At 41.9% G+C, this 288358-nt stretch overlaps 1 protein-coding gene across 2 annotated transcripts; it reads left to right on the forward strand.

Moving 5' to 3' along the window:
* The first annotated feature begins 17009 nt into the window (after window positions 1–17009).
* On the forward strand, window positions 17010–240733 carry SHISA9 (shisa family member 9). Of its 2 annotated transcripts, XM_075285796.1 has the most exons (4): window positions 17010–17133; window positions 218505–218660; window positions 239256–239486; window positions 239550–240733. In XM_075285796.1, the coding sequence occupies exons 1-4, from the start codon at window positions 17022–17024 to the stop codon at window positions 239846–239848; spliced, it is 798 nt and encodes a 265-aa protein (XP_075141897.1). In that variant the 5' UTR covers window positions 17010–17021; the 3' UTR covers window positions 239849–240733. The 2 variants fall into 2 exon arrangements, with proteins under 2 accessions (XP_075141897.1, XP_075141896.1); XM_075285795.1 differs by having other exon boundaries at window positions 239256–240733.
* Window positions 240734–288358: the final 47625 nt, after the last annotated feature.

The raw sequence follows: 288358 nt of genomic DNA on the forward strand, positions 1-288358 counted from the left end.
CAAAAATGAAGGCTCTATCCAGTGGTGGTTCATTTTTATCAAAGTGAGCCGGTCGGCACTCTCAGCTGACAGACGGGTGCGCTTGTCAGTGATGATGCCACCGGCTGCACTGAACACCCTCTCAGATAGGACGCTGGCGGCAGGACAGGACAGCACCTCCAAGGCATATAGGGCAAGTTCAAGCCACAGGTCCAACTTCGACACCCAATACGTGTAGGGCGCAGAGGGGTCGGAGAGGACAGGGCTGTGGTCGGAAAGGTATTCCCGCAACATGCGCCTATACTTCTCACGCCTGGTGACACTAGGACCCTCCGTGGCGGCACTTTGGCGAGGGGGTGCCATCAAGGTGTCCCAGACCTTAGACAGTGTGCCCCTCGTTTGTGTGGACCGGTGAGAACTTGGTTGCCTACTGGAGGAACTGCCCTCCCTGCCGCCAACGTCACATGCTGGAAACATCTCCATCATATTCTGCACCAATTGCCTGTGGCAAGCATTGATGCGATTGGCCCTCCCCTCTACCGGAATAAAAGACGAGATGTTGTTCTTATACCGGGGGTCAAGGATAGCAAAGATCCAGTACTGGTTGTCCTCCATGATTTTGACAATACGCTTGTCGGTTGTAAAGCACCCCAACATGAACTCAGCCATGTCTGCCACAGTGTTAGTTGGCATGACTCCTCTGGCCCCACCGGAAAGTTCAATCTCCATTTCCTCCTCATCCTCCATGTCTACCCATCCGCGCTGCAACAATGGGACGATTCGAAGTTGCCCGGAAGCCTCCTGTATCACCATCACATCATCGGACAACTCTTCTTCCTCCTCCTCCTCCTCCTCCTCCTCCTCCATTAAACGCAGTGAAGCGGACAGATGTGTGGACCTACTCTCCAGCTGTGACGGATCGGATGCTATCCCTAACTCCTCTGTGTGATCTGAGTTATCCCTGATGTCAATCAGGGATTCTCTCAGAACACACAAGAGCGGGATTGTAAGGCTCACCATCGCATCCTCAGAGCTCACCCTCCTTGTGGACTCCTCAAAGACCCGTAGGATGTCACAAAGGTCTCTCATCCATGGCCACTCATGGATGTGAAACTGAGGCAGCTGACTTTGTGGCACCCTAGGGTTTTGTAGCTGGTATTCCATCAAAGGTCTCTGCTGCTCAACCACTCTATTCAACATCTGAAACGTTGAGTTCCAGCGTGTGGGGACGTCGCACAAAAGCCGGTGTTGTGGCACATGCAGGCGTTGCTGGAGAGATTTTAAGCTAGCAGCGGCTACTGTCGACTTGCGAAAGTGGGCGCACATGCGCCGCACTTTCACCAGTAGCTCTGGAACATTGGGGTAGCTCTTTAGGAAACGTTGCACCACTAGGTTGAAGACGTGGGCCAGGCATGGAACATGTTGGAGTCCGGCAAGCTCCAGAGCTGCTACCAGGTTCCGGCCGTTATCACAAACGACCATGCCTGGGCCCAGGTGCAGCGGCTCAAACCATATTGCCGTCTCATCGAGGAGGGCATCCCTCACCTCGGAGGCAGTGTGCTGTCTGTCCCCCAAGCTGATCAGCTTCAGCACAGCCTGCTGACGTCTACCAACGCCAGTGCTGCAACGTTTCCAACTCGTAGCTGGGGTCAATCTAACAGCGGAGGAGGAGGCGGTGGCGGAGGAGGAGGCGGTGGCGGAGGAGGAGGCGGTAGAGGAGGAGGAGGAGGGGGGTGTTCTTCTCATGTCCCTGCCAGGAATGTTAGGTGGGGAGACGAGGTACACCGGGCCAGTTTGGGAAGCAGTCCCAGCCTCAACTACATTCACCCAGTGTGCCGTCAGTGAAATGTAGCGTCCCTGTCCGCATGCACTTGTCCACGCGTCGGTGGTCAAGTGGACCTTTGTGCAAAGCGCGGAACTAAGGGCCCGCCTGATGTTGAGTGACACGTGCTGGTGCAAGGCGGGGACGGCACACCGGGAGAAGTAGTGACGGCTAGGGACGGCATAGCGAGGTGCCGCAGTTGCCATCAGGTCCAGGAAGGCGGGAGTTTCAACAAGCCGGAACGCCAACATCTCCTGGGCCAGCAGTTTAGCGATGTTGGCGTTCAAGGCTTGCGCGTGTGGGTGGTTAGCAGTGTATTTCTGCCGCCGCTCCAATGTCTGAGAGATGGTGGGTTGTTGTAAAGAAACGCCTGATGGTGCCTTTGATGGTGCAGGAGAAGGAGATAAGACAGGACCAGGGGAGGATGAGGTAGAAGTCAACAAAGTGGCGGAGGCAGATGAAGTGGTGTCCTGGCTCGTCCTCTGGAGTGCATCGCCAGCACAGTCAGCAGTGGCAGTGGCAGAGGCAGAGGCAGTGGCAGAGGCAGTGGCAGTGGCGTGAACGGCAGGCGGCCTTTGTCCTGCCGTTGCTGCCTGCCACTGATTCCAGTGCTTGGATTCCAAATGACGGCGCATTGAAGTGGTGGACAGGTTGCTCTTCTCAGAGCCCCTAATCAATTTCGAGAGGCAAATTGTGCAGACAACACTATATCTGTCCTCGGCGCATTCCTTGAAAAAACTCCACACCTTCGAGAAACGTGCCCTCGAGGTGGGAGTTTTTCGGGGCTGGGTACGAACTGGAACATCTTGGGAGATTCCGGGTGTGGCCTGGCTTCGCCTAAGCTGCTGACCTCTGCCTCTGCCTCTAGCTACCCTTTTTGGTGCTGCACCTGCCTCAACATCCACACTACTTTCCCCGCTTGACATCCCCCCTGTCCAGGTCGGGTCAGTGTCATCATCATCCACCACTTCCTCTTCCAACTCCTGTCTCATCTCCTCCTCCCGCACAATGCGCCGGTCAACTGGATGCCCTGACGGCAACTGCGTCACATCATCGTCGATGAGGGTGGGTTGCTGGTCATCCACCACCAAATCGAACGGAGATGGAGGAGACTCTAGTGTTTGAGCATCTGGACACAGATGCTCCTCTGTTAGGTTCGTGGAATCGTGACGTGGAGAGGCAGGTTGAGGGACAATGAAAGGAGCGGAGAACAGCTCTGGGGAGCAGGGACAGTTTGGGTTATTGTTCTGTAAAGCTTCGGAATTTTGGGAGGAAGGAAGACAAGACTGTTGGGTAATAGGAGGAGAGGAGGCAGAGTCTGACTGGCTGCTGGACAATGTGCTGTAAGCGTTCTCTGACAGCCATTGCAAGACCTGTTCCTGGTTCTCGGGCCTACTAAGGTTTGTACCCTGAAGTTTAGTTAATGTGGCAAGCAACCCTGGCACTGTGGAGTGGCGCAATGCTTGCTGCCCCACAGGAGTAGGCACGGGACGCCCTGTGGCTTCACTGCTACCTTGCTCCCCAGAACCATTCCCCCGACCTCGCCCACGGCCTCGTCCACGTCCCTTTCCGGGAGCCTTGCGCATTTTGAATTCCTAGTTAGAAATTGGCACTGTATACCAGTAGTAAAAATTGTGGGTGCACGTAACCCCAATATATTCTTTGAATTCCCAGTCAGACACTGGCACTATATGGCAGTAGCAAGAAATGAGGGTATTTGTATTCCCAATATACTCTTTGAATTCCCAGTCAGACAATGGCACTGTATACCAGTAGTAAAAATTGTGGGTGCACGTAACCCCAATATATTCTTTGAATTACCAGTCAGAAACCGGCACTATATGGCAGTAGCAAGAAATGAGGGTATTTGTATTCCCAATATACTCTTTGAATTCCCAGTCAGACAATGGCACTGTATACCAGTAGTAAAAATTGTGGGTGCACGTAACCCCAATATATTCTTTGAATTACCAGTCAGAAACTGGCACTATATGGCAGTAGCAAGAAATGAGGGTATTTATAACCCCAATATATTCTTTGAATTCCCAGTCAGACAATGGCACTGTATACCAGTAGTAAAAATTGTGGGTGCACGTAACCCCAATATATTCTTTGAATTCCCAGTCAGAAACTGGCACTATATGGCAGTAGCAAGAAATGAGGGTATTTGTATTCCCAATATACTCTTTGAATTCCCAGTCAGACAATGGCACTGTATACCAGTAGTAAAAATTGTGGGTGCACGTAACCCCAATATATTCTTTGAATTACCAGTCAGAAACTGGCACTATATGGCAGTAGCAAGAAATGAGGGTATTTATAACCCCAATATATTCTTTGAATTCCCAGTCAGACAATGGCACTGTATACCAGTAGTAAAAATTGTGGGTGCACGTAACCCCAATATATTCTTTGAATTCCCAGTCAGAAACTGGCACTATATGGCAGTAGCAAGAAATGAGGGTATTTGTATTCCCAATATACTCTTTGAATTCCCAGTCAGACAATGGCACTGTATACCAGTAGTAAAAATTGTGGGTGCACGTAACCCCAATATATTCTTTGAATTACCAGTCAGAAACTGGCACTATATGGCAGTAGCAAGAAATGAGGGTATTTATAACCCCAATATATTCTTTGAATTCCCAGTCAGACAATGGCACTGTATACCAGTAGTAAAAATTGTGGGTGCACGTAACCCCAATATATTCTTTGAATTACCAGTCAGAAACTGGCACTATATGGCAGTAGCAAGAAATGAGGGTATTTGTATTCCCAATATACTCTTTGAATTCCCAGTCAGACAATGGCACTGTATACCAGTAGTAAAAATTGTGGGTGCACGTAACCCCAATATATTCTTTGAATTACCAGTCAGAAACTGGCACTATATGGCAGTAGCAAGAAATGAGGGTATTTATAACCCCAATATATTCTTTGAATTCCCAGTCAGACAATGGCACTGTATACCAGTAGTAAAAATTGTGGGTGCACGTAACCCCAATATATTCTTTGAATTCCCAGTCAGAAACTGGCACTATATGGCAGTAGCAAGAAATGAGGGTATTTGAATTCCCAATATACTCTTTGAATTCCCAGTCAGACAATGGCACTGTATACCAGTAGTAAAAATTGTGGGTGCACGTAACCCCAATATATTCTTTGAATTACCAGTCAGAAACTGGCGCTATATGGCAGTAGCAAGAAATGAGGGTATTTATAACCCCAATATATTCTTTGAATTCCCAGTCAGACAATGGCACTGTATACCAGTAGTAAAAATTGTGGGTGCACGTAACCCCAATATATTCTTTGAATTCCCAGTCAGAAACTGGCACTATATGGCAGTAGCAAGAAATGAGGGTATTTGTATTCCCAATATACTCTTTGAATTCCCAGTCAAACAATGGCACTGTATACCAGTAGTAAAAATTGTGGGTGCACGTAACCCCAATATATTCTTTGAATTACCAGTCAGAAACTGGCACTATATGGCAGTAGCAAGAAATGAGGGTATTTATAACCCCAATATATTCTTTGAATTCCCAGTCAGACAATGGCACTGTATACCAGTAGTAAAAATTGTGGGTGCACGTAACCCCAATATATTCTTTGAATTCCCAGTCAGAAACTGGCACTATATGGCAGTAGCAAGAAATGAGGGTATTTGTATTCCCAATATACTCTTTGAATTCCCAGTCAGACAATGGCACTGTATACCAGTAGTAAAAATTGTGGGTGCACGTAACCCCAATATATTCTTTGAATTACCAGTCAGAAACTGGCACTATATGGCAGTAGCAAGAAATGAGGGTATTTATAACCCCAATATATTCTTTGAATTCCCAGTCAGACAATGGCACTGTATACCAGTAGTAAAAATTGTGGGTGCACGTAACCCCAATATATTCTTTGAATTCCCAGTCAGAAACTGGCACTATATGGCAGTAGCAAGAAATGAGGGTATTTGTATTCCCAATATACTCTTTGAATTCCCAGTCAGACAATGGCACTGTATACCAGTAGTAAAAATTGTGGGTGCACGTAACCCCAATATATTCTTTGAATTACCAGTCAGAAACTGGCACTATATGGCAGTAGCAAGAAATGAGGGTATTTATAACCCCAATATATTCTTTGAATTCCCAGTCAGACAATGGCACTGTATACCAGTAGTAAAAATTGTGGGTGCACGTAACCCCAATATATTCTTTGAATTCCTAGTCAGAAACTGGCACTATATGGCAGTAGCAAGAAATGAGGGTATTTGTATTCCCAATATACTCTTTGAATTCCCAGTCAAACAATGGCACTGTATACCAGTAGTAAAAATTGTGGGTGCACGTAACCCCAATATATTCTTTGAATTACCAGTCAGAAACTGGCACTATATGGCAGTAGCAAGAAATGAGGGTATTTATAACCCCAATATATTCTTTGAATTCCCAGTCAGACAATGGCACTGTATACCAGTAGTAAAAATTGTGGGTGCACGTAACCCCAATATATTCTTTGAATTACTAGTCAGAAACTGGCACTATATGGCAGTAGCAAGAAATGAGGGTATTTGTATTCCCAATATACTCTTTGAATTCCCAGTCAGACATTGGCACTGTATACCAGTAGTAAAAATTGTGGGTGCACGTAACCCCAATATATTCTTTGAATTACCAGTCAGAAACTGGCACTATATGGCAGTAGCAAGAAATGAGGGTATTTATAACCCCAATATATTCTTTGAATTCCCAGTCAGACAATGGCACTGTATACCAGTAGTAAAAATTGTGGGTGCACGTAACCCCAATATATTCTTTGAATTCCCAGTCAGACACTGGCACTATATGGCAGTAGCAAGAAATGAGGGTATTTGTATTCCCAATATATTCTTTGAATTCCCAGTCAGACAATGGCACTGTATACCAGTAGTAAAAATTGTGGGTGCACGTAACCCCAATATATTCTTTGAATTACCAGTCAGACACTGGCACTATATGGCAGTAGCAAGAAATGAGGGTATTTGTATTCCCAATATATTCTTTGAATTCCCAGTCAGACAATGGCACTGTATACCAGTAGTAAAAATTGTGGGTGCACGTAACCCCAATATATTCTTTGAATTCCCAGTCAGACACTGGCACTATATGGCAGTAGCAAGAAATGAGGGTATTTGTATTCCCAATATATTCTTTGAATTCCCAGTCAGACAATGGCACTGTATACCAGTAGTAAAAATTGTGGGTGCACGTAACCCCAATATATTCTTTGAATTCCCAGTCAGACACTGGCACTATATGGCAGTAGCAAGAAATGAGGGTATTTGTATTCCCAATATATTCTTTGAATTCCCAGTCAGACAATGGCACTATATACCAGTAGTAAAAATTGTGGGTGCACGTAACCCCAATATATTCTTTGAATTACCAGTCAGAAACTGGCACTATATGGCAGTAGCAAGAAATGAGGGTATTTGTATTCCCAATATATTCTTTGAATTCCCAGTCAGACAATGGCACTGTATACCAGTAGTAAAAATTGTGGGTGCACGTAACCCCAATATATTCTTTGAATTCCCAGTCAGACACTGGCACTATATGGCAGTAGCAAGAAATGAGGGTATTTGTATTCCCAATATATTCTTTGAATTCCCAGTCAGACAATGGCACTGTATACCAGTAGTAAAAATTGTGGGTGTATATAGCCCCAATTCTATTGCTAGGGGACTTGCAGGGTATTTCTGGGGTGAAGGTGGGGGGGCACACCGTTGGAACGGGTATCGGGGTATATATCGGGTATACGGGAATACACTGACAGTGTATTCCATTCAGGATCCTGGGAAAGCTGGGTTGCGGCGATTGAGCCCGTCAGTGCCACGTTACACTGACAAGCTTCTCCCTGGAATTTAGCTCTTACAAGAGCTGTTGTGGTTGTCTTCTCCTTCCTATCCTAGCCTGTCCCTGCCTACCCAGAATCTAAGCCCTAGCTAGCTGGACGGAAACCTCCGTCCTCGGTGAATTGCAAGCTCAGAATGACGCGAACCTGGGCGGCGCTGTTCTTTTAAATTAGAGGTCACATGTATTCGGCAGCCAATGGGTTTTGCCTACTTTTTTCAACGTCACCGGTGTCGTAGTTCCTGTCCCACCTACCCTGCGCTGTTATTGGAGCAAAAAAGGCGCCAGGGAAGGTGGGAGGGGAATCGAGTAATGGCGCACTTTACCACGCGGTGTTCGATTCGATTCGAACATGCCGAACAGCCTAATATCCGATCGAACATGAGTTCGATAGAACACTGTTCGCTCATCTCTATATATTATTCCATTACTATGATATCATTATAAGGAAAAAGTATGTTTTTGTATTGTGTTAGCCAGTGGGTATGAGATATAAAAAAAACAAAAAACAAAAAACTTGAGAGTCTTCAGTAGTTGATACATTTGTTTTTTGTTTTTTTTTTAATATATGATATCATTATATTACTATCATGCTATCTTTATTATCTCTCAGATATGCTGGTGCAATAATCTTTCCCTATGGCTTGGGTATTTATTGTTCATCTGCTATGACATCACTGTGATTATTCTAGTGCTGTGATGTCATCTTGTACTATGATATTATTTTTATTATACCTCTACTGGGACACTGCTATGGATCTTAACTGTTAGCTGTGACATCTTTATTACTGCTGCTCTAGAACATCCCTGTGCATGTAATGTCCATTCTACATCACTGGGTGTGATTATCATTTCCTATTACTTCCCGTGTGGATTCTCTATGAAATGTGACATCACCGTGATTGTTTTTTCTATTGTGTGATGTCATAGTCATTTCATATATATTGTACATTGATACCATGTGGCAATGATTGCTGTATTGTGACATAAATGTTTGCATCATTCCTGTACGATGATCTCATTGTGACATCATTCATCTGACATCACTGTGTGTATTATCACTGCACTGTAAAATGACTGTTACTCCTGTGCAGAGATGTCTCTGTTCAGCCAGATATTTGTAATGTCTATACTATTAGAGCACTGTATTTATTATCCATGTACTATTAAGCTGGCCATACACTTTAGATAACTGTCAGAGGGGATCCTTAGTGACCCCCCCCCCCCCCCACACACAGTAAATATAGCTCTATACAAATGGATATGAAAAGGTGTAGGTGTCAGGATATAGGAAATCAAAGAATTCTGCTTATTTTTTTTTAAAGATTTAGTTGTTTATGAAGGTTTTATAACATAGCAAAATCTATATAAGGCTAAAGCTGGGTTCACACTAGAGTCGGTGTTTGACAGTTATTGTCCGATGCTAATGTCCGCGCAAGATTTTAGCATTGGACACTAGCTGTGTCCGTTTACAATTTGCATTATTTTAAATGGGATATCATGAAGTGTCCTTTACTGTCCGTGTGTGTCCTTAAGTGTCCGTCCGTTTACAAAGATGTCCGACTTTTCATCCTACATGTAGGATTTAGCTGTCCGCTTGAAAAATCGGACATCTTTGTAAACGGGAACTAGCTCTCGGAGACACCGACGCTAGTGTGAACCCAGCCTAACATCCCACATTGTGAACCGCAGCTAAAAAGCACTGCGGGATGAACCATGGTGGAAATACATTGTCGCTGTGGATATTCTTCTGCAATGTGTGGTTGGGATTGGCCAGAATCCCATCCATTTTGCAGGCACCGTAAAATGTCATGGGGGCCCCGCCTTAAATTGATCTCACTGTAACAGCTTGCAGAATATAGGTAACATATCACTGCTGTAACATAATCCACAAGACAATGGTGCAGATGTAGTTTTTTCAAATTTCATACCATTCTGAATTTTTTTTCCAGCGTTCCTGTATGGCATATAGATTTCAGTATAATCTTTATCCTTAAAGGGATTGTCCAGGATAACTATAAAATCCGATGTTAATCTAAACACCCTCCCCCTTTTTACTTTCTAAATTACATAATTAATCATAAATGTATATTTACCACATGACCGCCCCATGCACATTTCTTCCTTCACTGAGGAACAGCTCCTCCTCCTTCCCTGACATCAGCCTGCGCATGCACAACAGAGCCAGAGTCCTGGCTTAGCACTGAAGCCGACAGTACATCTCTATTGAGAAAACCTGAGCAATAGAGATGTATTGAAGGCTATGGCACAGTGCTGCACATTCTCCACAGAAAGAAGACAGGAAGAAGACAGGTAAAGCATAATATGGTAGGGGCAGGCTGAGTGAGTTGGGAAGGGCTAACAGAGGGTGCAATAGCTATGGAGACGAGGAGGGAGTGTTAGAGAGGGAGGAGAAATAAGAGGGGGATAGTGTGAGAGCCTACAACTACCTGAATGCATTGCAACAGGAAGTTACACCGGGTAAACAAATGCAGAAGATGGTAAGTGCTCCCAAAGAAACACAGAAATCACTGAAAGCACTGCTAAAGTTATATGGGTGGCTTATTAACCCATTAATAGCACTTACAGGCCTTTTTTTTTTTAAATAATTTTTGCCCAGAAAATCCCTTTAATTTTGTTTCAGCATGTCTACTTCATACAGGCTGTCATATCAGATATGTCCTCCTAGACCTTTCCTCTTGGATGGAGTGTCGAGTTATGCGTCAGGCTTATGATGACAATACTGTTTTGTGATATTGAAAGGATTGGTTAATAACAAGAAATTGCGGAACCACGTAGTAAAGTCTAACTCCAGATTTGTGTATATGGAACGGTTAGCTATGCTGAGTGAATTACACATGGAATCTCAAGTGTTTGATATACTGTAGATGAATGGCACCTTTTCTGTAAACTCTGCATAAACCTTCAGTTTGGACATGAATGCCTGGTGGTTCTGCATGCACCGTTTTTGTGATGTGTTGTACGTTGTGTATAATTCATGCAAATGGTGCAAATTGTTTGATACATTTTGAGAAATGTATTTTTCACAACTATTCTATTCTTCACACCTATATCCCTGTGTAGATGGCTCCCTTGGATTTGTAACTTCTATGTTATTTGGTACAACTTGAGTGGAGTAAGATTAAAGGGGTATTCCCATGAAAATAACTATTTTTTAAATTTGTAGATAATAAAGTGAAGCCTTTTTGCAAGTATAAGTAATTAAACATTTTACAGAATTTTAATCTCGTGGTCATAGTTTTGTTGTCTTGAAGTTTTATTCATATTGTCTGCTACCAATAGGATACGACATAATAATCCTGTAGATTGGGTGAACCCATTCCCACAGCTCTGTCATATAGCATTATAACATGACATGGAGGACAAGTTTTTTCCTTTCCAGATTTTCAGGTTTCTGTAGATATTTATTAGCTAGGATGAAACAGGGTTTAGGGTTCGGTATAGGAACGGCATCTTAGTTAAAATAGCATTTTATAGCAGGGTAATACAGAATTACTGGTGAGTCAAGGTAGAATGAATTCCAAGAAAATTCACAATTTTTACAACTTTTGCCACTACAGTGTCAAAATCAGAATTTGGCATGTTTTCCTGTTATGTAATAAAGTGCAGTTTATAGAGGACCTTTCATGTCCTCAGGCACATGTGGTGTTAGCTACCGCTAGAAAGCTGTGCGCTGAATTTAGCTGTTACCAATAGCTCTTCACCATCAGAAGGGCATTCCTGACAGTCTAGCTGGGAACCCCCCCTGACAGTACTATCTGCAGCGCTAAACTGTCAGAGGGGGCGTTCCTTACCGCCCAGCCATGATGCTGAATGGTGAGGAACACCCCCCCAGTACTAGTCTATGGATGAGTGGGCGAGTACTGTCGGGGGGGGGGGGGGGAGTGTTTCTTACAACTTAGTATCATGGCCGGGTGGTAAGGAACACCCCCTCTGACAGTACAGCGCTATGGACTGTACTGTTAGGGGGCTGTTCCCAGATAGACTCTTAGTAATGTCCTTCTGACAGTGAAGAGCTATCGGTAATTGCACCGATATCTCTTCCCCCGGGGCACATAACGGGAAAGCTGACAGTGCCAACTGTGATCTAAAACAACAGTATCATGAATGAGATTGAACAAGTTGTCTTCAGGTGGTTTTTGCTGCGGCGGCTTGTAGAGGAGCACGCTGCAGAATTTCCCTCATGGATGTCCTATAGCATATTTGCATTTTGTGTCTTATTATGGTAAATCCTTTTTGCTTTCCCAACATCACATGGGGTCATCAGTGGTAGTTGCAAAGATCTCGCAATACTTTTAAAGCGTACAACAAAGGTTTTAGCCAAGTCCTCAACCTTAGTGGTGCCATCAGTGGGCTTCAATCAGAAAAGCACCTCTTGCACCCTAGCAGAATTGTAAAAATCTGTCCATGACCACCAAGAAGGGCATAAGCTTATTGAAGTCTTGCAGTCCAATCACTTGTTATTCTCTGATGTTATTAGCCATATCAGTGATACAGCCCTTACCCGGTCTTCTTGAAGACCCCTTTATAGGGGTTCTCCTAAATAGAATGTAATTTTCTAAAAAATTAATCTGATTATAAAAAAAAATCCTAAATGATTTAATTTAGCAAAGATGCCCACTTTCTTTGGGGATAGATATTTGGGAAGATTAAAAATGACTGTTGTCTTCATTATCCTGTGGAATCCCATCCTACATTGTTAGAGCGTGTAGGAGGACGGGGTGAGGAAACAGGAGGGATATTAATGCTACTCTGTCCAAGCCGACTGGCACCAGGATGAGTATTTTGGATTATTTTATATAATAAAAGAATATTTCTTTATTTATGATGTTCCTATTCTCAGGGAACCCCGTTCATCCTAGGTATTGAGGGTCTTTGGTAGACTATCAAATCACCTGCTATACAAAATTCTTCAGTTGTATTGTCCTTCAAGGAAGGGCTTTCCGTGTTTAGTAAGGACATTAAGCTCCACTATCTTTAACTTGCATGTGTGACAAAAGTTTTAACTTGAAGAGCACTTGTCTGCTTTTTGTTCCTTGAAATTGCTTGTTTGACTTTGTAATGGCAACATCCTCCTTAAAGGGATTCTACCATTGAAATTAATTTTTTTTGGCGATCACACGTCAGAATAGCCTTTAGAAAGGCGATTTGTCTCTTACCTTCAGACGTGGTCTCCACTGCGCCGTTCCTTACAAATAGCAGTTTTTACCGGTATGCAAATTAGTTCTCTCGCAGTGATGGGGGCGGGCCCCAGCGCTGAAAATGTGATGGGGGCGTCCCCACTGCTGCTCGAGAACACGCTCTAGCGACGCCTCTATCTTCGGCTGGATCCTCCCCTTCTTTCGTCGTCTTCCTTCTGCGTCACCTCCGACACCTCCGACCTTTGTTCAAAAGGTCTTCTTTTTTGTGAGATGAATTGTAGTTTTTCTCCATCTTGCTCTGTTTTGCTCTGTAACTAAGTAAACTTTTAATTTATTAACTTTTAATATTAGATAAATGGAGAAAATGGAGAGATCACTGTATTGCATAGATGGTTACCATAATGGGGATACCAATTATGTCTATGTTTGCTGCTTTGTAACATTAAGGCTAAGGCCCCATGGGATGTCTTGCAGCAAAAAAGCGTTGCGGAAAAAAACACAGCGGCAACACATCACAGTTCTTCCCGCAGCGCTTTAGACAGAAAGTTCATAGAGTTTTCCTCTGCGCACTTTCTGTTACAATTATACCTATGGGAAAACCGCTGGTGTTTCCGTAGGTATAATTGACATGCTGTGATTTCCAAAACAGCGCCAGTTTTGGAAATCGTAGCATGTCCACACTGTGGTTTTTACTGAAGAGTGGGCATGGGATTCCCTAGAATCTCATTCACTTTGCCCTTACTGTAAAATGCCATGATATTTCTTGTGGCATTTCCGCCGTGGGCAAATCGAAGCATTTTTGTCCTGTGGGGCCCCAGCCTAAAGGTGTTTCTAGGCTTTATCTATAATAGATCGGTGGGGGGGTCCAATATCCAGGCTCCCTGATCATCTGCTTAAAGAGGTAGCAGCGTTCAGGTGAGCGCTACGGTCTCTTCAGAGCAATCCAAACTCAACACCATACATTGTACTTGGCATCGCATACATTCATTGTATTCTAGACAATGCTGATCAGCCCCATTTACTGGATATATAACAGATGATAGTGAAGTCACATGGCCTGTCTCTAAAGTTAAGTGCCACTACCACCTGAAACAACTGATTGTTGGACCCCTGCTGATCTTCAGTTGGATTCCAAGAATAGGTCAACAATTGATAGGACCTGGAAAACTGCTTTTTTTTTGTATTAGTATTTCCAACCCCCACCCCATACAGCTGGCCTGAGTTTGAGACCAGGCAGAGACCAACTATAAGCAGAGCCAAAACGTATGCAGAGACCTATATACTACTGTATATTGAGACATCCCCTAGACATGGTGTCAGGAACATCCTAGATTGTTTTTTCTAATGGAATTGTTAACTTTGTTGCTATTATTACATATCATTGATAAGTTCAGGTAGGCTATTTATGAATTAACCCAGATGATAGAGACCCTTGTGGCAAGTGCATGACTCTAGTGTCAGATCCAAATGACTTTGTATATTCTGATACCTTTGGGGCAGCAGAAGATGCATTAGAAGATCCTTTGCGTCTCTAGTGGTCTTGCCCTATGTGAGGGCTGCAAGGAGAACTTACTGTATACAGTACAATGGGTTTCTAGTTCTGTAAATTTTCATATATCGAAGGTCCATATATTGTTTCTACCAATATAATATATTGTTTTCTGTCAGTCTTGCAGTAAGACAGCTTTTCCCATAATATATGTCAACATCAAAGCCCATCTATGTATGAAAAGATTTCCACTAATGAGTTATTACTATTCAATATCACTCTCCTACTATCAGCAAAATAAGTATTTCAGGGCTATAGACCACAGCGCAATACAGAGAACTGCAGAATATTCTGTGCCCGGGGTGGCTGCTACTTACCCCTAAAAGACCAGTCCTTTGTATAAAATCTTCTGATTCATTGTGACTCATGTGTCAAGTTGTGTTGAGTTTTATTAAATCATGAAATGTGGCTTATTGAAATAACTTAATACGGGATGACAGATGCATTGTTTTGTGTTGAAAATATAGAAAAAAAATTGTTTGACTATGAAATTGGGTCAGAACAAATTACATGAGCTATTGTGCAAATAGTGAATATTAGATAATGTCTAGTTGTCAAAAGAAGAGTGAGCTATACGTGATTTCATTACATTTTAATTACCGTCTCCTGACTTTAGGCAGTTATACAGCGTATTTCTTGCTAGATATCCATGAAATGCTTCCATTACATACAATATATATTACAGATTTGCTCATATCTAGTTCCATACCAAATAAATCTAATGTTAAGAAACCATTTAATTACAATAAGTAATACTTTAGGTGTGTCTGGTAACCAGGACCATCATGTAGCACCATCACTACTAAGACAAAGTGGCTTGTTGGTGTCCCTGCCACCCCATACTCGCTACCTTGCATTAGTGCATTTTAAAGGTACCCAATTAAGGTGGGGGCCCAACACCCAACACCACCAGCAAGCAGCTGTTTGGGAAGGCCATGGCGCTCCAGCTAATGTTATGGCGTATTTATTGTCGGGATAGTATATGAGATTATAAATAGAGATGAGCGAGTAGTACTCGATCGAGTAGGTATTCGATTGAATACTACGGTATACTCGTACTCGATCGAGTACCACTCGCTGTTCGAATGTAAAAGTTCGATGCAGAACCAGCATTGATTGGCTGAATGCTATACAGTCGGACAATCAACTCTGGTTCTTCTCCTACCTTTAGAAGTCTTCTCTGTGCAGCTTCCCCGTAGCGTCTTCCGGCTCTTCATTCACTCTGCCAGGCATCGGGCCCGGGCAGAGCCGACTGCGCATGCCCGCTTGTAGTGCGGGCATGCGCAGTCAGCTCTGCCCAGGCCCGATGCCTGGTAGAGTGAATGAAGAGCCGGAAGACGCCGCGGGGACGCTGCAAGGAGAAGACTGCTCGGAGGATCCAGCTCGACCCTCACTCGTGGACTTGGTATGTATAATTTGATCGAACGTTGCCTACCCCTGAAGCGAGCATTTTCCCCCCATAGACTATAATAGGGTTCGATATTCGATTCGATTAGTCGAATATTGAGGGGCTACTCGAAACGAATATTGAACCTCGAACATTTTACTGTTCGCTCATCTCTAATTATAAACTATGCTACCACTGTGCATTGTAAGGGGTTAACTGCTGTTTAGCTCTACCAGTGTGACCCCAGCCATAACTGTACAGGATCATATATTATAAACATGTATAATAAGCATTAGCGTATGTCCCAATGTGTTATACAGTGTTATCTGCTGTATGCGATGGGAAAGCTTTGTACTGGCTCTCTGTGAGTGTGACTAATAAAGGTCGTAAAGAGAGATTGTCACCAGAACAGTCACTATTGAACTATAAACAGGGTCAGATAGGACTTCTTATTCTCTGGTAACATGACGTGATAGAAATCTGACTGACCCAATAATGTCGTCTTTCTGACTCACACTGTTGACGTCCATCTTGCGGTAGCGCCAACGTTATTATAATTTTTTTTGTTCCTGACACAAAACTGGAAATATTACTGGAAAATGAGCAAAGTATTACACATTTAGGATGAATATTGTATATGACAACATATCCCTTTACTAAAGAGGACCTTTCATGTCCTCGGGCACATACGGTATTGTATACTGCTAGAAAGCAGACAGTGCACTCAATTCAGCGCACTGTTGGCTTTCACGTTATGTGCCCCCGGGGAAGAGATATCAGTACATTTACCGATAGTTCTTCACTGTCAGAACGGCAATCCTGACAGTCTAGCCATCTAGCTTAGTACTAGTTTATGAATGAGTAGTATCGGGAGGGAAGGGAGGCGTTCCTCACTGCTCAGCGTCATCGCTACGTACAGCACTACGGAAAGACTGTCAGGAGGAGTGTTCCCAGCTAGACTGTCAGGAACACCCTTCTGACAGTGAAGAGCTATAGGTAAATACACCGCTAGCACTTCACCTGGGGCACATAATGGGAAATGAATTCAGCGCATTGTCTGCTTTCTAGCGGTATATAAAACCGCATGTGCCCGAGGACAGGACAGGTCCTCTTTAAGTTGTATGATGTAATGATATGTAAGCTACAGTATCCATGACTTTTGGCTTCATGTTTTATAGCAGTACTAATACGAGCGTTCATCTTTCTTTCTCTTCTCAGGGCTCTTGCTGACGTGATGAGACAACAGGGCCACTGTTCGACTGACCACATGGAGAGAGATGCAAACCTTGTCGTCCACATGCAGCACTATGAAACCATGCAGTCCCGGCCATCTGCAAATAACTTACGTGAGTTTTATTACATGAGTCAAGTGTTTGGTTATGGCCCCGCAGCTGGACATGCGATCAGATAACCGCTTTATGGATGTTGTCATGTGGTTTAACTTCTCCCCTGCTGGCAATTACTGAAATGCTTGGTCAGAAATGCATTTGTACTTACAGTATGTGACATAATGCAGTGGTGTCAGGTGTCCCCGGGTGGTTTGGGGAGTGTGAAGTCGATTAAGGCCATCTTCACATTGATGCTTGTAAACAGGTTTGTGGCCATTTCACCCTTGAATGGATTTTGCACACATCTGTATGTTTTCCTCTTAGCCTTGATAGATAATAGCAAGTCCATACGTCTGCTGAGTTGTCTCTTAAAAGTCCTACTGGGCTTCTATTCATGTAGAAATTGGGTGAATTGTTGATGCATCAAGATTCGTACAGCAGGTAGATAAACCCTTTTTGCCTACAATGTTTTTGTTACAATTTTCTTAAATGTGTATGAATTCTTCTTGTCCATATACATCGGGTGATTTCAGTGTACAGATAATGTACTGTGTATAAAAGATATACAGCTTTGATCGGACTTGTCATTGAATTGTAGAAGTATTTACCTGTATTGCTCTGTTTATCTGTTACCACCATTTAACAGTATACGGCTCCCATTGACCTAAATAAGATCGGTATAATGATCGCCCCCTAAGGACAAGACGTGGCTGAGATGTTATCAAGTTGTTGTGTGAAAGAGCTACAGAAGAATGCTTCAGGGGCTTTAAAGGGGAATTGGGGAATCTATCACCTCCCCCAATCGTATTGAACTGTAACCATCACATTATAGAAGACCTATAAACATCATATATCTGTTGTGTTTGTCATTTCTGTAGACCTGCATATCTTTAGATATGTAAATGAAGCAGTTGGTGCACTGAGGGCAGGTCTTGAGCCCTGGGAGTACTGCTCTTGCCACTTAGACCCCTATCATCTCCTGTCTCCACCATCATATGCAGTAAGAGTTGATCCTTCCACTGCTATGACATCACCTATCCTACATAAGCAGCAACTGTGCCCCCCAGGGCTGAAGGCTCACAACTTATCGCAATCAACAGAATAGGTGATAAGTGTCTGGTTACTGAGGATCTCACTGTAGGGACCCCCACTGATCACAAGAATGAGGGTCCCATTCCCCCATCTAAATGGTGTGATGCCATGCAAGTACACTGTAATTTTAATCACTCTCTATGGGATGACAGAGATGGCCGCCTAGTATAATACTGGGTAAGGTTAGGTATTAAGGTGGGTGTTAAAGGCCTGTTTATGATACTTTACAGCCACTATAGGTCTATAATAGAGACTCTTAAACAGCCCCTACACTAAATATATATATATATATATCTTGTTAGTTTTGTATGAAACTCACTTTTTTGGTTAATCATTTGTTTAGAATTTAGAATATGACTTTTACCAGGAATCTTTACCCATAAAAGACAATCTAAGCATCTTAATTAGTGTCAGCAAATGAGACACATTTTACATGAATTTTCACAAATTTGCTGAAATTATGTCAACACCTTAAGAAAGCACTAATTTTGCTTTTGTAAATCATAGTAATTGGGCTACAGGTCTTACGTACTGCCTAAGCCAAACACTAGAAAATGGCAGGTCTGAATGACTGAATAGACATTCTACAGCTTGAGCGAAGAACACAAGTCCTTTTATTATAATATTGCTTATAATTATTTTGGTCTTCCGTCTTCCGTCTCGTGTTTTCTCAGTAGTCTATCTTAAAGGGAGTCTGTCTGCAGGAAAATTTGTATTAGACTAATGACAGTACCTTGTAGGGCGTCTTCTACACTTTCCAAAGATGTCTTCCTTATTATGCAATTCAGCTCCATTTTCATGAAAATTTCCATTTTATTCTTAAACAAATGAGTGTTTCTTCTCCTGCTAAGGCTTTACCCTCTGCTCTAAATAATCCCTACTATTGGAACTTGTAGGTTCCTACAACTCATGTTAACTTTAATAGGGTTTCAGATTAGTTCTGTACATTGGTGAAAGTGTCATCTCCTGGGGCATAGAGTGACAATAATGGAGTGTTTGCCGTACGTGCCATTTATACATATTATTGGACGACTGCTTTAATCTGGCCTGATCTATAAATAATGGCTTGTTCTGCACTGAGATGTGACATTTAGATCAAGAAAAAGAGCCTGTAAGTTAGCAGGTGAAAGATACAGCACCTTGTTTATTAGTTGAGAACATGATTGTATGGTCCATTTATGGCATAGACACGGGTCGTACATTATGTCTAGCATTACTGAAAATGACATGAGACAGGACATGCATCTAACAGCATCATTTCATTAGGCTCCTTCCTGCCTGCAATATATATATAGCTTGCAGCAAGTGGTTGAGGTTGGTAGGCACTGGTTAGATTTATTATAAATCGGATGATTTTCTGCTATAGGCAGCGTCATCTTTTATCTGCAGAGATAGATGTTGGGTTTATATCAGTGTGAAAAGATCAGTATCTCATTGAAGAGATGTCAGGTATTGAATGTCTCCGAAACCAGTAATAGTGCCATGCAGGAGCCATTCATAAGATTATGTACATAAAACTGTGGCTACAAACCAATAAAAACAATGTAGCGCTAATTTTTTTATGGATATGCAAATGCACCAGGGACGGCCTTGTTTTCAGATTGGTCATGATCGTCATGTCTTTAGTCGTAGAGTGTATGTCCATTATAACCCTGTAAGGGGGCGTTAACACTACCACCGCTGTCCACCCTGGGGTTTCCGTCCTAAGCCCCGGAGAAATTGCACAGGGGACGGATTCCCAGCGGCCAGTTTTAAAACCCATTCAACCGGCCATCCCCTATGCAGTTTCTCTGGTTCTTAGGATGGAAACCTGATGGAATGACACAGAGCGCACAGCGGTGCAAGTGTGAACGCCCCCTAACCGAACCATTCCAAATATCTTCCTAGACCGTCTGAACATAATGTATGCTCACTTGTATTGTATAATATGGCTGCTACCTGGAGCACTCATCTACACGGCAACATTTCTATTGTGTGAATAATATAAAATTCAGTAGAATGTCACTAGCTAAGTTTATTGATGTTGGAGGTCTGCCAGCTGGATAGCTCAAGTATATTGTCAGTAATACTCAGAGTAAGTTCATGTGACATGACATTTTCTCAGGCCATAAGATCCACCTCTTTAGATGCCAAAACTAGTAAAATTATTGAAGAATCGACTATTTCTTTTTTTGATACAAAAAGTGTTACAGTGTGGCAAAATATTCAAAGCGAGGTTAATACATCCAGAAGAGACGTTCCCATGGGGAATAAGTATATTGTTCTGGTATGCAGTCACATTCTCTATAATAAGGGTCCGTTCACATCAGTGACAGCATCTCTGATCTTATGGTCTATCTCAGGACAAGAAGAACAGAAAATCAATACCTAATGACAGACAGCATCAAATCCTGAGGGAACCCATTTCGTACAGTCAGACTGGCAGAACTTTTTTGCCTGGGATTTCTGACGGACTCTGAAAGGAGACAGAAGTAGATAGCTTAAGGAAGACATCTAGGACGCATAGTTCCAGAAGTGGATGTAGACGTACTGTAGTAGACACTCCTGAACCGCGATGCCTGTGGTAGCTCCCATATACGATACTTGAACCTGCAATCCAGCCGAGTTCAGAATTTCAGCTTAGCATAAGGCTAAGTTTACATCTATGCAGGAGTATCCATGGGAGACTCCACTATAGAAACTGCCAAAAATCTCTAAAGAGAAAAGTCCTGCAAAGAGGACTTTAGTCTATGCCGACTTCAGTTTTGAAACGATGGACACCTGATGGACACTCGGTGGACCCATTATAGTCAATGCCAGTAAACTGCTATTGAGACACCGGCGCAGGTGAGAACCTTGCCTAATTGTGTTCTCAATGTGGAGTAAACCACTGTCAGGCATCTCCAGTGAGAAGAAAGGTTCCAGCATGTTGACATCCAACATGGCAGACCCTTCGTTGCACTGTTATTAGGTAAGAGAAGACATACCCCCCCCCTACACAATGACATAAATAATACCACTTTATTTTTTTATTGTTAATCTTGTATTTAGAGTATTTGCAGCCTTGTAGTCATGAATTTCTCCTTTTTAACTTAACCCTTGAATCCCCTAATAAAATAATACCTTGTAAAAAAAAAGTAGTCCTGAAGTCATTCTTGGCACTGCCTTTGGGAAGGTTAGTTGACTTTTAGTGTAAATGCAGCTTATCTTGGCTCATATAATAGGCCTTTCATTCTGTCATTAAAGCCCCAGTTCTGCAGCATTTATTACTTCTGTAATACAGGGTATACTAATGTGTACAATCTACTCACTCACTGCGTACTTTGTTCATTATATTGAGATCCAGGGTGGTTCCCTGACTTGTCATGTGATCTGCAGACTGACCTGCCATTGCACACACATGCCAGAATTCGGCTTTTCTATGTAAGTTTATAAGATCCTACATGCTACACTTTCACAGAATTACTTCTGGCTGGTGTGTAAATTGTCTGTTCTGTCTGATGATCACATGACCAGCTGAGGACCATTGTGTAGCCAAATAGAGTGAACTATATGTGAGGGGAATGAGTGCATCAGCCTCTATACATTAGTATGCCCTGTACTACAGGAATAATAAATGTTGTTGGAGTGGAACATTACACTTTCCATTTACCAATGATAGAAAAATAAGTTACATCTTTGTTGGAGACTCAGCCGAGTTATTGGGGTATTTTTATCTTGGAAAGTTATGGCATATTGCTGGGATGTGCAGTCGCTTCATCATCAGTGGGAAACAAACATCCGGGGTGCTCAGCAATCCTGCCAAAGTGTTGATTTAGCCCTGAGACCCCATCAATTATTTTCCCTGCACAGTGACCGTCCTGGAGCTGTGATACGGTTGCTCAGCACAGCAGGCGGGCATGGCACTGCTGTGCAGGGATCGATGGAAGGGCACACAGCGCTGAATTTCCTCAGCCTACAATCTAATGCACCCATCAGGGCTGTGTGTACTGAGGTTGTTTAGAAGCAGTCCATGTGTCTGCAGTTATTTTCTGTGTGATTATACGCTGTCTCTGTCCTGCACCATATAACTGAATTATTTTCTACGGCTCTTCTTTATACAGTGTCTACAGTGTACATGTCCTCCTATATATCTATATTAAATCAGAGGCATATAAAGGTATATTGGGACCTCATAGAAGTCTATACAAATGTGTCCTCACTTAACATATCTCCAGTTTGATAAATTTAATAGATTCATTACTGTTTGAGTTTATTTGCAATTTACATAGTTTCAGATTCGGGCAATTCCAAAACTTTCTGATTTGTCTTGCAAAATTACTCAAATCATTCTCCGTTTTACAGATAAGAAGACAAAAAAATCACAGAATCTCAGGTGGTGGCCCTGAGAGTTTTCCTGTAATGAGTTGCAGGCAGCGCTCTCATTTTGCAGAGCCAATAATAAAGCACTATGGGTCTGAGAGAGTCACTATAAAATGGCCCAGCCTGATACTCTGAAGGGATAATAAAGAGAGGGGATGGCAGACAGAGAATGAGAAATATAAAGATATATATATATATATATATATATATATATATATATATATATATAGTGTTTCACTGAGCACCAGTGAGCATCAGCCAGTGTTACCATGTAAGTTAGGCACACACAGGTAACCATTGCTTTAAGTGTTGCTGTTGCTATACCATTCTAACCCTGATTGTGAATCAACAGAGTTTCAAACATGACTTTATAAGTTACTTTCAATTTGGTCCAACTTTTTTTCTTGATCAAGTTACTGAAAAATATTCCCAAAATGAATTTTTTGAATAATGAATCATTTGCTCATGTCAACGTGAAACCAATTAATCACAATATCACAACATGCTAACAAAAGCATTGAAAGTCTACAATTCCCATTCATAGATACACATAGCATAGTTGTCACAAAACCATGTGGTGTTTTAGAAAAGCTTGCTAACTCGTGATACACACATCTGTACATATCCAGGCAAGAGGACGGGTAAGGGAATACACCTCTGTAGTTCACAGAATAATGGCAGTATGGCTTTATATGACTGGTAATGTGATGAAATTATAAGAAGAACAAACTGGGATTCCATTATCACAAGAAGCTACGTAAAGTAACACAGTTTTGATAAAAAGTGGCAGCAAAAACACCATTCCTGTAGGGGTGTAGTGTTTTCTTCATGAAATACACAAGCACACATGTTCAGTAATTTCCTCATATGGATGCATGTATATGTCACATGTCATAATGTTTACAGCTCACATATAGGGATCCTCTGAAGCATTATATAAATATAACAAGCAATACTGTCTGCACAAATGTTACTAGATTGCCATTTATTGTTTTGATAGACAGATGTTGTCCATGTCATGGTAATGAATTCAGTTGGTTATTTAACAGGGATACATTTTCTCTAATAGATTAATATTAATGAATTCATCCATTAGGTAGAAAGAGATATTTAATTTATTTATTCATGTTACAGTTTGCACAGCTATTAGATCTTGAAGTAAGAGTCAAAATTTGTCCATGTTTTTCTTATTGCATTGGCACTGGTAATGAAATGTGGGCTCTACTTACTGCCCATAGGCAATACATTCCACCTGTTGTATATAAAGGGTTATCCATGCCCTTGGCTCTGAATCTTCTAGTCTAACAATGTTTTGCTGTGGTGGACCTGTCAAATTCTTACATTATACAGACATGCCATTGAAGTCAATGGGAACTATGTAATGCTTAAAGGGTACCTTTATTTTCATCAATAGATAGTCGCTCATTTTGAGATATATCTGGAGCTGAGAGAAAAAGTTATTTCTACTGTATATAGTTTATCACTAAGTGAAGGCTTTGAAATGCTCCTCTATGGTATTTCAGTATATCTAATGTAATGCAGACCCATAAGATACTGATGAAAAAAAAGACTGAACCTCTGGGAAAAAAACGAAAATGCATGCCCAGAAGGAAAGCTTCCACATTATATGATTCCAGTACATCTCTTATTACTACATAGCAATAGCCACATATATAACATTGTATTCTCATAAAGGAAGAGGAAGGCCATTTAGCTCAATACGGTACAGAATCAATGAATCACATCTACATTACAATTGATGTTATTAACGGCACATTATCAAAGCCCTTTTAAGATTTCTATTTGAGTGATGCTTCAGACTTGACATTTTCACATTGAGATTGTCTCTAAAGACTGGAGAGGTGGGAACTTTTATTTCCAAGATGTCAAAAATAGAAATCACTTCATTCCTGAATTTGAATCTTCAGTGCCGAGAGCTTCAATGCAGATTATAAAATCTATGGCGTTTTGAATATATTAGGAAAATGTCCTTGGCCAGCCAACTCCTCCTTCCCGTCCATTCCCTCCACCTGGGGACAATAGCCCCATCTTTTATACATTAGAAGTACCTTTTTTGCTTTTTGATATTTATATACTTGCAAATAGTATATCACATATGATATATATACATAATATACCAATATAGAAATTGTTCTGAGCACCTCGTAAATAGCACCGTCTTCAGGTAACTGTAAACTCTGCGCATGCAGGAAAGTACAAAACATGACGGAACAAAGCTGCTGTCATATTTTTTACATTGGGGTGAAGGCAGACAGACACCCAATGGAAGGGCTCCATATACATCTGTAATTTAATGTCCGTTGCTCTCATCCTTTGACTGATGGGAACAATGAACATGAAATAACTGTAGTGTGAAGCCAGCATTACTTGTGCTTATAAGAGAAAATAAGAAGTGAAAAAGAAAATGCTCCAGATAAAGTAAGGAGTGGAAACAAATGAGAAGACCTGGGTATTTATCAAGTGGTAATAGGAAAATTGCAGTGTTGGTCGGGACTATAAATGATAAATCCTACTAATAGTATAAATTTGGATGTTTGGGTGTTTGTATGTTTGTTCCTCAATCATGCAAAAACGGCTGAACGGATTTGAATGAAATTCGGCACACAGATACAGTCCTATGAAAAAGTTTGGGCACCCCTATTAATCTTAATCATTTTTAGTTCTAAATATTTTGGTGTTTGCAACAGCCATTTCAGTTTGATATATCTAATAACTGATGGACACAGTAATATTTCAGGATTGAAATGAGGTTTATTGTACTAACAGAAAATGTGCAATATGCATTAAACCAAAATTTGACCGGTGCAAAAGTATGGGCACCTCAACAGAAAAGTGACATTAATATTTAGTAGATCCTCCTTTTGCAAAGATAACAGCCTCTAGTCGCTTCCTGTAGCTTTTAATCAGTTCCTGGATCCTGGATAAAGGTATTTTGGACAAACAATTCAAGTTCAGTTAAGTTAGATGGTCGCCGAGCATGGACAGCCCGCTTCAAATCATCCCACAGATGTTCGATGATATTCAGGTCTGGGGACTGGGATGGCCATTCCAGAACATTGTAATTGTTCCTCTGCATGAATGCCTGAGGATTTGGAGCGGTGTTTTGGATCATTGTCTTGCTGAAATATCCATCCCCGGCGTAACTTCAACTTCGTCACTGATTCTTGAACATTATTCTCAAGAATCTGCTGATACTGAGTGGAATCCATGCGACCCTCAACTTTAACAAGATTCCCGATGCCGGCATTGGCCACACAGCCCCAAAGCATGATGGAACCTCCACCAAATTTTACAGTGGGTAGCATGTGTTTTTCTTGGAAGGCTGTTTCTTTTTGGACGCCATGCATAACGCCTTTTTTTTTATAACCAAACAACTCAATTTTTGTTTCCAAAATGAAGCTGCCTTGTCCAAATGTGCTTTTTCATACCTCAGGCAACTCTATTTGTGGTGTACATGCAGAAACGGCTTCTTTCTCATCACTCTCCCATACAGCTTCTATTTGTGCAAAGTGCGCTGTATAGTTGACCGATGCACAGTGACACCATCTGCAGCAAGATGATGCTGCAGCTCTTTGGAGGTGGTCTGTGGATTGTCCTTGACTGTTCTCACCATTCTTCTTCTCTGCCTTTCTGATATTTTTCTTGGCCTGCCACTTCTGGGCTTAACAAGAACTGTCCCTGTGGTCTTCCATTTCCTTACTATGTTCCTCACAGTGGAAACTGACAGGTTAAATCTCTGAGACAGCTTTTTGTATCCTTCCGCTGAACAACTATGTTGAACAATCTTTGTTTTCAGATCATTTGAGAGTTGTTTTGAGTAGCCCATGATGCCACTCTTCAGAGGAGATTCAAATAGTAGAACAACTTGCAATTGGCCACCTTAAATACCTTTTCTCATGATTGGATACACCTGGCTATGAAGTTCAAAGCTCACTGAGGTTACAAAACCAATTTTGTGCTTCAGTAAGTCAGTAAAAAGTAGTTAGGAGTATTCAAATCAATAAAATGATAAGGGTGCCCATACTTTTGCACCGGTCAAATTTTGGTTTAATGCATATTGCGCATTTTCTGTTAGTACAATAAACCTCATTTCAATCCTGAAATATTACTGTGTCCATCAGTTATTAGATATATCAAACTGAAATGGCTGTTGCAAACACCAAAATATTTAGAACTAAAAATGATTAAGATTAATAGGGGTGCCCAAACTTTTTCATAGGACTGTAGATTGTAACCTTGATTAAAATATAGGCTACTTTTTATCCCAGTAAATAACATGGCTTCACGACTGTTATGAATTATGTTCACATACTATATTACACTGCTCTGCAGAAGCCTTATCTCAGGTCCCAGGTCTGTTATCTCTCTATGTAAACACACGCTAACCCTCAGTGTACATACATTTGCATATTATCTGATCAGCTCCAGGCACTGCTGACACACTGACATAGGCAAACACCTTTAATACAAATTGGCAGTTTGTCAATTTTAAACATGCCTGGAAAAAAAGAATCTAATTTGTTGCAAACAACGAGAGCTATGAAGTGGAAGCCAGAAGTCAGACTCCTCAAGTGGAGGTGAGGGAGATCATAGATGCCCACAACACGCTCATTATATGGCTTCCCAGCGAGCTGCTGAGACGTCGGAACAACTTCAGTGCCAGGCCAACATGAGAACTGCTGAAACGCCAGAGTAGGCGGATCATCAACGCCAACAACACGCTCATTATATGACTTCCCAGCAAGCTGATGAGATACCAGAACAATCCCGGGCACAGCACAAGGAATGTGTTCAGCGAGAGGCCAGCTTGACAGCTGTGGAAATGCCGGAGCAGGCGGATCAGCAACACCAACAATACGCTCATTATATGGCCTCCCAGTAAACTGCTGACATGCTAGAACAATCACAAGCACGGTGCGAGGAACAAGTTCAGCAGCAGGACAGCTTAAGAGCTGCCAAAACGCCGGAGTAGGCAAACCATCAACGGCAGCAATTTGCTGAATATAGGCGGATCATCCACTCCAAGAACCCGCAGACGAAGTCGCAGGTAGTGGCTAGTGTATCATTATAGCTAATAAACTCTACTTCTATCATCACTGCTTGAATAAAAATATATGAAATTTCCCAGCACTCCAAGAGTGACGTTCTTTCTTCCAAGCATATTAAGAGTTGGGACCCTACGTCTACACAACAAGAATCTCCGACTGCATCCCTCTATACTATAATAGCTAATAATGTACTCGCAAAAATATTATATCATACACACACACACATATCCAAAAGAATAAACCATTTGTTATTGAAAACTCATTTCCAGTTATGTAATTCCCAAAATGTATAAAATTCTAAGTTTCTAAAAAGACTTCTTGCACTTTTTATGGTACCCTGTACAGTACCTTCTATGGACCATATGTACATATATACCATATGATGCAGCAATGTGAAGCAATACAGTAACATTGCCTTAGACTAAACAAGTTATAAGCTCTGTGGAGTGAATTTAAGAAAATTTTTATACCAGTAAGTGGTGTTACAAAATAAGTGACAATTTTTCCAATATGTAAATTTGTGCCAAAAATGGCAACATTTAGTTGATTTGCGTCCAACACCATTTTTTTCAGAAAAGTGGATATGTCAGGGCTTAGTAGGATCAACTGTGCCCTGAAATAGTCTGCTATATTCATTAGAATTGATGATAGAAACCGGCAAAATTGTAGCTCAAATCAGTGCCAGCTCCTAGTTGGCATAGATTTGAGATCCTGACATGCAGAGGGCATAAGATGTTCCTAATTTATTGAGACTTGTACCTGTTAATAAATTAGATGTATCGCCTTTCCGAGCACAGGGAATCAAGAAACCATAGAAAGTGCCAATCTTGATAGATTCCACCCAATGAATCCACCATCACCGTAACCTGTCACAGCATTTCATAGTTGTCTTACTATTAAATATTCCTTCTATACTGATTGTAAAGCCTTTTCTATATGATATCTTCATGGTATAGTCTTAGGTCCAAATATAAACTGATTATTAAAATAAAACTCCTCTAAACCATCCCTAAGAACTATTGTGTACTGTTATTTTCAACTTCGCGTAACCCATTCACCGAATTACTTTGGTCATCCCCCTCTGCACCTGCTCCAATGTAGCAACTGTAGCACAGAAGTCCACTTTCCTTTATTTTAAATGACAAAGACATGGTTATTAGTCTACTAATATGTGACATTTATTTTAGATATTGTCCCTAGCTTCCAAGGCAGTGTCAGGTTGGCTGGAGGAGACGGGTAATAAACTGGTGCGCATGGTTGCAAGTTAAGGCAAGGCCTCTGACTTGACTACATTTGGTTTGTTTCCAAATATGTTTGTTTGTGATTGTTTCCAAATAATGCCGTAAACTATATTGTAAGTCAGTATCTCATAGTCACGCCTGCATTTTTTGTCAAAAGTGCAATCCAGTAGACTTTAAAGGGATTCAATCATTAAAATGCAATTTTTTTTCTCCCTAACACGTCAGCTTTTATTAAGGCTATTCTTCTCCTACCTTTAGATGTCTTCTCCACGCCGCCATTCGGTAGAAATCCTGGTTTTCTTCTGTATACAAATGAGTTCTCTTGCAGCACTGGGGGCGGTCCCCTGCACTCAAGCAGCACTGGGGGCATCCCCAATGCTGCGAGAGAACTCTCCAGCGCTGCCTCTATCTTCGCCTGGAACGGCCTCTCCCTGCGTCTTCTTCCGACGCTGGCTTCAAACTTCTAGGCATGTGCAGTCGGCTCTGTTGTCGGGCCTCGGGCAGAACTGACTGTGAATGCCGAAGGCAATTTTACTGTGGCCACTTACACAGTTAACTGGTGTAAGTAGCCATTTTCTTGTGCAATAACCTGGATTTGAGGGACACCAATGGTGATGTCATGCTGGTTTCCCGACACAGCACTTTACTTATTGACAGTGTATAAGACAATTCTTATTGAAGAAATCTCATTTACAAAAATGTAACTATAGACCCTGTCTATATACACCTACACATACACACACACACACACACGCAAACATCTTTAGTATACATGGATGTGAAGTCCAATCACTATGGTCTGAAAATACCTATGTTTGGAAATATTCCAAAAAAAGAATCTAGTTTTATGCAAATCCAGGCTGTAGAATCCCTGATTGAAGTCATTGTGGTGGGACGTAGCGTGGAAAAACCCAATGGATGCACAAAATGTGAGTGATTGGGTCTGATTAGACATCTGATGACCGTGAACATCTGCAAATTGTTAATATATAACTTTTAATGCACCATGTAACACTCACTTATGGGGATTAAAACATAATTTGAGTTCATTTATAGTGAAGCACAGTTAGGGTGCATGCACACTATGTAACGCTGGGCGTGTATGAGAGCCGTACACGCCGGCATTACAGCAAACTGCCGAACACTTCCCATTCACTTCAATGGGAGCGCTCGTAACAGCGGCGTTTACGAGCGCTCCCATTGAAGTGAATGGGAAGTGTTCGGCAGCCCTGCTGTAACGCCGGCGTGTACGGCTCTCATACACGCCCGGCGTTACGTAGTGTGCATGCACCCTAAATGTCACATATGTTTAGTGTCAAGTTAAACTTTGCTACAGTTGTAACTTAAAGGGATTCTACCACTAAACTAACATTTTTTTCTAATTACCACGTTGGAATAGCCTTAAGAAAGGCTATTCATCTCTTACCTTTAGATGTGGTCTCCGCGGCGCTGTTCCTTAGAAATACCGGTTTTAACCAGTATGCAAATGAGTTCTCCGCAGCAATGAGGGTGGGCCCCAGCGCTAAAACGGCGATGAGCGCATCCCCATTGCTGCCCGAGAGCTCTTTCCAGTGCCGCCTCCATCTACAGCTGCAACCCCTCCTCTTCTCCCAGTGCCAGCCGTCCGGAGTAGGCTCCTGCATTGAACTACAAGAGCAAGAGCGGCCACCCAAAAATGGCCGCCACCCGGCGGCCATTTTTGGAAGGCCGCTCTTGCTCTTGTAGTTCAATACAGGAGCCTACTGCACAGGCGTCAGAAGTTGGACCGCGTCGGAAGCCAGAAGAGGCGGTGTTGCAGCTGAAGATGGAGGTGGCGCTGGAAAGAGCTCTCGGGTAGCAATGGGTACGCGCTCATCGCTGTTTGAGCGCTGGGGCCCACCCTATTGCTACGGAGAACTCATTTGCTTACCAGTTAAAACCAGTATTTCTAAGGAATGGCGCGGCGGAGACTACATCTAAAGGTAAGAGACGAATAGTCTTTCTTAAGGCTATTCCGACGTGGTAATTAGAAAAAATGTTAGTATAGTGGTAGAATCCCTTTAAAGGTAAAAGCCCAGCACAGGATAGCTTCCATTTAGAGATATTTAACTACAAATTTGAGGTCCCAAACATCCGCCTTATATTGCCTAATATTCTGCAGTTTTGCCATTAGAATTACTTCCTTTATGAATAGTTGTGATATGGTAATAGAGCAAGGCAGGGTGAGAAGCCTGACCTGAAAAACCTTCAGCAGAAGACTGATGATTGTGAGATTGCAGAAGAATGTATATTTTATCTATCTACAGTATGTACCTACTGCTACATGTCTCATGGTAGTTTATAGGGATTTTCCAGGGCTTATAATTGATGACCTATCCTTAGGGTAAACCATCTATTGAAGATCATTAGGGGTCAGACAACTAGGACTCCTGCAGATCAGCAGTTTGAAGCTATATGGGCACTCCCTGAGCACCGATCTGCTCCACAAGCTATGTGATGGTCATCGGTCACATGGTCTATCAAATGTATGGTTATACTCACCTGAATGCTGCAATCGCTTCAGAGCTGCTTGGGGTAGGCCTGGGAATAGGACCCCACCAATCTTCAATTTATGACCTATCCTAAGGATACATTTTCATTTGATAAGCCCAGAAAACCCCTTAAAATGAGTATTTTCATCTCAGACATTTACTGCATATTTAGAGGAAATGCCAACTCGAAGTTCTACACCTATATCCAGAACTGAGGCAAAAACCCCTGACCTACCTAATGAGATCCACGACTAGGCAGGGAATTAAACAAACAACTTTCTCCATTTACTTCTATGTTTCTATGATTCCCATGGAAGTGAACAGAGAGACAAGTACCCATGCATGGCCATCCTCTATTTTGATATGGCAGTCAATGAGATAAAGTTCAGTGGAACCCATATTGTAGAAATATCTACTGGTCCTTACAGTTACAGGATCTGCAACTATTGCATCAGGTATTTATGGCATATCCTGCCTATGATGGGAACACCCTTTTAAGCTCATACCCACTGTGGGGAAGTTAGCTCAGTAGAAATGGTGCGGACCCAAACTGTCAAGACAGAGACACAAAATATGCAGCAAACTGGTTTATGTAGAAAAAAATAATGAACAAAACAAAATACAGCCTTAACTTCAGGCAAAAACAAAATAAAAACCTGCTCGTCTGGGCAACTAACTAAACAGAACTGATAACCTAACTATATGTGTGGCTTACTTCCAGCCATATGAACAAAACAAGTGCAATATTGTCTCACCAGACTCAGGGTTACAGGACAGACCCATACACCTCCTTTCACCTCATGGAACTGCCCTGCAATGCAGGAGCTGCAGCCTTTTTCTGATCCAGTATTGAACCAAGGATCTACACCCGGGCTGAGGCCTACTCCAGATCTGCCCTGGACCACACACGTCAGAAACCTGGGGCTGATATATCTGGACTCCAGCACTCTGCCGATCACCTTCTCATGCCACATATAGTGTATTTTCAGTTCAAGATAATGTGCTGCAGATTTCTTCCAGGTTCTTCCACAGATGACATTAGTAAAAATCTTTTGAAAAATCCTCAACAAAATCTTTATCTGAAGCCATGTCTTTCCCAGCTCTGTCGTCAGATTGCTCCTGCCCATAGTAGGAACAATTTGGGATAATAGAATTGGGTAACTATTATCTAACTAGGTTCCTATAGTGTCAGGACTGTACAGAAACATTTTTTTCACAATTAATCTGTTCCAACCATTTGTGCTTGAGTCAGTTAAAACACTGAAAGGAACAGTCCAGAATAGATACTTCTAATGTTCAGCACTTCGCATGTCAAGATGTTTTACATATCAGTTCAACTTGCTGCCAGTCCAAGGCTTTATTTCCTTAGACAACCTTCCTCAAACAAAATGGCTGATAAAGCTGTGGATGTACAGGTCAATTTTTTTGATTTGTTGATGGTTAAAAACCTATAGAATCTCTTAGTTTAGATGATCAATTCTTGAAGCTTCCTGTTATGAGAGAATCTATTAATTGATCGATCAGTCAGTTTGCACAGTAAATTCAGAAATAAAGATTTCTTCATTCCAGCTGATGCACCTAACCCAGGGGTAAAGGAAATGACTGAATAAAAATTCAATTCATTCCATAAGTTGTGGCCATGTAAGTAGACCTGAGGCCTGGTAGACATGAGTGCAAGCAGCATTTTTCTCTCTGCATATTTCGTGCGGAAACCACATGGACCTCATTATAGTCTATGGGGTCCATGTGGTTTCTTAGGTAACCGCTTTTTTAATGGGGGCCCCCGATCAGAACTAGAACACTAATATGAACCGGGCCTGATTGTTGGAAACATTAGATTTCATCTCAGAGTGACTTTAAATGGATCCAATCATTGTAATCCCATTTTTCCTCCCTAACACATAGGAATAGCTTTAAGAAAGTCTATCCATCTCCTATCATTAGAAGTCTTCTCCGCGCCGTAGGTCGGTAGAGATCCTGGTTTTCTTCTGTATACAAATGAGGCTATTCCTACGTGTGAGGGACTGAAAATCGGATTCCAATCATTGGATCCCTTTAAGCTTGTTGCTCTATGAATTCACTTCCACTTGCAGTATTCTTTATCTTGCTCTTCTTATTGTTCACTGTAGTTCTAGATTCTAGTTCTTGGACTGAGATTTATACAAGCAGAGAGAGACAACATGCAGCTTTGTAGATGTTTTATGTGTGGCAGACCTGGGTTTGCATTTGGCACAATGTGTTATATTATCAGAAGGTGTCAATCAAAGTTCTGTGGTGTCTTGGCTTGTTATCTTGGCGCACAAATGGGGCAACACTAAATGGCAAATTTAGCTAAGCAGGATCTAAAGGATATCCTTTATATAGACGCTAGTGATGCATATGGCGTATATTTAATGAAAACAACGAAGCCATCCATATAATGCAGTATTATTAACGAATCTCCTTCTATGACTATGCAATGTGACATTACGTTGCTTGCATTGACTCTTCCTAAGTCTCCAAACTTATCAAATGTATATTAAAAAGAAGTTATGGACAGATGGAAAGGAGTATCAATGACGGATCAGTCTACAAAGGATTACTATGAAAACATTAAAGTCACTGTAGAAGCTGTAGGCATAACAGGCCTTGTCTGTGTCCACAAGTAAATGGAGAGGGACCACACAGTAAATATCTCTTCGTTTACTTACATAGGAGTTATGGGAATAACCGAACAAGCGGTATTGACTATTGCTAAAATTCACATAGAAATTAATGGAAAGATGTGCACATGTATGGCCCCTTTCCATTCACTCGTGGGTATATATAGAACCCCATTCTCAAGATAGATGCAGGTCTAGTGTTATTTTTGCAAATGTCCACAATTTCATCCATCAGTTTTGTTTTGGGCCAAAACTTGTTCAGTCTAAACCTCAATTGCTATTATACTTTGGGGTCTCTCCAGTCCCCAGAATATAATACTATAATAAGTAGAGGCCTGGGGGAGGGGTGCGTAATCATAACAGCCAGCCATACTCATTTATCATGGATTCCATCGCAGCATCTGGTATGGGTCCCCATCCTCTTTGGACCTCTTCTGGCTTCCTGACTGACATGTATATCTATCTATAATTCACTTGTTTTTCTAAATTTGGAGTGCTGTTCTGTTTGATTTTCTATTGTTGAAGGAGACTAGCAAGTCTTCTTGGATTTGCACCCATCAACCAATGGAAGGTTGTAAAATTTGTTGTACTGCCTCAGACTTTTGATTTACTCTATCTATGGCCTGGTTCCCATCCGTGTTCGGTATTCCGTTCGGGGAGTCCACTTGGGGACCCTCAAACAGAATACTGAACGCATTAAAAAGTGGTGAGCAATGAAAGCGCATGGACCCCATAGACTATAATGGGTCTGTGTGTTTTCCGTGTGGTGTCCAGACGAATCATGCAGAAAGAAAAGTACTTCAAGCACTACTTTCCTCTCTGCATGATTCATGTGGACACCACGCAGAAAACACACGGACCCCATTATAGTCTAAGGGGTCCATGCGCTTTCATTGCTCACTGCTTGTCAATGCATTTGTTATTCCGTTTAGTGGGTACCCATGCGAACCAGGCCTATCTATGTATAGCTATCTATCTTTTATCTATATATCTTTATTTTTATAACAATCACATTTTCTTTTTTGTTTTCCTTTTCTTTCTTTCTTTTTTTCTTTCTTTCTTTCTTTCTTTCTTTCTTTCTTTCTTTCTTTCTTTCTTTCTTTCTTTCTTTCTTTCTTTCTTAATTTCTTTCTATTTGAGAGAGTTAAAACAAATCTTCTTTTCGAAAGTAGAAAGTCCAGCCCTGTGAATGTCGAACCAAAAGCGACAAATCCAGTTTATAAATGTAAGCGTTTGAAAATCCGATATGACAATTTTTATCTGCAGGAAATACACATTAATATTTGATGTGGCTATGAAAATGAATTACAGACTTAGATTTGAGAAATCCAAATCATGTTTGCTAAGCTTTTGTCTTTTGTGTACAGAATCAATAGATCAAAGGCATTTCATTTAAAAATGGCTGAACAAATTGATGGAGTAGATTTCAATGAGAAGCAGCCAGTTATACAGGGAAATAATTAGGTCTCCATTCCGAGTTCAGATAAAGGTGACACATTAGTGCTGGAGCAGCTCTCCATGGTGCTGAAACGTTGTGTGTCACATGTGATTAATTCATACAGCTCACCAGTAAATTAGAGGGAATCCGACCACAGAGGCCACCATAGTTTCAGAACTTCAGCAATTGGGTGATTATTCCTCAACAGTCCTAAATGAGCTTAAATATGTCAAACCTGTCATGTTTCAGGCAAACAGAGGCAATGGGTGCAAAACTGTAGGAAATCTGTGGTTCTTGCAGGCCAGCTACATTTACTTTGTCAGTGTCCATCCATTACTTTCTACAAATTGGATCTCTGGGTCCATAGTTCATGCTCAGGGCTTTGAGCTGTTAGGTTCGAAGTCCATTATGATATTTTTTCCAGTATTAATTGTCAATGAGGTGGCAAATGGTCACTCCTCAAAATCTTCGCAAAATATCACACAGGAGTTAACACATATTGTAACCATAAATGGAAAGACAATATACAAGTCATTCATATGAATATCATCTATATCATATAAAGCATCCATCCATCATCCAATTAGCTCCTATTAGTACCTATATTATATATCTGTGTTGTACGGATTTTCACTATGGTGCCAGCAGACTGTATACCCACTTTACCTCTCTACTCATTCCATAGAAACAACCTTTGGCGTTTATCATTGAATACCACTTCTATGTATGAGCAGTGTCTTATGCAGGCACCATATCCTACCACATGGAGTACTTGCATCTCTAACATTTCAAAATACATAGCAGGATTTAATAAATATGACCTACGCAAGAAAACTGGTGTCTAAATGGACTTTGTTGGTGCCAGACCACAATTGGTGCCAAAGGTGCAGCATTTTGTGCTTTTATGCCTTACTAACAACATAAAACAGTCTTCCCTGAAAACCCTGCCCATACAATAAACTAAATATAACTTCAATTTCAGACATTAGGGGACTGCTTTCAACAATGTTCAAGGAATGAAATCTTGACAGAAGAAAACATGGGCTTATTAAATCAATTGTCCTCACAAGCAGAATTAAAATGCCAATGTCAAGCAAAGCGTACTGGGAATCCAATAATCTGGGGGAGCATCTGGTGTCTATATGTGTTATAGGAGGAAAAGATTATATATAGACATGATGTGAGGTCTACACATCCCATTGTATGGATAAAACAGTCGGTGGAGCATAAATCTTAGTAGGTAAAGCCCTCTGGGTTCAAGGGATCAAGAGGAGTAGGGGTGGGGGTACCTTGACCAGATTTACTATAACTCATGGCAGAATACTTGCGTAACTTATAGCTGACATCTATACTAGCCTCTGGCAGACAGATTTTAGCTCTGGGGCAGAGAACCTTCCAAGTTGTGCCAGAATTAAGTTATATTAGAATTAGTAAAAGAAAAGAAAATTCTTACTCACAGCAACCAAAGCTGCAGGGGAAAAAGAACTTTGAGACCAATAGTAGGCGCTCTTCACTTCAACCCTCCTAGGGTATGTGGGGTGGCAGATGAATAAATGGCACAACCATCCGGTCTGCCCAGCTTAGATGCTTCTGAGATACAGAAGGCATGGTTGATTTGAAAAAAGAGGTTTTAACCTCGAAACGCTTTACCGCTTTTTTCTCCTTCCTAATAAATCTAATATGTTTCATTGGATGGTTCTGAAATTTAAGCAGCATTATATGATACATGTTTTAAGGTGATATCCCTAGGATAGGTCATCAATTGAAGATCTGTGAGGGTATAACACAAAGGACCTCTGCGGACTGTCTGTCTGAGGTGGCAGCAGTTCTCCCTGAGTGCAGCTCCTGCTTCACAGGTCATGTGACAGAACATTTATGGGTAACCTGGCCTGATCATATTTAGTCTAATTCAAAGGAATGGGCTAAACTATGATCCCAAGTATGGCTGCTGCTTACATGTATGGCTCTGTACTTGGTAAGTACTGAAGATACTGCAGCCTCTTCAAGCAGCTGATCAGCAAAGGTCCCAAGTGTCAAGCTTCAGTAAGGGTTATCAATTCTAAAGCAAGACAAACTCCTTTAAATCAAGCTGAATCCTCTAGAACAAAAATGCAGTCCAAAAACCTATTTTAATTCTGGTAAATTGAAGGAGGACATTTGTGATATTTAAACACAGATTTCCTGAGCCAGACAAACCCTGAAAGCACAGATAAAATCTCAAGATCATCACATGACCACTTCTTGTCCGTTACACACATTATGCTTTCCCTGAAGACCCTGCCCATACAATAAACTAAATATAACTTCAATTTCAGACATTAGGGGACTGCTTTCAATAATTTTCAAGGAATGAAATCTTGACAGAAGAAAACATGGGCTTATTAAATCAATTGTCCTCACAAGCAGAATTAAAATGCCAATGTCAAGCAAAGCGTACTGGGAATCCAATAATCTGGGGGAGCATCTGGTGTCTATATGTGTTATAGGAGGAAAAGATTATATATAGACATGATGTGAGGTCTACACATCCCATTGTATGGATCCGGATTTTGGAGTTGTATGTACTGCAATTCACTAATATACTTGAATTGCTTTACCCTACATCTACTTTAACTTGTGTCCTCCATAGAATGTATGCATCATTTCAAGGGGATATTGCAGTATTCTGTCAACCAAGTGCAAGGAGGGGTATAGTATCGGCATTATCAGTATCCCGATGGTGCATAATACAAATATTACAAAAGGTGTTGTCCAGGACTATGATAAGGTTTGCTGTGACCTCTTCACTATTTATTGCAGTTATGCACATTTCATTTGAATGGGTCTGAACTGCCGCATGGTCATATAACCAATGGATATGATGTCACTGGTCTGAGATGAGGGAGTGGAGCTCATACCATAGTCATGGACAACATCTTTAATGTGTTTCCACCAAAAGGATAAGTAAATGACCTGATATTAAAGAGCATTCCCCACCAATAGTACAGGTGATCTCACTGATCTTAACTGGGATCCATTGGACACCCACAATCACAATAACGGTGGTCCTGTGCCCTCCATTTGAATAAGGTAGCATAGGGACTACCATCAGTCAATCCAATAGAAAACACCAAAGCACTTGCAGGTATGCACAGTGATCTGTATTTGTGGATAGAATATACAAAGATGCAGTATTGGCACAAAAAATACATAGTATAACTGGTTGTCATCGTACCATAAACTATTAACCTTCTAAGTCTCTGTCAGGCCATTACTTATCTACAAGGAACTAGGAATAAACTCCATAGCAGTATGAGAATTACAGAATATACACAGTATGGAGAAGGTAGCTTGGTAGAAGCAGTGGTGCAAACCTAAACAGTAAAGACAGTGACACACAATATGCAGCAAACTGGTTTATTTAGAAATAAACAGGAAAATAAATAAACCTCGACTTCAGGCACAAAATAACAAAACAAAATACAGCCTTAACTTCAGGCAAAAACAAAATAAAAACCTGCTCGTCTGAGCAACTAACTAAACAGAACTGATAACCTAACTATACATGTGGCTTACTTCTAGCCACACTAACAAAACAAGTGCAATGTTTTCTCACCGGACTCAGGATTACAGGACAGACCCATACACCTCCTTTCACCCCATAGAACTGCACTACAATGCAGGATCTGCAGTCTTTTTATGGCCCAGTAATGAGCCAAGGATTTACACCTGGGCTGAGGACTACTCCAGATTTGCCCTGGACCACAAATATGTCAGAAACCTGGGGCTGATATATCTGGGCTCCAGCACTCTGCCTGTCGTCTTCTCACAACAGATACATTTGATAAATAATTTTGTCCCAAAAAATCTGTTAAATTGACAAACTTACAATGTTAAAACGACCAAAGTAAAGGGTCAGTAAAAGTGTCTTGCTAGTTTCTATTGCCGGTTCCACTCTGTTTTTTATGCAGTCTCCTAGGCTTCAAGACAGTGAATGGCCAACTAAACAGCAAATAGCAAAGGGTCAGGGTGTAACGTCAGTAATACTTCCACTTTGTAGTGGTCACAATGGTCGGCCTTCCACCAATTGGACACTAATGGGATATCCTAGTAATCTCTTAATATATACTAGAGTGAGAGTAGACCGCCTTCAGACTGCTCTACATCATATAGCGTCTTCTTCTGCATTGGGCTCCCTGGAACATTAAACATTTAGTCATCTACATTACACCAAATGACTTTGCCTTTAAGGGGCTAATATGCACATGGGTGAAATACATAGCAATGAAGTAATATCTGCTTGTTGCTAATCGGAGCATTGCAGCTTCTCTACCTTCACAAACCTACTGAACAGCAAGACAATGACTTTCAATCAATCTATTATTCTCCTGGAAGCGTCGCGGCCTCGCACGCCAGCGCAGAAAGCGTTCATCTGCAGACTCTCAGGCAATATTTTCCTCAATGTCCAGCTGAGAAAATTGTATTAAATTATTATTGGTTTTTACCATTTCATTTCTATATTTTAGTTATCAGCATGTCGCTTATCATGGACCTGACAATTTTTTTTTTTTTTTCCCCCATATTACAATAAATGGAAGAGCGTGTTTAATATTTATTATCGCGGCCGGTTGCCATAGTCACCACACATAATAGTGTGAAACACTTGAGGATTGGTGGTAATGCTGGGAGTACTCTGTAATTATCCTCTCATTATTCTTACTAACTTACTATCTGCTACATTATTATACTATTAAATAACATTTCCAAACACAAAAATAACCCGGAATGGAGAAAACATGCGGTATTTATTATGGTCACAATTAGGAAGGTGGGAACATCGTATAATTACTAGAGATGAGCGAACACTAAAATGTTCGAGGTTCGAAATTCGATTCGAACAGCCGCTCAATGTTCGTGTGTTCGAACGGGTTTCGAACCCCATTATAGTCTATGGGGAACAGATACTCGTTAAGGGGGAAACCCAAATCCGTGTCTGGAGGGTCACCAAGTCCACTATGACACCCCAGGAAATGATGCCAACACCTCTGGAATGACACTGGGACAGCAGGGGAAGCATGTCTGGGGGCATCTAACACACCAAAGACCCTCTATTACCCCAACATCACAGCCTAACAACTACACACTTTACACACTCAATACCACCTCTCTGACAGTAGGAAAACACCTTGAAACATGTGTATTTGGCACTTGCAGTGAGGAGAGCTTGTCACCAGCAGTGAATTTGGCCCTTGTAGTAAGTTGAGGTTGGCACCAACATTTGTTTTGAAAATCAGGGTGGATTGAGCCTCTAACCAGCAGAGTTTGGGCAAATTCATGGTGGAGGGAGCCTCTAAAAACCCCAGTTTGGACCAATTCATGGTGGAGGGAGCCTCTAAAAACCCCAGTTTGGACCAATTCATGGTGGAGGGAGCCTCTAACCAGCCCAGTTTGGGCAAATTCATGGTGGAGGGAGCCTCTAACCAGCCCAGTTTGGACCAATTAATGGTGGAGGGAGCCTCTAACCAGCCCAGTTTGGACCAATTAATGGTGGAGGGAGCCTCTAACCACCCCAGTTTGGACCAATTCATGGTGGAGGGAGCCTCTAACCAGCCCAGTTTGGACCAATTCATGGTGGAGGGAGCCTCTAACCAGCCCAGTTTGGACCAATTCATGGTGGAGGGAGCCTCTAAACAGCCCAGTTTGGGCAAATTCATGGTGGAGGGAGCCTCTAACCACCCCAGTTTGGACCAATTCATGGTGGAGGGAGCCTCTAAACAGCCAAGTTTGGACCAATTCATGGTGAAGGGAGCCTCTAAAAACCCGTTTGGACCAATTCATGGTGGAGGGAGCCTCTAACCAGCCCAGTTTGGGCAAATTCATGGTGGAGGGAGCCTCTAAACAGCCCAGTTTGGGCAAATTCATGGTGGAGGGAGCCTCTAACCAGCCCAGTTTGGACCAATTAATGGTGGAGGGAGCCTCTAACCAGCCCAGTTTGGACCAATTAATGGTGGAGGGAGCCTCTAACCACCCCAGTTTGGACCAATTCATGGTGGAGGGAGCCTCTAAACAGCCAAGTTTGGACCAATTCATGGTGGAGGGAGCCTCTAAAAACCCCAGTTTGGACCAATTCATGGTGGAGGGAGCCTCTAACCAGCCCAGTTTGGACCAATTAATGGTGGAGGGAGCCTCTAAACAGCCAAGTTTTGGGAAATTCATGGTGGAGGGAGCCTCTAACCAGCCCAGTTTGGACCAATTCATGGTGGAGGGAGCCTCTAAACAGCCCAGTTTGGGCAAATTCATGGTGGAGGGAGCCTCTAACCACCCCAGTTTGGACCAATTCATGGTGGAGGGAGCCTCTAAACAGCCAAGTTTGGACCAATTCATGGTGAAGGGAGCCTCTAAAAACCCGTTTGGACCAATTCATGGTGGAGGGATCCTCTAACCAGCCCAGTTTGGGCAAATTCATGGTGGAGGGAGCCTCTAAACAGCCCAGTTTGGGCAAATTCATGGTGGAGGGAGCCTCTAACCAGCCCAGTTTGGACCAATTAATGGTGGAGGGAGCCTCTAACCAGCCCAGTTTGGACCAATTAATGGTGGAGGGAGCCTCTAACCACCCCAGTTTGGACCAATTCATGGTGGAGGGAGCCTCTAAACAGCCAAGTTTGGACCAATTCATGGTGGAGGGAGCCTCTAAAAACCCCAGTTTGGACCAATTCATGGTGGAGGGAGCCTCTAACCAGCCCAGTTTGGACCAATTAATGGTGGAGGGAGCCTCTAAACAGCCAAGTTTTGGGAAATTCATGGTGGAGGGAGCCTCTAACCAGCCCAGTTTGGACCAATTCATGGTGGAGGGAGCCTCTAAACAGCCCAGTTTGGGCAAATTCATGGTGGAGGGAGCCTCTAACCACCCCAGTTTGGACCAATTCATGGTGGAGGGAGCCTCTAAACAGCCAAGTTTGGACCAATTCATGGTGGAGGGAGCCTCTAAAAACCCGTTTGGACCAATTCATGGTGGAGGGAGCCTCTAACCAGCCCAGTTTGGGCAAATTCATGGTGGAGGGAGCCTCTAAACAGCCCAGTTTGGGCAAATTCATGGTGGAGGGAGCCTCTAACCAGCCCAGTTTGGACCAATTAATGGTGGAGGGAGCCTCTAACCAGCCCAGTTTGGACCAATTAATGGTGGAGGGAGCCTCTAACCACCCCAGTTTGGACCAATTCATGGTGGAGGGAGCCTCTAAACAGCCAAGTTTGGACCAATTCATGGTGGAGGGAGCCTCTAAAAACCCCAGTTTGGACCAATTCATGGTGGAGGGAGCCTCTAACCAGCCCAGTTTGGACCAATTAATGGTGGAGGGAGCCTCTAAACAGCCAAGTTTTGGGAAATTCATGGTGGAGGGAGCCTCTAACCAGCCCAGTTTGGACCAATTCATGGTGGAGGGAGCCTCTAAACAGCCCAGTTTGGGCAAATTCATGGTGGAGGGAGCCTCTAACCACCCCAGTTTGGACCAATTCATGGTGGAGGGAGCCTCTAAACAGCCAAGTTTGGACCAATTCATGGTGAAGGGAGCCTCTAAAAACCCGTTTGGACCAATTCATGGTGGAGGGAGCCTCTAACCAGCCCAGTTTGGGCAAATTCATGGTGGAGGGAGCCTCTAAACAGCCCAGTTTGGGCAAATTCATGGTGGAGGGAGCCTCTAACCAGCCCAGTTTGGACCAATTAATGGTGGAGGGAGCCTCTAACCAGCCCAGTTTGGACCAATTAATGGTGGAGGGAGCCTCTAACCACCCCAGTTTGGACCAATTCATGGTGGAGGGAGCCTCTAAACAGCCAAGTTTGGACCAATTCATGGTGGAGGGAGCCTCTAAAAACCCCAGTTTGGACCAATTCATGGTGGAGGGAGCCTCTAACCAGCCCAGTTTGGACCAATTAATGGTGGAGGGAGCCTCTAAACAGCCAAGTTTTGGGAAATTCATGGTGGAGGGAGCCTCTAACCAGCCCAGTTTGGACCAATTCATGGTGGAGGGAGCCTCTAAACAGCCCAGTTTGGGCAAATTCATGGTGGAGGGAGCCTCTAAAAAACCCAGTTTGGACCAATTCATGGTGGAGGGAGCCTCTAATTAGCCCAGTTTGGACCAATTAATTGTGGAGGGAGCCTCTAACCAGCCCAGTTTGGACCAATTAATGGTGGAGGGAGCCTCTAACCACCCCAGTTTGGACCAATTCATGGTGGAGGGAGCCTCTAAACAGCCAAGTTTGGACCAATTCATGGTGGAGGGAGCCTCTAAAAACCCCAGTTTGGACCAATTCATGGTGGAGGGAGCCTCTAACCAGCCCAGTTTGGGCAAATTCATGGTGGAGGGAGCCTCTAAACAGCCCAGTTTGGGCAAATTCATGGTGGAGGGAGCCTCTAACCAGCCCAGTTTGGACCAATTAATGGTGGAGGGAGCCTCTAACCAGCCCAGTTTGGACCAATTAATGGTGGAGGGAGCCTCTAACCACCCCAGTTTGGACCAATTCATGGTGGAGGGAGCCTCTAAACAGCCAAGTTTGGACCAATTCATGGTGGAGGGAGCCTCTAAAAACCCCAGTTTGGACCAATTCATGGTGGAGGGAGCCTCTAACCAGCCCAGTTTGGGCAAATTCATGGTGGAGGGAGCCTCTAAACAGCCCAGTTTGGGCAAATTCATGGTGGAGGGAGCCTCTAACCAGCCCAGTTTGGACCAATTAATGGTGGAGGGAGCCTCTAACCAGCCCAGTTTGGACCAATTAATGGTGGAGGGAGCCTCTAACCACCCCAGTTTGGACCAATTCATGGTGGAGGGAGCCTCTAAACAGCCAAGTTTGGACCAATTCATGGTGGAGGGAGCCTCTAAAAACCCCAGTTTGGACCAATTCATGGTGGAGGGAGCCTCTAACCAGCCCAGTTTGGGCAAATTCATGGTGGAGGGAGCCTCTAAACAGCCCAGTTTGGGCAAATTCATGGTGGAGGGAGCCTCTAACCAGCCCAGTTTGGACCAATTAATGGTGGAGGGAGCCTCTAACCAGCCCAGTTTGGACCAATTAATGGTGGAGGGAGCCTCTAACCACCCCAGTTTGGACCAATTCATGGTGGAGGGAGCCTCTAAACAGCCAAGTTTGGACCAATTCATGGTGGAGGGAGCCTCTAAAACCCCCAGTTTGGACCAATTCATGGTGGAGGGAGCCTCTAACCAGCCCAGTTTGGGCAAATTCATGGTGGAGGGAGCCTCTAACCAGCCCAGTTTGGACCAATTAATGGTGGAGGGAGCCTCTAACCAGCCCAGTTTGGACCAATTAATGGTGGAGGGAGCCTCTAACCTGCCCAGTTTGGACCAATTAATGGTGGAGGGAGCCTCTAACCACCCCAGTTTGGACCAATTCATGGTGGAGGGAGCCTCTAACCAGCCCAGTTTGGACCAATTCATGGTGGAGGGAGCCTCTAACCAGCCCAGTTTGGACCAATTCATGGTGGAGGGAGCCTCTAAAAAACCCAGTTTGGACCAATTCATGGTGGAGGGAGCCTCTAAACAGCCCAGTTTGGGCAAATTCATGGTGGAAGGAGCCTCTAACCAGCAGAGTTGTGGGAAAGCAGGGTGGAGGGAGCCTCTAACCAGCAGAGTTGGTGGAAATCAGGGTGGAGGGAGCCTCTAACCAGCAGAGTTGGGGGAAATCATGTTGGAGGGAGCCTAGTATTAGCAGAATTGTGCAACGCTTATGGTGGATGAGTATGAGGATGCGGAGGAATTGGAGAGGTTGAGTACAGACATGGAGTTTCATGTTGGGGTGCTTTACACAGGTGGGCACAAAAATGACGGCTCTACCCAGTGGTGGTTCATTTTTATCAAAGTGAGCCGGTCGGCACTCTCAGCTGACAGACGGGTGCGCTTGTCAGTGATGATGCCACCGGCTGCACTGAACACCCTCTCAGATAGGACGCTGGCGGCAGGACAGGACAGCACCTCCAAGGCATATAGGGCAAGTTCAAGCCACAGGTCCAACTTCGACACCCAATACGTGTAGGGCGCAGAGGGGTCGGAGAGGACAGGGCTGTGGTCGGAAAGGTATTCCCGCAACATGCGCCTATACTTCTCACGCCTGGTGACACTAGGACCCTCCGTGGCGGCACTTTGGCGAGGGGGTGCCATCAAGGTGTCCCAGACCTTAGACAGTGTGCCCCTCGTTTGTGTGGACCGGTGAGAACTTGGTTGCCTACTGGAGGAACTGCCCTCCCTGCCGCCAACGTCACATGCTGGAAACATCTCCATCATATTCTGCACCAATTGCCTGTGGCAAGCATTGATGCGATTGGCCCTCCCCTCTACCGGAATAAAAGACGAGATGTTGTTTTTATACCGGGGGTCAAGGATAGCAAAGATCCAGTACTGGTTGTCCTCCATGATTTTGACAATACGCTTGTCGGTTGTAAAGCACCCCAACATGAACTCAGCCATGTCTGCCACAGTGTTAGTTGGCATGACTCCTCTGGCCCCACCGGAAAGTTCAATCTCCATTTCCTCCTCATCCTCCATGTCTACCCATCCGCGCTGCAACAATGGGACGATTCGAAGTTGCCCGGAAGCCTCCTGTATCACCATCACATCATCGGACAACTCTTCTTCCTCCTCCTCCTCCTCCTCCTCCTCCATTAAACGCAGTGAAGCGGACAGATGTGTGGACCTACTCTCCAGCTGTGACGGATCGGATGCTATCCCTAACTCCTCTGTGTGATCTGAGTTATCCCTGATGTCAATCAGGGATTCTCTCAGAACACACAAGAGCGGGATTGTAAGGCTCACCATCGCATCCTCAGAGCTCACCCTCCTTGTGGACTCCTCAAAGACCCGTAGGATGTCACAAAGGTCTCTCATCCATGGCCACTCATGGATGTGAAACTGAGGCAGCTGACTTTGTGGCACCCTAGGGTTTTGTAGCTGGTATTCCATCAAAGGTCTCTGCTGCTCAACCACTCTATTCAACATCTGAAACGTTGAGTTCCAGCGTGTGGGGACGTCGCACAAAAGCCGGTGTTGTGGCACATGCAGGCGTTGCTGGAGAGATTTTAAGCTAGCAGCGGCTACTGTCGACTTGCGAAAGTGGGCGCACATGCGCCGCACTTTCACCAGTAGCTCTGGAACATTGGGGTAGCTCTTTAGGAAACGTTGCACCACTAGGTTGAAGACGTGGGCCAGGCATGGAACATGTTGGAGTCCGGCAAGCTCCAGAGCTGCTACCAGGTTCCGGCCGTTATCACAAACGACCATGCCTGGGCCCAGGTGCAGCGGCTCAAACCATATTGCCGTCTCATCGAGGAGGGCATCCCTCACCTCGGAGGCAGTGTGCTGTCTGTCCCCCAAGCTGATCAGCTTCAGCACAGCCTGCTGACGTCTACCAACGCCAGTGCTGCAACGTTTCCAACTCGTAGCTGGGGTCAATCTAACAGCGGAGGAGGAGGCGGTGGCGGAGGAGGAGGCGGTGGCGGAGGAGGAGGCGGTAGAGGAGGAGGAGGAGGGGGGTGTTCTTCTCGTGTCCCTGCCAGGAATGTTAGGCGGGGAGACGAGGTACACCGGGCCAGTTTGGGAAGCAGTCCCAGCCTCAACTACATTCACCCAGTGTGCCGTCAGTGAAATGTAGCGTCCCTGTCCGCATGCACTTGTCCACGCGTCGGTGGTCAAGTGGACCTTTGTGCAAAGCGCGGAACTAAGGGCCCGCCTGATGTTGAGTGACACGTGCTGGTGCAAGGCGGGGACGGCACACCGGGAGAAGTAGTGACGGCTAGGGACGGCATAGCGAGGTGCCGCAGTTGCCATCAGGTCCAGGAAGGCGGGAGTTTCAACAAGCCGGAACGCCAACATCTCCTGGGCCAGCAGTTTAGCGATGTTGGCGTTCAAGGCTTGCGCGTGTGGGTGGTTAGCAGTGTATTTCTGCCGCCGCTCCAATGTCTGAGAGATGGTGGGTTGTTGTAAAGAAACGCCTGATGGTGCCTTTGATGGTGCAGGAGAAGGAGATAAGACAGGACCAGGGGAGGATGAGGTAGAAGTCAACAAAGTGGCGGAGGCAGATGAAGTGGTGTCCTGGCTCGTCCTCTGGAGTGCATCGCCAGCACAGTCAGCAGTGGCAGTGGCAGAGGCAGAGGCAGAGGCAGTGGCAGTGGCGTGAACGGCAGGCGGCCTTTGTCCTGCCGTTGCTGCCTGCCACTGATTCCAGTGCTTGGATTCCAAATGACGGCGCATTGAAGTGGTGGACAGGTTGCTCTTCTCAGAGCCCCTAATCAATTTCGAGAGGCAAATTGTGCAGACAACACTATATCTGTCCTCGGCGCATTCCTTGAAAAAACTCCACACCTTCGAGAAACGTGCCCTCGAGGTGGGAGTTTTTCGGGGCTGGGTACGAACTGGAACATCTTGGGAGATTCCGGGTGTGGCCTGGCTTCGCCTAAGCTGCTGACCTCTGCCTCTGCCTCTAGCTACCCTTTTTGGTGCTGCACCTGCCTCAACATCCACACTACTTTCCCCGCTTGACATCCCCCCTGTCCAGGTCGGGTCAGTGTCCTCATCATCCACCACTTCCTCTTCCAACTCCTGTCTCATCTCCTCCTCCCGCACAATGCGCCGGTCAACTGGATGCCCTGACGGCAACTGCGTCACATCATCGTCGATGAGGGTGGGTTGCTGGTCATCCACCACCAAATCGAACGGAGATGGAGGAGACTCTAGTGTTTGAGCATCTGGACACAGATGCTCCTCTGTTAGGTTCGTGGAATCGTGACGTGGAGAGGCAGGTTGAGGGACAATGAAAGGAGCGGAGAACAGCTCTGGGGAGCAGGGACAGTTTGGGTTATTGTTCTGTAAAGCTTCGGAATTTTGGGAGGAAGGAAGACAAGACTGTTGGGTAATAGGAGGAGAGGAGGCAGAGTCTGACTGGCTGCTGGACAATGTGCTGTAAGCGTTCTCTGACAGCCATTGCAAGACCTGTTCCTGGTTCTCGGGCCTACTAAGGTTTGTACCCTGCAGTTTAGTTAATGTGGCAAGCAACCCTGGCACTGTGGAGTGGCGCAATGCTTGCTGCCCCACAGGAGTAGGCACGGGACGCCCTGTGGCTTCACTGCTACCTTGCTCCCCAGAACCATTCCCCCGACCTCGCCCACGGCCTCGTCCACGTCCCTTTCCGGGAGCCTTGCGCATTTTGAATTCCTAGTTAGAAATTGGCACTGTATACCAGTAGTAAAAATTGTGGGTGCACGTAACCCCAATATATTCTTTGAATTCCCAGTCAGACAATGGCACTGTATACCAGTAGTAAAAATTGTGGGTGCACGTAACCCCAATATATTCTTTGAATTCCCAGTCAGAAACTGGCACTATATGGCAGTAGCAAGAAATGAGGGTATTTGTATTCCCAATATACTCTTTGAATTCCCAGTCAGACAATGGCACTGTATACCAGTAGTAAAAATTGTGGGTGCACGTAACCCCAATATATTCTTTGAATTCCCAGTCAGAAACTGGCACTATATGGCAGTAGCAAGAAATGAGGGTATTTGTATTCCCAATATACTCTTTGAATTCCCAGTCAGACAATGGCACTGTATACCAGTAGTAAAAATTGTGGGTGCACGTAACCCCAATATATTCTTTGAATTCCCAGTCAGAAACTGGCACTATATGGCAGTAGCAAGAAATGAGGGTATTTGTATTCCCAATATACTCTTTGAATTCCCAGTCAGACAATGGCACTGTATACCAGTAGTAAAAATTGTGGGTGCACGTAACCCCAATATATTCTTTGAATTCCCAGTCAGAAACTGGCACTATATGGCAGTAGCAAGAAATGAGGGTATTTGTATTCCCAATATACTCTTTGAATTCCCAGTCAGACAATGGCACTGTATACCAGTAGTAAAAATTGTGGGTGCACGTAACCCCAATATATTCTTTGAATTCCCAGTCAGAAACTGGCACTATATGGCAGTAGCAAGAAATGAGGGTATTTGTATTCCCAATATACTCTTTGAATTCCCAGTCAGACAATGGCACTGTATACCAGTAGTAAAAATTGTGGGTGCACGTAACCCCAATATATTCTTTGAATTACCAGTCAGAAACTGGCACTATATGGCAGTAGCAAGAAATGAGGGTATTTGTATTCCCAATATACTCTTTGAATTCCCAGTCAGACAATGGCACTGTATACCAGTAGTAAAAATTGTGGGTGCACGTAACCCCAATATATTCTTTGAATTCCCAGTCAGAAACTGGCACTATATGGCAGTAGCAAGAAATGAGGGTATTTGTATTCCCAATATACTCTTTGAATTCCCAGTCAGACAATGGCACTGTATACCAGTAGTAAAAATTGTGGGTGCACGTAACCCCAATATATTCTTTGAATTCCCAGTCAGAAACTGGCACTATATGGCAGTAGCAAGAAATGAGGGTATTTGTATTCCCAATATACTCTTTGAATTCCCAGTCAGACAATGGCACTGTATACCAGTAGTAAAAATTGTGGGTGCACGTAACCCCAATATATTCTTTGAATTCCCAGTCAGAAACTGGCACTATATGGCAGTAGCAAGAAATGAGGGTATTTGTATTCCCAATATACTCTTTGAATTCCCAGTCAGACAATGGCACTGTATACCAGTAGTAAAAATTGTGGGTGCACGTAACCCCAATATATTCTTTGAATTACCAGTCAGAAACTGGCACTATATGGCAGTAGCAAGAAATGAGGGTATTTGTATTCCCAATATAATCTTTGAATTCCCAGTCAGACAATGGCACTGTATACCAGTAGTAAAAATTGTGGGTGCACGTAACCCCAATATATTCTTTGAATTCCCAGTCAGAAACTGGCACTATATGGCAGTAGCAAGAAATGAGGGTATTTGTATTCCCAATATACTCTTTGAATTCCCAGTCAGACAATGGCACTGTATACCAGTAGTAAAAATTGTGGGTGCACGTAACCCCAATATATTCTTTGAATTCCCAGTCAGAAACTGGCACTATATGGCAGTAGCAAGAAATGAGGGTATTTGTATTCCCAATATACTCTTTGAATTCCCAGTCAGACAATGGCACTGTATACCAGTAGTAAAAATTGTGGGTGCACGTAACCCCAATATATTCTTTGAATTACCAGTCAGAAACTGGCACTATATGGCAGTAGCAAGAAATGAGGGTATTTATAACCCCAATATATTCTTTGAATTCCCAGTCAGACAATGGCACTGTATACCAGTAGTAAAAATTGTGGGTGCACGTAACCCCAATATATTCTTTGAATTCCCAGTCAGAAACTGGCACTATATGGCAGTAGCAAGAAATGAGGGTATTTGTATTCCCAATATACTCTTTGAATTCCCAGTCAGACAATGGCACTGTATACCAGTAGTAAAAATTGTGGGTGCACGTAACCCCAATATATTCTTTGAATTACCAGTCAGAAACTGGCACTATATGGCAGTAGCAAGAAATGAGGGTATTTGTATTCCCAATATACTCTTTGAATTCCCAGTCAGACAATGGCACTGTATACCAGTAGTAAAAATTGTGGGTGCACGTAACCCCAATATATTCTTTGAATTCCCAGTCAGAAACTGGCACTATATGGCAGTAGCAAGAAATGAGGGTATTTGTATTCCCAATATACTCTTTGAATTCCCAGTCAGACAATGGCACTGTATACCAGTAGTAAATATTGTGTGCACGTAACCCCAATATATTCTTTGAATTCCCAGTCAGAAACTGGCACTATATGGCAGTAGCAAGAAATGAGGGTATTTGTATTCCCAATATACTCTTTGAATTCCCAGTCAGACAATGGCACTGTATACCAGTAGTAAAAATTGTGGGTGCACGTAACCCCAATATATTCTTTGAATTCCCAGTCAGAAACTGGCACTATATGGCAGTAGCAAGAAATGAGGGTATTTGTATTCCCAATATACTCTTTGAATTCCCAGTCAGACAATGGCACTGTATACCAGTAGTAAAAATTGTGGGTGCACGTAACCCCAATATATTCTTTGAATTACCAGTCAGAAACTGGCACTATATGGCAGTAGCAAGAAATGAGGGTATTTGTATTCCCAATATACTCTTTGAATTCCCAGTCAGACAATGGCACTGTATACCAGTAGTAAAAATTGTGGGTGCACGTAACCCCAATATATTCTTTGAATTCCCAGTCAGAAACTGGCACTATATGGCAGTAGCAAGAAATGAGGGTATTTGTATTCCCAATATACTCTTTGAATTCCCAGTCAGACAATGGCACTGTATACCAGTAGTAAAAATTGTGGGTGCACGTAACCCCAATATATTCTTTGAATTCCCAGTCAGAAACTGGCACTATGTGGCAGTAGCAAGAAATGAGGGTATTTGTATTCCCAATATACTCTTTGAATTCCCAGTCAGACAATGGCACTGTATACCAGTAGTAAAAATTGTGGGTGCACGTAACCCCAATATATTCTTTGAATTACCAGTCAGAAACTGGCACTATATGGCAGTAGCAAGAAATGAGGGTATTTATAACCCCAATATATTCTTTGAATTCCCAGTCAGACAATGGCACTGTATACCAGTAGTAAAAATTGTGGGTGCACGTAACCCCAATATATTCTTTGAATTCCCAGTCAGAAACTGGCACTATGTGGCAGTAGCAAGAAATGAGGGTATTTGTATTCCCAATATACTCTTTGAATTCCCAGTCAGACAATGGCACTGTATACCAGTAGTAAAAATTGTGGGTGCACGTAACCCCAATATATTCTTTGAATTACCAGTCAGAAACTGGCACTATATGGCAGTAGCAAGAAATGAGGGTATTTATAACCCCAATATATTCTTTGAATTCCCAGTCAGACAATGGCACTGTATACCAGTAGTAAAAATTGTGGGTGCACGTAACCCCAATATATTCTTTGAATTCCCAGTCAGAAACTGGCACTATATGGCAGTAGCAAGAAATGAGGGTATTTGTATTCCCAATATACTCTTTGAATTCCCAGTCAGACAATGGCACTGTATACCAGTAGTAAAAATTGTGGGTGCACGTAACCCCAATATATTCTTTGAATTCCCAGTCAGAAACTGGCACTATATGGCAGTAGCAAGAAATGAGGGTATTTGTATTCCCAATATACTCTTTGAATTCCCAGTCAGACAATGGCACTGTATACCAGTAGTAAAAATTGTGGGTGCACGTAACCCCAATATATTCTTTGAATTACCAGTCAGAAACTGGCACTATATGGCAGTAGCAAGAAATGAGGGTATTTATAACCCCAATATATTCTTTGAATTCCCAGTCAGACAATGGCACTGTATACCAGTAGTAAAAATTGTGGGTGCACGTAACCCCAATATATTCTTTGAATTCCCAGTCAGAAACTGGCACTATATGGCAGTAGCAAGAAATGAGGGTATTTGTATTCCCAATATACTCTTTGAATTCCCAGTCAGACAATGGCACTGTATACCAGTAGTAAAAATTGTGGGTGCACGTAACCCCAATATATTCTTTGAATTACCAGTCAGAAACTGGCACTATATGGCAGTAGCAAGAAATGAGGGTATTTGTATTCCCAATATACTCTTTGAATTCCCAGTCAGACAATGGCACTGTATACCAGTAGTAAAAATTGTGGGTGCACGTAACCCCAATATATTCTTTGAATTCCCAGTCAGAAACTGGCACTATATGGCAGTAGCAAGAAATGAGGGTATTTGTATTCCCAATATACTCTTTGAATTCCCAGTCAGACAATGGCACTGTATACCAGTAGTAAATATTGTGGGTGCACGTAACCCCAATATATTCTTTGAATTCCCAGTCAGAAACTGGCACTATATGGCAGTAGCAAGAAATGAGGGTATTTGTATTCCCAATATACTCTTTGAATTCCCAGTCAGACAATGGCACTGTATACCAGTAGTAAAAATTGTGGGTGCACGTAACCCCAATATATTCTTTGAATTCCCAGTCAGAAACTGGCACTATATGGCAGTAGCAAGAAATGAGGGTATTTGTATTCCCAATATACTCTTTGAATTCCCAGTCAGACAATGGCACTGTATACCAGTAGTAAAAATTGTGGGTGCACGTAACCCCAATATATTCTTTGAATTACCAGTCAGAAACTGGCACTATATGGCAGTAGCAAGAAATGAGGGTATTTGTATTCCCAATATACTCTTTGAATTCCCAGTCAGACAATGGCACTGTATACCAGTAGTAAAAATTGTGGGTGCACGTAACCCCAATATATTCTTTGAATTCCCAGTCAGAAACTGGCACTATATGGCAGTAGCAAGAAATGAGGGTATTTGTATTCCCAATATACTCTTTGAATTCCCAGTCAGACAATGGCACTGTATACCAGTAGTAAAAATTGTGGGTGCACGTAACCCCAATATATTCTTTGAATTCCCAGTCAGAAACTGGCACTATGTGGCAGTAGCAAGAAATGAGGGTATTTGTATTCCCAATATACTCTTTGAATTCCCAGTCAGACAATGGCACTGTATACCAGTAGTAAAAATTGTGGGTGCACGTAACCCCAATATATTCTTTGAATTACCAGTCAGAAACTGGCACTATATGGCAGTAGCAAGAAATGAGGGTATTTATAACCCCAATATATTCTTTGAATTCCCAGTCAGACAATGGCACTGTATACCAGTAGTAAAAATTGTGGGTGCACGTAACCCCAATATATTCTTTGAATTCCCAGTCAGAAACTGGCACTATATGGCAGTAGCAAGAAATGAGGGTATTTGTATTCCCAATATACTCTTTGAATTCCCAGTCAGACAATGGCACTGTATACCAGTAGTAAAAATTGTGGGTGCACGTAACCCCAATATATTCTTTGAATTACCAGTCAGAAACTGGCACTATATGGCAGTAGCAAGAAATGAGGGTATTTGTATTCCCAATATACTCTTTGAATTCCCAGTCAGACAATGGCACTGTATACCAGTAGTAAAAATTGTGGGTGCACGTAACCCCAATATATTCTTTGAATTCCCAGTCAGAAACTGGCACTATATGGCAGTAGCAAGAAATGAGGGTATTTGTATTCCCAATATACTCTTTGAATTCCCAGTCAGACAATGGCACTGTATACCAGTAGTAAAAATTGTGGGTGCACGTAACCCCAATATATTCTTTGAATTCCCAGTCAGAAACTGGCACTATATGGCAGTAGCAAGAAATGAGGGTATTTGTATTCCCAATATACTCTTTGAATTCCCAGTCAGACAATGGCACTGTATACCAGTAGTAAAAATTGTGGGTGCACGTAACCCCAATATATTCTTTGAATTCCCAGTCAGAAACTGGCACTATATGGCAGTAGCAAGAAATGAGGGTATTTGTATTCCCAATATACTCTTTGAATTCCCAGTCAGACAATGGCACTGTATACCAGTAGTAAAAATTGTGGGTGCACGTAACCCCAATATATTCTTTGAATTCCCAGTCAGAAACTGGCACTATATGGCAGTAGCAAGAAATGAGGGTATTTTTATTCCCAATATACTCTTTGAATTCCCAGTCAGACAATGGCACTGTATACCAGTAGTAAAAATTGTGGGTGCACGTAACCCCAATATATTCTTTGAATTCCCAGTCAGAAACTGGCACTATATGGCAGTAGCAAGAAATGAGGGTATTTGTATTCCCAATATACTCTTTGAATTCCCAGTCAGACAATGGCACTGTATACCAGTAGTAAAAATTGTGGGTGCACGTAACCCCAATATATTCTTTGAATTCCCAGTCAGAAACTGGCACTATATGGCAGTAGCAAGAAATGAGGGTATTTGTATTCCCAATATACTCTTTGAATTCCCAGTCAGACAATGGCACTGTATACCAGTAGTAAAAATTGTGGGTGCACGTAACCCCAATATATTCTTTGAATTACCAGTCAGAAACTGGCACTATATGGCAGTAGCAAGAAATGAGGGTATTTGTATTCCCAATATACTCTTTGAATTCCCAGTCAGACAATGGCACTGTATACCAGTAGTAAAAATTGTGGGTGCACGTAACCCCAATATATTCTTTGAATTCCCAGTCAGAAACTGGCACTATATGGCAGTAGCAAGAAATGAGGGTATTTGTATTCCCAATATACTCTTTGAATTCCCAGTCAGACAATGGCACTGTATACCAGTAGTAAAAATTGTGGGTGCACGTAACCCCAATATATTCTTTGAATTACCAGTCAGAAACTGGCACTATATGGCAGTAGCAAGAAATGAGGGTATTTATAACCCCAATATATTCTTTGAATTCCCAGTCAGACAATGGCACTGTATACCAGTAGTAAAAATTGTGGGTGCACGTAACCCCAATATATTCTTTGAATTCCCAGTCAGAAACTGGCACTATATGGCAGTAGCAAGAAATGAGGGTATTTGTATTCCCAATATACTCTTTGAATTCCCAGTCAGACAATGGCACTGTATACCAGTAGTAAAAATTGTGGGTGCACGTAACCCCAATATATTCTTTGAATTACCAGTCAGAAACTGGCACTATATGGCAGTAGCAAGAAATGAGGGTATTTATAACCCCAATATATTCTTTGAATTCCCAGTCAGACAATGGCACTGTATACCAGTAGTAAAAATTGTGGGTGCACGTAACCCCAATATATTCTTTGAATTCCCAGTCAGAAACTGGCACTATATGGCAGTAGCAAGAAATGAGGGTATTTGTATTCCCAATATACTCTTTGAATTCCCAGTCAGACAATGGCACTGTATACCAGTAGTAAAAATTGTGGGTGCACGTAACCCCAATATATTCTTTGAATTCCCAGTCAGACACTGGCACTATATGGCAGTAGCAAGAAATGAGGGTATTTGTATTCCCAATATATTCTTTGAATTTCCAGTCAGACAATGGCACTGTATACCAGTAGTAAAAATTGTGGGTGCACGTAACCCCAATATATTCTTTGAATTACCAGTCAGAAACTGGCACTATATGGCAGTAGCAAGAAATGAGGGTATTTGTATTCCCAATATATTCTTTGAATTCCCAGTCAGACAATGGCACTGTATACCAGTAGTAAAAATTGTGGGTGTATATAGCCCCAATTCTATTGCTAGGGGACTTGCAGGGTATTTCTGGGGTGAAGGTGGGGGGGCACACCGTTGGAACGGGTATCGGGGTATATATCGGGTATACGGGAATACACTGACAGTGTATTCCATTCAGGATCCTGGGAAAGCTGGGTTGCGGCGATTGAGCCCGTCAGTGCCACGTTACACTGACAAGCTTCTCCCTGGAATTTAGCTCTTACAAGAGCTGTTGGTTGTCTTCTCCTTCCTATCCTAGCCTGTCACTGCCTACCCAGAATCTAAGCCCTAGCTAGCTGGACGGAAACCTCCGTCCTCGGTGAATTGCAAGCTCAGAATGACGCGAAGCTGGGCGTCGCTGTTCTTTTAAATTAGAGGTCACATGTTTTCGGCAGCCAATGGGTTTTGCCTACTTTTTTCAACGTCACCGGTGTCGTAGTTCCTGTCCCACCTACCCTGCGCTGTTATTGGAGCAAAAAAGGCGCCAGGGAAGGTGGGAGGGGAATCGAGTAATGGCGCACTTTACCACGCGGTGTTCGATTCGATTCGAACATGCCGAACAGCCTAATATCCGATCGAACATGAGTTCGATAGAACACTGTTCGCTCATCTCTAATAATTACCTATATAACACATATAACACATAATTGTGTTTTCCTCTTCCCATCGCTGAGTTCAGCAGTATTTTGTCTGTGTTTATGGAGATATTGTATTTTACACAATACAGCAAAAAACACTTTATGGCTAAGTCCCCACGTTGCGGAAACGCAGCTTTTTTTTTTGTTGCAGATTTTGTTGCATTTCTTGCGTCAAAGCCAAGAATGGCTACAAAAGGAATGGGAAATATATATACTTCTATCTTCTGCTCAATTCACTGCTGGCTTTGGCTCAAAAAAACGCAGCAAAATCTGTAACAAAAAGAGTTGCGCTTCACCAATGTGGGCCTCAGCCTTAAAGGGGCTCTATCAGCAAAATCATGCTGCTAGAGCCCCACATATGCGTGAATAGCCTTTAAAAAGGCTATTCAGGCATTGGTAATGTTATATTAAACTACCCCCCCGTTTTAAAAAAATAACCTAAAAAAGAATGTGCTCTACTTACGGATCGTGCACGCTGGGCGGGCATTCTGGGTGTGTTTTCATCTTCTTCCCCGCCTCTTCTTCCTCCGATGTCCTCCGGTCCCGTCTTCTTCCAGCGCTCGCGGACACTGATATGAAAAAACGGCCTGGGCGCATGCGCAGTAGCATGCGGCTTCTACTACGGCTACTGCGCATGCGCCCCGGCTATCACTGGCCGTTTGCGAGCGCTGGAGGAAGATGGGACCGAAGGACTTCGGAGGAAGAAGAGGCGGGGATGAAGATGAAGACACACCCTGAATGCCCGCCCAGCGTGCACGTTCGGTAAGTAGAGCACATTCTTTTTTAGGTTATTTTAAAACGGGGGTGGGGGGTAGTTTAATACAACTTTAGCGGTGCCTGAATAGCCTTTTTAAAGGCTATTCACGCATATGTGGGGCTCTATCAGCGTGATTTTGCTGATAGAGCCCCTTTAAGGTATTTTAAGTTTTTTTTCTTTCTCAGGTCTTATGTCATTTCTCTTCCAGGTGGCGCCATTGCTCACGACAGGAAATGGGAGATTTTTATTTTTGCTAAGCATCCCCACGTTGCAGAAACATTGCTTTTTTTTTTTTTTATTGCAGATTTTGCTGAGGTTTTTTGAGACAAAGCCAAGAATGGCTACTAAAGGAATGGAACATACAGTATATAGGAAGTCCTTATACTTCTACCTTCTGCCCAATCCACTCCTGGCTTTGGCTGAACCTCAACAAATCTGCAACAAAAAAAGCTGTATTTCTGCAATGTGGGACCCCAGCCTTATAGTCACCTGTCACCTGGACATCTATTACTTGGTTGAATTTTTGTTACTTAGAATTCTGCAGTCTAAATTTTAGTTTTGCTCCTAAGACTCACTGGGGTGTTCTAATTTTTGCAACATGGTCTTGAATGACTTTATAAGGAAAATAACTTTTTGTTTGAGCAAACCTCGTTTCCAATCATTGGCCCTCATATGTGGGAGTATTTTGTATTATGGTACCCTATAAAAAATCTGTATTCTGAAAGGAAACTAAAGGTAATCTGACAAGTTCTTGGGGTATATTCATATATTCCCAGCACTGTAATACATCTGACCATTAATTCACCGTTTAGAAGGCTTACAAAATGATCTTTTGTTGTGTGACCCCTTACCGAATTTATTTCACCTGTTGCTGAAATCTGTGAAATGGCCAGGCTTGGGAGGATGGACGGCTTGCACAGATGAAGTGTATGGGGGATTTGTGTAAGAGGTGATTTGTACGCCTCACCTACTGCAATTTGTTTATTACTGTGTGAAGTGGAAGCAGCAGGGAAAGAGGCTTTGGAGCGGCAGCTTTAGGCTAATGTGATTGGCTGCCACAGAACCTTTCTGCAGAGAGCACTTAACTTCTGTCATACTGGAGAGTCTCATTTTGTCTTCTTCACTGAATGCGATGTCAAAAGATCAATGTACCCCACCAGCAATTACTTTTAATTATGTATTGGCCTATTTAACCTGCTTCCTTTGGGTATATATGATTTATTCCTTTTGGGATATTAAAGGCCACATGTTGAGTGAAGAAAAGGATCTGTGCGGATGTAATTACCATTATTTCTATGTTAATATCGGAGAATCTATCTATCTATCTATCTATCTATCTATCTATCTATTATCTATCTATCTATCTATCTATCTATCTATCTATCTATCTATCATCTATCTATCTATCTATCTATCTATCTATCTATCTATCTATCTATCTATCTCTATCTCCAGGCTTTATATGCTGAGATATTATGAGGTAACTCTTACACAATTTGCAGCCTACACTGCCCATTATATGCCCATATCTGAATTGTGCTGTAATGTTCCAGGGCCTACATGCCACTCTTATCAGACATGTGCAGTTTTTCCACAGCACTTTCATGGTACCCACTACTTATATGGGGGCTGGAAAATTCCAAGACTGTTTGACAGGACTGTGCCTGTACCAGTGTGCTGTGGGTGGGGGCACAGCTTTTCTCTGTAACTATAAGGGTGGTGGGCACAGTGAACACTTTTGTTAATCTTCATATCTTTATGGAACTCCTCGGCACTTATATGAGTTCTCGCTCTTCACAATTCCTTTCATGCACAGCTGATTTCTTAACAACATTGTGGAAATTTTGGTATTATTTTACAACAATAAATGTTGACGTTTCTGTGATTCAGGGATACGCAATCGGAATACAAAATTGTATGTGACAGTAGCATATGCCTCCAATCATCAAGAATGAATTAGCAGATGTTTGATTTTCACAAAATATGTATAAAATGTATTTTGATGATAATTTGTTGTTCTGTAAATATTATCTGCAATTTTATAGCATGGAAATGAAAATAAAATCTAAACATTGCATAAATCTATAAAGGATATGTCATAGGGCTCCCTTATATCACCCGCTCTGTAAATATGAAATATTCCAATTGTAATTGTATACGGTCTAAAAATATAGCATACTGTAGTATTATATGTTCATTATTTACCTATGTGTTTTATATTTACTAGTATCTGCTTGTAATGTTTGGATGCCGATCCAGTGTTGGTCATGTGAATACTACAGCATTAGTATGTAACGTCTGTATTCTATGTATGTGAATGCATTGTCCTCCAAAAGAATGCATGAGAGTGAAACATTAATTTACAGGGTAGCTACCTCCAACAGGTGGCACTAGAGAGACAGCTTCCTTCCTTCTGGAGGACAGCTAATTTGCATACCTTCTCCCAGGAGGCACTGGAGCAGATTTACTAATACTGTTTTAGGCTAATACCCCACGTAGCGCACTGCAGCCAAAATGCGTTACGGAATTGACAGCGGAGGACACTCATTGCGTTTTTTTCCACAGTGCCTATCACAGAAAGTCAACAAAATTTTCCTCTGCTGACTTCCTGTCCTTATTATACCTATTGTCACAAGCAAATTATAAATTCTTATAATAAATATTTAAGACTGTCAAAGGACATTTAAGTGTACAAAACAAACCGTGCTCTAGATAAAGAGGAACGGACTTACCCAGACCTACTGAGAGACGTCGGGGACTCAACTGGACTTACTGATCAAGGGCTGGTGTAATTATACCCTATTTCTCACCTATGTCCCACAATGACTCCTGTCCTAACAAGGACAGTCCACAGAGCTCTCCCTGTATCTCCCTATCAAATTAGATCAGTTTCCCTTCCATACCTCAACCCCTACCCTGAGAGCTACTATATATATATATATATATATATATATATATATATATATATATATATATATATATATGGCTGTTTATGTGAAAAGGGCCCACACTGTCGATATGGAGTTCTTGGTATCATTGTAACGGTTATGGTGTAACATTGTCCGAAACAGCAAAAAATTTTTTATTGAAAGCACAATTGACATATTTTTAAATAAAATTTTTGCATAAAACAAAATTGTGATTTTTTTACCCAAATATGTTTTGGACTATTTTCTCTATAATTAGTATCGACGATCTGGGCCCTTTTCACGTAAACAGCCACATATATATACTGCATTATAATTTTGGAAGCTTATGCTGCAGTTTCCCATTAAATATTTCACCCACAACACAATGAAACGTCTGCCCACCTGCTGTCCATGGAACTGCAAAACAGCTCTACTTACTGTGAATGGAGCTATAATACAGTTCCCTTCACAGCAGGTGGACTGGAGAATCACTGTGCAGCAGACAAAGAGATTGTCTCATGAAGAGGTCAGACCTCCGCCAGCTATAATGTTATAATATACACTAGCAATATTCTATAGTATTCAAAGATGGAAACAGCCCTTTAAAGACATAATCTGTTTCAGCAGTGTGAGGCATTTTTCTGAAAGCCTAAATTCTCCAATAAATGGTGCTATATTTACTGCATGCAGTTTTGTCAGTATTTCCCTGTTCAGTACATGTTGAAAAATGTGAGCATGGTATAGGTGGCTTGAGGTGGGGAGGCTCGTGTTTTTCATATCCAACACATTTAACATTACTATTGCCGGAAAATTGACCTAATGTTAGGCAATTGCACGATGAGCAATTCCCTAGTAGCTGCTGTTGAAACCTGAGAGGAAGGGAACGACAAGACCGTGAGTCCTAATGCTGAACCTACCCTTGGTCCCTGTTTATTTGCCTGAACTACCTTAAGCATCAGAGGACAACTGGGCGACAGTCCACAGTACAGTGTGGCTGGACTCACACACAACAACGAATCCTCAGCTATGCTACTACAACAAGGGAAAAGGATCACAACCGAACACGCCTCCTGCGCTGAAGCGTGCGACTGGAGGATGACGCAGAGGCCTGCACAGGCAAAGATGTTGCACCTAAGTAACATCTGAAATCTGAAGAAATTATAGTTTCAGACACACCACAGGTTACATAGGATGCACCATAGTTAATAAAGAGTCTCTTTCACATCTCTACCAAATCCATCTCTCGTCATCCTTCAATAGGTACCACTCCACTGATTGGAATTTTTTTCTTTACTCCCCACCATTCCTGAGCAACCAATTCTGTTAGTTTCAGCCTCCAATATACCAATAAGGTTCTCTATTGTCAGGTGGGCGGTCTTAGACTACCTCCTGCAACCAAGGACTGCCCACCTGACAGCAGAGTACCTAATTAGCATGTTAAATACTATAACTAACAACATTGATTGTTCAGAAACAGTGATGTCAGAATACCAAGTGCCGAGGAGTTAGTGGAGCAGCATGTACTGAAGGGTGCATACTTATATTGCACTGCCATTGCATTAGATATTGACTATAGGACAGGTAATGTGCAAGTTGTATGTTTCTCCATGGACATATGCACATACAGTCTAGACCATTAAATGTGTAGGTTGATGTCTCGGTCATATTTGGAGCCAGGGGCATAGTTGGGGGGGAGGGGGGGCAGAGGTAGCAATCGCTACTAGACCCTGGAGTCTTAGAGGGCTCTTTACAACCTAAGAAGACACCTGTGTTATAGATAGCACATGGCAAGTGGGTCCCTAATATCCTAATACTGATCTCAAATGGTGGCCAATGGTCTTCAGCTTAAGCCTCTGTTTGAAGCACCACTAATACATACAATCATAGGAACCTACAACTATACTGTACAATGAACAAATAGAAAGGCTTATTTTGCTTTCAGATATCAAGGGGTTAAACATTTTAGATTGTTGACATGGCAACGAAATGTTCCTATTTAATCAAGAATACTAGGCTAGAAGTACAACATTAAATAGATCGAGAAGTGGAACGACTAGACAGGCGGGTTGTTTTCTGCTTTTCTTCTTTCCATTATGCCACATGCTGAAAAAGAGAAACATTTTCCCCTATTGGCAGATACAGCCCTGAACGCTGGAAGTATAGACAATTTACCTTGAAATAAAAAATGAAATGTACCATAAAAGTTCCAGATGAAGCATGGCTCTACACAGCAACAAATCCTACCGCTCTACACAAAGTACTCAATGTATTCATACATGATAATAGAAGAATACTATCACCTATAGACTGGGATACAATACACTTCATATACACTCAGAATGTAGGATTATAGAAGGGGAAAGACAGTCAAGGCACTTATTATTGGATACGCAGCTACCAACCTCCGCATGAACTGAAGTGACATCCAAACTGGCTGTTCAGCAGATTTTACCTTAGAAATGAGGCCCAGATCCGCAATTGCCCAGAGAGCACCGCACACCCAGCGAAGCCCATAGTAAGGAGGACCCAGAAAAATCAAGACACTAAACTCAGTGGATGAAGGTTCAGGAGAGCAGGTCCGCATGGAGAAACAGACGTACAGGGCCCTCAGGTAATCCAGAGGATAAGCAGGTTCCAGTGGAAGCCAAAGCGTAGCCAATCAAGCCGAGTCAGTAACACGAGGTCACCTGGTAGCAGAAGGAAGAGGCAGAAGCGTAGTCAGGAGTGCCGGGTCATACACAGGAGGTAGCGGAGTAGCCAAAACAGGATCCAAATAGGGGAGGTCAGGAGAAAGCCAAAGGTCATGCACAGGAGGTCAGGAAAATGCCAAGTCAGGAGTTTCAAGAGTGAGTTGCCTGTAAAGCAAGCCGGGAGGGGGGGGAGGTCATACACATACAAGGAGATATCAGGAGAACAGGAGCAGGAGGCAGGTAATACGCAGAGGAGCTGATTTCCGTGGAAAATGGTGAAAATATAAATAAATAGAGTGTTTGAAAAAAATTAATAAAGTTATAAAGCCCCCCAAATTCCCTTTTTTCTATAGAAATTGAATTATATAAAAAAAAATCTAAACATTAATAAAAACAATGCATATTTGGTATTGTCGCATCCATAACAACCTGTACATTAAAATTGAAGCATTATTTAACATACATGGTGAATGTCGGGGAAAAAAAATGGAAAAAACCCATCAGAGGTAATAGTTTTTCACCATCTCACCTTAGAAAATATGCTATAAAAAGTAATCAAAAAATCATATGTACCCCAAAACAGTACCAACAGTACAGGTTGTCCCGCAAAAAATAAGTCCTCAACCAACTCATTCAAATGGCGATGCAAAAAAATTCATTTATGTCCCCAAATGTGCTTTTGTTCTCAGAAATAGTAAGATGTGAAAAAATAATATAAATGAGGTATTGCCATAATCGTACCGACCTGCAGAATAAAGGTCACATGTTACTTATGTTGTATGCTGTATGGCAAAAAATTTAAAGGGTAAAATGCAATCCCAGAATTGATGTGTTTTTTTTTTTTTTTTGCAATTTACTTAAAAAAAAGTTAATACGGTTTATAGGCACCCAAAAATGATGCCATTACAAAATGCATTGCGTCCTGCAAACAACAAGCCCTTATATGGCCACACCACCAGAAAAATAAAGAAAATATAGCATCTAGCAATGTGAAGACAAAACCCCCCAAAAATTGCCAAATCATTAGAACACAACTGGCTTCGGCAGGAAGGGAATATATAAGCTGTGCGAGCGAATATCAGTGGACACCCCAGATTTAGAGCTTACAAGGGGAAAGACATCACAAGTGACCCCCAGAGTGACTCCCCTAATCATAGGAGCTACTGGGAAAATAGTAGGGAATTTGGTGTTCCCAATGTATTCTGCACAGTTTACATATTCACTATTCACCATCCGCTGTGCATTCCCACCTGGGGATACTATTGCCCACTACACCCCCTGATAAATTCTTTGAGGGGAGCAGTATTCACAATGGGGTCAATACTTAAGGGATTCCACATTTCTGGTACCTTAGAGGCTCTACAAACATGACATGGCGTCCAGATACCAAACATCTAAATCTACGTTCCAAAAGTCACATAGCGCTCCTTCACATCTGCGCCCTGCTGTGTGCCCAAACTCAATTTTACACCCACATGTGGGGTATTTCTGTGCTGGGGAGAAATTTCATAACAGATTGTAATGTGCATTTTCTCCTTTAAACCCTTGTTATTGTGTTAATTTTAGGGCTAACTGAATGTATTTTTGAAAAAAAATTAAATGTCTAAGTTTCACTTTGATATTGTTTTATTTCCCGTGAAATGCTTAAAGGGTTAAAAAAAAACTTCCCAAATGCTGTTCTGAATTATTTGAGGGGTGCAGTCTTGAAAATTGGGTGGTTTATGGGGGTTTCTAATAAAGATCCTTCAAAGCCCCTTTGTAACTGAAAATTCCTGTTAGGCTGCATTCACACTAAGTAACGCTGGCGTTTTTTGTGCTTATTTTTGCACATAGCACCGCGTTAACGCCGCGCTATTTTGCGGTGGCGTTGAACGGCGCAAACGCGGCGTATACGCCGCGTTAACGGGGCGTTAACGTGGCGCTATATGCAAAAATAAGCACAAAAAACGCCAGCGTTACTCAGTGTAAATGCAGCCTTAGACTGTAAGCCTTATAATGTCCACAAAAATTAAATGAACGTTTAAAATTTGATGTCAACATAGCAGAGATCTGGTAAATTATGTTTATTAACTAATTTGAGTGGTATAACTATATGAAAAGAGGACAATTTCAAACTGTGAAAATTGCTTTTTAGAGATGAGCGAACACTGTTCGATCAAATAGATATTCGATCAAATATCAGGCCGTTCGAGGTATTCGATTCCAATCGAATACCATGAGGCAAACGCACTAAAAATTCATATCCCCTCCCACATTCCCTGGCTGACTTTTTCCCATAGGAATGCATTGACCAGAGTTTATTGGCCGAACGCCATACAGAGTACAGCATTCGGCCAATCTATGCTGGTTCTGCCGGAGGCTCGTCTGTAAGGAGGCGGAGTCTAAGATCGGAGCAGAATGGAGACTGCTGTGGACCGATCTTAGACTCTGCCTCCTCCGGCAGAACCAGCGTTGATTGGCCGAATGCTGTACTCTGTGCAGTTTAGATGCCGCAGTCCCCTCTGACCGCAACGTCTAAAGGGATAACTGCCGCAATCACAAATCCTTCTCTACAAACCCTTCTCCAGATGTAGGACTGATTCATGATGTCCACAGTAACACTGCTATCAGAGTAAACACGGAGATCAGCGCTCAGGACAGCGGGATAATTAGTGGTTTCATCTCTAAGATACACAGCGCAGGAATATAACTAAAGAGGAAAATGATATCACAAAGCCGCACAGCAAAGACCTTAATAATAGCTTATTAGGCAAGGAAGAGCCTCAGGTCAGATATACAAGCAATAGACTGATATATAGAAATCTAAAAGCAAAGAGAAGGATTTCATAAACTCAACATTTATAATATATGCCTGTATATCTGTATTCTGATCTGTGCATATACATATGTAGCAGGGCTGAGTTTGTCAGTATTCACAGGTGCTTTGATATTTTGATTTGTTTTGTATGGCTTTCCATTAGTCCTTTCTGATTTTAAAGGGATTTCCAGGAAAGCACATGGAGGGCTTATACTTAGGCTTGTATGAAATGAGCCTATACTATGATACAGGCATAGCTGATGTATAGGGAAACACTGAAGATGTCGCGGAGCGTCAGTCAATGCAGATAGAACATGAATTGCTGGAACTTACAATATATACATTTCCAAGTACCTAGCTCCAACTTGTGGCATGTGGGAGCGGCATGAAGGCCAGATTGAAAGCAAAGGTTTTAGTCACATGATACCTCAAAAATCAGATGTAGGAGGATTGTGCGATCCTCTTATTCATTGATGTGCAATTTATCACCACTTTTAGTAGACTAAGATGGACAAAATCCTTGAACTGAGAGGTCTTGGTTTATTACTCTACCAGATCACCATGCACCTAGGCCAAGATGTCTAAGTGGTTGGGAGAACAACAATGAACTAGAATGACAGTAAGACATACATGGAGGTTTAACTCTTCAAGGACAGAATGTCTGATTGGAAGAAAGGCTCGAGATGATCCATTCTGGTAAAATTGGAAGTCACATCCCGAGCTTGGGGCGGCAAACAGTGTTCTTACCAACCAACAGAAAACATTTGCATGACATTGGACTATGAGCCAGACATCCAGCTACAGCTATACCATTAACCTCACATCACTGTTCTTAAAGGCAGAGAATAGTCACATGTCCTCTTTAACAATGATTCTTGCTTTTGTCTTGAACAAAATCATAGCCAGAGATCGGTCTGGATTCCATATGGGCAACACCATGAAGAGGCCTTCATAAGGCAACATCACACCAGTACTACTCCTGGGATTATGGTATGGGTTGAACAATGTGCGGTAGCTGGAACTCTTTAATCCTTACTTCTGGTACACTAACAGCTTGGCGTTACAGTGATTTCTTTGTGGAACCAGTGGTTTGGCCATTCCTTCAAGGGTCCCAGGAGCTATTTTTCAACAGAACAAAGACAGGTCGCATGTTGGTTCAACTACTGTGGTCTGCCTGCATGGCTTAAATGTCCTACCATGGCCTCCAACAACTCTGTACATGTCTCCTGTTAAGCACTCTGGGACATCATTGGTTGGCAATTCCAAAGGAAGCTGTCAGTAGCCAATCTTGATGATTTGTGTGCCCAAGTACGTTCAGCGTGATATAACATTTCTCAGACAATGATTAATAATCTATTCAATAGAATGCAAAGTGTGTAGATGTGAATTTCTGCATGTAGCACTCACACTCAATACAGAAGAAATCAAAATGCATTTAATATTTTGTCTCCATTTTTTTTACTATTTCCAAGACTCTTCCTTGTTGGTGTTGCGATTTCAATGTAAAAAAGCATATATAGTGGAAAATAGAGCAGTCATTGTGTGCTTCCTTAGATTTTCCCTTGGCTTGACATATCCTGAGATGACCGGCTTTAAAAAACTTGATTTTGTGACTGTTGACTGGTCTATATGCTATATTTATCTACCTGTAGCCTCACATGGTAGTCATGTGTAGGAATTGTTTCTCTAGCCTTGACCATACCCAAGCAATTGGTGCTGTTAGTTTTGGTGCCTGATGTGCTATTGAGTGCTGTCAGGAGGGCAATGTTAGGCAGGGTGTGTGATTCAGAGATCCAATCAGAGGCAGCCAGTGTCAGAGCTCAGAATCACACCCCTTGCCTACTCCTGCCTGACACCGCCCTCCTGACAGTACAGAGCTTAAATAGCATATCCGGCACCAAAACTAACTACACTGATTGCTCAGGAATGGAGGGGGCTAGAGAACAAATTCCAAATGTACCAGAATTAGTGAAATAGTGACTATTAATTTATGAAAGAGCTAGAATTTTTGGACATGGTGAAAGTTCCAGATCATACCATTACCATATAGAATATTATGAAATATTCTAAAAGTATTAGTAATTACATTTGCCATTATGACTACTGTATTTTTATATCATTGGTATATGTAAAAGGCTATACTTTCTTCTAAGGTCATGATAAGACGTAATAAAGAGTTAATGTGCTGTAGTGCATCCAGTTCCTCTGTAGATGCCACAGACATGGCAAGACATGTGAGGGCAACTCTTAAAGAGCCTCATTCATGAGGTTCAGTAGTTAGTTCTGATAATACAACACTTCTACCATCCAATGTAGATTTATAGTAATTTCTTCTGTATCGGGTCCATCACAATATGATGACTGATTGTATTTCCATGTAAATATACTAATGGAGATATATTTTATTCACTATCAATATTGTAGCCTTCTACTTAAAGCAATACTGCTTACTTCCTACCATATTAGGACGCCCCTTTAACAGTATCTGTAACACATAGCAATGCAATAGGCGGCTGCTCTACAACCCTCTATTTATATTGTAATACTATATAGAATATATTAAGCCCTGGGCTGCAGATATAGCGCTGGGCGGCTATGTGTAGAGCCTCTAGGCAGCAGATAGGTCACCGTGGGTCTAAGACAACTAAAACAAGCTAATTAGAATTACAGATTTCTCTGCTTTTTTAGGCAATGCATGCATAATAATATCTGCCATCTCAGCATTTCTCCTCCACTCCACGTATGCACACTGTCAAATATAAAACAGGATTTTTTTCTAGTCTGGATAAGTAGTATCATTTATCTGAGTTTATCACGAAGCTACATTTCCATTTTCACACGATTTTCAGTTTATTCAGGGGAAATACCTTCTGCTAATGTTTAAGGTTAGCAACTATTGAAACATATATTTTCTTGACCCAAATATAAGCCTCCCGAAACCAGCATTAAGTATAGAATGCAGTTCTAGTTGCTAGGGTAACGTCTTTTTGGGGGGCAGCACACATATTTGATGTAGTCAGGACTGCATGAATACGAGATAGGAAGGTATGAATGGTATTTCTTGTATTTTATTTGTTAAACTGTCCAGCACAGTGTTGGATGGATTGTTTACAGCCCCTGTTTAGACCTATATGTTTCCGTGGGAACAGAATGCAAATAAAACCTGTGTAGTCTGATGCTGTGTTCAGACTCTGTCCCATTTTCCCTCTACACTAAATGATATGTACATATTGCTAGAGAGTTGCCAGTTGAACAATTCTCCAGAGGCTGCTGCCAAAACCTGGGAGGAAGAGAATGATAGGCAGTGAGTCCTAAACTCAACCCAGCCTCTGTCCCTACCTACTTGCCTCAACTACTCTAGGCGGTGGAAGACAACTGGGTGACAGTCCCTTCTCTAGATAAGTGTTATTCAGGACAGGACAAAACACACAACACAGAAGAGGAGTCAGCAAGCAAAGGGTCAAACCTGAGAGATAAAACAGTACCAAATCAAAATCCCAAGAGAAGTCAAAAGGCAAAGGCAGTAAATACAAAGCTAGATCAAGGACAAACACTTGGCAAGGTCAGAGACACAATAACCAACAACCTTGTGTGGGCTGATGACCCGTTTATAGGAAGTCCAAAATCTGCCCCAGACTTGATTGGTAGATAAGCTGTCAATCACAAGCACATAACAGTTAACCCTAACAGTGCCAGCACAGAATGACAAGAGTGGGGGGCCACATGGTGGCTCAGTGGTTAGCACTGCAGCCTTGCAGCACTGCATCCTTGCGTGTTCAAATCCTGCCAAGGGCAAAAAAACATCTGGAAGGAGTTTGTATGTTCTCCCCGTGTTTGCATGGATTTCCATCCCATATTCCAAAGACATACTGATAGGGAAAAAATGTACATTGTGAGCTCTATGTGGGCTTACAATCTACATATATAAAAAAAAAAGAATGCCAAGAGTGCAGGAGCAGGAATCACAAACGTTTCCTGTGCCGTACAATGTAGCCAGAGGATGGTGCAGGAGTATGAATGGGTGAGGACGTTACAAATATCTTTGATAGTCTATTAAGCACTATGGATAGTAGACACTATGACAACAGGATTAGACTTCATAGGCTTGTTTTGAAATCTATCGTGGATACATATATGTGTATTTTCATTGAATTCATCTTTAGTTGTTATGAAACAAAACTATATATGAATCAATTATTAGGTGTTAAACATGAAGGGTAACTGTTTGCAGTCCCTACACAATGGGGCAGATTTCTTCAGGCATAAAACACCTAAGGTTTGTGCAATCAAATTGTGACTTTCTGTTTTTTTTTTTTTGTGCAGGGGGTGGGGATTTATGATCATTTATGCTACAAATCTGGCATAAATAGTGAAGGACGTATATATGCCAACTGGCAGACATTTCCCTCCAGTTGTATGCTGATGAAGATTGGCGTTAATAATGCCAGTCTTCATAAATCTGCCCCAATATCTTTGAACCCTGAGAAAGAAAAAAATACACAAAATTTAAAGCTCTTTTATTATTATTATTATTATTATTATTATTATTATTATTATTATTATTATTAATAAAGATTTTTTTATCTTTGGGCATGCCATTCTGTCAATGATGTTCAAGTGTAGGGGCAATGTGGTGGTTCAGTGGTTAGTCTTGCAGCGCAGGAGTCCTGGGTTCGAATCCTGCCAAGGAGTTTGTATGTTCTCCCTGTGGATTTCCTCCCATACTCTAAAGACATACTGATAGAGAAAAATGTACATTATGAGCCCTATATGGGGCTCATAATCTATATAAAAAAAGTTAAAATGAAGATGTATAATAATTCAGACTGCAGTTAAATTGCTAAAAGTAAGGTCTATACAGTACTTACTAAGGGCGAGGACACATTGGAGTGGTCACAAACTGCAGCATTACGGCCAAGATAATTGTTAAAGGGGTTTTCCATGAATATAATATATCTAAATTTGTAGATAATTAAAAGTTTAAATTTTTGCAAATATAAGTAGCTAACCATCTTAGTGATATCAGTCTTCTGCTTTGATGGCAGTGGATACGATCATGATCATGTAGGAACTTTCCATGGTTTGGGACTTGTCAGTAACCCCATCATAATTTCCTTATTGTGGACAGGTTATCAGGCAGGGACATTACATGCAGTAGAAGATATCCCAACCACAATAAGGATATCATGGCTGATATTCTGACCGTGGAAACAGACTAAGATGACCTCATGAATATAAGTCTTTTTTTAAGATTGTGTCACTTAGAGAGAACACTTGCTATATACATGGGATTAAAACTATAATATAAGAATGTTGTATATGAGTGGTGTATCCACAGGAGAAAACCAAACTGTTGTAGTTGTGGGTTCTGGCTAAAGTACATCTTTACCTCTAGGGCTATAGGAATCAAACAAGCATGGCCGAGTAGCTAATACTCTATAAAATGACTGCTGGCTCCTAAGCCTTCACAGTGACTTTGTTAAAGGGATTGTTCAGTCCTGTGCTCAGAAATCATACCTGCTGACCTACAACATCTATAATCTATAGGCGATGCTTATCTGCTAGTTCTCTTTTAGGTGCTTGTTGGTATTTTGCTTTTTAGTTCAGTTTCATCAGTGACTAAAGTATTTTGTTACAATGACTACAGCGAGACTCCGGTAGTCTGAGACTCAAGACTCACTTCATGTCACATCATTGGTTCAGGCTATTGCTCTCCTCCTCCTTTGCAGCTCTACCTCTTCAGATTGACTGTGGAGTATAAATATGAGTGTATTATAGGATCACTGGGAAGAGATAATGTAGATTTAAACAAGGACAGGCTATCAGGCAGGGGCACTACATGTAGGTAACCTAACCACAATAAAGGAAATTATGGCTGGGTTTCTGACAGATTTGCATTCATGGTTATATTCATTGGCAACTGACCAAGACAACAGCCTAAGATATCACTACTAAGGGTATGTTCACATCTGCACTCAGTGAGTGCTCGGGGATTCCATTCCCCATTCTGCTTAAAAATGCAGAAAGAAGTCCTGCAAACTGGACCTTTCTCTCTGCATTTTTCCACATTTTTTCTGGTTGGAAATCTGCCAGACAACCATTATAGTCCCCAGGTCCAAACCACACACAGGTGCCAACCTAGTGTCAGATGGTTAAATGAAATCTTTAAAACTTTGCAACATTTTTAACTATTTATACTGATAAAAATGTTCAACTTTTACTTGTCTGTAAATGTAAATATGGCTATGTTCATAAGGAAACCCATTAAGCTCACCCTAATGGTGGCTGTGGCTTCTAGCAGGTTACTTTATAATACTATCACTATGCAGAGGATTTGGAGCTTTGTATTAGACAAAGCTTGGTCAGTTATTACGATATACAGTATGATGATTACTAGAGATGAGCGAACACTAAAGTGTCCGAGGTTCGAAATCCGATTCGAACAGCCACACACTGTTCAACTGTTCGAACGGATTTCGAACCCCATTATAGTTTATGGGGGGAAATGCTCATTTCAGGGGTAGGCAACATTCGATAAAATCAAACTTACCAAGTCCACGAGTGACGGTCGGGCTGGATTCTGCTTGAAGTCTTCTCCCGGCGCAGGGTCCCCGCGTCCTCTTCCAGGTGGAATTCACTCTGCCTAGGCATCTGGCCTAGGCAGAGCCAACTGCACATGCACGTGCGGCTCTGCCCAGGCCCGACGCCTGAGCAGAGCCGACTGCGCATGCGCGTGTATGCACGTGCATGCCCGCGCATGTGCAGTCGGCTCTGCCTAGGCCGGATGCCTAGGCAGAGTGAATTCCACCCGGAAGAAGACGCGGGGACGCAGCGCGGAGAAGACTTTAGAAAGGTAAGAGAAGAACCAGCGTTGATTGGCAGAATGTATAGCATTCTGCCAATCAACGCTGGTTCTGCATCAAACCTTAAACTTCGAACAGCTAGTAGTGTTTGATCGAGTACGAGTATTTCGAATAACGTAGTATTCCATCGAACACCTACTTGATCAAACACTACTCGCTCATCTCTAATGATTACCGATAGACGTTCAAAGTTTCATTTCCGCAATTACCCAAGCCCACCATTTTATTGTAGACGGCAATGTCGACTAGAACTTGACAGGTTTATATAGCGCTTATGCATCAAAAACTTTGCTTGTTCTGTTGTCTTCAGTAATTGTTTCTAAAAGTACTGTCATTTTGCTGGCACAATTGCTTGAGATTTCTTAGAAGCAAGTACAATTCTTCACATTGTGTGATTTTTAATTAAAATTCTACAAATAGTAAATTGGCAACTTGCACGGTACCTGAGGCTTTGATCGTCATATTCCTGTCTGCTACATTTTTATGCTATGTGAAAAATGTTCTTCAGTAGTTCTCCATTTCAACAATGGTTTGGTGCAATTTAGACTTCAGTATCAAAAGAGGAGCAAACATATTATACATCAAAGTGCAGTCTTCTCTCTCTTCTGGCAGGAGCTGTCATTGTCGAGATTGGTCTAGTGTGCCAGAAATTAAGGGTCTTGTAAATGACTACACAAAGTCTTCTTAGCTGTGGTCATATATATATATATATATATATATATATATATATATATATATATATATATATAGTGTAATAAGTTCCAATACTGTCCTATTTGATCCCACTGACAATACTTATCCTTTATCCACAAGATTGGGGATAAATGACTGGGTGCTGGTGGACCCCAGCGATAAAGTCCCCTCTGTAAATGGAGGAGTGTTTGCACAATTGTGACCACTGGCATAACTATAGGGGTTGTAGTGGTTACAGGTTCAACTGAAACCAGAAGCCATGGGGGCCAAATCTCAACCTCACCACACTAAGGCTACATAAAGTTTTTTTTTTTTAATCTCCTTTTTGATTTCTTTTGAAGTCTGCGCATCGTAAATTTATGACCCCTGCCTTCTGGTCCACTACAGTGAGAATATTTATGATACACAACCTTCCGTCAGAAAGTAGAAAATTAACATTTTAATGGCAAGAAATTGCAGTTGGATGGCAACCTATACTCAAGGAAGGATTCGTTTAGGGAGACTGTGGCATAAAAGTGGTGCAATTATCATATGGAGGGCACTGACAGGAGATGGGAATGATGTAAAGCTTACATACACAGACATGTGGTGAAGTCTTATAGATTGGACTTGATGGCTATTAGGTACTATGTTACTATATTCATGTTGGCCTAGGCCCAGCTGGAGAAGGAATGGAAAGATAAATACTACTAAGGCTAGGTTCACACCTGCGCCTGTTCTCCGCCTGTGGATTCCTTTCCGCATTCTTCGAGAAGTCCTGCAAACCGCAATTTTCTCTCCGCATTTTCTGTCCTTTTATTGTCTATGGGGTCGGCATGTTTCTGAAGGTAACCACTTTTATTTTAAGTGGATTAGGTTTTCATTTTGGAGGTCTCTAAGTGGACCCCCCTAATGGAAGCCTGAACCCAGATGTGAATCTAGTGGAAGGTGTACGGACAGAATGTCGCTGATGGTTGTGAGAAGTTGTATATGGGGGTCCAAGCAGAATGTTTGGACCATTGCCTGTGAGCCATTAGAAATGCCTCTGTGTGTGACCACCACTCCATCCACTTCTATGGGGCTGACAGAGAAGCTAAGTACAGATTCTTTTTTTTTTTTTAAATGTAGATTGTGAGCCCCACATAGAGCTCACAATGTACATTTTTCCCTATCAGTATGTCTTTTTTGGAATATGGGATGGAAATCCATGCAAACACGGGGAGAACATACAAACTCCTTGCAGATGGTTTTTTGTCCTTGGCAGGATTTGAACACCAGGACTCCAGCGCTGCAAAGCTGCAGTGCTAACCACTGAGCCACCGTGTGGCCCCCGAAGTTAAGTACAGATTCTATCAGTTCCTTAGAGATAAGCAGAGCAGTGGTCATACATGTACACCTTCACTCTATCGTCATAGACAATTGAGGAACCCAGTGATCAGACACTTATAGTCTTTCGCAAGTAAGAAAGTTCCAGCATTCAAATATATTCCTGTCAGAGAAAAAATATTAAAAAATATTTTTTAATTAAAAAACACATAAATAAATTATGAAAAACATCAAAAAAAAAAAAAAAAGCCAAACAGGGAAAGAAAAAAAAAAGAAAAAACAGAAAATTTACAAAAAATATGCACAAAAACACACTATAAACTGGATCTAGATAGGCTTACGCGTTTCAGGACCGATAGTCCCTTAGTCATAGCACTAGATGTGAACTGGGTGCAAGTTGGAACATATATATGCTCTCACTAAAACTAAAGCAAAAACTGAAGCAGAACCTGAAGCTTACCTACTCAGAGGAATGTGGTGTCAACAAATGTGAAACACAGTATTGCTGCTGGTGCGCACAGATTTTGCTTGGATCTGGTGGATTCAGTGTATATGTATATATATTGGCTTTGTGAACATCTATGATGATGATTATTCATAGATTTCATTAATATTACTTTTTTCATAGATTTCATATAATCATGTTATCATATTTTTATACGCACTAACAGATTCACATTGTATGTTTTATGTTACATCGTATATGTTGGTTTGTGTACCTTTGTTGGATCTCTTGTTTGGTGTACCAGAGGTGCTGTTTAATTTACACCTGTTCCCAATGATCGCAAGGCAGGGAGGTAAAGTTTCAGTGAGAGTATATATATGTTCCAACTTGCACCCAGTTCACATCTAGTGCTATGACTAAGGGACTATCCAGAAACGCGTAAGCTATATAGATCCGGTATATAGTGTGTTTCTACGCATATTTTTTGTCAATTTATGTGTGTTTTTTATTTATTTTTTTCCGTTTGGCATTTTTTTTTTGTTTTCCATAATTTATTTATGTGTTTTCTAACTAAAAGTTATGTTTTAATATATTTTCTCTGACAAGAATATTTTTGGGTGCTGGAACTTTCTTACTTGCGTTTTGTTTCATCGGGCTTCTGATCAGGAAGTTGTCCTCGTGCATCATTTTTGGCATAAATGTTATTTTTTCATATTTTTTGCTTATGTTGGGCTGTGATTTTTACTATTTTTGCGATACTTACAGACTTTCCTCTGAAAAGGAAAAAAGTGATAATAGTAGGAAAATACTTTAATATCACAATATTTAAAAAGCGACGTTGAATTCAGAAAACTAATTTTACATACCTTATTGAGGAATTCCTGGTTAACAAAGTGGTTACACAGACTCTGTTCTGTTAGCTAGTGCAGAGATAAAGAGTAGACCTGGCACATTCCTTCTTTTCACAGACAGTCCATCAATTTCATTAAGATGTGTAATACTTCATTCTCCCTTTGGGGGTGCTATAGCAAAACTGAATTTTAGATATCAATGTGGCCCCACTATCTTTTAATTAGTTAGTGTTGGAAACTGTTTTATCAAGAAAGCTGAAAACCTCTATGAGGTCTAGGGGGTTAAATTGCCCTGCCCATATTGATTTGTCGTAGCCTTGTTCTACACATATACGCACTATTAACCTTGCTGTACTATTGTCATGTATAATAATTCTTCCACTCATAAAGCTTAACTCCTGGGCCTTGAGTGTATTCTTGGTAATGTCAGTAATCTTGCCACGTGTTCTTCCTCCTTACACAGCACTGGGTTACCTTATGCGCATGCAGTGTTGTTAGAACTACAAGTCTACTTTCCATGGATTTCAGCCAATGCGATGTCTGGGCTCTGGTCCAGGCTTCATTTAAATAGTGTGAAGTTACTTTTATTCTTCTATCATTTTGCTTCTGTGAACTAGTTTGTCCCCTGGAGAAGAATCTGACTTGTCTGGGTTGCTCTTTTCGGGGAACTAAGCTAATTGCTATGTGTCATCACTATTACCACTGGTGCCTGTTCCCTTGTGTGTGATATAGGCTGCAGTGCACATTATTAATATATGAATAATTCTTACTTCAGGACTAACTTATTCGAGCGCGGTGCTAGTGTCGTACAGCCCAGTGGAAGCAGCATCATAGTTGGTGTAAGGACATATGTCTGTGGTTATAGATCTAGACAAAGATTCTCACAGGGCCTCTTGGCTGTCAAGGCTCAATGTCATTAGACCGATATTGATAATATTTCCAGAGATATGATAGTAAAATAAAAGGAACTGTGGCTTCTCCAATTAAAAAAGCATTAGTAGAAAAATCTATGTATGGGGAAATCCAGAAGAGGAAGATGTAACATAAAAAAATTCATACCTGTTCTTGGTGCGTTGCTGTCCGATCAGGCACGTGATGTTGCCGTATGTGACCACTGAAGTCAATCAGTGGCCTCGGTGGCCATAGGAAAGGGCTAGGAAATGTATGTGAGTTATGCTACCTGGTCCTTTCTAGACACACATGAGCCAACCATTTGGCCTCAGCAGTCACATGCAGGGCAGGACGTTTTGATGGTGTAGGCACATCACACAACCAAACGGAATACAGAGTGCTGGGGAAACAGGAGTATGTTTTTTTTTTTTTTTTTTTTTTTTAATATTATACCTTCCCTGGCCTCTGCAATTTATAGTTATGCTGCTATGTTTTTTTTTTTGTTTTTTTTTCAAAGACTCAGACTTTTTACTGCCATGGATATTGAATATTTAACATGCTGAAGGTGCATTTACATGAAGTTTAGCCCATTCTCCTGGTCTACTATGTAGGAATAAAAGAACAGACTAAATAGTAAAGATCGATGTGTTTAATGATGGACAGCAACAGATCTCAAAGGTGATGTCAGGGTTATCCACTGTTTTATCCTTGAGATCACCAGATGAAAAAGTCCTGCAAGTCTAATATCAAAAAGACTCTGTGTAAGAGACTCCGAAAGGGATCTCCGGACTAGGTGTAAACATAAACTAAGGCCTGAAGGACTGTAGAGTCTAAAATGTGGCACTAGTTTTTTATTTTCAATTTCTCAGATCATTGCTGAAATTTTTCCTCCTTGTCATTGAGTTAACACATGCCTGAATTCTCCAGACCAGAAAACTGCCAAAATCGATTACTTTGATTCGATTAGCGGCACCTGGCTGCTATTAACCTTCTTAATTCCTAAGGAAACAGTAAGGTTTAACCTAATTTTTCACACATTGCTCCTGCAATTTGGCCTAGTTTTTGTTAAACAATAAAATGGTATAATTTGTCACTTTCTGAGGACCAGGTGTATTTTTTATTATGCCATAGAATTCCAGGAAGGCGTACTTTGCTCTTCTTATGACATTATGTAGTCTAATATGACATATAACAGAACAGTATATACGCCAGTAATGTATACTTCAAGGAGCCCCGTCACTTCAGGACATTTTACTAATTCCTAAATCTTCTTCCGATTAATTTAACCCAACCAATACATTGGATTTCCTTTTTTAATAAAATGTCACCAATTAGAAACACAAAATATTTTATGTATCTTCATAAAAGCTTTTTCTATCTCTTCCTCTTGTCAAACAGATTCTAATTGGAGCCTGCATGCTACCATAATACAGAAAGTGACATTATCCACATCTCTGTATCTTTCTCAAAATTAAAGCTTCTGAAGTAAATTATCTTGGACAGAACGCAAAGGGCAAGCAGGACAATATTTATTGCTTTGAGCCGAAGGCTACAAACCTGTACAGCTGGTAGGAATTGTAGAATGGATTTATGTCTGATAAGTATCATGGCTCACTAACTAGCGTGTATAGCACTTACTGTATTCTGGATACATTGGGCAGAAAATATACATGTATAACACCACATCATGGTCTAGGTTTTTATGAGTATGTGACATAGGAAACATATACTTAGTGGAGAAGGACGCCCTTTCTATAGTAGACTTGATTGTAATATCCCTTAATGTAACACAATTAGCAATCTCTATTTACATTTTTTCTTCTGGTAGGAAAGCAAAAAGACAAAAAAATGTCGGCTCTGATAGGGTAGTCTGTTCTAAATAAAAGGTGAGAAAAACAACCCCCTATCCTATGGTGCTCAGTGTGTGCAACTTAGCACTAGTGATGGATAGATGTATTAATATGGTTAGGGCTGCACCAGTGGCGTAACTAAAGTCTTGTGAGCCAGGGTGTAATTTTTTGTCCAGGGCCCCCTACCTCATCCCTACAGAAAATTCTTGATAGTGATGATTATGTGTGCAAAGGAGTTTAATCAACCTTAGTGTGGTTGAGGTAATCTGTAGGTCTCCTTGACTTTTGGGCCAGATGAAAGCTGCCCCCCAAGGCTCCTGGGCCCTGGTGCGACTGCACCCTCTGCACGCCCTCAAGTTACACCCCTGGGCTGGACCTGGTCCTGGTTACCTTACCAGTGGGATTCGAAGTCTATTGAAAAGCATCTGGATACCTTGGTATGTGCCCCATGATAGTTAGAACATCAAATGGATGACATGTGTATTAGCTGGTACTATGGATCTGACGTAGAGAGCAGAATGCTCTCCAAATGCGTTATCTACCACTAAATGACTCTTTCCTTTACGGGATAGTCTGACTGTTGTGTTGACCATACAAAGGAATCCCGATGCTTTTCACGGGACTTTGATCTTTTTACATTTATGCTTCACTTGGGTCAGTGGCCCATTATAGTGCCAAATTTAGCCACCCAGAACCAGGGGTGAACCTGGGCTTTCTGCCGCCTGAAGCGGCGTCAGAAAGCCCCCCCCCCCCGAGGAGGGGCGGAGCTGAGGGGGGTGGGGGATCGCAAGAAAGGGGTGAGGCCGAGTGGAAGGGGGCGGGGTCGAGCGGAAAGGGGGCGTGGCGGAGAGAGCGGCGTTCGCAGGCAGAGAGCAGGCAGGGAGAGGACCTGCTCTCTGCCTGAGTGTGAGGTGCGGCCGCTGGAGCAGCGCTGCGTCCAGCAGGGCCGCCCCAATACACCGCTCGCTTCCCGTGTCGAGCTGCAGACACGGTGACACTAAGCCAGCCCAGGACAGCTTGTCCTGGACTGGCTTAGGTCAGCAAAAATGCCGCCCTCCCGAGGCCCTGGCATAGCGCCGCCTGAAGCGCTCGCTTCAGGTCGCCTCATGGGAGGTGTGGCGCTGCCCAGAACAGAAGGGTCTCCTATTTGTTTTCTCCTCTTTACTCAATGAACCTTGAGCCAGTGTCTCACAGAATGAATTGTTTACCAGGTATTTCCATAGGGGAGGAACATTTTTCAGGGTTCTTACTGTAAGGAGTCAAGGGGGTGGGACCACTATGTCTAAAGTCATACCTATGAATACTCCTGAGATGCTGCTCAACCTAAAAGTATTAAAATAGATTTTCTTCCCTAGGTTATTGCTAGTAGAGATGAGCGAACAGTGTTCTATCGAACTCATGTTCGATCGGATATTAGGCTGTTCGGCATGTTCGAATCGAATCGAACACCGCGTGGTAAAGTGCGCCATTACTCGATTCCCCTCCCACCTTCCCTGGCGCCTTTTTTGCTCCAATAACAGCGCTGGGTAGGTGGGACAGGAACTACGACACCGGTGACGTTGAAAAAAGTAGGCAAAACCCATTGGCTGCCGAAAACATGTGACCTCTAATTTAAAAGAACAGCGACGCCCAGCTTCGCGTCATTCTGAGCTTGCAATTCACCGAGGACGGAGGTTTCCGTCCAGCTAGCTAGGGCTTAGATTCTGGGTAGGCAGGGACAGGCTAGGATAGGAAGGAGAAGACAACCAACAGCTCTTGTAAGAGCTAAATTCCAGGGAGAAGCTTGTCAGTGTAACGTGGCACTGACGGGCTCAATCGCCGCAACCCAGCTTTCCCAGGATCCTGAATGGAATACACTGTCAGTGTATTCCCGTATACCCGATATATACCCCGATACCCGTTCCAACGGTGTGCCCCCCCACCTTCACCCCAGAAATACCCTGCAAGTCCCCTAGCAATAGAATTGGGACTATATACACCCACAATTTTTACTACTGGTATACAGTGCCATTGTCTGACTGGGAATTCAAAGAATATATTGGGAATACAAATACCCTCATTTCTTGCTACTGCCATATAGTGCCAGTTTCTGACTGGTAATTCAAAGAATATATTGGGGTTACGTGCACCCACAATTTTTACTACTGGTATACAGTGCCATTGTCTGACTGGGAATTCAAAGAATATATTGGGAATACAAATACCCTCATTTCTTGCTACTGCCATATAGTGCCAGTGTCTGACTGGGAATTCAAAGAATATATTGGGGTTACGTGCACCCACAATTTTTACTACTGGTATACAGTGCCATTGTCTGACTGGGAATTCAAAGAGTATATTGGGAATACAAATACCCTCATTTCTTGCTACTGCCATATAGTGCCAGTTTCTGACTGGGAATTCAAAGAATATATTGGGGTTACGTGCACCCACAATTTTTACTACTGGTATACAGTGCCATTGTCTGACTGGGAATTCAAAGAATATATTGGGGTTATAAATACCCTCATTTCTTGCTACTGCCATATAGTGCCAGTTTCTGACTGGTAATTCAAAGAATATATTGGGGTTACGTGCACCCACAATTTTTACTACTGGTATACAGTGCCATTGTCTGACTGGGAATTCAAAGAGTATATTGGGAATACAAATACCCTCATTTCTTGCTACTGCCATATAGTGCCAGTGTCTGACTGGGAATTCAAAGAATATATTGGGGTTACGTGCACCCACAATTTTTACTACTGGTATACAGTGCCATTGTCTGACTGGGAATTCAAAGAGTATATTGGGAATACAAATACCCTCATTTCTTGCTACTGCCATATAGTGCCAGTTTCTGACTGGGAATTCAAAGAATATATTGGGGTTACGTGCACCCACAATTTTTACTACTGGTATACAGTGCCATTGTCTGACTGGGAATTCAAAGAGTATATTGGGAATACAAATACCCTCATTTCTTGCTACTGCCATATAGTGCCAGTTTCTGACTGGGAATTCAAAGAATATATTGGGGTTACGTGCACCCACAATTTTTACTACTGGTATACAGTGCCATTGTCTGACTGGGAATTCAAAGAGTATATTGGGAATACAAATACCCTCATTTCTTGCTACTGCCATATAGTGCCAGTTTCTGACTGGGAATTCAAAGAATATATTGGGGTTACGTGCACCCACAATTTTTACTACTGGTATACAGTGCCATTGTCTGACTGGGAATTCAAAGAGTATATTGGGAATACAAATACCCTCATTTCTTGCTACTGCCATATAGTGCCAGTTTCTGACTGGGAATTCAAAGAATATATTGGGGTTACGTGCACCCACAATTTTTACTACTGGTATACAGTGCCATTGTCTGACTGGGAATTCAAAGAGTATATTGGGAATACAAATACCCTCATTTCTTGCTACTGCCATATAGTGCCAGTTTCTGACTGGGAATTCAAAGAATATATTGGGGTTACGTGCACCCACAATTTTTACTACTGGTATACAGTGCCATTGTCTGACTGGGAATTCAAAGAATATATTGGGGTTATAAATACCCTCATTTCTTGCTACTGCCATATAGTGCCAGTTTCTGACTGGGAATTCAAAGAATATATTGGGGTTACGTGCACCCACAATTTTTACTACTGGTATACAGTGCCATTGTCTGACTGGGAATTCAAAGAGTATATTGGGAATACAAATACCCTCATTTCTTGCTACTGCCATATAGTGCCAGTTTCTGACTGGGAATTCAAAGAATATATTGGGGTTACGTGCACCCACAATTTTTACTACTGGTATACAGTGCCATTGTCTGACTGGGAATTCAAAGAATATATTGGGGTTATAAATACCCTCATTTCTTGCTACTGCCATATAGTGCCAGTTTCTGACTGGTAATTCAAAGAATATATTGGGGTTACGTGCACCCACAATTTTTACTACTGGTATACAGTGCCATTGTCTGACTGGGAATTCAAAGAATATATTGGGGTTATAAATACCCTCATTTCTTGCTACTGCCATATAGTGCCAGTTTCTGACTGGTAATTCAAAGAATATATTGGGGTTACGTGCACCCACAATTTTTACTACTGGTATACAGTGCCATTGTCTGACTGGGAATTCAAAGAGTATATTGGGAATACAAATACCCTCATTTCTTGCTACTGCCATATAGTGCCAGTTTCTGACTGGGAATTCAAAGAATATATTGGGGTTACGTGCACCCACAATTTTTACTACTGGTATACAGTGCCATTGTCTGACTGGGAATTCAAAGAATATATTGGGGTTATAAATACCCTCATTTCTTGCTACTGCCATATAGTGCCAGTTTCTGACTGGGAATTCAAAGAATATATTGGGGTTACGTGCACCCACAATTTTTACTACTGGTATACAGTGCCATTGTCTGACTGGGAATTCAAAGAATATATTGGGGTTATAAATACCCTCATTTCTTGCTACTGCCATATAGTGCCAGTTTCTGACTGGTAATTCAAAGAATATATTGGGGTTACGTGCACCCACAATTTTTACTACTGGTATACAGTGCCATTGTCTGACTGGGAATTCAAAGAGTATATTGGGAATACAAATACCCTCATTTCTTGCTACTGCCATATAGTGCCAGTGTCTGACTGGGAATTCAAAGAATATATTGGGGTTACGTGCACCCACAATTTTTACTACTGGTATACAGTGCCATTGTCTGACTGGGAATTCAAAGAGTATATTGGGAATACAAATACCCTCATTTCTTGCTACTGCCATATAGTGCCAGTTTCTGACTGGTAATTCAAAGAATATATTGGGGTTACGTGCACCCACAATTTTTACTACTGGTATACAGTGCCATTGTCTGACTGGGAATTCAAAGAGTATATTGGGAATACAAATACCCTCATTTCTTGCTACTGCCATATAGTGCCAGTGTCTGACTGGGAATTCAAAGAATATATTGGGGTTACGTGCACCCACAATTTTTACTACTGGTATACAGTGCCAATTTCTAACTAGGAATTCAAAATGCGCAAGGCTCCCGGAAAGGGACGTGGACGAGGCCGTGGGCGAGGTCGGGGGAATGGTTCTGGGGAGCAAGGTAGCAGTGAAGCCACAGGGCGTCCCGTGCCTACTCCTGTGGGGCAGCAAGCATTGCGCCACTCCACAGTGCCAGGGTTGCTTGCCACATTAACTAAACTGCAGGGTACAAACCTTAGTAGGCCCGAGAACCAGGAACAGGTCTTGCAATGGCTGTCAGAGAACGCTTACAGCACATTGTCCAGCAGCCAGTCAGACTCTGCCTCCTCTCCTCCTATTACCCAACAGTCTTGTCTTCCTTCCTCCCAAAATTCCGAAGCTTTACAGAACAATAACCCAAACTGTCCCTGCTCCCCAGAGCTGTTCTCCGCTCCTTTCATTGTCCCTCAACCTGCCTCTCCACGTCACGATTCCACGAACCTAACAGAGGAGCATCTGTATCCAGATGCTCAAACACTAGAGTCTCCTCCATCTCCGTTCGATTTGGTGGTGGATGACCAGCAACCCACCCTCATCGACGATGATGTGACGCAGTTGCCGTCAGGGCATCCAGTTGACCGGCGCATTGTGCGGGAGGAGGAGATGAGACAGGAGTTGGAAGAGGAAGTGGTGGATGATGAGGACACTGACCCGACCTGGACAGGGGGGATGTCAAGCGGGGAAAGTAGTGTGGATGTTGAGGCAGGTGCAGCACCAAAAAGGGTAGCTAGAGGCAGAGGCAGAGGTCAGCAGCTTAGGCGAAGCCAGGCCACACCCGGAATCTCCCAAGATGTTCCAGTTCGTACCCAGCCCCGAAAAACTCCCACCTCGAGGGCACGTTTCTCGAAGGTGTGGAGTTTTTTCAAGGAATGCGCCAAGGACAGATATAGTGTTGTCTGCACAATTTGCCTCTCGAAATTGATTAGGGGCTCTGAGAAGAGCAACCTGTCCACCACTTCAATGCGCCGTCATTTGGAATCCAAGCACTGGAATCAGTGGCAGGCAGCAACGGCAGGACAAAGGCCGACTGCCGTTCACGCCACTGCCACTGCCTCTGCCTCTGCCACTGCCACTGCTGACTGTGCTGGCGATGCACTCCAGAGGACGAGCCAGGACACCACTTCATCTGCCTCCGCCACTTTGTTGACTTCTACCTCATCCTCCCCTGGTCCTGTCTTATCTCCTTCTCCTGCACCATCAAAGGCACCATCAGGCGTTTCTTTACAACAACCCACCATCTCTCAGACATTGGAGCGGCGGCAGAAATACACTGCTAACCACCCACACGCGCAAGCCTTGAACGCCAACATCGCTAAACTGCTGGCCCAGGAGATGTTGGCGTTCCGGCTTGTTGAAACTCCCGCCTTCCTGGACCTGATGGCAACTGCGGCACCTCGCTATGCCGTCCCTAGCCGTCACTACTTCTCCCGGTGTGCCGTCCCCGCCTTGCACCAGCACGTGTCACTCAACATCAGGCGGGCCCTTAGTTCCGCGCTTTGCACAAAGGTCCACTTGACCACCGACGCGTGGACAAGTGCATGCGGACAGGGACGCTACATTTCACTGACGGCACACTGGGTGAATGTAGTTGAGGCTGGGACTGCTTCCCAAACTGGCCCGGTGTACCTCGTCTCCCCGCCTAACATTCCTGGCAGGGACACGAGAAGAACACCCCCCTCCTCCTCCTCCTCCTCTACCGCCTCCTCCTCCGCCACCGCCTCCTCCTCCGCCACCGCCTCCTCCTCCGCTGTTAGATTGACCCCAGCTACGAGTTGGAAACGTTGCAGCACTGGCGTTGGTAGACGTCAGCAGGCTGTGCTGAAGCTGATCAGCTTGGGGGACAGACAGCACACTGCCTCCGAGGTGAGGGATGCCCTCCTCGATGAGACGGCAATATGGTTTGAGCCGCTGCACCTGGGCCCAGGCATGGTCGTTTGTGATAACGGCCGGAACCTGGTAGCAGCTCTGGAGCTTGCCGGACTCCAACATGTTCCATGCCTGGCCCACGTCTTCAACCTAGTGGTGCAACGTTTCCTAAAGAGCTACCCCAATGTTCCAGAGCTACTGGTGAAAGTGCGGCGCATGTGCGCCCACTTTCGCAAGTCGACAGTAGCCGCTGCTAGCTTAAAATCTCTCCAGCAACGCCTGCATGTGCCACAACACCGGCTTTTGTGCGACGTCCCCACACGCTGGAACTCAACGTTTCAGATGTTGAATAGAGTGGTTGAGCAGCAGAGACCTTTGATGGAATACCAGCTACAAAACCCTAGGGTGCCACAAAGTCAGCTGCCTCAGTTTCACATCCATGAGTGGCCATGGATGAGAGACCTTTGTGACATCCTACGGGTCTTTGAGGAGTCCACAAGGAGGGTGAGCTCTGAGGATGCGATGGTGAGCCTTACAATCCCGCTCTTGTGTGTTCTGAGAGAATCCCTGATTGACATCAGGGATAACTCAGATCACACAGAGGAGTTAGGGATAGCATCCGATCCGTCACAGCTGGAGAGTAGGTCCACACATCTGTCCGCTTCACTGCGTTTAATGGAGGAGGAGGAGGAGGAGGAGGAGGAGGAGGAAGAAGAGTTGTCCGATGATGTGATGGTGATACAGGAGGCTTCCGGGCAACTTCGAATCGTCCCATTGTTGCAGCGCGGATGGGTAGACATGGAGGATGAGGAGGAAATGGAGATTGAACTTTCCGGTGGGGCCAGAGGAGTCATGCCAACTAACACTGTGGCAGACATGGCTGAGTTCATGTTGGGGTGCTTTACAACCGACAAGCGTATTGTCAAAATCATGGAGGACAACCAGTACTGGATCTTTGCTATCCTTGACCCCCGGTATAAAAACAACATCTCGTCTTTTATTCCGGTAGAGGGGAGGGCCAATCGCATCAATGCTTGCCACAGGCAATTGGTGCAGAATATGATGGAGATGTTTCCAGCATGTGACGTTGGCGGCAGGGAGGGCAGTTCCTCCAGTAGGCAACCAAGTTCTCACCGGTCCACACAAACGAGGGGCACACTGTCTAAGGTCTGGGACACCTTGATGGCACCCCCTCGCCAAAGTGCCGCCACGGAGGGTCCTAGTGTCACCAGGCGTGAGAAGTATAGGCGCATGTTGCGGGAATACCTTTCCGACCACAGCCCTGTCCTCTCCGACCCCTCTGCGCCCTACACGTATTGGGTGTCGAAGTTGGACCTGTGGCTTGAACTTGCCCTATATGCCTTGGAGGTGCTGTCCTGTCCTGCCGCCAGCGTCCTATCTGAGAGGGTGTTCAGTGCAGCCGGTGGCATCATCACTGACAAGCGCACCCGTCTGTCAGCTGAGAGTGCCGACCGGCTCACTTTGATAAAAATGAACCACCACTGGGTAGAGCCGTCATTTTTGTGCCCACCTGTGTAAAGCACCCCAACATGAAACTCCATGTCTGTACTCAACCTCTCCAATTCCTCCGCATCCTCATACTCATCCACCATAAGCGTTGCACAATTCTGCTAATACTAGGCTCCCTCCACCCTGATTTCCCCCAACTCTGCTGGTTAGAGGCTCCCTCCACCATGAATTTGCCCAAACTGGGCTGTTTAGAGGCTCCCTCCACCATGAATTGGTCCAAACTGGGTTTTTTAGAGGCTCCCTCCACCATGAATTTGCCCAAACTGGGCTGTTTAGAGGCTCCCTCCACCATGAATTGGTCCAAACTGGGGTGGTTAGAGGCTCCCTCCACCATGAATTTCCCAAAACTTGGCTGTTTAGAGGCTCCCTCCACCATGAATTTGCCCAAACTGGGCTGTTTAGAGGCTCCCTCCACCATTAATTGGTCCAAACTGGGCTGGTTAGAGGCTCCCTCCACCATGAATTTGCCCAAACTGGGGTGGTTAGAGGCTCCCTCCACCATTAATTGGTCCAAACTGGGCTGGTTAGAGGCTCCCTCCACCATGAATTTGCCCAAACTGGGCTGTTTAGAGGCTCCCTCCACCATGAATTGGTCCAAACTGGGCTGGTTAGAGGCTCCCTCCACCATGAATTTCCCAAAACTTGGCTGTTTAGAGGCTCCCTCCACCATTAATTGGTCCAAACTGGGCTGGTTAGAGGCTCCCTCCACCATTAATTGGTCCAAACTGGGCTGGTTAGAGGCTCCCTCCACCATGAATTGGTCCAAACTGGGCTGGTTAGAGGCTCCCTCCACCATGAATTTCCCAAAACTTGGCTGTTTAGAGGCTCCCTCCACCATGAATTGGTCCAAACTGGGCTGGTTAGAGGCTCCCTCCACCATGAATTGGTCCAAACTGGGGTGGTTAGAGGCTCCCTCCACCATTAATTGGTCCAAACTGGGCTGGTTAGAGGCTCCCTCCACCATGAATTTGCCCAAACTGGGGTGGTTAGAGGCTCCCTCCACCATTAATTGGTCCAAACTGGGCTGGTTAGAGGCTCCCTCCACAATTAATTGGTCCAAACTGGGCTAATTAGAGGCTCCCTCCACCATGAATTGGTCCAAACTGGGTTTTTTAGAGGCTCCCTCCACCATGAATTTGCCCAAACTGGGCTGTTTAGAGGCTCCCTCCACCATGAATTGGTCCAAACTGGGCTGGTTAGAGGCTCCCTCCACCATGAATTTCCCAAAACTTGGCTGTTTAGAGGCTCCCTCCACCATGAATTTGCCCAAACTGGGCTGTTTAGAGGCTCCCTCCACCATTAATTGGTCCAAACTGGGCTGGTTAGAGGCTCCCTCCACCATGAATTGGTCCAAACTGGGGTGGTTAGAGGCTCCCTCCACCATTAATTGGTCCAAACTGGGCTGGTTAGAGGCTCCCTCCACCATTAATTGGTCCAAACTGGGCTGGTTAGAGGCTCCCTCCACCATGAATTTGCCCAAACTGGGGTGGTTAGAGGCTCCCTCCACCATTAATTGGTCCAAACTGGGCTGGTTAGAGGCTCCCTCCACCATGAATTTGCCCAAACTGGGCTGTTTAGAGGCTCCCTCCACCATGAATTGGTCCAAACTGGGGTGGTTAGAGGCTCCCTCCACCATGAATTGGTCCAAACTGGGGTGGTTAGAGGCTCCCTCCACCATTAATTGGTCCAAACTGGGCTGGTTAGAGGCTCCCTCCACAATTAATTGGTCCAAACTGGGCTAATTAGAGGCTCCCTCCACCATGAATTGGTCCAAACTGGGTTTTTTAGAGGCTCCCTCCACCATTAATTGGTCCAAACTGGGCTGGTTAGAGGCTCCCTCCACAATTAATTGGTCCAAACTGGGCTAATTAGAGGCTCCCTCCACCATGAATTGGTCCAAACTGGGTTTTTTAGAGGCTCCCTCCACCATGAATTTGCCCAAACTGGGCTGTTTAGAGGCTCCCTCCACCATGAATTGGTCCAAACTGGGCTGGTTAGAGGCTCCCTCCACCATGAATTGGTCCAAACTGGGGTGGTTAGAGGCTCCCTCCACCATTAATTGGTCCAAACTGGGCTGGTTAGAGGCTCCCTCCACCATTAATTGGTCCAAACTGGGCTGGTTAGAGGCTCCCTCCACCATGAATTTGCCCAAACTGGGGTGGTTAGAGGCTCCCTCCACCATTAATTGGTCCAAACTGGGCTGGTTAGAGGCTCCCTCCACAATTAATTGGTCCAAACTGGGCTAATTAGAGGCTCCCTCCACCATGAATTGGTCCAAACTGGGTTTTTTAGAGGCTCCCTCCACCATGAATTTGCCCAAACTGGGCTGTTTAGAGGCTCCCTCCACCATGAATTGGTCCAAACTGGGCTGGTTAGAGGCTCCCTCCACCATGAATTTCCCAAAACTTGGCTGTTTAGAGGCTCCCTCCACCATGAATTTGCCCAAACTGGGCTGTTTAGAGGCTCCCTCCACCATTAATTGGTCCAAACTGGGCTGGTTAGAGGCTCCCTCCACCATGAATTTGCCCAAACTGGGGTGGTTAGAGGCTCCCTCCACCATTAATTGGTCCAAACTGGGCTGGTTAGAGGCTCCCTCCACCATGAATTTGCCCAAACTGGGCTGTTTAGAGGCTCCCTCCACCATGAATTGGTCCAAACTGGGCTGGTTAGAGGCTCCCTCCACCATGAATTTCCCAAAACTTGGCTGTTTAGAGGCTCCCTCCACCATTAATTGGTCCAAACTGGGCTGGTTAGAGGCTCCCTCCACCATTAATTGGTCCAAACTGGGCTGGTTAGAGGCTCCCTCCACCATGAATTGGTCCAAACTGGGCTGGTTAGAGGCTCCCTCCACCATGAATTTCCCAAAACTTGGCTGTTTAGAGGCTCCCTCCACCATGAATTGGTCCAAACTGGGCTGGTTAGAGGCTCCCTCCACCATGAATTGGTCCAAACTGGGGTGGTTAGAGGCTCCCTCCACCATTAATTGGTCCAAACTGGGCTGGTTAGAGGCTCCCTCCACCATTAATTGGTCCAAACTGGGCTGGTTAGAGGCTCCCTCCACCATGAATTTGCCCAAACTGGGGTGGTTAGAGGCTCCCTCCACCATTAATTGGTCCAAACTGGGCTGGTTAGAGGCTCCCTCCACAATTAATTGGTCCAAACTGGGCTAATTAGAGGCTCCCTCCACCATGAATTGGTCCAAACTGGGTTTTTTAGAGGCTCCCTCCACCATGAATTTGCCCAAACTGGGCTGTTTAGAGGCTCCCTCCACCATGAATTGGTCCAAACTGGGCTGGTTAGAGGCTCCCTCCACCATGAATTTCCCAAAACTTGGCTGTTTAGAGGCTCCCTCCACCATGAATTTGCCCAAACTGGGCTGTTTAGAGGCTCCCTCCACCATTAATTGGTCCAAACTGGGCTGGTTAGAGGCTCCCTCCACCATGAATTTGCCCAAACTGGGGTGGTTAGAGGCTCCCTCCACCATTAATTGGTCCAAACTGGGCTGGTTAGAGGCTCCCTCCACCATGAATTTCCCAAAACTTGGCTGTTTAGAGGCTCCCTCCACCATTAATTGGTCCAAACTGGGCTGGTTAGAGGCTCCCTCCACCATGAATTTGCCCAAACTGGGCTGTTTAGAGGCTCCCTCCACCATTAATTGGTCCAAACTGGGCTGGTTAGAGGCTCCCTCCACCATGAATTTGCCCAAACTGGGCTGTTTAGAGGCTCCCTCCACCATGAATTGGTCCAAACTGGGGTGGTTAGAGGCTCCCTCCACCATGAATTGGTCCAAACTGGGGTGGTTAGAGGCTCCCTCCACCATTAATTGGTCCAAACTGGGCTGGTTAGAGGCTCCCTCCACAATTAATTGGTCCAAACTGGGCTAATTAGAGGCTCCCTCCACCATGAATTGGTCCAAACTGGGTTTTTTAGAGGCTCCCTCCACCATTAATTGGTCCAAACTGGGCTGGTTAGAGGCTCCCTCCACAATTAATTGGTCCAAACTGGGCTAATTAGAGGCTCCCTCCACCATGAATTGGTCCAAACTGGGTTTTTTAGAGGCTCCCTCCACCATGAATTTGCCCAAACTGGGCTGTTTAGAGGCTCCCTCCACCATGAATTGGTCCAAACTGGGCTGGTTAGAGGCTCCCTCCACCATGAATTGGTCCAAACTGGGGTGGTTAGAGGCTCCCTCCACCATTAATTGGTCCAAACTGGGCTGGTTAGAGGCTCCCTCCACCATTAATTGGTCCAAACTGGGCTGGTTAGAGGCTCCCTCCACCATGAATTTGCCCAAACTGGGGTGGTTAGAGGCTCCCTCCACCATTAATTTGCCCAAACTGGGCTGTTTAGAGGCTCCCTCCACCATTAATTGGTCCAAACTGGGCTGGTTAGAGGCTCCCTCCACCATGAATTTGCCCAAACTGGGGTGGTTAGAGGCTCCCTCCACCATTAATTGGTCCAAACTGGGCTGGTTAGAGGCTCCCTCCACCATGAATTTCCCAAAACTTGGCTGTTTAGAGGCTCCCTCCACCATTAATTGGTCCAAACTGGGCTGGTTAGAGGCTCCCTCCACCATGAATTTGCCCAAACTGGGCTGTTTAGAGGCTCCCTCCACCATTAATTGGTCCAAACTGGGCTGGTTAGAGGCTCCCTCCACCATGAATTTGCCCAAACTGGGCTGTTTAGAGGCTCCCTCCACCATGAATTGGTCCAAACTGGGGTGGTTAGAGGCTCCCTCCACCATGAATTGGTCCAAACTGGGGTGGTTAGAGGCTCCCTCCACCATTAATTGGTCCAAACTGGGCTGGTTAGAGGCTCCCTCCACAATTAATTGGTCCAAACTGGGCTAATTAGAGGCTCCCTCCACCATGAATTGGTCCAAACTGGGTTTTTTAGAGGCTCCCTCCACCATTAATTGGTCCAAACTGGGCTGGTTAGAGGCTCCCTCCACAATTAATTGGTCCAAACTGGGCTAATTAGAGGCTCCCTCCACCATGAATTGGTCCAAACTGGGTTTTTTAGAGGCTCCCTCCACCATGAATTTGCCCAAACTGGGCTGTTTAGAGGCTCCCTCCACCATGAATTGGTCCAAACTGGGCTGGTTAGAGGCTCCCTCCACCATGAATTGGTCCAAACTGGGGTGGTTAGAGGCTCCCTCCACCATTAATTGGTCCAAACTGGGCTGGTTAGAGGCTCCCTCCACCATTAATTGGTCCAAACTGGGCTGGTTAGAGGCTCCCTCCACCATGAATTTGCCCAAACTGGGGTGGTTAGAGGCTCCCTCCACCATTAATTGGTCCAAACTGGGCTGGTTAGAGGCTCCCTCCACAATTAATTGGTCCAAACTGGGCTAATTAGAGGCTCCCTCCACCATGAATTGGTCCAAACTGGGTTTTTTAGAGGCTCCCTCCACCATGAATTTGCCCAAACTGGGCTGTTTAGAGGCTCCCTCCACCATGAATTGGTCCAAACTGGGCTGGTTAGAGGCTCCCTCCACCATGAATTTCCCAAAACTTGGCTGTTTAGAGGCTCCCTCCACCATGAATTTGCCCAAACTGGGCTGTTTAGAGGCTCCCTCCACCATTAATTGGTCCAAACTGGGCTGGTTAGAGGCTCCCTCCACCATGAATTTGCCCAAACTGGGGTGGTTAGAGGCTCCCTCCACCATTAATTGGTCCAAACTGGGCTGGTTAGAGGCTCCCTCCACCATGAATTTCCCAAAACTTGGCTGTTTAGAGGCTCCCTCCACCATTAATTGGTCCAAACTGGGCTGGTTAGAGGCTCCCTCCACCATGAATTTGCCCAAACTGGGCTGTTTAGAGGCTCCCTCCACCATTAATTGGTCCAAACTGGGCTGGTTAGAGGCTCCCTCCACCATGAATTTGCCCAAACTGGGCTGTTTAGAGGCTCCCTCCACCATGAATTGGTCCAAACTGGGGTGGTTAGAGGCTCCCTCCACCATGAATTGGTCCAAACTGGGGTGGTTAGAGGCTCCCTCCACCATTAATTGGTCCAAACTGGGCTGGTTAGAGGCTCCCTCCACAATTAATTGGTCCAAACTGGGCTAATTAGAGGCTCCCTCCACCATGAATTGGTCCAAACTGGGTTTTTTAGAGGCTCCCTCCACCATTAATTGGTCCAAACTGGGCTGGTTAGAGGCTCCCTCCACAATTAATTGGTCCAAACTGGGCTAATTAGAGGCTCCCTCCACCATGAATTGGTCCAAACTGGGTTTTTTAGAGGCTCCCTCCACCATGAATTTGCCCAAACTGGGCTGTTTAGAGGCTCCCTCCACCATGAATTGGTCCAAACTGGGCTGGTTAGAGGCTCCCTCCACCATGAATTTCCCAAAACTTGGCTGTTTAGAGGCTCCCTCCACCATTAATTGGTCCAAACTGGGCTGGTTAGAGGCTCCCTCCACCATTAATTGGTCCAAACTGGGCTGGTTAGAGGCTCCCTCCACCATTAATTGGTCCAAACTGGGCTGGTTAGAGGCTCCCTCCACCATGAATTTCCCAAAACTTGGCTGTTTAGAGGCTCCCTCCACCATTAATTGGTCCAAACTGGGCTGGTTAGAGGCTCCCTCCACCATGAATTTGCCCAAACTGGGCTGTTTAGAGGCTCCCTCCACCATGAATTGGTCCAAACTGGGCTGGTTAGAGGCTCCCTCCACCATGAATTTCCCAAAACTTGGCTGTTTAGAGGCTCCCTCCACCATGAATTGGTCCAAACTGGGCTGGTTAGAGGCTCCCTCCACCATGAATTGGTCCAAACTGGGGTGGTTAGAGGCTCCCTCCACCATTAATTGGTCCAAACTGGGCTGGTTAGAGGCTCCCTCCACAATTAATTGGTCCAAACTGGGCTAATTAGAGGCTCCCTCCACCATGAATTGGTCCAAACTGGGTTTTTTAGAGGCTCCCTCCACCATGAATTTGCCCAAACTGGGCTGTTTAGAGGCTCCCTCCACCATGAATTGGTCCAAACTGGGCTGGTTAGAGGCTCCCTCCACCATGAATTTCCCAAAACTTGGCTGTTTAGAGGCTCCCTCCACCATTAATTGGTCCAAACTGGGCTGGTTAGAGGCTCCCTCCACCATTAATTGGTCCAAACTGGGCTGGTTAGAGGCTCCCTCCACCATTAATTGGTCCAAACTGGGCTGGTTAGAGGCTCCCTCCACCATTAATTGGTCCAAACTGGGCTGGTTAGAGGCTCCCTCCACCATTAATTGGTCCAAACTGGGCTGGTTAGAGGCTCCCTCCACCATGAATTTGCCCAAACTGGGCTGTTTAGAGGCTCCCTCCACCATGAATTGGTCCAAACTGGGCTGGTTAGAGGCTCCCTCCACCATGAATTTCCCAAAACTTGGCTGTTTAGAGGCTCCCTCCACCATTAATTGGTCCAAACTGGGCTGGTTAGAGGCTCCCTCCACCATGAATTGGTCCAAACTGGGGTTTTTAGAGGCTCCCTCCACCATGAATTGGTCCAAACTGGGGTTTTTAGAGTCTCCCTCCACCATGAATTGGTCCAAACTGGGGTTTTTAGAGTCTCCCTCCACCATGAATTGGTCCAAACTGGGGTTTTTAGAGGCTCCCTCCACCATGAATTTGCCCAAACTCTGCTGGTTAGAGGCTCAATCCACCCTGATTTTCAAAACAAATGTTGGTGCCAACCTCAACTTACTACAAGGGCCAAATTCACTGCTGGTGACAAGCTCTCCTCACTGCAAGTGCCAAATACACATGTTTCAAGGTGTTTTCCTACTGTCAGAGAGGTGGTATTGAGTGTGTAAAGTGTGTAGTTGTTAGGCTGTGATGTTGGGGTAATAGAGGGTCTTTGGTGTGTTAGATGCCCCCAGACATGCTTCCCCTGCTGTCCCAGTGTCATTCCAGAGGTGTTGGCATCATTTCCTGGGGTGTCATAGTGGACTTGGTGACCCTCCAGACACGGATTTGGGTTTCCCCCTTAACGAGTATCTGTTCCCCATAGACTACAATGGGGTTCGAAACCCGTTCGAACACACGAACATTGAGCGGCTGTTCGAATCGAATTTCGAACCTCGAACATTTTAGTGTTCGCTCATCTCTAATTGCTAGTATTTGCAGTCAAGTCTTCATCCCCATGGACCCTAAAGACCATCACTCATTAACAGAATTATTTTTTCCCTACATACCACCGCTCTCTTCCAGGATCCTTGTCAATATTCATTCTAATGTTCAGTGGTGATCGTTTTGGTTGGATCCCCACAAATTAGCTAATCCGTTATGTTATACTTTTGTTAACCACCACCTGAATCCTTTCATAGTTGATTTGTGACATACTTGGTGGTTACTCTGGTATTTTAGTCATTCTGATGTTAATATATCTTTCTATGTAGATCCCTTGGTCGGCGTGCCCCCCTGGTGCCCAATTTAAAAAAAAAAAAATCATGATCAATGAAATAATACATAGTTCTAATAACGACGGCCTCTGATTCTTAGTTCCATTATTATTTCTGTAGAGCAACCACCAACTTCTTAGGCTACTCTATGCACAATGTGCTGTGGTAATCTTGTAACACTTTATTGTATTATTGGGATCCAGAGGGTCATGTCTAGATCTAGTACCAATGCCAGAAGAATCTGACTCATTCTCAATGAAATATATGGTAGATTTAGGCAATATTTCAATGGCACAACCTCTGATGCTTAACCTGCCATCATGATAATGCAATGCAATCTGCAGGCAAAATGCTGTAGACCAGTAGCAGATTTGTGGGAAAAGAGTAAGTATAACCCATGATTTATTCAGTGAAATCTCTGCTCTTTGTTTTTTTTTTTTTAAATTTAGATTGTGAGCCCTACATAGGGCTCACAATGTACATTTTTTCCCCCTATCAGTATGTGTTTGGAATATGGGATGTAAATCCATGCAAACACTGAGAGAACATACAAACTCCTTGCAGATGTTTTTTTGCCCTTGGCGGGATTTGAACACAGGACCAAGCTCTGCAAGGCTGCAGTGCTAACCACTGAGCCACCATGTGACCCCTGTATCTCTGCTCTTTGTATGCTGAAAAGTCAAGGAGACGGCCCTATCAGTGATTGACAGCCACCCCTCCATGACTGTCCATACAGAGATAGGTGTCAATCACTGATAGCTCCACCTACTTGACTATTCAACATAGAAAGGACAGAGATTTCAATAGATAAATGATGGTTTATACTTCTCCAAAAAAAGCTATATATCAATTTGTTCAGCGAGTACTGCTCTATAATACACTGCCTGCACATTTCATTGCATTTTGCTGGTAAAAGGATCCCTGAACTTAACTGGAATATATAGATTATTAGATTATTACACTTCTATGCTGCTGACTTGTGAGTAACCCTTTTGTTCTTAGTACAATCAAGTGATGCCCTTATGTAGAACATAAACTATGTATAAGATACAGAGGAACAAGGATTATAGTCACTCAACATTGAAGAGGGCACTAGAGGTCAAGATGTGTACCTATGACATATCAGACGCTCATTGTGAATAGATTATCCCCTTAAATAACGATAGAATAATCCCCCAGCAAACTAATTCTAGGAATTAACAATATTCTGCAATATGCAATTGTATTAGTACAATGAAAACACATGTACACTCACCGACCACTTTATTAGGTACACCTGTCCAACTGCTCGTTAACACTTAATTTCTAATCAGCCAATCACATGGCGGCAACTCAGTGCATTTAGGCATGTAGACATGGTCAAGACAATCTCCTGCAGTTCAAACCGAGCATCAGTATGGGGAAGAAAGGTGATTTGAGTGCCTTTGAACGTGGCATGGTTGTTGGTGCCAGAAGGGCTGGTCTGAGTATTTCAGAAACTGCTGATCTACTGGGATTTTCACGCACAACCATCTCTAGGGTTTACAGAGAATGGTCCGAAAAAGAAAAACCATCCAGTGAGCGGCAGTTCTGTGGGCGGAAATGCGTTGTTGATGCCAGAGGTCAGAGGAGAATGGCCAGACTGGTTCGAGCTGATAGAAAGGCAACAGTGACTCAAATAGCCACCCGTTACAACCAAGGTAGCCAGAAGAGCATCTCTGAACACCGCACAGTACGTCGAACTTTGAGGCAGATGGGCTACAGCAGCAGAAGACCACACCGGGTGCCACTCCTTTCAGCTAAGAACAGGAAACTGAGGCTACAATTTGCACAAGCTCATCGAAATTGGACAATTGAAGATTGGAAAAACGTTGCCTGGTCTGATGAGTCTCGATTTCTGCTGCGACATTCGGATGGTAGGGTCAGAATTTGGCGTCAACAACATGAAAGCATGGATCCATCGTGCCTTGTATCAACGGTTCAGGCTGGTGGTGGTGGTGTCATGGTGTGGGGAATATTTTCTTGGCACTCTTTGGGCCCCTTGGTACCAATTGAGCATCGTTGCAACGCCAAAGCCTACCTGAGTATTGTTGCTGACCATGTCCATCCCTTTATGACCACAATGTACCCAACATCTGATGGCTACTTTCAGCAGGATAATGCGCCATGTCATAAAGCTGGAATCATCTCAGACTGGTTTCTTGAACATGACAATGAGTTCACTGTACTCCAATGGCCTCCACAGTCACCAGATCTCAATCCAATAGAGCATCTTTGGGATGTGGTGGAACGGGAGATTCGCATCATGGATGTGCAGCCGACAAATCTGCGGCAACTGTGTGATGCCATCATGTCAATATGGACCAAAATCTCTGAGGAATGCTTCCAGCACCTTGTTGAATCTATGCCACGAAGAATTGAGGCAGTTCTGAAGGCAAAAGGGGGTCCAACCCGTTACTAGCATGGTGTACCTAATAAAGTGGCCGGTGAGTGTATCTCTGAGACCTTGCAGGACTAAGCAGAAAATGCTTTCTAATATAAACTGAAATCTAGAAGTGCACAGATGAGCTTTCACTTCCCCGGGCTTATCGTCTTAATACAGTTATCTATCTGAGCAATCACATTCTAAGTTATTGATATTTCTCACTGTAGTACGTTATTGTCTTAAAGTAAAGTCCGCAGTCAGCAGGGGTTGTCTTGTGTAGATAAATCCTTTCCATATATCTTATCATAGACAATCAGATGTTTCATGTTAAACTATAAAAGGACTATTTCATACTTAAATGACCGATTAGGCTTCATTCACTAAGCCTTGATGCACACAGACATGTACATGTGTGAGAAAATAGTAGACAAGACACATGGATGGTAACTGTGTGCTGTCCGTGCCTTCCAAAGGCCAATACATTTCAATTAAAGGGAGTCTGTCGCCAGGGAAATCAGTATCAAACTGTAGGGTTGCTTCTACACTTTCCAAAGATGTCTTTCTTATTCTGCATTGCAGTTCCAATTTTATGAAAAATTATGTATGGGTGTCGCTTACCAATTCCATTAAGTGTAAATGAGAGCCAGGTATCCATTTCAATCTCATTAGTCCTCCAGAGATCAGGGATCACATATGGAGGTGTCAGACTAGGTTCACTTTCCTTTTGATTCTACAACTCTGCCCTGACTCCCCAATAACTTCTTCCCTAACAACGGCAGTCCCAAGCTTGTCGTCCGATATCTACCCTATGCGTTTTGTTCGCTGATGAACCCAACTCATCAAGGGACTTGTACTTCTTAATACCTAGTCAGCATTGGAAGACTACCGCTAAGGCCTGGTTCACATCTGCATTCGGTATTCCATTCCGCGGAGTCCGCTTGGGGACGGAATACCAAACGCATTAAAAAGCAGTGAGCAGCGAAAGCACATGGACCCCATAGGCAATAATGGGGTCTGTGTATTTTCTGTGTGGTGTCCGCACGAGTCATGTGGAGAGAAAAGTACTTCAAGAACTACTCTCCTCTCCGCATGATTTGTGTGGAAAACACATGGACCCTATTATAGTCTATGGGGTCCTTGTGCTTTCATTGCTCACCACTTTTTAATGCGCTCAGTATTCCGTTTGAGGGGGGGGGGTGTCTCAAAACGCATTCCCCAAACGGAATACCAAACACAGATATGAACAGACCTAAGTCTGGCATAGTTTTAAAGCTCAAAGCAGCTGCAGCATGATCTATGGCAAGTTCAGTTGGGAGCTGTATAGAAGCAGAGCGGATGCCAGCCGGCGTACGATTCACACTTAATATAGGAAAGTGATCCCATCCGTAATATATAACGTGGTCACGGGATTTTATTCTGATCTAAATACCTAACAATGGAACGTCGATATGTATTATCATTAAATATGTTAATAGAAGTAAAAATGCCTAAACCCTTCCTAGTATCTTTTCATTAAATTCACAATATGCCAATTAATAATACAATACCGTATCTATCTGCACTTGTCAAATATGTTTACACGCGGTTCTAAATCTACAGCCGTGTTTGCTTTCTAATTTCACAGCCACTCCACAGGTAAATGTAATTTCAATGGCCTCCTGTCTAAACCTCATGGACAAAATAACATTTTAGGCTGCACAGCTGTCAGCCACCTGATAAGTTAGTCTGACATTACTGTCACACCAATGTGCTATGGCGGAGATTAAGCCTCTTCATTCCTTCATAATGTTACAAGAAGTAACTAGGAATGTTTAGCAAGAGATTAGAATAGTTCAAACCAATATGAATTATTTTATAGCCAAAAGCAAAAGCAGATTTTTTCCAATTATTCCCTTCACATTGGAGCGTTAATACTGAGCTATGTATATGAAATATAACCCTTTATGGCTGACACTGATATCCCGCATCCTGAAATGGATTATAATTAAGTGAATTGCTAGACTTCAAGTGGCTGAGCATAGAAATGCCTTAAACATTCTCCATTTTATTAGTATTTTTGCCACTTCAAGTAAAGAAGGTGAAATGTAAAGGCTGGATAAAATTATACTTCTTAGGCTGGGTTCACACCAGCACTTGCATTACGTTCAGGGATGCCGTTCCCCTCTCCGCATTAAAAAAGCGAAGAGAAAAGCACTGCAAGCAGCACTTTTCTTTCCACGTTTTTCGCCCTTTACGGGCTGAAACTGAGCGGGAAAACACATGGAACCCGTTATAATCTATGGGGTCTGCAGGTTTCCTACGGTAACCGCTTTTTTATGTGGATTAGTTTTCCCAGACGCAGGTGTGAACCAAGCCTTACTTGTCACTGTAAAGCAGAAAATCTGCAGTGTGTGCAGTGTGCCCTAAGAAATGGACTTATAATAGGCCAGACCTCTAACTCATGCCTTATTAATCCTGCCCAATCCCACCCAGTCCCTTTTGATCCCAATACAGTATAATGCCCTTTTGGTGGCCCGGCATAGTATAATGTCCCCATGTGCCTAAATACAGTATCAAGCTCACACACAGTATAATATCCCCCAGTACCTCCATACATTATAACATTCCTTTTTGCCTTTTGGTCCACCAGTGTCCACACACAGTATAATGTCCTCCTTGAGACCACCACAAAGTATATTGTCCTCCTTGAGGCCACCACACATAACACTGCTGTCTCCTTGTGGCCTCCATACAGTGTCAATGTCCTCATTGTGGCACCACATAAATGTCCCCTCCTTGTGCCCCCACACCAATACCTCTACTTGTGGGCCCCAAAACCTAGATATGCCTCCTTGTGTATAAATGTTGCCTTCTTTTGGCCCCAACACAAATGCTTCTTAGTTGTGGCCCCCACAAAGAAGGAAGCCATAACATGGCACCCACATAGTATATTGTACCCCCAGTAGTCCACATTTGGCACCCAAATATCATCTCCTTTTGCAGCCTACAACATAAAATGAGGTGATGAGGATGGAGATGCCTCTTTTTAAGCCTTGTATCAGCTGACTAGATTGAGTTTTTCTACCTTTGCTTTCTAATAAGAAGTAACCTGTAATCAATCTCTCTCTCTCTCTCTCTCTCTCTCTCTCTCTCTCTCTCTCTCTCTCTATATATATATATATATATATATATATACATATATTCCTTGGTGATCTTTACATTTCTCCAAAGTGACACAAAATAATGTCAAGACAGTTGGCAGGTCCTTCAAAGGGGTTTTTGGTCTGTGTACCTCTTTGTTGCTTGCAGCCCCTGTAATATTTCCTGCCATTCCTCTCACTTAGCTATACACAAATACAGTATACAGTATTTGCTTTTTAATAAATTTTGTTCTCCCCTCCCTAAGATCTGTAATCCCTTGGGATTTATGTCTCTTGTACTCTGTTCTTTTTCTCTCTCCTTGTCTCGTTGCTAGTTGCTATCTGCCTGCTTGTCTTGAGATTTCCTTGTACAGTATGTACCTCTTCTCTGTATTTTCTGTCTGCTCTTGTCAAGTGTAATTATATTATTTGATGTTGAATAATCTTATCTGCCTTTTGGCAGAAGTTTTAAAGGTTCAGCATATCAAAAAAGCGCAAAAAATCATGAGAGGTAGTGTAAGACTATCATGACAACTGTGGTCCTCATATAATGCATGGCTAACTTAAAGGGATCAGGTACTGACGGATTCACTTGAATAGGATCTGAGGTGCAATAGCGCAGGACACCCACTGTATTGAGCTGTGATTTCTGTCCACTTAAAGGGTACGTTTGCTTGGACTTGACGGGTTTGGTTAACAGCTCGGGAAAATGGGGCATATCTTTACTATCCCGACTACATATAAAAACTTTTATATTCTTAGATGTACACTTTAAATCTTCTAAAAATCCCACATTTGGCCATTAGGAATGTCTAGGAAGGACAGAAGAAGAGGCCATTGGGTGTTTCCCCTTTATGCCACCCCTTATCTATAGGGTAGATGGTCGTGCCTATAACAATCAATGTGGGTTGTTTTTCTCTAGATGGAATATTCATTTTTCTTTCACTTATTCCCCTCTTTCTTCAATCCCGCCATCAATACGGAGGTAGACGACGCCTGTAGACATTATTTTTTCACCTTAGTCAACTAAAAAGTTTTAGTCAAACTATGAATATTAAAAAATATGGTCATTGTCTATTTTAGGTTTTAGCATTATTAGTTCCAACAGTTAAGAATTTAATGTGAAATTAAGTGAAGACATGAACGTTACTGCGCGTAATTACCATATCATTATTTTTGACATCTTAAGACCCTTGGGCAATTGTGATAAAAATGAAATTGAACGGATAAAAGAATAGAACTGTACTTGTTCTAGAAATCACTTGAGCATTTAAAGAACAATCTTCAATAACAAACACTGGATATAAAAGATAGACTATCTGCATAAATAGCTAGAGATAGTTCTATGCCTCTTAGATAGTTCTATGGTTGATAGATTGCTCTGTGCTTCTATGCCTCTTAAATCTGTGACTAATAGATAGTTCTATGCCTCCTAGACAGTTCTATGCCACTTAGGTAGTTCTATGTTTCTTAGCTAGTTCTGTAGGTGGTAAGTGTCCTATGCCTCTTAGTTCTGTGGCTGGTATATACAGTAGTTACAGTCCTATGAAAAAGTTTAGGCACCCCTATTATTCTTAATCATTTTTAGTTCTAAAAATGTTGGTGTTTGCAACAGCCATTTCAGTTTGATATATCTAATAACTGATGGACACAGTAATATTTCAGGATTGAAATGAGGTTTATTGTACTAACAGAAAATGTGCAATATGCATTAAACCAAAATTTGACCAGTGCAAAAGTATGGGCACCCTTATCATTTTATTGATTTGAATACTCCTAACTACTTTTTACTGACTTACTGAAGCACAAAATTGGTTTTGTAACCTCAGTGAGCTTTGAACTTCATAGCCAGATGTATCCAATCATAAGAAAAGGTATTTAAGGTGGCCAATTGCAAGTTGATCTCCTATTTGAATCTCCTCTGAAGAGTGGCATCATGGGCTACTCAAAACAACTCTCAAATGATCTGAAAACAAAGATTGTTCAACATAGTTGTTCAGGGGAAGGATACAAAAAGTTGTCTCAGAGATTTAATCTGTCAGTTTCCACTGTGAGGAACATAGTAAGGAAATGGAAGACCACAGGGACAGTTCTTGTTAAGCCCAGAAGTGGCAGGCCAAGAAAAATATCAGAAAGGCAGAGAAGAAGAATGGTGAGAACAGTCAAGGACAATCCACAGACCACCTCCAAAGAGCTGCAGCATCATCTTTCTGCAGATGGTGTCACTGTGCATCAGTCAACAATAGAGCGCACTTTGCACAATCAGAAGCTGTATTAGAGAGTGATGAGAAAGAAGCCGTTTCTGCACGTACGCCACAAATAGAGTTGCCTGAGGTATGCAAATGCACATTTGGACAAGGCAGCTTCATTTTGGAAGAAGGTCCTGTGGACTGATGAAACAAAGATTGAGTTGTTTGGTCATACAAAAAGGCGTTATGCATGGCATCCAAAAAAAAACAGCATTACACGAAAAACACTTGTTACCCACTGTAAAATTTGGTGGAGGTTCCATCATGCTTTGGGGCTGTGTGGCCAATGCCGGCACCAGGAATCTTGTTAAAGTTGAGGGTCGCATGGATTCCACTCAGTATCAGCAGATTCTTGAGAATAATGTTCAAGAATCAGTGACAAAGTTGAAGTTACGCCAGGGATGGATATTTCAGCAAGACAATGATCCAAAACACCGCTCCAAATCCACTCAGGCATTCATGCAGAGAAACAATTACAATGTTCTGGAATGGCCATCCCAGTCCCCAGACCTGAATATCATTGAACATCTGTGGGATGATTGGAAGCGGGCTGTCCATGCTCGGCGAACATCGAACTTAAGTGAACTTGAATTGTTTTGTAAAGAGGAATGGTCCAAAATCCCTTCATCCAGGATCCAGGAACTGATTAAAAGCTACAGGAAGCGACTAGAGGCTGTTATCTTTGCAAAAGGAGGATCTACTAAATATTAATGTCACTTTTCTGTTGAGGTGCCCATACTTTTGCACCTGTCAAATTTTGGTTTAATGCATATTGCACATTTTCTGTTAGTACAATAAACCTCATTTCAATCCTGAAATATTACTGTGTCCATCAGTTATTAGATATATCAAACCGAAATGGCTGTTGCAAACACCAAAATATTTAGAACTAAAAATGATTAAGATTAATAGGGGTGCCCAAACTTTTTCATAGGACTGTATATGCTTCCTAGATAGTGCTATAGCTGGTAGATAGTTCTGTGCTTCTTAGATAGTTCTGTGTCTGGTAGATAGTTGTATGTCTCTTAAGTAGCTCTGTGCCTGTAGATAGTTTTATACTTCTTAGATAATTCTATAGTTGGTATATCTTCTATGCATCTTAGATTTGGGGCTTGTAGATAGTTCTATGGCTGGTAGATAGTTCTATGTCTCTGTAACATCTTTGCCTGTTTGGGTCTCTGCGCCATCCTATAGTCGCACGCTGCGGCGCAGGTGTGTTCAGTTGTGATCCTTTTCACTTGCTGTTTTAGCACAGCTGAGTATTTGTTGCTATGACATTTAAGCCAGTGCCGTTATTCCTCTGGTTACTAAGGAGTTAAAGTTCGTAGCTATTTGATTGACATTCCTCCTCACCAATTGTGCCTAGGGCGGATTGCCTTTATATAGTTTCCCAGCCCTCTCTTCTATGCTTGCTATTAGTTTATCTGAGCTTGCTGGCTATCATACTGTTTTGGCTAATCTTTGTGACTACTCTTTTGGATTGCGATTCTGCACTTTGCTGCTCTACTGGTTCGGACCCTTGGCTTTGTTGATACCCCATATCTGTTAGTTTGTCTTGTCCATGTTTTGAGTTTCCTCTTGTCTTTGTAGGAAGGGACTTTCGCCCCCTGTTGTCTTCTACCATTTAGGGAAGATGAGGCAAGTAGGTAGGGACAGGGGCTGGTTTGAGTTTAGGACTCTGTCATTCCCTTCTTCCCTGTTTTCAGCAGCAGCTACTGGTTAATTGCTCAATAGGCAAATCCCTAACAGTGTCTTAGCTAATTCTGTACCTAGTATATAATTCTATGGCTGGTAGATAGCTTTATGCCTCTTAGATTGTTCTGTGTCCGGTAGATAGTTCTATTCTTCTTAGATAGTTCTGTGGCTGGTAGACCTTAAATGCCTCTTAGATATGTGGCTGGTAGATATCTCTATGCCTCTTCAATAGTTTTATGACTGGTAGATAGTGATATGCCTCTGGGATAGTTCTGTGTTTGGTTGATAGTTCTATGCTTCTTTGACAGTTCTATGACTTGTAGTTAGTTCAATGGCTTAGATAGTTTTATGGATGGCGAATAGTTCTATTCCTCTTGCATAGTTCTATTGCTGATAGTTCTTTGCTTCTTAGATGTATGTTCTATAGATGGAGCATACTTCTTTCCTCTTAGATAGTTCTGTGGCTGGTATATATGTGGTGATGTATACTATACCTTATTAATAAAACTATTATTGGTCTTAATCCATTGGTGTCATGGTTAATGGTCACTTCTGGTCATTTTTCCTTTCAAAAAAAAGTTTTTGAGATTTTAGATTTCATCAGATCTACTGTTGATACTCCATACTAGACTTACTGTGGATACTCCATACTAGACTTATTATAGATACTCCATACTAGACTTACTGTGGATACTCCGTACTAGACTTACTGTGGACACTCCGTACTAGACTTACTGTGGATACTCCGTACTAGACTTACTGTGGATACCCCATACTAGACTTACTGTGGATACCCCATACTAGACTTCTTGTGGATACTCCATACTAGGCTTCTTGTGGATACTCCATACTAGACTTATTATAGATACTCCATACTAGACTTACTGTGGATACTCCGTACTAGACTTACTGTGGACACTCCGTACTAGACTTACTGTGGATACTCCGTACTAGACTTACTGTGGATACCCCATACTAGACTTACTGTGGATACCCCATACTAGACTTCTTGTGGATACTCCATACTAGGCTTCTTGTGGATACTCCATACTAGACTTTTTGTGAATACTCCATAGTAGACTTACTGTGGATACTCCGTACTAGACTTACTGTGAATATTTCGTACTAGACTTACTGTGGATACTCCGTTCTAGACTTACTGTGGATACTCCATACTAGACTTACTGTGGATACTCCGTTCTAGACTTACTGTGGATACTCCATACTAGACTTCTTGTAGATACTCCATACTAGACTTCTTGTGGATACTCCATACTAGACTTCTTGTGGCTACTCCATACTAGACTTCTTGTGGACACTCCATACTAAAGTGCAAATAGAATATATGATTTATTCATCTGCCGTTATCTCTATTGTTGCTCCAGCAAATAAGAACATTGTTTCTTCTGGGTACTCTGGGTTCCTGGAGACATCCTGATAGGAAATTTAGATTGTGAGCCCTATATGGGGCAGTGACAATAATATGTAAAGCGCTGCAGAATATGATGGTGCTATATTAATAAGCAAAATAAATAAATCAATGTGTACATAGACTTATGCCATTGATATTAAAGAGTCACATCGCAAGAGGCCCCTAATAAAGATGATAATCTCTAGTACTGCTACAGGGGCTCCAGCTTATTACCATAGCGGACCCCTAAACAAATTCAATCTCCAAAGAAAAACTTCTGTTTTCATTCCAAAGGAACTAGGAATAGGAGGAGTATTCTATCATCTATTTTCAGGTAGAGATTTGTTAATGTTGTATTATAGGTCAACAGGTTGTTGTGGTGCTAGAAATCTGGAAATAATGTATCTAGCCAGTGGTCAGTCTTAAAATCCTAAGTCACTGTATGCAAGCTGAGGTCACACATTACAATATTAAGGAAGACCACTTATACACATGAAACCCCCAGTGTCATTCTAGCTAGGAGTACCCCAATGAACACAAGCAACCTTACTCTCTGACCTCTCTCTGTAAATACCTGGAAATTACGGTAGATTTCCAATAAACCTCTTGCCATAGACCATGATAATGTCTCAACACTGAGGAGTAGAATATGTTATTGAAATATTGTATAAGATTCCTTATTTTTAGCCAACAAAGCAGAGTTGTTTGTTCCCTAGAGAAAAAATTTCCATTTCTTTTTCCTGCTAAAGAATTTTCAATTCGCATAGGAAACAACAATAGAAAATTCTGTAACAAAAAAAAGACATAACCTTACAGTCTTCAGTTGGGTACAGAGACAAAGCATTATAAAAGGGGGTACAAAGACAAAGCAAAGGAAAGGAGAGGTGACTATGGGGTACACTATGGTAAACCTTTAGGCAGAATAGAACATTTATAGCACAATGACACCTCGCATTGTCAAGAGCTCAAACTTTTTTTTTTTTTTTACAATATACTCACCAAACATTCTTAAGGATGAATCTTCGGGACCCAGAAGCTTATACTCCCAACCTATTGACTAGTATAAAAACTCACTTATGACCTATTTTCTGAATATGAGGTAATGCTAAGGTCCAGCTGCTTGGTGGCAAATCTTGGGTTCTTCTAGAGAAGTTCTCTTCAACCTTCCATAATGGCTTCCACTAGCGCAGCCAACGCTGGCAAATGCTTTGGTTACAGCAACTTTCACATTCTCAGAATTCAAGACTTGGCTCCGTTGAGCCTCAGGAACATATTTATTTGTGAGTGCTCTAGTCTCATTTGTAAAATGAAAAATCTCACTATGCGAAATTACCATATTCGATAAATGGTTCAGTGTCCATAAAATTATGTAAATGCAACGTTCTCCTTTCTTTATCCAACACACCCCTATCCTTTCCAGTACTCTGTCTTGAAACGTCTGCCAGTTGACAGTAAAATGGTTGTCTGTAAACCCTAAATAGGTGTCCTGTAGATCGTCTGCCCAGGTGATTCACATTCAGTGGGTTGGACGTAGCAGAGCATTTTGCATCTCATTGTCTCGGTGTTCACCCACAAAGGCTCCTCGATTGTTATATCTTCAAATCCTAAAATGAATTATTTCTAAGCTGTTTTTCTCATGCCAAGAGAAGCACTTGATAGCACAATGCTCATTTATCTGCATATATTAGTGGTAAACATGAAGTACTAAGCCGAGTGCATCCCTCATCCTGGCACTAGATCACTGCTAACAGAATGGCTATTATTATAATTCCATCCACAACTCTCCATCTCATTCCAGCACTCAAGCTCGAAAAATTCATATCACTAAAATAGATCTTGTCTATCTATGCAGGTAGAGTACATGCAGTACTATAGCAGACTCACTGGTGCTTTATTATTATTATTTTAGGCCTATTCATAGATTGTACTATATATATAGAACTGCATAGACTCACCTTCATTCTCACTAACATACCCTATATAAAAACTACAAAATAAAATGATAGTACTACCATACAAACATGAAAAGCAAAGTATAATATTCATTGCATTATTCCAGCACTCTCAAACTTTTTGTTATCCACACTGAGATAATACAGATAAGTGAATATCCAGTGCTAGGCTCATGATATGTAACTTAGCGTCTACTAGGGATGGTTACCTGCTGTTTATTTCCTCAGATCGTGAACTGGGATCAGTGTCTACTAGAAATGGGTGAAACTCATGAAATTCATTTTTAAGAATAATCTTGAGGTTTGGCCCTTCAGTTCATTTCTTTAAAAACGTGTTCGGATAGAAAAAAAAGTGCAGTTATCATATAATAATTAACAAATTATTTTATAGTAGCAAGTAGAGGCCTAGAGGAGGTGATGGAAAAAACAAACACATTCATCTTTCCTCATCTCTCTGGGAATCTTTGTAGCATCTTGTCCCCGACCTCATCTTCAGGCCTCTTCCAGCCTCCAACTGTTAACATGCTTCATGACATTGACGAAACCCACATGGATGCTAATGGGGCATTTACACTTGCGCCCGTGTCCGCCCACCTGCATGTCCAACTTTGTGTTGGACGGTTTCCCTGCCGAGAATTAAATGGGTTTTAAAACTGACCGCCGGGCAGCCATCCCCTATGCAGTTTTTATGAGGGATAGGATGGAGACCTGGTGAGCGGACAAGGGCTCAAGTGTGAATTCCCCCTGAGGTGTGTGAAGTCAGCTGGAGTCTGGGAGAGACTTGAGGAGGACACCAAGAGACTGCTGGATGCCCAGGAGAGATGAGGTAAGGTGAGTATAATTGTTTTCTATTTTTCTTCACCTTTCCTGGGCCTTGACTTATTATACCCCAGAGACTTCAGAGTATCCTAACAAGTTTGATACTAGAGAGACGAATGTCACTAATTTTCATCAGAACTAATCTCGTGAGATTCGCCAATCTCTAGTAGTTACTAATTCCAGTGTTATTTTCCCTCACCTCCTTGGGTTTCCATTTATTATACTCTGGGTTCTGGGGAGACCTCATAGTATAATAGTGTTTTGGGAGTGATAAACACCAAATATTTCTGGTTCAAGTGATTCCTAAACTTGTCAAAATTTCTAAATGAATTGATTTGCTAACCCCTAGTGATTACCCTTTAGCTACAGTGTCTACAACAAGACTGAAGTAGTCTGAGACACATACCCTGCCTTATCATTGGCCCAGGCTCTCATTCCCTCCATTTGGAACGCTGCCTCTTCTGTTGGCCTGTCACAGATTCACCAGGAAGTCCAGATAGGGATGGACGATATCTAGAAAAAGAGCAAAATCTTACAAAAGTATAAACTACTAAACCACCACTAGTTATAAGGTCCTGTATGGCTACTGCCAGATATATACAAAGGTAAATGGGTATTATTAACGTACACGTGACAAAATACAGGAACAATGTACAGAAATAATGTGAACGCTGATGTTGCAGAGATGGGATAATACACACAACTGAGGAGCCTTGCGCCATAGTAAAACACAATGGAGCCACATTCCTTTCTTCCATGTTGTCTTACATATATTTTATCAAATTGACCTGGGCTCCTTAGATGGGCTGCTATACCTAGTTCTTGTGTAATAGGGGCCATGGTTTTAATGTTTGGAAGGAAATCCACACAGGCATGAAAGTGTTACGTGTACAAGTTCACCCTGTTCATAGACATTCATTATATTCTACCAAACATTCTGGAATTATCAGTCATAGTCTGTAACATTCATATTTGAAATTCCTCTAGGAAGTTTCCAAGCAAAGGTTTCTGCCTTTTCGGATGTAAGTGTTGAGCATCTTGGCTGTGAAGATGACCTGAATTTGCCCTTTGGAAGTGTTCTGTGACAGCACGAAATTATTGTGCAGGCCAAGAGTTTTTTCTTCACTTCTCTTGAGACTTGGAATCGAGTGACATAATCTTGGAAAATTACTCTTGTTGCACTTCGTATTCCGTATAGAGAACCAGGCTGGCAAAAAGCACATTACATAGATAAGAATTGCAGGGCAGAACCTAAGAATACAAAACTTGGATTATCAGGATATTATTCTTAGGATAAGGCTGGAGACAAAATACTTGTCCTGTGCGAAGCCTAGTGCATAAGTGTCAGGCAACTTTAGATGCATAGTGGGACTTTGGTCTACTGTGAATCATTCCCTCCTCATAGACACAAATAGAAATGTTACATTGCTGTCATACAATAAGATCAGTCTACACTGACTTCTGAGACTACCATTCTCTTAGCAGTCTCAGACTGTACACAATTCAGCTGTACCTGCAATTTTGCCGACTGTCACTACAAAAAAAATGAGTTTGCCCACTGCATTGCAATGAAAGACTACGGAAGCCTGCAGCATATTTCATTTGTTTTTTTATATTAAATATGATTTTTGTAAACCTATTTTTTAGTTTATATTTTTATTAAACATATATAATAAGTTATGATGATTTTCCATGTCAATATATACATTTTTTTTTAAAAAAGTCCTATATCCTGCAATTTTCACACTGGTCACTAAGCCCAATGAAAGACCAACACTTGTCAATTCTATAGTGGATTTCTTTTCAGTAGTCACCTCATTTATATCACAGATATTATTACAATAGAAGATAACACCTCCATAGATTACGCCAGTGGCCCATCATTGGAACATCTACTAACAATATATAGTCATGCTTATCTACTCCCTTCCCTGCTGTAACGTCTCTGGACTTCATATATACAGAGCATCAGCCCACACAGGTTTGCTGACTATTGTGACTCTGTCCTTAGACATTGACCCTGCTAAGCTCCTCTTTCTGCTACTATTGTATTACTGACCCCTGATCTTTGGTTTCCCTTGTGACTTCTCTTTTGGATTACGATTTGGTACTGCTTTGTCTCTCTGGTTTTGACCCTTGGCTTGCTGACATTGCTTCTTTGTTGTTTTGTCCTGTCTTGTTCTGTATGACACTTATTTCAGAGAAGGGACTGTCACCAAGTTGCTCCTGTCAAAATGTACCCCAAAACATGGATGTCCTTATTTGTTTTGCTATATTTTGTTTTGATATATTTAATATTTTTATATATATATAATTAATCTTTAACTACATATCAAAATAGTTTGAGGTCTTCTATCTTTATTTTACCTTAAACTAATCCTACTTGAGATAACTGAGTGTATGCTATGGGCCTGATAAAGACATTTGTCTGGTTTGGAGATATCTCACCCTCTCATGGCATGTGGACAAGGGTCTGTGCCTTCCTTTCACCGTTAATGAGAGTCATTCAGAAATATTGTAATAACACTGTTATACATTGATCTTTCTTGTTTTCTGGAATAGAACAATATCACATTTGAGAAAAATTTGGTGTAGGAGCAATAAATTAATTCCAAGATTCTCCCAGCAGGATATCAGCCCCTGCTTGGGATTTCTTCCCAATTAACATGTACATTTTTAGCAAAGCTTAAATAAATATTGAAATATGCCGGCCATTCTTGCTGGAGATAATCATAGCAATTATGGAAGTAATACGATGAAAGGCTGAAAGAAATCAAAGACTGCAAAAAATTTTTATATTATTTTAATCTTCATGTCTGATAGAGACTTTCCAGTAGACAGTATTAGACTGATTATAATTGTCCAGGTGTAAGAGATATACTCCTTAATGGCTCAGAATACTAAGAGATGGCACTATGGCTCAGAGGTTAGCTGTATTGCCTTAGAGCCCACAGGTCATGGCTATATGCGTGACCTAAGACATTTGTATGGAGTTTGTATTTTACCCACATACTTATATGGACTTCCTTGCACACACCATAAGCAGGCTAATACAGTAATTGGTTTTCAATAGTATGGGTGTTTGTGTGCACAACGGGAATTAAATAAGGGCAACTGACCAAGAAACCAAGAAAAAAAAATACTGTCCATTCTATAAGGCTGCCATGTAATGAGCAGATCTGCTATTATGCCATGTCTTGTGATCCAAGATCCGTACACAGTGTAAAACATGATTCACATGCACTCACATAAGACGGGAAATAGGAATTGCTATTTTTGCATGGACATCCAATTTTTGGCATGGTATATTATATATTCTGGGTCCCCTTTGTTCAAGGGCATAACTTGAGGGGGTGCAGAGGGTACCAGGAGGACCCAGGAGTCTTAGAGGGCCCATAAGCACTGGCATCAGTATTGAGATTGCAGTTTCTGGCACATGAACCAAGGAGACCCACAGATTACCTTAACTACACTAAAGTTGATTAAACTCCTTAGCACCCGTAATTATCACTATTAAGAAATCACTGTAAGGATGAGGTAGGGGGCCCCGGACAAAAGATTGCATCGGGCCCACAAGACTTTAGTTATGCCACTGCCTTTATTCCACTGTTCTCTGACTCTTTTAGGTATGGACTGCACAAGGCCTATGAATGTGTCCTGTAGTATCAATATTGGAGCCTACATGTTCGTGTGCATGGTCTGTAACAATGTTTAGGTGACATGAGTCCATTTTATACCCACATGGGCATCAAAACCCAAGGTTTGTCAGCAGATCTTTCTTGACTTCTTTTCAAAGTGCACTCTACTGTCATCTCTTCCCCAGGTACGACAAGCAAACGTGCGTTATCCAGCCATCCACCTAATATAAAGCAGGATTATTCAGACTATATCACCTTCTATTGTTCTATGGATTAGTTCTGATTAGAAATGGACAGACCTCTCAGGATTTCGTTTTGGGTGGCTCAGGTTCAAGATTTGTTTTGAACAAGTTTGGTAAGAACCATACCTTAAAATGGCTTTAAAATAGTGTAAAACACTCTCATGGCTCCTAAGAACCTATCTGTCCAATTTCTAGCTCTTAAAGGCAAACATAGATGAAAGGTCAAAGTGAGTGACATTATTATACTATCTGGTCTCTTCAGATCCCAGATTATAACAAGTGAAGGCCCAAGGAAGGTGTAAAAAATAAAAATCCACCATACTCACCAGGAATCTGTGATATGCTGTGTGTTCTATCACCTTTCTATCATATAGATTAGTTTGAATGGGTAGATGTCAGTTCCCACATGCATCAATGTATCTTTGATGTTCAAGAAGAAGACCCTGGGTCTGGTTCAATAGTTGTCTTTCCTTGGACTACATTTAGTTGGTATCAACCACTACATACTGGGAGCATCAAACTAGACATTTAGAGGTGCTCTGTCATCTAGCTATCATTTTGGCCCTTGCCAATGTTGCTCAGATCCTTACATTAGACCATTTTTTAAACTTCAATAACAGACTATTCACTTGCTGTCTACTATATCCTACTCCCTGATATATTCCATAGTCATGTTATAATCAATACTACAATACTCACTTTGCCTACAAATGGTTTTAAAGTGTAAACCAAAGTATCTGATTTTAGACTATTACTCCAGTCTTTACTTCTTATATGAGAGTGTAAGGGAATTGCTAAGACAGCAATTCCCAGAACTGTTAAACCCTGGGAGGGGCACAAGAGACAGTGAGCCCTAAGCTGAAGCCCCTCGCTTTCCCTTCCTATTGCCAGGCCCTATCCTAGGTAAAGGGCGACAACCACGAGGACAATCCATCCCGGAATATGTGAAACACAAAACGCAGACAAGACGAACAACAACAAAGGGAGGTCAGCTAGCCAGGGTTCGGTAACAGGAGAGTGATGCAGTGCCAAATCGGAGTCAAGAGAATAGTCAATGAGAAAAGCCAAAGGTCAAGTATAATAGTATAAGCAAACAGGGACAGTAAGAGCAGGTATGCGCACGGCAATAACAAGCACTGGTGTGAATGGGAACCAAGGCTAAATAGGGAGGAAGAACCCGCCCATGGAGTTCACAGAAAGGCAGCTGTCAATCACAGGGAAAGGCCAGATTAACCACTTAATGGACAGAGGCAACCTAGGCAGAAGACGGGTGTGGTGCAAATCCAATTAAGGACTAGAGCCGTGTTCACACAGTGCAACTAAAAACTTTAAGCAGATTCTCAAACTGCACACGCCTCCTGCGCCGCAGCATGCGAGCAGAGGGTGGCGCAGTGACCCGAACAGGCAGAGATGTTACAGAGAGATTTCAGTCCGTACCTCGTACACAAACAGGTAGATTTACAATGAAGTCTATAGAGAAAAGAGAGGGGAGAAGAGGCAGAGAAAAGGAGATACAAAGCCATCAACCATATTATGTGAGTCACTTCTGTCAGGAGAAGGTTGGATAGTGATTCATGATAACCCAGCTGTGTTGTGAAAAAAAAAACTGTCTCTCTATAGTGCAAATCTGTCTCTGTGTTCAGGTACTGTCCTCCACCTCCCCTGTCTATAGACTTGTATTGTACAGATTTGATCAGTGGCGGAAGGAGGCAAATAAGTGAAGAAACAGGCAATTTTCTTTTATAAAGTATATTACAAATTATGTTATCTTAGCCTGCTCTATGGATCTATAACAATTACTAAAATATGAAAAAAGTTTAGCTACACTTTAATGTTATGATACATGTGTCTTGAAACAGTCCCAGAATCATAAAACAGTAAACTGGAATTAATATTTATTATGTTAGATTCACACTATTGTTCAGCTTTCCATTCTTCAGGTCTGATTGGGGACCAGAAAAATGGAGACCCAATCTGTTTTAAAAGCTTTTCCCTGTGGAAACCCGTAAACCCCATAATCTATAATGGGGTCCGCTCAGTTTCGGGCCCTGTTTCCTACTTGCAGGACCTTTCTCTCTGCATTTTTTAAGCAGATTCAAGGATGGAAACCCCTGACACTGGTGTGAATCCCGCCTTACATGATAGATTCATCTTTAATACGTACAGTATTACGGTAGTATGATTATTGTTGACGACTTTGCATTCTATTAAATAACAGCTGGTAAAATCCTTATCTCAGCATTCATGTCTTCTCCATTATCTCTGCCCAGTGCTTTGTTTCGTTCTGATCCCGTTGGTTGAGCAGAGGTACCCTGTGCATCGGGGGGCGTGCAGGATACGGCAGCTCCGGACCACCCTGTCCTTGATTCAGTCACGCACATCCAGTCGGCCACTGTAATTTCACAGGGTGTTACTGTAATCAGCGGGTCATTTCTTTTATTAAATCCACTTTGTTTGAGCTGTGAAGGTGAAAGCTATTTTAATTAGACGCATGATTAATGCAGATTACCCTCGAGGCTTTCATAGGAGCAAAATCAGCTGAACCTTATCCCAGGAAAAGCCAAACCAAACACTTAGACGAAAATATATATTTAAAGACATGTCCATCATTTCTGTAAAATTATTCCAAGAGGTTTTTGTAAAAATGAAGTAAAAGCTTAAGTTGTCTGAGTCACGATCCTTTATCAGGATCAGAAATGTTGCTTGTTTGCATCTTTAGAGAAAAATGACTAAACTGCACTTTGTCGGTATTTACGTGACATATTGTGCTCTTTGTGTACAGATTTTAAGTAGACGTGGCATCTCATTAATAGCCCTTGACTGCGGTGACACACCGATGATTAAGAGATATAGGGCTGGAGCGGTGAAGACGCCAAAGTGTATGTCTCATATCTGTAGGAGAGAAGGAACGCTCAACTGCTGTATGTATTCATCTGTTTTTGAGCTACACCTGGAGGAAGATCATATTTGTGTAACTGGAGAGTTATTACTACTGTGGTACATACATTCGAATGTATCAATTTAGAAGGCGCAAACTATGGAAAAACAAAATAGCATTTTCCCCCCCAAAAAACAGTGTCATGTTTGTCTATGGGTTCCATATGGCATTACAGATCAGCTCCATTCACTGGAGTGTTTCCGAAATCACAGTGAATAACATCATCTGGAGGTGTGGAGCAATAGTACTGCCATTTGGAGGGCTATTCTGGTTACAAAAACAAGGGTAAGGGGTAACATGCCAATCAATGGGGTTCTGTCCTCTGGGACCCTGACCAAACACAAGAATGTCCCATTCTCTTCTCTATATGGAGTGCCAGGTCAAGTATGAACGTTGTTATTATTATTTTTGTATTATTATTGTTTATTTATATAGCACCATTAATTCCATGGTGCTTTACATTTGGGGGTTACATACAATACACAGAATATACAGGCAGATATAAAACTAACAGTGACCGACTGGCACAGTGGGGTAGAGGGCAATGCCCGCAAGGGCTTACAATCTATGAGGGAAGGGGAATAGAGACAGAAGGAGAGGGGGAGACAGTTCAGATGGTGGTGTGGTGATAGTGTTATTGGAGGTTGTAGGCCTTCCTGAATAGGTGAGTCTTCAGGGCCTTCTTGAAGCCTGTGATTGTGGGGTTCAGTCTTATGTGTTGTGGTAAGGAGTTCCAGAGTATGGGGGATGCACGGGAGAAATCTTAGAGATGGTTGTGTGAGGAGCGGATGAGAGCAGAGCGGAGTAGGAGGTCTTTGGAGGATCTGAGGTTATGTGTGGGCAGGTAACGGGAGATTATGTTGGAGATATATGGAGGGTATATGAATAGCTGTTTGGGTTTTCGAGTGAGTGCAGATATGAGTGTGGTGAAGTAGATTTGCTTTGCGGAGGTGAGTGCGTTCTTAAATGCGAGAACTGCCTCTTTATAACTGAGGAAGTCCTCCTGGGAGTGGCTTTTCTTCCAGAGGCGCTCTGTAACCCGCGCAGCACGTCTTAGTTTTTTAGTTAGGTCAGTGTGCCAGGGTTGCCTATTGATAGGTTGGGCATTAGTGGTTGTGAAGGGGGCCACAGAGTCAAGGGCTGAGGTGATGGTGGTATTATAGAAGGCAGCAGCGGCATCAGTGTCCTGGAGCGAGGATATGTCAGCGAGTGGTAGGAGTGAGTCTGAGAGCGTGCGGATGTCAAGACGGTTGAGGTTCCTGCAGGGGCATGTTGATTTAGAGGTTGGGGGTCTAATGGAGAGAAGAGGGCGTCCATGGAGTTCTTGCTCCATTCATACTCTATTGGTCTGCCAGAGATTACTGAGGGCTATAAATAGGGGATAGCTTGTTGCACACTAGCCAGAATACCCCATTAACCCCTTCCTGAAATTTATAATCTGATTTCAGGCATTCTTCTCTTCAGATGACTTGGTCAACATAACATAACATAACAAAAACTTTATAAATTCAGTTTCACTGTGATTGTACCAACCCACCGAATACAGGAACATAATTTTTGCTGAACAGTAAATGCTCTAAAATATTTCCCTTAAAAGTAAGACAATCGTGAGATGGTTCTGTGAATGGAAGAATTAAAAAATTATATATTTTGGAAAAAAAGACTGTAGCAAGACTGTTCATTGTGCTTACACATGCAAAAGCAAAACTCTCTATTTTGGCAGGACTAAGGGTCAATGCACACAGAGTTTTTTGGCGAGGATTGTGATGCTGAATACGCATCTGAATCCGCCTCCAAAAAACGCCTCCCCATGGAGTTCTATGTATTCCGCTAGCTTTTTTTTTCCAGATTTTTTCCGCTAGTGAAAAAAAAAGCGACATGACCTTTCTTCAGGAGGATTCCCCTAAAAAAACCAACGGGAGTCAATGGGATGCAGAAAAATCGCTAGTGGTTTTTGAAGCGGTTTTTACCAACCGCTAGTGGTCCATACATGGTGCTAGAAAAAAAAAACTAAAAATGCCTCAAAAAACGCTCCAAAAATCACTTCAAAAAACCATTTCCTAATTCCTGAAGCAGATCTTTTCCTTGCCAAAATCCTCGCCAAAAAACTCTGTGTGCATTGACCCTGAGACAGGTGAAAAGTGTTATTCCCTTGCTACCACTGAAAACACACCTGGCTGAACTGAGCGTGCATGCACATGCAGGGTTGGGGTGAGAGGTGTCCTGAACACCAGGGAACCCGAACGGAGACCCTTTGCTGGATCCCAAACCGAACGGAGAGTTGAGTATACAGTGTTTGGATCATCCCTTTAGGCTAAGGCTCCATGTAGCGTCTTGCAGCGCGTTCCACAGAAAAGTCCATAGAAGTTTCCTCTGCAAGCTTTCTGCTTCAGTTATACCCATAGGGAAACCAGCAGCAATTCCATAGGTATAATTGACAAGCTGCGATTTCCAATATTGCAACGGTGCAGCGTGTCTGAGAGCATGTACTTTCCCGTATGCGCTAGAATCCCATCCACTATACAGTGACTATAAAACACTGTGTTTCTTTCCATGGCGTTTCCGCCATGGCCAAACCATGGGGCCCCAGCCTTAATGATTCTTTTGCATCTTTATTACTGACCATAATCAGAAGTCCATCTATCACAAAATGAGATTCCAGTTTTATATATAACACAGGGTAGGTGGGGAAAATTCTGTTGCACAATATTCTAATAAGCTTTACAAATTTTAAATACTTACAATTGTTAATGGGAAATTCTTCCATTTTTCTATCCATATAAGAAAAATAATGTGTTGAATTTTGTCCAATGTGTGGGATGATTTGGGGAGTAATAACTGTTAATTGCACCTCCATTTACTGACAAGAGCTACAAATATACGTGTCCGGCAACAAATGCCCCTAATTATTGATAATAGCAAATGATGACATGGCAATCTGGAGTGATTAGAAAGTGTCCCGTAATTGAAGGGCTCAATGCACCGTAGTCAACACCAACATCTAACAAAGTGTTGCTGCATTGTTAAGGCTGAATGAAAGAGAACATATCAAACTTTTCATCATTTCCCTTTAATCAAAGACATTGTACAATTAAGTCGGAATCTGATAATGATTTCCTGATGAGCCATCTTTTAATTTAATAAAACATTGCCAATAATGCCATGTAGCGAAATTCACAGGTTGAAGTAATCTGATGTTCTGACATATTTTACTGTTACTAATAAAAATTAACCCTCACCATAAATGTAAATCTGCTGGCAGTGCTTACATTGGGCCGGAACGCTGAAAGACATTTTGTAATTTTATGTTCCGCATTCCGCGTCAGACACATTTCTTTATAACGTATAAAGAAGTGTGTCTGACACGGAATGCGGAACATAACAAACACTGTTACTTACCTTTCCTGGCTCTGGAATGCTTCAGGGCTACTTGGTGACGTCCCAGACGTCACATAGGTCGGGACTTGCATCCTTATGCGTTATGATGCAGGCCTGTCTCATGTGACGTCCCGTAAATCATTTAAGATGGACGACATCTGTGGGGAGTTCGCCAGAGCCAGGGATAGGTAAGTAACAGTGGTTTTCTATGTTTGTATCCTCCCCTGGGTCTCCAATAATTATACTCTGGGGTCTGAAAAGACCCCAGAGTATAATAATTGTTCATGGGTGTCCACAAAGGGGCATAATACTTTGTGCAAGGGCCACTATGGGGCATAATGCTGTGTGCAGGGGCCATTATGGGCAATAATACTGTGTGTGCAGGGGCCATTATGGGGCATAATACTGTGTGCAAGGGCCATTATGGACAATAATACTGTGTGTGCAGGGGCCACTATGGGGCATAATACTATGTGCAGCAGCCACTATGGGGTATAATACTGTGTGCAGGGGCCACTATGGGGCATAATGCTATGTGCAGCGGCCACTATGGGGTATAATACTGTGTGCAGTGGCCACTATAGGGCATAATGGTGTGTGCAGGAATGCGGGGGGGAGGGGACTCTTCGGTCGGTCAAAGCTATGCAGTTAGTCTTAAATCCAAGCAGTTGTTGGGCTTTTGGATTTCAACCATGATCTCGGTTGCCACTGTGCTAACTACTACGTCATTCTATCATTCTATGTAATTATCAAAAAATGGGTACAAATAAAGTTCTGTAACTGAGTTTGGGCATAGACCTTGGGTGGAGGGTTTCTACGCTGGTCCATAAGATCCATGAAGAAGTCAGACCTTTGAGACGTCACTAACGTTAGTAAATGTATTGCACGTAGGAGATAAATCTGATAAATTTGTCCCAGCTTGGTATATCTGCAGGTGGGAAATTGAAAAATACAGCTCATCTGACATTCCTCCTGCTATCTTATCTTGTGTCATGGCTAAACCAGTAGATTTCCGCAGTTGGTAAATTTCTATCTTGTGCACAAGTTTTCCATTTATATTTGCATTATGAGCAGGTATTAGATTAGTCCGGTCCATCTGCTCATCATATCATCTGCTCTGCCTGTAGTGAAGAAGGAAACTATTGATGTGAAAAGGGGGAAATGTTTATTTTATTTTTAAGCAGAAATGTCTTCAATAGCGTTTGCAAACTGCCTGAGTAATTGACAGAGAGATGGATCGTCCCTTATATGAGATGTGACGTCTAGGCTCCATTAGGAAGAGCTAGCACCAACGAGACTGAAACACATCTATGAGGAGAAAAAGAGGTAAAAATACTGCTAAGCCATGAACAGTTCTGCATAAAAAAGAAATTGGCGTAAAAGCTAGAAAGTGTATGGGTGGTCCACCAGTGATCATGATTAGAGATGAGCGAACAGTGTTCTATCGAACACATGTTCGATCGGATATCAGGGTGTTCGCCATGTTCGAATCGAATCGAACACCACGTGGTAAAGTGCGCCAAAATTCGATTCCCCTCCCACCTTCCCTGGCGCCTTTTTTGCACCAATAACAGCGCAGGGGAGGTGGGACAGGAACTACGACACTGGGGGCATTGAAAAAAATTGGAAAAAGTCATTGGCTGCCGAAATCAGGTGACCTCCATTTTAGACGAATAGTGGATTTCAAATCCGGGTCATATGAGAATGTGAACTTTGTGACTATGAGACAGGGATAGCTGTACAGGCAGGGATAGCTAGGGATAACCTTTATTTAGGGGGGAATGTTATTAAAAATAACTTTTTGGGGCTCTATCGGGTGTGTAATTGTGATTTTTGTGAGATAAACTTTTTCCCATAGGGATGCATTGGCCAGCGCTGATTGGCCGAATTCCGTACTCTGGCCAATCAGTGCTGGCCAATGCATTCTATTAGCTTGATGAAGCAGAGTGTGCACAAGGGTTCAAGCGCACCCTCGGCTCTGATGTAGCAGAGCCGAGGCTGCACAAGGGTTCAAGCGCACCCTCGGCTCTGATGTAGGAGAGCCGAGGGTGCACTTGAACCCTTGTGCACCCTCAGCTCTGCTACATCAGAGCCGAGGGTGCGCTTGAACCCTTGTGCACACTCTGCTTCATCAAGCTAATAGAATGCATTGGCCAGCGCTGATTGGCCAATGTATTCTATTAGCCTGATGAAGTAGAGCTGAATGTGTGTGCTAAGCACACACATTCAGCTCTACTTCATCGGGCTAATAGAATGCATTGGCCAGCGCTGATTGGCCAGAGTACGGAACTCGACCAATCAGCGCTGGCTCTGCTGGAGGAGGCGGAGTCTAAGATCGCTCCACACCAGTCTCCATTCAGGTCCGACCTTAGACTCCGCCTCCTCCGGCAGAGCCAGCGCTGATTGGCCGAAGGCTGGCCAATGCATTCCTATGCGAATGCAGAGACTTAGCAGTGCTGAGTCAGTTTTGCTCAACTACACATCTGATGCACACTCGGCACTGCTACATCAGATGTAGCAATCTGATGTAGCAGAGCCGAGGGTGCACTAGAACCCCTGTGCAAACTCAGTTCACGCTAATAGAATGCATTGGCCAGCGCTGATTGGCCAATGCATTCTATTAGCCCGATGAAGTAGAGCTGAATGTGTGTGCTAAGCACACACATTCAGCACTGCTTCATCACGCCAATACAATGCATTAGCCAGTGCTGATTGGCCAGAGTACGGAATTCGGCCAATCAGCGCTGGCTCTGCTGGAGGAGGCGGAGTCTAAGGTCGGACCTGAATGGAGACTGGTGTGGAGCGATCTTAGACTCCGCCTCCTCCAGCAGAGCCAGCGCTGATTGGTCGAGTTCCGTACTCTGGCCAATCAGCGCTGGCCAATGCATTCTATTAGCCCGATGAAGTAGAGCTGAATGTGTGTGCTTAGCACACACATTCAGCTCTACTTCATCAGGCTAATAGAATACATTGGCCAATCAGCGCTGGCCAATGCATTCTATTAGCTTGATGAAGCAGAGTGTGCACAAGGGTTCAAGCGCACCCTCGGCTCTGATGTAGCAGAGCCGAGGCTGCACAAGGGTTCAAGTGCACCCTCGGCTCTCCTACATCAGAGCTGAGGGTGCGCTTGAACCCTTGTGCAGCCTCGGCTCTGCTACATCAGAGCCGAGGGTGCGCTTGAACCCTTGTGCACACTCTGCTTCATCAAGCTAATAGAATGCATTGGCCAGCACTGATTGGCCAGAGTACGGAATTCGGCCAATCAGCGCTGGCCAATGCATTCTATTAGCCCGATGAAGTAGAGCTGAATGTGTGTGCTTAGCACACACATTCAGCTCTACTTCATCAGGCTAATAGAATACATTGGCCAATCAGCGCTGGCCAATGCATTCTATTAGCTTGATGAAGCAGAGTGTGCACAAGGGTTCAAGCGCACCCTCGGCTCTGATGTAGCAGAGCCGAGGCTGCACAAGGGTTCAAGTGCACCCTCGGCTCTCCTACATCAGAGCCGAGGGTGCGCTTGAACCCTTGTGCAGCCTCGGCTCTGCTACATCAGAGCCGAGGGTGCGCTTGAACCCTTGTGCACACTCTGCTTCATCAAGCTAATAGAATGCATTGGCCAGCACTGATTGGCCAGAGTACGGAATTCGGCCAATCAGCGCTGGCCAATGCATTCTATTAGCCCGATGAAGTAGAGCTGAATGTGTGTGCTAAGCACACACATTCAGCACTGCTTCATCACGCCAATACAATGCATTAGCCAGTGCTGATTGGCCAGAGTACGGAATTCGGCCAATCAGCGCTGGCTCTGCTGGAGGAGGCGGAGTCTAAGATCGCTCCACACCAGTCTCCATTCAGGTCCGACCTTAGACTCCGCCTCCTCCAGCAGAGCCAGCGCTGATTGGCCGAATTCCGTACTCTGGCCAATCAGCACTGGCTAATGCATTGTATTGGCTTGATGAAGCAGTGCTGAATGTGTGTGCTTAGCACACACATTCAGCTCTACTTCATCGGGCTAATAGAATGCATTGGCCAGCGCTGATTGGCCGAATTCCGTACTCTGGCCAATCAGCACTGGCTAATGCATTGTATTGGCTTGATGAAGCAGTGCTGAATGTGTGTGCTTAGCACACACATTCAGCTCTACTTCATCGGGCTAATAGAATGCATTGGCCAATCAGCGCTGGCCAATGCATTCTATTAGCGTGAACTGAGTTTGCACAGGGGTTCTAGTGCACCCTCGGCTCTGCTACATCAGATTGCTACATCTGATGTAGCAGTGCCGAGTGTGCATCAGATGTGTAGTTGAGCAAAACTGACTCAGCACTGCTAAGTCTGCATTCGCATAGGAATGCATTGGCCAGCCTTCGGCCAATCAGCGCTGGCTCTGCCGGAGGAGGCGGAGTCTAAGGTCGGACCTGAATGGAGACTGGTGTGGAGCGATCTTAGACTCCGCCTCCTCCAGCAGAGCCAGCGCTGATTGGCCGAATTCCGTACTCTGGCCAATCAGCACTGGCTAATGCATTGTATTGGCTTGATGAAGCAGTGCTGAATGTGTGTGCTTAGCACACACATTCAGCTCTACTTCATCGGGCTAATAGAATGCATTGGCCAGCGCTGATTGGCCGAATTCCGTACTCTGGCCAATCAGCACTGGCTAATGCATTGTATTGGCTTGATGAAGCAGTGCTGAATGTGTGTGCTTAGCACACACATTCAGCTCTACTTCATCGGGCTAATAGAATGCATTGGCCAATCAGCGCTGGCCAATGCATTCTATTAGCGTGAACTGAGTTTGCACAGGGGTTCTAGTGCACCCTCGGCTCTGCTACATCAGATTGCTACATCTGATGTAGCAGTGCCGAGTGTGCATCAGATGTGTAGTTGAGCAAAACTGACTCAGCACTGCTAAGTCTGCATTCGCATAGGAATGCATTGGCCAGCCTTCGGCCAATCAGCGCTGGCTCTGCCGGAGGAGGCGGAGTCTAAGGTCGGACCTGAATGGAGACTGGTGTGGAGCGATCTTAGACTCCGCCTCCTCCAGCAGAGCCAGCGCTGATTGGCCGAATTCCGTACTCTGGCCAATCAGCACTGGCTAATGCATTGTATTGGCTTGATGAAGCAGTGCTGAATGTGTGTGCTTAGCACACACATTCAGCTCTACTTCATCGGGCTAATAGAATGCATTGGCCAGCGCTGATTGGCCGAATTCCGTACTCTGGCCAATCAGCACTGGCTAATGCATTGTATTGGCTTGATGAAGCAGTGCTGAATGTGTGTGCTTAGCACACACATTCAGCTCTACTTCATCGGGCTAATAGAATGCATTGGCCAATCAGCGCTGGCCAATGCATTCTATTAGCGTGAACTGAGTTTGCACAGGGGTTCTAGTGCACCCTCGGCTCTGCTACATCAGATTGCTACATCTGATGTAGCAGTGCCGAGTGTGCATCAGATGTGTAGTTGAGCAAAACTGACTCAGCACTGCTAAGTCTGCATTCGCATAGGAATGCATTGGCCAGCCTTCGGCCAATCAGCGCTGGCTCTGCCGGAGGAGGCGGAGTCTAAGGTCGGACCTGAATGGAGACTGGTGTGGAGCTATCTTAGACTCCGCCTCCTCCAGCAGAGCCAGCGCTGATTGGTCGAGTTCCGTACTCTGGCCAATCAGCACTGGCCAATGCATTTCTATGGGGAAAAGTTAGCTTGCGAAAATCGCAAACTGACAGGGATTTCCATGAAATAAAGTGACTTTTATGCCCCCAGACATGCTTCCCCTGCTGTCCCAGTGTCATTCCAGGGTGTTGGTATCATTTCCTGGGGTGTCATAGTGGACTTGGTGACCCTCCAGACACGAATTTGGGTTTCCCCCTTAACGAGTTTATGTTCCCCATAGACTATAATGGGGTTCGAAACCCATTCGAACACTCGAACAGTGAGCGGCTGTTCGAATCGAATTTCGAACCTCGAACATTTTAGTGTTCGCTCATCTCTAATCATGATGGAACATTATTTCTGGTCCTGCAAGCAGGAATTGGGCTGATGGTGCCTGACATGTAAAAAGTAACTTTCTGTATGCATTTTTACTTTATAAAATTTCAGGCATTTTTTGATGGGTTGCAAATGCAAACAATCAGATGTATACACGGCCAAGCCAAACAAGCGCTGCTATCCCTCTGTTCATAATGGCCATAGTACCAGGCAGGATGGTGGTGGTGGTGGTGGGCTATAGGCTCATGTTCTGGAGATAGGTGAGGGTCCGGAAGTGAGGATTTATTACTGATAATTTGCTCATTATTACTGCATCATTTGCTAACCATGGTGGTCTCACCATTGGTGCACTTATATTTCAAGGGATCAATTGATCAATGTAATGTCTCTGCACGATACGGCACAGGAGACATGTTCAGTTTGATTCTTTGCTTAGTGTTTTTTGTTGCACTGTGTGAACACTGCTTTATCTCTGTAATTGAATTTCCACCACACCCATCTCCTGAACCGTGTTTCCCTCTGTTCATCAAATGGTTAATTCTAGCCTTGCCTGTCTGATTGACAGCCTGTCTTCCAATCAAGCCTAGAGCTGGTCCTATATACAAGTCATCAGCCCACACAGGCTTGCTGGCTATTGTGACTCTGTCCTTTGACTTTGTACCTGCTAAGCTCCTGTTTCTGCTACTATTGTATTACAGATCTCTGACTCTTGGCTTCCATTGTGACTATTCTCTTGGATTACGATTTTGTACTACATTGTTTGACTGTTACTGGTCCCTTCGCTAGCTGACCTCCCTTTGTTGTTGTTTGCCTTATCTGCATTCTGTGTCATCACGTATATATAGGTAGGGCTTGTCGACCAGTTGTCACCTATTGCTTAGGATAGGATCGGCAAGCAGGAAGGGACAGCGAGGGGTTTCACTGCATATTGTGCCCCTGCTACTGAGGAATTGCTGCTCTAGCATTTCCCTTACAATCACCTTCTGAATATTCCTTTGTTTATGTGCTATGTAGGCTAATGGAACATGGCTCCTTTCTCTTGAATGATATTAGGTTGGAGTTCGTTGTACATTATTTGAACAGAAATCCTAAGTGAAAATACCTTCCCGAAGGGGCTTTATCCCTTTCATTGTTGTATTCGCTTTCGGTCCTAGTGGTTGGATCCTTATGAATCAACAAGTGAGGGCATAATCTTGTAACGTGCCATTCCTTGCCAAGACTTAAAGAAACCCTTTAAGTATAAGATATTTTCATGTATTTTCATTTATTTTATCCCAATTACATTATTCATTTTGAGGTGATATTTAATAAAAAAAAAAAAGTTTAGTAAACCCAATTATTCTAGTTGGCGATTGTTTACAAGTTCCCTCTTCTGAGACTGAGCATTAATGACTTTTAACTATCTCATTGTTCCTCTGATTACTTTGATAACTATTCTAATTATTTGCTCTATTGTAAATTATTTTTGCTATTCTTGTGATGATGGCAAAGATTTCAAATTAGCAAATCATTCTGTTTTTATGTTTTTTAATTATTTCAGAGCATTTGATGTAGTTGCGTCTTATGTGTTTTATTCTCAATTGAAGTCTATGGAAATGATACTAATACTTTATTATAATTGCATTTTTTATTGAGCTTGGTGTATTTGTTTTCAGGAAATATTAGTATCTTTTATGGCTCCGCTTTATTTGTCAAAGTACTCAGAGCTGAACAAGAAAAGAATAATATCTTCAGCCAGGCTCAAACTTAGAAAATCTTGTGTAGGAGAGCATACAGTGCAAACTCAGGATTTATAAGCCAAGTACTACCTACTCAAATAAATTACATCCAAGTACCCCCAAGGCTATGACCAAATACTGTATATTGTACACACAATGAGGACTATGGAAGTACACGAAAGACACTAAATGTTAATACTGCCAAAGGTGAGGACCTAGGATCTAGAATAAATAGAACATAAGAGCCTAGGATCTAGAATAAATAGAGCATAAGAACCTAGGATCTTGAATAAATAGAACAAAAGAACCTTGGATCTAGAATGAATAGAACATAAGAACCTTGGATCTAGAGTAAATAGAACATAAGAACCTTGGATCTACAATAAATAGAACATAAGAACCTGGGGTCTAGAACAAATAGAACAAAAGAACCTTGGATCTAGAATAAATAGAACATAAGAACCTTGGATCTAGAGTAAATAGAACATAAGAACCTTGAATCTAGAGTAAATAGAACATAAGAACCTTGGATCTACAATAAATAGAACATAAGAACCTGGGGTCTAGAACAAATAGAACACAAGAACCTTGGATCTAGAATAAATAGAACATAAGAACCTTGGATCTAGAATACATAGAACATAAGAACCTAGGATCTTGAATAAATAGAACAAAGAACCTTGGATCTAGAATACATAGAACATATGAATCTTGGATCTAGAGTAAATAGAACATAAGAACCTAGGATCTAGAATAAATAGACCATAAGAACCTAGGATCTAGAATAAATAGAACATAAGAACCTTGGATCTACAATAAATAGAACATAAGAACCTTGGATCTACAATAAATAGAACATAAGAACCTTGGGTCTAGAACAAATAGAACACAAGAACCTAGGATCTAGATAAATAGAACATAAGAACCTTGGGTCTAGAACAAATAGAACACAAGAACCTAGGATCTAGATAAATAGAACATAGGAACTTAGGATCTTGAATAAATAGAACATAAGAACCTAGGATCTAGAATAAATAGGACATAAGTCACATAAACACAGCTAAGTCATCGGAGGGGCACTACCTTAGGCACATATTAGATTTCATGTTGACCAAATGCAGCCATGACGTAATGACCCCCAAACTTTACAGCAGACCTAAACTTTTATGCATTTATCCCTCTATTACGCAGCAGTTATACTTCAATATAAAAAAATCTATGAAAATGTCACATGGCTGCATAAAAAACAGATTTTATGACTACACCATGTGCTGGAAATCAACCAGAACTTAAATGTAAAAAATGTTGCCATGGTAACAGCTGCTTCAGGGTGTATAACAGGTAAATTTTACCAAAGCTATTGAAATGTATTTTTTTCAGTAATTAGGCTGATTAGTTCAGATTACTTAGTCTATTAATTCATGCAATACATTAACTTTATACATTCCAAAATGTAAAAACGGAATATTTAGTAAATGTGAATTTGCTGAAGATTTTGCAGGGGTGAAGATTTTTAAAGGGGTGATGTCTGCGGGATAAATTGACATGCTGCAGCTTTAAAACCCGCACTGCACATCAATTTATGTAACAATTTTGCAGCATGGGGAATACATTTAGTAAAATCTCATCCACTTTGCTTGTACTGTAAATTCTGTGGATTTTCCACCCGCAATTCTATAGCAGAAAATCTAAAGCATATCTGTTCAGTGTGGACATATTCAGGGTTCTAAAGCAAACAATGTATGGAAGATGGTGGTTGATAAGTCTTTGGTGGATTTTACTGAAGTGGCCTAGAATATTTTCATTTTATGTTATGGAATTGCTTTTTAAGTAATTCTAATCCCCTAATACACCACAGGTATCTGATAAAGGATTAACAGACAGCAAAATAATAAACTTCCTATAATTCAATACTGCGGCTACCCTGATATATTCACCAGATCCCACTGCAAGGCAAGATGTACTTGGCAGCTGGGGACCCAGGTTGTATCCCCAGAACATGGTATCAGAAAATAGGTGTAATTGCAGGCTAAGGACCAAACCAGAAACCCTACAGCAGACTTTAAGAATATTATGCAAACTGGAGAGAAAAACCAAAGAAGTACATGAATAACCAAAACAAAAGCAGAGGAATATCAAAATTCCAATCCATGGCTGAATCCAAGAGGTCACAGATAGAGCCGAATCACTGAGAGAGTAGGTTAAAGAGGAGTGTTCGCTAAAATCAGTAAATGTGAAGAGGAACAGATAAACAGGGAAAGATACTTGGAGTAACTTTGGAGAACACAGAGTCTGATACCAAACAAGTCACAGGCACCTGAGCAAGGAAATTGTCAGGTTGAAATACCCTGCTCATGGCCTTGTTTGGCAGCTGAAGCACAGCCCTAATTTGCTCGGCATCTGAAACTTCTGACTGGCTGAACAGACCCTGAAAATTTTGTCTGTTTGGCAGAGAAACCTTAAAGCAACAGTAACAACCATGTGGCAATTCAATATGCATTACAGAATCTCATTCAGCAGCACTGTGTAAGAAAAGATTGATGAGTGCTGCGAGGAAACGTAAGGCTGAAGATATTTAGATTCCTGTCATTTTAAGCAAAATTGGGTGCTTTTTCAGACAAGGTTGACAGGGATGCCTGGCTTAGATGAAAAGGAGACATGGCTTAAGAAGTAATAATGTGTGCCCCAATTGTACCAAAGTTTGATGTAAACTTTTGGCTCAAAGTAAGCCAACTAATCGGTGGTAGAAAGATGCACAAGATTTATCATCCAGCATCAAACACTTTGATATGTCTGGTGCATTTTAAGACTGGCTGTTCTTAGTTTGAAGTGTTTGTTAATAAATGTGGGCCATTGAATGGGGTTGTAGAAACATGCCTTAGCACCAGTAGGGGGCTCCATTCTGAGTTACAAGACTCCTTCTCACCTGCATATATCTCTGGACTCCTATCCTGCCCTATCTCTGTATCTAAACATCCTGGCCAAGACAGAGTGACTTGATGGTGGCCTTCCCAGCACCCACAACCCCTTACACATGCGTCTTATGATCTTAGACACTGTATAGTAATCTAGATAAGGAGGAGCTCCATAGAAGCTGAGTCTTAATTGTCAGTTACAGCTGAGTGTTAATATAAATACTATATAGCACACATTATACAGTATCGCTTTGTGTGATGAAAGAGAACGGTTATAATGCATTAATGTATTATTCTGCATGGAGAAATCTTATCTTTCTCTATACGTTAATCTTTGCTAAATGCTTTTAGATTTGAAGAATTCATACATAGTTAATGGATGCTTAAAGAAGAATGTTAAGGAGTCAGTTCTGAGCAAAATGTCACCTTAAGTGCTCTGGAAGTAGCGCATTGTGATGCTGCATTTGTTATCATTGCTCATCAAAGTAATCTGTCAGCTATTATCACAAGGGCATGATGATGACAAGCTTTCCTACCAAACATTCATTGGCTTTGTTGTATCTTGTAAGAACTTTACTCATTAAATGTTACATGACAAGTATTCTTTGTAAATTATTCATCTGAATTTAAATTGCTTGCCTTTAATTGTTAAGTAGCGCGAGGCTACCGGGTGGATCACTTTATTAAATGCTAAACTCTTGTTACCCTTATATATGCACGGGGCATAGTTTAAGGATTGCTCCGGGGAGTGACATCCTCATTTCTATAGCTGGCGACCCTGAGTGGCATGATCTGCTTATGGTTTCTTAATGTCAGAGATGCCTCTCGGCTCCTTTCATCTCAGTCAAGCCCTTATCAATCCCCGACTTAAGAGGAAGCTTGACATCATGATGGTGGATACGTTCTTGTCCTTATATACTGTAGATACATCTTAATCTCACTCTGAATAATCCATCTTTTCTGTGATCTGTTTTTGCTTTGAACTTTTGAGAACATTCCCCATTACATAGTGGAATAAACGCATAGGTTGTTGTATATGCTACTATTTACAAGAGCCAATTGCTTTTTATTGGTTGAGTGACCTCTTCATTATAGAAGATGATCCCTTCAATCTAATAAAGTTGTAGCATTAAGTCAAATTATTTATCTCAGCATGTTAGTTGTTGAGCGGATGATCACTGATCTAATTGTTCCTCACATAGTTGATGAGGTTGGAAAAGGACTCAGATCCATCAAGTCCAGCCTGTATGATACATAGCAAGTAAAAGCTAATATAACATGGATGCCAATATCAGGAAAATTCTTCCCAGCTCCATGTATATAAATTCTTTGCCCCTATTCCAGTACCTGTAACTTGAGATAATATATTTTACAAGGCGGACATCCAGGCAATGTTGTACAATGAATACAATAGCTATATAATCTCACTTGCTCTAGACATAGAGGCTGCCTACTATCATACAATTATTTTCCACTAAACCTTAGTGTCCTTATTTATAAAGGGAAACCATAAAAGGTTAAAATATTAAGGCCTCATGCACATAACCATAATTTATTTCAATGTATTATTCACAATTATGGGTCCACAGTTGTCAACAACATATGGGCCCATTCTGTTCCATAGGCCAATACATACCACAGATGTACTCAAATGTACGGGTGAGTGAAAATCACAGACGACACACAAATACCAATCCATGTGTCATATGTTCTGCTCTCATGACCCTGTTTCCCTGCGGTATTGCATGTGTTAATTCCTGCACTGTTCCAGGTAGATATTGTGACTATGGAGCTGTTTTCATACTGTCGTATAACGCAGTCTTGAAAGTCACTTGGGTGCGAAAATTCTCAGCGATTGGTCAGTAGAATGTCTTTTCTACATGTAATTCACTGGAGTCCCTTTTTTTTTTTTTTTTTTATCAAAAAGGAGATGTGTAGACAGCAACATCTACCCTGGAGTTGTACAGTAGATGTATGTAGTGGTCATTCATATAATGCATAGCTGTACAATATGTATTCTTTATCCTGATTGCTGTGGATCAGAGTTATATAATGGCTATAAAGCATAAAAGAACATATGTAAAAGGGTTGTCTTACTGGTAAACCCTATTTTCTGCTAACTGCTTTCATTGCTAAGGTGACCTGGGCACCTGTATCTGTATTACATTTGGTCCAGCCCTGAAGTATCCTTTTTCTGATCGAATGCTATACCCTTCCTGCACAAGCACTTTCATTCCCCTTGGATGCTTATATCTCAGGTTTGCTTCTTAGGTACAATGAATAATATAGTTTATGCGCCTATTACTATAAAATGTTCTTCCGCTTCACCTGCAAGGAAGATCATTGTTATGGCTTGGAAATACATTGATGTATGTTTCTCTTTCTCAATCACTGTGTTGTAGCAGAAAATTTAGACAAATTTGGTTAGAAAAGCTCTGACACTGCTCCTTAATCCGATATATTTTTAGGGCTGGGGTGGGGTAGCGGATAGCACCGTATGAGTAGCTTTTTGCTTGCAAGTTGATGTGTGTGTGGCAATTTTAAATTTTATATCCGGCACCCCATATATCAGAATGGAGTTGCTAGTGGGGATCTCCAGCCTGCTAGAGCCACATAATCAGAAAAATCTCTTACACTCTTACAAAACTTTCTCTCTTTTTTTGACATTGAGGAAGTGTGTGAGACGGAGGTCAGAATTGTTTGTCACATTGTAATGTCAAATATTGTCTGTTCATGTACCCAGGATAGGACAGGCCCACCAGGGGACCGGTGAATCCCACAGTAGGCCCTGTGCCTTTAGGAGGTTTTATTAACCGGATTGCGAAACCAGGGAGAAGTTGTGCCACTGACCCGGCTCTGCTACTAGTAGAGCAGAAAGCTACAGTCTTCCTTCTCTAGCACTCTCTAGCCCCATTGAGCCTGTAGACTACAATCTAAGCCCCAATACTTACCTGTCTGCTCTCCGGTGCCTCTAGCTTCTTGCCATAAAGATGTCTGGTTAGGTTATTCACCTGGAGTGTTGACTACAATGGACAATTCTCAACATCCCACAGGTTGGGTGGTAAATGTCAGATCACTGGAAACTTGGGCCATCCATTCATTCTCACTGCAGAAAACAGTGAGGAGGAAATTTATTGCAACCATTCAGGCGTGGTGCTACTTAAAGTCTATGAGACGGACAGAGACTGCCAAGCATAGCGCTCCGAAACCCCTATAGATATTACAGGAACAGAGAGCATGCTCAAGCTCTGCTTCATTTAAACCCTGGTCCCCTGTTATAATGATTGGGGAGGCCCCTGGAGGATTCTGAGCTCCAATTATAGTGACTGATAGTGGCCTCTGGATTCATGTTCTAGTAGCTGACGGAGGTCCTAGCAGTGGGATACACAGGGATCAGACCTTTATCATCTATTCTGTGGATAAATGACAAGTGTCCGTGGTGGGACAAGCTTTCAGAGGCCCCATATATATTACACTAAAGTTAGTTACACCCACCAACATTAACTGAACTATCTTATCTGTATCAAGAGAATGAAGGATCTAGCATGTGGAATTTCAGTGCTTGTTATATGATTGGTAACAGCTATTGAAGGTGTGTGGACACCTTAAATGTACCTTGTGTATACGTTGTGCCAAATAGTATTACAGTCTATAATTACTAGTGATTACTCATTAGTGAGACAGTAGTTACAGTCCTCTATTCCACAGACATAATGGTCATTTCAGGACACATTTAGCATATTTAAATGAATTTCTCAGTTTGGTGAAGCTGTTAGATAATTAAAACAGTAAGACTACATGCCCTGAAATTTTAACAAAAGTGACGTAAGTGCACATTCAGCTGATTTAGTAACAAGGAAAGAAAATGTACTGTATCCATGGCAAGATGTAAATTTACCTAAAAGCACTATCTCAAAATTGCAAAGAGCAGCTGGCACTGCTAAGTGGAAGCTGTTACTTCTACTTTTTATGGGAAATATTTTCGGAGTATTCTAATATTTTTTTATTGGGTGCTGTTTTTGGAATAAAATTGTGTTCGGTGTAAATATGGCTTTATATACTGTATATATTTCATTTTAAGTATCGGCAAGTGGTTTCCTGTAAATATGTGAATTGCTGTATGTGCTTATAAAGTAGATTAGAAATACTCTTTCCCTAAGTATTCACAGAGGTGTGACGCATGCTTTCTGGATACCCTAAACAGTGTTTCACAATTTCCCCCATTTCCCACCTCTGTCCCTGAAATGAGAGCTGTCATGCGGGCAGTCATTAAAGTGACTGCTGATTTACAATAATAATGTCAAAATAGATGCGTTATATATAGTTAAAATACCCGCTGCCCTCCCTTAGAACCATTTTAGGCTACGACCCCACAGGACGTCCTGCAGCAATAAAGCGCCGCAGGAAAAACCAAGGCGGCAATGCATCGCGGTTCTTCCTGCAGGGCTTTAAACAGAACGTTCACAGAGTTTCGTCCGCGGACTTTCTGTTACAAATATATCTATGGGGAAACCGCTTGCATTTCCGTAGATATAATTGACATGCTGCGATTTCCAAAACCACGTCAGTTTTGGAAATTGCGGCATGTCCACACGGCGGTTTTTGCCGCAAAGTGGGCATGGGATTCACTTGATTCCCATCCACTTTGCCTGTATTGTAAAACGCCGCGAGTTCTCCCGTGGCGTTTCCGCCATGGACAAATCGCGGCGTTTCTGTCCCATGATGTCCCGGCCTTAGGACATGTCCATTTTTATTATGTATTGGACAACTGGGAAAAAAATTCAGAATGGGGTGAAACTGGAAAAAAACAGCAGTTGTATGATTTTCTTAAAAATTTTCTACATTTACTATATGGTAAAAGTGACAGGTTACCTGTATTCTGTATTGTCATGACAATTCCAAATTTATATAGTTTTATGTTTGAATATTTTTAGAAAAATCTTTGTAAAATAAAAAAATAAAAAATATCCTTACCCTGCTATATTCTGACACCTATAACATTGTTGTTTCCATATACAGAGCTGTGTATGGCATTTTTTAAAATCATTCTTGACCATGTTGAATCTTTTTGTTGTGTTCACCGTATGGGATAAATATTTTTATAATTCAACAGATGACATATTTTCGGAAGTGGCGGTACCTAGCACATTTATTTTCATTTTTATTTATTTTTCTACGTAAACTAAGGAAAGTTTGGGAGGATTATTTCAATTTTTATATTTTTTACATTTTTTAAATATTTTTTTAATACTTTGTTTTTTTTTATCGCCCTCCTGGAGCGCTTGAACTAGCAATCATTAGATTTATTTATACCGTAGGCTACAATACTACAGTACTGCAGTCTATAGGAAATTGCCTATGTTACTACTGAGCCCTGCCACAGGTATTACTCTATAGTAGCAAAGTAATGGCAGGCTTGGGAGTCTTCAGAAGATGTCGCCAAATGCCATGCAGCTGAACAGCTCCTGCACTCTCACTGCTTAGGAACTGTTCCATCCCTCAAAATGAAAGTGAACGTAAAACAACCTAAACATTAAAACCTGTCTCTGATCACTGGCAAGTTGTATAGCCTCTCTTAAGATTAATAACTGTATTAGCAACTTGAGAGAGTTAATCTTTATACCCCAATTCCTTTGATTCTCAGTCCCTTTTCATGTCTGCAAACTGTCCCCAGCTTCTTAGATTACTGTATGGACACCGTTCTTTGGTAGTCTGAAACACCTGCCCTCAACAGGTCCATCAAAGAGGGGTGGTCCCAACTACCAATGGTGAATGTGCATAGAGTAACCTGAGAAGCTGGGGCTAGTTAAGGAGGACCTTTCATGTCCTCAGGAGCATACGGTTTTATATTCAGCGCACTGTTGGCTTTCCCATTATGTGCTCTGGGACAAGAGATATCGGTGTTGTTACCGATATCTCTTCACATTCAGAAGGGTGTTCTTTACAGTCTAGCCGGGCTATGAGGAACACCTCTCCTAACAGTCTGTCCGTGCCTCTGTACTGTCAGAGGGGGCATTCCATAGACTTACTTATGAGTACTGTGAGGCAAGGAGGGGTTCGTTCCTCACCGCACATTGTCACGTCTGGTCGGGTTTAAAACCGCATTTACCCGAGGACATGAAAGGTCCTCTTTAACAGAAATAAAGAGGGGACTAGGAATTAGAAGAGCCACATCTGTCACACTGATGTGAATTATCAGCAGCTCAAACAAAGAAATTTTAGGCTGTATAGCTGTCTACCTCTCCTTACCGATCATTCCTGTCTTAACCAAACCAAAGGATTTTCTAACCTTTTTAGTGCAAGGCAAATAGCTAAATAGATAAAGATAATACTTAAATATATGTATTTTAATGCTAAATATTCAGAAATCCGTACACTTTTTTTTCTTTTTAATCTAGACAGGTGTCTTAGGGGAGTTCACGTAACGTGCCGCATGACCTGGCACGTATACGCCATGTGAGATTTTGAGCACCATATACGCTCCCATTGATTTCAATGGGAGCCTGGATCATATATGCTGCGTTGGGATGACGCGTTTCGGGGTGTTGAAGTCATACGAGTGGCTTCACCCCTTCATCAGATCTCTTGTTATACACCCTCAGGGCCTGTACACTTTGAAGAAGTTTGGTCGAAAAGAGAAATGAGAAACGCGTGGGAAAAAGACTTTGCATCAGCTGTAGGGTTGAGCCGATCTTGAGATTTCAAGATCAATTTTAAAATCCGATTTCCGAACATTTTCCAGCCGATCTCGATCCCGATCTCGATCATGAAATTTGCTCGATCACCGATCGGAATCCGATCTTTTCCGATCCCGATTGCTCAACCCTAATCAGCTGTCATTGCAAATTTGGCTGAATAGCTGGGTGCAATGGAAATGAAGGAAACTCATGTGCAGCTCTAAGTCTGGCAGAGTCTGACTCTTCAGCCATGAGACTTTACCTACTGTCATGTGACTATATTGTAGAATTCTGCATTATGCAGCTATTTACACCAACTGTTGCTTTATAAAGAGAATAAGTTCACAAAGTGGCAATTTACTATTCCTACACCAGTGTCAATCCGTAAGCCAGAATTATTAAGACTATGTGACCTATTAATAATTCTGGTGTATCTTGAGATGTTCTGTTTGCCAGGATTCACATCAGCCAAGGACTGGCGTAGATTTCAGTTGCCAGTTTTCTTCCCACTTTACACAATTGCACTTTTTACTTTGCCTTTTGTAGCCCGACGGACAAATATAATTTGCCAAAATGATAATTCACATGGAAAAAATTCCATCATAAAAATTGACAATACTAAAGCGGCTAAAAGCCGTCCATTTGCCTTGATTGAGATGCAAATAAATAACCGAAGTTTCCTAGAGAATCGTTTATTTTCCCATTAGAATTTTATGGTAAATATTACATAGCTGATTTATATCATTAGCCCGACTGTTCTTATTTGATCTATAGAGTCTTCCTGCCACACACCTGCTGATATCTTCAATTTCCAATCTTTGGAGATTGCTATTTATAAGGCCATTAACAAAAAGAACAATCTACGGGTATACCATGCTCGGTCTCTCTGCAGTAACTGAATTTTTACAACTTATTAGTCACGGAACATACTGGGAAGGAAGAGAACAGTCTAATTTGCCATTGTAAACCACTTTGTAAAATATGTGAATAGCCTTATTGGATTTATAGAAAACCTCAGGTGTTCTTTTCTAATCTCAGTCTGTGTTTTGTCAACAGCATTAATTCTCTGTTTAATGAAACTGTCAGCTCTAATTACGATTTTAGAATTATGACTGTAACTCCTTAACTCTGCAATGCTTTAGGAGAATAACAAATTATCCATCTGACCGCAATACGGCATCTGCTTCTCCCATTGGTTAAGCGGGAGGGATTTTTTCTTTTACAATGTTGACAGTTGAATTTGACGGAAATGTATTGTTAGTCCAACAGACTGTAAATATTTTATTCAAAGGGAATTGAAATGTAATTGAAATGTAATTTGTATAGAAGATCTGGGTTTGGTTATTTAGGATCACTATATCTGAATGTAGACATGAGTACTTCTACGTATCACATTTCAGATTTTTCGTGATAATTATGGTATTGTATTAGACGCATGCTACATGAAAGAGTAGGATGAAAGAATAGTATATGTTCAAGAATGGATTTGAGAGAGGAAAGAAAATGTCAATATGGTGCCCATGTCTAGTATAACCTGTCAAGTATTAGGGCAGCTTAGGCCTTGTCCATTGTCTCCCCATCATCCATTTTGTCAAGATGTGATATGGACAGGGAAGAAAATTGTCAGGTTATGTTCCATTATTACAGTCAATTGCTTTCATCTGTCATAGGAAAAAAATCTTTTAGCTACGGTATTTATTTCAGAGGAACACACAGAAATATTAGTTCAGTAGCCCTGGGTTCAAATTAAAGGAAATATATAGCCATGATGAAGCATAATAACAGCAACACAGTTAGGCTAGATTCAGATCTGCGTCAGACCCTCCATTGGAGACACCGTCGCAGAAACCACCAAAAATTGGAGGAGAGAAAATTCCTGCACAGAGGACTTTTCTCTCCACTGATTTCAGTATATAAGTGGTGGAAACTTGATGGATACCCAGTAGACCCCGGGTATCCTTGCCTCTACTTGTACGGGTATCCCAGGGGACATGAACAATGGAGAGTCCAGCTCAGTTGTGAATCTAGCCTTAGATAGATCAGGTTTACCTAGTTGCAATAGTTTTTGATCCATGAAAATGCGTGTCTGCATTGCAGAGACATTAATTTATTTCACAATATGCAAATGAGCTGTCTGGAGCACCGAGAGCAAGCCTGCAACACCCCCACCATTCTAATGTGCCCTCTCACTTCTTGGAGGGACAGGGGCAAGCAGTATTTCAGCTTAGCTCCTTGTCACTCAAAGGAGGGAGGGGGAAAGAAGACATTTCTAGGCAGTGTGGGGTGTAGCAGTTAGGACCACTCTTGGTTGCATATCCTGAAATAAATGAATATCTCTGCAACAGAGGCATGATTTTCCAGTGTGGAAAAAAGTGTTATAATGAGCTATTCTGACCTAGCTAACTCTTTTGCTGGTTTAATGAACTTCACCCTGCCACCCTGACACAAGTTATCGTGCTAGAATCAGCACCAACTTCCTCCATGTGAATGCCCCTGACGCTAGGTTCACACCTGCATTCGGCACTCTGTTCTGTGGTTTTCGTCTTCTGCATGCAAAAAGACGGAAACCACATTCCGGGTCCGGCCGTGAGCGGTGGTGAGCGTTTTATGCTCTCCACCACGAAACCGTTTCTTTTTAAACCGAACATGGTGCATACTGCATACTGCATGTCCGACTCTGTGTCCGGATTAAAAAAAACAGTTTCGCGGCGGAGAGCATAAAAACGCTCACGGCCGCTCACGGCCAGACAGCTTTCAAACCCATTCAAATGAATGGGTGAGAAAGAGTCCTGCAGGTTTCCGTCTCCTGCTCTGTTTTGTGCAGGAAACGGAAACCTGCAGAATGGAGACCAGGCGCAGATGTGAACGAACCCTGAAGCATCTGCATGAGCTACAACAGCTGACTGTCTGTGAAACAAGGCCGGGACAGTTTATTACCTTCTCAGCCATCCTAATTCATGTATATACAAATATGGGAGCCACCATGATGGCCTATAATGACCTTATAGGGGGCACAATGGGGAGAACTATTTATAAAAAAAAACTACTATGCCCACACCACAGGTTCTAGCCCAGCCCAGTTGACAAAACAAGTATGTGTCACCTATATAAAAATTGATGTAATGGAGAGGAATAACTACTTTTTTTTTGTAACATTTTGTTCTAAAAAAAATAAAAAATGTGAAAAACAGACACATTTTTCCCTGTTTCATTCTTGTGTTTTCCTGGATATTAACAAAAAAATGCAAGTATAAAAACGACAAAAATAAAGAAAGTTACAAAAATTATTTAAATAACCTGAACGGAAAATGTTATCGCTGTCAAAACACACATATGAAATAAAAACTGTTATACCAGGAAAAATTGCCCGGTTATATCCAATGGGTGATTCATGACATAACAAGAATATGTTCTACACTACATTTTAACAATACTGATTTATTACCAAATCACTGAAACATTTACATAAAATAGATAAAAGCTCAGCTCTAGCTGTTTTCTAAATTCGCTATCTGTATTAATTTGAGGCGAGTCACCATTGTCAGCAATGCTCTAACAATATGGTAGATTACCATACAACACTTTTTGGACATTCTACTACCTAGAGGTTCTATAATCTGATTTACGGTTTTGATCTGGGCCTTAGGCAACAAACATAGCCCATGGGTGAATAACTGAACTCCCTCTCTATTGTTGCCATAGATAATGACAGATACTATACTATGACATAACATGGTTTATTTTGTATCAATGCAGTAGAAAGATCAAAACTAATTTTGTATTTGGCATTGGTTATACATGACTTCATTTATATAGGAAAACTTCAGAGCATATATTACATATGTAACACGTCATTACATTACTGATGATTGATGAATAGTCTCTGCATTTTTGGGAGGTAAAACCAAAGGATATGGCTAGGGTTGAGCCGATCTTGAGATTTCAAGATCGATTTTAAAATCCGATTTCCGATCATTTTCCAGCCGATCCCGATCCTGATCGCGATCTCGAAATTTGCTCGATCGCCGATCGGAATCCAATCCTTTCCGAACCCAATCCTCAACCCTAGTCAATGCTTCTCTATGGGAAAAGTCACTTTTAGGGTTGAGCCGATCTTGAGATAACCACCGATCTCGATCCCGCTGGAAAAGATCGGGTCGGAATTCCGATTGCGATCGTGAAATTTACTCGATTGCCGATTGAAATCCGATCTTTTCCGATCCCTATCGCTCAACCCTAGATGTGGCAGATGTGATTATAGCAAAACCCGAAGCCATCGAAAGTATAAATATATAAATATAAATCTGGATAAGGATCTAATATGTCCACTATCACTGAACTGATTAAATATATTATGAAGATGACATTAGGTTTCCATTTTTGGCCATCAGACCAAGAATTCATTCATTTTATAGCTATATTCATAGGACAGTGAATTTAGGCCATGTGATGTCTGTTTTTTGACGGATGTTACACAGTAGCATTAGATTCAATGTCTGTAAATAGGGGCTATTCACATGGTCCATTACAATGGACCGTCATAATAACAGTCTTCACAATATACACCATGGCCAAGTTTGGCCCGTTTTCACAGATCCCTCCAAACACTTAAATGTATGGGGATCTATAAAAACTGGTGCCCCTCGGGTGCAGGATGGCTGTGAAAAATGGATGCTTTCCATGGCTTTTTTGCACCTCAGTCATGTGAATGTAGCCTAAAACTAGATATGGTAGGATTGAGTTTTATTCTCAGAACCATTTAAATAATGTATTCAGGGGTTTTTTTTAGATACCAAGGACAGGTTCCAACAAGAGGAACATTAACAAGAAGTAGCTGAAAATCATACACTTGGACAGATTTACTAATATATTGACATCAGGAATAAGATGTCAAGGGCATAGATTGTCTGGTATCTACAGAAGTAATAAAAAATTTAGATACAAAGGAAACATCCAGTTTCCAAGACTCCTGATTAATAATGAGCAGTTTATTTAGTTGTAAATACAATTTACCTAAAATGTAGTTGAAACTATTTTTTAATCATTTAAAGAACTCATTTACCAGTAAGTGAGCTGTATTATTAATAAGGAGTAGAGATGGGCAAACCTGTCAAGATTCGTTTTGTGTACGTATTCGGCGGCATCGGCCCCTTGTGTCAGGTTGAACATGTTTGGTTTGATTAAGATATTCAGTATTTTCAGGGTTTTTTTTTTTAACATCAATTCCTTTATTATAATTAAGAAATAAAACATACATAGAAAAATATATACCCCAAATAATCTTATTAACCCATCCTCCCCCTGTATTGTAGTCATTACATTTATGCCACTTATCCTAGCCTTGCAAATCTTTATTCCTGCCCTTCATTCAAGCTCTAGTCTCTTCATAATAAAGCCATTTCTTCACTACAGTTTGCCACTTTTTTACCGTTGGAGTTAGATTAGATAACCAATATCTGCCAACAGTTTTCCAGGCAAAACAAAGAGCTTGGAGTATTGGATTAATATATTGATTTAGACAATTAAGATCCTTTATATCCCCCAATAAACATGACCTGGGGGTTGGGAAGGAATTTTTTCCTTTAAAATGGGGCAATTGGCCTAAGCCTCATGGTTTTTTTTTTGCCTTCCTCTGGATCAACACTGTAGGAGACTGTAGGGTTATTGTTTGGACTAAGACATTCAAATGTAATATTCAAGATAAGGGAGGGGTACTATGTCTCCATTAACTAGACTGTCTTTCCAGGCCACCTTTTGAAGTGTGCAAAGTCTTAAAGTCCAGGTATGCTCTGCTAGAAATTCTGGAAAATAATATGCAAATAAGTTTTCCTTGATGGAGAAAGGAACACTGTTTCTCTAGTGCCACTCTTTGGAAAGTTAACTCCCTATAGATCAAAGACTGGTATTCATCAAGGCTAATGACAAAACCGGTGATTGAAGACAAAATAGAATATCTTCTCCAAAAGGAAGAGAAATCCATCCAAACACAGGGTTTTAAATTAAGAAAATATAACATCCTGGACATTTCCATAAATGTATCCAATTTATGCTAGTTTGATTTCATGTTTCCATTTATTTTTGATGTTTTTGTAAAATGTGTCAGCATTTTTGGTATCTTTTAGTAGCCATGTGGGTTTTAGACAATTGATACATTCTATTTCCTAACTTGTTCCTTGACATCTTGTCCTTAAGCACAATCCTCACTCCAAATGTTCTTAATTAAATTCTTTCAGTGTTTGCATTCAATAAGAAGGAAAACTAAGAAACAGAAGAAAAATCTTATTAAAACTGTTCCATTCCAAGTGATAATAACCAACAACTGAATTCAATAAATTAATATATAACCTCAAAAATTCCTTTAATTTATATAGATGGTAAATGAGTGAAAAAATTGTGTTTTGCTGTAGAGCTAAACAGAAGAGAGGAAGGAGGGTATTACCTTATTATACTATTCAACGACATGTAGTAAAGGCTTTGGCATTGCCAATATCTCCCATCTGTATCTACCCACTCTCAGTTTATATATACTGAAGTGTTTGATGAGGAAGTGCATTTCTTTTTTCCTTCTAGGGTGGCCTGAGCATGGAATAAAATATAAAGAGCATCAAATATATACAAGACTAAGATGTTCATAAATTTAAAGCAATACATATGTTTGATTTTAGTGTTATAGTTGTTAGACTAGCACTGACAATTGTTTTGCATGAGGGTGCTGCAAAATAAAGTTAGATAAACAGCATATCATGCAGCAATAAGAAGAATGGCAAACTACTTTATATACACGTAACATCTTTGCCCGTCAGGGCTTTGGTGTCATCCTTCGGCCGCATGCTGAGGCACAGGAGACCTGTCCAGCTGTGATTTCTTCTTGTATTGTCTGAACACTGTCCTATTCCCTCACCTTGGTAATTGATTTTCCACAACACACATCTCCTTCATTTTGGTTTCCCTCTGCTCCTCTAATAGTTAATGTCAGACTTACCAGTGTGTTTGACAGCCTACCTTTCTATAAAGCCAGGGTGGCTTCATCCTCCCTATTTATTCTTGGCTCACATTCACATTGCTGCTTGCTATTGCCTCGTACGTGCTGGTGTTACTTATGCTGTTTTGTTGTTTGTATTCTTATTCTTGACCTCTGGCTTACTATTTGACTATTCTCTTGGATTTTGATTCTGTAATGCGTTGCTCAACTGTTATCGGACCCTTGGCTAGCTGACCTCCCTTTGTTGTTGTTTGTCTTGTCTGCACTGTGTTGTCACATATATAGGAAGGGCCTGTCGACAAGTTGTCACCTATTGCTTAGGGTAGGACTGGCCAGCAGGAAGGGACAGTGGGGGGAATTCAGCTTATGGCTCACTGTCTATTGTCCCCCCCCCCCCCCCCGGTGCACTAGCAGCAACTGGGGAATTGCTGCCCTAGCAATTCCTTTACAATACAGATATAATTATGTTTTCACCTATTGTGTAAGAAGAAACATTTCAACTTCACAATGAAGTAATTTTTTATATATATTTTTTGTGAATATATCCTTTCAATAAATGGGGGCTAATGTATACCTATACAGGTAGCTGTTTATACAAGTCTTCTTGCTCATATTACGTTATCCCTGATTTCTCATACAACACACAGAAAAAAATATTTTGCTAAAAATGAAATGGGCTCTGATGCTGCTGTGATCATAGAACTGCAGCAACTAGTAAGTTTTCTTTACAGACACACAGTTATTCATGTGCCATTCCATGTTTGAGATATTTATACATTTTAAGCTATTTGTCTCTTATTATCTATCAATGTAAAAGAAGGAATTAACTGATTGTAATAATTCACATGTCCCGCTACTACTTTCCACATTTTACAATGATTGTAAAATACAATTTGCAAGTGACACTAATAATCAGCACACAGTCCTATGTGGCCTAGAATATCAAATTTACCCTCTGAGGCCCATGGCAGTACATAATTTACAATAGATAGTATATTATCCCATATGCAATGAATGTGCATAAGCATGACATATCCACTTCTTGATTGCTTGGGTGCTAATGGCATATTATAACACTGATTGCGGTCTGACACTAGGAGGTAAGTCATTATTGTGCTGCCTACTACTCCCTTTTCTGTTCCACAATCAACAGAATCGAGCACAATTTTTAAAAATATCAGATTCATTTCAATTATGATGGCAGCAATTATTGTTAATTAAAAATTATCACTTTGCTATATTTACATACTAGATGTGTTTGGAATTAATCAAATAGCACTCAGAAATTTTAGCAAGTATTAAGTAAGATTAGAGAAATATCTATGTAAATATGATTTACAGAGATTATTCTTAATTTCTCAAATTAAAAAGGCAGTACTAAGGAGTAAGAAATAATTCTTAGATAAATAAAGAAATACATTATATAAAAATTAAGGATGAGAAATTCTTATAAATTTTATTAAATAAAATATGGTAATAAATAAATTCCTTTAGCACTGTGTTAGGATTGTGCAGTAACTGAGGCCATGATATGGGTGTCGCTGCCTGTTCCTCTGCACAGTCCAGGGTTTCAAGGGTTATTCTGCCTTGCAACAGCCGGGCATGGTCGACTGTTTAACCGACATAGGTGTCGACCAATGGACGCTCAGATTGGGCAGCTGGGCTATTTGCTGGTGACCGCCCCTTGCCTATATAAGGGGGCTGGTCTGGACGCCCGGCGCTCTAAGATCAAATCCAAATCCTAACCTGAATTGATGTGTGTGTGGTGCTTGGGTTCCAGCCTGTCAACACTTAGTGGCCCTAGTTAGAATATCCCCTGAATCAGCAATGCCATTTATAGTTGTGCAGCATGCTGCCTTTTGTGTGTGAGTGTGTCAGTCAGTATTCACACTGACCAGTTGATAGGCTGTAGCTGCATTGGGGGTTGGGTGGCTGGAAGCACACAGAGTTTGTTGGTCTCTGGCTAGTCCAGGAGTGTTGGCTAGCCAGAGTTTATTTGTAGCGGCTGCTCTGACTGCACAGGGCTCTGTGAACGGTAACAGAGCGCACCTGGTCCTTTATTTAGCTGGCAGTGACAGAAACTGTCAGACAGTGTTCACACCAGGTTTTTAGCAGTCAGTAGCCCAGAGGGCTCCGCAGGGTTTTTCAGTTGTTTAGTTTTTTTTTAAATAAATCCTGCTGACCATAACACACTGTAAGGTTATGGCCTATTTCATATAATTTAATTTGCAATTTTTCCTCTTTTACATCTCCAAATTTCAAAATATAACTAAATAAATTAATATAAAAGTAGAATTTATATAACTAAAAGCTGACATGATACATTATCCTGTGGGTAGTTAATATTATGGCTATAGCACATTTATATATTAAGTTTTAACTTTTTCTACTTTTGTAAAACTAAACACTTTAGTTTAGAAAATGAAAAGAACATGCTGTTATATGTAAAGACTCATAACAATTTTGCTTTGTATCCATGGAGCTGTGTGAAGGCTTAGCTTTGCTTTTTTTTGTGAGACAACTTGTGTTTTCATTTTTAGCATTCAGGAGTACATATAACTTTTTAATAGCTGTTTTTTCTTTTTCTTTTACAATGTTTATTATATAGGTTAATAATTTATTGTATAGGTGATTATCAAAACAGTGATACCAATTACATATAGTTGTTTTTTTATTTTATAAAGTGCTATTAAGGAATCTACGATTGTTCATATAATACACTGCAATACAGTAGTATTGCAGTGTATTATGTCTCAGCACTGCAAATATGACAAGTAGACTATTAGGCCCTGCTTTTGGCAGAGTGACATAAGCATTCCTTTATGGCAACATAGAAGCCATTGTTAAATACTGGCTGCCAGGGGAACCTTTTTGGCAATCCAATATAAGATTACAGGAGGCAGATAGAATGAGAAATGGATTTCTCTTGTTCTCTCAACAGCTTAGATGCTGTGGTCACCATTAATTGCAGCATCTAAAGGGTTAAATATCCAAGATTCCATTTTTCTCAAATAATAGGCATTGGAGAGGTTTGTTAGTTCTAGAATTCAGCTGGCACCTTCTGCTGCATCTTAATAGTAGAACCGATTACAGAAACTACAGATGTAGCAGTGTTTAATATGAGTTTCTGTAGTGTGATAACTTTCTGGATCATGATAACTAATAAAAGAAGACAAAAAAATTAAACTTTGCTACTTTGTACATAGCTCCCCAGATGCACTATTATGGCATAGGGCAGGAAGAGGTTAAGCCAGCATCTACAGAACCTAATTGCTTCTGGAATATCAGATATTCAGGATTATCATATAATTCTATAAACTAGATAAAACTTACTTAAAACGGTACTAAGCCATAAATGTTTTAAATATCATCTTGGCAAATTCTACATTATACACGTGAGTACTAGATTGTCATTTTCCATATTAAAGAAATTTTGCAAAATCTTTCATATGCCTTTTATTTAAAAGATATGTAGTAACCTCTAGTGGTAACATGGCCATAGTGTATTCACTATTTAGAACTGTTGACTTGATGACATTGCATCATTTGTAATGAAGTCATCACAGTGTCGGCAGTCTGACCGCGTTTGCCCATAATTTATTAAAATTTCATTCTGTCTTTCTGAAAACTTTGGATTCTTTCATCTTCTCTGCTTGATAATTACAGACAGCGGGATCTATGGGGTGCAATAAATTAGTGCCATCACCTTCGCTGACAGATGCTGAAATCCTTTTCCATAGTGCCATAACTGCAGCTGGGGTTGTAAAACTGTTCTCCTAGTACAGACAGGCTGGTAGGTCAGTCCAATCCTTTATCATTTGCTTGGGTTTCCAGCATATCTCATTGCATGTAATGAATCTGTCTGTTATATTCTTTCACTTGGATATTTGTTTTCATTATTCAATTTTGCTAAAACATCAAAAGTACGACTAAGCGTAAGTTCACATTGGCTTTGTTTATTTCTTCGTTCTTCTGTTTTATTGTAGGACCGGAAAAATGCATTAAACGATAAATGCGGTTCTGTCCAATGATGGACAACAATGGAACCCAAGGGACTCCATTGACTGTAATGTGGTCCACCATGTGGTCTTGACATTGCCACATTGCCAGGTGATATCATGCTAGCAGAGCTTTTTCATCTGCGATTTTAGACAGACTCTATGCCCGAGGCTCCAAACTAAACCTCTGACACAGATGTGAATGCAGCCTAGCAATGACCAATTGGCAATCTGATCTGGGTCCCAAGCCATTAAAGGTCATGGACTCTTTACAAACCACTATAGCCATAAGGGTTTTATTAAAATACTTTGAAATGAACACTTATTACTTTATGTCTTTTCCTTTGTGGGCCCTACCCCTAAACTTTAAGGAATAATTTAACTGGTTGAAGACTGAGTTCCTCTACAGCCATATGTCCTTGGGCACAGTTCTGATGCTTAAATTCAGTCCGCCCATGTTGGTAACTAATAGCACTATTATATTAGCATAACTGCAATGTGTCATGTATAAGAATCTGTGACCAATATAAATCACCAGCTCTCACAAGAAGATTGTACACAGATTCCAAGTTCTGATGTCCAAGTTCAGAGGCCAAAGTCATAGTTTCAACATGTAGAGGAACTCATCTCCTGATTAATGGGTTTACACATAATAATCATATTATTACTCATTGCATTGTTACATGTTTATGTTAAAGGGACCAGTCATCAGTTTTATGCAGCCCTTTCAATGAGCACTACGAAATCCTAACAAGTTCCTCATTATGGAAAGTCCTGTTCTGGTATGAATTTCTGCAACAATTCAGATAAAAAAAAACCTCTGTGTACTCTTCTCCAATATGGCTAATAGATGAAGGTCTTGAACAAGAAAATCTTATTTGTTAACTCAGAGTCCCTTACATGGGGTTTTCCTAAGAACAACTACTGTAGATAACACTTATATGTCAGCTATTAGACGCTCAGCAATCATGAGACTCAAAGTCCTTTGTATGAATGGATCAGCGATGTACATGCGTGGTCACACAGAATTAAATCTCTGTCGCCTGCTGTCACTACTTACCTTACTAAAATATTTAACCTCTCTCTCACTTCTGGAAATTCCCATCCTCCTTCAAGCATGCTGTTATAACCCCGCTATTGAAAAAACCCTCCCTGGACCCATCCTGTGCTGCTAACTATTGACCCGTCTCTAACCTCCCCTTCATCTCTAAAATCTTGGAACGCCTGGTCTCTTCTCGTTTAATCCGCTGTCTCTCTGCTAACTCTCTGCTTGACTCTCTGGTTTCCGTGCTCTGCACTCTACTGAAACGGCCCTCACAAAAGTCTCCAATGAACTCCTAATGGCTAAATCTAATGGTTGGTGACTTCTCTCTTCTTATTCTTCTAGATCTCTCTGCAGCTTTTGACACTGTTGACAATCAACTCCTCCTCACCTTCACTCCCCATATTGAATCACTCGCACGCTCATGTCACCTCCACCTGAAAAACATCTCCAGAATACCCCCTTTCCTTACCAGAGATACATTAAAGACACTTATTGTCTCTCTGATTCATTCTTGCCTTGACTAATGTAACTCCTTACTAACTGGTCTTCCCCTTACTAAACTCTCCCCTCTACAATCTATTCTGAACGCAACGGCCAGGCTCATCTATCAGTCTAGACGCTACAGCAATGCCTCCAGTCTGTGTCAGTCGCTACATTGGCTGCCTATTCATTATAGAATAAAATATAAAGTTATCACTCTCATCCACAAGGCTCTCCATAATGCTGCACCTCCATACATTTCCTCCCTCATCTCTGTTTACCGCCAACCCGTGTTCTCCGCTCACTCAATGATCTAACACTTACATCCTCTATTATCAGAACCTCCCATGATCGTATACAAGACTTCTCCTGAGCTACACCACTTCTCTGGAATGCTCTACCCCGGACAATCAGATTAACTCCCAATTTCTACAGCTTCAAGCGCAAATTAAAGACACATCTTTTCAGACAGGCCTATCACAATTCTTAATGTAAACCCTTTGGTACCGTCATTAGAATCCCCAAAATGTAACCCTCCTCTGTTCCAGCTCCCACATTACCGCACGATATGATGCCATTTCAGGCTAACTCTATATGTCCAAGCACCATCCACATGTTAAAGGACACGACTGGTGACGGCTCAAAGTTTTATGTTTGATTAATGACAGTAACCTCTATTACAAAATTGTCTGATCACTGTATAAGCAATGCCGCCCCTGCTACCTCTTGTCACCCCCTCTACCTCATAGATTGTAAGCTCTTGCGAGCAGGGCCCTCAGTCCCATTGTGTGAAATGACTTTTCTTGTAATGTATCTTTCTGTCTGTATTTGAACCCTACTAATTGTACAGTGCTGCGGAATATGTTGTATATATGCTGTATTTTTAACTACCCAGTAAACCCTATGTGATTGGACCCTGGTTTACCATCTTCCTAAACATACCAGTGTGCGCGGTTCTCCCTCAACGGACCTTTGGTCCCCTTTTCCTCTGCGGAATATGTTGGCGCTATATAAATAAAATTTATTATTATTATTATTATTATTATTATTAAATGGAGGGTGGTCATATATATGAGCAAAACCACTCCATTTACATCGGTATCTCTGGTCCCTGTACTTGAAATCACTGGAGCACCATTGGTGAGACCCATGCGATTAGATATATCTTCCCATATCCTGTTGGATTGGGCACAAGTGGTGTTTGTGAAAAAACCCTTTTAATGGAGCAATTTTTTTCAAAAAGGTTATTCAATATATAACTAGAGATGAGCGAACACTAAAATGTTCGAGGTTCGAAATTCGATTCGAACAGCCGCTCACTGTTCGAGTGTTCGAATGGGTTTCAAACCCCATTATAGTCTATGGGGAACATAAACTCGTTAAGGGGGAAACCCAAATTCGTGTCTGGAGGGTCACCAAGTCCACTATGACACCCCAGGAAATGATACCAACACCCTGGAATGACACTGGGACAGCAGGGGAAGCATGTCTGGGGGCATAAAAGTCACTTTATTTCATGGAAATCCCTGTCAGTTTGCGATTTTCGCAAGCTAACTTTTCCCCATAGAAATGCATTGGCCAGTGCTGATTGGCCAGAGTACGGAACTCGACCAATCAGCGCTGGCTCTGCTGGAGGAGGCGGAGTCTAAGATCGCTCCACACCAGTCTCCATTCAGGTCCGACCTTAGACTCCGCCTCCTCCGGCAGAGCCAGCGCTGATTGGCCGAAGGCTGGCCAATGCATTCCTATGCGAATGCAGAGACTTAGCAGTGCTGAGTCAGTTTTGCTCAACTACACATCTGATGCACACTCGGCACTGCTACATCAGATGTAGCAATCTGATGTAGCAGAGCCGAGGGTGCACTAGAACCCCTGTGCAAACTCAGTTCACGCTAATAGAATGCATTGGCCAGCGCTGATTGGCCAATGCATTCTATTAGCCCGATGAAGTAGAGCTGAATGTGTGTGTTAAGCACACACATTCAGCACTGCTTCATCACGCCAATACAATGCATTAGCCAGTGCTGATTGGCCAGAGTACGGAATTCGGCCAATCAGCGCTGGCTCTGCTGGAGGAGGCGGAGTCTAAGGTCGGACCTGAATGGAGACTGGTGTGGAGCGATCTTAGACTCCGCCTCCTCCAGCAGAGCCAGCGCTGATTGGCCGAATTCCGTACTCTGGCCAATCAGCGCTGGCCAATGCATTCTATTAGCCCGATGAAGTAGAGCTGAATGTGTGTGCTAAGCACACACATTCAGCACTGCTTCATCACGCCAATACAATGCATTAGCCAGTGCTGATTGGCCAGAGTACGGAATTCGGCCAATCAGCGCTGGCTCTGCTGGAGGAGGCGGAGTCTAAGATCGCTCCACACCATCGGGCTAATAGAATGCATTGGCCAATCAGCGCTGGCCAATGCATTCTATTAGCTTGATGAAGCAGAGTGTGCACAAGGGTTCAAGCGCACCCTCGGCTCTGATGTAGCAGAGCCGAGGGTGCACAAGGGTTCAAGTGCACCCTCGGCTCTCCTACATCAGAGCCGAGGGTGCGCTTGAACCCTTGTGCAGCCTCAGCTCTGCTACATCAGAGCCGAGGGTGCGCTTGAACCCTTGTGCACACTCTGCTTCATCAAGCTAATAGAATGCATTGGCCAGCACTGATTGGCCAGAGTACGGAATTCGGCCAATCAGCGCTGGCCAATGCATCCCTATGGGAAAAAGTTTATCTCACAAAAATCACAATTACACACCCGATAGAGCCCCAAAAAGTTATTTTTAATAACATTCCCCCCTAAATAAAGGTTATCCCTAGCTATCCCTGCCTGTACAGCTATCCCTGTCTCATAGTCACAAAGTTCACATTCTCATATGACCCGGATTTGAAATCCACTATTCGTCTAAAATGGAGGTCACCTGATTTCGGCAGCCAATGACTTTTTCCAATTTTTTTCAATGCCCCCAGTGTCGTAGTTCCTGTCCCACCTCCCCTGCGCTGTTATTGGTGCAAAAAAGGCGCCAGGGAAGGTGGGAGGGGAATCGAATTTTGGCGCACTTTACCACGCGGTGTTCGATTCGATTCGAACATGGCGAACACCCTGATATCCGATCGAACATGTGTTCGATAGAACACTGTTCGCTCATCTCTATATATAACATAACATGTCAGTTTTCTGGCATAGATGGGTGTAGTTGTGGTGCATTTTTTTGCACAATTCTTTCTTGTGCCAAAGGTTTACCACAGTCTTCATTCTGCACCTTAGTAGCCACTTTTACATAAGTGTAACATACTATACTTTAGGACTGTTTCATGCCTTTGTAATGATATTTCCTTCTGTTTATCCTTAGCTACAAGAGCCTAATCACCTCTAAATGAAAGGGATCACCTACGTTCCATAGCAGCAATCATTTAGACATAAAGATGGTCGCTGCCATTGTAGCTCTAGGCACAGAATAGCAATAAAGCCTTCCTTTTCTTTTTTTTAACACATTGTCATTGAAACACCAATGTGAGCTTTATTAAAAATGACAAGTCCACTAAACCTTAAATAAGAGTTGATCCAAAATGAAATTCCATAATGTGATATTCCAAGCATGCAGTGAAAAATATTTCAATGTTCTATGTTTCAATAGAATGCACATGAAGAATTGTCACTCTACTGTTTATAGCAAAAGATTGGAGAAATAGTCTGCTCATTGATTGTCTTTATACAATATTCTAATGAGATAAATCTGGTGGTCAGGGCTGGAGTTACCTAAAGGAACAGTAGATGTGAGCCTTTAGGTGGCGCTGGGGAAGGGTACTGACTGAAGGGACAATTTACATGTACACTGGAAAGTATGTACCTATATGGGAATAATGTGTATTAAGGAAGGTGAAAAAAGCATACTCACCTGTCCCTGGTGCTCCAGTGTCCCCCCATCATGGTCCGGTCCTGCTGCTCTTCTTTTGCCAGAAGTCCTCACTGGCTGTGATATTCCGTGTCCCTTTCCTTAGGCTGCTGATTGGCCTAAGCAGTCACATGATCACTAGGGCCAATCAGCAACCTAAGTGTGCTAAGGAAAAGATATGATGTGTCACAGTTGGTGACGTCCATATCCTTCACTGAGGCTGCTGGTTGGCCTCATGGTCATGTGTGGCAGGACCGGACCATGCTGGGACACACTGGTGCACAGGGGTCAGGTGAGAATTTTTTTTAATTTTTTTCCCCCTTCCTAAAGAATAATATATCTTGGGCAACCCTTTTAAGGCATTTTTTTTTGGGTAGAGTCCATTAAGAGCAATAGATATGACAGCAGTGTGAGCAGAACTGTAGTGGGGTTTTATATTTATTTCTAATAGGGACACTTTATTATACACAATGTATAATATGTGTTTTCTGAGTTATCCCCTGTATTATAGAGTGAATTTGACTGTAATATTTAGTACATAGCTATTTAGGTTATTTCAAGTTCAAATAAATAAATATACACACCACATTGTTTCATCATAGACAAGGTAAATACAGTATAATAAAGCCTTTCTTTTTAAAGGAACCCATAAAAGAGGTATTCCAAGTATTCTGGTTCTACTGCAGAGTCTTAAAATAAAAATTATGCCAAGCATCCAGTTGAGAGTCTCCATTAAGCTGTAGCATACAGTATATGCCACAATTTTGTATATTATTAAACCAATCTTATCTTATTTAGTTAGTTCTTTCATGTGACTCTCACTCTGGCCACATAAAATCTACAGTTAATGCACTGGTCCCTGACTTCCTGTGGGATGGACTATTCCACAAAGACTATCCATGGGGGAGATAGAAATTTATGTCACTAACTACTAATGAGTAGACAGTACCTCAAACACAGTTATAATAAAGAAGCTCACATATTGGATTATTTAGGAGAATATAGACAGAAGCAGGTAGATGTAGTACAGTCTCTAGTTGTCCATGTGCTGTTATGCTGGTGCATCAATGGATTGATAGAAGAGTATAAGGAAAATGTTTGTTCTTGTACCATGTTAGCCAGTGGGTTGGAAATATAAAAAAATAAAAAAAAACTTGATAGTCTTCAGTAGTTGATACCTTTTTAATGGCTAACTCATAATGATGACAGATTACAACGTTTCAGAACCTCTCGGGTCCTTTCTCAAGTAAAGGACCCAAAATTTACTTGAGAAAGGACCCGAGAGGTTCCGAAACGTTGTAATCTGTCATCATTATGAGTTAGCCATTACAAAGGTATCAACTACTGAAGACTATCAAGTTTTTTTGTTTTTTGATAGAAGAGCAAAGAGAAAGAGAAATATAAAGCCAAGATGGAGGATGATCAGGAGATTGAGAGAAGCTAAAGTGCAGGGATATGAGGGCAATATATATGAAAGAAGCCTTGGAGAGTCACAGACAATTAGATGATGGGTGCAAGGATGGAAAAAAGTGTTCTTTGTGGAGTGCTTCTTTAAAGGGATTCTATCATTAGAACCCCATATTTTACTACTAACATGTAGGAATAGCCTTAATAAAGGCTATTCTTCTCCTACATTTAGAAGTCTTCTCCGTGCTGCCATTCAGTACAAACAGCACAGCATCCCCTGTGCTGCTTGAAAACTCTCCAGTGCCACATCATCATCTTCTGGCATGCCTCTCCAACGAGTCCTCTGCGATGTCTTCTTCAGGCGGCCATTTTCTTGTGGCTGCTTACACGAGCATACTGCATGCACAGTACGCTCATGTAAGCGGCACAAGAAAATGGCCGCAGACATGTGCAGTTGGCTCTGCCCAAAGCCCGATGGTAGAGTGGACAGCGCATGCATGGGATTTAGATCCCAAAGACACCAGCGCCGGAAGAAGACATTACAGAGGACGCAGTGGAAAGGCATGCCAGTAGAAAATGGAGGCGGCGCTGGAGAGTTTTCAAACACCACAGGGGACGCCTCCAGTGCTGCAAGAAAACTCATTTGCATAATGATGAAATATCTACCAAACGGCGGCGCGGAGGAGACCTCTAAAGGCAGGAGAAGAATAGCTTTTCTTAAGACTTCCCATGTGTTAGTAGTGAAATATGGGATTCTAATGCTAGAATCCCTATAATAGTAAAATTACTTATCTGAACCAGACTATTCACCAGCGGTATCTATATACACTAAGTATATGTTTTAGAGATAAAAAAAAGGGATTTAGCAAACATCAGTAACCAAAATTAATTTCCCTTCGAGTCTGGTTACATTTCTTAGGGGTTCATATTATTAAATGTGTATAACGGAGAATGGTGCAAAGATTAATAATTAACTTGGAACAAGAATAATTTCCCTCTATTGTTAATACATTTAAATGTCATCTTTGCTGTGCTCGTGAGTAATTGTTCATTGTTTAATAGAAAGTAGGTTTAGATTAAAATAAATTACAATGAAGAATTATTACACCGACTACACAGTAACAAGTCATGGAGCTCATTTTATTGGAAATGATGGTTTTATGTTTTCTTTGCCTTTCAGTAGGATTCATGATTCCGTAATCCTGTGTGAAATGCTCAAGCAAAATCCAAGTAAATGTCAATTAATGCATAAGATATGACACATGTGTAAAACTTTGCAAAGGTTACACGAAAATAAATTTTATATAGAGTCAACTGTGATGATCATATTCATTGGAGAGGTTTTCTTAGAATGTAGAGCTTGTATGCTTGGGCCGACATTTACTGTGCCATGTGTATAGGGAAAGAAATATTGTGTATAGCTGGGAGACAAGACCTGACCTTCAGTTAGTTATCAGAATATATGATTGTATGTCTTAATAATATAGTTTTACAAATCAGCATCACTACTTAAGTGTTCATTGCAAAAGTAACCTCCCCATGATTGGATGGGGCATAATTGGTTATCCATACAGGGATTACATTTGGAAGAAGGCTTATATCCACAGAACCTCTTAAACTTGCAGTAACAAAATTATATATTCTATACATTATACTTAGGGTTGAGCCGATCTTGAGATTTCAGGATCGTTTTTAAAATCCAATTTCTGATCATTTTCCATTCAAACCCGATCCCGATCCCAATTTCAATCCCAAAGCAAGTCAATGGGATTTTTTAATTAATTGGAGATCCGATTTTAAAAACGATCCTATTCACTACACAGCATGGAGTCTAAAAATTTAATGCTTTAATTGTTAGAATCCACGCTGTGTAGTGATTAAAAAAAAAAAAATTCTCTGGCTACTTAGTCCCCTCTGGTGTCTACTTACCTGCACAGATCGCTGGTCCGGTCCCCATTGTTCTCGGTCCTCTTCTCGCCTCGCTGCCTGCCCCCGCCTGCCAGGTTTGTTTTACAGACCTAGGAAGAAGACGGGGCTTGTGGCTTAGGAGAGTGTGGATGGGTACAGGGCGGGAAGACGTGAGGTCTCCCCTCCCGATTGCTCAACCCTATTTATACTCCATGAAGTCATCTTGAAATAGCAGAAAAGTGGGTGACCTGGTCGCCCGTAGGGTGGATGACAGGCTCCAAAAAAGCCCACTAATCCAGTTGCAGCTCTTACTTGGACACCATCCCACAAGGTGGGTGGTAGTGTGTAATGGGAGGTAATATAGATTAGTTCCAAGAACATAAAAGGTTACGCATTTCAGCACCGAGTAGATGTCTTCAACAGGCCAATAACAGCAAGTCCAAATGGGCCTGGGAACCGGGCTCTATAGTTTCCTGTTTTTTTCTACATTTCCTCCCAAGAAGTCCTCTTGTTATACAGCATAGTTACATAGTTACAAAGATGTCTTTATGTATGGCAGGCTGGGGGAGATTTAGTAAACTCAATGCACCAGAATCCTAGCCAAAAATGAAGACATAATGTACAAAGAGACACTTTTCTGCTGGAGTAATATACAGTGTAAGGTGGGCTCTTTGTGTCCAAAGCTCTCTTAAAGGGCTATTGCCATATTAGCCATGTATCGCACATCCTGCTTATGTGTAATAAATGTGTGATAAATTTGGGAGGGGGTGGACTATACAGTCTACACTACAATGGAAAGGAACCTATGCGGTCCTCACCACTGGGATTATGAAGAAAACCTGAGCAAGCAGTAAACAAAATGGATGTCCTTTGAGTAAGAGTAACAGGTGTACCCTATATATCTTATTACATGTGTAACCCCTAAAGTTGGGTGCTATTATACAGTAACCACTGTTCATTTGTTTCCATAAATCAATAGTACAAATGGTGACAGAAAAAATTCCTCTTTTCCAACATAGACTTCTTTCCTTTTCTTCCCTTCCTCCTACATTGATCACTCACTCTCAAGTCTGTCTTTAGTGAGGTATACTCATTGACAGTTGCTGCCTATGGAAATCCATAGAGAAGAAAAGTAGAGAAGAAGGCAGCAGCTACAGGGAGATGCTTCTGCTGCTTCTAGTAAGTGTTCTATGTCATCCAAGTGTTAAATTCATAAGATCACCTCTTCTCTAGGTTTGCAGAAACATCTTAGCAATGGCTACTGTGGAGCTGAGCTCATGGAAATCTGACAAAGCATGAGCATACAAGAGGTAATATAATAGTCAGAAATACTGTTATTCCTTCTGTATACGCACACAACAGTTTATTCGGCAAAGTCATCTGTATATATGAAGACCTATACCCTGTCATAGGCTAGGCATACAATACATAGAAAAAAAATACCTATGACAGCTCTGGTCTCACCGCTGAGTGTACCATATCATTCATTTACAAAAGCTTTCTCTAAATCAATTAACCATCATTATATATTACATGCAAGAATTCTAAGTACCATATGGAAATGAAAGGGAACATAACCATACACGGGTGTCAAAGTATGAGGGATGATAGCATTTACAGATGGCTAGACAGAATTAGAGACTTAAAAAATGATTATTTCCTCCCATAGATGTTGCATTATCAAAAATAGCACATTTGTTTCCAAATCCAATATAAAAGGACACTTTAATTGAACATATGTTCATGGCATTCACTTTGAGAATAATGATCCTCATTCAGATCTATTAGCTCAAATTCCATATAAAGATTTTTCTCCTCCCTTGGCTTTTTATTTATAGTACCTTAATGACACGTTATCTCTGAAACGTTTTTTTTTTCTCTCTGAAATTGCCAATTTACTTAACATAGATGTACTTAATGTATACCCAAAGGTCTTGCTAACATAAGCGTATTGCATAGCTTCTGTTTAGACAATGCTTCTATGGTTGTTCTGTTATTACTGTATATTAAGAATAGGGCTGGTGTCAAAACCCAGTGTACACAGTCAAATGCCAGGGCCCTCACTGCTTTGAGGGCCCCACTGAGCATTCACAGTGATTTCGTTCATCAATACAGATAGTAAAGGTCATTGGATTGGTAATGGTCTTGGGAGAGCACACTGCACTTAAGTATTAGCACTGATAGGGTTATATATGGTGGTACCAGTGCTGAGAAATGGAGGGTGGGGGATTCAGAGAGCTAAGAGAAATGAGTAATGATGACATTTGTTCTTTGGAGCCCATCAACATTATAATGTGGGGAGACATAAGGGAGCCATTATGCTGTTTGGGGTTATAACATCAGAGAAGACACTGATAGAGGAGACTGGAAGAGGTCGCAAGATCCTGTGGTTGAACAGCAGATGCCTGGAAATAAGACCAGACACCTAGTTAAAGAAGGAATGTAGGAATCCCGGTTTTTAACGGTATGCAAATGAGTTCTCTCGCAGCACTGGGGGCATCCTCAATGCTGCGAGAGAACTCTCTCCAGCGCCGCCTCCATCTTCTTCAGCAATGTCCTCTTCATCCTCTTCTTCCGGTGTAGGTTTCAAACTTCTAGGCCTCGGGCCTCGGCAGAGCAGACTGCGCATGCCCACAGGCCACAAGAAAATGGCCGCTTACACAGTATTGTAAGTCTTTCTTAAGGCCTTTCTTAAGGTTATTCCGACGTGTCAACTAGAAAAAAAAAAGTTTGTACGATAGGATCCCTTTAAGAACAAATACAACGGTGCGATAGGGTATTTAACTGTGTAAAGAACATTATTAATTACACTTATTACTGTATTAACATTTAAACTAACATTTAACAACTAAAAATAGAATGGAGTCAAAGTGAGAGCATTGTTACAAATGGACAGCTTGGGTCTGGGTGCTGACGTACTCTTATGGAGCATCTAGAACTTTTGGACTCAAGAATTGGATCCCTTGTTATGACTGCTCTCTATGTGATAATATAATACCTGTTGCTCATATACTGAAAGTTGAAGAACTGTGTATTAAGACAGTCAGTAAGGCAGATAAAAGAGAAATACTTGATTGCACAGTTGGACAGGTCATTGCTTTATATACGATCAGTACATCTGATTGGCCTCATGTTGTTCTGGCTCAACAGGATACGTGCAGGCAGACAGAAAATTAAGCCTGACTCTAAGGGAATGCAAAGACTCTAGTCAGGTGTATTTAAAAATTGTACCTTTGTCTCACCTTAGTGGGCTTATATATAGTATTTTATATTTGATAAAAGACAATTAGAAAAGAATCAGCATGCATCATAATATAGCATGTGACTGTCAACTGAATTACATGGCCATATACTACAGTATATCTCATAAGGCACGCGTCAACCTAAGAAACACATCTTTAAGTGATACTATGGGCAATTTTTTTTATAATTGAAAAAATATACCATACCATACCATACCATGATCCTGAATTATTAGGGTTCGATATACAGTGAGGGAGATTTATCTAGCAAATTGTGCCAAGATGAGCTAAAAAACCTTTCTCACATGCCATGCACCACATTTATTAAGAGTTTTAGATACTCTTTAGACACTTTTTCAAATTGTGCTAATAAATTATTCAAATGTGCTAATAATTTCTAAGTCAACTAATGACGCTAGGTTCACACCTGCGTTCAGGGTCTCTGTCCTATGGTTTCCGTCTTCTGCATGCCAGAAGACGGAAACCATAGACCGGGTCCGGCCGTGAGTGGCGGTGAGCGTTTTAGGCTCTCCGCCGCGAAACCGTTTTTTTTAATTCGGACACAGAGTACTGCATGTCCGACTCTGTGTCCGGATTATAAAACCCGGTTTCGCGGCGGAGAGCGCAAAACGCTCACCGCGGCTCACGGCCGGACAGCTTTCTCACCCATTCAAATGAATGGGTGAGAAAGACTCCTGCAGGTTTCCGTCTCCTGCCTCTGTTTTAGGCAGGAAACGGAAACCTGAAGTACGGAGTGCCGGCGCAGATGTGAACGAGCCCTGAGTGGTGTAAAGTTAGACTAGACAGTCTAATACGCCAGATTCATCAAACAGTATTAGATACTGTCATAAAACTTGTGCGGTTTAAGTCTGTCTAGTCTAAATTTGCCCTGTCTATAAATGTCTAATAATAAATCTGCCCCACTGTGTGTAGTATTGTCGCCTGGTTGTGGCCTGCTTATAGAGAAGGTACCAAAGATGTCGGTGAGCTACACTTTCAACTGTACAGCTGAAACACATGGTACAGTAGACATCCATAGATTTTGCTCTTTACTTTTCTCCGTCTTGTAGGCCAAAGGACTACAGTATGTCCAAACCAATGACAGGACATCAACAGTGACTATGCTGCATTGCTGCACATATACTGACATGCTGTAGTCCCCCTTCTCACAGAAAGGGGGCCACACTTGTGGGGGATTGGGGGTTATTACTTTTTATACTTAGATGCATGATTAGGGTAAGGGGCCAACTGGGGCATCATTAGGTTAAGTGGACATAGGGGGCTTTATTAGGTTAGGCAGGCAATCAGGGGGCATTATTATTTCAAGTGAGGACACTATGGGGCATTAAGGTGACACTCAGGGGGTGTTATTCATTTGAGAGACATGCAAGAGCATTATTACTTTGAGAGCGCACTCAGAGGGCATAGTTCATTTTAGGGGGCACAGAGTGGACAATTTTACTGTGTGGGACACAAAAGAGGCATTATGGTATTATTTTATAGAAGCTCCCAAGCTATACAGTTGCATTGATGGGACAATTGCACATACGCTGAGCTCCCATGGCTGACCATAGGTTTTATCATCAGGATAGCTGGTACCACACGACTGATCAATGACATAGTGAAATATGGAATGACTTGGCTACTAGCAACAAAAAATTAGGAATGCAGGATAAGAAACAATCGAACATTTAGTGTATTATGTAACAAATGGGACAACATTTCTAACAGTATATTGCCCATAGTACAGGGATTTTACAAAGTATATGGATATAAAATATGATTATATTGTTGAATATACTCCTTTAAATGGTTGTAATCCAGGATTTAGTAACCAATGTTCAAAGTCTAATACACTGTTAATATTTGCATTGTTTAATCCATTTTAGGAACATAAAAGAAGAAGAGAAAAACGGATTCAACAATAAAGACAGCCCCATCTAATGATGGACAACAACAGATTCCGAGGACCCCATTGACTATAATTGGGTCCATCGGGTATCCGTTGTTTTCTCTGTGACATTGCAGAACAAAATAGTCATCCTTATAGAACTTTTGCATCAATGATTTTAGATGGATTCTACATTGTATGCTCTGAAGGGAACCTCCAATGTAGATGTGTACGTAGCCTAAGATTTTATAGGTTTTTGTGGTATTATTTATTTATCTTTTTCTTGTATGTCTCGCTTTACAACAGCAGGGACTGTCATTGCTCAGATTCTCCATTATCTGTGAGTAGTTAATACAGAAAATGTTCGGCTTTTGTCCAAACACTCAGTGTAAACAAAGCAAATGGACAATCCTCCTGCGCTAAAAATACAGTGAAGACGATTGATGCACATTTTCACACTTGGAAACAGAAATTTAAGAAACCAGCCAGAAATCCTTGCCTTATTCCTGTTGATACTCTTTGGAAGGGGAGGGCATAATGGTTGCCATGACAATCCTGGAATCCCTGGTGACACCCACACTTTGTTCCTGGTCCAGTTCTTTTAAGGAAGTCGGACACCATATGTATCAAAGACTCCCTTGTAATTTCAATCTTCTGAGTCCCTGCTGTGCATGCTGGTTTGGATTTATAGCGCAGTATACATGAGCTGCATTTGTAACCTTTCTCTGGCATTTCCTTTAACCCTTTGAACTATTATATCCAATCTCTAGTCTACGATACAGGGTGTAAGTAGCTGAATGTTAACAAGAACAGATTTTCTTATAATTGATTCTTGTGAAATGCAGCCATATGTTGGTTTATTATGTGGCACTTGTACTGTCTGCCTTCAAAACCACATTAACATTTGCAAAGCTGACATTCTGATTTTTACAGGCAAACTTTGGAGATGGGGTACGTTGTAGAAAATATCCTTTTTTGCATAGTATATTAAAACTGACAGGTATCTTCTGAATAAATCTTACCCTTATGTAATAACAGGGATAAGCAGGTCCATAACACAACCCATACAATAGCATGGGGCTCTAGAGATAAGTGGGGCCCTTATAGTAGGTTTTGTAATGGCCCCTTGTTTTTTAATTACCCATTATCTATTGGATTATGCCAATGGATATTAAGTGATAGGTGATACTCATCAATCCCCTCTCCTATTAAGTTCCTCCTCCAAGGAATGCAGCACACTATGTGTCCTGATGTTGCATCAGAATGTAATATTTGCCATTCCTTGTAGAAAATGTAAGGGTCATCAGGGTGGGTATGTGTGAGTAGAAGCCATTAACTATTAGAATAATTCAATAGACAGTGGCCTATTGTCACTGTGTCGGAGCCAATTATTACGACCTGAATTCTTGTGACTAAGTTGTGTGTTTATCTGGTGGGGATCTGATCTGGTGTTCTGTGGTGTTTTGGTGGGTTCCTTGCCATTGGACCATCTGTTTGTACATTTGGTATCGGCCTTCGGAGTATACCTGAGATTCTTTAGAATGAGCCTCAGGTGTTGGTCGTTACCATTGTCCTATCGGACGCTTCTTGGGCCTGTATAAGGAGGAGGGCTGGCTTCACTAGTTGCTGGTTTTCATTGTATCCAACATAGAATTTGTGGTTCAGGGAGGAGGAGTGTTTTTGGAACTATAGCTGACTTGGAAGTTGTGTGAGTGTTGCCTTGTGTGTGTCTGGTTTTCCCCTCCACACTTCTACTCTGCCCTGTCCTTCAGTTCTGAGTGCCTGTCACTGTCTTGGTGTTTGTGAGGAAGTTTGGATTCCAGTTTGTTTTGCCCCAGTCCTGTGTTAACCCTTTCCTCACCTCTCCACTTTCCCTCTCCTCATTCTCTTGTTGCGTATTGTGTTGTGCTGCGTGTCTCTTGTCCAGCACTTCCCATTATGTTTGTGTTGTCTGCAGCTGCACCTTGGTTTCTGTAGGGGTGACCACCTTAGTATCCCCAGTCCCTAACCCTCTTGTAGCTCTCGCCCTATCTGTCGGCTAGGCCTTCGTGTTAGAGAGCCAGGAGTTGTCGGGGCCAAGGCTAGCTTGGGAACAGCTGACCACCACCCGCAAGCAGGGCCTAGCTAACCGCCGTAGCGTCAGGAAAAGTTTCCCTCCCCTGTTACCTTAGCGGTGCAGTCTGCAGTTCGGATTTTGGGTCTGGGCATAGACACGAACGTAACACTAATATAGGGGACATTACACTGTCTTGAGACCAATAAAAAAGGCTTTATGCTCTATGGTGCAAATAAAGGGGGATTATGCTTTGTGTGGGCCAATAAAGGGAGCAATATGATGTGTGAGTGCCAGTAGAGGGGGCATTATATTGTTTTGGGCCCAGTAGAGGGGCATTAGTTTGTGTGTAGGCCAATAAAGGGTTATTTTGCTATGTGGGAGCCAAAAAGAGGGTTTTTTTGTGGTGTGGGAGCCTGTACAGAGGATGTTATACTGTGTGTGGCCAGTATAATGTATATGCCACTGTATGTGTGGACATTAAATTTTATATTTCGTGGGGTGACTAAAGGGGCAATATACTCTATGGGTGCTGTGACTAAAAAAATTTGTAGGACAAACTTTGTTCAGTGCTAATTATTCCGCTAGAATCCCCATGTGGTTTATATGTTTTTGTAGAAATCTTTATTATTTCATAAAATTTCATTTAAAAAACCCTTTATCAGTAATTTCAGCAACTACACTGAGAGCCCAGTTTCGCATACCTACACAAAGGTGACTTCCTTCATCTGGAAGAAATTCAATGCTGAATAATTTCCTGGTACTACAAGAAACAACCAGTAAGAGTCAAAAACTGGTTTAGTTTAAGGAATCCATGATTTGTAAGGAAGAAAATGAAATACGCATCAACAATGCCAACAATTCATCAATGGCATGCCTATATAGAATATAAAAGCTGTTCACGCTGCTGTCAGGTCTGTCATGAACAAATTGCTTTCTTTGGAATGAAGCAGGAACAGCAGCATATTATATAAAGGCCTCCTCAGAACCCTGATTCGTGTCATAAAAAGAAACATAAATGATACAGTTGATTCTTGTGTGGCAGTATAATAAACATGCCATAAAGTGAAATCACATTGAAAATAATATTATAGAGCTCCACTTTCTCGGTTCTGGCCCTTCTGTCACTAACTCATGTTTCTGATAATTTTTGCTGAGCCATCTGATCACGTCTTGAGGGTACATGTGATAAATGCCCACTGTATTGCTGGTCACCCTGGCCAGAAGAATTATGGATGCAGATTATACATATTGACTGTATTGCTGATTATATATTGCTTGTATCTTTAAACACATATTATATGGTGATTTATTGGTCATGCATCTATTCCCTAGTGGACTTGATGAAATCTAACCACATGTGTTTATACCTGAGGATTCCACAATATTATAATGAAATTGTAACCGTAATTTTATGGTACACATATGACCAGGCACCAAAGTGAAGACAGGCAGTTTAAAGCATCATTGTTTTCAGACTTTGCGTAAATCAATAGTACAGGCAAAAATAAGTCATTTTGCAATATATTTTACGTGTGAAAAATGCTGAGGGAGGAAAGAGGAGGCGAGTAAGAGAGAAGCAGAGAGATTCACAGATTTGCTGCTGAAGCTAATTGTAAGTTTTCTATTACAACTCAAGTGCTTTACTCACGTCAATACTGTTCTGTACTTCTCCATGCCACTTGTGAGCAGTGATGCGCAAATCTCATGAGATTCATCTTGTGAATATTCATAAAGTTTGCATAAACATTTTGGTTCGGAACTTGTGCGGTCTGACCCATAAGTGCTTATACTATGTTATCTCTTTAGCCTCCAAAGTATTATGATAAGACACCCTCGGAAAGTGTGTAATATTCAAACCCTCTTTTCCTGACTTTTCCAGGGATATGCCACAGTGACCTCTTACATCCTCTTCTGACTTCCTAGGTGACATCAGCATCCCGAGTAAATCCTGGAGACCTGTGATTGGGCCTCAGTGGTCATGTGGAGCATATTCAAACACAAGCCTTAGTAGTCCATCAAGGTCACTAATGTCACCCAGCAGGCCAGAAAAGATCATAAAAGGTTGGAAAAGAAGATGGGATGCCGCAACAAAATCCAGGAGATCTAAGGAAACGGGAGTATAAGCTGTTCATTATTTTTCCGTACACTCCCATGGCCAACAATTATTCTCTGTGATCTAAATAGATCAGAGTATAACAATTCTTGGATGGTGAAATCCAAAAATATTGAGTTCGGCCAAGCTCAAATTTTTGAAAAATTCATAATGAACCCCCATTTGTTATGAGCTAGTTGCTCTTCCCCATTTATGAGTGATAGAGTAAGGGAAAAGAATCTTCTGTTTCCAAGAGGTGCAGTTTGTGGGAGATATCATAGCAGTTACTATACACAAACTATCCCAGGAGAAATGGAGAATTAGAGAGAGAGAGCCTATAGAGTGTTAAATTTGCTGAAGTCTCTGAGTCTTTACAGTTTGATGCGTGATTTACTTTTCAAAGATTTCATAGTCATATTTAGTATTTTGGACAATTATTAGAAGCCATGAGAACAAAACCAACAGCATACAGTACCAAATATGGTCTTCTAACGTGGTTCCTTTAGAAGTTCACAATCTTGTTGCCTACACATGTGGGCAGCCATTTTTTTGTATCAACTCATTCAATAGTTGCCAGAAAGTGGCCACTTATGGCCTGCTATTTAGTGTGTGGGCACTGGGTAATCTTTAACATATTATTTATGACATTTTCTAATTTCCAATTAAAAATCCTATAAATAAGTATTAGAACATTGTGTATGTTTCTAATGTTCTTGTTTTTCTAATGTTTGTGTGCTACAGATGTCTTTATGGAAAGAAATCCATTGTAGCAATTTAAGGATTATGAGTAAAGTAATGATTTCTTACCACTAAGAATGTGTTTTGTTTACTTCTTAAGAAATATTGCTTTTTATGAACAAAATATACCCCATATGATCATTTATTCCAGTTTATCTGAGATTAGGTTTAATATGTAGCCTTGGTTAATATTTCCAAAATACTCTGTGTCATGATAATTCCATGAGTTAAACAATATGTCCACTATAAACCATTGTAAAGGAAAGTAACTTCAAGTAGTTTCATGTTGTCCTATTGTTGTACAGGACTATGTGTTTCCATAGTAGAACAGACAACAAACAAGCTCGATGTAGTCTGATCCTGTAGGTTTACTTCCCTCCTCTGTCCTCTACTTTTACTCTTGCTGTTTACTAACATACATTTGGTACAGTTACTTAGAAAGAGGTAAAAGACACATGGAAGGCCCTATAATTGCAGGATAAGACTGTCCAATGGTGTTTCTGAGCAGAAAGTTGGCAGCAGAATGAAAGCCTACTTCTTATCAGGCAAACTACATTGACTGTTTTTTTTTTTTCCAAATGCCATGTTGTTGTCCTAAATGTTGAATATATATGGGACTGTTCACTGTGTATATTGACTATAATGAGATCCAGTGTATACCATAGAAAAGTAATTTTAATGACACTAAGCAGATGTAGCCACATATAGCTTCAAGGCCCCGGCATACTCTTTAGAGGGCAGCATGAAATTGGTCGTTCTGTTCTATTGGGCAATTCCTTTAAATGGCACCTAAAAGTTAAAATATGTGCAGGGTCTTGCCAGACCATCTATTCTATTGCTGTAAACTTTCATGCATGGCGTCCTACCAGTTTTTCTACTGCTAATAGCTCTATTATGACTACAAAACATTACTATTTTTGTCTGAGTCAGGGGTGTGTAAAATACAGGGCAGTCTACCCCCTCACTCAGCCATTATTACTACTGACTTCTGACAGAGGTAACTGGAAAATAAACAAATAGCTGAGAAAATCCCCATTGAAGATCCAGGGAGAATGAGCTGCAAATCCAGGTTATGATGTGCTAAAAATATCCCTGACACAGTAAGAGAAAAGCTGATAGCTTTTTATGACTATCATCCCATCAGAAATAACACAAGCAGCTAGTCAGAAGTACATAGGTGCTCTTTACACTCACTCTGAGCAGTGTACCGGGAGGGAGCACAGATCAGCAGATACTGTCTGTGAGCATGAATATGGTATGAAGAGAGACTTGTCCTTCCCCCCCTTTACATCCTGTATTCCCAACTTTCGTGTTTGTTTCTAAAGATGAATCTTCCCTGGTAACAGGGAGTGCACAGCAAATTAGGAAGTAAACACCTAGGAGGTAAACAGCAACATTTTGAACTAAAGCACATTATATTTTAGTCCAGAAGGCACATATTAAATGAGAATAAGTTATCTGAAATGTTAGTGAGCATTCCTGATTACTGGTAAATATCCTATCCACCAGTTTTCCTACCACCTAGCATGTCATACATCCACCTACTCTTATTGCTTTCTGCTCTACTGTTTCTCCTTTGTGATCTTCAATAAAGCTGTGTAATGTTGAGTTGGATTTTAAAGGAACCTCAATCTCCCATTTCCTATTCTGCTTCCATGACAAGATGAACTGATAGTGTATCCATAGCCTATTAGCCCATAACTGAGTATACACAGTCAACTTTATGTGTGATAAGAAAAAATCATTAGATCTGCTTTGTATTTATTCTATATAAGACACATTTCCCCTGACTTATTTATTAATAATGAAAGGCTGTCTTTTCCTCTAATGGCTGTACAGTCCAAGGCTGCATTGCTCTGTCTGTCCTCAACCAAGGTCACCTTTAACATGCCTCGGGTCTGCATGTGAAATGCAGAGGTTATGGAAACTGGTGTCAAACAGGATCTTAATCAGAACTGTAAAAATAATAATAATTTGGTTCAAAGCAAAAACTGTGCACTTCTTAGTAACACATGGTGGCTCTAAAATCTGGAACACGTTATGCATGGTATAATATACTAATTATTGAAAATGATGAAATAAACATTGAGACTATTATATCTTGCATGGATTCTAACACCTGTCATTTTGTAAACTTGTAGTCTTCAGTTTGTCTTAATTTAGTACAACAGTTTGCACTCAGCGACGCAGCAAATATAAATAAATTGTGAACCGTCTCTAGCTCTGTGAATGTATAGCGACATATATATACACAAATCTGAAAATCTGGAAACCTAATGTTACATTTTCACTGAGCTCTAATAGTCCATCATATTCAGCTTTTCATTCCTGCTGTCACCAGTTGAAGGGAAGAAAAACACCCTTCTAAAGTACCATCTAATTTACCTTTTCATAGGAAAAAATCTGTTCCTAACCCCATACTGGCCATTGGAAAGATCCGTCGCTGCTGCAGTACATTGTTCTATTAACCTTCTACAATCTTTCTTTCCAACCCTTTCTTAAAAGAATCATCAATTTCTGCGTTTATAAATTTTTGTAGGGCCAAATCCCAGAACCTCAACCTCAAGGGATGCAATGAGCATAATAGGAAAGTTCCTGTATGGGGGAGTCGGAGAGATATCCCTTGTGGGCACAATCTATCATTTGTCTATGGAGTGTCAAAAAGAAGCCTGTTGACATGCTGAAAGACATGCATGAGGAACTTGAATTCCTTGTGGCTTCTAGCAATATAAAGTGTGCAAGAAAGAAGATATCAGGTAATTGCAGGAAATTCCCAGTGCACTTTCTATCCGAGGAACACTTTCAATACGGCCTCTGGTTTGATGAAAAGACCTAATTAAACCTGAAATGTAATGTTATGCAACTTATGCAAATACGGGGGTAGATCTATTAAAGGGAGTGTGTTGCCAGAAAATGATTAGAAATTAACTTAACCAATTTCTAATAAGCCGGGTTCATTATGAATTGTCTGCATATCTTAGATACGGCTGAACTTGATATTTTGGGGGTTTGGCACCAGGGTTGGGGTCACCACTCAGCAAACCCAGGCAAGTGTTGGGTCCCAAAGTTCCTGAGGAGGCACACTTGGCTAACAGGTGCTGTCCATGGACCATAAACGCAATGGTCTGGAGCAAATCCTAGTCACTTGTTTGGGAGTGTTTTCTAGCCATGCTCTGTGACCTGGGCAGAGGTCATTGTGTAAAGAGGAAAGTAGATAAGTTGTGAAATCCTCTATTGTGCCTGGAGGATTCTGTATCTTCTGGGGAAGGTAGCTTGGTAGGAGCAGTGGTGCGGACCCAAACAGTCATGACAGGGGCACAAAATGTGCAGCAAACTGTTTATTTAGAAAAAAACAGAAAAATAAATCAACCTTGACTTCAGGCACAAAATGAGCAAAACAAAATACAGCCTTAACTTCAGGCAAAAACAAAATAAAAAACCTGCCCGTCTGAGCAACTAACTAAACAAAACTGATAACCTAACTATAAGTGTGGCTTACTTTCAGCCACACGAACAAAACAAGTGCAATATTGTCTCACCAGACTCGAGGTTACAGGACAGAACCATACACCTCCTTTCCCTCCATGGAACTGCACTGGAATGTAGGATTTGCAGCCTTTTTCTGGCCCAGCAATGAGCCAAGGATCTACACCTGGGCCTACTCCAGATCCTGCCTGGACTACACATATGTCAGAAACCTGGGGCTGATATATCTGGACTCCAGCACTCTGCCTGTCACCTTCTCACAATCTACATATACAAGATAGTACGGATCACCAGTGGGCTGATAAGTGAGGTGCTGCTGCAAAGAAATCGCCTATGGGAAACAGCAAGGGTCAGCATATTATCTGGCCTAGTAGACAAAGTCAGAACTGCAGGATTTCTTTTTAAATATAGATAATATGGAAATTTTTAAAAAAAAGCTCACCAAAAATTTTTAGAAAATATTTCTAGCATAAAATTTGATTCTGGCAACATATTTCCTTTAAGATTGGCATTTCCTATGCTAGTCCTAATAAAAAAAAATGTATCATGAGATACCCCCAATATATGCTAAATAGATACACCGATAGATAGATGCAATAAATACAGTAGAGATATATTATTTTATGATTTATTTATATTACATACCTACAACATGTTATCTAAGTGATATTTATACTTATGACATTATTGTCTTTTTGGTCAAATTTTGCAATATAAAAGGAAATCCATTGCAGGCTAGGCATTTTGTATAAACATGTTTGTGTCTCTGGGTCATGATGCTGTTATATCATCTGAAGAGCTGAGTTTCCTTCTGTCAAAACCCATTAAGTGAGCAGGCGGCTCTGGCAGTGCAGCTGGCACACCCGTTACTCTACCTTTTTCAATTGTCAGTGTTGATATGATTACTGAGAGCTAATATTGAGGCTGCGTTCCATCCTAGATTACAAATGAAACCTTACCAGAAAGTGCACCCAGATAAACCTCTCTCTCCGTGATTGCAACATTTTTTCATTTTCCCAACTGAAAGATTGTTCTCTATAATATAATAAAGCACTGCTGCTCTCCCCGGCTCCAGTTTCACAGTCCATACTGTTAGTTCTATTTTTGATCATACAAATGATTCTGTGTGTCAATAACAGATTTTTTTTTGTAATTTTTTATTTGTTACTAAATTTTGCACAATACAAAATGAAAAAAAAAAAAAAAATTATCATCTAAGAGCCATAATGTTTTAATATTTTAATTGATGTAGGTTCATGAGGGTTTGTTTTTTTGTGAGATGAGTTATATTTTTCAATGGCATCCTTTAGGTAACATGCTTTACCTCTGTCATTGATTTCGTAGATTTTTATTTTACCATATCTATCATTACTAAAGTAAAAATACCACGTTGTCAGCGTCATAGCCTAGTATGAATATTTTTTTTTATTAAATTTTACTGTTTTTCACTGTTTGGGGGAGAATATATGAATTGTATTTTTTTACTTTAAACTTTTTTTTTTATTATAAACTTTACTTACTTTAGTCCCATGATAGGACCTGACTTTTCATTCCTCTTCTCTCCTAATTATTATTATTATTATTATTATTATTATATATTTTTTTTAAATGTCAATTGTGAGCCCCATATAGGGCTCACAATGTACATTTTTCCCTATCAGTATCTTTTTTGGCGTATGGGAGGAACTCCACGCAAACACAGGGAGAACATACAAACTCCTTCCAGATGTTGTCCTTGTCAGGATTCAAACCCAGGACTCCAGCGCTGCAAGGGTGCATTGCTATCCACTGAGTCACCGTGTTACCCCTGCTCTCCTAATTATTACACTGTAAAACCCATGTATTGCACTGCATTCTTGTCTGTCAAAGTGTAACAGGCACCTCACTAGGCCACCTTGCCCTAGGCATTGCCTAATAGGCAAGTACATATGGTACAGATGTGGGGTTCTGTTATGGCCCATCGCTGTACACCCCAGTATTTCAGTTTACCCAAAATAATGAACAGGGCAGCCAGCTCCCCACTTCTCTAGTTCTTTTACCAGACTATAAAGTATGTTCCCATTCACAAGTCACATTGTCTCCAGCATTTTACAGAGGTGGTCTTCAGGTACAACAGACATTAACAGCAGTTGCCCAGGTACAGTAGTAGTTTAGGTGAGTGAACCAGTTTGGAACTGATTTGATCAAAATTTTCCAAAAAAGTTGTGTTCAACTCAAACCCAAAACTTTGTTGGTCTGTGATTGGGCCTCCGTTGTCATATGGGGAGTGCCAACAGCAGCACCCTATTCAACCACTTCCCTGGGTTTCCTTTTCCGGGCGCAGATGTGAACCTGCCCTTAATCTGTTAAGGTGCAATACCAGTGATGGCCAATACATGGTGCACCCTAGGTTCTGTTTAACACATTAAGCTACATTTGGCTGAGTCACTTTTAATAGTTTTGTAAGACTTACTGTTTGAAGAGAGTAAGTTATTTTGTTGTGTCTAAAAGGTGTATTTGGTACGCTTTTGACCTTCTACTCTCTGGTTCTGTGAGGAAAGGTGGTTGTATAAGGCTTGACAACAGAAAGCCCAGCTAGTTGGTGTGTAAGACTGTACTGAGAAGTACAAGTGAGACTAGGCTCCTGTACGAGGGACTCTATGGGGCTGATTCCAGCTGGGGTTGCTATCTGTGATGGGGAAAAGCTTAGGAACAGATTTCCACCAGCACGGCAACCAGTGTGAGTAGCTGGTGACATATGTGAATTTGTAAAGCATGTTGCTTCAGGTGTAAGTTGGTGTCCTATAGTTGAGAAGTGATGCCAAGTTGGATAAAAATGTCAGCTATGAGCCAAGTTGGATAGAGACCGTTGAACTGAGTGTTGCCTGCAATGTTGATAGTTGCTTGGTATTGTATGGAATTGTTCTTGTTTGGACTCGAAACAAAGGTCCTGCATTAGCTGATTAGTTCCCAGCTCTGGAAATAGACGATGGACTAGACTAGACTAGTGACAACAGATATGTGTAGCACCAGCGTAATGGTGTGGTGGTGACTGAGGTTTAGGTTCAGTGCTGTGTGAGTATAGCTCTTTTGGGCCATGCTTGGTTTGTAGATCAGACGCAAGATGAGTCAGAGAGTGACCTAGTTAGTTAGCCTTGCAAGAAAAAAAAAGAATCCTGATATCTGGCTATGTCCAGTACGATGTGTAGCCCTGGTTAGGCTGCAGTCCATTTTGTGTTTTTTATCCCTTAGATGTGGACTCAGAGCCATGTTAAAGGGCCTGTATGACTTGGGGCAAGAGGTGCACAATGTATAATAGGCAGTGGCATAACTAAAGTCTTGTGGGCCCGGGTGTAATCTTTTGTCCAGGGCCTCCTACCTAATCCCTACAGCGAATACTTGATAGTGATGGGTACGGGTGCTAAGGAGTTTAATCAACCTTAGTGTTGTTAGGGTAATCTGTGGGTCTCCTTGGCTTATGAGTCAGATAGAAGATGCAATCTCAATACTGATACCAGTGCTTATGGGCCCCATAAGGGTCCTGGGCCCTGGTACAACTGAACCCCCTCAAGTTACACCACCGAAAATGGGTGTGCACATCTCCCTTGTACTCAGAGGTTGTTAATACTGGATGTAGCCAGTTCTGAGATGGTAGACTGACCTTAGAAAATGGTGAAAGTCTGGAGCAGCAGAACTTGTAGCGTTGAGCAAGGCAGGTACTCAATGCTGCTGCGGGACTAAGACTCTCTCATCTGAAAGTGACTCTTACTGTTGTATGGTTAGACTTCTGAAAAGTACCTGTAAATACACCTAGCAAATAATGATGTCACTACCTGTTGAAGTGTACGTATATATAGCTTGCCCATAGCTGAAGTTCCTGTGTGATGTAGTCAAGAAAACCCTGAGAGGACATGTGGTGGAGGACAGAGAGACTTCATCCCAGCAGATATGGCACTGAGGACAGGTTATTTATATGATGCCGTGTTATATATTTCTATGACCCTTTTCTGATCTTTACTGATTATACTTAAATAACTAACAAGTTTTTATATAGCAAAGTGTGTTTCTAGAGTTTGCCCCCATGATACCATCTCCCCCCAAAAGTTACTCGGTTAATTAAAAAATACAACTCATGTCACAAAATCAAGCTATAATGCAGCTACATCAACAGAAAAACAAAATGTTACTTTCCTTTTAATATACCAATGCCAAAATGAAAACATTTCTGTGGGCCTTAAAGGGGTAGTCCATGAACATAGCCATATTTTGGCTAAGGACCCACACAGCATACCGTAGCAAAAAAAATCACTGTGGCGGCAACGCATTGCGGTTTTTCCCTCCTGCAGAGCTTTTCACAGAGTTTCCGCAGATTTTTTCCATTAGACCTACAGGGAAACTGCTGGCATTTCCATAGGTATAATTGACATGCTGTGATTTCCAAAACCGAGACAGTTTTAGAAATCACAGCATGACTGCAGAGCGTATTTTTCCATACTGCGCAGATGGGATTTGCTAAAATCCAATCCACTATACAGTGACTGAAACATTGCGTTTCTTTTCTGGGGCAAACCACTGCATGTACGTTGAACTTTCCATGACAGTGCCGAAATTAAACGTGCTAGTTCTGAAGAGCTTTAGCGCATTATGCATAACTGAAAGAACACTTTCTGCAGGAGAATGTCCATTTTTACCTATTTATTATTATTTGTATCTTAAATACTGCGGATCAGGCGTTTTAGATTATGTAAGAGCAAACTGGCCAAAAGAGAAGCTCTTCTTCTATGGAGGGCTCATATCACCACTCAATGTCCACGTCAAGCTGTGAGGTTTCATCCTGCCTGTTCCTGGATCATCTCCATGAATAACTCCGCTTTCCTGCCGTGTAGTATACTTTATTTTTATCTACGTGTATATAGCACATAAAGTAATATAACAATCCATAATAATCCATGCAGCATATACTAAGAGATATAACATTTTTTGGATTGTATGAAAGACTCCTGTATAGATTATTTATATCTGGAGTGGCTCGGTGTTACCTACTAGAGATGAGCGAACACTAAAATGTTCGAGGTTCGAAATTCGATTCGAACAGCCGCTCACTGTTCGAGTGTTCGAATGGGTTTCGAACCCCATTATAGTCTATGGGGAACATAAACTCGTTAAGGGGGAAACCCAAATTCGTGTCTGGAGGGTCACCAAGTCCACTATGACACCCCAGGAAATGATACCAACACCCTGGAATGACACTGGGACAGCAGGGGAAGCATGTCTGGGGGCATAAAAGTCACTTTATTTCATGGAAATCCCTGTCAGTTTGCGATTTTCGCAAGCTAACTTTTCCCCATAGAAATGCATTGGCCAGTGCTGATTGGCCAGAGTACGGAACTCGACCAATCAGCGCTGGCTCTGCTGGAGGAGGCGGAGTCTAAGATAGCTCCACACCAGTCTCCATTCAGGTCCGACCTTAGACTCCGCCTCCTCCGGCAGAGCCAGCGCTGATTGGCCGAAGGCTGGCCAATGCATTCCTATGCGAATGCAGACTTAGCAGTGCTGAGTCAGTTTTGCTCAACTACACATCTGATGCACACTCGGCACTGCTACATCAGATGTAGCAATCTGATGTAGCAGAGCCGAGGGTGCACTAGAACCCCTGTGCAAACTCAGTTCACGCTAATAGAATGCATTGGCCAGCGCTGATTGGCCAATGCATTCTATTAGCCCGATGAAGTAGAGCTGAATGTGTGTGCTAAGCACACACATTCAGCACTGCTTCATCAAGCCAATACAATGCATTAGCCAGTGCTGATTGGCCAGAGTACGGAATTCGGCCAATCAGCGCTGGCCAATGCATTCTATTAGCCCGATGAAGTAGAGCTGAATGTGTGTGCTAAGCACACACATTCAGCACTGCTTCATCAAGCCAATACAATGCATTAGCCAGTGCTGATTGGCCAGAGTACGGAATTCGGCCAATCAGCGCTGGCTCTGCTGGAGGAGGCGGAGTCTAAGATCGCTCCACACCAGTCTCCATTCAGGTCCGACCTTAGACTCCGCCTCCTCCGGCAGAGCCAGCGCTGATTGGCCGAAGGCTGGCCAATGCATTCCTATGCGAATGCAGACTTAGCAGTGCTGAGTCAGTTTTGCTCAACTACACATCTGATGCACACTCGGCACTGCTACATCAGATGTAGCAATCTGATGTAGCAGAGCCGAGGGTGCACTAGAACCCCTGTGCAAACTCAGTTCACGCTAATAGAATGCATTGGCCAGCGCTGATTGGCCAATGCATTCTATTAGCCCGATGAAGTAGAGCTGAATGTGTGTGCTAAGCACACACATTCAGCACTGCTTCATCAAGCCAATACAATGCATTAGCCAGTGCTGATTGGCCAGAGTACGGAATTCGGCCAATCAGCGCTGGCTCTGCTGGAGGAGGCGGAGTCTAAGGTCGGACCTGAATGGAGACTGGTGTGGAGCGATCTTAGACTCCGCCTCCTCCAGCAGAGCCAGCGCTGATTGGCCGAATTCCGTACTCTGGCCAATCAGCACTGGCTAATGCATTGTATTGGCGTGATGAAGCAGTGCTGAATGTGTGTGCTTAGCACACACATTCAGCTCTACTTCATCGGGCTAATAGAATGCATTGGCCAGCGCTGATTGGCCGAATTCCGTACTCTGGCCAATCAGTGCTGGCCAATGCATTCTATTAGCTTGATGAAGCAGAGTGTGCACAAGGGTTCAAGCGCACCCTCGGCTCTGATGTAGCAGAGCCGAGGCTGCACAAGGGTTCAAGCGCACCCTCGGCTCTGATGTAGGAGAGCCGAGGGTGCACTTGAACCCTTGTGCAGCCTCGGCTCTGCTACATCAGAGCCGAGGGTGCGCTTGAACCCTTGTGCACACTCTGCTTCATCAAGCTAATAGAATGCATTGGCCAGCGCTGATTGGCCAATGTATTCTATTAGCCTGATGAAGTAGAGCTGAATGTGTGTGCTAAGCACACACATTCAGCTCTACTTCATCGGGCTAATAGAATGCATTGGCCAGCGCTGATTGGCCAGAGTACGGAACTCGACCAATCAGCGCTGGCTCTGCTGGAGGAGGCGGAGTCTAAGATCGCTCCACACCAGTCTCCATTCAGGTCCGACCTTAGACTCCGCCTCCTCCAGCAGAGCCAGCGCTGATTGGCCGAATTCCGTACTCTGGCCAATCAGCACTGGCTAATGCATTGTATTGGCGTGATGAAGCAGTGCTGAATGTGTGTGCTTAGCACACACATTCAGCTCTACTTCATCGGGCTAATAGAATGCATTGGCCAATCAGCACTGGCCAATGCATTCTATTAGCGTGAACTGAGTTTGCACAGGGGTTCTAGTGCACCCTCGGCTCTGCTACATCAGATTGCTACATCTGATGTAGCAGTGCCGAGTGTGCATCAGATGTGTAGTTGAGCAAAACTGACTCAGCACTGCTAAGTCTCTGCATTCGCATAGGAATGCATTGGCCAGCCTTCGGCCAATCAGCGCTGGCTCTGCCGGAGGAGGCGGAGTCTAAGGTCGGACCTGAATGGAGACTGGTGTGGAGCGATCTTAGACTCCGCCTCCTCCAGCAGAGCCAGCGCTGATTGGTCGAGTTCCGTACTCTGGCCAATCAGCGCTGGCCAATGCATTCTATTAGCCCGATGAAGTAGAGCTGAATGTGTGTGCTTAGCACACACATTCAGCTCTACTTCATCAGGCTAATAGAATACATTGGCCAATCAGCGCTGGCCAATGCATTCTATTAGCTTGATGAAGCAGAGTGTGCACAAGGGTTCAAGCGCACCCTCGGCTCTGATGTAGCAGAGCTGAGGGTGCACAAGGGTTCAAGTGCACCCTCGGCTCTCCTACATCAGAGCCGAGGGTGCGCTTGAACCCTTGTGCAGCCTCGGCTCTGCTACATCAGAGCCGAGGGTGCGCTTGAACCCTTGTGCACACTCTGCTTCATCAAGCTAATAGAATGCATTGGCCAGCACTGATTGGCCAGAGTACGGAATTCGGCCAATCAGCGCTGGCCAATGCATCCCTATGGGAAAAAGTTTATCTCACAAAAATCACAATTACACACCCGATAGAGCCCCAAAAAGTTATTTTTAATAACATTCCCCCCTAAATAAAGGTTATCCCTAGCTATCCCTGCCTGTACAGCTATCCCTGTCTCATAGTCACAAAGTTCACATTCTCATATGACCCGGATTTGAAATCCACTATTCGTCTAAAATGGAGGTCACCTGATTTCGGCAGCCAATGACTTTTTCCAATTTTTTTCAATGCCCCCAGTGTCGTAGTTCCTGTCCCACCTCCCCTGCGCTGTTATTGGTGCAAAAAAGGCGCCAGGGAAGGTGGGAGGGGAATCGAATTTTGGCGCACTTTACCACGTGGTGTTCGATTCGATTCGAACATGGCGAACACCCTGATATCCGATCGAACATGTGTTCGATAGAACACTGTTCGCTCATCTCTATTACCTACGCCTATACATGCTATGTAATATAGGCAAGCATTTATAGAAATGGGTCATGCACGTAGACTTGGATTATTATTGAATGTTATTACCTGGATCTCAGATTTTCTTTGAAGGGTTAACTAAACACATGATGAGTCCCCTATGCTCACGGCAATTCTGTATATATATGTCAACTCTATTTTTCTAACACATGCAAAAGAAATGTGAGAAGGTGGCAAAAATGTCATATAATACTGTGAATATCTTCATACAAATATAGAATAACCTCCAAGGTCGTTCAGTAATGTACTGTAGATAGAAGATGAAGAGTGATATATGTCACACAATACACAAATATATACGTGCAGTGTATACGCTATTGCAAGTGTATAATCATCTTCACTAAAGTAATGAGAATGTGGAAGAAATTGTTTGATTCAAAATCAATCCATCCATACTTACCAACTTTTATGATGCTCAGTCAACCCTAGACTAGGTGGGATTGTCCACATTTAGGCTAAGGCCCCATGAGACATCCCGCAGCAAAAAAGTGCTGCGGGAAAAAACGGTCATGGTTCTTCCTGCAGCACTTTAAACAGAGAGTTCGAGGAGTTTTCCTCCGTGGACTTTCTGTTACAATTATATCTATGGGGAAACTGCCGGCGTTTCCATAGGTATAATTGCTGCAATTTCCAAAACCGCGGCGGTTTCATCAATGGAATTATTTATATATGCCTTTGAAAATAAATCATGTTAGTTATTTTACCATAAACTGAAAGAAGCCGGAGCGTTACCTAATGTACGTTATGGTTAATAAATAAAGTCAAAAATATCAAAGAAAAGACCAAAACAATGGTAAAGAATACAATTGTGCTGGAGGTGGAGGCGAGCAGAAAGTTAATTTCTCCTATTAACGTATCCATTACTGTTAGATTCTTTGTCTGTGATTAGGAACTCTTTGATGTGTTAAATAATGCCCATACTACTATTGCCTATGGAGGATGGCACCGAATGAGGAAACCCAACAAAATTGCTGGTAAATGAGGCAGAGAGTACTTTAAATTACATCCACATGGGGCAGGTTACTACTGCCGTACACCAGAATTCTGCAGTAAAAGAGGTTCAATTTTTGGCATTCACAATTTTTACTAATAGAGATGAGCGAACACTAAAATGTTCGAGGTTCGAAATCCGATTCAAACAGCCGCACACTGTTCGACTGTTCGAACGGGTTTCGAACCCCATTATCGTCTATGGGGGGGGGGGAAATGCTCGTTTCGGGGTAGGCAACATTCGATCAAATTCTACTTACCAAGTCCATGAGTGAGGGTTGGGCTGGATTCTTCTCCCTGCACAGCGTCCCCGCATCCTCTTCCGGCCTTGAATTCACTCTGCTAGGCATCGGGCCTAGGCAGAGCTGACTGCGCATGCGCGGGCATGCACAGTCGGCTCTGCCTAGGCCCGATGCCTAAGCAGAGTGAATTCAGAGCCGGATGAGGACGCGGGAACGCTGTGCAGGGAGAAGACTTCTAAAGGTAAGAGAAGAATCAGCATTGATTGGCAATGTATAGCATTCTGCCAATCAATGCTGGTTCTGCATCGAATCCTAACTTCGAACAGCTAGTAGTGTTTGATCAAGTATGAGTATTTCGATACCGTAGTATTCGATCGAATACCTACTCGATCGAATACTACTCGCTCATCTCTACTCAGAAAGTTGTGCTACACTTTCAATTTTCACTGTTCACACCATTTTGGAGTAATGTTTGAGGTGATCTATCACTTTATCTCCAACCACCTTTGAGTAATCGTGATGCGGGCATGGCACTGTGCCACTGCGTACAGATATTGAGGCAGCCATATTATTTTTTATGACCAGGGCCCCACACAGTGTTTTGGCTGCAGTGGAAAACGCCATACCAAAAAACGTTCTGTTTTACACTATCTGCAAATGGGATTACCTGAGGATTCTGGCTAATCCAATCCACACATTGCAAAAAAAAAATCTGAAGCGAAAATACTGCGATCTCAAAAATGCTTGTGTTTTTGAAAATCGCAGCATATCAATTATAGCTACAGAAACAACTAGACTAGTAAAAGGCTCCCATAATTGAAGTCTACTATGGTCTATTCTCTAGGAGTCCATGGAGGGTTGTCCCCCAGAATCATTTTATCTGCTAGGCCCATATAACCTCAGTCTGACACTGCATGTACACCCCAACAACCTTCTGATCCACTGTACATGTTCCTAGGGATGCATTAAAGGGGTAGTCCCATATCTGTCAGACATGACTTAGATAGGATTACAGGGCTCATTTTCTCATCTACCAGGCCAGGAGTTATAAAAACAGCTGAACACTAATGCTGTTTCCCTAGACCTCATTTACCTGTGTTCAACTGTTTCCATATTCCCTGACCACCAGAAGGAGGTGAAAACAGAACGACTTCTAAGGCCCAGTTCACATCTACGTTTGGTATTCCGTTCGGGAAGTCCGCATGGGGACCCCCCGAACGGAATACTGAACGCATTGGCAAGCGGTGAGCTATAATGGGGTCCGTGTGTTTTCTGCATGGTGTCCCCAAAGAAGAGGCAGAGAGAAAAGTACTTCATGAGCTACTTTCCTGTCCACATGACTTGTGCGGACTCTGTGCAGAAAGCACACGAACCCTATTATAGTCTATGGGGTCCATGTGCTTTCACTGCTCACCGCTTGTCAGTGCATTCGGTATTCCATTTGGGGGGTCCCCATGCGGACTCCCCAAACGGAATACCGAACGCAGACAGGTTGAGTTAGGAAGAATCCTTAAAGCTGCCAGGGGCCTACAGAGGGTCCTTATTGCCTCATGTGAGAGCTTATAGTTGTCAATTCCCCCTCTATTACATCCATCACTGACCACTGTTGGAGACATGTATCTAAGTGAATATCTTCTAATTAGTTATGATTCAGTAGTTATCAATTTCTTCTATTTACATATACTCTTCATACAATATCCTCTTTCAATATGACTTTATTGTCATTAACTCCATTATTGTCACGTCTCTGGTTTCTATGACATGTAAATGAAATATATGGAATTGTTAATCTTGTCTGCGGATTCATGGCCAACAATGATTTCATTGTTTCATTTTCGTGTTTGTAATATGGAGACTGCGATATTTCTTGTGTGAAATAAGAAGACTCATTAACTGGTAAATGTGGAATATAATCCTTTTACTAAGGAATGATCTGTTCGATTTGTCTGTACAGGCAGTTTCTACACTGAATTCAATGTACAATCTCTAAGGCGATAAATTCTCTGTGAAAGGAGAAAGAGGTTAAAAAACAACTGAAATAATTGTATATTGAAAGATTTGTCAGGTATTTTATCAGGCTTTCTGCGCATTGTGCTGTTATGGATCCTTGTCATACATATCACTAATCCTATTAATATTATAAATGTGAAAGTTTGTGGGTTTGTGAGTTTGGATGTTCGGATGTTTGTTCCTCAATCACGGAAAAACCGCTCCACCAATTTGGCTGAAATTTTCCACAAACATAGTTAATACACCCGATTGCGCAATAGGCTACTTTTCGTCACAATAGCGCACATACGTTTGTGCCAGGACCCCCACAAAACCCAAACTCACACCACCATCTCTGCAATCTCACACACTTTGGACCATAGCAAGCCACAAAATTCATATTGCCCTCTACAGCCTCGCCCCTAACCCCACACAATCACATATACATATACTTTACCACTTTGCCCCTCACCTTAACGATACTCCAGGAGGCTCTCTTTAACGCTCCGGAGCAGCCATGTTTGCCGACCCCCACCGCTCTGACAATCCGCGACACCGCCCACCCATGATAATACCCCTAGGCGCTCTAATAAATGCAACAAAAAAAGTTTAAAAAAAGGAAAAAAAAAATAAAAAAAAAAATAAAAAGGATTAAAAATTCAAATCACCCCCCTTTCCCTAGAACACATATAAAAGTAGTTAAAAACTGTGAAACACATACATGTTAGGTATCCCCACGTCCGAAATCGCCCGCTCTACAAAGCTATACAAATATTTTTCCTGTTCGGTAAACGCTGTAGCGGGAAAAATGATCAAAAGTGCCAAACCGCCATTTTTTCACTGTTTTGATTCTGATAAAAATTTGAATAAAACGTGATCAAAGCAATAACATTTCCTGAAAATGGTAGAACTACAAAGTACACCCGGTCCCGCAAAAAAAGACGCCCTATACATCCCCGTACACGCACGTATAAAAAAGTTACGGCTGTCGGAATATGGCGACTGTTCAAAAAATAATTTTTTAACACAGTTTTGGATTTTTTTTAAGGGGTCAAAATGTAAATAAAACCATATAAATTTGGTATCCCCGGAATCGTAACGAAACACAGAATACAGGGGACATGTCATTTTGGTTGCACAGTGAACGCCGTAAAACCAAAGCCCGTAAGAAAGTCGCAGAAATGCATTTTTTCTTCAAATCCACCCCATTCTGAAATTTTTCCCTGCTTCCCAGTACATTATATACAATAAATAATGGTGGCATCATAAAGAAAAATTTGTCCCAGGAAAAATTAAGACCTCATATGGCTCTGGGAGCGGAGAAATAAAAAAGTTATGGGGTTTAGAAGGAGGGAAGTCAAAAACAAAAATCAAAAAATGCCATCGGCGGGAAAGGGTTAACTTCAAATACTTCTGTCCCAAAGTCACTATTAGAGATGAGCGAACACTAAAATGTTCGAGGTTCGAAATTCGATTCGAACAGCCGCTCACTGTTCGAGTGTTCGAATGGGTTTCGAACCCCATTATAGTCTATGGGGAACATAAACTCGTTAAGGGGGAAACCCAAATTCGTGTCTGGAGGGTCACCAAGTCCACTATGACACCCCAGGAAATGATACCAACACCCTGGAATGACACTGGGACAGCAGGGGAAGCATGTCTGGGGGCATAAAAGTCACTTTATTTCATGGAAATCCCTGTCAGTTTGCGATTTTCGCAAGCTAACTTTTCCCCATAGAAATGCATTGGCCAGTGCTGATTGGCCAGAGTACGGAACTCGACCAATCAGCGCTGGCTCTGCTGGAGGAGGCGGAGTCTAAGATAGCTCCACACCAGTCTCCATTCAGGTCCGACCTTAGACTCCGCCTCCTCCGGCAGAGCCAGCGCTGATTGGCCGAAGGCTGGCCAATGCATTCCTATGCGAATGCAGACTTAGCAGTGCTGAGTCAGTTTTGCTCAACTACACATCTGATGCACACTCGGCACTGCTACATCAGATGTAGCAATCTGATGTAGCAGAGCCGAGGGTGCACTAGAACCCCTGTGCAAACTCAGTTCACGCTAATAGAATGCATTGGCCAGCGCTGATTGGCCAATGCATTCTATTAGCCCGATGAAGTAGAGCTGAATGTGTGTGCTAAGCACACACATTCAGCACTGCTTCATCAAGCCAATACAATGCATTAGCCAGTGCTGATTGGCCAGAGTACGGAATTCGGCCAATCAGCGCTGGCCAATGCATTCTATTAGCCCGATGAAGTAGAGCTGAATGTGTGTGCTAAGCACACACATTCAGCACTGCTTCATCAAGCCAATACAATGCATTAGCCAGTGCTGATTGGCCAGAGTACGGAATTCGGCCAATCAGCGCTGGCTCTGCTGGAGGAGGCGGAGTCTAAGGTCGCTCCACACCAGTCTCCATTCAGGTCCGACCTTAGACTCCGCCTCCTCCGGCAGAGCCAGCGCTGATTGGCCGAAGGCTGGCCAATGCATTCCTATGCGAATGCAGACTTAGCAGTGCTGAGTCAGTTTTGCTCAACTACACATCTGATGCACACTCGGCACTGCTACATCAGATGTAGCAATCTGATGTAGCAGAGCCGAGGGTGCACTAGAACCCCTGTGCAAACTCAGTTCACGCTAATAGAATGCATTGGCCAGCGCTGATTGGCCAATGCATTCTATTAGCCCGATGAAGTAGAGCTGAATGTGTGTGCTTAGCACACACATTCAGCTCTACTTCATCAGGCTAATAGAATACATTGGCCAATCAGCGCTGGCCAATGCATTCTATTAGCTTGATGAAGCAGAGTGTGTACAAGGGTTCAAGCGCACCCTCGGCTCTGATGTAGCAGAGCTGAGGGTGCACAAGGGTTCAAGTGCACCCTCGGCTCTCCTACATCAGAGCCGAGGGTGCGCTTGAACCCTTGTGCAGCCTCGGCTCTGCTACATCAGAGCCGAGGGTGCGCTTGAACCCTTGTGCACACTCTGCTTCATCAAGCTAATAGAATGCATTGGCCAGCACTGATTGGCCAGAGTACGGAATTCGGCCAATCAGCGCTGGCCAATGCATCCCTATGGGAAAAAGTTTATCTCACAAAAATCACAATTACACACCCGATAGAGCCCCAAAAAGTTATTTTTAATAACATTCCCCCCTAAATAAAGGTTATCCCTAGCTATCCCTGCCTGTACAGCTATCCCTGTCTCATAGTCACAAAGTTCACATTCTCATATGACCCGGATTTGAAATCCACTATTCGTCTAAAATGGAGGTCACCTGATTTCGGCAGCCAATGACTTTTTCCAATTTTTTTCAATGCCCCCGGTGTCGTAGTTCCTGTCCCACCTCCCCTGCGCTGTTATTGGTGCAAAAAAGGCGCCAGGGAAGGTGGGAGGGGAATCGAATTTTGGCGCACTTTACCACGTGGTGTTCGATTCGATTCGAACATGGCGAACACCCTGATATCCGATCGAACATGTGTTCGATAGAACACTGTTCGCTCATCTCTAGTCACTATGTAAAGTTTCTCACAACACCGTATAGCAGCTCAAATACAAATTACTTTCAACACAAAAGTCTCACGTATTCTCTGAATTACAGCAAAAAACAAGATACAAAGTTACATTTCATATCCCATACCTTATACACAGTACGAAAACCTTACCCACCCCTGTATATACACACTTCTACAATCACCGCAGACGAAGTCGCGGGTACCAGCTAGTATAGTATAAAGGACATCTTCTACAATACAAGACAATCAGGCGATTTAGGAACAAGTATCAGGTAACCAAAATTTCTGGATTATTGGATGCTTGATTAGTATGCAAATGAACTCAGAAGATGAAGTTCCGGTGGGAATACTTGGCTGTGTATTCATATCCAGCCATCTATCCCACCATACTCTGTGCTGATGAGGGACAAGTACCCCCAAACAGTGAGGTAACACAATGGCTCAGTGGTTAGCGTTGCAGTGCTGGAGTCCTGGGTTTGAATCCTGCCGTGGATAACACCCGCAAGGAGTTTGTATGTTCTCCCCGTGTTTGCGTGGAGTTCCTCCCATACTCTAAAGACATACTGATACAGAAAAATGTTCATTGTGAGCCCTATATGGGGCTCACAATCTACATTTAAAAAAAAACCAAAACAGTGCTCTGTATAGATAGGAGTCCGGTTTGGCTGGTATCAGATGGGTTCATTTGCAGATTTTTCTTCCCATAAAGTATTGCCTGAGAAATAAATCTATACAGAACTGTGTCTCCTCAACAAGAAACAGCACAGGCCTAGAGTCATCTGATTAAAACGAAATTCCGCAACACTTGTAGTATTCACGGTTTTTACTTCAGGAATTGCATGTATGGAATAGAGACATGACTTAGTTTACTTTCAACATCTAAAATTTGTACTAATGGGGATATTTTAGAATTAAAACCATCATAACCATTTTGTCCATGGAAGTCTTGGAGTTTTCACAAAAATGCTTTTTGGAAAACTAAGAAACCCATTGTAGTTGCTATTGTTTCTGCTTTCGAGAGTCACCCGTGTTTTCTAGAGTCCAAAATGGCATCTCCTCCCAGTCCCCTGTGAGCTGCTGAATTTTCTGCTTCGAAACATGACAATGACAACCATTTGTAATATGCTTTTCTCACCAAGGGACTCAAAGTATAGGTGCAGTGGAGTAGGAGAGTTAGTGGCTGCCATACAGGCGCCCACCCCCCTACTCTACAGGAAACCAATTTACCTATTAGCATATTTTTGGCATGTGGGAAACTGGAGTGACCCAGGGAGGATATGCAAGCTCCATGCAGATGTTGCTAACCACTGAGCCACCCTGATATTTATAACCTTACATTGCTGCAGAAGAAAGATTACAGAGGGCACCAAGGGAAAGGTATGCACATGATGGGGCCAGTATATAGTGGAAAAATCACCTCTTACTCCCACCTTTCCTGAGCAATCAAGACACTTAGTTTTGGTGCCTGATGTGCTACTTAAGCTATTTAATGTCAGAAGGGTGGTGTCAGGCAGGGGGTCGTGATTCCTAACTCCAATCAGAGGGAGCCAGTGTCAGAGCTTAGAATCACACCCATTGTCTGCTATTGTATGACACCACCCACCTGACAGTACAGAGCCTAAATAGTTTATCAGACATCAACACTAACTGCACTTATTGATTCAAGGATGGTCAGGAAGGGGGCTAGAGAAAAAATTCTAAAAAGTCTAAATTGTATATCAGACACCAAAGCCAACTACACTTATTGATTCAGGGGTGGTCAGGATGGGGCTAGAGTAAAAATTTCCATCATTTAGAGCGTTAATTGATAATAAATGGTACAAAGAGCTGGACTTGATGGAGTTGGCAAAAGATCCTTTTTAAGCAAAGTTAGGGGAACCCATGCATAACTGCATAGCTGGGCATGGTTGCCATTCTGTGGTACAGGAAAGTTCTGGGTCACTTCGTTTTCCCAGAGCACATACAATTAGGAATGATGTATAGATGGAGTTCAATTCACAATTTGTCACAATTTTAGAAGGAATTGCTTGATAAATATTTTCATTTCTAGTACAATGTCATGGTTAGTTACAAAATCCTGTTCTAAGTAACCTTAATATATATTGGCACATGCACTTTCATTTCCTTATCCAAATCACTGTGTGTTTGTGTGAGTTTCCTGGCGTAGACCAATAGCATGTGGTGTGAAATAATGAAATTGTATTATGACAATGTAAGATATAATATCTGTACGACCCTGCAGAATAGGTTGGTGACATGCAAGTAACCAAACCTAAATGTGTGGCCCTTTCTATGGAAACAAATGATATCTCAGGAGACTGTAGACAGCTCTCAGTGCTAGTTTACTTCTAGAAAACAATGGAAACGGATGATTTGCCTTTAAACGTGTCCTCGAAGTTCTGCTGAATACATACAGTGTAGGATAATAGTATAAAATACCCAGGGACGTTTTATTATTGTCACATAATAGAGTTTTCTGGTCTTTTATCCTCGAGCTCATAGGATGTTGCCTCATTATCAGCCTCAAACTCTGTTTTTTCCAACTTTTGTAATTAAAATTAAATTTTCATCACCAAACAAGGCGAGTAAATAGCAAATAATGATATTTTTTTTATCTCTAAGTCCCTGTCTGAGCAAAAAAAAAAAAAAGAAAAAAGAAAATTATGAACTAAACAGAAGTATTTTTTAAGATTTGCATGAATATATTTTGGGTAATGTCTTCCTGGGAATTGTGTATTTTGCTCCCAGGCAGTATGTTGTGTTGAGACTGTATTACTTACAATGTGTTATATGAACATTAATTAGGAGCTAATGATTCTCTTCATGTTAATCCTTTGTGAAATGGTGTTTTGTGCCACCGGAAAAGGATAATTATAATGCAGCTGGCATTGGAGATGTCAAATGGATGGATGTTCTTGTCCTTATGTAACAATTGCTTATACTGAACATAGGGAATACTATAATACACAAGAGACGAATATTTCAATGTCTAAAACTCTGCTTTTTGAATCGAAAAAGTTCCACATTTGTATACTGTATATAGTGCTGACTCTGAACTTTTTGCTGACAATATATATTAGATGTGTATTGGCAGTGCCAACAGATTTTGGTGGGAATGATGAACTAACCTATTATCTATCCAACTATGCCACATGTTAGGGGAAAATAAAAATTGGGCAGTTAGATTTCAACTTCCTGATTCTATTCTTCTTCTTCAGGGAAATAAGCTGCTGACTGACATGTACCATTCAGGGCACATTCCTTACTTAGAAAGGCAGGTTAAGGTAAAAAACATCTTGGACAAGTAGAAAAAAGGAAAGCAAGACCGTAGAGTACTGGATGTTCTGGGATGAAGATAAAAATCTTGCATAAATATATATTTAGGTTGCGGCCTCACATTGTGCAAAAGCAGTTTTTGTTGCAGATTTTGTTGCAGTTTTTGAGCCAAAGCCAGCAGTGGATTGAGCATAAGGTAGAAGTATAAGAGCTTCCTATATCTCTCCCATTCCTTTTGTAAACATTGTTGGCTTTGGCTCAAAAAAATGCAACAAAAAAAGCTATGTTTACGACCGGTGGGGCCATGGCTTTAAAGATTTCTTACCACTTTTACCACCTATTTGCATCCTTCAATAAGCACTGCTCCATGGATTCTGGTGCAGTTGAAAGTCTTTCTCTAGACCGCACCATCCATGAGCAACCAATGAAGTTATTTTTAGCACCCAAAATGCTAACTAGGCTCTTTACTGTCAGGTAGGTGGTCCTGGGTTGGAGCAGAAAGCTAGGGACCACCCACATGACAGAAGAAAATCTAATTAGCCTATTGGGTAATGAAAGTGACTGCATTCATTGCTCAGGAATGGTCTGTTTGTATGTGTGAGCTAGAGAAAAAATCTGTCTGTGCCAGAATAAGTGGCGTGCCAGCTACTGATGGACAAAAAGATTTGGAAATGGTGGACGTGTACAAAGATCCTCTTTAAGAGATTGTCCCTTTTTGCAATCCTCTCTTGCTAAAGGTGTCCCAGTCTATAATGTAATCACCGGGTATTCCATTGCTAGCTGCCAAACTGATTTCTTGGGAGATCCATAAGCAAGTCTTCCATTCCTCTGCACTGGCTCAACAGGACAAATGAAGCATTACACAATTTGCCTTATCAATGAGCTGTTCATTTAATGTATAGAATGTAGTGGGTCTTTATAGTTGCTTTCTACCCCTATCCTACCCCCAGAAAACCCTTCGTGGATTCAGAATTTCCTAATAGGCCATGTGAACTTTAGTTTTCTTATTCAGACAGCCCCTTTAAAATATGAATTAACATATTGTGCTTTTTATTCATCAGCTCATGTTACTCTGTATGAATTCTACATTTTAAAGGTCATCTCATTCTTATCCATCATAATAATCAAAAATGTTAATTGTCAAAGTCCTTCAAAAAGTTTCATGTGCTCATTACTAATGAGATTTTCTAGCAAACCCAGTAAGAATAATCCTACTATCCCTAATTGGAAAGTACCGCTTATTATATGGCAAATAGCATTAAAGGGGTATTCCCATAAAAATCACCAGATTTAGATTTGTAGACAATTAAAAGTTAAAACTGTTTTTCAAATATAAATAATTAAAAATTTTACAGAGTTTGAAATATTTAATCATCTTCATGGTGACAGTCTGTTGTCTCTGGGTCTTTTGGCTGCTTCTCTGACTAATTCTCTCCTTGCTCAGTCTGTCAGTTTAGGTGGACGTCCATGTCTTGGTAGGTTTGCAGTTGTAGAATACTTTTTCCATTTTTGGATGATGGATTGAACAGTGCTCCTTGGGATGCTCAAAGCTTGGGATATGTTTTTATAACCTAACCCTGCTTTAAACTTCTCCACAACTTTATCTCTGACCTATCTGGTGAGTTCCTTGGTCTTCATGATGCTGTTTGTTCACTAGTGTTCTCTAACAAACCACTGAGGCCTTCACAAAACAGGTGTATTTATACTGAGACTAAATTACACACAGCTGGACTCTATTAACTGATTGTCTTTTGAAGGCAATTGATTGCACTAGTTTTTTTGTTTTTGCAGGGTGAACTGTAGTTTTTATTGGTACCATGTTGGTATATGCATATTTTTAATAATTTTTACTTAGATTTTTTTGGGAACATCAACTGATAAGCTGTACCACTACCAAGATCATGCTTTGTCAGTGCAGCATAGATTTAAGAAATCACAAGTGGTCACAAAATATTCACTTAACTGTTTGAGTCCTTGCTCCTAAAATTCCCAATTGCATCTGAGCAAAGACCAAAGAGAGCCTGACATTTGTATCACTTTTTAGAGGCTGCCTCCAATAACTATACACTACTAACACTACCTGGGGTATACTTAGAGACCATGGCCAGTCATATAATTCAGATTTTGAATGTCTGTCATTCAGGTGTGATCCACTTATGGTTTATAGGAAGTCTTTCATCAGCCTTTCTATTCATGAGATGATGTGTGTACGGTATATATAGTAGGTATGCAGATTTTCATATGTATTTACCACCCAATAGCAAAGAGGTTGGGAACAAAAAGGGTTTGGTCTTATCTCTTCAAAGAACCTGCAGCAGCTGTATGTTTTGTGTCTATGGATTTCTGAAATGCATACAAATAATTCTTGTAATTATTAATATTTGGGATGTGTTATATATTACATTGAGAATATGAATTCTTTTGCAACAGACTTATTTTACATGTGTGTAAATGAACTGTGAGTCTGTAATCCCAAATGTGGATATGTGCACCCTTACCTCAAATTTGGCCAAGGACTCCGATTTCTCATGAACCCAATTGAATCCTATGTCGCAACTAGCTAAGTAAACCACTTGATAGTCTGTAACTTGAAACACAACCACAAATAGACATATATAGGATAAATATCTCATGACACAGTATCTCCAAATCTTGTCAGTTTGAAAAGATGGTCAGTTTGTGACACACATACTGGTTCTGGACTAGTGTTGAGTGAAATTCATTTTTGAGGATTGCCTATCAGATTTTTTTTTTTTTTTTTTTTTTTTTTATAGACCAAACCTGTTTAGTCCAAACCGGGACTGCTATTTTTATACTCTGGGTTATCTTGAGACCCAGGGGAAGCATGTAAATATAAGACAGTCAAACTCACTTCTCCTGGGCTCTGTAGTGCTATCCTCTTTGGGCCTTTTCTGGCCTCGTGAATGACATCTCAGGGGGGGGGGGGGCAGATGAGCCTTGTGATTGAGCCTCATCGGTCACATTAGTCTTGCCGACATTGGCCAATAACAGTCTTTACCACAAGTCTTTGTTTTGATGTTGTTGTGACCCACATAACTGCTGAATTGCTGGCTTCTAATATCATTTAGGAGGTTGGAAGCAACTCAAAGGAAGGGGACCCAGGAGAGATGTGACTGTTTGTTACATACCTCCTCTGGGCCTCCATTCAGTATACTCCGGGGTCTAAAGAGACCTGAGAATATAATGGTGATTCATTGGTGGTGAACCCAAAAAATTTCAAACCAACATTTGGTTTACTCATCCCTAATCTGAACATGCCCAGCCAAAAGGAAAGGTAAGAACTATGGGAAGTCATGTCTACATACAGGGATGAAGAAAGAGTTCAAAAATGCCTATGTGGAATATCATCAAGCTTCATGTAATGCATCTTTTCTGTTAACGTACTTCTGCCTCCGGTACATCAGGCATGCTAATATTTGTTAATTAGGTGTTAAGCACAGTTATAAGTTGTTCGCCATCTACTGCTGCGTGTCGGCGTTATATAACTTCTGCAATGACAGAAAAATTGTCTAATCCATCTTTAGATGAGTATACAATTAAAATTTCTCACAAAAAAATCAAGTGTGAGCAAAAAATACGTTGAAAGTTGAAAGTTTGAAGCCCAGTCAATAATGTATGAAAAAGGCACAAAAACAACATAAATATGGAAATGCATCAAAGCTTCCTCAACACAGCAACATTTTTCAGTATGTATTAGAGGCACAGATGAAACAAATATCTTATAAAATATAAATAATTTCAAAGAACAAAAAGTCAAAGTTATCCAGAATAATCAAAGGCCCAATATTCAGTGCATGCTGGAGATTACATTGCAACATTTGCCCTGGGCAAGACAACAAGTAAAATTAGTTAATCGCAATGAGGACGTCTAATAACATTTTCTAGAGGAGTTCTCGGCCCTAAAACACAAACTTTGGCTGAATGTTTTACTGATACTGGTTTTCAAAGGCAAATGTATTATATATATATATCTAATTGAATGCTATTAAAGGCTAAACTGGAAGGACAGATGGCTATTAAGGAGGGTGACTTTGAAGTCAATGAATCTATTAGAATATTTCTATTATATTAGACCGTATTCACATTTTATATTACATAAAAATGTCTCTCTGGAATATCGTCAATCTTCATGCAATGCATTTTTTTGAAGTGATGGATGAGTTGACAGCTCTTACATACTATCAGTATATAGGTATAGTTACTATTATATTATACATGTGTTAATGAAACCTTTGCTTTGTGTTAATGAAACCTCAGGCTCGGTTCACATCTGTGTTCAGTATTCCATTCGGGGAGTCTGCTTGGGGACCCCCCTGAATGGAAACCTATAGGCATTAAAAAGTGTTTAACTAAGAGACCACACGAACCGCATAGACTATAATGGGGTCTGTGTGGTTTCCGCACTAAACAAGCGGAGAGAAAAGTGGTGCTTGCAGTGTAGTGTGATGAAAAGTGTCACAATTTGTAGCTGTCATTTTATAAAACTTTTGACGTGTCACATTACACGACAGATATTTTGATCAGGGAGTGTCCAAGTGCTGAGAATCCAACACAATTGCTAAAACAAAGAGATAGAAGTGGAGGCAAGTGTGTACAGGCTCCTATACCCCTACTATTTAAGGAGATCCAAGCAGAGCCAATCAGAAACAAGAAGCATTGGCCCCTTAGACTATGGGACGAAATCCCCACTGATCACAGTTTAACTAGGACATGCCAAAAGTTGAAGGAATTGTAGCCCATGAATCTGTAATAGGGCCTTTATTCAGCTATTGTGATACTTATACAAAATCACTAAGCCTTGTATATTTAGCGTTTGGAACACAAGGTCATTGCGTTATTCATTTGATCGCCCACATTGTATCACTTGATATATCCAATAAAGAGAGGCTGCAGAAGCAAAATTCCTGACTTGTTGTTAGAACTTTATTCCATCTATGTTTTCAAGGAAACATGCTGGAATAAATGATATCCTCCACTAATGAGATAAAAGTCTGATATATACAGTACTGGTAAAGAGATAAAATATATATAAAGCTGATCTGTAGGAAAAAATCACAGAACCTTTCAATGTTCAGTGTCATTATCATGGCAGAATTGCTTCATTTCCTACATTATTGTGTTACTGTGGCCTCTCAATCATTCTGTTCATTTACCATGACATCCTTAGGTATTCATGCATGAGGTTATCTATCCACATCCCTTATCATACAGTTTGCTTGGCATGAGCTGTGCATTGTTCTAGAACAACAGGAAATTACATTAGTGCTGTAAGTGACACAAGCGTCTACTGATTCTTTGTTACTGTCTGCGCTGCATAATTATTACAAAGTTGCCTATAATCCGAAGCCATCTGTAAATTAGATCTGGAGACATTGGCATTTGCTGCTGTGAAATATATAGGATGTAAATCTAGATGTTAACGTAAAGGCTTTTCTTTTTAACATGCAAAAAAAACCCAAACATGATATATACAGTCCTATGAAAAAGTTTGGGCACCCCTATTAATCTTAATCATTTTTTGTTCTAAATATTTTGGTGTTTGCAACAGCCATTTCAGTTTGATATATCTAATAACTGATGGACACAGTAATATTTCAGGATTGAAATGAGGTTTATTGTACTAACAGAAAATGTGCAATATGCATTAAACCAAAATTTGACCGGTGCAAAAGTATGGGCACCCTTATCATTTTATTGATTTGAATTCCCCTAACTACTTTTTACTGACTTACTGAAGCACAAAATTGGTTTTGTAACCTCAGTGAGCTTTGAACTTCATAGCCAGATGTATCCAATCATAAGAAAAGGTATTTAAGGTGGCCAATTGCAAGTTGATCTCCTATTTGAATCTCCTCTGAAGAGTGGCATCATGGGCTACTCAAAACAACTCTCAAATGATCTGAAAACAAAGATTGTTCAACATAGTTGTTCAGGGGAAGGATACAAAAAGTTGTCTCAGAGATTTAACCTGTCAGTTTCCACTGTGAGGAACATAGTAAGGAAATGGAAGACCACAGGGACAGTTCTTGTTAAGCCCAGAAGTGGCAGGCCAAGAAAAATATCAGAAAGGCAGAGAAGAAGAAGATTGGTGAGAACAGTCAAGGACAATCCACAGACCACCTCCAAAGAGCTGCAGCATCATCTTGCTGCAGATGGTGTCACTGTGCATCGGTCAACTATACAGCGCACTTTGCTCAAATAGAAGCTGTATGGGAGAGTGATGAGAAAGAAGCCGTTTCTGCACGTACGCCACAAATAGAGTTGCCTGAGGTATGAAAAAGCACATTTGGACAAGGCAGCTTCATTTTGGAAACAAAAATTGAGTTGTTTGGTTATAAAAAAAAAGGCGTTACGCATGGCGTCCAAAAAGAAACAGCATTCCAAGAAAAACACATGCTACCTACTGTAAAATTTGGTGGAGGTTCCATCATGCTTTGGGGCTGTGTGGCCAATGCCGGCATCGGGAATCTTGTTAAAGTTGAGAGTCGCATGGATTCCACTCAGTATCAGCAGATTCTTGAGAATAATGTTCAAGAATCAGTGACGAAGTTGAAGTTACGCCGGGGATGGATATTTCAGCAAGACAATGATCCAAAACACCGCTCCAAATCCTCAGGCATTCATGCAGAGGAACAATTACAATGTTCTGGAATGGCCATCCCAATCCCCAGACCTGAATATCATTGAACATCTGTGGGATGATTTGAAGCGGGCTGTCCATGCTCGGCGACCATCTAACTTAACTGAACTTGAATTGTTTGTCCAAAATACCTTTATCCAGGATCCAGGAACTGATTAAAAGCTACAGGAAGCGACTAGAGGCTGTTATCTTTGCAAAAGGAGGATCTACTAAATATTAATGTCACTTTTCTGTTGAGGTGCCCATACTTTTGCACCGGTCAAATTTTGGTTTAATGCATATTGCACATTTTCTGTTAGTACAATAAACCTCATTTCAATCCTGAAATATTACTGTGTCCATCAGTTATTAGATATATCAAACTGAAATGGCTGTTGCAAACACCAAAATATTTAGAACAAAAAATGATTAAGATTAATAGGGGTGCCCAAACTTTTTCATAGGACTGTATTTGTAGCAATGCTGAATGTAAGTGGTTGTCTTTATCACAAATCAGTTTGGCTTCTGAAATGCACAGACATGATTTATCACCAAGAAAATCCATGGCTGGACATATTGCAGCATCCCAGAGTGCAACTGCTTTAAGTGTTTGTCGATTGTGCCTCTGGATTGTGTTTGTATCTCCTGTCCTTTATGATCTATGTTGTATGTCATTGTATATACTGTTTGCAGCTTTCCTGATGTTTTCCCCCCAGTGTTTCAAACTTTGCCCTTGGTACAACCCTGGGCAATCCAGTCACTGGGTGGGGTTGTAGGAGACCTAAGTCTTCATGGCAACCATTGAGTCCTGAGTTTGGTGAGACCAGTCATCCTGTGCAGTTCATGCTGGACTGAGCAGGTAGAATATCAGCACTGGAACTCAATGGCTGCCTTTACAGCCTCTAGGAGGATTGTTATTTGCCCCAGGCTGAACTGGAAATAGCCATGAGTAAGGTAGAATCGCTGTCTGGATTATTGTACAGTTTATGTGCCGTGCCAGGAGAAGTAGGAAAGGACAGGAGAAACATGTATGGGCAGTGGCGTAACTAGGAATGACAGGGCCCCGTGGCGAATTTTTGACATGGGGCCCCCCGACACCGAAGATCTCGACCGAGTCCCTCCTGCGCGCTCTATTATGACCAATAGTGGCCCCTGCACACAGTATTATGCCCCATAGTGGCCCCTGCACACAGTATTATGTCCCTTAGAGGCCCCTGCACACCGCATTATACCCAATAGTGGCCACTGCACACAGTATTATGCCCCATAGTGGCCCCTGCACACAGTATTATGTGCCATAGTGGCCCCTGCACACAGTATTATGTCCCATAGTGGCCCCTACAGGACTAAATACTGTCACGTCACTGCTATACCAGGACAATTGTGGATAAAAAATCTGGTCATGTGCATTACAATTTAGTAACTCCATGTGCCTCATATTAATAGCAGTTAACCCCATCATGTCCCTCACATTAACCCTTGTGTACCTCACATAAGAGTTACTGATATGTGAGAGACATGGAGGTAATAATAAAGTATCTTCATTACTATTACCCCCATATGTCTCACATATCAGTAACTCTTATGGTGAGGCACACAGGGGTTAATGTGAGTGACATGATGGGGTTAACTGCTATTAATATGAGGCACATGGAGTTACTAAAACAAAAGTAATCACCCCAAATGCCTGATATGAATAAGTACAGTAACCCCAGTATGTCCTGTGTACCTGTTTTCTTTCTTTAGTTTCATTTTCCTGGAGCAGCTTCTTCCTCTTCTCCTCTTGAGTGCAGGACGGCAGGAGCTCGGCAGGGATAAGCCCCACCTCTTGGCCTCTCCTCAGCCCTCTCATTGGTGGGCAGAGGACAGGCAGAGAAAGGGAGGGGGGGGCGTCCTGAAGCGCTGAGAGGAGCCAGACCTGCAGCTCCTGTGTGTCAGCCATTGGTGCAGCTTTGGAAGCAGCTGCCTCTGCTGCCTCCGTGGTAGTTACGCCACTGTGTATGGGCCTAGTCTAAAGGTAACCAAATCCATGTCAGGGCACAATCTTATAACCAAGGATGGAGATAAACAGAGAACAGCACCGAGCTGCACATGGTGAGGTACCGTAAAATAAGATGGTCGATATGACAAGAAAGCTTCTCACCTTGGAAAGTTGTATACACAACTGTTTATTTCGGTTTATAGACCACTTATGGAGGGGAGGTCTTTTGCCCCTGGTGGTGAGCCAGCAGGATCCACGTCACCCTAGGTGTTGGAAATATCGATAATGGACCGGACAAATAGAGGATCACTGCGCTCAATCCATCGTCTTTTAAAATTTCTCTTTATTTTGGGAATGTAAACACAACGTGTTTCGGGCTGGATGCATCCAGCTCGACGTGAGTTCTAAGTTGATACACTTGAAAAAGGGCGATAAGCCCGAAACGCGTTGTGTTTACATTCCCAAAATAAAGAGAAATTTTAAAAGACGATGGATTGAGCGCGGTGATCCTCTATTTGTCCGGTCCATTATCGATATAACCAAGGATGGGGGATTGGAATCTGTGTTACCATTACCTCCATTTGAAAGCTGTGTTTACTTCTATCCCAGTTGCTGAATAAACTGTTACCTGTTTCACTGCATCTCTGGCCTCCTGAGTCATGCCCGCCTTACCATCAGGGCCCTTCTGACCAACATCACACCTTCTCAGAGAGGAGAGGTCCTTTCTCCAACTGGAAGTGCCCTTGAGGAAACTACTACCACCACCATCAGCTAGTGCTGCCGGACCCCTTCAATGGTTTCCGGCCCAGGAGCGGGGATGGAATACTTGGTAGAATGTGCTCGGCCTAGCAGTTGGCACATCATCCACCACTACATCTTTTGGTCTCCTCCATCTGGATTGTGGCAATATATTTTTGTGTTCCCTAGAAGAAGCTAAGATGAAACACAAGTTGGGGTTAGGTTCCTCCCTGCTGTGGTCTGTATAGATATCTACGTGTGCATACGTGTAGTGGATATTGTGGCTAGAGTGTTGTAGGGTATTTTTGTATTCCTTAGTACTGATCCACATTTCCTATTCAGGGTATTTTGAGACTGTGGCCCAGATTTACGTTGGTGGTTATGACTAGACTCTGGCATAAATGTGTTACATCTTGGTTCAACTTGCTTTATGTGGCTTCTTAAATGCAACAATATGCTCCAAAAGTACACCAATATTGTGGTGTAAAATTCTGGCTCAAAGTAAGCCAAATAAAAGGAAGTATAAATTTAGACTGGACAGTCTACGCCAGATTTGTCTTCTAACATCAGTCATTGTGTATAAATCTGGTTTATAATGATGAACTCTCAGTAAATCTGGGCCTGTGTTCCTATCACCAACCTTTGCCAGTTTCTGTACCATTAGTTACAGGGGGCATATACTAATTTGGTTAATGAGTGTCTGATTTTAATGTGTTTTTACTATGTGGTACTAGATAGGTGAACCAATTAATTGCAATCTGGGTTCAACCTGAATATCTCAAATAGTCTTTACTGAAATAATTGGAGACTTGTCTCGGACAAACTGAAATGGCTTCCACAACATGCATTGCGGTAAATTATTATATTCTGGGACCTCTTCAGACTTCAGAGTATAATAGGTGGAAGCCCAGGAGAGGTGAAAAATAAATCCAACAATTCTATTGGAATGTGTCATTTTTGTCAATTAGTGTATATTTGCGTCCTGTTGCTTTCTTTTGGATATGCTTCTACTCCTCATCTCTCTGCCATATCCTTGATAGTAAATTTTGAGACACTTTACACTTTTCATCCTGCCAACCCATACCCTTTCCTACAGTAGCTTGGAATTGTGCATGCACTTTAAAGGGATCCTATCTTTTAAACCCTTTTTTTTTTCTCCCTAACATGTCGGAATAGCTTTAAGAAAGGCTATTCGTCTCCTACTTTTCCTTTTCTTCTCCATGCCGCCGTTCGACTGCAATCCGAGTATGCAAATGAGCTCTCTCGCAACACTGGGGGTGGGCCCCAGCACTCAAACAGTACTGGGGGCATCCCCAATGCTGCCAGAGAGCCCTCCAGCACCGCCTCCATCTTCTTCTGTAACGAGGTCTTCACCGCATCTTCTTTCGGTGGCGTCTTCTTACTTCTAAGCCTTGGGCCTAGAGAAATCCAACTGCGCATGCCCGCCGGCCACAAGAAAATGGCCGCTTACAAAACTGTGGAAGCAGCCATTTTTCTTGTGGTCGTGGGCATGCGCAGTCGGCTTGCCCTAGGCCCGAGGCTCAGAAGTAAGAAGACTCCGCTGGAAGAAGACGCGGTGAAGACCTTGTTGCAGAAGAAGATAGAGGCAGCACTGGAGAGTTCTCTGGCAGCATTGGGGATGCCCCCAGTGCTGTTTGAGTGCTGGGGCCCACCCCCAGTGCTGCGAGAGAGCTCATTTGCATACCTAGAAAAACCGGGCTTGCAGGCGAACGGCGGTGCGGAGAAGAAAAGGAAAGGTAGGAGATGAATAGCCTTTCTTAAAGCTATTCCGACATGTTAGGGAGAAAAAAAATGCGTTTAAAAGATAGGATCCCTTTAATGTTTCCAATTATACAAATACAATGTTCATGTTGGTTGTCCTTAGCTGAGACCTACAGTTTGATCAAAGTGAGAAAAAACTTTGGTAAAATAAATTTAGCAGTAATCCTGTCCGGAAAATGGATCTGGACTCTGGATTTGTTTATGCAGGGAGCCTGATTTAATATGACTTGGTTGAAATTAATAGATTTTACTTTCCAAGGAGGTAAGTTGATATTCATAGCTTGGTCTCAGATTATTCAGCATCAGTACGTAGTGTTATATATCTTGGATGCCATTGATGTTTATATCTTTACATTAGAGGTGACACTGTGTACTTCAGGAAAGTATTAATATTTAGGGCTTCCTTTACTGTTGAGGATCTTTTGTGGGTGTATTCTGGTAAGCTTTGCACTTGTACATTGAGGTCTTACCCCGCGTGGCGTAAACACTGCAGTTTGCCCGCAGCAGAAACGCAGTGGTATAAAATGCAGCATCTTACAGTGACTGTGTCGTGGATGAGATTGTAGCGAATCCGATCCCCCACAGTGTAGGAAAATACATGCTGCAGACACGCTACGATTTCCAAAACCATTGCGGTTTTGCCCAAAGCACTTTTTTTTTTTTTTTGCTGCGGCCTGCTACTTGAAGCCTTAGCTTAAAGGATTTTCCAAAAAATTGGAGCAACCTGTCTTAAGGTCAGAGGAAAGCATGAAGATTTGTTATAAATCCCACCTTACTCCTGCAGACAGCAAATCCTTCTTGCTCCATATACTCCAAGTGACATTGTTTGAGTTGGAGTGTGTTGTTGCTATTCTCCGATTCCACCTGCTGTTGTTGGTACATAGTATGTGTCTTTTTTTTTATTTAAAAGGGTATAACATTTCATTTTTATTGGCAGTCTATACTTAAGTCATTCAATAAGAGATTGAGTGAGGGTCGGGTCCCCAGGACCCCCTCTGATCTGCTCTGAAAAGGGAGTATGGTGCACATATGAGCTCCTTGACCCATTCACTGTTTAGATCCCACATTGTCTATTTCCTAGTGGCAATGTAATGTAATTACAACCTCCCATTCAATTGTGTATCTTCTCCTTGGTTAGTACATAGCTAATGAACCCTGTTACGATCCCTGCCCTATGTTGTTTGCCTTTGTTTCTTCTATGTCATCCTCCTGTCAATAATTTGCATTCTTCCCATAAGGTCTTGTTGAACCAACGATGTTACTACAAATGCATAATGTGTACAGTAATCCCAAATGACTGCCTTGGCTCAGCTTATCTGCTTCTAAGTGTATGGTGTATTGCAAACATTTTGAAGATTTTTACAGAAATTCTTAAAAATATGAAAAAAAATTAGTATCTCTGCAGTGTAAAATAATTCACTTTGCTCATCACATAATATAAGTACATGTTAATCTTTTGCACAAATTTATTTAAATATATTCTTATCAATTCACTAAGGGCCTCCTTATGCATTTCAAGTAAAAAAACATAAAATGATTTCGAAAATCATCATTTTAGCAATTTAAAGTATGTTTGTGCTTGGCAGATAATTCATGTGGAAAAATACATGCCAGAGTAACAAGTTAACTTCATAAAAAGGAGACATGTCCTTAAGAAATCTTTTCCAGCAACATTAACCGTCAAAAAGTTTACCGAGACACTCAATCAGCTCCAAATATGCATGTCCTACTTTCCCACCTCTTTTGTCTTACAAGAAATGAAGGAATATTAATTCTTTATACCTTCATTTATTGAAATGTGATGCTTCTCTACAGGGCTGTGCATTTGGCAGGCAGTGTGCTTTGATAATTGTACAGCACATCCACTATAATCATGTTTCTATTCATCTATTCTTACAAAATTTGGGTTGTTGTTTTTGTGTTTCTTTTTGCTAGTTGATAAAGTTAGAAAAAAAATTATATTTTTCCCTAGGACTCTAGAGGTAGGTTTGATGTTTTCAATGCTAAAATTATGTGAATAGTGTATAGCAAAACACTTTTTGTACAGACTAGTAATGCAGGATATTCCATTCAGTTACAGTACTGTGCAAAAGTTTCAAGCAGGTGTGGTAAAAATTCTGGTAAAGGGATTCTATAATTAGAATCCCATTTTTAGCTAAACCCATGTAGGAATAGCCTTAAGAAAAGCTATCCTTCCCCTACCTTTAGATGTCTTTTCTACGCCGCCATTCCTTAGATATCCCATATTCGTCCATATTCTAATTCATTTTCTCGCAGCACTGGGGGTGGTCCCCAGTGATCAAACAGCACTGGGGGCATCCCTTGAGCTGTGAGAAAACTATTCACTCCGCCTTCTTCTTGTTTGCCACCTCTGCCTCTTCTTTCCTGTTTGGACACGGGAAAATGGCCGACTACGCCCACTGCGCATGTCCATTGACCATTTTCCTGTGGCCTCTCCTGTACGGCCACAGGAAAAAGGCAACGGACATGCGCAGTTGGCACTTTTTGAAAACAACGTGACGGGACAAGGAAGAAGAGGAGAAGCAGTGAACAAGAAGAAGGTGGCACTGGATAATTAGCATATGGATGAAAACTGGGATATCTAAGGAACGGCGGCGCGGAGAAGACATCTACAAGGTATGGGAAGAATAGCCCTTTAAGGCTATTCTGACGTGGGTTTAGCTTAAAATGGGATTCTAATGATAGAATCCCTTTAAAGTGTTAATACATTTTTCTGGTCATATAAGAAAACACAACCTGAATGAACAAAAAAGAAATCTAAATTAAATCAATATTTGGCATGACCGCCCTCTGCCTGCAAACCATCAATTCTTCTTGCATACAGTTTAGGAACTTGGCGAGGAGGTTGTTCGAAACATCTTGGAGAACTAAGCACAGATCTCCTGTGGATGTAGCCTTGCTCAAATCCTTCTGTCTCTTCATGTTATCCCAGACACATTGGGTGAAGTTGAGATCAGGGCTCTGTGAAGGCCATATCATCACTTCCAGGACTCAATATTCCTTACAGTCTCGAAAGCACCGACTAGACCCTTTATAGCTAGAGTGAAACATCTACCTACAGCATCCTGAAAACTAACATCTCCTTCCATCTATACTGCAATGGACTGCAAAATACATTATTATCAATAATGATCATATTTACATACATGATTTGTGATTCCTGACTGATCTTTTGGCCTGCATCATAAGAAAAGAAAGATCACTTGCTGTCCTATGTAATATGTAGCAATGATTAGGAAATAGTAATTGAGCCTGATCTATTACCGATGATCTGAAATAATCACATAAACTTATTGTAGTAGTTTCGGAGCACTTCTGATACTTTTTTTCTTTGGCAATTTAGTTTCTAGTCAGTTACAAACATTCTGTAATGGACATTACCATTCCCTGCACTTTAATCGGTGGGCTTGTGCTTGTACACAGCAGCCAATCTGAGTAAGCTGAGATACAGTACAAGTAGCAGTTTGAGTGTTTGATTCCAAGTAGACAACATTTAGTGATCATAGCTTTGTCCCAGTGAGGCAGTACCAAAATACAGACAAATAATTGAACTTGGAAAAAGTAAATAGTGGCTAGGATTAGCTAATGTCTAATACATAGCATATTTATAAGACTACCAGTAGCAGGACCCGGCTTTGCACGGGTATATTTCATTTTTTGTTTGTTTAGTGGCCTCATAAGAATTGGCACTGGTCTGTTTTGTATGTCGGTAGTGTGTAGTTTAAATATGTTTCAATTTATAAGAATGCTGACATCCAGTATGGCAGTTCAGTATAGGTACAGTCTATTTATAGCTGTGTTGTTATGGAAACCTGGTAAATTAAATGTGAAGCTATATTGACTGATACACGTCATACAACTCAATATTTAAGGACCTGTCAACTGCTATTGACTAATACAGATCATAAATAGCTTGTTTGCTATGGAAACCTAGTATAAAGCTGTGTGCATGTGATGACTGAAGAACCTGCGAGTTTCCATTCAGTTTGGATATCAGTGAAAAACCTGCGATTGGAGTAAAGCTGTGTGTATGTGACCTTGTGTAACAGAGTCATCCATGGTGCCCTGCTCCTATAAATCTGACATAGAGCAGTGGAAAAACATGGCTCGGTTGCTATAGAAATATGGAGTAAAGCTGCACAAGTGGAAACTAAGTGCCTGCAGGCTTCTATTGGCTGATAAAGGACATGTGCTCATTTGTATGGAAGTTGGAATATGAGTGAAAGACTTGCAGGCTTGTATTGGCTAATGCAGGTCATTTTTGGGGAATTCTGTATCTTAAGGAATCAGTACATCCTAGAGATCTGAGACCTGATCTAAAACCTTCCCAGACACCTGATGTACCTGTGTGCCAAATTTGGTGAGGATTGGTCCAGTCGTTTGGTCGCACATGAAGAACAGAGACAGGCAGACAGAACTCATTTTCTTTATATATATATATAAGAGAAATTTACACATTAAAGTTTTACTGTATTTTGTGCAGATGTACTCTACAGTGTAGTCTTAGTGTATTGCAGATGGATGCATTCCTTGGGGAGTGAATGAGTTTATTTCTTGATACTGTAATGATTTGACTCCTTTTGGTGGTTATCAACTTGCACCTTGATAGATTTTGCTTTCTGGTTTTGCAAACTTGTCTTTAGATATTTTTCATATGATTCATGTAAAAGTTTGTTTTCTCCAGTTAGAGCAGAATATGTGTCATAATGACCTGAAATGTTGCTGCAAAAATAAGAGGAAGCACTGGCAACCCTATAGAAGCTTAATAAATTATTAGTCACAAAACCAAAACAAAACAATCTCTGAAGCCAGAGGCTTTCCTTTAAGAAGGTTTAAATCCTCTGTACTGCAGAAACTCCAAGTTATAACTCTCTCTAGGGACTCACCACTTAAAAAAAAGGGAATTAGTCATGTTATTATTTTGTTTCCTAGACTGAAAAAAGTAGAATCAAACTTCAATAAATTCTCTATAGTGCCACGATATTCAGCTCTGTTATAGTTTTATAAATAACTGAGATTCTTATGGTAGGTATTAGATAAATGTCGCTTCTTTATCGATCCATGGGGCCAAAAAATTGTTAAACAGTCCAAATCATTTACAAAAACGTAGTCAGAAGGTAGATTCACCATTGAAATATATATTTTTTCAATTCTCTGATGTATGTATAGTAAAATAAAAATTGAAGCAGCTTTTTGATTTAAAAGTCCTGCTGTTGTGTGAGCCTACGGCATCTATGCAGACCTGTGTATTTCACCATTACAGATTACAAGAAAACTCTGTGTAGTCTGATCCTGCAGTGTCGCTCACTTCTATCAGGATCCAACCTATCTTGTACTAACATGAATTTAATACATTTAAAAAAAAGTAGCAAAGACTGCAGGACTACACTAGGCTTGTGACCAGGGAAATGCACAAATCTGCATATGGACTAAGATGCTAAATTTATTATTTATTATTTAAATATTATTCAATATTATTATTAAAATACTATTCAATTGTTGTTGTTATTATTATTATTATTATTATTATTATTATTATTATTATTATTATTAATGATAAAATAATAATAATAATAATAATAATAATAATAATAATAATAATAATAATATAGCATTGAATATTTATTATTTAAATATTTACATTCATTATTTATTTTTATTTAGACATACTGGTGGAAAAATCTGAATATAGCTGTTTAATAGAGATCCACTGTTAAAAAAAAAAAAAAAACTTTTATTATATTTAATTTATTTATATTTCATGTATTTATAATATATTTATTTACATGAATTTACATACATTTTTATTATACAGTGTGAGAAGCTGACAAGCAGAGTGCTAGAGTCCAGATATATCAGCCCCAGGTTTCTGAAACGTGTGGTGCAGGACGGATCTGGAGTAGGCCTCAGCCCAGGTGTATATCCTTGGCTCATTACTGGGCCAGAAAAAGGCTGCAGATCCTACATTGCAGTGCAGTTCCATGGAGTGAAAGGAAGTGTGTGGTTCTGTCCTGTAACCCTGAGTCCGGTGAAACAATATTGCGTTTGTTTTGTTAGTGTGACTGGAAGTAAGCCACACGTATAGTTAGGTTATTAGTGCTGTTAAGTTGGTTGCTCAGACGAGCAGGATTTTATTTTGTTTTTGCCTGAAGTTAATGCGGTATTTTGTTTTGCTCATTTTGTGCCTGTAGTCAAGGTTTATTTTTTTTCCTGTTTTTTCTAAATGAACCGGTTTGCTGCACATTTTGTGTCCCTGTCTTGCCTGTATGGGTCCGCACCACCGCTGCTACCGAGCTAACTTCCCCCAACAGTTATTATTTACAATCACATCCCTGAAAACAGTATATTTCTTCTGCTTTTTTTTTTAGAACAAAAGAGTATTTTGAGGAGTCCACAATAGTAGAATTCATGGTATTTTATTGCTATTGGATTTCACAATGTTGGATTTGCTCCTGGAATTAGACCGTAACCAGGTGTTCATAAATGACTATTCGGCAAGTAACCTTATTGCTATTAAGAGCTTTTTACTTCTCCAAAGGATAGACTCGGAAAAATGTAATGTGCAATGATTTACTCTAACAGTTCGGGGAACTAATACTCAATGTAATTAATTTGCTTAGGAAAGCACTGCGATTTCCTTAGTTAATGTCATGTGAATTAATAGACTAAGCATCCTTTAGCTAAATAATAGCCAAGATTAATGTGCAATTTATTTTATAGGTGGTAAAAAAAATATTTTTTTAATCTCTAGTAAATCACTGTGACCTACAACTATATTATATGGTATCATCAAGGATTTTATAGTGTACATATAACACCCTGGATTAACAGTCTGGTAACTGCAAAATCTGCTTTAATATCACTTTTAAAAACCAATTTTTTTTTTTGATGGACCTGGTTCTAAGTCACCCAGAAAAAGAAACTGTACTTCTCCTACGGTATAGTATTTCTTTTGTTGCGACTTTGTCTAGGGGACTTTATTATTCTCAGAACTTAAAGGGGTTGTCCAGCAATGCAAATAAATATACTTAGAATATTATAAAATAATAATAGATAATAGATCAATAGTCAGCCTATTGATCCACTGACTCTTCTGTTCCAGTACTTCCAGTTCTGCTCAGATATCTGTTTTATGTTACTCCTATTGGGTTGGCGCCAGCATCCAGAAGACCCGGCAAGTGCCTTGGCCCAGAGCGCCTGGGGAGAGGGAGAAGTCATTATTTGGAGGGCATTATACTATATGGGAACATAAGGGGCCAGTATATGGAGAAATAAGGGCTTACTGTATAGGGGTTTTGTACTGAATGGCGACATAAGGCTGTCATTGTATTGTATAGGGCATCACTGGGGCAATTATATGAGGATAAAAGGGGGGATTTTATTGTAGGAGAAATAACGGCCTATTATAAGGAGGCATAAGAAAGTCATTGTACTGCATAGGGGCATAAGAGACCACATTACTGTATGGAGTCATAATGGAGTCATTATACTATGGTAGTGTAAGGAGGACATTATACTGTATGGGGGGGGGGGAGGCCATTATTTGTAAGGGGGTGTGTCAATTATAGCTTCAAATTTCAAAATTTGCAATACAAATGTCAAAAGTTCCAGAAGACCTATAGCATTGCAGTTGGTCACCGAGGCGAAAACTGACCAATTTTGGGTGTTTTTTTGCTCTGGCATCTTTTAGAGGAAAACTCTGCTATTGTATGAGTTGTACCACAAAGGGGCCTACAGACGCTCTGTTGCCCAAGGGCCCACTCGACCCTGCAATTGTACATGGACGCGTGACTGTTAAAGTCAAAGGCAGACCCATAGCCTTGACCACAATGGTGTAGACAGGTCACCACTAGAACATGAGATTGTTTATACAATACAGTTGGATACAACGGAACTAGCATGAAACAAATTACACTGCTTTGAATACTTGGAATACTGCTGGTAAATAGAGACAGGCAAACCCATGAAGATTTTCGATTTGGGTCGGTCCAATATTCATTATAGGCCAATCTTTTTCTTTAAGTACCAGAAGTGCTGTTATTATACTCTATAGTCTCTTCAGACCCTTGATTATAACAGGCGGAGGTGCTGAAACATAATAAACAGTTAAAGTCACCTTCCCTCTTCTCTCTTCTCTCTTGGGCTTCCTTTTGGCATCCAGTACTCCCTTGGGATCATCTACTGGCTCCTGGGTGACGCCACATACCCTGGGAGACTGCTGAGGTCTGTCATTGGGCCTCAGCAGTCACATGGGGTGTGCCGACATCATGATGCTTTAACACAAGCGTCATGACATTGGTGAGCATAGATTACAGTTTATTAACTGTTTATTATGTCTCCACTTATAATAGTTCAACTTATTATTCTCTGAAGTCTGAAGAAATGGAGGCACCGATTCAGAAGAGGTACATCGTTTGATTCACTTGACCCTTACATATCTATCGGTGGGGCTAGGGCTTTGTTCTCCTGTCTCCCTTTAAACTCTAAACTTTCATATTTTCAGAATTACATATTGCAGGTGAAGATAATGCACTACTTGTTTGTTCATTTATTTGCTGCCACTAATCAACTCTCAACTATAGAAGTCTATGGAGAGGGGAGTGGCAGAGGAGAGGAGCTCCTCAGAGAGAACAGAGGAATAGCTTCACTATAGAGAGAACACAAGGAATAATCATGAATTACTATCCAGTAGGATTGAGCTGATCTTGAGATTTCAGGATCGTTTTTAAAATCCGATTTTCCATAATTTCCCAGCCGATCCCGATCGTGGAATTTGCTTGATCGCCAATCGGGATCCAATCTTTCCCGATCGCTCAACCTTACTATCCAGCTTTCTCTTGATGGAAAATACTAATTTAATTCTGTAGACGACTTCATATCTCTATCGCCTTCTCCTGCCCCCATCTCCATAGACTTAACTCTAAACTCACATATCCCCTTTCAATTGTTGCCATGTACTGGCACCGGTAAACAAAGTATAAAATAATTATTTTTTTTCTTTAAGTTTTGTCTCATTTTTTCAGTCTTTATTTGTAACTTAGCTGTTATTTCTGTGTAACATTACACCAATTTGTTAACTGAGAGAGCTTGACATAGCGTGATTATAAATTGCCTGTTTATAGCGGCGTTCCATCAGTTCCATTATATTCTATCTACCGCACACGCTGTGAGTCATTTGTAAATAACAGCTAACACCTTGTATTTGGTAAGTCATACTGCATCGATTTGTTTCATCTGCTGCGAGTTTGTACATATGAGAGGGTGTTATTTACAGCATAGTGTATATCAAATAATTAGTGACCCCGCTGATGCAAATGTGTCTACTACATACCAAATTTACTATAATGGGTAATGCTGCTGATAGGAAATGAAGGGTTGTTCTAAAATGTTATTTTTGCCTCATTAGCAGAGTATTCTGCAGAGATTTCCTTATTGTGCTGTAAGCTCTTAATGCTCTTTTGCTGAAACATGATGAACACTCTTTGCAGGGAGTAAATACAAAGGTTCATGTGTGAAACCTTGGATCTTCCAGGTTTCTGGGTATACGGGATTAAGCCAGGAGAGTAAGGATGCCTGTGGAGAGAAATCTCCACCACGTTCCAAGTTTATTTTTCAGCTATGTTACTGGAACGATCACCATGGTGATGTTGTCAGCAAATAGAAAAGTCTCTATAGTGGATGTTGTCAGCCCCTCTTTTCTGAGCTGGCAGACAATGTGAAGGCTTCAGTCGAGGGATTAAAGGAAATGGATCAGCTATATTTTTCTTGTCAACTAAACCAAATACTAACATACACCCTTATCTCTTAAAGGGATTCTACCATTAAAATCAAATTTTTTGTCGTTGAGACATAGGAATAGCCTTAAGAAAGGCTATTCTTCTCCTACCTTTAGATGTCTTCTCCGCGCTGCCATTCGGTAGAAATCCCCATTTTCATCTGTATGCAAATGAGCTCTCTCGCAGCACTGGGGGCGGTCCCCAATGCTGTGAGAGAATTCTCCAGTGCTGCTTTCAAAACACATAAAATAGAAGAGTATAACATAAATCAACTGGTAGGAGGCAGGAAGGAAAAAAGGAGCGAAGGAAGGAAGGGAAAGAATAAACTCAGACCCTGAAGAGGGCTTTCTTCCAATGGAGGGCTATAAAAGACTTAGCGGCTTTGCACAAGTAGAGAAACAACTTGGAAGTCATTTTCCCCATATGTTTGGGGGGCAAATTGAGCAGGTATATGAGAGGGTCTCACAGCTTTCATGACCAAATATAATGCCAATGATCGGTGGAGTGGTGTAAAGCACAATGCCACCACCAGATTGGAGCAGCAGAAACATGTTATGTGGCGTGACAAATCATGTTTCTTTATCTGGCAGTCTGATGGATGAATCTTGGTTACCTAACTAACTGCATTGTGTCAATTGTAAAGTTTAGTTGAGGAGGGATAACGCTGTAGGGTGTTGGGGTTGGCTTATGCCCTTACTTCTAGCCAAGAGAAATCAAAATATATTGGCATGTGAAAGCATTAAGGACAATTGTATGCTTCCAACTTTGTAGGGTCAATTTGGGGAAGGCCTTTTTCTGTTTCAGCATGCCTCATTGTACAAAGTGAGGTCCATAAAGGTAATCTTTGACCTCAACCCTATTGGATATCTTAAGGACCCATGCCCTTTCTTCCAATATTAGTGTCTGTTCTCATAAATGCTCTTCTAGATGAATGGGTAGAAATTCCCACAAACACACTCTAAAGACTTCCCAGAAGACTAGAAGCTGTTTTGCTGCCTAATGTGGACCAACTCCATGTTAACACCTATGGATTTTACAATGGGATACCATAAATGCTCCTGTAGACATAATGTGCAGGTATCCTAATATTTTTAGTTGATATAGTGTAGAAGATTAGAGATGAGCGAACACTAAAATGTTCGAGGTTCGAAATTCGATTCGAACAGCCGCTCACTGTTCGAGTGTTCGAATGGGTTTCGAACCCCATTATAGTCTATGGGGAACATAAACTCGTTAAGGGGGAAACCCAAATTTGTGTCTGGAGGGTCACCAAGTCCACTATGACACCCCAGGAAATGATACCAACACCCTGGAATGACACTGGGACAGCAGGGGAAGCATGTCTGGGGGCATAAAAGTCACTTTATTTCATGGAAATCCCTGTCAGTTTGCGATTTTCGCAAGCTAACTTTTCCCCATAGAAATGCATTGGCCAGTGCTGATTGGCCAGAGTACGGAACTCGACCAATCAGCGCTGGAGTCTAAGATCGCTCCACACCAGTCTCCATTCAGGTCCGACCTTAGACTCCGCCTCCTCCGGCAGAGCCAGCGCTGATTGGCCGAAGGCTGGCCAATGCATTCCTATGCGAATGCAGAGACTTAGCAGTGCTGAGTCAGTTTTGCTCAACTACACATCTGATGCACACTCGGCACTGCTACATCAGATGTAGCAATCTGATATAGCAGAGCCGAGGGTGCACTAGAACCCCTGTGCAAACTCAGTTCACGCTAATAGAATGCATTGGCCAGCGCTGATTGGCCAATGCATTCTATTAGCCCGATGAAGTAGAGCTGAATGTGTGTGCTAAGCACACACATTCAGCACTGCTTCATCACGCCAATACAATGCATTAGCCAGTGCTGATTGGCCAGAGTACGGAATTCGGCCAATCAGCGCTGGCTCTGCTGGAGGAGGCAGAGTCTAAGATCGCTCCACACCAGTCTCCATTCAGGTCCGACCTTAGACTCCGCCTCCTCCAGCAGAGCCAGCGCTGATTGGCCGAATTCCGTACTCTGGCCAATCAGCGCTGGCCAATGCATTCTATTAGCCCGATGAAGTAGAGCTGAATGTGTGTGCTAAGCACACACATTCAGCACTGCTTCATCACGTCAATACAATGCATTAGCCAGTGCTGATTGGCCAGAGTACGGAATTCGGCCAATCAGCGCTGGCTCTGCTGGAGGAGGCGGAGTCTAAGGTCGGACCTGAATGGAGACTGGTGTGGAGCGATCTTAGACTCCGCCTCCTCCAGCAGAGCCAGCGCTGAGTGGCCGAATTCCGTACTCTGGCCAATCAGCGCTGGCCAATGCATTCTATTAGCCCGATGAAGTAGAGCTGAATGTGTGTGCTTAGCACACACATTCAGCTCTACTTCATCGGGCTAATAGAATGCATTGGCCAATCAGCGCTGGCCAATGCATTCTATTAGCTTGATGAAGCAGAGTGTGCACAAGGGTTCAAGCGCACCCTCGGCTCTGATGTAGCAGAGCCGAGGGTGCACAAGGGTTCAAGTGCACCCTCGGCTCTCCTACATCAGAGCCAAGGGTGCGCTTGAACCCTTGTGCAGCCTCGGCTCTGCTACATCAGAGCCGAGGGTGCGCTTGAACCCTTGTGCACACTCTGCTTCATCAAGCTAATAGAATGCATTGGCCAGCACTGATTGGCCAGAGTACGGAATTCGGCCAATCAGCGCTGGCCAATGCATCCCTATGGGAAAAAGTTTATCTCACAAAAATCATAATTACACACCCGATAGAGCCCCAAAAAGTTATTTTTAATAACATTCCCCCCTAAATAAAGGTTATCCCTAGCTATCCCTGCCTGTACAGCTATCCCTGTCTCATAGTCACAAAGTTCACATTCTCATATGACCCGGATTTGAAATCCACTATTCGTCTAAAATGGAGGTCACCTGATTTCGGCAGCCAATGACTTTTTCCAATTTTTTTCAATGCCCCCGGTGTCGTAGTTCCTGTCCCACCTCCCCTGCGCTGTTATTGGTGCAAAAAAGGCGCCAGGGAAGGTGGGAGGGGAATCGAATTTTGGCGCACTTTACCACGCGGTGTTCGATTCGATTCGAACATGGCGAACACCCTGATATCCGATCGAACATGTGTTCGATAGAACACTGTTCGCTCATCTCTATAGAAGATCCAATATTGTGCTGGTATTTGTGCTGTTTCATGCCTTCACTCCACACCAAAATCATTCAATAGGGGGTCCCCTGCAAATCTTCATCCTTCTTTGGCTTCATCCTCCCGTATATCTATCTGATCTGATGAAGGGGTGCTCTCTTGTAAACCCCAAAATGCGTTATCTTTCACATAAGTAAAGAAATGGATTCTTAAGGCTTTCGTCTGAAAGTCCTTTTCTACATGAATATATCCTGAGGGAATGTAGAGTCTTGGTATTCTATCTGGAATCTGCAATGATTTGGAATCATCAAAGTTCATGTCACCTATGGATTAAGGGCATGGAAACCTTGGAGCTCCACCCTATCCATTGACTTTATAGAAATGGCATTGGCTTTTATTTTTATTGTTTTTGATAATGGGATATGTCGGATATGTGTTTCGATATGTGTTCACCTAGTGGCTGTGATGGGAGTTGCAAGGTGTCAAGGGTTTTTGCCAGCATTCCTATATAATGTATTGAATTTCTATTGTGAATACTGAAGTCCTCTTTACACAATAATGCAATTTATCAGCATTTCATTTGATATTTTTATGACTAAAATATTAGCAGTGAATTTGTTTCTGGACAATTCTGGTGTGTCGTTGAGAAATGTGCTCATTTATTGATTTATGCAGAATAAAAGGCAGCTCATTTAAGGCACTCTGCGTTTTCCATGCAATTATATGTGATTATCTCCTTCTATTACTTGCCTTTCTTCTTTTCCTTCCAAAGACATTAGGTGTTGTATAATTGTCAATTCAAAGCAAAGAAATTTTCTAAATTTCCCATCTCACAACTGTAATATATCACTGTTTGTCCTGTCCCCGTAATCACTTTTGTGCAGTAATCTTTTTGATGTGAAGCTTCAGTGAAACTAACCACTTAATGTCCTCCGCTGTCACCGGTGCTTTATTGAGAATGAGGTAATGGCAGACAAACTAAATTGCAGAACAATAAATGTAGTCACCACTAATTACCCTGGAAAACATCATTTTGATTCAATATAAATTATCAAGCAAAACGCAATTGGCATTTGCAAAGCAGAGACAACAAGAGAAAGAAAGAAAACAAGTCTGAGAGTGAAATAAACTTTAGTTCTCTGATACGAGTGGGAGTTGGACCCTGCAGAGATAATAGATAGACCTGAAAATATTGTATCGACCATTGCAAGTATGTGTATGAATGCTGAACCTTGAGGCAGGGGCTGAGGGTGCCTTGAGCCCCATATATGGACCATTGATGTAATGTTCCCAGACTTCCCAGACCTTGTGATGTCATTTAGGCTCTGGCCCCACGGGATGGAAATGCTGCCGGAAATATTACGTCATTTTACAGTACAGGCAAAGTGGATGGGATTCTAGCGAATCCAATGCCCACTTTGCGGTAAAAAAACGCTGTGTGGACACTCTGCGATTTCTAAAAACGGCATGGTTTTGGAAATCACAACATATCATTTATACCTACAGAAACGCTGGCAGTTTCCTCATAGTTTTCTCATAGGTATAATTGGAACAGAAAGCCCAGAGGAAAACGTATCAAACTTTCTGTTTAAAGCAATGAAGGAAGAACCACAATGTGTTGCAGCTGCGGTTTTTCCCAAAGAGCTTTTTAGCTGCAAGACGTCACGTTGGGGCCTGAGCCTAATAGGTTTTATAAGGCAAATCCCCTCAGTTATCAGGCTGGTGTCTAGTACTGTGACCTTCTTCTTGTATCAGTTGGGAGTCCGTTTATTGCCACCATCTTCTTATCTCTGCCTCTCGCACTACTCTGCCAGGCTGTGGGCACTGTGCTTCACACCCTGACTGTAAATGTATGCATTGACCCTTTAAGTTATTTTATATTATAAACTGTTCCCAGTCTACCATAATACACCTGTGGCCCATTGCATCTCTCTCCTCTAAAATATACCTAAAAACAAAAAGCCTAGCTTGTCTAGTTTGTGTGGAGGTATTTCAGCTTGCTGTGTGTATTCACCCTCCTGTCTTTGATCTCTGTCTGGTTACCTAAATATATATGTGCTGTTTGCTCTAGCCTATTTTCAATATTGCACAAACTCTTCTTGCCCTGACCTCAGCCTGTCCATTTACTCTGTATCTGCCTCTCACCTTGGTGCCACGTACCTATAACTCTTAACCCTCCTTGCTCAGCCACCACTAAATGTGGACTACTTCTAGAGACAGTGATCTCATGGTCTCCTGAAAAAAAGTTCAGATACCCATTCAGGTGTTGAAGGGTGAACTCCAAGGACCATTTAGACAATGCCCTGAGGAGTAGCCTTAAGTCAAACCAGTTTAATGGCACAGTGGGTCCTTGTCACATATTCTCCTGCACTATACCTTTATGAAAAATTGTTTATAACTAGGGTATGCTTTAGCTTTTGTTTATTCCCTTATGTGAACCATATATTTAATTAAAGGGGTTATGTGGTCACATAAAATATTTTACAATGTATTCAGGATATTGTATAAATATGCTTATAAGGGTCCCCCAGGTCCCCAATGGTTAGCGTTGTATAGCACAGCATGGTGGATAGAAGTCTGATTTTTGAGGCTGCGGCTCTCTCTCTTGTCAACACCACCACTTTACTCTCGCTGCCAGTCCATGGAGTAGAGCAGAGTCAGCCATATTACTGAGAGCCAGAGCATCAGCGGGGAAGGCTGAGGAATGAGACTTCTGCCCCCTTGTTTTAATGTGCAAAGCAGATCATCAGGGGACCATTATATTCTGTGAGCATGTCCATACAGTGCCCGGAATACAGTATGAAAACGTTACCCTGTAACCCGTTCAGTTTCACTCTGTTCACACAGCTTATAATTGTCCTTAATAAAGCAACTGTAAGGCCCGGTTCACATCTGCATTCGGGTTTCCATTCGAGGAGTCCACTTGGGGACACCCCCCCCCCCCGAACAAAAACCTATATGCATAAAAAAGCAGTTACCTGCAAGCAGCACTTTTCTCTCCGCATGTTTCGTGCGGAAACCAAGCGGAAACCACACAGACCCCATTATAGTATATGGGGTCTGTGGGTTTCCTTAGGTAACCACTTTTTTATGCATATAAGTTTCCATTCAGGGGGTCCCCAAGTGGACTCCCCGAACAGAAACCTGAATGTAGATGTGAACCAGGCCTATGTCAGTAACTACAGGATATGACTACCTGTCATTTATATTCCTTTAGTCTTTCTGCTTTTGTTTTAGCTCATCTCCATTAGAGCAGTTCTGAGGAACTGGGGAAGGGAATGTGAGTAAAGAATAGTATGAGCATTAACAGTTGTGAAGAAAAGTTAGTTTACATCAGAGTCATTCATATAACTTCATTTAGGTTTTTAGAGTTTCTTTATATGACATCAGTCTTCCTACAGATTAGTTTGCAGAGGAGGAGGAATATTGATTCGTATATAGCTTTCAGCAGTGCTTTAATATTCCTTACTGGTGCAGTGTGTAAACCATGACCTGGGTATAATCGCTTGCAGATTTTAGCTTTCCAGCTGCTTCCAATATTCACTGTCTTATAGGTATAAACTGATAATGGCTGACATATTCTTTCTATGGAGCTGGCCATGACCAACTGCTGTAATAAATCTTATAATGTACTAGCCTCTGCCCACGACTTCTTCTGTGTGTTGTTGGCGTCGATGATCTGCCTATATTCAGCAAATTGCTGCTGTCGAAGGTTTGCCTGCTCTGGGGTTTTGGCAGCTCTTAAGCTGTCCTGCTACTGAACTTGTTCCTCACGCCATGGCTGGAACACCATATAATAAACGTATTGTTGGTGTCGATGATCCACATGTTCCAGCATTTCGACAGCTCTCAAGCTGGCCTGCCTATGAGCTCATTCCTTGCGCTGTGATTATTCTAGCATCTCAGCAGCTCTCTGGGAAGTCATATAATGAGTGTGTTGTTGGTGTTGATGATCCCCCTCAGCTCCGCTTGAGGAGAACTCTGTTGACTTCTGGCTACCTTCATAGCTCTAGTTGTTTTAGAATTTTGTGACAAATTAGATTTTCTTTTTCCTGGGCATGTTTAAAAGTAGCAAACTACCAATTTGGTTTAAAGTTATTTTCCCATTCAGTGTGTTAGCATGTTGCCTGGAGCAGATCAGATAATATGCAAATTGTGTACACAGAATCCACTGAGGGTTAGCTTAGTGTTTACACAGAAAGATAACAGCCGTGGCTTTCTCAGAAGCTGAGATAAGTTTTTGCCAAGAGCAGTTTAATATAGTATGTGAACATAAATTCATAACATTCATGAAGTCATTTACCGGGATAATAAGTAGCCTATGTTTTAATCGAGGTTACAAACTATCTCTGGTCCAAATTTCATTCAAATCCGGTCAGTTGTTTTTGCGTGATTGAGGAACAAACATACAAACACACAAACTTTCACATTTATAATATTTGAAGGATAATATAACAATCACATAACAATCCTTAGAAATAAAATATGCAAAAGCCCCACGTGACCACTGAGGCCCAATCACAGTTATCAGCAGTCCCCCGAGGCCTGTGACATCACTCAGGAGCTGGAAGAGTGGTACATGTGGAAAATATTCACCTTCCCTGGGCTCAGTGGCTGGCATCCAACATGCCTGCCACTGAGCCCAGGGAAGGTGAGTATTTTCCATACATACCCCGGGCTTCTGGTTTAAGGAAACCCCAGAATATAGTTATAGCTTCAGACTGAAAAGAAACTTGTATGAAAACCTCGCAAATATACATGAAACAAATCTTGGAAGGTTTTGCCATCTATCTGTGACATAATATTACGATCTGACCCTTTTCCAGGATTAACAAAAACAGCAATTATGACATTGTTATTATTTACTTATTTATTTATTTATTTATGTATTTGTTTATTTTTTCTAATTATGTATTTAGATTTTTTAATTTTTTTAGAGTTCACTGTACATAAGTTATGTGATCATTTTATAGTCAGGTTCATTACAAATGTGCTAATACCAATTTTTTCATACCATGGTTCTCTTTGTCCCCCCAAAGGCTCTTTATTGGAAAAATGGCAATTTTTCTGTTTTTCAACCTTTCCCAACAATTTAAAACATTTTTACAACATTTAAATCTTTGTTTTTATGATATTTATTAATCCCTCGCGTGGACTTTTAAACTTGCACTTTTAAAAATCTTACATAATAAACAGCAGTACTTATCTATCTATATACCTATTGACAGGTGCCAAACAATAATTGACAATGATTATGTCTATGGTCAGATTTACCAATTAAACCATTAGCCTCAGAGCTAACAGTCTTACTTTCTCCCTGAGTTTAATTTTTAACACTGTGATTTTTTTTCTTATAATTTAATGCTTATATTCACACAACTGTATATTTTGCATATTATATAGTATGAATATGCAGAATTGCTAAATTTTATATTTCATATCATATTTCTGAAGATACAGGATGCTAGATGTCTAAGTAATATAATTTCATTTTCTCTGCAGATACTTCAAAAATGAATAATGTTGTTCCAACATCCCCACACCTTCCACAGATGGCACATCCACATTCCTTTCCAACCATGGGACAGATTTCAAATCCGTATGAGCAGCAGCCTCCTGGAAAGGAGCTTAACAAATATGCCTCTCTCAAAGCAGTTGGTAAGTTCACTTCTAGTTACATCATTGTGATAGCCAAGAAAATCGGAAATACGTATTCAGTTCTTACATATTCTATTTTAGCATGTATGTTTAGAACTCTTGTAGAATTAATGTAAAATATTCAAGCATAACATAATCAGTATATTAAATCATTCTTGTATTTCTGGCAATTCACTTAAAGGGTTTAGCCACTTTTAAACCGATATTAAAATACAAATATTATTGTTTGTATAACAAAAAGATATACCATTCTCCAATATACCAGGAATAGGCAACCTTCGATACTCTAGCTGTTGTAAAACTACAACTCCCAGCATGCATACTTGCTCTGCTGTTCTTGGAACTCCCATGGAAGTGAATGGAGCATGTTGGGAGTTGTAGTTTCACAGCAGTTCGACTGCTGAAAATTGCTGATCCCTGTAAAATACTTTCTGTAGTGCTTTTCGAGATCTCTACTTGCTGTAATTCACTCTATTTACCTCTAGTGGATGAAATTCTGAGCATGGCCATGTGATATACAGTCTATAGTCATGTGATATACAGTTCATGGTCATGTGATGGACACACGTGTGCACAGCTCATTACCATGCAAATGTCTGTTTACTGTGCTGTGCACCTGTGTGTCCTTCACATGACCATGGACTGTATATCACATGGTCATGGACTGTATATCACATGGCCATGGACTGTATATCACATGGCCATGGACTGTATATCACATGGCCATGGACTGTATATCACATGGCCATGGACTGTATATCACATGGCCATGAACTGTATATCACATAGCCATGGACTGTATATCACATGGCCATGGACTGTATATCATATGACCATGGACTGTATATCACATGACCATGGACTGTATAGCACATGACTGTTTTATTTACTAAAGGTAAGCAGAATGAATGACAGCAAACATAAATCTAGAAAACTGCAAGGAACTGATACAGAAAGTATATTGGAAATTGTATCTTTTTTTCTTTTTATTATACAAGCAATAATATTTGTCACTCAATATTGGTCTGAAAGTGGCCAACCCCTTGAACTTCTAATAAGATGATGGGGACTTTCTTACTCTCGTTACTAGGGTATTACGTCCCTGGTTGATCAGCGGAAAAGTTCCACTGACTCTTATAATGAGGAGGTAACAGAAAATCCTAGCAATAATATGAGGAAGGTCCTTATGTTACTTGTTGTTCAGTGGCGGACTTCTATTGACCCTTAGAATGAAGAGATAACTGAGCTACTTTAGTGCTGCAGCATCTTAAAAGTATTTTCTCTATAAAGCAAATTCTTGACTTCCTACTGTGCAGAGAGAACTGAAAGTGACGATAGACTTCTAGAAAATGCAGAACCTTATAGTATGTAAAGAAAACTTCTTTACAACATTTTTGCATCTTCATTAGAAGTTCCATTAGAAGCCTCCATCATAGAAACCTCCATCAGAAATCACAGCTGAAAAAAGTCCTACATATGAATTTCTCATTCAGCAAAGTGACAGACACCATAATGAATACCTGACTGGATCTATTATAATCGATGGGGTCTGTCAGGATCTCTGTTTGTCATATTATGAATCAGTCTCTTTTAGGAGTTCTGTGCCCATAATGGAACCGGAAAATGTAAATCATGGCAGAGGTCTGAACATTGTCCTAACAAGTACAAAGTATCACTTTCTCCAGATGCCATGTCTTCTAACAAATTGAGAAAACTGACACTAGTTACAGTACTTGTTCCTGTTCCACATACTGTTTCCTTTACAGCAATTTCAATTATCCACAGATAAACCTCATGCATATGGTTGCATTTCTCGTATTAATGACATCCATAGTACTAGCCATAGATTTCTGTGTATGTATATTGTAGATATGTGTGCCTTCAATATACAATGAATAACCCATATAAATGTGAAATGTTTGTGGAGTTTATAACTATACTTTGTCTCGTAACACAACTCTATTCTGAAATCTAATATGCCTGGTGATAGTTCAGCACCAGCACGATGAACAGCTCCAAGATTGTGTGTTATCCCTGGTTCATTCAGAGCTCATGATATTCTGAACCTTATTATCGCTGGGTTTCCACTACTGGAGAACCCATCATGCCTTTCTTATCGCAAACATTCTTAACCTCTTCTCCTCCAGCTCATGTAAATTAATGGGCTATTCACTGGCTACTAATAAGTATTTGGACACCTGTGGTAGAATAGAAAAGCATCATTTATTCATATACAATAGTTGATAGACCCCAGCACATGATTCCTTACGGATTATATTGAATTACACAATACTAACGGATGCCTGTTGAATCCCCTGGTGTATGTGAGCCATTGGTTGGGTGCGGTTTCTCTGGCCAGCACTCGTCGGTCTCTATCTCCCAGTTTCGAAGGTCTGCCGACTTGGGGAACATTCCGACAATCGCCGTTCACCTTCCACTTCGTAATCACATAGGCCACTGTCGATTTTGGGTAATTCAGTTCACTTGCTATGTCCCTTAAGGATTGACCATTTCTGTGGTACCTCACAATTACGTCTTTCTCAAAATCGGACAACTCTGCACTTCATGGCATCTTGCATGCGACTAATGCCAATGCACTAATGCCAATGCTGTTTCCTAATGGTGGAAGGTGTGACGTACATCACGACCGCAGATATCTTTATTTGCATGGGTGTCCAAATACTTATTGGTAGACAGTGTAAACACAGAAAAGTCACACTTTCAAAAAAAAAAAAATACCAGCACTTCCTCCTTTGTTCCTTTTCCTACCTTTGATCCTTTCGGCCATGTCTCCACATCTCCCCCTAATTATCTTGTATCTGGCTGTAAGACAACTGGCTGGAGCAGGAACAAACCCTTGTCAGCAGTAGAACAAACATATCATAATGCTTCATCCTTTGACTAAACAGCAACTCCTTAGTCTATCTTTATCTAAAGATGGAGCAGGTCAGCAGGGCATTCGTTCCTGTGTCTTCTGAAGGATTTCTACAGGACTATTTTTTTCCATGGTCATGCAGGCTAGCAAAGAGTGGAGATAGGATTATCCCATATTTTTCTTTTACAATGGTGAGTATATACATACGGAAGGTGTTAACATTGCACATAGTAAAGGCAGGGTTTATTGTAGAATGTTAGCAAAAGAATGCCATTTTTCACGTAACCTTGGAAATCTGCCTACTTAAATGTCCATGCTCCTTTATAAGAAAAGACTGTAAACACAGAGCAATCAAAACATTTAACAGGTGGAAATATTGCCCTTGTCTGCGTCCCGCTATTTGTACTTGCAAATGGATGCAGAAAATACTGCAATTATCTGTGCTTAAAAGACAGTTTCCAAGGGAGGATAACTGCCTAGATTCTTATTATTGGGCTATCTATGTGAAATTTATCGATTAAGTGTTACATTGTCTGGTTCACATAAGGTTATAGAAATCCTTCTTTTTTTTAAAGTAACCATGCTGCCCATTTTTGGATACATATGTCAATGTTTTCTACCTATGGGGATGGGTTTATGGAGCAAAAAAATGTCAAAAGGAAAAAGTTGGTCCTTCAGTTTATGCTGTTTGTCCTACTTGTTTGTTTTTTTTTGTTAGCAGGTGTGTTAGCGCTCCAGACAGCCCTTCTTGGCATCCACCCACTGCACCTCCAAGCAGTTTTTCATCCATGACCAGTACCAAGAGCATAAATTGAGACACAGGGTCAGGGACCTTAGGAGACCCATAAGATCTCTTCCCAATATCAAGAGACCAGTACTAACAACACATTATAGTTGGGGGGCCAGATACAGATTTTGCATTAGAGCCCAGGAGCTTCCTGTTATGTCTCTGCACAGTATATCCTCATTATATCCTTCTTTCCTGCCCAGCAAACCTACTTAGCCCAATCTTAGTATGTCTTTATAATGATCTTTCCGACAGGGGTCTTCCCCATCCACCTTATGATAATGAATTGTATGCGACTGGCTCGGCACGACTCCATGACCAGGGGGGATGCCTAATGACAGTGGAGTATTGCACATTAATACAATGTTAGCATAATGACACATCAATTGTGGTCTTAATCTGGCTGAGCGATATCCTGTGATTTGTAAAGCTCCTGGGGCCTGGCTGCACCAAATGTATGTCCAACCCTGGTTTACAGTTAACTTTAGAAAGTTTCAGCTGCGGTACACAACAATAGCACTTTAATGTGTAATTCCCATTTTCTTTCTTGCTATTGTGTCAGGGAGTGTGCAGTGAACATTTTTGTAATATACTTTATTAACCTATCAAACATCATCTTAATAGAAAACAGGCTGTAAAGTTCCCACTAGCTAATCATTACCAGGTTGACTCTGTTCTTACAACTGTACTCAATGTAGTATAGAGCTGTAGTATTTACTACACCGCAGGGTAGTGACTTCACATGGCTGTATCTCTGTTAGATACCACCCAGAAAAATGGTTCTGATATCACAAGACAGCTGAGATTTTCCAGCTGAGATTCAAGATTGAAGTACAAGCTGTAAAAGAATTAGAGCTATTACTAGTTTTACTAGTTTTACTAGTGATTTTATATACGGCATAAACTGCTGCATATTAAGTTCCAATTCCCAACTGTGTTTTTAACTGGTAATATTCAGGTTCTTTTATGGCAAGTACTTCAATCTTTATTATGATACCAAAACCATTTTTCTAGGTGATATAAAACCAGAATTACACCCATTTGATCACCCCCCTTTGGTAAATGCTTCAGCTATGTATTATACAATAGTAATGTGTGCAGACTTTCCCTAGTAACAGCTCGGTTAGAGGGTTGCTAAGGAGAATGTTACAGCCTGTTTTATAATAAATAAGGAAGTTAGATAGGTTAACAAAATATATTACAAAAATGATCACCAAACATGCCCTGAAACAACAGTGTACACTTTAACTATGCTCTCTTCTCTGATCATTGGTCTCTTGCCTGTCTCTCTGGGACTATACTTCTCCTATCTGCTATCTTTTCTGCAGCGTCTGCTCAGTCAACTGTTCCAGGGCTAGAAGCAGGCGTATACTGGGTACCCAGTCTTTGTTCCACTGAAACTTTTGCTCTGCCCAAAAAAACCTTTTTGTGAAAATCACCCAAATAATCTGTTTGTCCCTGTCTCTATTGGTGGCACAACATCCATACATCAGAATAGGTAATAACACTCCACCTCCAGGGATGGCATTGTCGGCCAATTAAGTTACTACCCTTACTCCTAGATCCTAGTTTCCCTTACACATTTGGCAAAGTTTAAAGTCACACTGAAACAACATTGTGGCCCAGAGTGTTAATGCTATTTTTCTTCCATTGGCTTTTGTTGTGTTCTGTGATAAGACATTTTACTACAACACGTTATCACGCTGCAGAAATGCAAGTTAGCACCTCTCCATCTGTATATATGGTCATGTTTTGCAACCAAACATGACCAATGCAAATAATAATTCCAAGGGGCAACACGGTGGCTGAATGGTTAGCATTGCAGCGCTTGAGTCCTGGGTTTGAGTCCTTCCAGGAACAATAACTGCAAGGAGTTCATATGATCTCCCTGTGTTTGCGTGGATTTCCTACCATTCTACAAAGACATACTTAAATTTAAAAAACAATGTACATTGTGATCCCTATATGGGACTCACAATCTACTACTACTACTACTAATAATAATAATAATAATAATAATAATTCCAATTTGAACCATTGAATAGTATTTCATAAAATAATATCAAGTTATTTTCATGTTACACTTGTCATCTTAGGAAATTTTGCAAATAACCCGGTTTGCTTATTTGTAAGACAAAGGATTTACAGGAGAAATGGAGGCCTATATATTGTAGTATAGTTAATTCCTAATCATTTATTAATTGTGACTCAGGCTCATTAATATGCATTCATATGAGAGCATGCTACACTATATGAAAGGAAACAATATTTGTACTGAATCTGTTACACTTCGATATGTAGTATTATGGCATGGTACCCCATAGGTATGCTGTAACTTTATGACTGCATGCATACTGGGGTTTAGAGTTCCGACTGTTATAAAATGTATTATAAAATGAATAATTAATAACTAAGTAGTTGCTGCAAATATTTCAGCATGGTAAACTATACCAACATCTCAGTAACATATAAACGTACTGTCTATTTCATATTAATATTTAGCTAAACTTCCCTTGAGAAAATGATATTAAACCTTCAGAAATAACTGGTCCCTGGAAAGAAAGTGAGGAACGTACAGTAGTTATATATCAAAGTCATAGAGCTATTTGTGATTCCATGATGCTGCATTCCTTATTCCTTCTGGAATTGTTGCTATCTAAGGATTCACTTTTTTTCAAGGATATGAGAATTTTTTCCAGTTCAGCAATCATTGTGTGGTCAACTAATTATAAATAATTAGAAATCGTTTGTTACAAGACCGTCAGGGTGTAACATGAATGCCTTCTGGCTATATTTAACCCAATGACAGTAAATCTCAGAGGTATAAGTATAAGATATGGCAACTAAGTCTAAGGGGCAAAGTAAAGGAACAGTACCAAGAGATGGAAAATGGTGCTTTGCTTAGAGAGTGAGAAATTTAAGGTGAATCACTTGTCATATTCTCTTAAAGGGATTGTCCAGTAACATTCGTTATTGGCTAGACTTAGGCCCCACACCACTGTACAGAGTATGGAACCAACTGCTTCTGATTGCATGCACTGTAGACTACAAGTGTCAGAAGTGGCCCTGAACAGCTGATCCATGAAAGGGTTTAGCTTCCTGGTCCCCCACCAATGATGGCCTATCATTAGGATACAAATTTCTGGGCAGCCCCTTCAAGTATTAAAATGGAGGCACTGTGGTTATTTCACATACTAGACCCATTGTTTGTTTTTGCTAAGTCCACATGTAACAAAGCACAGCAAAAAAAAAACACAGGAAAAAAATGCAATAAAATTGGAGCATTTTTCGCTGCGTTTCTGCAGTATTTTTCTCTGCTCATATAAATATCTATGGGGAAAACTCAGCTGTGTGTTTTATAAAGTGTCGTCATTAAAGATTTATGGTTTACAGTTATTGGTTCAGCGCAGTTACTATTTTTTTGAGGTCACTCAATTGGTTGATTTTTGTTATTTGGTCACTTCCCCTTATACAGGGGCAGTTGTTAGTACTGCTGCTCTAAAGAACCTATTCAATATCAGTAAGGTAATAGCTATCTAAATTTTAGTGGTTAATAGCCACCTAAACTGCAGATCAGCTCAGTGCATCAATATATCTTTCATATATTACTATTAAATGAAATCTTATTTGCTTTGCTGGGATTGTAAAATGCAGCATTTTTTTTGGCTGTGTTTCTATAACAGCCAATAACGTTGTGCTTCTGCAACATGTGGCTTTAGTCTTAGGCCTGGTTCACATCTGCATTCCGGTTTCATTTGGGGAAGTCTGCTTGGGGTCCCCTCGAATGGAAACCTATATGCATTAAAAAGCGGTTACCTGGGAAACCCGTGGACCCCATAGACTATAATGGGTGCCATGTGGTTTCCCCATGAAACATGCGGAGAGAAAAGTCCAGCAAGCATTATACAGTAGTCTATGGTGTCCGCGGACTTCCCAGGTAACCGCTTTTCAATGCGTATAGGTTACCGTTTGGGGAGTTCCCAAGTGAGCTCCCCGAACAGAAACCCGAAAGCAGATGTGAGTAGGGCCTTACTCTGGTCCCTCAATTGCAATTTCCCAAAGTAGTTTGTACACTATGGGATCTTCTTTAGCATCACAAAAAACAACTGAGTTGTACAAGAGAATTTGCTACACATCTCTTTTCTGTAATATTGCATTCTATAAATACCTGGATCCAAGATCCTTTTATTGTGTTGAAAACATATGTGCAACATAGAACATAGAATCATCCTGCTTTCCTTTATATATAGAATTTTAGATTAAAATGAGGAACGGATTTGCTAGACTCTTATCAACTTTGCTGTGATTGTAAAATGCCGCGTTTTTTTTCTGTGGTTTTTCGACCATGGGAAAACTGCGGTGTTTGTGCCATGTGGGGCTACTGTTTTTTGACAACATATACACTACAAACCATGATAAGGATTAAAGGGTGTATATCCTTTTGCAACTGACCTACTGAAAGTTAGCAGGAAGCAGGGAATCAATGGAAGGGTGTATGACTTCAAAATCAGACTATAAAGGTTATCTTTAGAGACTATAACCATGGGGCTAAAGTAGTGTGCGCATGCGCTGTGTATCCAAATGGTAAAACAGAAAATACTGGATAAAAAAGTGGTTACCAAGTGTTTGTAGAGCTTAACGGATGATGTTGGTGCTGTATCTTTAGGAAATGGGGTATCTTGGTTTATCCTGAGGATAGGTGATCAATAATGAAAAGCAGAACAACCCCTTTAAGATTAAAGAGGACCTTTCATCAGATCGGACACATGCAGTTTTATATATTGCTGGAAAGCTGACAGTGCGCTGAATTCAGCGCACTATTGGCTTTCCCGATCTGTGCTCGGTGTAAAGCGCTATCGGTCCCGGTACCGTAGCGCTTTAGTGGCAGAAGGGCATTTCTGACAGTTAGCCAGGGACGCCCTTCTGCCCAGCAGCGCCTATCGCACTGTACTGTGGAGTGGGGAGGAACGGCGTTCCTCCCCGCTCCACAGTACAGAGCGATAGGCGCTGCTGGGCAGAAGGGCGACCCTGGCTAACTGTCAGAAACGCCCTTCTGACACTAAAGCGCTACGGTCCCGGGACCGATAGCGCTTTACATTGGGCACAGATCGGGAAAGCTGATAGTGCGCTGAATTCAGCGCACTGTCAGCTTTTCAGCAGTATATAAAACTGCCTGTGCCCAATCTGATGAAAGGTCCTCTTTAAGGAACATCACGGTATGTGATATAACACTACTCTGTATAACATAGGCTACTTTGCATCTTTAATTGTTTCTGTATTCTTTTTTTTAATTATTATTATGAACTTCCTTAGTAACATATTACCATAACATACTTACTCTTTCCCAGTAATGATCAAATCACATGTGAAGATAACTCATTTTCTTTGAGAGGCTGTAAGTACAGCTTTGACACCATTTGGTCTCATTCAGCTGACATTCTCTTCTATCAAACATTTGTAATGCAAATCATCAGAAATCACATTTCGTATTTTGGATGAAATATTCATTTGTTTCCAACCATTTGTTCTTCTATTAACCCGTTATGTTGAATACATGGGCTGTAACCACTGGAGCATATGTGTGTGCACACAACAGAACATGTCAACTTGCACAATCAGACACATAGTCTGCACAAACATACGTTAAATGTTCTACGCTATAAGACAAACATCATAGAGCCCAAACAAATAAGCAGAAACTGGTATAGTAAAACATTGGACCATGTGTTCAATTTCAATTTGCATTTTAAGGGTTTGCTTTAACTATCAAAGGTAACAACTGTTCTCAGGTAAAAGTATATCAAAAATTTACAGTTACTTCACTTCCCAGAGGTTCTGTGGGTTCCAGTACAAAAAGTTTAATAGACAATTATCAAAAACATGAAACAGTATAGTCTTAAAATTCTTTGGGATTATCCCAGTGACAGATACTGGATGATATCTCTGGTCCATACTGTATCTCCCCTGTCCTTCTGATTGACCTCAGTGGTAGGGACTTCCGCTGGAAGAAAATAATGGCGCTGCAGGACTGGACCACATTGGAAGATGAGAGTATGTTTTTTGATTTTTTTTTTTTAAATTTAATTTACCTCCTCCATCCTAATTAAAAACAAAAATAGCCTGGACAACCCCTTTAAGTTTTATTACTAATATACACCCCTGTCCCTGAAGATATATGTGTGGGGGGAAGCTCCTGCTGCAGCTGCTCTCACTTTCAGTGAAATCACTGACTTTCCTCTGCCAAGGAAGCAAACCCATTGAGTAGACAGGAGTCAGTCATGTGACCAAAGTCAGAATGGGAGGCAGGGGAACCAGAGTCCCTAGCTGCCCACTGCACAAGTAATAAATTCGGAGATTTCAAAAAAGTAAAACACACATGGCACACAGCCCGACTCATGATATCCTGGGTATAAAATTGTACACTGTCTTCCTGAGGCTACAGATGCATGGATTTTTCATGAATTTGTTCAGATAGAACCGGAATTGAAATAAGGGAGGAGTAAAAAATAAAAATATTTATACTCATCTTCCATGACCTCTTTTGGGCCTTGCTGCGTCAATCACTCTGCCTCTATGATGATGTCTGGCACTCTCCTGTGACGTCAATCACCCAGGGTCACCGATGAGGCCTCTGATTGGGCATAAGCACATGGGCACACCAAGTCATGACGCTGCTGCCTGTGTATGCCATATAAACTGTAGTTGCTGTCCTTATGGCACATACATTATTCCGTCATATATTATAGTCCATCAAGTGAATGTCCAACAAGGTCAAATACAAAGTACACTCGAATGGGGTTAGAAACAAAACAAGTAAAACTCATCGATTACAGGTTCCTTCAAGAAATGGCTGCTCAGCCAATCACTGACTTCAGCGGTGATCCTTCTAAGAAAGTAACTGGTCAAACTGGCATTTCCTATATGTCGGGATGGGACCAAGAAGTAGAGATTTTTCTCAGGTAGACAACTTCCTTTAGTGCTGAATGTACACCACCTTATGGAGAATGAAATACGAGATGCATGGCATAAGATGGTAGGATTTGTATCTGGTAAAGCCTGGTATTGTATGCTCAATATATGATCTATATGGATATATATATATATAGTAATGGATTAGATAGCACCAACATCTTCCATGGCACTGTAAAGACTTAGAATTACATGCATGGTAATTAGAACAATCGCATGAATAAAACATTCATACTAATAAGATACATGTCATGAGTTCCCTGTATACTCCAAGGGCTGGTACAGACTGGCAATAGGTCCAAATGCAAAGACAGCACACTAATGTTATGCTACTGGCAGCCATGAACAATGTTCCAGTACTGCATTCATGCAACGTTTCAGGAATACATTTGCATCTGTAATAGAAAATACATAAAGATGATAGTTACTGTAGATAACCAAGACACTATAAATTAAACTATCATTTATTTACTTATATATTCTGCAGAGCTTTACAGGGATATTATCAAAACTACCCCAAGTAGGGCTAACAATCTGAACTCTCTAAGTGTATGTCATTGGGAAGAAACCCACACAAACACAGGAAGAACATACAAGCTTCTTGTTGTCCTTGACCAGTTTTGAACCTAGGACTCCAGCACTGCAAGACACCAGTTCTAGACACTGTGATGTCTGTCATTCACAACCTCCACTGCAATGGCATAACTAGGAATGACTGAGCCTCAAGGAAAACAATTAACATGGCCCTCTATCCCCCCCCAGCGCACAAACAGCATTCTTGCACACACTATTATGCCCCATAATGGCCCCTACGCACACTATTATGTGTCATAGTGGCCCCTGCACACACTATTATGCCCCATAGTGGCCCCTGCAGACACTAGTATGCTCCATAATGGCCCCTGCATATACTATTGTGCGCCATAGTGGCCCCTGCACACACTATTATGCCCCATAATGGCCACTACACACACTATTATGTGTCATAGTGGCCCCTGTACACACTATTATATGCCATAGAGACCCCTGCACACACTATTATGCCCCATAGTGGCCCCTATACACACCATTATTTGTCATAGTGGCCCCTGCACAGATTATTATGTGCCATAGTGGCCCCTGCACACACTATTATGCCCCATAGTGGCCCCTGCACACACTAGTATGCCCCATAATGCCCTATGCACATACTATTATGAGCCACAGTGGCTCCTTCACAAACTATTATGCCCCATAGTTGCCCATGCACACACAATTATGCACCATAGTGGCCCCTGCACATACTATTATGCGTCATAGTGACCCATGCACACACTATTATGGCCCATAGTTGCCCCTGCAAACACTATTATGGCCCATAGTGCCCCTGCACACACGATTATGCCTCATAGTTGCCCCTGCACACACGATTATGCCCCCATAGTGTCTCCTGCATACAATATTATGGCCCATAGTAGCCCCTGAACATAGTATTGTGCCCCATTGTGCACCACCCATGAACAATTATTATACCTTGGGGTCTTTTTAGACCCCACTGTATAATGATCGGAGACCCAGGGGAAGATACAAATATAAAAAACACTGTTACTTACTTAGGGGCCGTTCACATGGAGTAAACGCGAGCTGATTATGGCAAAATACATGTGTAAAAAGTACACGTGTAAAAATCAGACTCCCATTGACTTCAATGCCATTTTTTACATGTGTAAAAAACGCACCAAAAAACGTGCGGTTTTTGGCGCGTTTTTTTACACGTGTAAAAAATGGCATTGAAGTCCATGGAAGTCTTATTTTTACACGTGTATTTTTTACACGTGTATTTTCCCATAATCATCTGGTGTTTACTCCATGTGAACGGCCCATTATCCTCGGCATCGGCACACTTCCTGCTACTTTCGGTCATCTTCAGTGTTGGACCAGACGTCACGAGAGCCAGGCCTGTGCTGTGACACATAATGATGCCGGTCCACATTACGTCTGAGACATCACTAAACAGGCCCAAAACAGCGCAGGAGAGGTAAGTAAGTGTAAGTAAGTGTATTTTATGTTCCCTCACCTCCCCTTGCCCTTCGATCATTATACTCCAGGGTCTGAAAAACCCCAGAGTATGACAGCAGTGTGTATTGGGGTTCATGGGCCCGCAGCCTCACTTACCGATCCCTGCTCCTGATCACAGCCGCAACTACAGAAGGGGAAGCAACGGAGGCCAAGAACAGGAGCAGGATCGATAAGTAAATAGGGCCTGATATCTGCTGGGGTTACTCCAGCAGGTAACGGTCTATAAAAAAAAAAATATATTTTATATATACGAGGCCCTGTGGCAGCCACTACACCAGTATTTACGCCACTGCTCCATTGGTAAAGTATACAGCAGATGTCGGATGTGACATACAGATGTAGCACTGTTTGACTTGACTTTTTTTCAGAATAATAACCTATCTCAGAAAACAACAAAAGCCTCTGAAGTCTATTAAAAGTTTGAAATTAACACTCAGTGCGACAGTGTTACGATTCATGTTAAGCTTTACTGCCTCTCAATCTGGGCATGTGTATATAGCACAAGTACAATAAACACAAAAGTGAAGTGATGACTAATCTGATATAAGTAGGAAAGAGGACCCCTTTAATTTCTCCTGTTGTGGTACTGAATATTAGTTGCCAGTTTCCTCTACAGAAACATCTAATTATTATAGGACAAGATGACAAAAGTTATCAGATTATCAATGATTGACTATTCCAACAAAAAGGATTGTCCATAGTAGGTAAAGCCTCGTTCACATCTGTGTTCGGTATTCCATTCAGGGAGTCCGCATGGGGACCCCCTGAACAGAATACCGAACACAACTGAAGCGGTGTGCAGTAAAAGCACACAGACCCCATAGACTATAATGGGTCCATGTGCAGTCCATGTGCAGATTGCAAACTACTTTCCTGTCCGCATGATTCATGCAGAGATCTGGCATTATAGTCTATGGGGTCCGTGTGCTTTCATTGGCACACCGCTTGCAGTTGCATTCAGTATTCCGTTCGGGGGGTCCTCATGCGGACTCCCCCCGAACAGAATCCAAACACAGATGTGAACGAGGCCTTACCACTGTAAGCCAGAGACACAGATCACACAGTCACAGCGAGGTGGCCAATGCTAAATCACAGACGGCTATCCCACTTTGAAGTACAGTGCCAGTGTAATGGATGGGATGGAAACAATTCCCATCCATACACTGCAGGAAAATCCTGCAAAGCAAATTGTGCTCAGAAATTGTAGTGAAAACCAGCAGTTTTTTTTGCTGCCTTTATTGCTGCGGGATGCTGCAGACACGTGTGACCTTAACCTTAATGGATTTTTTGCTCTAAACATTATTTTACTCCCTGTTTCAAACATTCCATGAATCCAGAGAAGAATGTTCTAATGTTTTATATATAGAAATTAATAAAATTCTCATGGTACTTGTGAAAGGACTTTCCATGCATGCGGTATGCCCCCATTGTTCACTGCAGCCATACAGCGGCCTTTTACCATTAAGTAAAAGCTGCCAACATTCCTTACTAGCTGCGTATGGATTACATAATAACTTTTATGTGCAAAAAACATCAGGCAATAACTGATAGACAACAAGTATTTTTCCATCCTCCACAGAATAAAAGTACCATTTTCTACAATAATAAAATACTATACTTTGCGAAAGCCTGTGGGTGGACAAAGATTCCAAATAATGTCTGGAAAGAACCGAGATTATGCAATCTCTCCGTGCAAGGAAACGCTTTTTGTATAAGTTACATTGAGGATGAAATACAAATGAAGTGGGAGGCAGAAGCAGCGCAGGCACATAAACAGCAGCTTATTATTCTGCTGTTAGGTTTACCAAGTGCTGGATTAAAGCAGAATTTACCGTGCAGCACTTTACTTTCCTGTAACCAGACCGCGCTCTTCTGGAGTGCACCTGTACTGTACCGTATATTCAGCACTACAAGGATAGATGAGGTCTGGAGAGATGGAGCCGATTTTACAGAGTAAGTATAACATTAGCTTTAATGAAAATAATATAGGTTATTGCTCTCCACGGTGTTGTGATATCATGGTGCATAAACTGTAATTGAAGAAAGATTAAAAAAATAATATTTAATGGAAAAATAACACATAGAGGTGAGATATCAATCATCAGACCCCATGAAAAAGCCCTGACTGTCAGCATTCTTCTCCAAAATGGGAATCGGTTAGTATACATCCAACTTCAAAGGTTAAATACCGTATCAGTTCTAATGGGAGTGTTCTAGATATTCTCCAAAAATAAGATACTTTGATAGATCTCTATGTAATTGTTTCACTAAAGAGTTGCAGAAGTAGCAACTGAACCTGTACGTGAAAGCAAACGCAGCCATAGAACAGAATTATTATTATTATTATTATTATTATTATTATTATTATTATTATTATTATTATTATTATAGTGTGGATTGTCTGGTGTGGGGAAGTCAGCCCGTCAGCCCAGTAGAATCAGTGGTGCAGACCCAACAGTCAAGAAAGGGATACAAAATATGCATATGCAGCAAACTGGTTTATTTAGAAAAAGCATGAAAATAAATAAACCTTGACTTCAGGCACAAATGAGCAAAACAAAATACAGCCTTAACTTCAGGCAAAAACAAAATAAAAACCTGCTCGTCTGAGCAACTAACTTAACAGCACTGATAACCTAACTATATGTGTGGCTTACTTCCAGCCACACAAACAAAACAAACACAATATTGTCTCACCGGACTGAGGGTTACAGGACAGAACCATACACCTCATGGAACTGCACTGCAATACAGGATCTGCAGCCTTTTCTTTCTCAGCAATGAGCCAAGGATCTACACCTGGGCTGAGACCTACTCCAGATCCACCCTGTACCACATATACTCTGTATGTCAGAAACCTGGGGCTGATATATCTGGACTCCAAGCACTCCACCGATCAGCTGTTATTGGCACCCACTGGTAGTGGGACTGCACAGAATATAGCGCTGCATGTAGATGGCTCCATACACTGTAATGGCCATTGCAGAGTTGCTGCATCTCCACTCCCATTAAAGTGAATGGGAGATAATCTACAGTAGCCCAGCATTACCATTATGACTTTCAGTATCCTAAGAACAGGCCATCGATATCTAAAGGCTGGAAACCTCCTTTAATTTTTTCACTATCCCTATGCTGTGACATTACTGTTTGCATTATCTTTTAGCCCTGACATTCATTTCCTCATTGTCAGCATTACTATATTTATTACCTTGGAACATCACTGTGTTTATTAACTCTGTAATCTTACAGTTTATTGTCCCAGTGATGAAAGTGTGTATTATTCAGACTATTTGACGTGCATGCTATCTATTTTATAGCATAGGTGCAGAGTATTACAATTTTGTCCCAGTATTAAAGATAGCCTATTAATATTCTGATTCTTGAAAACCTCTTTGAATAAATCAATAGTACAGGTGACTATAAGAAACTTTGTAGAATATCTTATCATTGTAAAATGCTGCTTTATCTGTTAATCAGACCCTATTCTTCTCTTCTAAACTGACTTGAACACTAAAATCTCTGCAACATCCATCTCAAGATAAACTGCAAATCATATGTATCATGTTACAAAGGTCTATAAAAATGAAACACATGCAGAGGCTTAGGCTCATGCAGGAGATAAATAAGAACTTTCTATCACAGAACAAGCACTTTGTACACATGAATACATGTTAAGACATGTTAGAAAGTGTTATGGAGTAGATTCTCCTCTACTTACTGTGTGTAGTGTATGACATCTAGCCTCCTCTACCAGCTCAGAGCTGCTGACTGGAGAGATTCCTGGAGTCAACTGTTGCTGGTGTTCTATGGAAAGCTAGGTACTAAGGCTTCAGCAGGAACGTAGCAGAGACATAAGAGAAAGCCTAGAAGTGAGCTGGACTAGTGTTTGCAAATGGTGTGAGAAGAGACCAGTGTAGAGAGAGAGATATCATATGGATGAGAATCAAGTGGAAGAGATGCTGCCATATGTGATAAGTGCTATGGGTCCCAAAAGATTTAATTGGTCATATTGATGGTAAGTTAAGCAGAGTGCCAATGTTCTGTGCGAAGACTGAGCGCAGGGCAGCAGTCATTGTGAGATTGCCAGTCACCACTGAGACAAACCATCAAAACTGAGTGTTAATAGTATTGTGTCATCTCAGTCTCCGACGGGATGGCGGAGGCGGCTAGAGATGAACAGATTGGTTCATACCGATCAGGGTTCCAAACAGTTTTTTTTTTCTGTAAACAAATGTAGGATTGTCTTAGTCAGATTGAAATGGCCGCCATATTATATTGTGGATCCTCTTCAGACCCCAGAGTATAATAAGTGGAGGCCCAGGGGAGGTGATAAAAACCAAACTTGTTTAACCCAAAACAAATCAGGGACCTAAGCCACCGAACTCAAGCACAAAATGAATCTTGAGAGACTTGTCCATCTCTTGTGGCCGCCATATGCACCTTTCTACTGCCACAATGGCCTCAGCTTATAAGACAGCACATTGGATTCCAATGGCATGTATATAAAGTAGACTATATATAGTTCTGCTGCATATGTAATTCTGTGCATAGCTCTTGTATCCGAGCTGTTGAAAATTCACTTGTCATCTGCCATGATTGTAATGTCAAGCTCCAATGGTGATGTGACATTTCTGATGTGTTATATCCATAATAATACAATTCCAACAGCTGGTGAGCCATCAAAATATTTGCATCTCTATTTGGAAAAAATTAATGCAATAAGTCCACATTCACACCTGATTTCAGGTGCAGGTTTAAATCCCGTAGGCTGCCTAGTTCTGCAGCCACTGCTTGTAGCGCTAGTTTTTCTAAGCAGAGTATGTCTAAAGTCATTAGGGATTCTCCAGATCAGTCAGACAGTCTTGGAAAGGGTGTTAGTAACATGTCACATTACCCTGAGGTGTCCCTGTTAATTTCAGTAACAACAGAAGTGTCTTCAAATTTCCAATGGCAATTTATCACGGTCAGGAGTTCTCTTAATGTCACTTTGCACCTCACTTTTAACAACTAGATTTCAACACAACTACCAACAAATTGTCATCTACCATAGGATACATCATTGCAAACATTATCACTCACAACTGGCCAGTGTTATTTTTGTAGCATGCTCCATATGTAACACACAGAGCCATTACCCAGCAATGCCGCATATGTATTAGATAAAAGGTCAAGTAGTTTCTAATTATTATTCTACTCCATATTTAGCTAAATCGCATAAGAGAGCGGTATTACTGAAAAGTCTAATAGACAGACAATGTGATACGTTCACACACTGGTACAGTACTGCATCTGCTTTTTCTTTGTCTCATGCAAATCATCTTGGATTCTTAGATTATTTTCTCTGTAATCTTTTGGTACAATATATCACTTACCTTGTTGCCTTTTCATGAATGTGGTCTACCCACTAGAATGACAGTAGCTACCTTTTGTTATCTACATGGCATGCATCTAAGCAGAGCCGGTTTTAGACAAAGTGGGGCCCTGGGCAAAACTAAAAGGGGGCCCCCATAATATGACATTCCAACACCATCATATCCAGTCATTTAAGAAGTTAGGGCTGCACTTCCAGTGGCAGTGATATAGTCTTAAAAGATAAGGAAGAAGAAATTGTAAAGATATATATGTTTGTACCACTATAGTGGGGAGAATTATTACCACTATACAGACAATTACCAAACAAAAAACATCATATATAGACCAATCCCACCTCTATACAAGGACCAGATAGTACACAATCTCGACACTGTGACTTCTACAATTACATTGTATAATGAATCAAAGCCCATAGCCATGCACTACACTGACCTCTAACCTAATAAACATCACATCAATTAAAGTGTTTTCTGGCCCCAAATTGACATGGCACCTTCTGAGCAATCTGTTTCTCCTGGTCAGAGCATTCTTCCTCCTCTTTTTTGATAAGCTGGATGAGAACAGTCAGCAATGTGTGCAAGCAGAGAAAGAAGACACAATGACTGTTGTTGGTAGTGGAGATAGTAGTGGCAAGGGGTGTGGTACTATTATTACTACTAGTCACTTTGGTAGGGGAGCTAGGGGGATATCTGGAGGTGGATACTCTGAGGATTTCCAAGGAACATGATGATATTGCTGATTATGATTTTTTTGTGGATAGGACCTGGCAACTGAGTCAGGGTAACAAGGCAACATCATATGAAGAGGGTGGTGGCAGTGGTGATAGTAATACCAGCCATAGCACAGACCCAACATCCAAAAAGTCTACTCAGGGAAGACCTAGGGGAACCTCTCAGGGTGTGAGTGGTGGCACTGGTGGTGGTAGTGCCAGATTTGTTTCCTCTGCCATCAGCATCAAGTACATGGCATCAAGACACCCACCGGCTTCACCAGCAAGTGCAGTCATACCTAGAGGGCATATATAGTCCAGCCGATAGCTCTTCCCCATGGAATTCTGGGCCAATGGGTTAGAATAGGTTTCAGTGCTGCCAGTAGAGTTGTAACATTTAAAAGGACAAAACTGTCCAGAGGTATTGTGAATTTTTTTTTTTTTAGCAGAATGAATCAGGAATGGATTTGTGAGGATTTTTAAACACCTCTAACTTATGTATCTGAGTAGTGATATCACCATCTTCCTTTATCACCATCTTCCATTTACTGTACAGCTGCTGATACTAATCCTAAGTAGCTGCCAGTACCACCACTACCATCACTCCGTAAAACATGTCCTGTGGCGTGGTCCATCATCACATTCCACTATAGCACATTGATGGTGCCGCTACCACAGTGTTGGCAGGCTGCACCTCTACTAATGAGGTGAGGTGAGGCGGCAGCCTCAGGCGGCACTCCGGAGGGGGTGGCAGCCACAAAATTATATTTTTTTTTTCTAAACTAGCGCAGGAGAGAACAACTCTGGAAACAAACCGAGCATCCCTATCCTGCATTGGTTTATACTTATGCGTATTTAGCTAAGTAAATACGGTTTTTTTTTTTGTTTTATAATAGGCCTCTACCTGCTGGAGTGTCCCCAGCAGATAGTGGCCTATATACCCACCTCCCAGGTCCTGCACATTGCCGCACCCGCTTCCCCTTCTGCTGTAGGATGTGGGGGGTGGCTGTGAGCAGGCCTGGGCCCAGTACACAAACCCACTGCCGCTATTATTATACTCAGGGGTCTTTTCAGACCACCTAGTATAATAATTGTAACCCCAGGGGAGATGAGGGAACATAATAAACAATTTTACTCACCTCTCCAGGATCCGATATTAAATGTAGCAGGCTTCGGGCCTCTCTGGTCCGGGCGTCTTTTGATCGTCCGCCTTGGGCAGCAGAGAGGCTAGGTTCACCACTGAGTGTTGGTATAAAAAAAAAAAAAGAAAGAAAACTATTTTCATTTCAGATCTGCTCCCTTCACCAGATAATTTTTGGTGGCTATATATATAAAAAAATATATGTAATATATATATATATATATATATATATATATATATATATATATATATATATATATATACAGTATATACATAATACATATATTTTTTTAAAAGCCATTTCTTCATCACTTTTTAAGTGGCTGACAGCCACAAATTTGTCTCCCAAATAACAATAAGCCGGGGTAAATTTTATACAAAACCATTGCTTTTTTGCAATATAAAAAAACCACAGGCGTACACATTTCCCTAATACATGGGTAATTTTTGGAGTGTTTTGAAGTTAAAAGTGAGTGTCAGCGCAGTGTATGGTTTAACTCTAATTTTTTCTCCGCTGCCTCCTTAATGACAGTGGTCGTGAGAAACTATCTATTTTACATTTGCTACTTTTGTTCTTGTTAACTTATTAAAAAAATGTATACTGTACTTCAAAATTTACATATATACATGTTAAACATTTATTTTTTGCCATATACTAAGCACATGTTTCCATTTTTATACAGCTGAAAAGGGAAATGATGACTTCTATTCAAAGAGGAGACACCTTGCAGAACTTGCAGCAAAGGGAAGCCTTCCTTTACATCCTGTCCGTGTCGAACAAGAAAGATCCTACAGTCCTGAAGGTGGCACTCTTGGAGGCACAATGAGTGGCACTCTAGGTGGCACTCTCGGTGGCACTCTTGGTGGCTCTATTGGAGGTACACTTGGTGGCTCAATAGGAGGCACTCTTGGTGGTACAATGGGTGGCACACTTAGTGGATCACTGGGTGGAACCATTGGGGGAACCCTTGGTGGAGGTACACTGGGTGGCACCCTTAGTGGTGGTACATTAGGTGGGACACTTGGTGGCACACTGAAATTAAATGGACAGAAATCCAAAGTCACCAAAACACATAATCATCCACTGGCCTCATCATATAACCCTGACTACAAAACCTGGGACCACACCGAGCATTCCCTGCGGAGGCAGGCCTATGCAACAAAGAAGCATTGCCCGGTGGAGTCAGTAAATGAACAGATGCCATCGCAGAATCAGCACTATGTTCCTCCACAGCCATACTTTGTAACAAACAGCAAAACAGAAGTAACTGTCTGAAATATAAGAAATTCACCTTATTGGAATCAAACACCATTGAGGGTATAGAAATGGAGGTCCTTGTACGCTGAAGATCGTGAAGAGCAGATTGGGTTTTTCGTGTCCAGCAATACAGTAGAGGAAAGCAATTAGGGACTCCATTTTTTACTTCACAGTGAAGGTTAAGAAACAAAACTTTTGCCTATGCTTTTCTAAAAAAAACAAACAAAAAAACTAGAGATTTCAATTTTATGATATGGAGTAGCACAACAGAGCCTTCATCTCTGCAAAAATTAACGTGGTTGTTCTTAATTGCTGAAGAGAACGTGCTGAAGTGGAAGTTACAGGGGGCCAATATTTTTGTAAAAAAAAAAAAAAAACAACAAAAAAAGGGAAAATGTTATGAGAGTGATTATTTTCATTATCATCTCTTTGCACATCTGTGAAAATTCATCTGAACCAAGGCCTTTCCATCTATAAGAAGCAAAAAAAAAAAAAAAAAATCAAATGGTCAAGAACCTCAATAAGACTGTTACATAAAAATGGGAATGGAGCCTTTCTTATTGATGGAAAGATTTCAGATACTAAAAAATTGACTATTTTACATGATGAGTGAGAAAAACTTTCAGCAAAAAAGACAAGACAATAAGAGTTTTTCCATTGGAGGAGAGATTTCGGAAGAAAAAAAAAATCAACATGTTCTTCCTTTTCATGCGTTCCACATATAAGCAGTTGGGGAAAGTATTCTGCACTGTCTGTTATAACTTCTTTATCAGTCTATGTTTGCCTATTTTCACTTGCTTATGACTGGAAAAAAATACAAAGTGGGCGGTGCCTTTAATGTATTTCTATTGTTCAATGAAATGTCTTGTTTGATCCTTTTATCTTTTTGCGTAATTCCTTACATTTTTTGAGTATTGGTCTTTTCTTTGTACTAAGGTTCAAAACGTGTTCTTCTTTAGTTATATGGTGCATATCTGCTAAATATATTTGCAGTGTTTAGGTTTTTGTTTTTGTTTTCTCTGTTAGAAAAAAATGTTTTCCTTTATGTCTTTTTATTTAGTATTTTTTTTAATTTCGGATCAACAAAAAAAAAATGAAAAAAGAAAAAAAATAACAAATATAGTTTACCTCTTTGGGTCATTATGTGAATGTTTTGCTTCAAAATGCATGAGCTGCCACATCTGATATATTCAGTGTACAGTTATCCCTCGAGTACTCAATGATATAATAACAAATCAAAAATGTAAATCACAGCCATGAATTATATTCCCTGCATTCGCCAATGTATTGAAAATGAAAATGTAGCTTATTATAAACATTTGTGTTGTGCTACCAAATAATACAAATGCTTTATCCCATTTGATCAACTTGTATTATTGGATTTTCAAAAACATTTGTGCATTTGGGCATAAATGTGCCTTAAATTATGTAAATATTGAAGTTTTCCATACACTTCTTTTAACTAACCATATATAAAGAGGTCTAAAAAATATAATTTGAAAAAGAATTATGTGGGTTGATCCTAACTAAGGTTATCATCCAACAACATATCTAAATAAAAAAACAAAAATATTACAACACTTCTTCAGGCCCATTTACATGAAGCAACAATTACCAAACTATCTTCAGATAATCCTATATTTCCATTGAATAGTTTCTGTGAATACTTAATATGCTAAAAGATTATTGGAAGGTCAATCGATTTTTTTTGTCTTAATTCTTTCTTAAATAGTATTTTTATTGTTCATTATGCTCATGGACTATGCTTACATAGTTGATGTGGTTGGATGTAGTCCAACCTATAACCCTACAGTCCCCTACAATGTCGATCCAGAAGAAGGCAAAAAAAAACAAACCATGAGGCTCATGCCAATTGCCCCATTTCAGGGGAAAAAAATTCCTTCCCAAATCCATTCTGGCAGTCAATATAGAACCCTGTCCTTATAATCTAAGGCAATTATTGTTACATAGTGACATAGTACTGTTGAAACAAGACATACGCCCATCGAGGATGCGAATGAGGGGTGTAAGTAAACTAATACTCAGAACTGTTCTTATCTGAATTATTTTTGCTTTGTATAAATGGGCCTCTAATGTAAATGACAAGATTGGCTTGTGTATGGGAACGTTCTTTTAATCAAAAAAGTGCCTAAAAGGAAGCAAAAATCTCACATCATTAATGGTAATTCAACAGTATACCACTGAATTAGGATGCATATGATGTTTAGTTTCTTTCAGGGGCAATCCAGACACATGGGAAATATGAATTCAATAATTTGTCAAATTTGTCAAAAGTTTTTTTTTTCAATACAAATATTTGTAAGTATGCCAAGATGGTGACTACTTATACCAGGCTCATGCTATGTGTTTGCCGATAAAAACTTGTCTAGAGAAGCAAAACCATGTTAATTATTAGAAAGGTAAAACTATGCATTTATCTGTTTCCTTTGAGTTTTATTTTTGCTCACTTATTAGAGTCTGATCTCGAATTTGCTTAATTTCGAAAGCTATTCCTAAGCTCATATAGAGCACCATATTGCACCCAATCGGAAATCTGCTCTAGTTTTCTTATGTTATCTGATATAACTGTAATTCTTCTATGGATCCAGGGGGTTCTTTACAATTTATATATGAGTTATAGGGAAAATGTTAATTTTAGACTTGTTTATGTAGTATGTGAAGTATAATATACAATGAAATTCTACAAATGATATCCTTTCCGCTGACGATAGTGTCGGCAAATTAGGAGCTAATATCCAATACACTTCTAACTCATAAGAAATCTACATATGTGTGAGGTATGTGCAGAATCAACATTTTTACAGGAGGGCAAGTTATTTTTTAGGAAATTAATGTGCATCTCCCATAAATGATATTATTGCCACAAAATGTTTAATTAACCCTTTGTGCCCTGGTCTCCTGCTACATATTATTTAAGTCTTCACCCACCTTCTGCTCTTTCCCTTGGGATAAGTTACTTGCACTGGATACCAAATGAAGAAATAAAAAAAATAAGAGCATAGAAGGAAAGATGTAAACTGCAGGAACTTACTTATAATATCATACAATTTACTGGAGGAGTTAATTGTAATAGATTTTATTTGATATATCGTACAAGCCCATTAATCGCCAGTTAAACTTCGACCTAGATTACAATTTGTCGCTGAAAATCATGCACCTCCCGACACCCTCTTAGCTTCCTCACGGGTGTAAGGAGCCTTAAGGAGCCCATCAGGTGCCGCTTTCCAATATGAGGATACCAGTACTGCAAACAATATATGATAGTTATGGGGCTTGGAACAGATTTTGCATTGAGGCCCAGGACTTTTATGCGATGCCTTTGGTTTTCCTTCAAGAACATGGGAGTTTGTCTTGATTCTGACAGAATAGTCTTAGCCGGATACCATGACTAAGCCTTATGTTGGCTTGCTAAGTTATAGTTGCAAAAAAACAGTTCGGTGAAATCAATAAATCAAATCCGAAATATAAAAAAAAAAAAAACATAACAATAAATAACCATCAATGAACAGAAATATATTCTAGGTCAAAACTATAAAATATGTGAATTAATTTAAATTTGGACAAGAAATCATTATGTACAATATAGGTTGCCCTGATCCCAAAGTGAGAAATTTTAAGCGTATTCCAAAATCATTGTTAGCCATTCCCATGGCAATTTGTCAAATCTTCTTATTCATTCCATTGTACACCAAACACATTTATATGTACATCTGGTAATGACTTGGCATAGCATATAAGTAAACTGCTACACATATGAGCCAGTCTGCCCCTTAACATATGTGCGATTCTCTTTTCAGCACACATTGCATCTTGCTTTTTTATTTTTTTGTTTTAAATTGGTTTAATAGTGACAGGCAGTAAAAACAACCTTAGAAATATTCAAGTGGATACATATTATAAATTATTCACCTGCTGATGCCATAAGGCCTATTAAATGGATAAACTGAGCTCTTGTTAGTGAGAATTGTGATCCTAGACAGTAGGGAAGATTAACTATTGTCGTTCCACTAGCGTTCCTGTTTACGCTGTGCTTGTATTTTGGCATTAAATAATTTATTATTACTGATTTATTACTGGTATGTACCAGTTTATAGAAGCAAAATTCTGGCCTAAGAGGCGGCCTAAAGGAGATTGAGCTTGTCAAATTTATCAAAAAACATGCACCACTGTGACAGATTCAACACTTCTGACTGCCCCATCACTTTTTATCCCATGTAAATGTTAGACAACATTGGTATATCTGCTCAATTTTCCGCAACACAACAAAATTAGCAAACCGGAAGGTAAGGGGCAAGTTGGTTGGCTGTAAGTGTAAATCACCCTTTCTCCCAGTATCTTGAAGATGGGGGTACTGATTCCCATTAAGGAGATCCAGTTGGTATATGGAGACTTAAAAAGAATCCTTTACCCCCTCTGCAAAGTCTAGCTTTTTATACCATTTAATAGGCGCTGCTCCACTGATTCCAGCACAATTGAAATTTTTTCTCTAGTCGCCACTGTTCCCAAGCAAAAAATGCTGCTAGTTTTGGTGCCTGATATGCTATGAAGGTTCTGTCCACCTGACAGTACAGTGTCTAAGTAGTATATAAGGCACCAAAACTAACAGCCCTTATTGCCTAAGAATGGTGGGAGCTAGAGAAAAATTCCAGTTGCTCTGGAATCAGTGGAGCCGCATCTATTAACAGATGGTAAGAACTGGAGCTGGTGAAGGTGATGAAAGGTCCTCTTTAAAGGGATTCTATCATTACAATCCCTTTTTTTCAGTACTACCACATTGGAATAGCCTTAAGAAAGGCTACTTTTCCCCTACCTTTAAAATTCTTCTCTGCACCGTCGTTCCAGTAACATTTCCGGTTTTCTCCATATGCAAATGAGTCTCCAGACAGCACAGGGGGCGTTCGTGAAGAATCTTCAGGCAGCACAGGGGATGCCCCCTGTGCTGTTTGAGGGCAGGGGGGCCGCACCCTATGCTGTCTGGAGACTCATTTGCATATGGAGAACACCGGGAATATTATCACAATGGCGGCGCGGAGAAGAATTCTAAAGGTAGGGGAAGGTTATGTTTTTCTTAAGGCTATTCTGATGTGGTAGTACTGAAAAAAGGGAATCTAATTATAAAATCCCTTTAAAGGAAATCTCCATGGGAGAAAATCTATTCATATTATCTTTCCAAGAACACTTTCTTTTATTAGACAAACCAGACTTTCTTTGCTTCTGGTGGAGAACTGATCTGCATACCCCATCTTTTGCAAATATAGAACAAGGGAATATTGTCTCAGGACTAAAATTAAGAGTCATGAATAGGGTTGAGCCTAAAAAAAGATCAGGAACGGAATTCTGATCCCGATTGCTCAACCGACTTACCTGCACAGAACCGCTGCCGCTCCCTAGAGCTCTGGGCCATTGTTCTCTCCTCTCTCACTTCGCACATCGGCAGAGCGCTGTGCGCACCCCCGCCTCCCTAGGCTAGTGTTACTGCTGGGAATAGGCGGGGCTTTTTGTGGCTTACAAGAGTGTGAGCGGGTACAGGGAGGGGAGACATGAGTGATGCACTCACATGTCCCCGCCCTATACCCACCCACACTCTTCTAAGCCACAACAAGCCCTGCCTTTTCCAAGGATCAGTCACACTAGCCTGGGAGGCGGGGACAAGCACAGCGCTCTGCCGGTGTGTGAAGAGAGAGAGGGGAGAACAACGACCCAGAGCTCTGGGGAGAGGCGTACACATCGGGAGAGGAGGCAGCAGTAGTTCTGTGCAGGTAAGTGGGAGGGACTAAGTAGCCAGCGGATTTTTTAATCACTACACAGCGTGGAGGCTTCAATTTTTGGACTCCATGTTGTATAGTGAACAGAATCATTTTTAAAATCCGATCTTTGATCATTAAAAAAAAAAATCCTGTTGACTTACATTAGGATTGGAATTGGGATCAGGATCGGGTTCAAATGGAAAATGATCGGAAATTGGATTTTAAAATTGATCCTGAAATCTCAAGATCGGCTCAACCCTAGGCATGAACCATCACCTTCCGTTTTAACTTTTTGGTAAATGACCCCTTTCCTCTACACCCTGGTCTTATGGCTGGTTTATATACTTCAAAAGATAACACAAAAGACTGTCACTACCATGCCGCTATGCCACTCCAAAGGTCTCCTTAGTGTTCTGCATTATGTTTGTTACCATTCAGATCTCTGTACACCCTGTAATTTTGTGTATGCATATCAGATCATAGAATACTTGGGACCTTTTAGCTCTTCGCAGTTGCTATACACATTCTTTCTTGCCCTTGAAGCAACCTAGAGGGAGAAAAGCTCTTAGTAATTATATTAGTTCAATGTTCACAACATATTCACATTCTGCCTATGTAATTTTGTTCTATTCATATAATTAAAGCAAATGAATGTTTATTTCTCACATCAAGATAAAGGTTCCATAAATGCAAAATGCTAATGTTCAATCAACTAATTAAAAAGTCATTTTCCCGGAAAGACTATGCATCTAGAAATGTTGCTTTCGTGTAAACAGTACATGCTTGTAATGAACATATCAATTGTATGATCTGCCACGTTCCGCAGCAATCTTGTCAGCTGATCTCCAGACTGCATTACAAATCTTTAGGGCCATCTGTATTATAGTAGATTGCACTTGTATTTGCTTTCTCCATTATATATGCAGGCAGATTAGATACTAATTGTTTTAGTGATGCATCTAAATTTAATTTTCTTGTCTAAAAGTAACATACAGAGATGATCCCTATCTATACTAGAGAACCTAGAGAACCACTTTACATCACTCTTGGATATATTACATTCTTTCCTGAAACATTTACTAGATTAAACTCATTACTACACTATTTGTGCATTATATACAGCCTTAACATACAGAACTGTAATTACTTAAAGGGATGCTCCAGAATAAATACACTAGCCCATATTTACTAAAGTGGTGTTCACACTTGACCTGTCCGTTGTGATTCTGCCTAAGGCTAAGGCCCCAGGGGATGTCCCGCAGCAATAAAGCTGCAGTGGGAACGCATCACGGTTCATCCCGCAGCTCTTTATAAAGAAAGTTCACAGAGTTTTCCTCCGTTGACTTTCTGTTGCAATTATACCTATTGGAAAACCGCCGGCGTTTCCGTAGGTATAATTGACATGCTGCGATTTCCAAAACTGCACTGGTTTTGGAAATCATGGCATGTCTGCATGGTGTTTTTTTTACTGCAAAGTGGGCATAGGATTCACTAGAATACCATCCACTTTGCCTGTACTGTAAAACGCTGCAATTTTTCCCATGGTGTTTCCGCCCTGGGCAAATCGCTGCGTTTCCGACCCATGAGGCTCCAGCTTAAATTACATTTTTTTGCACAGTTTCCCTGTGTAGAGGCTACATATGGACACTGGCAGTTTGCTTTAAAAACCCAGTTTTTCCTAGGATGGAGGTGGAATCACGGCGGACAGGTCAAGTATGAATGCCGCAAAAGGCTGTTAACCCTCAAAAGTGGCCAAAAATGAGCCTACACTTTGCACATTATTGGTTCACTCTGGCATTCTGCACCCTGCCCACCACTCTATTTATGTAAGAATTGTCAGTCTTAATATATCCCCCTACTGTGCTATGCCTAGGATATATCCTGAGGGGCTGCATGAATAAGCATATCCTTGTGTTATGCACCCACTCAGGCACTGCATTAGACATCAAAAGGTCCATCTATTGTCTATCTTTAATTTAGTCATAAGATATTTGTGAATTTTATGAACATAAGTCAAGAACTTTTTATGTTCAGAGATAAAGTGCTGTGTAAAAGTTTTAGGCAGGTGTGGAGAAATAGCGCAAAATAAGAATGTTTTCGACAACAGAAGTGTTTATAGTTGTTTTTTGTTCCTTGTCTTCTTGACAATTAACAAAATTAAGTGAATGAACAAGACAGAAATCTAAATTCCATCAATATTTGGAAGAGAAGTCCTGGGAGTGATTATATAGATTCCACAGAGCCCTGATCTCAACATCATCCGGTCTGTCTGGGATTATATGAAGCGACAGAAGGATTGGAGCAAGCCTATATCAACAGAAGATCTGTGCTTAGTTCTCCAAGATGGCAGGAACAATCAATGTGCCAAGTTTCTTCACAGACTATCTGTAAGTGTACCTAGAAGAACTGAGAATAAAAAGGGCGTTCACATCAAATATCGATGGGATTTCGTTTTCTCTTTTTTTTCATTCATTTAATTTTGTAAATTGACATAAGGAAACTATTAACACTTCTGTTTCTGAAATCATTTCTACTTTGCAGCATTTTTGGCTCACCTGTCTAAACCACATCACTGTAGGTGTCTTCTATTTGAGCCAATAGTCAGGAATATCATCCCCTTTTAAACTGGAATTTCTTTTACAATGCCTTTAAGGTTGTGGTTTGGCCGGCTACATCGATCATAAGTTCATCATTGTTACATTGTGTTCTCTTTTGGTGTTTTTGTCACTCTCTAGTGAAATTGATCTTGATAGGTATTTTTGACTTGTAGTTGGCAGAGTAGCAAAAATCTATATAGTAAATTATTTTACTATTTTATTTTACTATTTTGCTCTACTAACATTGGAGGAAGCCATGATGTAAAATGATCATCCACGTAACCAATTAAATCTGATGCTAAAGTTATTGTCAAACTCCTATTTCCTAAATCTTATATGACTGGGTTACTGCAAAGTGTAGATTTCTGTGGTTGTCTGAACCTGCTTCTTCCATATTGCAACATACTGTAGTTATTGGTGGATCATTTCACTAATACTGATCTAGAGCCATGTTTCTATGCCAAGTTCCCCTTATCCCTTACTCTTATAAGTAATATAACGTATTGCCAATGTAGACTAAACAGCACCCATAAAGACTACAAGAATATTCTAGTATCTCCTTGAGACCTGGCATGTAACCACGTGTGCCACGTGCCAGGAACTCCTTTCAAACCTCAACAAGACACAAGTAATAAAGATTGTATTCTAAAGCTTTTTTGTTTGGTGGCTGGTGGGAGTGATCGAAACAGTTCAACCTTACCTGTACAATACAAATCTACTTACAATTGACAAATGGAGAAGAGAAACTTCACAGAAGATGTCGGCGCAAGGATTTTCAATTTACATAATGACTGCCTCCACAATATGTCAGTGATTTTAGTCAATAAAATATATTCACAAAATATTAATCATGAAGATATTATAATATATACCTGACATACTGTAGCAATATTTGTGCCTCTTAATGACAGTATTTTAATTATGGTATTGAAACATATTAAAATGTGAAAGAAAGCCTCTAAAATTGTATGCAAATGAGTGAATTTTATATCATTCAATTTAATAATGTTCTGTGAATATTACATTGTTAATGACCATATCAGCTAAACTGACATAATATATTATATGCATATGAAAAAATAAAGGTCTTTCTAGAATTTTTGGTCCTAGATGAAACAAGGAAATGGGGAAAACATATTTACAATCGATATCATTCACCTACAGTATGCAACAATTTCATCACTGTCTTAAGAAAAATAAGAGGGGTTAACCTATAGCATCCATGTTGGTAATATTTTATGAAAGTTTTTTAGGAATCGAAAAGTATAGAAGAAGTAGAGAATTTTAACCACTGTAGTTGGAACCTATTCAAAAATGTTGGGGCATGTGGAGCCCGGCGGAGACAGAACATTCTGTGGATACAATAGAATTTGGTGTTCAACTGAGCCAAGAGACCTGGAGTGTCGTTCAGAAAACCTGTATTCCCGAGGCCAGATGTGACCACTTTTTTATCTATTGAACGTTACTTATTTACATAAAGTGTCTTCTGAATATTTTAGTTCCTTTTTCAAGATTATTTCAAGATGCCCAGTATTACAGATCTCAACATTTTTTTATTGGATTAATACAGGGAAGAGCTTATACATTTTTATTAAAGGATATGGACACCTTTGGTATTGGAAAAAATCTATTTATAAATTGTATTTTTTAAGTTAAAAGTTTCCCTTCCTTTTAGGCTACAATCTGTATTCTTCCATTCATTTTTAGACTCCTGATATGTAGTTCGCAACCTGTTTTTTCTTATGTGGACTTCTCATTAATATATACATGATGTCGGGCTTGTACTGCCTTACTAGCTCTCATGTAACAGCATTACTTCCTTCCCGAACTTCTTCGCCTGCAGCTCATGTGGCATCTCACCTCCCTTATGTTTACAGATCCTGATGTTAAGAAATGTCCACCCCACACTTTCTTCCTACACAATCTGCCATGTATTCTCTTCTCTGTTTGCACTAATACACAAACTATCTAATTTCCTCTTTGCCTTCCTATGCCTTGTCTGTGTTTGCATCCCTATCTATAGCCTATGTAATCTGCCCTCTCGCAAACCTTTGATGCTTCCCCCTCACCACAGTTTGGTTTGCCATTTACTGAAGACATATAGAATGAGAACAGACAGAGACAACAGAACCAGGAGCAGTGTGTTGTCTTATCTATGTCAGGAACAGCAAGACACCCAGCTAGGCAAATATACTACACAGACAAAGCAGTACAAAAAATATCCTTCAGAATTATTGAAGAGTGTTCAAAAAATTGTAAAAATTAAATTAAAAAATTACAGTAAAAATAGTGCAAAGGTGTCCATAGCCTTTATGTCTAAAAGTTCTTTAATGTGGTTGTTGAAATTTTATTTAACACTGTACTTCAAAGATATAATAGTAATATACATCATGCAAAAAAATTAACTGGTTTTATTTCATATACAGTAGTCTCTCAGCCTACAATAGTAAGGGGACATTCACACTTGTGGCCTTGTCCTCCCATCGGGTTTCCGTCCAGTTCCCCAGAGCAAACTGCATAGGGGACGACTTCCCGGCAGTCAGTTTTAAAACCTGTTCATATGAATGCAACCGTTATTTTTTGGACGGACACAAGGTCCTGCATGTCTGACTTTGTGTTTGTGCAATAAAAACTGGAGAGGCCACATCCAGACACCAGCCATTTACTTTAAAAACCCATTCAAAAGAATGGGTTTTAAAACTGACCGCCAGAAAGCCGTCCCTTATGCAGTTTTCCCGGGAGAATAGGACGGAGACCCAGCGGGCAGACACGGGCGCAAGTGTGAATGTCCCCTAATGTACTACTGTACGTTGAAAACATTGTAACTTCAGATGATAACATTGTGGGAAACTAGTCATGGTTCCAAAACCCTCAAATGTCAAAGGATTAAAAAAGAATTGAAAAATTAACAATAAAGTAATATAACCAGATAACTAATAGAAATGAAGCAAGTCTTTACATATAAAAGTTAAAAGTTGCTGCCGGAAGCTGTAAGGCACTTTCTATGTTGAGGACAGAAGCTCTTTGTGATCCTGTACAGAATACACGTTGTGCCAGAAATATAAAGTGAAGCTACCCTCATGTGGTGGCCAAAGCACGTGGTAGCTCATACAGGGAAAGAGCAGTGCAAGTCATGTAGTAAGGCATTGGACTATAGAAAGGAAATACTAGGCAGTCACATGTGCAAGCACCTTTGGGGCCACTGGCGTACATTATCCATCAATAACAATTATTATAACTATATCCTGGTAACAAATTGGGCAAATCAGAGGTTTGCAGTCTGTGCCTCTTGAATTACTGCAAAACTGCAAATCTTGACAAGTGCTGTAATAGGGTACATACCAAAGAGGCAGACAATGTGGTGAGAACTTGTACACCTTCCCATAGGTCATTGACATTATGACATTAAAAAGCAAAAGTGAGAAAAATTATCACAAGAGTAATGGAAAATATACAGGGGCAACACAGTATTACCATGTCCCCCTGTCCCAGGTTATATGTGTGAACCGGTACAAGATGGGAACCCTATTCTAGCCTTCAGTGTGGCTTGTCCACACCATGTACAGTATGTTTAGCTGACCAGATGGGGGTTGTCATTTTACATCTGAAGGTTTGACGGTTACAGACCACTGAACTAAATGAGCATAAGTGTATTTTCTTTACAGAAAAGCAGTAATTGCACATTCATTTTGTTTTTATGATCTGCAATGTTTGTATCTTATTGTTTTTGAGTTCATTGCCCTCTTCTAGAATGTTGCTTTGTTTTCTTATGCTTTACTTACAAATGTTGTGAACATATTTTATGTGATAATACTTTAGTATATGTATGTTCTATTAGTAGGTTGGTGTTTATACTTGTTAACAGCAAAGTCTAATACACCGTTCATACCTACAATTGCATATTTGTGTTTCCTTTTAATCTTTTTATATGAAGAATGTTTGTTTTGTTTACATATGTACTCGTTCTATATTATAGGAATTTCTTACCTGGCAATAAAAAGGATTATATGTCACCTTATATTCTGATTTATGACTCGTTGTGATGAACATAAAGATGCAAATAGAACAGGACTACCATACAAAAAATAATCCAGAATATAAAGGATATTGTCAAAACCAGAAATATAACAAATGAAAATATAACATAATTATTAGAATGACATGGAAACCTTTAACCAAAAACCAAGTCTGTTTGGTTTTCTCTAAGCACCGCTTAACTGTCTGGGGGGAGGGGGGGGCACACTAACATGCAGGATCAGTTGTAGTTTTTTTTAGAATCATTACGAGGTACATATAATTTCTTGACCTTGAAAAACATTTTTTGGGAGGTGAAATGAAAAAAATAACACTAGCACTGTTAACACTAACGCTGTCTCTCTGTTGTTTGGGTCTGTCGTGGACACCCAAACAATGGAGAGGTAGACCACTAAAACCGTGGTTACACATGGAGCTTGCCAAACCTCATATACTATAATGGGGTCTATTGAGTTTTTAAACTGAAATTGGTGGAGAAAAAATCACGGCCGCAAAATAACGCGGCGTATACGGTCCAGGCTCCCATTGAAATCAAAGCAAAGTCTCACACGCCGTATACGTGCCACATCACGCGGCACATTACTCCATGTGAATGGACCCTTAGTCAGTTTAGTAAGCACCTGGTTGTTCTTTGTGAGCAGAACTGTCTCCTTGTTCTACAAAATGAGTCCCATCAAATTCCAAAGAATCATTGAGTTCTGGCACATCTTAGTAAAATAACATAAATTAATATGGTGAGAATCCCCCTTTAAGTATGAAAGTGAAGGCAGAGCTCTAGTCACAACAAAAGCCTTTGAAAGCAATGGAAAAGATAAGTTAAAGTAGAGATTAGCAACTGTTTCCTCAACAAGTTAAACATCATGTTAAATTTGCTGCTTTCTGGCTCTTGTTCCATCCAATTCCAGCCAATAACTTGGTCCCACACTTGTAGAGGCAACTCTCTCAGCTTTTAATTGATGACCTATACTCTGGACCACAAGGTTGTTCATCTCCTGCATTCACCTTTGGTGTCCTCCCATTAATGTCTGGGGAGTCCTTGCCTCTTCCTCTTCATTCACTGGCAACATCATGCTCAAAGGATAACTCCCATTTCTTCCAAATACTAATATAAAAGAATGTACTTAGTGGTGGTGTGTACAGCGTTGTTATATACCCACAAACGTTTGACCATGTAGTAAAACCAGAGCTCCCTCTTCTGCTCCTACAACATTCTCACCAGCTGTAACATGATGTGATGGAGTTCATGTTACATTTTCTTGTCGGATGTAAGGGGCTGTTTGGATCTTCTATATCTCATAGAGCACAACTCCTCTATTACCTTCCCTTAAAAACAGGGTCCTTGTCAGAATGCGGCTGTGCAGGTCATCCTTACAGCAGAATGAACTTCTTCAATAGAGCTTGAGCCAGTGTTTTTGCTGTTGGATCTGGAGTAGATTGACCTGGTCTGCTACTTTGGCTTTGAATTCATAATGTCTGAGGTCTCCTCATACTCTCATTAAAAACCTGAGGGTCCTCTGGAACCATTGACTTGGTTGCTGGATAGTGTATCTGCATTGGCGTTGTCTTGCCCTGGCTAGTATTGTGGCTTGATGGTAAATTTGCTGAGGTGGGACAACCATACTTGCTCAAGGACCCTCAGCTTGGCAGCATCCAGGTGGATCAAAGGGTTGTTATCACTTAGCAAAATAAATTCAACTCCTGTCAGTATGTCCACAAATTTTGTTGTTGTGGCCCAACTACAGTTAAAAACTCCAGAGTAGACAGTAACACACTGTCATCGAATCCTGGGCCTGAGTTACCATAGTCTCTAGCATCTACAGAATTCCAATTCTCTGTAACAAGAAGGGTTTTAGTAAATTCATGTATGGAGGAATGGGAACACCAGTTATCTAATAATAATTTTGTCATTCATCAGAAGGTTTGGTTGGCTTCCTCTTTTCAGCACATTTCATGCTCCTCTTCACCTTTCCAGGGGTGTTCCCAACTAATAAGGCATACAAATGTGCAGCAACTTTAGTGAAATCCATGACCTTCTGTAACAGTTGATGAGCTCTAAGGGCCCCTTCACACGGAGTAAACGCGCGTGTATTTTGGCAAAATACATGTGTAAAAATACACATGTAAAAATAAGACACCCATTGACTTCAATGACATTTTACGCGTTTACTCCGTGTGAAGGGGCCCTAAGAAAGAGTCCAGCTCTCCACTGCTACTGAGTGCCAACCACTGCTGCATCGCCTGGACCTTCCTTTGATATCATATAGAAATGAATAACACTGATGGGGCTTCAATCTCTGCTCGTGCTCCTCCTAATGCCCAGTGAGAGTTAATGAAACATAGTTTTTTCTGTTCTGTTAGTCTGGATTCTGCTGCATCTGTTTTACAAGCGTTTTGACTTCTTGGTGTTAGGCCTGATGGATAGAAGATGTTGGAGTATGCCTTCAGTACTTCATTGAGCTGACCATTGTCTTCCTCAGTTGAGTCTCTTTCAGATATGCTGCCTCTAGCAGTTACCTGAGTAGGCTGCATCCTTACCGGCTATAGGTTATTGCAGGTCCTGCACCCCTTTATTGGGTATACAATAGTGTCTTTGGACAGGGTTACATCATAGGTAACAGACATATCAAGTCTTCCATTTTTGGGGCTCCTTTATCACCCCATCGGTACTAAGTTGCATAGGCACTGGAAGCAGGAGTTTAATGTTTGTGGCGTTACCTTGTTGCAGAACCCCTTGCTGTCTGTGCATACAAGGTCTGAATATATTTAGCTATATCCATTTATAGAATCCAAAAAGTTCATATCCATTTTTCTGTGACTCTCAGCTCTGTGACGACTCTCCTAGTTTGACATCTCTGTGGAAAATGTACTGTACAGCACTTACACCCCCTACACAGCACCCGAATCTGTCCCACTGCCATCCCTCTGTACCTCTGTAACATTGGCTCAAGCATGAAAATAGCCTCTGTATGTGGTGGCTGTTTCCTAATGGCAGGAACATCAACTTATGGCCATCTGTTCCTCTTTCTTCAAAGCTTCTTGAAGTATCTGATGTAGAGACAGTTGTAACTCTAGCTTCAGCTTCTCTCCTTTTAAGTGTCTGCCTCTTAAGACCCAATACAAACTGATCATGTATGACTGTCTCTGAGTTTGTGAAGGATATGACCTCCTGGTTCTCATCACACATAACTCTCAGCTTCTAGAAACTACTCATGGTTTCCCTTTTAGCCACTGACACAATAAGAACGACCTCTACTAAAAAGGCTGAGCAGACCACGCAGGGCTGTTTTAATGCATAGAGTGGCCTTTCAAACTTTTTGAAAGTGGGTCCCCAATGCCCTCATCCCATAATTTTTTTCCCCTGCCGCCCCCCCCCCCCCCCAACCACCAATGTTACATTAAAAAAAAAAATAAATTAAGCTAACCGCATTCCCCGGACCTGCACTCTCCATCTGTAATGTCTGTGGCTTTTTATCTGTCTTGTACAATCTCTAGCCTCTCTGTTCATAGTATTGCAGGTTGTCCTCATGGTCTGGGATCTGGGGCCAGCTCAGTTCTCGGGGAGTTCTTCAGTTCCATTCCTTTTCTGCTAGTGCCAGACTGAAGTCTCTGATATTGGGGGTGCCTGAAACCAAGAGACCAGCTCCCCTTCATGAACCAGGGGAGAAACTGCTGTGCTAAAGGACAACAATGGATGCTATCATGGAATTTGGTTGTATCATTTTGCTTTAAAATTTCTGCCTTTTTGACTTGGTTATTTCAACCGCTTTGAAGAAGATATTATGAAAAGAGTTATTTACAGCGAGCAAGCTCTGTCCTTCAGTATACAGAAAGAAAATATCTGCCTCAGAGACAACTTCGCCATAGAAGAAGAGTTCACCCTTCGAAGCTCATTTAATGACAGTGTTATTGTTCAAGGTTGAAATGAACTTTTAATCTTATGAAAGGGAATATCATGTATTAAATGGAATCAAACGCTAGAAACAAAACACATATAAAGCCTCTATTTCAATTACTCAGATTTTTTTCTCCATTCAGTGCAAAATTTGTGCAGTCCAATTGTACGTATACACTATTATCTAAGAGGTGAAGGCTGAACGTCTCTGACATTGTTCACGTTTCCTTTACCATGCAATGTGGTATTTAATGCAAAGAACTTACATAACTAAAGTAGATAATGCACTAGAATTGTAGTTCTTGAGCACAGCGGAGAGTGCAGGACACTGATGTCCAAAGTAAAGGGACGTTCACACTTGTGCCTGGTGTCCGCCTTGAGCCATTCTGCCGAGTTTCCATCCTCAGCCCCAAGAAACTGGACAGAGGGGTCAGCTTTAAAAAACATTCATTTGTGGCCTCTCCACAGTAGAATCATTTTTTTTCAAAGTCGGCCATGCAGGACTTTGTGTCTAGCTGCAAAAAATAGTTTCTCCTACGGAGAAGCCACAGGCTGACATGAATGGGTTTTAAAGCTGACCGCTGGGAAGCCGTTCCCTATCCAGTTTCTCGGGGCTGAGGATGGAAACACGGCGGAATGGCACAGGGTGACCACCGGGCACAAGTGTGAATGCCCCCTGAAATGAAACGGGTTGTCCAGTTTAGAAAACCAATTTACATCAATTATATTTGCAAATTTTTAGTTCAATTGTATCTGCTTTTCAGGATCCTCATCCTTTGACCAGAGTGGTGAGAAGTTACAAAGTTTATCACTACTCCTCGAGGACCGTCCTGTCCTTTGTTACCCCTATTGATTTCTTGCCAAGGGGCACTAAGCATAGTGAAGTATTTTTATAGGAGACAACTTTTTATGCATGGATTATCTTCAGAAATGTATCTTTTAAGATGCCTATTCACCCTGACAAAAAAAGGCCAGTTATCACTTTGGAGTGAGATATTGTAAGTGGCTGTCATGTGATACGTGTTATAATAGGAAGACTATGTAAGGCTATCATACCTGGATGCTGCAGCCTGTAACAGGGTATAAATATAAGAAGTAAGGTAGATTTGAGAAAATAAAACAAGTTAAACTATATATAAAATAAAAATTTAATTTTTTAAAGTAAAATTTTATTTTCATATTCAGGTAAATAACTTCAGGTCGACACTTTCTACATTTTCGAACTTTCTACTTTTCGTCGTAAACTTCAACACTCTTATTTCACCCTGCCTCCAGTGATTGGATGCCCTCAAAATAGATGGAGGCATCTTCCTGCTACAGAAAACTCAGCTACTGCCTCTGACTACATTATCATCAGAAATTTCATTAGGTTATAAAAGAGAAAGTAATCAGTGGGATCCAGGTCTGGACTGTACAAAACATGATTAAATAGGTTGTGTAGGACATGTGAACAGCCAACATTATGTCACTTCCTGAAGGAAGAAATCAGCCATGTTTTTGAAGTCCTGAACAACTCCTTTAAGGCCTGGCTCACATCTGCACTCAGTATTCCGTTTGGTGAGTCCACTTGGGGACTCCTCAAATGGAATGCCGAACACATTAAAAAGCAGTGAGCAATGAAAGCATTTCAACCCCATAGACTATAATGGAGTTTGTGTGTTTTCCATACAGTGTCCGCACGAATCATGCGGAGAGGAAAGTGGTTCTTGAAGTTCTTTTCTCTCCACATGATTCGTGTGGACACCGCACGGAAAACACATGGACCCCAGTATAGTGTATCCTTGTGCTTTCATTGCTCACTGTTTTTTAATGCATTCGGCATTCCGTTTGTGGGTATCCCCAAGCAGACTCCCCAAACGGAATACCGAATGCAGATGTGAGCCAGGCCTAAGCTCCATGAAGCCACATTTGCTCACAGCAGCTTGTGATTTTTAATATTTATGAGCTGGCAAGTTGCCATGAAGCAACAACTTCCCATGGCGATCGCTTTGATTGCCTCATATAACGCCTTCACTGTTGAAGCATAGGTATCTCCAGTGATTGTTGTCTTTTATGGCATGAATTCTAGTAATAAAACAGTTTCTGTATGTCAAAAAATCTGCCTCCATGACATATCCAGCTGGTTGCTGCACACAAAATTTATTTGGAGTTAGTGCCCCTTGCACTGCCATTGCATGGTCTTATTTGGTTTAGAGATCAAGGTAGGGGACCCGTGTTTCATCACCTGTAATAACCAAAAAATAGAAATCTCATGGATTTCTCAAAGAATGCCAATGGAGTATCATTCATGCTGGGAACAGGGGAAGCAGCCTTTAGGGGTAGCACATGTTGGGGGGGGGGGGACAATCAATCCCTAATGGCTGCCCCCCTCTACATGTGCTACCCCTGATGGTATTAGGAGGAGCACATTGGGGGGTAGAAGAGTAGCGGTCCCCCAAGCACTACAAGTCGCAACAGTTTAAATTTTTCGCAGTGCATGGGGACAGCTCCTCTGCAACCCCACATGTGCTTCACCTAATACCATTGGGGATAGCACATGAAGGGGGCAGCCATTAGGGATTGATTGCCTCCCCAGCATATGCTACCCTAATGGCTGCCCACCTACCCACATGTGTTATCCCTGATGGTATTAGGTGCATCCTCACGTTTGCTACCCCTACACAGCTGATACCCCTAAAGGTATTAGGTAAAGCACATGTTAGAAGAGCTTCAACAAAAAAATTTGTGCTGTGACTTGTAGTACTTGAGAGACAGTTCCCATGCTACCCCTATGGGGGCAGCCATTAGGGATTGATTGGCGCTCCTCACATGTACTAACCCTGATGGTATTAGGTGAAGCATACGTGGGGGTAGCAGAGGTAAATATAAAAAAATGATTTTTTTTTTTTAGCAAAAAGACTGATGTAAACAGATGCACATCTGTTAGCAGATCAGTGCTTTTGATGCATGAATTGACATCAGTTTGCATCAGTTTTTTTAAATAAAATAATGGATCCGTTAAACTGACATGAAAAACATGATGTGAAAAGGGCCTAACACTGACAGAACATAATGAGGTAGATAACCTAGTGAACATCCATTGTATATAGTTAATGTGTTAGGGTAGGTTTGTACAGGGATTTTTGGTCTGGATCCTGAGGCAGAGGCCACCTCAGGTTCCGGACCAAAAAAGGGTAGCCGCAACTGAAAGCCGGTGCACTCCACCTGCCTCCAGCCACGCACTCCACCTGCCTCCAGCCACGCACTCCACCTGCCTCCAGCCACGCACTGCACTCTGAATTAGGCCCAATGAATGGGCTTAGTTCGGAGGAGCATCTCGCTTCATTTTTACGGGAGCCGGAAGAAACGACTCCCAGTAAAAAGACCTGAGCGGCTCCCATTGATTTCAATGGGAGCCGTTTTTTTTTGGTCAGAATTTTGAGGCGGAATACGGCCTCAAATCCTGACCAAAAATCTCTGTGTGAACTCACCCTTAAAGTGGTTATTCAGATATCTGTAGTGGAGAATATAGGTGACCCAATATAGTTTTCAATGAGTATATATGAGAAGGAAATTGTCAATGGAAGGAGATCAGACATATTGCATTTCTGATCCTAAACCTGATCTTTTTGGATTTAGACCAGGTTTATGTCACTCTCTACATTGAAAACACATGCCTATTCAGTAAGAATATGGTGTAATGAGGAAAAGATATAGGTCAGCTAAAGTCTATTGAACATGAATAGGCACACCTTTAGGACTGTATAAGCCTTCATAAATTATGTTGTTTCCTATTAGGTTTTGCAGCTGACATATTGTCTGCACCATTGGACTGCACTCCATTTATGAGACATACCCTCCAAAGGGCTGTGTGCCTTGAGTATAATCTATGCTGTCAGAGATTTTCAACATCATTTATGCCAGTTTTTTTTTCCAGAAATGATAATAAATTTGCCATAAATATAAATAATATAAAATATTATAAAAATAAATATTGGCCATTTTTCACTGGATTACTCAGTTAATAGATAATTTCCACTTAACTATTACTACTGTTCATGATGTCATAATGTTATGTGTGCCAATGTCACCACTGGGGCTCAATCACAGGCCTCAATGGTGATCCAATGCAGATGACATCACAGGAGAAGGCCAGAAGCCATGAGAAAGCAGAGACAGAAGCAACAGCACTGTGAGGAGATCGAAAAGAGGTAATGGAGGGTAAGTATAATTGTTTTTTTTGTCACCTCCCCAAGGCCTCCATCTATTATATATTGCAACTATTTAGCATATAATTAGTTATGCAGATTCTTGTCAGGTAACTGCATTGCTCCAACAGGACTTGGCACCTGTCCACACTGCCTAAAGCACCAATACCTTTTTTAACCCCTTTCCACCATGGGCATTTTTCGATTTTCATTTTCCGTTTTTGACTTCCCCCCCTTCCAAAGCCCATTACATTTTTACTTTTCTGCTCTCAGAGCCATATGAGGTCTTAATGTTTGCGGGACAAATTGTTCTTCATGACAGTATTATTAATTACTCTGTAGAAAGTATTGGGAAGCTGGAAAAAATTCAGAATGGGCGGGATATGAAGATACAGTGCATCTGTGCGACTTTCCTATAGGCTTAGTTTTTACAGCGTTCACTGTGCAGTTAAAATGACGTCACCTGTATTCTCTGTTTTTCTGTGATTTCGAGATTAACAAATTTATATGGTTTTATTTACATTTTAACCCCTTAAAGGGGTTGTCCCAAGTCGCATACTCACCAGTCTTCGTTGCTATAAAATCTCCTGTCTTGCGGCTTTGTTGCATCATTGGTGAGCGGGGTCACATATGCAAAACCAAGCGGCGAGATGCCGCTGGCCCTGCATGCGCGCTCATAGACCAGTCTAGCCTTCACAATGCGAATACAGACCCAACATCCGCCTCTCTATTACAGCGGATGGCCGCCGCTTGGCTTTGCATATGTGAATACAAACCCGGCATCCGCTGTAATAGAGAGGCGGATGGCGGGGAGTGTAGACGCCGGCATAAATGCACAGACGCCGGCACAGATGCCAGCAACATCGCTATGCTTCTGCCTTGCATGAAGCCAGCAGCAGCAGAAGCGATGCTGTTATTCCGCTCCTCCCCCCCCCCCCCACCCCGGAATAGCAGCATGGCTTCATGCAGGGCAGGAGCATAGAGATGTTGCAGGCATCTGTGCTGGCGTCTAACCCTCCCCGACATCGGCCTCTCTATTACAGCGGATGCCGGGTCTGTATTGGCGGCCCCTTCCCCCCAAAGGGTAAACTACCCCCCTCCAGGCTCGCTCCCGTGCACATAGCCCTTCCTCCCTCCCCCCTCAGAGAAGCAGATACATCACTTGACTTATGACCAGATAAGTCAAGGGATGTGTCCCAAAAAAAATGAATAAAGTGATATAGTGGACAAACAAAGCAGTTTTGCTGAAGCAATGTATTTAGGAAAAGTCTTACATTCACATTAACAAGCAGTATAGATAGGATCCTTGTGATGGGACAACCCCTTTAACCAAAATCCAAAACTGTGCCAAATAAAAGTTTTTCTAAGAGTCGCCATATTCTGACACCCGTAACTTTTTATACTTCTGGTGGATGTTGGGAAGGGGTTAATAACCACAGTATCACTGTGCTTGGTTGACCAGCAAACTCACCTGACCTTAAGCTTATAGAGAATCTATGGGGTATTGTCAAGAGGAAGAGGAGAAACTCCAGACCCAACAATGCAGCTGAAGGCTGCTATTATACAACCTGGGCTTCTATAACACCTCTGCAGTGCCATAGGCTGATCCCTCCATGTCACATTGCCACATTGATGCCATCATTCATGCAAAAGGAGCCCCCACCAAGTATTGAGGGCATTTACTGGACATACTTTTCATTTAGCCGACATTTCTGTGTTTAATAATTTTCTTACAGTTGGTCTTATATAATATTCTAATATTCTGAAATAATGTCTTTGGGGTTTTCCTTGGCTGTAAGCCGTAATCATCAACATTAACAGAAAGAAACACTTGAAAAAGTTCACTCTGTAATGACTCAATATAATATACTGTATGTGTTGCACTTATTCAATTGAATCCCATCCACTTTGCAGGTAATGTAAAACGTGGTATTTTTTGCCACAGTGTAAAAATACAGCATTTTTGCTATGTGGGGCCCCAGCCAAAGTTTTTTTTTTTTTCTTCATATTTTTGGAATACTGCTTTTTCCCCTATCTATCTATCTATCTATCTATCTATCTTCTATCTATCTATCTATCTATCTATCTATCTATCTATCTATCTATCTATCTATCTATCGTATATTACACCTATTTATCATGCTATTACTTTAACTAAAATAGACGCTCATAAATAAATATAAACAGAAAATACCCCATACAAATCCAGAAAAAGTGAGAAAATTGCATGTCACTCACTTAGCAATATGATACTTATGAAAATCGGTAGGACCAGAAGTCAGATGGAAGGAAATTAATCTATGTCACAATAAGATCCATACATTATACTTATTCAGATAATAATTTCATTTTCTTGCACCTTGTCGAGTTTGTTGGGCATGATATTTTCCTTCCTTGCTTAGCAGAATCGCTTTCACTTAAATTACAACGGGGCTTTGCTTGTTAACAGGAGTTGACATTTCATTAGGAAATCTCATTTTCTGAAGTCACACAATATGCTGTGCACATTCATAGTATTGAGTAAAACCCAGGGAGAGGGAGAAGTCCTTGGTATTGAGTGTGATTGGCAGAGGAGCGGCGGTGACACTGCGGTCACCGCAGTAATATGTTCTTATTGGGAAAAGCTATAAAGTATTTTCTATTTTTTCCTTAGTCTCCAGTTTACTAATCCAAATACCGTGAAAAATTGATATAAACAGTATAAAAGTAAGCTTTGCTGCTTCCTCAAAGTGTGTTCTATATTTTTTTTTACCTTTGTGAAACTTTATAAATGTTTGTAAAAAATCATATAGCGATAAGTACTGTATAGTGGATGTATCCATTAAGGACCTCTCATCACCCTAAGTGAAGTTCGTAAAACTCAAAGTCAATGGGGGGCAGATTTATTATTCATTTATGCCAGGTATCTGGTGCAAAAAAAAAGTCACAAATTTGCTCCTCACTTCTGCAACCAGCCCCAGGCTCTACTGAAAGACACATTTAGGGCTTATGCACATGACTGCAAGCCACTGGCCATGATTGAACGTCATGGGTGGCACATGCATCTCATCAATGTGCCGCCCCTGCACCGGCTGTAGTTCTGTGACCCCTTTCATTGGGGCCAGCGAGCTCCCAGTTGCAAAAACGGGCAAGAATAGGAACTGTTCTGAGTTTTGTGGAATGGATTGTCACTTGCACATGGATCCGTGGAAATCACAGTTGTGTGCATGGGCCAATAGAAAAGAATGGATCAGTGTTAGGACACTGAACTAGCACACAGTGTTAGTCATGTACATCGGACCTTGGCCTAAAAATCAAACTTTAGAACCCAGGAATAAACCCTATAGACAAAACAGACCCCCATAAACTATTACATTCCCCAGTCTAGATCTTCCTTAACAAATACACACTCAAATACAGCCCCCGACCAGACCCTATAAATAAGTATGGATCTTCTAAATTCAGAGCCAGATTTCCTAAATACTAACCCTAGACCAATAACCCCTTATTTAATAGGGACTACAGAAAATACCTCATACCCTTTCACAGCACCTAAAAATTTTCTCTCTGCCTCTCCACTGCCCTACCATGCATCTTTGGAAGCTGTATGCAAGGTCTTAAAGTAACCTTGGGCATCGTGGGAGCCTAGGGCTTGGGGCAACCAAACCATCCATATTATAATCTGCCACTAGTAGAGGTATGGAGGTAGTATTTATATTCACTGTATGGTGAGAAGGGGTAACGGGTCTCATTAGGGAAACATAGTACAGGAACTTATAAGAATGTATAAGAATTCTCGGTAAGGAATATGCAAATAAGACTTCCTAAGTGAAGATGAGATACTTGCACCTCACTCCACTTTTTGAAAATTAGCTCCCTGTATGCATAGTTTTCATGGAAAGCTAAGAGCATAATCTGGAAATAGCCAAACCAGAATAACTTATCCAAAAGAAAAGGGTCCCTTCTGCTGGCAGCTGTTTCCATATTTTTGCCTCTTATCAGTGCAGAGCAGGGTACTAGTTAACGTGGTCTTATATGCCCATACTTGTATATGATCTCTCCCTAATCCCTAAGGCTGGGATGCATAAAATCAAGAACTTTGCTATAATTCACACCAGAAAACTAGCATGAGTTACAAATGAAATCTTCACATTGACATAGATTTCTTTTCTGGTGCATAGGACCTCCTACAGTGCACCTAAGAGGACTGATTCGCTTAACAATTTAGACATACATTGTGCCAACGGGGAGATTGATTATGACTGGTATAGGAATTGTTAGTCAAACAACCCCTTTAGAGGGCTTGTGTGACCCAATTTGCTTTTTCATATGTGATCTGTCCGACACCAGGACTCAGCACAGATCAGCTGTTAAAGCAGTCTCCAGGAAGTTGATAGTGGAAAGGAAACACGTGCAGTACCACTCCTATACAAGTAATAGGAGCAGTGCAGAAGACCCATCCATAGTGCTTCCAGGGAAATTGCACTCTGTATAGGAGAGTGATGCAGATTTTGCTGGGAGGTTTTTGAGAATGGCTACAAAAGGAATGGGAAATATCTAGAAAGCTCTTATATTTCTCCCTTTTGCTCAATCCACTTCTGGCTTTGGCTCCAAAAACAACAGTAAAATTTAAAACCATGAACCCCATCATACCCCTGACCTAATGCTATGATCACTTGGCGAGGAATTATGAATGTTATTAGTTATTTGGTTTCAAGGATGGAGGGTTGGGTCTATATCCCTAATGACATCACTCTGGGAGGAGACTGGGGAGAGTTAAATGGTCCCCTAATGAGACAGAGGTAGTTCTGATTCTGGACGCCATGTGAGCATACTGAAGCTCCTTAGTGACTAAAGCGTGTGCCCTGAGGCCTTGAAGCGAGGCCCCACAAAACCAACTACAGACTCTTGTTGGTATTGTTCCTTTTCTATCTTTTATTTCAATTTTATTTTCTGTATTATTTTATGCTGTTAACTGTATTTGCTTGTCATCCACTGATATATATTTCTATATATGTTCATTGCTAGTACCAACCCATTAGGATTAATAAATATATAACATTTGTAAAGCTTGTTTCGTATTATTCTATAAGATGCAGGCAAACTCACAGGGCGCGAGTAGAAAGTAAGGAAGGGTGAGTGCCAGTTGTACCAAAGCAGCTTTGGTAAGGCAGCATCCTTCACACTCTGCTCTTCTCGTAAGCAATAAACTGATAAATCTACTAGTCTGGCAAGAAGAATAATTCCATACCTTGTCTGCCCTATAGAACAACAGTTTAAAGGATATGCTGTAGGTAGACCAAAGTCAGGGCAGATTAATTCCACCAACATTCCTTTATATTCTGAGTATCTTTGCCAGTGGATACAATTTTGTCCTTGGATACAATCTACTGTAAGTATGTTTCAACAGCTCAGTTTAGCATACATATTCACCTTACTACTAAGTACTATATATTTTGCTCTGTTTAACAAGATCATAGGGGATTTCATTGCTTTACTCTTGGTAGTGACAAGATACTGCTTATTAATATGAGAAGGGACAGAACTAAGCAGAATCTTCCTTTTATTATATGCTATTTTACCTTTCTAGCACAGCATTTATAATACTATGCTGTCTCAGCATTGAAGATCAATGTACTAGTAGTTTCAATTACATTTATCAGTAAACCACTCATCATTATATATTGTTAGCCTCAGTGGCGTAACTAGGAATGGCGGGGCCCCGTGGCGAACTTTTGACATGGGGCCCCCCCCCATCCCAACTGACGCCGAAGACCTCGACCGACCCCCTCCTCCGCACTCTATTATGTCCCTTACTTGCCCCTGCACACAGTATTAACCCCAATAGTGTCCCCTGCACACACAGTATTAACCCCAATAGTGTCCCTTGCACACAGTATTAACCCCAATAGTGGCCCCTGCACACACAGTATTAACCCCAATAGTGTCCCCTGTACACAGTATTACGTTCCTCTGTGGACACCCATAAACAATTATTATACTCTGGGGTCTTTTCAGACCCCAGAGTATAATAATCGGAGACCCGAGAAATAAAAACATAAAAAAAAAACAAAAAAACACTGTTGCTTCTTACCTGTTCCCCGGCTCCTGTGCTGTGCTGTCCTCCTCTCGCGTCCTTCGTTAATGACGTCGGACGTCACATGACCCGGGAAGCATGCCGGGTTCATGTGACGTCAGAGACGTCAGACAGCAGTAGGACGGAGGCCTGGCCGGATCGCGGAGAGGTAAGTAACAGTTTTTTATGTTCCCTTACCTCTCCGGTCCGCCGATCATTATACTCGGGGGTCTGCAAAGACCCCCGAGTATAATGATAGCCCTTGTGGGGCCCGCGGTGTCACTTGCCGATCCCGGCACAGCCAGGATCGGCAAGTGAATAGGGCCCGTAACTGCCTATTGAAAAAAAACCGCAGCGGTATCGGCTGTCACCGGGCCCCCTAATGGCCCGGGCCCTGTGGCAGCTGCTACTGCTGCTACCACGGTAGTTACGCCACTGGTTAGCCTAGAATTCTGTGCACAAGGATATGGCGTAACACTATAGGGAATTGAGATGTATCTTTGTACCAATGCAACTATTGATGCATTTCCACATACAGACAGTAGAGGGCTTGCAACTGTTGGCCATGTAAAGAAGCATAGAAACAGACATAAGATGGAGAAGAACTGCTGCAGCACTGTATATTTTCTGCAATTTACCAATATGGGAAGGGAATTAAGTTGCAGTACAAGCAACAGTAAAGATTTCAGAAAGCTATAATAAAGCTTCCCATCAGGGGCATAAAATAGGAAAGATGTGGCCATAGCAAGCATTCGAGTGGGAGCCTCCTCAACCCCCACCTAATATAACACCCCCTTTAATGGTCCCTACATGGTATAACTCTCCCTTTACTACAGTTTTGTTCTGTCCTATCTTCCAAACAGGTATTCTAGATATGCTTAGTAGAGATGAGCGAGTAGTATTCGATGGAGTAGGTATTAAATCAAATATTACGGTATTCGAAATACTCGTACTCGGTCGAATACCACGCGGTAAATGCAGTAAAAATTTGATTCTCCTCCCACCTTCCCTTGCGCTTTTTTTTACACCAGTAACTATGCAGGGGAGGTGGGACGGGAAGTAGGACAACGTAGGGCATTGGGAAAAAAAAAAACGTATACAGGGGGATACTGATAGTGAAAATAGGCGTTCCCCCATATCATTGGATGAGCGATCAAGCATGCACATTATTGCTCCATTTAAAGTCTATGGAGCTGCCAATGACACAAACCTTTAAGTTTAACACTTGTGCAGTGAACTCTATGTGGACACTATGGTTGGCACTGTTATAAGTGAATGTACATAGTGGTGTTCAGAATCACTCTAGACAGTGCTGTGGTCAGGTTACTCTTTCCAGCATAGCTAAAGGGGTTTTCCCATCTGGTCAATATATCTCCTTTCCACAGGATAGGGACTACCTTCTGGATTGGTGTGAGTCCAACTGCTCAGTCACCCACAGATCAGGAAAATTTGGGAATTTTGCCTCCCATTCTGAATGAATCAGTTATCAGACAGCAAACACACTGCTCCATGAATTTCAATGGGAGTGCCTAAGATAGCCAAGATTTGGTTGTCTCTGGTAGCTCAGCCCTATTCACTTCCTTGGGACTGCAGTAACTAACACAACACATAGAGAGTAGAGATGAGCGAACACTAAAATGTTCGAGGTTCGAAATTCGATTCGAACAGCCGCTCAATGTTCGTGTGTTCGAACGGGTTTCGAACCCCATTATAGTCTATGGGGAACAGATACTCGTTAAGGGGGAAACCCAAATCCGTGTCTGGAGGGTCACCAAGTCCACTATGACACCCCAGGAAATGATGCCAACACCTCTGGAATGACACTGGGACAGCAGGGGAAGCATGTCTGGGGGCATCTAACACACCAAAGACCCTCTATTACCCCAACATCACAGCCTAACAACTACACACTTTACACACTCAATACCACCTCTCTGACAGTAGGAAAACACCTTGAAACATGTGTATTTGGCACTTGCAGTGAGGAGAGCTTGTCACCAGCAGTGAATTTGGCCCTTGTAGTAAGTTGAGGTTGGCACCAACATTTGTTTTGAAAATCAGGGTGGATTGAGCCTCTAACCAGCAGAGTTTGGGCAAATTCATGGTGGAGGGAGCCTCTAAACACCCCAGTTTGGGCAAATTCATGGTGGAGGGAGCCTCTAAAAACCCCAGTTTGGACCAATTCATGGTGGAGGGAGCCTCTAACCAGCCCAGTTTGGGCAAATTCATGGTGGAGGGAGCCTCAAAAAACCCAGTTTGGACCAATTCATGGTGGAGGGAGCCTCTAACCAGCCCAGTTTGGGCAAATTCATGGTGGAGGGAGCCTCTAAACAGCCCAGTTTGGGCAAATTCATGGTGGAGGGAGCCTCTAAACAGCCCAGTTTGGACCAATTCATGGTGAAGGGAGCCTCTAAAAAACCCAGTTTGGACCAATTCATGGTGGAGGGAGCCTCTAAACAGCCCAGTTTGGGCAAATTCATTGTGGAGGGAGCCTCTAACCAGCCCAGTTTGGACCAATTAATGGTGGAGGGAGCCTCTAAACAGCCAAGTTTTGGGAAATTCATGGTGGAGGGAGCCCCTAAAAACCCCAGTTTGGACCAATTCATGGTGGAGGGAGCCTCTAAACAGCCCAGTTTGGGTAAATTCATGGTGGAGGGAGCCTCTAACCAGCCCAGTTTGGACCAATTAATGGTGGAGGGAGCCTCTAAACAGCCAAGTTTTGGGAAATTCATGGTGGAGGGAGCCCCTAAAAACCCCAGTTTGGACCAATTCATGGTGGAGGGAGCCTCTAAACAGCCCAGTTTGGGCAAATTCATGGTGGAGGAAGCCTCTAACCAGCCCAGTTTGGACCAATTAATGGTGGAGGGAGCCTCTAAACAGCCAAGTTTTGGGAAATTCATGGTGGAGGGAGCCTCTAACCAGCCCAGTTTGGACCAATTCATGGTGGAGGGAGCCTCTAACCAGCCCAGTTTGGGCAAATTCATGGTGGAGGGAGCCTCTAAAAAACCCAGTTTGGACCAATTCATGGTGGAGGGAGCCTCTAACCAGCCCAGTTTGGACCAATTAATGGTGGAGGGAGCCTCTAAACAGCCAAGTTTTGGGAAATTCATGGTGGAGGGAGCCTCTAACCAGCCCAGTTTGGACCAATTCATGGTGGAGGGAGCCTCTAACCAGCCCAGTTTGGGCAAATTCATGGTGGAGGGAGCCTCTAAAAAACCCAGTTTGGACCAATTCATGGTGGAGGGAGCCTCTAACCAGCCCAGTTTGGACCAATTAATGGTGGAGGGAGCCTCTAAACAGCCAAGTTTGGACCAATTCATGGTGGAGGGAGCCTCTAAAAAACCCAGTTTGGACCAATTCATGGTGAAGGGAGCCTCTAACCAGCCCAGTTTGGGCAAATTCATGGTGGAGGGAGCCTCTAAACAGCCCAGTTTGGGCAAATTCAAGGTGGAGGGAGCCTCTAACCAGCCCAGTTTGGACCAATTAATGGTGGAGGGAGCCTCTAAACAGCCAAGTTTTGGGAAATTCATGGTGGAGGGAGCCCCTAAAAACCCCAGTTTGGACCAATTCATGGTGGAGGGAGCCTCTAAACAGCCCAGTTTGGGCAAATTCATGGTGGAGGGAGCCTCTAAAAACCCCCAGTTTGGACCAATTCATGGTGGAGGGAGCCTCTAAAAACCCCAGTTTGGACCAATTCATGGTGGAGGGAGCCTCTAAAAACCCCAGTTTGGACCAATTCATGGTGGAGGGAGCCTCTAACCAGCCCAGTTTGGGCAAATTCATGGTGGAGGGAGCCTCTAAACAGCCCAGTTTGGGCACATTCATGGTGGAGGGAGCCTGTAACCAGCCCAGTTTGGACCAGTTAATGGTGGAGGGAGCCGCTAAACAGCCCAGTTTGGACCAATTCATGGTGGAGGGAGCCTCTAAAAACCCCAGTTTGGACCAATTCATGGTGGAGGGAGCCTCTAAAAAACCCAGTTTGGACCAATTCATGGTGGAGGGAGCCTCTAACCAGCCCAGTTTGGACCAATTAATGGTGGAGGGAGCCTCTAAACAGCCAAGTTTTGGGAAATTCATGGTGGAGGGAGCCTCTAAACAGCCCAGTTTGGGCAAATTCATGGTGGAGGGAGCCTCTAACCAGCCCAGTTTGGACCAATTAATGGTGGAGGGAGCCTCTAAACAGCCAAGTTTTGGGAAATTCATGGTGGAGGGAGCCTCTAACCAGCCCAGTTTGGACCAATTCATGGTGGAGGGAGCCTCTAACCAGCCCAGTTTGGGCAAATTCATGGTGGAGGGAGCCTCTAAAAAACCCAGTTTGGACCAATTCATGGTGGAGGGAGCCTCTAACCAGCCCAGTTTGGACCAATTAATGGTGGAGGGAGCCTCTAAACAGCCAAGTTTGGACCAATTCATGGTGGAGGGAGCCTCTAAAAAACCCAGTTTGGACCAATTCATGGTGGAGGGAGCCTCTAACCAGCCCAGTTTGGGCAAATTCATGGTGGAGGGAGCCTCTAAACAGCCCAGTTTGGGCAAATTCATGGTGGAGGGAGCCTCTAACCAGCCCAGTTTGGACCAATTAATGGTGGAGGGAGCCTCTAAACAGCCAAGTTTTGGGAAATTCATGGTGGAGGGAGCCCCTAAAAACCCCAGTTTGGACCAATTCATGGTGGAGGGAGCCTCTAAACAGTCCAGTTTGGGCAAATTCATGGTGGAGGGAGCCTCTAACCAGCCCAGTTTGGACCAATTAATGGTGGAGGGAGCCTCTAAACAGCCAAGTTTTGGGAAATTCATGGTGGAGGGAGCCTCTAAACAGCCCAGTTTGGGCAAATTCATGGTGGAGGGAGCCTCTAACCAGCCCAGTTTGGACCAATTAATGGTGGAGGGAGCCTCTAAACAGCCCAGTTTGGGCAAATTCATGGTGGAGGGAGCCTCTAACCAGCCCAGTTTGGACCAATTCATGGTGGAGGGAGCCTCTAAAAAACCCAGTTTGGACCAATTCATGGTGGAGGGAGCCTCTAAACAGCCCAGTTTGGGCAAATTCATGGTGGAGGGAGCCCCTAAAAACCCCAGTTTGGACCAATTCATGGTGGAGGGAGCCTCTAAACAGCCCAGTTTGGGTAAATTCATGGTGGAGGGAGCCTCTAACCAGCCCAGTTTGGACCAATTAATGGTGGAGGGATCCTCTAAACAGCCAAGTTTTGGGAAATTCATGGTGGAGGGAGCCCCTAAAAACCCCAGTTTGGACCAATTCATGGTGGAGGGAGCCTCTAAACAGCCCAGTTTGGGCAAATTCATGGTGGAGGGAGCCTCTAAACAGCCCAGTTTGGACCAATTCATGGTGGAGGGAGCCTCTAAACAGCCAAGTTTTGGGAAATTCATGGTGGAGGGAGCCCCTAAAAACCCCAGTTTGGACCAATTCATGGTGGAGGGAGCCTCTAAACAGCCCAGTTTGGGCAAATTCATGGTGGAGGGAGCCTCTAACCAGCCCAGTTTGGACCAATTAATGGTGGAGGGAGCCTCTAAACAGCCAAGTTTTGGGAAATTCATGGTGGAGGGAGCCCCTAAAAACCCCAGTTTGGACCAATTCATGGTGGAGGGAGCCTCTAAACAGCCCAGTTTGGGCAAATTCATGGTGGAGGGAGCCTCTAACCAGCCCAGTTTGGACCAATTAATGGTGGAGGGAGCCTCTAAACAGCCAAGTTTTGGGAAATTCATGGTGGAGGGAGCCCCTAAAAACCCCAGTTTGGACCAATTCATGGTGGAGGGAGCCTCTAACCAGCCCAGTTTGGACCAATTCATGGTGGAGGCAGCCTCTAACCAGCCCAGTTTGGGCAAATTCATGGTGGAGGGAGCCTCTAAAAAACCCAGTTTGGACCAATTCATGGTGGAGGGAGCCTCTAACCAGCCCAGTTTGGACCAATTAATGGTGGAGGGAGCCTCTAAACAGCCAAGTTTGGACCAATTCATGGTGGAGGGAGCCTCTAAAAAACCCAGTTTGGACCAATTCATGGTGGAGGGAGCCTCTAACCAGCCCAGTTTGGGCAAATTCATGGTGGAGGGAGCCTCTAAACAGCCCAGTTTGGGCAAATTCATGGTGGAGGGAGCCTCTAACCAGCCCAGTTTGGACCAATTAATGGTGGAGGGAGCCTCTAAACAGCCAAGTTTTGGGAAATTCATGGTGGAGGGAGCCTTTAACCAGCCCAGTTTGGACCAATTCATGGTGGAGGGAGCCTCTAACCAGCCCAGTTTGGGCAAATTCATGGTGGAGGGAGCCTCTAAAAAACCCAGTTTGGACCAATTCATGGTGGAGGGAGCCTCTAACCAGCCCAGTTTGGACCAATTAATGGTGGAGGGAGCCTCTAAACAGCCAAGTTTGGACCAATTCATGGTGGAGGGAGCCTCTAAATAACCCAGTTTGGACCAATTCATGGTGGAGGGAGCCTCTAACCAGCCCAGTTTGGGCAAATTCATGGTGGAGGGAGCCTCTAAACAGCCCAGTTTGGGCAAATTCATGGTGGAGGGAACCTCTAACCAGCCCAGTTTGGACCAATTAATGGTGGAGGGAGCCTCTAAACAGCCAAGTTTTGGGAAATTCATGGTGGAGGGAGCCCCTAAAAACCCCAGTTTGGACCAATTCATGGTGGAGGGAGCCTCTAAACAGCCCAGTTTGGGCAAATTCATGGTGGAGGGAGCCTCTAAAAACCCCCAGTTTGGACCAATTCATGGTGGAGGGAGCCTCTAAAAACCCCAGTTTGGACCAATTCATGGTGGAGGGAGCCTCTAAAAACCCCAGTTTGGACCAATTCATGGTGGAGGGAGCCGCTAAACAGCCCAGTTTGGACCAATTCATGGTGGAGGGAGCCTCTAACCAGCAGAGTTGGTGGAAATCAGCGTGGAGGGAGCCTCTAACCAGCAGAGTTGGGGGAAATCAGGGTGGAGGGAGCCTAGTATTAGCAGAATTGTGCAACGCTTATGGTGGATGAGTATGAGGATGCGGAGGAATTGGAGAGGTTGAGTACAGACATGGAGTTTCATGTTGGGGTGCTTTACACAGGTGGGCACAAAAATGACGGCTCTACCCAGTGGTGGTTCATTTTTATCAAAGTGAGCCGGTCGGCACTCTCAGCTGACAGACGGTTGCGCTTGTCAGTGATGATGCCACCGGCTGCACTGAACACCCTCTCAGATAGGACGCTGGCGGCAGGACAGGACAGCACCTCCAAGGCATATAGGGCAAGTTCAAGCCACAGGTCCAACTTCGACACCCAATACGTGTAGGGCGCAGAGGGGTCGGAGAGGACAGGGCTGTGGTCGGAAAGGTATTCCCGCAACATGCGCCTATACTTCTCACGCCTGGTGACACTAGGACCCTCCGTGGCGGCACTTTGGCGAGGGGGTGCCATCAAGGTGTCCCAGACCTTAGACAGTGTGCCCCTCGTTTGTGTGGACCGGTGAGAACTTGGTTGCCTACTGGAGGAACTGCCCTCCCTGCCGCCAACGTCACATGCTGGAAACATCTCCATCATATTCTGCACCAATTGCCTGTGGCAAGCATTGATGCGATTGGCCCTCCCCTCTACCGGAATAAAAGACGAGATGTTGTTTTTATACCGGGGGTCAAGGATAGCAAAGATCCAGTACTGGTTGTCCTCCATGATTTTGACAATACGCTTGTCGGTTGTAAAGCACCCCAACATGAACTCAGCCATGTCTGCCACAGTGTTAGTTGGCATGACTCCTCTGGCCCCACCGGAAAGTTCAATCTCCATTTCCTCCTCATCCTCCATGTCTACCCATCCGCGCTGCAACAATGGGACGATTCGAAGTTGCCCGGAAGCCTCCTGTATCACCATCACATCATCGGACAACTCTTCTTCCTCCTCCTCCTCCTCCTCCTCCTCCATTAAACGCAGTGAAGCGGACAGATGTGTGGACCTACTCTCCAGCTGTGACGGATCGGATGCTATCCCTGACTCCTCTGTGTGATCTGAGTTATCCCTGATGTCAATCAGGGATTCTCTCAGAACACACAAGAGCGGGATTGTAAGGCTCACCATCGCATCCTCAGAGCTCACCCTCCTTGTGGACTCCTCAAAGACCCGTAGGATGTCACAAAGGTCTCTCATCCATGGCCACTCATGGATGTGAAACTGAGGCAGCTGACTTTGTGGCACCCTAGGGTTTTGTAGCTGGTATTCCATCAAAGGTCTCTGCTGCTCAACCACTCTATTCAACATCTGAAACGTTGAGTTCCAGCTTGTGGGGACGTCGCACAAAAGCCGGTGTTGTGGCACATGCAGGCGTTGCTGGAGAGATTTTAAGCTAGCAGCGGCTACTGTCGACTTGCGAAAGTGGGCGCACATGCGCCGCACTTTCACCAGTAGCTCTGGAACATTGGGGTAGCTCTTTAGGAAACATTGCACCACTAGGTTGAAGACGTGGGCCAGGCATGGAACATGTTGGAGTCCGGCAAGCTCCAGAGCTGCTACCAGGTTCCGGCCGTTATCACAAACGACCATGCCTGGGCCCAGGTGCAGCGGCTCAAACCATATTGCCGTCTCATCGAGGAGGGCATCCCTCACCTCGGAGGCAGTGTGCTGTCTGTCCCCCAAGCTGATCAGCTTCAGCACAGCCTGCTGACGTCTACCAACGCCAGTGCTGCAACGTTTCCAACTCATAGCTGGGGTCAATCTAACAGCGGAGGAGGAGGCGGTGGCGGAGGAGGAGGCGGTGGCGGAGGAGGAGGCGGTAGAGGAGGAGGAGGAGGGGGGTGTTCTTCTCGTGTCCCTGCCAGGAATGTTAGGCGGGGAGACGAGGTACACCGGGCCAGTTTGGGAAGCAGTCCCAGCCTCAACTACATTCACCCAGTGTGCCGTCAGTGAAATGTAGCGTCCCTGTCCGCATGCACTTGTCCACGCGTCGGTGGTCAAGTGGACCTTTGTGCAAAGCGCGGAACTAAGGGCCCGCCTGATGTTGAGTGACACGTGCTGGTGCAAGGCGGGGACGGCACACCGGGAGAAGTAGTGACGGCTAGGGACGGCATAGCGAGGTGCCGCAGTTGCCATCAGGTCCAGGAAGGCGGGAGTTTCAACAAGCCGGAACGCCAACATCTCCTGGGCCAGCAGTTTAGCGATGTTGGCGTTCAAGGCTTGCGCGTGTGGGTGGTTAGCAGTGTATTTCTGCCGCCGCTCCAATGTCTGAGAGATGGTGGGTTGTTGTAAAGAAGCGCCTGATGGTGCCTTTGATGGTGCAGGAGAAGGAGATAAGACAGGAACAGGGGAGGATGAGGGAGAAGTCAACAAAGTGGCGGAGGCAGATGAAGTGGTGTCCTGGCTCGTCCTCTGGAGTGCATCGCCAGCACAGTCAGCAGTGGCAGTGGCAGAGGCAGAGGCAGTGGCAGAGGCAGTGGCAGTGGCGTGAACGGCAGGCGGCCTTTGTCCTGCCGTTGCTGCCTGCCACTGATTCCAGTGCTTGGATTCCAAATGACGGCGCATTGAAGTGGTGGACAGGTTGCTCTTCTCAGAGCCCCTAATCAATTTCGAGAGGCAAATTGTGCAGACAACACTATATCTGTCCTCGGCGCATTCCTTGAAAAAACTCCACACCTTCGAGAAACGTGCCCTCGAGGTGGGAGTTTTTCGGGGCTGGGTACGAACTGGAACATCTTGGGAGATTCCGGGTGTGGCCTGGCTTCGCCTAAGCTGCTGACCTCTGCCTCTGCCTCTAGCTACCCTTTTTGGTGCTGCACCTGCCTCAACATCCACACTACTTTCCCCGCTTGACATCCCCCCTGTCCAGGTCGGGTCAGTGTCCTCATCATCCACCACTTCCTCTTCCAACTCCTGTCTCATCTCCTCCTCCCGCACAATGCGCCGGTCAACTGGATGCCCTGATGGCAACTGCGTCACATCATCGTCGATGAGGGTGGGTTGCTGGTCATTCACCACCAAATCGAACGGAGATGGAGGAGACTCTAGTGTTTGAGCATCTGGACACAGATGCTCCTCTGTTAGGTTCGTGGAATCGTGACGTGGAGAGGCAGGTTGAGGGACAATGAAAGGAGCGGAGAACAGCTCTGGGGAGCAGGGACAGTTTGGGTTATTGTTCTGTAAAGCTTCGGAATTTTGGGAGGAAGGAAGACAAGACTGTTGGGTAATAGGAGGAGAGGAGGCAGAGTCTGACTGGCTGCTGGACAATGTGCTGTAAGCGTTCTCTGACAGCCATTGCAAGACCTGTTCCTGGTTCTCGGGCCTACTAAGGTTTGTACCCTGCAGTTTAGTTAATGTGGCAAGCAACCCTGGCACTGTGGAGTGGCGCAATGCTTGCTGCCCCACAGGAGTAGGCACGGGACGCCCTGTGGCTTCACTGCTACCTTGCTCCCCAGAACCATTCCCCCGACCTCGCCCACGGCCTCGTCCACGTCCCTTTCCGGGAGCCTTGCGCATTTTGAATTCCTAGTTAGAAATTGGCACTGTATACCAGTAGTAAAAATTGTGGATGCACGTAACCCCAATATATTCTTTGAATTACCAGTCAGAAACTGGCACTATATGGCAGTAGCAAGAAATGAGGGTATTTGTATTCCCAATATATTCTTTGAATTCCCAGTCAGACAATGGCACTGTATACCAGTAGTAAAAATTGTGGGTGCACGTAACCCCAATATATTCTTTGAATTACCAGTCAGAAACTGGCACTATATGGCAGTAGCAAGAAATGAGGGTATTTATAACCCCAATATATTCTTTGAATTCCCAGTCAGACAATGGCACTGTATACCAGTAGTAAAAATTGTGGGTGCACGTAACCCCAATATATTCTTTGAATTACCAGTCAGAAACTGGCACTATATGGCAGTAGCAAGAAATGAGGGTATTTGTATTCCCAATATATTCTTTGAATTCCCAGTCAGACAATGGCACTGTATACCAGTAGTAAAAATTGTGGGTGCACGTAACCCCAATATATTCTTTGAATTCCCAGTCAGACAATGGCACTATATACCAGTAGCAAGAAATGAGGGTATTTATAACCCCAATATATTCTTTGAATTCCCAGTCAGACAATGGCACTGTATACCAGTAGTAAAAATTGTGGGTGCACGTAACCCCAATATATTCTTTGAATTCCCAGTCAGACAATGGCACTATATACCAGTAGCAAGAAATGAGGGTATTTATAACCCCAATATATTCTTTGAATTCCCAGTCAGACAATGGCACTGTATACCAGTAGTAAAAATTGTGGGTGCACGTAACCCCAATATATTCTTTGAATTACCAGTCAGAAACTGGCACTATATGGCAGTAGCAAGAAATGAGGGTATTTATAACCCCAATATATTCTTTGAATTCCCAGTCAGACAATGGCACTGTATACCAGTAGTAAAAATTGTGGGTGCACGTAACCCCAATATATTCTTTGAATTACCAGTCAGAAACTGGCACTATATGGCAGTAGCAAGAAATGAGGGTATTTGTATTCCCAATATATTCTTTGAATTCCCAGTCAGACAATGGCACTGTATACCAGTAGTAAAAATTGTGGGTGCACGTAACCCCAATATATTCTTTGAATTCCCAGTCAGACAATGGCACTATATACCAGTAGCAAGAAATGAGGGTATTTATAACCCCAATATATTCTTTGAATTCCCAGTCAGACAATGGCACTGTATACCAGTAGTAAAAATTGTGGGTGCACGTAACCCCAATATATTCTTTGAATTCCCAGTCAGACAATGGCACTATATACCAGTAGCAAGAAATGAGGGTATTTATAACCCCAATATATTCTTTGAATTCCCAGTCAGACAATGGCACTGTATACCAGTAGTAAAAATTGTGGGTGCACGTAACCCCAATATATTCTTTGAATTACCAGTCAGAAACTGGCACTATATGGCAGTAGCAAGAAATGAGGGTATTTATAACCCCAATATATTCTTTGAATTCCCAGTCAGACAATGGCACTGTATACCAGTAGTAAAAATTGTGGGTGCACGTAACCCCAATATATTCTTTGAATTACCAGTCAGAAACTGGCACTATATGGCAGTAGCAAGAAATGAGGGTATTTGTATTCCCAATATATTCTTTGAATTCCCAGTCAGACAATGGCACTGTATACCAGTAGTAAAAATTGTGGGTGCACGTAACCCCAATATATTCTTTGAATTACCAGTCAGAAACTGGCACTATATGGCAGTAGCAAGAAATGAGGGTATTTATAACTCCAATATATTCTTTGAATTCCCAGTCAGACAATGGCACTGTATACCAGTAGTAAAAATTGTGGGTGCACGTAACCCCAATATATTCTTTGAATTACCAGTCAGAAACTGGCACTATATGGCAGTAGCAAGAAATGAGGGTATTTGTATTCCCAATATATTCTTTGAATTCCCAGTCAGACAATGGCACTGTATACCAGTAGTAAAAATTGTGGGTGCACGTAACCCCAATATATTCTTTGAATTCCCAGTCAGGCAATGGCACTATATACCAGTAGCAAGAAATGAGGGTATTTATAACCCCAATATATTCTTTGAATTACCAGTCAGAAACTGGCACTATATGGCAGTAGCAAAAATAGTGGGTGTATATAGCCCCAATTCTATTGCTAGGGGACTTGCAGGGTATTTCTGGGGTGAAGGTGGGGGGGGCACACCGTTGGAACGGGTATCGGGGGTATATATCGGGTATACGGGAATACACTGACAGTGTATTCCATTCAGGATCCTGGGAAAGCTGGGTTGCGGCGATTGAGCCCGTCAGTGCCACGTTACACTGACAAGCTTCTCCCTGGAATTGAAGTTATATGTAAGCCCAATATATTCTTTGAATTCCCAGTCAGACAATGGCACCATATGGCAGTAGCAAAAATAGTGGGTGTATATAGCCCCAATCCTATTGCTAGGGGACTTGCAGTGTATTTCTGGGGTGAAGGTGGGGGGGCACACCGTTGGAACGGGTATCGGGGGTATATATCGGGTATACGGGAATACACTGACAGTGTATTCCATTCAGGATCCTGAGAAAGCTGGGTTGCGCCGATTGAGCCCGTCAGTGCCACGTTACACTGACAAGCTTCTCCCTGGAATTTAGCTCTTACAAGAGCTGTTGTGGTTGTCTTCTCCTTCCTATCCTAGCCTGTCCCTGCCTACCCAGAATCTAACCCCTAGCTAACTGGACGGAAACCTCCGTCCCCGGTGAATTGCAAGCTCAGAATGACGCGAACCTGGGCGGCGCTGTTCTTTTAAATTAGAGGTCACATGTTTTCGGCAGCCAATGGGTTTTGCCTACTTTTTTCAACGTCACCGGTGTCATAGTTCCTGTCCCACCTACCCTGCGCTGTTATTGGAGCAAAAAAGGCGCCAGGGAAGGTGGGAGGGGAATCGAGTAATGGCGCACTTTACCACGCGGTGTTCGATTCGATTCGAACATGCCGAACAGCCTAATATCCGATCGAACATGAGTTCGATAGAACACTGTTCGCTCATCTCTAATAGAGAGGTGTCTTTAGAAAAAGCATCCATGTATATGTAATCCTGGACGACCATGTTAGGTGATGATAAATAGAGCCTGGCATCTGTATACAGTTTACCGTAGTGACTTTCCATTCTATTAGGCAGAGCTGAGCTCTTATATAAAGTACACCAGTATCCGGAACGCTATCATTAATCATTACCATTCAGAACCGTGATGGCAGATTACAGCGAATGTAAGTATTTATTGATGCGTAGGTTAACTAATGCAAATGTCTGACCCCTAGCAATTATTTACTTATGTCAAATTAATTGCTTAATTACCAACATATGCAAACAACAATATATGCATTAATGTCTCATAAAATGACATATTAGTAAAGTGTAGTATTATACACTGCAGATGTCTTTATACGTCTCCCATTAAAAATAGAAAAATCTGTAGAATTTGCGTAATTGGCCTCTCATTTCATATAATAAAATGTATTACTTCCATTTCTCATATTTTTTATTAAGAAAATAATTTATGCCCCATTTCAATTGCCCATAGAATGTGAGATTTTACCTTGTATTAACCCTCTACTGCCTCACTGCATTTTTGGAGCTCAGAGCTTATTTTTTGTGATGCCTATTGTACTTTACACCGGTACCATTTAATATTACATACAAAGTACTGGGAAGCTGCAAAAACTTTCAGAATGGGGATGGAGGAGGGAATTAGAAAAAAATGCATTTGAGCCATTTTGTTATAGGTTTAGTTTTTAAGGCTGGGGCCCCATGTGGTGTAAATGCTGTGGTTGGGTGAATCTAATGGATCCCATCTGTACACTGAAGAAAAATACGTGCCCCTTCCCTTGCAGGCTTGAACCTGTGATCTTCAGGTCACTTGTGCCATAGACTGCAATACTATACAAATGTATTGCAGTCAATGGATAAATGACTATGTATCTATTGATTCTGTTGATGACAGTCTATGACAGTCCAGAGAGACTTCCAGCTGGTATAAAGTTAGGACAGGTTCTGCAATCTTGGCCTACAGGTGCTGTTCTATGAATTTGGTATACTATATTACTGGATTTTGGCTCCAATTGATAAAATTTAGTGTTGAAATGTACTATTCTGTATTCTTTGTCTTGTACCGCTCACTGAAGTATTCCTGTGTGGACTCTAAGGGTAAGTTCACATAGGTTTTTTTTTGGTCCGGAACTTGAGGTGGAGGCCGCCTTAGGTTCCGGACCAAAAAATGGGTAGCCGCGACTGGCATCCAGGCGCACTCCGCTCCGGACTCTGCTCCGGATTAGGCCCAATGAATGGGCCTAGTCAGGAGGAGGGAGTGTCTTTAGGCTGAATCGCGAGGCAAACCAGTCTCAGAATGAGCATGTCACTTCTTTTTTCCGGGAGCCGGAAGAAACGGTTCCCGGAAAAAAGAACTGACCAGCTCCCATTGATTTCAGTGGGAGCCGTCTTTTTGGTCCGGATTTTGAGTCAGATACGGCCTTAAAATCCTGACCAAAAAGCTCTAATAAATTGAGAAATTGAGTCTTGAAGAATCACTTAGGCTATGGCCTCAGAGAAACTGAGTCTTGAGTTTCTCACTTTAGGCCCCACGTTGCCGATTTTGTTTCAGTTTTTTTGATCCAAAGCCAGGAGTGTATATAACAGAAAGGAAATGTCTAATTGTTTCCTTTATATTTTCCATTCCTTTTCCAGCTGTCCTTGACTTTGGCTTTAAAAGGTAAAGCAGTGTTGTTAGTTGTATCTGAAAAATTACATCTCTGTTTTATCTGTGTTATTTCCAGAGATATCATCAGTTAATAACACAGTCAGGATTTGAAGCATCTCAATCTCAAGTGTGTTTTTAACTAATAATATCTCTTAATATAATACCAAGAATCTCTTCTTTCATATGACACTTAAAGCACTATGCTACGTTTTATAATAACCAATATATAACTGTTTAAAGTAACCGCCCATACTTCGGTGACTTCATTTAATGTCACAAATGCTTCCAGAAAATCAACTGTGGTTCAAAACTTTAGTTATGCTTTAATAAAGGTATGTTCAGACCATATTTGCCGATCTGTTCTGCAGATCCACCAAAAACCGATACAATGTGATGCCAGATTAAATGGTTCCCACTTCTATAGGGTTCAATGTTGAAAAAAAAAAAAAAAGAAAACCTTAACCATTGCTGTCCTACATGTCTGACTTTGTGTCCATGCAGAAAAACGGTTTTCCCGCAGATAGGCTGCATACAGACACCGGCGGTTTGCTTTAAGATCCATTCAAATGAATGTGTTTTATAACTGACTGCCAGGAAGCCGTCCCCTGTCCAATTTCCCTGGGGAATAAGAGAGAGACCCGGCTGGTGACCATGGGCGCAAGTGTGAACGCCCCCTAATACAGTAGTTACAGGTTATTATCATCATAAACATTTATGACATATTCACAGTATACTGTTTGCCATATGTACTTGATAGGTGCAGATCTAACCTCTGTAAGCCTGGCATCTCATGAGAAGAGGGTTTCAAGACCCAGTTTGACCTACTGAGACCAGTCACTCTCTTCTTTTAATCAGTGCTTGTTCCTTTATTTTCATAATATGAACAAACTTCAATAAAGATATTGGGTACAAGTGTGACCACTTAACCATTGACAGGTGCTCCAGTGTAATTGGCTTGTCTAAATAGTAAAATGGATGTCAAGGAACCTCCATTATAATAAGTGGGGTCTCTGATAGTGATCGGCAGACCGCATTTGTTTTGCGAGCATTGATTTTTTTAAGAATTCTTCTCTCCAATTTTTATAAAATCCTAAAGGAATAGATGATAGTGTCACATCCCATAGAATGTCATATTATGATGGTTATGATACATTATATTATACATATATTATGATACACACCATGTAGCAGCAAACAGAGAACATTTGTATTGATCTTGCAGCGACATCTTTATTTTATTGTATACTAGCATGTTGTCGCTGAGCCGCTGTTATGTAGCCAATCGCTGGTGCAGTTGATACTCCAGCTTGCGCGTGTTGGCTCTGTTCCATATCTCTGTAACTGTACTGTATACCCAGGTGAGCCCCAGGAACCCCCTAAACCCACCTCGGGCACAGCCACCCTTCCCGCCCGCACCCCTGCACAAACCCCCTCCCACCAACCCTGCGCCCCCTCACCACCCACCCAACACCAACCCCTGCACCTGCCCCCCACCCCCTGCGGGCCCCCCGAAATTTGAGGACAATCCATGCAGCGATGTAGGCGTGATTGAGGAACAAACATCCAAACATTCAAACATCCAAACACACAAACTTTCACATTTATAATATTAGTAGGATAAGGGCTCGTTCACATCTGCGTCTGGTCTCCGTTCATGCAGGTTTCCGTTTCCTGCACAAAACAGAGCAGGAGACAGAAAGCTGCAGGACTCTTTCAAATCCGTTCATTTGAATGCGTTTGAAAGATGTCCGACCATGAGTGCCGGTGAGTGTTTTATGCTCTCCGCCGCAAAACAGATTTTTTTTAAGCCGGACACAGAGTCGGACATGCAGTACTCTGTGTCTGGTTTAAACAAAACAGTTTCGCGGCGGAAGCATGCAGAAGACGGAAAGCTCAGAACAGAGTCCGGGCGCTAGTGTGAACCTAGCGTTAATAGTACCTTTGTAGTACAATATTGTGACACATAGCTGTTTTTCTATACTGTAGGCAGCAGTTGGTAACCAATGGTTTTATCCCAATGGATATTCTAATGCCAGAATTTCTATATTAAAATAAACAAAATTCAGCAATAGACCATGATGTATTTTAATGATTCTTTAACTAAAAAAAAATCTCAGTAAGTATCCACAGGAAAACAAGCAAATGTTGTTCCATGCTGCTGTGTAATGTTGATAGAGACTTGAATCAGACACTTGCAGACGTAATTACAGACAACGCTGCAATCTTGTGTTCCTTGACACTGCAGGCTGAATATTTATGCAATCAACAAACTTAGATTTTTTCCTTGCAGATTTCACACCTTTAAAGAATTTCTGGCTATGTATCATTTGCACTTTTATGGGAGATTTGAATAGATCTTGCATGACTATTTTGTTAGAATACATGCAGATTCCACTGCAGCATTTATATATTTCATTTGTGCTTTTTATTTTTGTTTGCATTAAAATCTATACATCCTTTGCATTTGTTATATGTTCAACCCCTTAAATGGGCTGTAGCAATGAGGCAAGAAGCAGAGCTTTGGTATGACTCACTCAGTGTCATCTGGGAAGAAGAGACCAGGAGTCCTCTCCTAGACTTGGTAGAGTGAGACTGCAGAGAGAAACTGAGTTAAGCCCAGACTGGCCTGGGCTGCAACCACTACCCCCTAGACTGGGCCATATACAGCCAGGAGGAAGAAAGTCCATTACTGAGTAGGCTGAGGATACAATTAAAAATGTGCGTCAACCTGTTACCTGATGATGAGTGGTGCAATGCCCTGAATGCGATGAGACTGGGCTCTAGACAGACTAGACACATTGTTAGTCTATAATCAAAAGAGTATTCTGGTTAAGACTGTATGAGGTTTACTGTGTGAGAGAAAGGGGCACACCAAGTAGCCAATCCAGCCTTAGTGAGGAGACCGGGTGTACTAACTACCAACTTGACTCCTACTACCAGTGGTAACGTTGCAAGACATGTATATATATATGCAAGATGTTGTACTGCACTAGACCTAAGTTGTAAGTAAAGTAGGCTAAGTAAGTAAAGTTGCAAGCTAGGCTGTTTTCACACGGAGTAACGCTCCGCTCATTCTGACAAGTAAACATATGTCAGAGTGAGCGCTGTAAAACAGAATCCCATTGACTTTAATGAGTGCAATCTTACTTGTGCTACACATTGAAATCAATGGGAGGCTTTTTAACCCATTGATTTCAATGTGTAGCGCGTGTAAGATGGCACCCATTGAAGTCAATGGGATTCTGTTTTACAGCGTTCACTCTGGCACGTGTTTACTAGAGATGAGCAAACACTAAAATGTCCGAGGTTCGAAATCCGATTCGAACAGCCGCACACTGTTCGGCTGTTCGAACGGATTTCGAACCCCATTATAGTCTATGGGGAGAAATGCTCGTTTCAGGGGTAGGCAAAATTCGATACAATTATACTTACCAAGTTCACGAGTGACGGTCGGGCTGCATTCCCCTTGAAGTCTTCTCCCGGCGCAGCGCCCCCGCGGCGTCTTCCGGCTGGAATTCACTCTGATGCCTGAGCAGAGCCGACTGCGCATGCAAGGGCATGCCCGCGCATGCGCAGTCAGCTCTGCCTAGGCCAGATGCCTAGGCAGAGTGAATTCCACCCGGAAGAAGATGCGGGGACGCAGCGCGGAGAAGACTTCAGAAAGGTAAGAGAAGAACCAGCGTTGATTGGCAGAATGTATAGCATTCTGCCAATCAACGCTGGTTCTGCATCGAACCTTAAACTTCGAACACCTAGTAGTGTTCGATCGAGTACCAGTATTTCGAATACCGTAATATTCGATCGAACACCTACTCGATCGAACACTACTCGCTCATCTGTAGTGTTTACGTGTCAGAATGAGTGGAGTGTTACTCCGTGTGAAAGCAGCCTTACTGTGAGTCTCCTGAGTATTATTCCTCTATGAGAATCATGGGCATTCCAACTTCCAACAGACTCAGGAAGGCTGAAAACAACTATGGTGTGCCCTGGGGGAGAGACTACCACTGCTATCAGGTACATTGCAGGCCCCCTCAGCTCTGCACCAGCCTAGTAGGAGATCTAGAGGACTTGGTCAAGATTCTAGTCATTATAACTATTACACCTAGTAGTACCCCTAGTTTCCTGACCTTTCCTAATAAGTCTCTCCCTTTGGACATTTTACTATAGAGATTATCACCTTTGGTTTTCTCTTGCACCTGTTCCATATCTGCTGCTCACACAGCTCATGGAGAACAGAGGTTTAGAGATGAGTGAACGGCATTCGATTGAATTGATATTCGATTGAATATCAGGCCGTTCGAGGTATTCGATTACAATCGAATACCATGAGGAAAACGCACTAAAAGTTTGAATCCCCTCCCACATTCCCTGGTGCTTTTTTTGCACAAATAACTGTACAGGGGAAGTGGGACAGGAACTACGACAACAGAGGCATCGAAAAAAAATTGGCTGGCTAAATCAGGTGACCTCCACTTTATATGAATGGTCGATTTCAGATTCGGGTCAAATGAGATGGTGACTGTGAGACAGGGATAGATGTACTGGCAGGGTTAGCTAGGGATTACCTTTATTTAGGGGGGAATGTTATTCAAACAGCTCTTTGGGGCTCTATCTCATCTGGATCCCTGTCAGCTTGCGATATGCGGAAGCTGACTTTTTCCCATAGGAATGCATTGACCAGCGTTGATTGGCCGAATGCCATACAGAGTACAGCATTCGGCCAATCAACGCTGGTTTTGCCGGAGGAGGCGGAGTCTAAGATTGGTCCACAGCAATCTCCATTGTGGTCCGATCTCAGATGTAGCAGTGTTGAGCGCACAAGTGTAGCAGAGCTGGCCGTGCGCTGAGCTTTGCTACACCCGAGATGTAAGAGATAAGATATTCCTTTAATAGTCCCACAATGGGGAAATTTCAGTGATACAGTTTCATAGATGGTACAGTAGTATATAACAAGAGAGAAACACATGTAGCAGAGCTGGCCGTGCACTGAGCTCTGCTACACCAGAGATGTAGCAAAGCTGAGTGCCGGAGGAAGCAGAGTCTAAGATCGGTCCACAGTCCGATCTCAGATGTAGCAGTGTTGAGTGCACAGCCGAGATGTAGCAGAGCTGGCCGTGCACTGAGCTCTGCTACACCAGAGATGTAGCAGAGCTGAGTGTGCGCTGAGCTCTACTACACAAGCAATTTTCCCCATAGACTATAATGGGGTTCGATATTTGTTCAAATACTCGAATATTGAGAGGCTATTCGAAACGAATATCGAATCTCGAATATTTCACTGTTCGCTCATCTCTACAGACGTTTCCAAAAACAAATTCCTAATACATTTATCGCCGAGGACATTGTAAATGCCAGTGAGGAAATGATCAACTTGATAGCTCTTTCAGACTGAAATTACTTCTGCAATACCCATCACTGCTGCACATATTACAATTTGCATGGGAGATAGGTGGATTGGTGTGTAGAAATGGCAGATTTTGCTAATTTATGAGAAAATATTATTATTTCTACTGTATCTTAATAATTTTCTTGAAAGATGGCAATAGTGTACTGATGCGCCTCTTTTCATTGCTATCATTTATTTCCTTCCAGGAGATGACAGTGTCTTCAGCATTTTTCCACTTTTATATATTCCTATCCATATTCAATATGTATAAACATCACATCCGGATGTCACAACCTGAAGATTTTCCAGAGATGAATTGCTGTTTGCTCAACATTTCAAGTGTAGGATTATATGTAGCCATTGAAATGAATATACATGGATATATTGTTTATGTCACAGCATGAGATGCCCTCTATGATGTTTACATGTAATGAAGCGTATGGAAAGGGTTATTGAGAAAACACAACCAATGGATGAATCAGCAAAATGAAAAAAAAAAAAAAAAAATGTACAGGGTAAAAAGAATGAACTGCTATGTGTGTACATGAGGAGTAATCCTATTTCTGACTAATATATCACTTATATTTTGCACTTTTTAGCATTTTCTCCCTCTACATATTCTTCCTGAAATTTACAGTTTTCTCTGAACTGGTGGGTGGCGACTAGCGGTCATACTAGCTTTCCTCCATCCACCAGCTCAGAGAGAACGGCAAATGTCATATGCAGCATATAGCAGGGGAAACTACTAAAAATAACAAAAAAAAATGCAAAATATACTGACCAGAAACAGTGTTACAGTACAGACACATAACTATTTTACCTTGAAAGCTAAATTAAACAACATGTATGCTTTACCTGTTTCCCCAATAATCATAAGCATGTGAGTTGTGTGTTCCCTGCTTAAAGGGGTTTTCCGGGCAGAAAATCTTTTTTTTTTCTTTAAGAAAGGTCTGTTAGTGCTAGTAATTGGTTAATAAGTACACCCATATACCTTTAGCAATGTTTGAAGTGATTTCTGGGTGTCTCTGATTTCTGCTGGGAACCTCTGCATTTTTGTTTGCTTCCTGCTATGAAGCTTTTTGTGTAGCTTGTACACTAGTTCCCTCTCACTCAGCCTCCCTCCTCTCTCACTCTGTTACACTCACCCTCCTTGTCTCACTAGCTAAGCAATCACCCATTATTGGTCCATCTCACCCTTCCCTGTCTCCCTAGCCTAGCGATCCCACCTATTATTAGCCTCTCCCATCATTCCCCTAGATAACCTATTCTTCCCAGTACTAGCAAACAGGAAGAGGGGAGGAGCCATTCCCAATCACAGGAAGGCTTGGTAAATATTGATGGGGATGGGAGGGGAGAAGAGTAATGGTGACGTTCCATTTCTGAAGCAGTGAAATGGAAC

The sequence above is a fragment of the Leptodactylus fuscus genome, chromosome 8 (assembly GCF_031893055.1).
Source record: "Leptodactylus fuscus isolate aLepFus1 chromosome 8, aLepFus1.hap2, whole genome shotgun sequence".
In the NCBI taxonomy this organism is placed as follows: Eukaryota; Metazoa; Chordata; class Amphibia; order Anura; family Leptodactylidae; genus Leptodactylus; species Leptodactylus fuscus.

Bases quoted from the DNA above. Each gene is read 5' to 3' on its own strand.
- SHISA9 (XM_075285795.1), top strand. From the start codon at position 17,022: ATGAGACAACAGGGCCACTGTTCGACTGACCACATGGAGAGAGATGCA. The intron at 17,134-218,504 runs GTGAGTTTTATT...TTTTCTCTGCAG, and splicing joins GCCATCTGCAAATAACTTAC to ATACTTCAAAAATGAATAAT. The intron at 218,661-239,255 runs GTAAGTTCACTT...ATTTTTATACAG, and splicing joins TGCCTCTCTCAAAGCAGTTG to CTGAAAAGGGAAATGATGAC.